Source organism: Ischnura elegans, chromosome 7 (assembly GCF_921293095.1).
Source record: "Ischnura elegans chromosome 7, ioIscEleg1.1, whole genome shotgun sequence".
In the NCBI taxonomy this organism is placed as follows: Eukaryota; Metazoa; Arthropoda; class Insecta; order Odonata; family Coenagrionidae; genus Ischnura; species Ischnura elegans.
Window position 1 is genome coordinate 30,153,871 of NC_060252.1, and position 288,358 is coordinate 30,442,228.

The following is a 288,358-nucleotide window of genomic DNA, read 5'->3' on the forward strand; positions in this document are numbered from 1 at the left end:
CCCGCGGTAGCACGCGCTTTTATTGTGACGCGGTAGCACGAGGGGCGGGGAAAAGACCGATTGGTTGTATACGGCTAAATAAACACTAATAAGCGCTATATACCTAAACCATTTATTTGACAGGTTCTATTGAAAAAATAATTAACATAAGAATCATATGCATTTTAAGATATCAACATAGAGAACATAAAAGAAAATTTTCTGATTACAAGAAAAACATTGCTAGTTACAACTCGCAATCAGTCATCATCTCCGTCAGCATTTTGGGAACATGATATGCAGTTGAAAACACAGTGCTCCTGGCAAATGAGTTTTTTACACGTACTGCATGCTGTCTTTGTTTAAAATTTTTTTTTAGATGGGCAGAAAGCACATCGGCCATCAGCATGGCATCTCACGTTATCGCCTCTCTCAGGTAAACCCAATATTTCCTGTAACCGGAGTCGCTCAGATAATTTGATATTTTGCTGTTTCTAGCTTTTCAGCATGTAGTCTCTAGTCAAATGTTTAACAAGAGTATTCAAATACTCCCTCCTACTGACCGATTCCCCTGAGTTTGCTTTGTAAATAACAATGCCATTGATCGCGCCAATGTTCAACAAGGTAAAAAATATTGTTAGCGGCCATCGGCATGATATGCGAGAGACACTGTAATTGGACTGTAAACGGTCTGATACGTCTACACCACCTTTTGTGGAGTTGTAATACATTACAATTTCAGGTTTATTTGTTTGAGGATCCACAATGTCATCTCGATGCATTGTTGACAAGAGCAATACAACTTTGTTTGGTTTAGGTTTGTATTGCAATAGCATCATTTCTTTTTGAAAACCAAAAATACTATTTCCAACTATTGTATCTTTCGACTTAGCGATAAACATGGGTGGAATCTCGGCCTTATTTTTTCTTATCGTTCCTACTGTTGTAAGACCATTTTTTAGAAGATGAAATGCTAACGGGTAGGGCATGAACCAGTTATCAAGGATGACATTTCTTCCAGTGTTATAAATATACTGAACCAGTCTTTTTACAACTGAGTCTGGCTTGTAATCAATTTTATCTGGCCCGTGGTTTTGTTTTCCAACGTACACTTCCATATTACCGGTGTAAAATGTTTTCCCATCACAACAGGCAAATATTTTATCCCATACTTAGACGGCTGGTTCGGCATGTAAACACGGAAACTGCATCTATCCCGGAATTGTGGAAGCATCTCATTCACTGTAACTGCTTCACTCATACTGTAATTATTCCGGAAATTACTGACAAAAGTTTCGAATATGTCCCTAATTGGGGAAAACTTGTCTTTTTTCTTCAATTCATTTCTTTCGTCGATGTTATCAAATCTCAACATTCTCAGCAAAAATTTGAATCTATTTACACTTATTACAAGTCTAAAATATTCCGTTCCTGTTCCATCAGCTCTCCACTGATCAAAAATATTTTTATGGTTGGACTTTTGCACCCCAGCTAAATACAGCAATCCCAAAAGGGCCTTCAGTTCCATAAGGTCCGCTTCCTTGGCATCCCTTTGACGCAGAAATCTACCCTGCACACTTCAAATTTTTATGTTTGTGAAGGATACAATATCTGATATTATTTTATCTGGAAAAAAAATTTGCCAAGAACTCAAAATATCCGATACATTTCCTGCGTTACCCACAGGTCCAGGTAGACGTTTCAGCGAATTGCATCGCTCAACTCTGCAAATTTTTGATGACTTCACAGCAGACCACTCCGTCACACCGTTTTTTCCCATGAAGGAAGAATGCCTTGTCGCGGATGGTTGCTCATCCTCACTTTCCTCAGAAAATGACCCGTGGTCCGACTGGTAAATGGGGCTGTCGCATTCCTCTTCGTCACTCTCACTCAAATCTGTAAATTCCTCTTCACTCGTACTGTCAAGCATTTCCAGAATATAATGTCTATCAGGTTCACTCATGGTCGGGAGTCGTATGCCCGGTGTTTTGATTCCTTATTGAAAAAGAGAGGTATTTATGGCATATTTATGAACACATAGCAATAGATATGACACTACAATTGTGACATTCACCAGCTCTGCGAATGTAAATTTACAATTACTTACAGTTGTAATTACCTTGGCGAGCTTCACTGGTACAGGGCGTTGGACACAAGGTAGCGATCACCAAATGGAACTAGCGTAGGCTTCCCTCACGAGTTCTTTTCAGGCTGAATCGGAGAGAAATATATACCCAAAGGTCTAACCAAGAGAGGTATACTCACCCATACCTAAGTCATCCTTTCCTGCGACATTGTAATGGGCAAATAAATGTAGCGAAACAGCAATGTAAACTGAGAGATTGATCGAGTCGAGTCTAAAAAACTCCGCACGCAGACATCGTAACGCGAAGGCACGCGCCGGCGGGGATTCGACCGTAATGGAGTAAAATGTAATACAAAGATTCTTTTTCAAATTTACGGACTGTAACTTGAAAAGGGCTCAGAAATAGTAGATTAGACTAAGTGTCGAATAGAGGGGGCCGCAGTGTGCCGAATAGGAAATTTTTTTTCCAACGGGCGGGGAATCCCCGCCCACGCTTGCCATCGCGGGTTAATTAAATAATTAGATTAAATACATTATTTTGATTTATAAGTTCATTTTGTACAAAATTTACATCACCTCCGAGCAAAATTTACTGCTATTCTCAAATGAATTCAGATCATTGCATAGTGTATTAAAAGGTTAGCATACTCTGTATGAAGAGCCATTTTTACAGTAGTCACTTTTGACATACATAAAGTTACTTGTATCTTACTTTCCTATTTGGGACATTCATACATATGTAATCTATTAATGAGACTACTAATTTCATTTTGTTTTGTTATGTCGTGGAAAACCAATGAACTTTTAGATATCTCATGAGAGATAGTTTTTAAAATTAAATTATTTGTATTAAGCTGTCATACTCAACGCAATTATCATGTATGCTTTATGTCAAAGATGCAACATCCTGAGTCAACTCGCAATCCTTGGGTTTATGTTTGGGGTTTCGGAAGGACGGTTGTTTGGTTGAAGGACGGGTTTATGTTTGGGGTTTCGGAGGTTGGTGGACCTTAGTGCGAAAAACTATTCGATCTAGAGAAAAGTTTTCTGCCCGCTAGGTATCAATGCCATAATAGTGAAATATATAAAATAAGTAAAAAAAACATTTTATAAATTTCATTTCCCTGTCTACGGAAATGTTTGGCTCAAAAATAGCATAGAATTGATGGTGTTTTCAACAGTGGACGATTAGACACCCATATGAAAACGGGCCTTGGCATCGCAAATGAAAAAGCCAGTCAAATTTCAATAAATCAGCAAATGAATAGTATTTTTTTTAGAAAATAGGGTTTTATTTTGGTGATGCTTGAAGGTTTCGCGCGGTATACGAACCCGGAACCGCATCGCATGATGATCGGGAAAAATATCCACGAAAATAAAAATGAATTTTTTGGAGAAAATTATAGAAATGACGTTGAATGATAAGTTCTAGTAATAAATAAGTAGAAAGAAATTATAAAAAAACGCCACTTTTGAGACTATATCCCGAGTCCTAGGTATGACAGTAAGACACTCCAACAACTAGATTACTGTTCCCTTGTACCGAATTGGCTAATACACAGAGTACATTGGACCTGTACTTTTTTACTGCGTTTTTTGTTTAAACTATTGATTATATAATTCCACATGGAGGTGATCCGAGAACAACTCCCGATGGACTACATGAGCATAAGGTTTGATTGAACTCTGAGACCCGGTTTTCGAAAACTCCTCATAAGTACCTACCATATTCATCAGGCGATCACGCTCGGTAACTAATAAAATTATCTTCTTTTTTTCTGCATTCTTGGTTTAAGTCTTATCCTTCACCACCTCATCACGAATGGAGCGCACGAATCTATTCACGGTAGCAATAAATTGAAAAATATATTCCAGGAGTTTTTTCCCTGGGCAGACCCCTCGGCAGATCCTTGGGCTTCCCCCACATATACCACAAAGTGTTGCGAGAAAAAATATGCATCCCTTGGTTTATCACCGTTTATGCGAGGCGAAGGGCCTACAGATACCTCCTGCGCTTCTGGCATAATCTCCAGTTTTATTAAACGACTGATTCGTTTCATGTCTCTTTGAAGGAAGGCTCATCCATCTTACTCTGCATCCCTCGACACTATTTTGACGTAGTTGACCCGGAGTGGAAACCTATACACCGGCGCATGCAAGCCGTGAGCACATCAATGCGCCATGAAATGATCCGCGATACGTATAAAACGTAAAAAAAATACTCTACGCTAGTGAGAAATGCAATATTTCTCGCTGTCATCAGTGAAAAATCCTCCGGTTCAGAAACATCTATTCATTTCCTCTTACGCCTGCGGTGGACATTTCAAGTCAAGGGATGGAAAAAGAATTGATTTGCATGTTAATAATTAATATTAACGCTCAAAGAAACTCTAAGTAACCAAAAATAATGATGAATTAATTATAAACTTGAAAATCATGTTCTCAATCTCCATTTTAATACGTGATTTTGATGCATTAAGTTCCACTTTGATGCATCAGCCTAGAGTCTCTGGAGACAACCCATTTTGTATTCTCAAGTGTATTCCTAAAATTGCTATTGCTCGTCCTTTTGGGTGAATTTTTCTCAAATGCAGATATGAAGAAAAGCTATCATCCTTTCAAAATTAAATTTATTAAAAAAAACATGAAATACATACTATGTTTAGCTTTGGAATGACTGTAACAAAATTTCCTATCTTACTGTTTAGTAGCAGCATTGCCATTTCTGACAGGACCATTTCTTATGCAATCTTATGCAGTCGATCAAAATACTGCAATATATGTCGTGAGATGACTAATTTGATGATCTGATGCGAAAAACTTTGCAAATAGCTAAGTTTCTAAAATTTCAAATTAAACTCTACGAGGTCAGTCTAGAAGTTTTGCCTCACGCATCGGAGATGCGTTCATCCGTAACCTGGGGCGAGAACGGGGGCCTAAAACAAAAAACGGGCGATGAACCAGCTAATAAGGTGGAATTAACCAATATCCTTATTAAAAATTTTTCCAGTTCATAATTTCCATTGGCTCTTAAATTTTATCGAACTACTAGTATCGTTATTTTCATTTTTATCGTTCAGTATTATGTACTGACCTCGTTGTTCACCACAGAAACATTACTTCTGGTAAATTCTTTACAGTTACTGCACTTCTTATATTACCCAAGGTCAGATAAATAACATAGGAAGGTTGTTATCTTGGTAAAGGCTTGGTTGGATTTAGGGAGACCTCGAGCGGTGGAGGGTACAGAATTTGTGTGGAATAACTAAATCAGTCTCGTAATGTCCATGGTGAATGAAAGTTCCGTGAAGTCACACCAGTGTCCGTCAATTTTTAGTTGGCTCCTTGGCATCTTAAAGGTTTGTGAATCATTTTAATGGATGATTGCAGTAATAGGTAAAATAATTTACCCGGAGTGGAGTTGTTCAACCAAGCTAAAAATCTGCATTTGGAGAAGGAAATCGATAGATTAAAGGGAAAGATTAGTTACGTACAAAATATTTCCTAATTCGGCCACTCTATCGTACGTTTTAAATTAAAAAATACGTAGAAGTTGCTCCCTTTTTTTCATTAGTGTGTGAAGTAATTATTTAACCACTATATAATGCGATATTGAAAAAATAGATAGTTACACTTTTCCACAGTTATTTAATGCGTACGACGCGTTTCGGCTGCCAGAGCCATTGTCTGATATTAAACTACACAGTACATCAGAATATCACAATTATAAATTTGAGGAAGAGGTGGGGGAGAATTTGACAATATTAACGTGGGGGTGGAACAAAACATGTTGTGTGAAGACGGTGAGAGAATAGGCAACTAAAAAGACTAACGCGATAATTCGGGGGTAGAAGGAGGACTGCGCATGGTCCTCCTACAGAAGGAGCTGTACATACTTCTCCTCCCATTTAACCCTTCTACCACTGATTTTTCCGTATCTCTTTAGTTGTCTGCTTCCTCACCGCACGACTGTTTTCCACCCAATTCCTCAAACTTATCAAATGCTACCCTATCTCTTCGTAAAAATATATAAATGTGATGTACTTATCTACTTTAATGCCTTGCACTGAATGATGGCTCTGTGAGCCGAAACTCGTCGTACAAATGAAATAATTGAGAAAAAGTGTTACTACTTTTGATTTAAATTTGCTGAACTTCCACTATATCTCGCCTTAAGTGCTTGAACTTATTAGGCATCGCAATTTTTCGAGGCGAACAGCTTGGGAAATAGGTAACGGATTAAAGATAGATCTCTTTATTTTTTAACCATCACCATCGCCAGCAACAGCAAATTGATGAACGTGCCTATAGGAATGATATTGTCATAAGATAAAGAAAAAACACGAGTCATGCATTCGTAATACTCTCACTAGTAATTAAGCTTCTCAGAGCTCAAAGAATGTAATTGAATCACTCCTTCCGAGTTTCCCATGGTAATTAGGAGCTGCAGGAGAGAGAGAACATGGTATGTCTCTCATGCAGTAGTAATTTCATGCGAAGGCTCTGTTTTTAATCACCGTTGAGTGATCCAAATAAGAGGAGCTAGAATTTATGGTGACAGATTCCGTTAGAATCCCCTTTCATCATTGCTGAATTTGTTCAAACTTGATGGCATGCAAGCAATGACAAAATTAGTCTGCTTTTTGCTCCGTCTCACTGATGGTGACGGTTTGCATGAAGTAACTGACGTTATTTGATTCAGGCATCTAATTGGCTTTTCACCCAATTGAATGTTACGCGTCGATTGTAACACCTGTGCTGGTACTCAGTTCAGTCATTTATGTCGTTTTAAACTCGGCGCTCATCCAGCATTGTCGCACGCTGGATTAATTCAGTAATTGAATAGGTAAATGGAGGGTCAAAGCATATCATTCAATGCTATTTGGCTAAAGCTTCGGAGAGTATATATATTTGTAAAGTTTTTTTTAATTCTTGTATAAGCCTGGTCGCAGCACATTTTCACAAATACCTTAGTTAATGCGAAATAAATTATGCATATATTCATATTTATCACTGCTGACACCGTTTATATAGGGGTTACATCCAATTTCCTGATGATTGGATTTGAAAAAAATATCCACTGCGCAATTCATTGTGGTCAGTAGTGCTGGTAACCATTCACTAGCAATGTGGCTGAACGTTACATACATCTGTTGCTCCATCATTACTTGAATTTCTTTACTCTCTTAGAAAGTTTTCAAATTTTCAGATTACGTTAATAGCGTTCACACGTGTATTTGAGAGACACACATTAGTGTTAAAATGAATAAATTTTCTTGGAACATCGAAACGTTTGTTGTGTTTGTGACGTTTGTAAACTAATCAATTTATAGTGACAACGCCTGCGTATCGTTAAAACACCTTTCATCGCTGTTCTACTAAATATTCCGCAGCAATGCTGGAAGAACATGTACATTAGTTGTTTTAGGCGTGACTTTATGGAATCTGCTTAATATAATTAAAATTAAAATAACCGTTATTTTATCATAAATATTTAGTACACGCCCAGGGTTTTAACGTGTACAAATGCTTGGAAGGCAGAGAACATGTTCAATTTGCAGAGAAAATTTCGAAAAGAAGAATGAAAAAATTCTTCAGGGGTTACAAATTAAGGTTTTGGATAACAAATTAGCCATCTACGGAGTCCAAAGATCTGCCACTTAATTAGAACGGGGATGGACGTTGGTCACTTGGGTATTAATTAAAGCCGTAGCCCTTTCTGGACATAACAAATGATAGAATCCGTGGATGAGAGATATGGTATGATGAGGAGCTGGAAAGAATTTATTTTTTTTTCTCAGATGTCACGAAGAAGGAGCGGGATTGATTGCTGAGAGCCGGAATGGAGAGATTTTCAAAGAGAAAGGCAAAAAGAGAGATAAAAATCAAGTCAATAGTTTCACTTTCCTCCTTAATCCTTTTCCAGATGGGCCATTTTTTCGGTGGGGGAGGGAAAACTCATTTTTCAGTCACAAAAAAAAACTCATAATTCATTCATGCACAGCCCGTACCCGTTCCTCCAAAATACCTCTCAATCCCACTTTTAACCCTACACTCTTTAGGAATTTTACGTTCGAAGTGAAACAATATACGCCGGTGTTACAGAAGACTTTTTTTTCGGAGGGAGTGTTCTGCCCCAATTAGCTTCGGTTGGGAGATCAAGCTGGCTCTGCGTTTGACAACAAGGGTTACCGGAGTCACAAAACTTCGTTCTCGGCTGCATACGCTCAAATCTTTTATTCAAAATCGCCTGACATGTTCTTTATGGTTCTTAAAAAAGGCTTCAGAGACAGGTGAAGAACGACTGGCGCGAATCTCACTTGTCAACATTGTGGTATTTCCGAGAATAATGCTGTTAACACCTCATCATCCTGTGTACATTTATGTAATAGAATTTGCATCTGATCAGCGATGTTTTTTTTATGGTTTCCGTCCCAAAATCTACTAACTTACTTTTCGATTTCTAAAAGAGTAATTTCTCCAAAATATTGCGAGCTAAATTTTCGATAATTAAATAACGTCACGTTTTCTTATAAAATTAACCACCGCGATTGCGTATGAATTAAAATTCGAGCTAAGGAATTTATTACACACCCAAGGTAAATTATTATTCCGGGAACTTACTCAAATTTAAGAGTCAAAGTATTGGTGTGCAATACAAAGAGAAAATAACACCAGGAAATGACGTGTTAAGAATTCTGACGATAAATGATGGAAGCGATATGAAAGGAAGTTTAAGACGAGATTATCTTCTCTATTCCTTGCTTCTTCTGCTCTATAATATCAGATAACAACCTCACCTTCCCGAGAAGACGCGATGTCCATCATGCTATGCTTGAAGGCCCAAACCTTAGATATTCGTCTTCCGCTATAAAGTTGTATGATTAAGGAAAATGTTTAATTATTTTTTTAGTGCCCTAAAAATATGCCAAATAGATAATTTGTAGTTTAAATTTGTCTTAAGGGAAAATAATTTATAAGAATAAATAAGAAAAATATAATAAATAAGTATTCTCTAACGAAAATTACAAACCTGACGCGCATTTTTGCAACAAATATTCTTACCCAGTGAAATTCACAATTTTTTTCCATCGCGGAGAAATTAATTAAAAGAGAACTGCCAAAACATGAGTGCAGAAGAAAAACAATTCTGAGTTTCACTGTATTGTAAATAAAAGAGTGTAATAAAATCAATTTGATCCGGCTAAGCCTCTTTAATTGGCTTGTCATCTGGTGCTGATCAGTTTTTTGGTAAGGATATTGCTTCATAATTTTCTAGATTTTTCCCATCTATTCCTTCTTGAATGAAACATTCCTTCGCTTAATCTCTAAGCCTCCTGATTTGGGCCCATCTTTAACCCTTAGGTGCACGCTAAGCGGGGATTTTGCCGCATTTTTCAAAAATTCGAAATAGCGCGTTTACTGTGAATGGATCACTTGTGGCATACTTTGTTATTCTATTTCTGTACTTTTCCCTCCACGAAGAACATATGTTTGCGTCAATGTGACGACCAACTATTGCGTTAGAATCTTACAAAGTGAGAACGACGTAACTTAGGGCTATTTGCCGCTAGATGGCGTTCACACGATACTAGGGAACTACTGATAATCTATCCGACAGTCTATCTATCCGATAATCTATCAGTTGTAAAATATTTGTTAAAATTTTCAATGACGGCTGCTCGTTTTAAGCAACGTTTTTTTTTACACACTTAACTGCAAATCAAAGGTTTCGAACTTTCTTTTACAATTTCAAACAGTCTGGCTGGGTACTCCTACGGTAAATGATTTAATTAGTTATGCGGAAAAAATAATGTACTTAGCATTATTATGGATACAAACATCGAAGTACGTATTTATGACGATCCATTTTTATTGCTCTTAAGTACCTACGTCATACCGGTGCACAAAAATTCCTAGCTAAAGACGATTCAATGCAGTTTTTCCGGGATAGGTTTTTTACACCTGGTAGGAATTCTGATTGAAGATAGCATTGGATTGAAATGGTTATCGCCACGCCCAAAATTAAATATGTGTATTTCCAGAGAAGAAAAGGAAAAGGCGTCCAAACGAGGATTAACTCGGTTGCTGAAGGGAACTTAAAAAAGAGTGATGTGATTTCATTCATACTAGGTCAAGAATGCATGTAGAAATTCGCTGAATACCTTGAAGATGCATTAAGATAAAGATTAAGGGTTAGGATTATATGAATTATGAGGCAAAAGGGATTTTATTTAGGAATGAGAGTGAACGGAGACTTATGGTGCATTTACGCTAGTGGTGGTAAGTGCTAAGTGGGAATAAAAAACTGAGAAAACGGGAAAGATTGTTTAGAGTAGCAAATCAAAGAAAGCTAGCAGAGAAATTAGGACCATTTATATACAGTTACAGGAAGGTGTAATGGGTGTAATGTCACGCATAATAAATAAATTAATGGCATTGCCTATGATGTTTTATTTTAATACGTATTTTGCGATCAAATAGAGACAAAAACTTTGATACTTCATGGATTAAATGGATGAAACATAAAAGATGTTCGCGATCGTTATTTTATGTTTCGTGATATTTTAAATCCAATGATTTTGTATAGAGAAATGATCGCGTAGTTCAAAAATGGCTCTATATATTTTGAAAAATCAACCAAAATTTTTCACCAAATAATATAAATTGCCGACTGCCCTAATATTTGCAAATTTTTCATGGTGATTAGTTGAATAATTGAGCAAAGTAGCTCACCACCACACAAACTAGTTTATTTATTCTCGACCGACTTTGGCGACACATTTTAATAAGTAAGGTGGCGCAAGTCTGATAATTGATAATGACAAAGGGTCACTGAACCAATAAAAGACCAAAAAAAGCTACTTTTTTACATCAGCACGGTAATAATCATTCACTGCCCTTTTCATTAAATTTTTCAGTTTCTTAAACTCTTTGATATATTATGTGCATAATATTTGTACTTCATTTTGCCGTGGTGTAAAACATTCTTTATTTAAATAATATAATTATCGTTTTCAACCAAATTTTAGTTATTTTTATGGAGACACAGTTAATTCAACATTTGCGCACCGTATATTCTTTAATTTATTCCAAGCATCGTATTCCTGTTATATGAGACGTTACCTTTCATTAATCCATTTCCGTCAAGAAAACGTTCTGCTTGCGTTTGTGAAGGCAATTAAACTTATTGATTCTAAGGTGGTCTTTAGCGATCTCGTGATATATTTTGGTGATACATCAAATAGTTTTTTCAGACTCTCCGTTAGCCATTTAGCTACAATTAGTGGTAACGAAGCCAAATTTTAATATTGTTTAATTTCCACGAATGTCCTCGGTATAAAGGATGAATCTTCAGGGAAAGCATACTTTTAGATGCAGGAAAGTTAAAATAATATGTACTATGTCATTTTATTTTAACTTTTATGATACTGAAAAGCAGTGGCGTAACTAGGAACATGCTTTGGAGGGGATGAGATGGCCTCAGGTGGTGACACCTCCCCCAGGCAACAGGGGTCCGGGAAAATAAAAAAAATGACATACCTGGAATTACATTTTACATAATTTTGGGACTAAAAATTTAACTTTCATCAGATGGAGGTATTATGCATCAAAACTAGAGAATAGTTCTAAATATTTCTTTATTTCTCTGAGGCTTTGGGGGGATCTATCACGTCACTCCCCCATTGTTACTCCATTGCTCGAAAGTAATTTACTGACAGTAGGCCCCCAAACTGAATTTCCGTTTTACACCAATCTATTTCCGTCAGTGGGCTAGAAAAACTGAAGAGAAATGTCCGTTATTGGACGTTTTGAGAGCATCCTAATAAATTAAAAACCGCTTTCATGACCACATTTACTGAGCGACTTGCTGGTGAATAAAGGTATTTCAATTTTTTTTGCTGGCCCTCTTCCAAAACAGAAGGCCATCGAAGACAATGTAATTCAATATACAACAAGACTGTTTACAATGTAATTCAGTACACAAAAATATTCTCACTGTTATCGCTCTTTTACCGATGACAAATCTACTTGGTCCACATCAGCCGTCCGCGTTCATGTGTAAGCACTAACCTATCTTAGTTAGCCCGTACGCGCGCGGATGATCTGCCGGGCGGAGGGGTCACGCGGACGGTCCGCACTTAAGTGTAAGCTTCCAATGCGTAAAGGGAACCTTATAAGCGCGCGTAGCGCAATCAGGGGCGCCGACTTATAAAAAATATTGGGGGGGCCCATATCGGAGGTCTTGCCCCGGGAAGAGGTTAAATTCAAAGTGTGTCGCAGCACCGAAACACTATCATGATTCAAACCTCTTGATTCAGTTAACCTGCTTAACCTTATAATTATTTGTTTTAACACATCTTTGAATTTATTTTAAAAGGTAACTATCGTCAAACATGGGAAATAAAAATTACCAATATATTTTTGTGATTTCACAAAGCATAATATAACTTAATTATTTTCTTGAATTATTGAGGGGGCTCCGCCCCCCCAAACGAATCTTTGAGGGGGCTCGGGCCCCCTCAGGCCCCATGGATTCGGCGCCACTGAGCGCAATGCGCGGACCGTTCGCCTCCATGTGAAACGGGCCTTACGATTATCTGGACTAGAAATTTAAGATACGCCTGAATTGAATGATTTTTGAGATACTACTCTGCAGTTATATAGAAGCGGTCGATATGTGTGACAATTCGACAGCAAAAAGTAGTTCAGGTTTTATTCAAGAACTTATATAGGCTCAGAATAGTAGAATAGCCATATGGCTACGCTAAGCGATAATGAGTTAAGAAAAATTTTGCAGTCTGACGGCGTCTTCACGTTTCGCAGTCTGAAGGCGTGATTTCTTCAAAAAATTTAGAGCTTGCCTCATAGTGGCGTTCACCACAGGGTACCTCAGGTAACTGTTGCCATTCAATTTTCTCTCCGCTTTATCAACATGCCTTAATGCAGTCTGTAGCTCAGGTATACATTTTAACTCCGCAAGCGACTTCATCCTCCGGCAAAATCCAGAATAGAGTAACGCTATACTCCCAGTTCAGAGGAAACTTTAATTAATAAATGCTACTAGGAATCCAATTACTCGGAGATGTCAAACTCAGAGTTCCTTAGAGGGAAAAATAAAGTTCTTTAAAGTTGGAAGCATAGCGTGCTGTACCGCAGCGAAGTTTCTCAGGGGAAAATGGCAGCAAGGCCAGAGCAAGGCTAATTGAGACTTCGTTACCCATTTTCTTTCAAAACCCTTGATAGAATGATAGCGTATGCCAAAGTAATTCATTATTTTAAAGAAATTTCTCTCCTGTGTCCCCAGTCCCGTTTCGCCTGTTTTATAGTCATTTTCAAATCAGGGCTTAAAACTTTCAGTGTGTATAACCAATTTTAAGTTTCTACCGATAAAAATCTACTTGAATGACGATCACTTCATAAACTTAACAACTCTTAATGTGACGTTCTTATTATTCTTTAAACTTGAAAGTATTTATCTTCTCAAAATTTTCCTGTTCGTGAACATACCCATGCACTACATCGTTATAGGTGCCATGAACATGCCTAATAAGTTATCGAAAAAATTCCTCTTATTAAAAATGGTATTTAACTTTAACCAACCTCGTGTGATAATGAATAGTTTATTTTTTTTACTACTTAAATCTAACAACCTCTACCTAGCACCAAAATCTTTTCAAGTGTCCATTAACAATTTTACATTTTCTCCTATTATGGTAGGCGCTGGATCTCTGGGTAACGTTTGCGTATTCAATTGAAAAGACTATTTTTAGTGGTTCCAGTCTCTGTTAATGGGAAATCAAAGTAAACTGTTATATATGTCACCGTAATTAATGAAATATGGTGTCGGAGATGATTTATGGTAGTAAAAGCACTTGTTAAATTATCGAAAAAGTAAGTGTTCACAATCAGGAGCGGATCCAGGATTTTTTTCTGGGGAGTACAAGGGTCTGAAATGTCTTCTCATATTTGAGATTAAAAATTAAAAACAACGATTAGTGTAGAATATATTCTCTTTATTTTGGAATGAAAGTTAGTAATATTAAATTAATATCTTTAACTAATATTAAAATCAACTTACACCATTCCAGGCCTTTGCAAAGCTTCCTGCCCAATCCTTACACCAAGCAAGATGCCGAACCTCTTTTATAGTCCGTTAGTCTACATCGAAGTAGCATTTGTAAATTATAGACCATCTACCATATCAGTAAAATTCCTCGAAAGTTACATGTGTAGGTAGTATTGATAGCCTACATATTTTCCGCTGGTAGCATGAAGCTTCTAGCTCAAGGCCTCTTCGGTTCTCCTTTGCCAATTGGTCAACCTACACATGCGTTGTTATGGTAAATTGATTTAGAACTGCCTAAAAATATCAGCGTAGTAGCACGTAGGCCTAAATGAATCCTCTTCGACGGCGATTTTAATCACGCTAATCCATGATCCTGAACGCACGTAGGTAGTCGTAATTCTCGTGGGAGATAAATGCCAAGTTAATTTTATTCTTGAATTTTGCATATGCATATATATTTCATTTGTTATAATAATTGGTATTGAAATATTTTTAATCATGAGAAAAGTTTTGGTTTTTCGGAACGCTATTGTCGCTAAACGCTAAAAAGCGCTCGAATTTTCCGCACTTATGTCCTCGCACATTTTTTAATGACGATTTACCTACTCCATAATTCACGTTCGTACAAGTTTAGCTCTAATTGTGTACTGCGTCGAAGATTTAAGCGTCGTATAATGATCCCGTTTGGACAGACTCGCGAACTAAAAATAATGTTAATTCTATTCATTCAATTTGCGTGGTTTTTACCAGATAAGGGATAAACATACCTGCAGCCCCCAAAAGCCATGTGTCTCAATAGGAGAGAAGTGGGTGGTGTTAGGCTACGAGACGCTTACCTGTTAGCGAATACAAAAAGGAAAGAAAAAGACTGCATGTGATTGTATAGGTGTAAATACATTAGTGCGCACGTGCGGTGCATCCGCGAACCATCAATATGTGCATCGACGGTGAACTTGGCAAACTTTTGCTGATCAGAATATGAGAGAACTTATACGTACGAACGTAGCCGTCATATTCTCTTGGTCAACGGAGGAATGTCACAAAAAGAATTTACTTCACCCCACAACATCGTACTTACTGATTGTCAGGCACTAAAATTTCAAGGCTATTTTTATAAAAGATTTATTTACCTCAAATATAAATCTTTGTTGGAATTGATATAGTTTTAATTAATCATTGTTGGACTTAGGGGGCCTAGAATTTACCCTCGAAGTGAAGAAACAAGGAAAAAAATAAATAATGTTTTCTACGATATCCCAAGCCGAGCGGCTTTTGTTGCTCCAACTACACTTAAATCACTTTATCTAATACAAAACAGATGAAAAAAGGGCAACAGAATAGACATTGACAGTTGTAAGAAGCATTTTTGCGTCCGAAAGTGTTGCATAGTAAAAATTATTCAAACGATGAAATACTGCATTAAAAAATTGAGCGAAACTTTGGAAAACTTTCGAGCTAAAAGGCCATCACGCATTGAACCATTGCGACACCATTATTTACTTTTATAAAACTCTTCTATGATACTTCGTTTTTTCATTATGCCATAAATGTCCCGCACGGTCTCTACCATATAATATGTCTCACTACTTCTATTAACAAAATATGGAAATGTCTCGTATATACAGCCACAAAGATTCTACTAATCTCCGATCTGTTACGTTCTTCGAAGAAGCACCGGAATCGGTAGAGAGATTCTAAATTGTACTTCTTTTCTGCTATCGGAAACTATCCAGTAGTGAGGATTATGCGTTCTAATGACACTATACTAGAAGAAATTTTCCCAAATGCGGCTTTCTGAAGCTGGAGTTTCAATGAACACGGAATATAAACCATCAATTAACTTCACCAAAATCAGTGAAGTGATTCACTTATAAGGTGGTGTCCTAGAGGGCACTAATGGAAGGGTAAATATCAGTGGAAACCACGGGAAAAGTTAAATATAAATAAAGCATATTCACTTTTACAGAGTTAATGCCCCCTAAAGCGCGGATCTACGCTACCCTTTATCATCTTGCCAATTTGCCCCAAAGCTTGTGGTAATATCACTTCATTGCGTATAATTTCCACTCCTCTGTCCATATCTCTCACATCACCCTCGCCAGGAGTATTTATGAATTATTTTAGTTACGATAAATATGTTTTCCACGGGAAACCTCAGACAAAAGGTGGCCTCTCAAGCACGGACAATAATGGTCTTCGAATTTTTATCCTTAGATCAGGCACTATCCGTTGATAACTTTATCTTTCGCTTTGGTTTTGGAGGACTGATATTTTTAAAATAGGAACTAAAAGACTCTAAAATAGGTGATTACTATTCCGTTTACCAAATGTTGAACTCCCACTATAAATCCCAGGTAAGACAAAGTAAATGTTGTTATTATTATTATTAATTTTTTTTATGCACTTTCTCAGCTGATTAAAACCAGCTGGAAATATTCACCTATCCCAAGGTCAATTTAGGATTAGGCTCGGATGCTAAGGAAGAGAATTCACCCTATCCTACACTGTCCGATCATGCCCGACCCAGGAATCTTCTCACGATCTGGCAGGTCTGTAGTAAAACAGCTTTTTGCCCGAGGTTAATCAGTTGTTTTTTAATTCCCAGGTCTTCAACTTCTTTTTTGAATCTTTTAGACAAGACTCCCTCCGCAGAGATTATCAGTGGGTGTATGCTGACGTCTTTCAACTTCCAAATATTTTTTATTTCACCGGCTAAATTCTGATATTTTTGTATTTTCTCTCTTTCCGTAGACTCAACATTGTGATTTAGTGGCACTGCTACATCGACTATGTTTGCTCTTTGCTGTAATTTGTGGATCAATAAAATATCAGGCCTATTGTAATCTATGGTTTTATCTGTAAGTATCGGTCTATCCCAGTATAGGATGTGTGTATCTGTCTCTAGTACGGCGGGAGGATGGTATTTGTAATATGGTGGAGTATTTTTTAAAAGTCCATAGGTAGTTGCTAGGTTTTGGTGGATAATTTTGGCCAACTGGTTGTGCCTATTGAGATAGTCATTACCAGCAAGAGCTGAGCACCCCGAAGTTATGTGTTCAATGGATTCACCCGTTTTCCCACATTTTCTACATTTATCTGCAATTTCAAGTTTTAATATATTTTTTTCATAGTTGTGAGTTCGTATAACTCTGTCTTGAATTGCCATCACAAACCCTTCAGTCTCCGGGTATAAATAGCCATCTTGGAGCCATTTCAGAGAGGCGTTTCTGTCAACCCAATCCTCCTGTATGACTGTTGGGAACTTTCCATGCAAGATTTTAGACTTCCATTCCTGCTTTTGTTGGTTTAGGTCTGGTATTTGAATCCGATCTTGGTTCTCTCCAAAATTCAATGGTGTGTATCCCACGTCAGCCTTTATTACCGCTTTCATTAATGCATCTTTTGACGATTTTAAGGAGGATTTCATTGACTGTTCCTGAGATCGGCATTGTCGGAGAATATTTATTAGGCCTCTACCTCCTTCCTTTCTTGGGATATATAACCTAATTACTGAAGCCTTATCATGTAAACATCGGAATTTATTCAAAAGTCGTCTAGTCAGTCGGTCCAGCTCATTTAGATCCGTGTCAGACCATTTTAAAATTCCGAAGGAGTAAGCCAGCACAGGCACTGCCCAGGTATTTATTGCCGTTATCATGTTCCTTCCAGATAGCTTTGTGTTCAGGATCTTCGTCACCCGACTCTTATATGCATTTGCTCGAGCTTTCTTTAATTCAGTATGGTCTATCCGATGATTTTGATAAAAGCCTAAGTATTTATATGACCCATCTACTGGAAGTATCTCTATATCGTCTATACATTCCAGTGGTGTCTGAGGTTTTCCTTTATTTAAGTGAACACTGGCACATTTATCCAGTCCAAATTCCATAAATATATCCTCACTAAACGTTTTCGCAGTTCTGATGAGTACCTGAAGTTTTTCTTTGGATTCGGCGTACAGTTTCAGATCATCCATGAACATTAAATGATTGACTCTAGTACCATTGCTTCGATTTAACCAATATCCGATGTTACATTTCGTTCGTTCGTAACGTTCAGCGTTATTATTATTATTATTATTATTCTAAAGGCGTTTTTTTTAAGGTTTAAAATTTTTTCATCGCCACCTTGTTTTATTCATCAATATATCATCATTTTTCTTTCATTTTATTCCATTTTCATTCATTCATTTTTTCCGTTCAGCGTCTTTTTCATCGCTCTTCCACTCCCCGAGGGGACAGGGGGGGTCCGCCGAAGGGGCTGGTTACCGCAACCTTGGACCCCATCCCTCCGTGCATGTGCCCCCCCCCCCCCCTCCGAGTGGCGATGCCCCAGTAAGACTCCGCCCTTATTATTGTATTCTTTCTACTATGGCTCCATCCTCTTTTTCAGAATCGTGTCTCCGGATTCCACCTTTTCCATTTCGCAAAGGACACCTCCCTGACACCACATGTCAAGTAAATGTATCTTCTTCTACAGCTTAAAAATTCTCAAAACATAAACTCGTTTCTCTCAATGCTAACACAAATTTTAGGCATAAAAATTCAATGATTTTTATTTTCTCATTACCTTTTGTCGATAACTACTAATTTTTTCCTAGCCATATTCGTGCGGACAAGATATCCTTCGCTTTTACCCTTGCATAGTGGTACTAAAAATCAGCGACAGCATGAGAGTGGACATTTGTGAGAATGCATCCGAAGTTATCCTTTATTTATTTTTCCTGCGTGAGACTATTATTGCTGTTCGTCCGACCATTTTTGATTTTCTATTTTTCCTTAGCTATTACTAAACTTAACTTTTCGTGAGAAAGGTGTAAAAAGTCTGGAAGGTGGATCAGAAATCCTGAGACAATTGTGCCCGTGTTAGAGAAAAATTCTAAGGTTCGATGAAGTGTTCGAGTACTATAGGTTCAATCCTTATATGAGAGAATATTATTCAATCGGGGAATTCCATACCTTAGGTTAGCCGTCCCTACGTTGGCGGTGTCCGTAAAAGGGAGGAGCTCGCTAGGAGAGATTCCACTTTATGGGTTTAATGATACGACTTTCTGTCTGTACTATTTTCGGTGTCACGAAGTTAACGTTCACCAAGGGCTAGCCGCCTAGTTAAAAAGACGATATGATCATGGTATGGTATTGTATTTAGAGGAGGCTACCGACAGCTAAGGCTATAAGCCCAATGTGGGAATGGCAGGATGGTAGGGTAGAATGGAGAGAATTCCGGTGTCATGTTTAACCTGCTCTTATCGAAAGGCGCCAAGGAGGGCAGAGCTTAACGTCCCATACGACGGAGGGAGTATTGTAATTGAAGTGTCTTTCACTCCACATTCATCCAGGGACCGGATTGCCTCTGATAACACAGGCCAACAATGAAAAAACTTTTTTACTGAAAATACTTTATTCTTATGTTTTTAAAGTTGCTGAATCCAAATATGATGGTTTTAAAGTTGTATCACCCACCATTTATTAGCATTTTGCAGCTAAATTTATGAAATCAACCAATATTTTTAGAATTTAACAGCTTTTTTATAGTTAAAATAAAATTGAAAAAGTAGGTTTTATGAACGAAGATAATGGGGATTACTGTTGGTACTTCACCGAGAAGTTCAGCAAGAGATTCATCGCAGAAAAAGCTTCACAAGAAGCTTCAAGGAAAAAAGGGAAAGGAAATGTAGACCAATTCCAGTTGACAAGTGAACCCTGTATTATCACGCTGCAGTTAATACAAATAATTTTATCACGATGTAGTGAACGGTAAATACAAACAATTTTATGATGTAACACAGTGTTCGTTGATTTCCCTGTTACCGTACAGGGGTATTAGACTAAATATTAAATACACATTGCTTGGAAACTATGGGTGATACAAAAAAACTAAGGCCAGGTTTGGATTCGGCACATAAAAATCTATAAAGATCAGCTATTAAAATAAAAAAGTTTTCAAACACCATTTTTTTGTTGGCCTGTTTAATTCTAGCCATCGCTAGGAGTTGAACTCGGACCCCCGGAGTGTGAAACCAGCTAACTAACCACCTCACAAACCAGATCCCCACACCTCATTCTGAGAGGAAAACATTGATCCTCTGCTGTTCAGAGCTTGGGCAAAACATCACTCGGATATTTAGGAGGTATATTCTAACGCAATTGTTTTTAATAAAACTTGCCTCGCGAATGCCCTGAACCAAGGGGAATGCATGGAGGTGGCCCAATTTTATCCCTAGAAATCATCCATGGAAGTATGATTTCAATTTAAACTGCGGTGAGATTTTCATCGGTTTTCAAAAATGTCCGCGACGCGGTGATGAGCGCAAAGCGATCCACTTTCTCCCAAAATTTTGCAATATAATGTTTGTCGTTGCGAGAAATAGCACTGAAATGTTATGCATTTGATAGGTATTATCATCATATATTTATACATTTTGGTTAATACCCATAATACCTTATTTCCCCGTGAAACTCGGATCAATTTGTCCGTCAGCGACACGAGAGGCGACTTTTGTAGACCCATTTAAATGCGCGATGAGAGACAACACATTTAGAGGTTCCTCTTTCGCAATAGTCGTGCCATGAACGGTGAGGGGGACGATTTTATCTGGGACAAAGACGGCGAAGTTGACGGATGGCCTCCGCTAATTATCGCTATCGCACAGTGGTCCCAATCGCTGATCTAGCGGGACAAAAGTCAGTTTCGCAACTTTTAAAAATAAAGTCGCCGTAGGTGTAGCGATATCCGCAATTAAATGCTTCATCATGATTGGTAACTTTTACAACGTTTATATAAGTTATAACAATGTTATGCAGCTGCAAAGTCACGCGTTGAGATTGCCTATCATCCGCCTACACCCAGACGGTGGTTGACTCGCTAGCATTAACACGTACCTGCTAGATAGCAATAACGCAAGGAACGACAATTTCTAACGGGATCTTATAGCCATCGGTATATAGCATTATTTAGAGTGATTTTTCTTCAAATACAATTGCTTTAAAATACTAGATTTCAAATGGCAATCTCTCAGTCTTTAAAACCTCGTTTTTTTTCGACTTCAATTGTTTAAATTGACTTATAAAAAATATATGTCGAGGTAGGATTGCGAAACCTTGAAAGACATGTGGAAACGTCCTTATAGTTATAGATATTTTTATCACATTTTGCGCCTACTGGCGCTTTTTGACAATAATGCCCTTTTTGTTCTATGAAGTTAACAAACTACAGCCATTGAGACGCGGGCCTGGGGGCATTTCCTCGGACGACGCGACGCCTGGAATATCGGGATAAATTACGCTAGAGAAGAAATCTTTTTAATTTTAACTGTTGTAGTTTTGTACGGTATATATTGTTATTAATATTTACGGTATGGTTGTTACATGGCTTACAATTGTTTACATTTTTATATCGATAGGGAAAATCATGTCGCATTCAGAGCGATTCAAGGTACCGGCGGTAAATCGTATGGAATTGTTATAATTGCTGAGGAAGAAAAGACTATAGATGATTTATTAAATGCGTAGAACATAAATTAGGGTTTGGAAGTTGTAATGAAGATACCTCAAAGGACATCGGGAAAATTGTAATGCTATTTAAAAGTAATTTTGATAAAAAGTGGAAACAGTGCTCCAGAAAATACGACAGATTTTGTTAGATGTTTACAGTCTCTTTTGAAGGATATATCGAAAGTAGAACCTTGTTCTGCAAGCCAGATTTCATTGCCAAGCTCTGGGAAAAAAGATGCGGCTGCAATTATAAAAGACATCACTGAAAACATACCAAAGAGAGCTACCAACTATAAGAAGGCTCAATTGTCTTCACCTTTGATTCCAATACCATATTCATCATTAGAAGCTTAGTCCTTTTCCATGGAAAAACCCTACTAAGCAAAAGTGTGTAAACATCAGAAGAGAGGCCAACCAGAGACGGTGCAATATTTATCCCTCATACAAGATAAATTTGAACTCAAAGTTGTCTTTGTATCCCCCATCACAAGAACTGACCATTACTGATACTTCGGCCGAGGTCAAATTACTGGCTCTAGTGAATAACACTATTTTGGCTCAGAGAGATGTTGTCGCCGCTTTCCTTCGGTCTGGTAATGAATTCAAACTAACGATGATATTTAAGTGGGATTAAGATGGGAGTAGTGGGCACAAGCAATATAAGCAAAGATTCGGAAGGAATCAGGTCCAGTGGACGATTCCTATGTTTTCCATTTCCATGTTGCTTCTTCAGCTAAAATCAAATGATAAAAACAACATCTTATGGTAGAATATCAGGCCATCTTCGATCAGGTATTGTAGACCCATTAAATTATTTCTGGAAGATGAAAGTTAGGAGATAACTGTGAAAGAAGTGCAAAAGATAGAGACGCAGATCTCTCCACTGATGCCCATGGTCATCGAAATAAACGGGAAGAAATTGTACATAGTATCAGAATTTTGACGTTAAAAGAATCCTGACATTTCATCAGGCATTACTGGAGTAGAGGTGGAATTATTTCAATGGTTTGGAGCAATTCTTAGCGAACTTTCCTGTGGTTTCTCCAGAAGTAGCTACAAGTGAATTTGAGAAGTATGCTCAAAAAGCAGAAAAAATATACATGCGTCATACTCATGGTATGCCTTTCACGGTAGGTACATGAAATCTAACTTATGAGACAATAGTGATTGATTGCCCCCATTGCATTGCATTAGTTCCATTGGAATGCTTTCCGAAAAGGGCCAAGAAGCAAGTATATTCATAAATTCAAAGAAAATCACGCGCTAAAATACTCAAGAAAGGACAATATGAGAGATGGTTTTAACCTACTATTAATCACATCTGATCCTTATGTTTCCAGTATTAGTTCTTTGCACCCAATTCATGTTTATTCCCTCTCGATGGATGTCAGACAGCTTCTCAGGTAACCAATATTACCTGTACCTAATGAAATGAGTAATGTTAAAGAGATGGAGGATGTGGAGTCGGTAAATTTCGGAGATGAAGGGAGTTGGGAGAGTAATAATGATGAAGGTGACTAATATTCCGCAGTTCACATTCTGTAAAAAACGATTTTATGTGTAAATCCTGTGTTTAGGAGTATATTTTTAACGTAATTAGTTCATTAAATTAGGAAAAGCACATTACCATAGATTTTTAAAATGATTTTCTGCATAGTGCTTAGTAACACGAAAATATTTTGTAAATCAAATTTTAATTTTTTTCATAAAAACCACCTTGAAAAGACCTATGATAGTGTTGTTTTGTGTTTTTGTCTATAATTTAGAAATTCTGAATGTTTTCACGACAAAAGCTTTAAGTTTTTTGGGAAAAAAATTTTGTCCCACTAGATTCGCAATTGGGACCACTGTGCATCGGTGACATTTGAACCCGGGCCCACGGAGTGTGAAACCATCCCAACTATAGACCCCTCACCAACCCGATCTGCAAGGACGCTTTGAGGGTCTGCGTTATCTGTTTAAATGCCCCTCCCCTCCATCCTTTCCATTTCCTTCCCCCTTCCACCCTCCCCTCCCGCTGCCGGAGTCGTAGCGCGCAACTTTCCGAGTTGGCTCAGTCTGCGAGAGAAACCCGTGGCGAACGTAGTCAACTCTCTCCCCTGCAGTTCGGGCAACCCTCCCGATGGTGTAGTACTTTTGTGTTGCGTTCGCCCCTTTAGATTGCCGCTATCACAGGAGCCGTGCGGCGGACTGCTGGGAAATACTACCTGTTCGGTGTGAAGTGTTGAATTGATTCTGGCATTTCTTTTGCTCCTATTTTCTCCAACCCTGTTTGACTCATGGCTCTTGATTATGCCCGAATTTGCGCATCGGACATCGGCTAGAGCTGCCCGTTCTATTACACTGTGGATTTGAAGTAGCTCTGTGTGCAGGCATTGGGTTTCCGGAGTTGGGAAGTTGAATCCAAACAGGAACTACACTCTTAACGTTAATTTTAGTGGAAGTGCTGCTGTTTGCGAATTTCCGTGTGAAATTCCGGTGGAATAATTACTGTGCTCCAAATATCCGCGGGAAAACATTTTGTTTCATGCAAAAAGTGTGTTTCTCTCGCATTCTAGAAATATTTTTTCCCTCCATGGTTATATGTTTAAAATATTCTATTCTTCATGATAACGAACACTTACGTGTGTAAGCTTTCTTTGAAGGCTTTCCCCTGTCGGACCCGTGTAGTGTGATGAATTATATGTTGAAAATTTAAAGAGGACCATAATACTTTGGATTCGAACTATATTAACCATGTAAATATTTAGCAGTATGTGCTGGGTTAAGGCAAGTAAATTTGGCTTAGAGAACTAAGCAACCTGTTTGATTCTCCTCATGAATTTTCTTTAAGGCTGTCAACGGGATATTTGAAGATCAAGTCATTCGGACAGCGAGCTTGTATTTCTGTTGCATGCTCCTGCATTGAAGGGTGTGTGGCAGACTTCTTTGTTCGCGTGATTCTCGCAAAATGGGCACAAGAGTATTACCACAACGTTACGGTGATGGTTCTGAGAGGTGTTGGAGTAAACTGAAAGAAAGAGTGTCAGTCAGCAACAGGTTGAGCATGAATATGATGAAAGGGAGTAGCGAGATACCTTACGTATACCTTGGTGGTATCTATAAGAATTTTTTGTCAGCTCTTGGTATTCCTGGAAGATATTTGATGACTATTCCCGAGTACAACATTCGTCACGAAAAAGAACATTTGATTCCGTAAGTGTGCGATGAAAATAACAATTTAGGAATTGCTAGAGAATTACGATATCAGTAGAAGGCATTATATAATTTCCAGATACGATTATAATTCCCCAAAAAGACTGTGGGTAGAGTTTTTCTAAGGCCACTAATTGTGAAATACATGAATAAATCTAACAAAATGACTTGGATATCGGTCATGCTCAATGTTGCGTTGCAAAAATGAATGGTATCATTGACGCCAGTTATAATGCTGTTATATTTTATCCTAAGTGATGAGTGCGCCAACATGTATCCTTGAGTGATAACCGTCTTCCGGAATACGACAAAGGGATTTCATTGCTTAAACTCCTCCATAATCACCCCATCTAGTTCAATACAGGTGACAACAGAAAATAAGAACGAACAGTGACAATTTTTAAGGAGTATTTTTGCCTGTGCGTGTCTCGTACTATTGTCCGTTTGAAAAGCGGTTCAATTTTATCCTATATGAGTGCGCCAACTCGTAAATTTGAATGATAACAGCTTTCCGGAATGGTCCTTTCGGTTTTCATTGCTCCGAATCCACACTAATCACCCCATCTTGTGAACTACAGGTGAAAAGAGCGCAAAATAACGGATAGTAACGGTTACTAGGAGTATAATTGCCTCTATAAGTGTTCCGAAGATGTCCCGTGCCAGTGGATTTCCGTTGGGCCGTCCTAGTAGCCAACTGGCCCTCGTATTAGTGTTTCTGGCCTCGCAGCTACCGCAGCCGTGTCTCCCGCAGGATGCAGGCTCTTCGGCCGAGGAAGCGGCGGAAGCTCTCATGGTGGAGGAGGACCAAGAGGTACAGGCGTGGGATGACGAGGACTGGGGATACGACGAAGTTGAGGAGGTGCAGGAGAGTGGAGGAGGAAACAGCAGCTGGCCGCACGAGGAGGTCGGCCTGGCCGCATGGAACGAGGGCAACGAGGAAGATGCGGACGACGCTCCCGGTAAGCACGATTACTTTTCTTTACATATATCTACTTCTACGAGGTACCGTGCAAGCCGTATCGTACCAGGGTGTGTGGCACGGGGTGATTAAACACATCAGACATGCAGCGCTCATCTTAATCTTAACGAAACATGCGCTCGCTTGTCGGACACAAGCTAAAAGAACGGCGAGATGCGGTCATTCCAAAAAACTAGGAGAGTGCTAAGGACACGGATTAGTGCTACTATGCAAATATAGCTATTATTTACTGACGGGAAAAGTTAGTATATTTAGAGATTCATGCATTGATTATCCAAAAATTCATGCAGATAGATCTTATTTACAAATATCATAATTTATTAACTAAAGATGCAAACATTTTACCTATTCCGCGTCAAGCTGTCTTAGAGCTGAAATATCGCAGTTATTATGGTTCTTAACTATACGCAGAAATGAGCGAACAGATTTTCTTAAATACCCTTACATATTTCCTTGATTTACTTACTAGAAATATTGTGTAAAGCTATCATAGAGCTGAACTATCGCAGGGGACCGCAGCGATATACGGTCAGACTAGATACTAGACTGGGAATGCGCTAATGACACGAACATGTAACTATGCAAATAAAACCAATAGTTAGTAATAGAAAACGAAAAGTTAGCGTAGTATGCGATTCATGAATGAGTTATATCATGGCAATAAATGTGTGCACCTAGCTACTACATACAAATTTTGTAAGCTATTAACCGCAAATGCAGAGCTTCTTACCTAGTCCGAATGAAGCTACCCTAGGGATAAACTATCGCAGTTGCGGGCAATTCCGCATGAATTCCACTCAAAAAAGGAAAATTTTCAACCTGATCCTCACCGACTCCACACTCCCTTTACTTTCGATCCCGCGAAGTAACTCTGTAAATCTCCCTGTGTTCAGAAATTATTCCGCTTGACTATTCAACTAGGTTATAATAAGAGAAGGCATGCTTGTGCTTGATCGGTCTAAAACTAACGCTTTCCTCTTGAAATATCCATGGTACATAATATCGTTTTGAAAATTTGTTTGTGTCTCACATTGCATAATTTACGTTATAACTATTTTCTTAAAATATTTTTTTAATGCTTGAAGTACAATACAACTTTTAACGGGCTTCACTTTATTTACTCTTAAAATTTCAAGATGGTGGTATAAGTTATAAGTGATCAATCCGTTACCAAATTAAAGTCTGGATTACAAAGAGGTCTACTACCTCTTAATGGGGGTGGCCGTACCTCCCGAATTCGTGGAAAATTTTAACGATGTTGTTCACTACGATGGCTCTCCAATTCAAGTTTTTATTTCATCAGCCGAACAATGTTTGAAGATAATTTGAGAAGTTACAATTATAAATTGTCGAAGCAGACGTATATTTGCTGAGAGCAACTAAATACGAACAAGGTAGTTAGAGATAGTTGCTCCTCCGAAAAAACCGAGCGCTTCTACCTTCCCAAATGGTTAATTTTCATGTGTCAGTTTTTAAGAACGGTGGAAAGGTTTGCCAAAAGCCTAATAGATAGTTATAGCATCACATGGGCGAAAACAAGGAAAATAAGCAAGTTTTTTACTCTACATGCGAGTCAGTGACATATTGCCTCTCATTTCGTGGGGGGGCTGGGTGCTCTTTGGTCTGTCCTCGTATTCTCCCTCGAGAGGATAACCATTACCAAATTAAGGCCTTATTTTTGTCACAATGCAAGCGATTCTGACTGTCAGAAATCTTCAAGTTTCTTTTTTCTGTGTCAATGCAATCTCTTTCCCTTTCTTATATCATACCTTCATGCATCCATTTTCATGGTATGCATTTCATAATCAATATCTTATAAATTTATTGTTTTCATGTAGAATTGATCGTTTCATTAATTCCTACTGATTCATATCGCAACATATATATCTATCGTGCAAAATTTTTAATAATTAATTTTTCAAAAATGTAAGCCTGTATCATGTAGGTTTCAAACGCGAATATCGAGTGCATACTAAATATTCCTATTATGTTGCTAGTATATTCTCTGGTCAGATATGTTTATATATCTAGTTTTTCATTAACAGATTTGATACGGTTACGGATCATATATCTGTTGAAGTATGAGAAAATCAAAGATGCTTACGCATAGATCTTAAATAATTGCTACATATGCAGGTAACTTGTTAAATGGAAAACATACTTTCTCTGACACAGCGAAAGACGCCTTGAAAGCAAAGCTGAACAACATCTTTATCGCCCCCAACTCCAAAATTATCTCACATTAGATATAATATCGGTGTTAAAGTTCCTTAAACCAGTTATTTGTAATTTCATAAAACGGAGCACTACACCTGTCCTTGATTGAAGTCTGTTCTTTTTGATTAGACCGTCAGCGTTTTCCATTGGAGTAATATTCTTGTGAAAAATGGGACAATTGGAAACAAATTGGACTCTCAAAAAAGAGTTCTAGCTAACCAACGTTACCCCAGCCACATAGTTGTATCGTGTGTTAGCTTTTGAGACGGTTCAGGGTTGACTGTTTTAATGACAAAATACCTGTAATAACGATAATCGTCAGGCATGTACTCAGTCGTGTATGCTCAAGATGAATAATGTAGATGTAACAGGTGAATGGGAAGATAAACATGGAAGTGTACCGAAGATTCAAAGGAGAAAGATAGCTGTGAAGTACAATACGAAAAAATATGAATAGATGCCATGTCATGTAACAGAGCAGTTGCATAAAAATTATTAGGTAATACTATCAATATGTTTTTTCTAGGAAATTGTCCATTTAGAAAATTTACAATAAAGCAGAGCTCATAATACAAAAACTAAAAAATAATTTAAAATGGAAAAATAGGGATTGACGGATGGATTGCAATAAAAATAACGTAAAGATATAAAACAGAAGAAGTAACAAAAGAGTTAGAAGGTTAATAAAATTGTAGATAATTTCCACCGAAAGTGGCCAAGAGATAAATTCTTTGGGAGTGATAATTAATGACACAAGGGAGAATACCGTCAGGGAATTAAAGGAACTGGCTTAGAATATATAGATATTGAGGTCAGCAAAGTTGCTATCTTAGAATATCAGACGATGACTAAATGATTTAGATGGAATGACTCATCTTTACCGTTGAAACCTTTGAGGATCAACATGGCACCTTTGAGGATTTGATTCTTGGAAGCCTTTTACGCTCGCTGAAAGGAGTATCCTGAGAAATTTTTGTGTTTGCAACGCTAAGTCAACGGCGAGTTACTGGGAGCTGGAAAAGGCGGAAGAAGAGGGCACTTTGAGTCTGAGTGGACAGAGTAGTGTAAATAATAATCATTAGAAATTATTATCAAGGATTAATTGGTTATTTTAGACATTGGTATAAGAGCAACCATAATATGCAATTACGTAATCAACAAGCAAGTAAAACATAATAAAAATTAGAGATCAAAAATCCTGAAAAATGTGTACAGATAGAGTGAATAAATAATGCAACATTATATAGAGTGAAAGAGAATAGAAAAATACATGTAGTAAATGAAAATAGACCAATAGGAAATATACAGTCATAAATTCCTTCTCTCATTTCAGCATGCTGGAATTTTTCTTTTAAAACTTACCATAGGTTTACATATTTTAAAATCATCAGGCAATTAATTCCATTTTAAGAACATAGAAACTACGAACGATCTATGATAGAATAGTGCAAGTGGTTATGACAATAATATCAATGAATGATCTTAATACATACTTCATGGATCCCATCGGCAAACTGGTGAAAGAAGAAACTTTAAATGGAGGAGGGAATATGGAACGATCGAATCGTCTACCTCACCTGTAAGCACAGGTATGTGAGGAAAAGGCATGTGTGAGAAATCATTTCTAACATTAATTTATATATTCACGGGCTCCACGTATGAATATTCGTAGTTTCAGCTAATTTTTATAAAGATATACATGGTATTTATGCGTTTTCAGAACAAATTCATGCCAACCTTTCCATGAATTACGTTTTAGATTGCGTGCGATTAATAGAGAGATTTGCCATCGCACTGAAAAAAACAGTTTATATATTAATGGTGCCATGTAGATCCTGGGAAAAACTTGTATATTAGGCGAAATTTCTTTAGATATTAAATAATGTTAAAATGTTACCTCAACCCATCCTTTCTATTCGCGATAATAACCAATTCCTCCACTTAATGCATTGCAGACAAAATACGTTAGTTGGGTTCAAGTGTCGCTGCGGTCAGTTTTAGATTTGGCAAACCATCCTTATGGCAAAAAAGGAGGGTTTAGGCATATTTTTTGGAACATTGTCTTATTTCTGGGAAAATTGTACCTCATGTATAAGTTTTTTTTTCAAGTTCGACACGACACCTTGTATTTTTAAACTGATTCTCCGTGTGATGGAAATTTCGGTGGATGGTCGATTGTAATTATTTGATCAAGATAAATAGGAATCTGCTATATTTTTTCATACTCCATTTAAACATACAAAACGCTCACAGCATGCAGCCAATAGCAGCGAGTGTAAACACGGAAATGATGCCCACAGAAGTAATATCCTTCTGCAATGCCAATGAATAGGTTGGCGTACCTAGATATAATCTCACAATAGATATTAAATTGATATACATATTAACCCCTCAACGCCGTCATGCGTACCCAGTACGCGCCCTTTAAATTTCGTATGCCGCCGTCATGCGTACCCAGTACGCTTCCTGACCTACTGTTTATAATATTTTTTCTCCGCCAGACATTGTATGTTAAATTAAAACTAATTACTCTATCTTTTGAAGAAATGTTTTTCCTTTTCAATAAAATATTCATAGCGGTTTTATGCCTTCAAGATTTTTAAAAAATGCTTCAATAAAATTCCGTTTTAAACCAGTGCCTTGACGACTTCGGTCCAAATACTCAACGCCTTCCTTCAACTGTTCTATCATGAAAACTTCCGCCTATTCTGCTTGAGAGACGTCTAGAAGGGTCAGCTAATTTAGCTTGAGATACGGTATCTTCTAAGCTCAATGCCATCTCTCCGTCTTCTCCTTGTTTGTCGTCACCTCGAGCCCCAAGTGTGTTTGGTCCGCCTCGTTAGTCCTAAGCGTCCTAAGCGAAGGGGCCATGTGCTTCGCTCTGCATTTATTTTTTTATTTTTTTTTCTGGACAGTAATCAACGAAGATAAGATTCCATCTAAACAGTCAGCGTATACCAGGGCCCCTTCGAGATATTTTCTCGCCTCTTGAGGGAGCTTCTAAACCACGAGCTTCAGTCCACCCAGTCCACCAGAGTCATTCATGATGTGTGGTGTTCGTTCAGGCAGTGTGCTGAAATTCTCATCGGGTGTACTTCCTGTGTTTTTTTATAATTGGGGATCCTACGAAATGGGAATAGTATTGAAAGGCAAAAAAGGGACTCGGAAGTCTGTTTGTGTGTTAGGCTATAATAAAATCATTGGTGGGGTGAATTTCAAGGGCCTGTTATTGCATTCGTACGTAATGGAAAGAAAACGCCATTACAAGTGATGTATGAAGTTATTTAGGAGACTATTGAATGAGGCAGTCCTAAATTCATATGTTGTTCACAGGAAAAACACGTCTAAAAATTTGACTTATCATTTCGCGTGCCATTGGGCGAGGTAATATTTTTGAAATATCCAACGTCATACGAACTGTTTGGACTTGGCCGTCACTCATTACACAATTTAGTACCAAGAATCACAAAAATAGATTTCCTAAAGACTATTCCTGCAGCTGGGAAGAAATCAAAGTCTCAAAGGAGGTGTGCAGTTTGTGCGTAACATTGGAAATGAAGAGTTGCGTGTACTGTTGTGAAAAATGTGCAGTGGGATTGTTTGGATTGCTTCAAATCATGTCAGAGCAGATTTTCTAAGGTAAATCATTTGAATATTTGCATATTGACGTTTGAAACATTAGCATGTGATTACCTATATGAAATGATACGGTAATAATGGAGCAAAGTCAGAGAAGTGGGCGGAGTGGTAAATTTTCAAGTAGGCGAAACGGGTAATCCTATCGAAATTATCCAATCTGTTATGAAATTTTCAACCCCAAATAACTAAATAACATCATGTAATTGTATTTTTTAAATGCATGGAATGTTAGAGATCTCGTAGCTTATTCGAAACCAAATAAAAATCTTTCAAAATTGAAAATTTATTCATTAGTTCATAAAATGAGATACATAAAACAATAAATATTTTTTGAAATCGCTCGAAAAATTAATATAAAGTAGCGCATTATATTACGCAAGTATACAAAAATTTTCAACGATACTGATCGTATATAATGAAAGATATAAATTATTGAATTATAGTGTACCAAAAAGGCGAAGATTTTTAAATCTCATCCGGCCGCTGAGATGGGATTTAATTAAATGCCTGCCGCGCTTGAGGGGTTAAAGAATATTCTGTAAAATCATATTTTATTAATACCATAAAGTTGAAACATAAAGACGGAAGGGACTTAATTATCGTGATAACCAAATTACAATTAAAGCATAAAATTCCAACTTTATGATGATTTTTCTCAAATATTATAAAAGGCCCTACGGCTGTTATATCCATGACCGGAAGAGTTTAATTAATTGAATAATTTGGACATAATATTTGAAAATCATCGATTACAATTTTATAAAATCAGATAAACGCGTATGATTTAAAAGAACGTAGGCTGTAGTAACAATATTTGTCCGACTACTTCTTAAAATATCATGTATGAGATTAGAAAAAACACTGACAATGACAAGTGTATTAGTTAAACTACTCGTATATAATTTTTTCACTTTCACAGCACAATTTCTTTTCATTATTCTGTGGTTTACTCTTTTAACAATGAATAAAAATGTTTCTGAAAAACTTTCGATACACTAGTGATAATATCGCCGAAATCTCTGCATAAATAGACTTTTAACTGAGATTAAATCGGTTTAAGTAAATTAAATGCACATATATCGTTTCAAAGAGTGAGTTCGTTGAAATACTGCGCGGAGATATTGTTGTTCCAGAGTAGTGCGATACGTTAGATAAACAGATAAAGCGTGGGGCTTAAAAGAATTATGTCGTAAATTTTCTGTAGCTGATACCTACTGTAGCATAGCCGGAGCATGTGATTTTATCTTATAGGTACGTAGATATATTATTTTCCATTTGCTTTGGACCTTACGCGGCTTTAGCGGGAGGGATTACTATCAGCAGGTACAACAGCGTGGAATGCATTTATGCGACGTAAAAGGCATTAACGGCAGATTATATGTTCCAATAACCATTGGAAGCTCCATTTCCAATAAATTGTGTTTTTGCTGGAGAGTGGGTATACTAAAATTCAATGGCACCACCAAGGCTTCCGTGGGTATAAAAGAATTTTTATCCTCGTTCTATTTATATTCTTTACCTCACGGTTGGGTATTCAACTATGTGATAAGGTTAGATAGAATCTCGCGGTAACTACTACCCTGAATCAACTTCGATAAAGTCTTTAGAGACTCAGGATAAGGCTTGAAGCAGAAAAACGTGAAGAGTATCTGTTTACCTGCGCTGAAAATACTTAATCAAAAATTCATTCGCTTGCTTTTGTAATGGAAAAAATATATTGATACAATGTGCGGTGAACTTCAAAGAGTTGATTTTATCATCAATTGGCATGTTTTTTCAATCTTCGTTTTCATCCTTCATGTGAAAGATGTGTTTCTTTTTTTTAATTCTATATTCGGTTTCAGTACTATCAACGTTTGTTAGCACTCAATATCACCATTGCTTTGCATAAATTGCGTATGAAATTGCGTGCTATTACTACTACTTCTATTGGGAGCATTACCATCACAGGGGAAAACAGCTTTAAATTTCATGGTTTTATGTCAATCTTGAGAAAAAAAAACTGTGCGCGGCGCGCAATTTCACCAAGCATAAAATGTAAAATAATATACCTCAAACCAATTTTCTTCGTAGAGAAGGACTTAAAATGGTAAATTAAAATCGTCCTCAGTTTGACTAGAAACGTATCTAATGGTCCTTTCAAAGTTTGCCGTTACTTACAATAGTAATTATTGTAGTCTTGGATAGGTCAAGGAAATGAAATGCAAAAATGTTTGCTAACGTTTCGATGTTTTCTAATATCTTCATCAGGGCTATGAATAATGGTTACAATAAATTATTAAATGAAGGCATGAACGATTTTATCAGTGATTTTTCAATAATAAAATAAAAAAAATAGAAATAATAATGTTGTACATAAATGAAAGAGAAGAGACTATAATTTTGACAAACCTTATTTGCACTTTGTTTATCTATTGTAGCTAGGATAGTAGAATATCATGGTTACCATTTATTTGGATTCATTAAATAACAATAAATTTTACTGAGATTATTAATGTTTGGTCAACCATTTCAGTTATTTTTATTTTTATACGTATGAATCATTTCTTGAAATAATCTTTTTTAATTAGGGGTAATAGTGTATCCTAAGGGTAAAAGTGTTAATATTTGTTTATAGATGATTTGTTCCATTGTTTAGTCTTCACATTTTTGCAATGCAAATACATTTCTTTATTTTCAACCCATCACTGCATTTTGTATCATGCATCATGAATTGCACTTAATGCTGGTTATTTGGGAAGGGAACAATTCTTCCTCACTAATGCATAGCGTATCAGATATGATACACCCCGCCGCTACATTATGTGGTTCTCGAAGCAATCAGCAGGTGTTGTAAGATATCAGCTTATGATTATGTTGAAGTCAGTTCCCTGCTTGAGAAATGAGTAGTATGATATACCCGCGTGATATCTATATACTTATTAATAAAAGATACGGGTGCCAGTGAGAAGTTTTCAATGAGTTAGTGAAATGAAAACCTTTTGTGGAAAATGTCCACACCTGTGAATTGAATATATAAGGTGTCTATAACCATAGTTTATCACATGCGATAGATGCAAAAGGTTTAATTTTAAAAAAATAGCACAAAAATTATTAAAATATATATAAATTGAAGTGTTTCAGAATATATTTTTTGTAAAGAAAATTTTTTTTCGTATTCAGAAATATATGCTGTCAGCGGTTAAATAAGAATGGTCTCGGTTTTTTATGCTTAAATAACACCTACCCTCTTTTTCATTCCTTTGTGCGCGAAATATCAATCTAATCTCAGTCTCCTCACTTGTTCTATTTATCTCTGTCGCGACTCCCGCGTGTCTCGCGTCGGCTGACCTCCCTATCTTTTCCCCGTCTCCCACCCACACCTTTCCAAGCGCATTCAATTTCCGATATCGCCCTCTGCTCTGCATTCCAATCCCCACGAGAGACCCCAGCAGTCGCCGGACTGCGCGCGACGGTGAAACTTTAATTCACCGCCTTTCATTGTTGCACCCTGGGTCTACAACCCGTTTTCAACAGACTCCACCAATACACCCACATACCAGTCACGCTGATATCTCCTTTATATGTATAAATCACGGCCCCTTCTACTCTTTGTACCTCGCTCCCTCCGTCCATTGTACTCACTCCGGGACTTGTATCCTGTTTTTTTTCTCTCTCTGTGGTATCTCATTTTCTTCCCGCCATTCACTGACCTTCTCTGCTCTCTCATCCACTTTCATTCGTTTCTTTTACACGGATATATAATCCCATTACTCTTTTCCTTTCCACGAGTCCTACAGTTCTTGAAGCATTATAGGTTATTGCTAAAGTATTTTACCCATTAATTACAAACAATCGTTCAAGCGGGATATTTTCAACAGGGCATTTGCAGTTACGCGGAACAGCATTTCAAAGTTATGAATTTCATAGATTGGTGTTATCATTAAATTATTATTCCGATTAATGAAGGTTTCCATGGAGTACTTCAAAAGCATTTTGAAAGCCTCCCGTTTTTCATGTACTTACCTCTTCAACTCATATTAAGGCCTACTCCCTTTCATTCTATTAAAAAACTATTCTCTTCCTTTTTCTCCCTCGTTTACCAAATATTCGACCTTCTTACACTGTTTTCAACATCTTCATTACGCTCAGTACTCGCTATGTCCATGGAATGAAATATTTAAGCTTGAGAAAACGCGATTTATAAATTTTGGAGGCTCCACCTAGTAAAAATACAGACAAATCGCCCCTAAGAAATGCTTCTTTCTCTAACTCTGAAGCATTTTTTTCGCCTATTCACCCCGTCTAAATACCAGTATGCATCTCTATGTTTAGGTTTGGGCTATGACCACCTCATTTTATGAATAAGTTTCACATACATAAATTCGCTTTTAAATTATACGGCCAACCACCTCCCAAATTTTCGTTAAGATAAATCATTACTATCGTTATGGCTCAATGTTTACCCGTACTCAGAGTGGCCAAAAAAACTCTAAAATAGGTTTGCTGAAAGTCTATACCTCACGATAGAGTAAACTTTAAAGAATTATCTGGTGAAAGCTTAACACCGTCGGGAAACGTCTTCCATTTTCTTTCCTTGATGCAATTTTTCTCATTCTCAACCCAAGTTTTTTCGTCTTCTGGCTAGTAGGAGCTTGGATAATTTAATATAACATTGGCAAGTTGTGTTAATAATAATGAATGATAAGAAAAAAATCAATGATTTTTAATTTCCTCAAATGTACCCTATTCTTATCTTCTCATCACGCCTTTTCCATTAATTCCACAAAAGAGGCTATGGAGCCTCAGCCTTTTTTTTCATAAAAATGTATAAACTTTTAAAATTTGATGATTTCAACCGATTACCCCCAACTTTTTGATCCATAAAGGAACAGACTTCTTTTGCACGAACGCCAAATGTGTATGCCCATGAACTAGTTCTAGCCCAAATAGATAAAATTTCTATTTAAGCGAATAAAATGGAAGAAAACTTTTAATTTTATGCCTTCTTGGTAACTTCCAAACAAGAATGCCGACTTTATCTTTTTGGAATTTTAATTATTTCTTAACTATGACTCAACTTCCCTCATAAGAAAAATGCACAACCTGCGTTCATCTATCCATTCAAGCATTGGGTGCATTCATGAATATTTACAACTTAGAAGACCCCTCTAATTAAGAATGGCCTATTTCTTCTGCGGGAGATTATTAATTAGCATGAAGGATATTCATTCGATGAAATGGGGCCTCAATGCATGGTTGCACAAATATGAACTCGTTGCGCAAAAATATGACCAAGCACCCACTTGCAAATTCACTCATCTATACTTACGGCATTATTTTTGTGTCTGCATTTTTGAGTCAGTGGTTGTAAGTTTGGTAATGGAAGCAAACGGAGCAAAATATAGGGGTATACCTAATTCGTCTTCATGCCTAAGGTGCTGATTTATGACGCCTTTCATTTAACCCAGGAGTGTCGCCTTTACATTAAACTTCATTTTTATAAAAAAGAGGTGCAAATTGAATCGTGTATTTAGTAATATTGGGCCTTAGTATTGCTATTTTTAGCGCACGAAAATTAATTTTTAAAGAGGCAGTACCAATTCCTCCCCTGAGATCAAAAATCACAACTGAGGCTAACTAAATTGTGTTTCGAATTTTTTCGTATAAATTATTGAATATTTTTTTTGAGAGTCGTAAAAAGCTTTATTTTTTAAGGTGGACTGCAACGAATGAGGAATAAACAAAAAGGATGAAAGATGGAAATGTTTAAATTTAAACGGATTTTAATGAGCTATAGATTTATTAATTAATCAGGTGTTACGTTCAAACTCTACTGTAACCACAGCCTAAGAAGTAAGAGCACATTTTAAATGCTCAGGGATTCAGAGGTATGAAGTAAAACTTCTCCTTACCTGGAAATAACCGAATATTTTGAAGAATCATTTATTGGAAAAAGATATAAAATACGGCTTCCCTCAAAATGGCGTCACTGAAATTTATATCTGAATAAATCATGATGAAATGAAGCACATATTATAAAGAGGTTTACTGTAAAACCAAATAAATGAGCGTTACATGAAGATCTTTGAATTTAAGGTGGGTAATCGCCCAACGATAACAAAGTGGTTAAAGGAAGGGGATAAATGATTCTTTGTGGTTTTCATATTGCCTGCTCATTCAACCCGTGATTAAACTCAAAGGTTGATTTGATAAGTGAGGAGGTAGTTCACCCCTTACTAAGCTGCCTCATATTCACGATACGGGAACAGATTCTTTTCCCTGGGCTACTTTGCTTTTCGAAGATTGATGTTACTAGTGTCCTAAGGCTTCACCAAATATTTGAACTAAGACCGTCCGGTCTGTAGCTAATACCTCTACCGGCTATACTGCCACGCCCTTCTCCGCATCTATATAACATGAAGCCCCTTAACGACCACTCATTCATTCATTCATTCACGTATACAAATGTTTGGGGTGAACGAGACGAGATACGGCAAAAAGTCTAATGAATCTATATAACATGAAGCCCCTTAACGACCACTCATTCATTCATTCATTCATTCATTCACGTATACAAATGTTTGGGGTGAACGAGACGAGATACGGCAAAAAGTCTAATGAAGACCCCCTCTAAAATTGTCTGAAACCCCAGGAAAAATTATGAAAACTAAAAATTTACAATTATTTATCCGTCTATTCATATAAAATTGAGTGCATGGGGATTAGTTAAAAAAATGGCCACCAAATTCCAATGGCGGCGCGGCAGTCATACAAGCAAACAATCATAGCAACATATTTGTTTATGCAAACAAGAGGATCTAAATTGGGAAAGAAGATAAAGGAAATGAAACGAAAAACTGATAAATATAAGGTAGGAAATTAAGTAAGTAATAATTGAAGTGTCTATTTCTTTGCGTCTTCTTTCCCCAAGAACAAACATCAAAAGCGGAGAAATGTAAGGTAAGAAATTTGTTGTTGTTTTTGGTATATTACATCGAGAGTGTGGTGGTTATTAATTTCAAAGTTAACAAGTGCTCTAAATGCCATATTAGAAATATGATTCGTGCTGTTGATTATAGTTCGTATCTTGTTGGCGATACACGATTGTAGTAGAAAGACTTTTAAACAAGTCTTACATAATATAGGTTGGTAAAAATGATTTTATTATCGTGTTTTGTGATGGTGATAACTTTTTATTTTTGTTTACATTTTTTTCCGTTAATGTCCTTTTTAATGTACAATGTTATCCGTGAGCTGCAGGAGTGAATAGGCAGTGAATAATACAATATGGAAGATAAGTGCAAATAAAGGTATTTCTTATTCAATTATTTGTCTTGCGAAAATCACGTTTCCTTGAGTGACTAAGTTATTCAACTGTGAAAATTATCGAAATCTTGACATTCACAATGTCTTGTACACCAAAGGCTGTGATCCGTTACTCACCAGATTTATTGCGCATTGCGTTGGATATTAAAGCTGAGATATTTGTGTATCCCGATTCATTAAAACTTTAAATAGAGGTATTTCTGAAGTGAAATCATTCGCGATCAGGATCAATAATATTTCGATAAAATTCGTCATATTAGCCCCAATTCATGCTAAGGCGCATTTGTTTCTAGATATTGATATTCAGTCCCTACGTAATTCGCTTACGAAGCGGGGAATAGCTGTTACATCTTATTCGTATATGATGTAAGAATTTGGTTGAGTTTTGTGGAAAATAATTAATAAACGTGTTTTTCATTGTAATACGTAAAGTCGTTATGTTATGATATTACGTATGCATTGGGTGTTACATTGGAACGTGGTCTCAACGTTTTTTGTATTTGAATTGAATAAGTTAGAGAAACTCGTAGAAATTTATTTTACTTTTTCAGCCCCTCAGAAAAACGTTTCTCTTTATAAATATTTACATTCATATTGTAGCCTACGTACCATGCGCTCGTTTTACGTGAAAGTGGAAATATTGATTATACCTAAGCTAGCCAGCTTAAAAGTAAACGATCCTTAAGTAACAAGTAGCAAACAAAAAGTGTAAGACCTCCCACAACGAGCATAACAGGCCGCAGGCCTTTTTCGGGGGGGCCTAGGGGGGGGCAGAGCCCCCCCAGCGAGCTAAGCGAGTATATTGAGATATAAATAGGTAAGTAACGTTTTACGTAAGTATAATTTTAGGGCCAAATTAAATGAATTATATCCCCGAATTACGGTGGGAACGCCTTCCGATGCATTCGAAGTACAAAATGGGCTGTTTTGCTCGTACTTTTTAAATTTTGACAATTTTCCGCTTTTTTCCACTCACCTAACATGTCATCAACTATGAATTTCTACTCTGTACTTGTTAAAGAGTCACACTTTTAAAGTATCTATGTTTACCCGTGCTGACACTCTTTAATATGAGTCCTCAAAGGGATATAATGCAAATTCGATATGCGATAAAATTCGCATGCAATCAGTCTATCTTCACATATTAATATCGCAAAGTGAGGTTATACTCTATTCAGAGTGACGAATCGGGGAGGAGAAAAAATAATCAGAAATTCTATATCAGTATTATTCTTTATTCGACAATATATTCACCTTTTTTTTCTGCTCCATTAAACCAATAAATTATTTTTTGGGGACAGGCACATAGCCGGGCCATAGCTGCATCCCCTACTCCCTAAATATTTTGCCATAAGGCGACTACCGGCAATAAAATCAACTGACAAAACAAACTGTTTGCCTTGATAATGACGTTATAGAAGTTGAAACTAGTTGACAGCAAATAAATAAAAAGTTTGTGGAAATGTACTTGGTTTTTGTTTCACCATGCCCGCGATAAATCTGCTGAGGGGATCACTAACTCATATGCACCTATCCGCTGGCACTCCATTTTTTGACTCCATTTCATAACGTTTGACGATAACCAAAGACAAAATTAACTTTCAGCATCATGCGATCGAAATATATTGCTGATCTAATGAAATTTTATCTTTTCCGATGCGTGCGAATTTGCAACAAAATACAAGCGACCCGCACGCCACCCAAGCTTTCCTTCCAGCCCCCGAAGCCAATTTCTGGCAAACGCGCCTAGCAGTGCAGTGTGCTGAAGCAACTCCAGCGGCATTATTTGAATGTGAATAAGGTGAGATAGGGGACAAGCAAGAGAGTCCAAAGAAAAGTTCAATGTGGGTGGCTATCCTTATTTAAACCAGTGCGATCCTCCGTGAGAGATTGATATAATCTTAAGCGAGGATCTCCTGTATTTGTTTTCAGGCCATAATCATTCACCTTTCCATGCCGTTTAGGTTGGATGTGTGCATTCCTTGTGTTTTTTCCAAAGCACTGCGCAGAAGAAGTGACTTTGTACGAATGCATTCACGAAGAATGAAATTCACCACAAAAAATTCACCAGGTCCCCAATTGCTAGTCAGTTATGCTACCTGTTATACCACTAAGGTACTAGAATTCCACCCCTCCTGATGGTAAGCTTCAAAGGTCACTTCAAATATTCATTAAGTAGCCTTGAAAATGGGTGACGAGTCTGAACCCGAAGCGTCGGCGTTCTTCTAATATCTCAACCGCGCAGAAGCCCTACAAAAGTTTAAAAGATACTAGAAGTTTACGTCTCAAGTCCACATTGTGGCACTAAATTTTACTCAAAAATTCAAGAACCGATTGATCTTAATGATGCAATACGTCGACAGACCTACTGCAGACATGGTTCTTTGCATGGGGAGTGATATTGTAAGATTATTTCAGGGGAGAGTAAAGCCAGGATTCATACTGCAATCAACAGAGAAAAACAGAGTTTGTTATCTTACCGAAATTTTCCATATATAACCTATGTGTTTGCATTCTTGAGTAAAGAGTGGACCCATGGTATTATCGGCCGACGGAATAAGAAGCCTAAAGCCGTTCTATTAAATCCACGGCCAGGTCTTCTCCGCCACTCCTCCAAAAACGTCCCTCATCCTATCGCGATCTCACTATATCTGTCCGCCGCTTGCCGTCGAAAGGTAATGTGTGAGGGTGGGTTATTTATACACAGTGTATTGAGTAAAGAAAATATCGTTCCTTTAGGGATGGCAGGGGGAAAAGGATGCGATACAATCCTAATCGATCGAGGGTGGGTCTGAAATAAAAATTCACCCAGGGTGTGGGGAAAATATACTAGGCTGTGTTCGGTCACGCACGCTAGTCACATCGGTTATGATTTATTTTCTACCTTCCAAACATTGAGGAACGATCATACTTTTATACTATGTACTTTCCCTTTTCTTCCCGAGGCTTTTCGGAAAATTGGATACAGGTAAAGAAAAGTCAAAGCTGAAGACACACCGTCCTATCTATCGTGAAGAAACTTGGGTGAAAGTGATAAACATTTGCATTGTACTATTAGTGTCGACTCAATTTCGGAGAATTTTATAAAGTAAAAGTAAGTTGCACCAAACAGCACATTGATGGCAAATAAAAATTCTGCTGCCTAAAATCAACAAATGGTTGTATTACCTGCGGTGCGCTGTGTTGTTTTTGGTTCACGAAGTAAGTGAAGTTTTCAGCCAAAATAAATGAATGTACTTAGAATTCCCCGTAATCATGAAGGGGATAATGTTATCCGATACGACCAGAATGTTGTACTAAGTACTCCAATAGTAAAAGTTTTCACGACATATATTCCCCCATGTAATTTAGTGTCCATAATTGTGATATTATCTCTGTGTCATCTTTTTTTATGAAACTCCTCAACGAAGCATTGATAAGCCGCAAATAACCTATACTCTGGAATTCTATGGTTTTGTAGTCATGTTTTTGTTTTCTCTTGCGGGTGATTTGGTGTCCCTTTTATTACCCTGCGTGAGACATAAATTCAGCTTCAGCAATTCGTTCTGCAATGTTGGTCAATTTGATGTAAAGCATTCGCGATTCCTCATTGTATGAGTTTTGATGCATAAAACGGATCCATTTTCATATTGCTAAGGAAAGTTGTTTATGTCCTTTGTGGCTGTAGGATGAATCCCACTGCTCATTGATACGCATTTGAAACGTCTAAAACTATTTTTGCGATTTGAGCCATATCGTAGACTACTCATCAAAGTACCGAAGCATAAATATTTCATTGAAATCAGAACCGGTATTTTTAACATGAATGTTTTAGTCATTATCGTAATACAGCAGTTCAAACGTCTTCAGTTCTGGTCGGAGATCATGTTAGATATAACTCTGTGGTTTTACTTATCCTTCAATTATGGTCAAAATATGATGGAATTTCGGTTCCATGTCGAATGGTTGTCAATCTACTCAGTGGAAATCAATGTGTTACACATGAGAGAATAGCAATTAAAATAGTTAAATATGATTTGATGCTTTCCCGGCGATTTGTGTGGGTAAACTGTTCTCGGGATTCCCACCGGGTTAATTGTTTCATAACGGCCGTTATGAAAGAATAAACCCGGCGGGAATCCCGAGAACATTTTACCCAATTAAAATAGTTTCTTGCAGTATTGTTTGTTCCTTTTCCTATACCATTTTTCTGAACTGACGGCGGCTGACCTTGAGTGTGCTCGAAACCCACCCACTCTTCTAGCCAATCACAGAAGAGCGATAGGAGAAAGTGTGGAAGAACCCGCAGTCTCTCTCCGACCTCCGTGCAGTGCACATCGCTCTCCAGCTAGCAGTGTTGCCAAGCCGAATCTTATGAGATCGTACAGCGCTCGTTCTGCCGCCCCCGAAAGTACCGTTATTCCCAAGGCTGGCAACGCCGGTCGGCTTAATGGAGGGGTGCAGAGGGGAAATGGGAAGGGGATGGAGGGGAACGGAGAGGTGGAAGGGGCAACGTTTCTCATTGGCTAGTTTCTATTTTCCACCCAGCCGCCGTCAGTTCGGAAAAATGGTATAGGTTATCTAATTTCGCCAAGTACTAAGTTGAAAAGAATCTGCAAAACATTTTACAATATATTTTGAAATTTTCGCAAAATGACGTTGGGAGAACATTGTCAATTTTATATCTCATAGCATCTCCTTCAATGGAATAGCCGATTTTCAAAGAGAAAAATTTCCCCTAGTGAACTAGGACAGAGTTTGAAGTCCTGTGATATATTGATCGAAACTTTATCACTTGAATGCCTTGCATTTCTAGTTGAAATATATTAAGATGACTTTTAATTGAACGGATGAAAGAAATAATCTGTCACTAACCCAGAAATGGCCGTGCACCTGCTTATGACTTTTAAACTATCTATTCCAAGTTTTTCTATTGAAGTATTCCTCAAACCTTCGATTTTCATAGACGCGAATATTCCAACAAAACAGATTGTAAAAAGACCATCTCCTGTAAGTAATACAAAAACTTTCCAACCCCTCGCTGATCGGTGAAACTGTGCCGATATCTATTGATTTTACTACAACAGAATTTCATTTTCATGAATTAAATATTGTTTTAATATTAAAAATGCTCAAATTCAAAACTTCCCCTGGGCACTCAAAATAATATAGTAAGTTATTGATGATTTCAGCTGTCATTCTGCATACAATTAATAAATTCAGCCCATTTATAAAATTCATGAGGTGTGGGATTTCTGCGTTTTTATTGAAATTTGCATTTTTATTTACAGCCTCTTCCTTCAATTTGAAAATTTATCTGCATTTAAAAACTTGGATGCTGGTTTTTTTCTTATCATTTTTGTACAAAACTTTTCATTTAAAAGTTTTTACGGATTCAGAAATTCATTTTTTCTTCATAAATCAACCATTTTACTAATACTTTGTGGCAAGCCTATCGTGATTTCCTCGTAGCCTTAATTTTTTCTCAGTAAATATACTTTCGGAAAACTTTGCAATCCTATCCCTTACATTCTATTTCGGATTCAAAGTATTTCATGATATCGAGGCTTTTTTGTGACGTGTTTTCGTTTTAATGAAGTATGTACCTTGAAAATTTTCAAACTTCGAATTTAGTTCTCGACTATAAGCGACGGAATTCGGATTCGGTTGACTCACACAAGTCCAAGGCGGTAGTCACATTGGCTGCCCATGTATTCTAACCTGTTTCCACTGGTTACAGTACAGGAGCCATTCCGTAAATGAGATAAAACTATAATAGGTCTTTCCACTCCCTTGCCTCCAACCCGAGGTCTAATTCAAACTATCTGTCGGTTTCTCACCTCCCACGCTTTCCTTTAATTTGTGATACCTTCCTCGACTCAAGACACCTGCACAGAAATGAAGTTCTTCTTGCGATGCATTATTAATAAAAATGTGCTTTGATTTTCCGAGAATAGAGTAAAAAAAAAGTGAGTAGTACGTCTCTTGCCCTACTCTCGATAGGTGTTGTTTTGGTGGTGAATCATTTACTAAAATCTTGTTATATCATGAAATCCAGGTACAAAATTTGCTTGGAAGATCTTATTCTGGTTTTATTTTCGAAGGGAACCTAAAACACTACTCTAATTCAAACATTTTACTCTCATATGGAGTGATATTATTCCATTTTTATCTATAATCGGCACTTGAATGTTGCGATTTTTCACTTTGAAGAAAATGCCTATTTTTAAATAATTTTGTTCCTTAAACACATTCCAACTCTCTTCGCCGACATTCAGGCGACTAGCCCTGCCTCTGGTGAGACCGATTTGACTGTTCCTTGAGAAAGGGTATTGAGAAAGGAATTCCAATGAGGTGTGATGGCTGACAAGGGGAGAGCCCAGAATTCGGATCTCACAATTTAATCAAACTTTATACTGCTATAGTCCAGCGGGTGCTGTTCTTGAATATCTTTCCAAATGAGGTTATCTGTCCTACACTTTAAACTAAAAAAGCATTTTAACATTTACAGGTCAAACTTATTCCTTTCCAAGCATTGGAATTTAAATCGCCGCCTTTCAGAAGTTACTGTGTATGATTCAAATGCTTACATTGCAGGTTTGAGCCTCGCGAGCGCCTCATCTTTATAATTTCTTTCTACGCTTTCTTTTACAGAAGCATTTAATTCACCATTATTTCCATTTTTTAAGAATACCGGGACTATCCACGGTGATATCTTTACGGACTTAGCCCCTTCTGCACAATTATTTCCATGATCTTCTCTGGAAATTTGATTTTTATGCATGGAAATGTTTTACGCACCTCCTTCGAATTATGTTTTTTCCGTGTATATCTATCTATAACAAGAGGTTATTAGTGTTCAAATGCGTTTATATTTCAAACTACTTGTTATATCCCTCCATATGGTATGTGATTTGCGAACAGCGTACATTGGACTGTAATAAAACAAAGTTTGATTGAATTCTCATACCCGGAATTGTGTAACTCCGCTTGTAAAATGATTTCCTCCACATCCAAGAAGAGATCGTTTGGTCTGGCGATATACTTATGCCTAAATAGCTCCTCTTAAGTGATTGATTCTCTGATGTGCATGACGCGAGACTTTCTTCGATCTGAGTGTGCTATACAAACAAGCAAACAGCGCGTGGCACACGAACCCTCCGAGGAGCGTTTCCTCTCTTGGTTGAATGGAGGCTTGATAAGCCGCGTGCGGAGTCGACTTCTGTCCCATTTGCCCTCAAACGCTCCTCGATCAATGGAAGACCGCCTCAAAGTAGAAGCATCTGGTAGTGCAGGTCTCACCTTACTTGTGTGCAGGCCCATCTCCAATGGGATGGAATTCTACGCTTGAAATCTGGCTGATGGGGTATCCACAGCTACGGCAGAGAAAATTGTTAGGTCGATACATACCTTACGCTCGATTGGTCTTTTTTTGGTGGTGGATTATTTACTAAAAACTTGTTGAATCATGAAATAGATACTTGAAGCTTAAAAATGCTGCAATTGCTCCATATTAGTTATGAAAGCACTTGGTATATATGTAGTTACTTCATAATGCCATGATGGCCGCAACTGGTAGATATTATTTTTAGATAAATTGTGGAAGTGTTTTCATTGCTAATTATTTCTATATCTTTAAGTTTTCGGACAATCCAAAGAGAGGAGTTTTCAGCTTCCGCCTTTATCTCGAATTTTAAAATTTAATCCTTCCCCATGTAAATATTTTCCCGGGCGAATTTCGGTCGAGAGGAAGATGTACATTCTCGTATATTGACACATCACTGTCCCTGAATCGGTCGTATTTTGCTTATCTCAAGAAACTTCATGGGTACTGTTAAAATTTTGCTGCATTTCAAAGGTTAAATTGCCTGTTTTGATGAAAAAATAAGCTTTACAATTCATATGAAGGGCATGATTCAGTGTTCAAAAGGTTTTCCATGAATAATCAATTTTCAGCTTAATATTTTGATATTACTCTCAAAATCTGCGTTTTACGGAAGTAGACATAAATTCTGAATGTTAATAAAATTAATTTTTGCAAAAGTGAATGCGAGAGGCGTTCCGTAATATTCCGTATAATTCAGTAACATTCCACGTCAGAGTGGCAGTTCATAGCCTAATTACTATTCAAAACAGTGAATTTCCAGTTTTATTACCTAGTATTTGGGATTATTTTCATGTAATGTGGTGGTGACAGTTTTAAATTTTAATTTATTTAAAATTGCAAGGATGCTTTTTGCATTTCGAAATCGGAGTACGTATTTCATATGCTAATAAGACCCGCCATCATTTAATATGACAGGCACACTGATTTTAGGCACGGTGGTTATGGGTGCAGTGGCATGTCAACTACCCATTAGTAAAGCCCTATCCAACACCGTTCGCATCAGAACTCCAAGCACCTCCCTCCCGCATCCCACTCCCATTCCAACCCATCCTCAATCTGCATATCAAGATTTCTTCCCCGGTTATTGCCACTTCCTTTCCTACGCTGTCTCATCGCCTTCCAGCGCTTTCCCTCCGAAAGAAGTTACGACCGCATAAGATAGTAACGAGGCGAATGGATAGCGCGAGTAATGGGGGTGTGAGATATTCCGAGAAGATTACTTTCTTCAAGGTCTTCCCGTTCGCTCCCTCGGCTGCTTCTACATCTCCTGAACATTACGAATGCGAAATAAGATTGGCGTTTTAATGTTGCGCGGGAATAAATTGCTGTTTTTGACGGCGTTAAATTGGTGAAAAGTATGCTAACTTTCTCTTTTATTTACACATTTTTTATTGCTGAATTGCGTTCATAATTTACTCCTCAATTAGTAACTAATAAATTAATTACTCTCATACTTCTTAGTTATTTTTTTTTGGCATCGTCTTATCAATTTTATCTAGTGATACTCACACCATTTATTGGGAACGGTAAATAAAATTATTAAGTTCCGGAACTTCAGCCATGAAAAATTTGTCAGTAAAAAGGTTGTCAAAAACACCCTTTCAGATCAAATTTTTTCAATAAAGATATGCATTATGAAATCACAGTGTATTCACGGAAAATGTTTATAATTTTCATCTGATTGAAAAAATGAATGCTAAGATATTAATAGTACTTACATTTTTCTTGCCAACTTCGGAATAGTTTTGTAAATTAACTTCCTTTGTAGCGCATTGATGGTAATTGAAGAACTAAAGAGTCGATTTCTGGGTTTATTTGCTCATTTGTTGGAAGGATTTATATTACATACCCCGACAGAGGATAGTGGTGAAAAAATACAAGGCGTCCCATGCTATCCGTTTCGTATTCCTCACATACACATACAAATTCACAATTCCTCACATACAAATGGCTCTTACTGCACATTTGTAATTAAATTTGGGAACCTCAAGTCGACCTTTCCAAATTTTCGAGGTTACCGAAAAGAGAGGAGGAGATATACGGAGAGGAGAAATTATTTCAAATTCAATTTTATTGGCCTACAAATGACCGCTGGGGGAGAGAAGTAAAAGTTTTCTTTCGCCGGGGAAACGAAAATGTAAGACATGGAGCGTTGATCGGGCTATTGCTCCCTTGGCCCTGGCAAACAATATGGCCTAAAACAGAAAATAGAGATAGCAGCCTCCCACTGAGGAAGATCCCTACATATTCCTTTATTTCCTTTTCAATACCATTTCCGGCATGGGTTAGGAATGATTAATTAGTATAATGTATTAAAAAAGGTTAAAAGAATTGCCTAACTGTAGTTCTTGACGTAAGATGTGCGCTTCCTGTGAATATATATTTTTTAATGACAAAGTGAGGGAAGGGCTTCAATAATGGATGCTTTGCAATTTTGGAATTTTATGTATATCTTTATACACTTCTATATTCCTAAACACTACCGTCTACCTACGTCATACGCTGCACAAATCATGCTCAGTTTTTGGGAAAAATTAGTGTCACATAGTTATTAATTTGCGCTGTCCGTAACCACTTTTGTACGAAATGAATACTGTGTTATGTTAAGTTATTCATAGTTAATTGAGGGTTTCGTAGATTAAATCACAGTGAGAAAGCATGTTTTTTCTCAGGTTCCTCCGCATAACAGCCTACTTGAGCCGTTTTCGTCAACTATGATTCATTTAATCTTAAAATCAGCAATGCTTGGGAAAATTCAAACAGGGTGGGTTTATCGTTCTGGATTTTAATGGGGCTCTGCTATATCTTAAAGTGTATTGCTTATTTTATGCCGAGTGCTTATTTTTAAGTCCTCTTTACAAATGTCTAGAAAGGTTAATTCCATAAACCAATTCAGGCTATGATAATAAAATAAATAATAATCAAATTATCCTGATAATTGTTATCGTATGAAAAGCTCCATGATTTTTTCGAGAGCGTCGTAATCCTTTGTTTGAAAACAAAAATTATTTTTTGCTTATAATATTCTCAGTTATACCTCTTATGGAAGGATAATGCTGCCTTGCCCAGAGAGTCAATCTTTTGATATATCTTATTAGCTCTAACTAGAATACGGCGATAAAAAGGAAAGGGAAATAGTAAAAATGTAGGTATGGTGTCCAACACACCCGAGCCAGCCGACATGGTCGGCGTAGACTCATAATTACTGTAGCATGTTCCGAGAAACAGTAGGCGATATTGGCTACCGAAGAGACATTCTTCTAGAACACTGAGCGCGTGGTATTCTTTATTGAATCCCAAAACATTGAACAGTACATACAATCGTCAAGCAATGAACCACTTCCCTTCCTGAGAACGTACAAAGCAGATTAATTCTTATTGAAATTCATTACTAGGTAGAAAAATTCAAGAATTTATTTGAGCACAAAAGCTGCACCATAAAGTGCGACTTCGCCTTCAGTTATGTTGGTTGTGGGTTAAGTATATGGGTTGTTGATGCTCAAGCACAATGATGTCTTCGATTCCAAGTACTGGGCACTCTTGGGCACCTTAAGAGAGTGCCGCGTCGGAGCATGCGTAATATATAACGCCGAACGGAGAGCTTTTTCTTCACCTCTCCTTTAGAGGATGAGAGGGAGCGTTGTATTTTGCCAATCGTGTACTGTCTGGAAGATAGCTTTAAGTATTTCATCTATCTTGCTGAGAATATTCGATGATAGCTAAGTTAAGAAGCCACATAAAAAGCAATTTCTCGTAGCCACTTTTGTTGCAGGGAAAAAGAGTTTTCGCAGAGGGTTATTCTCTTTTTTTCCCTTCCAGCACAAGATTAAATTTATACAAGGGCGTTCGAGGTGGTTGCGTATTAAGCATAAGTCGAAAAAAGGATTGAAATCCCAACTTCGTTCCAACCGTGGAGGATCGAAACAGTTAAAAATGGAATAAATAAAATTATTTAATAGTGTTTATTGATAACAACTGTTTCTTTTCATTCCTTCTCGTCGAAAGAGCTACGGCACTGGCTGTTTACCTCAAGGATCCTTATATTCCACCATAGGTTACTCATATTTTCCATATCATTTCTAATAATTTAGTATAATTATTTATCTATCTAAATTGTATTAAAATACTGACAACTCTCTCGACTAAACGTGATAGATATATGAATTCCATTCCAAATAAACAACGTAGAAACCAGTGCTACAGTCGTAATCATCCAATCAGATCAATCAAATACAACACGTGACCGTAGATTTCACCATGTCAAACTTGATTCCAAAGCTGAGTTGCCGAAAAGCAATCTTGTTGTTCCTGAGTTTCCAGTCATTTGTATTGCAAGAACGGAATTCACATGGAGGAATACATGATGCTTTAATTACACATTGCTATATTTTGGATTCACCCGAAAATATACTTACTTGAAGATCACCCATGTATTTATAAACTGGATATAAATACATATTACTAATGGAGTCCAACGAATATGTTATTACTCCAACTAACCACGTCATTTCTGTTCTGACGCTCACTGGAATCCTTAAAGTCTCGCCACAAACGGCTTAACCTATGGTAACTTTTAAATGAACCGTATCATTTAGAAGCAATATCCTTCAACGAGCCTGCAAGATGCGCATCAATCATGAAATCGATATAAGTTATTCCCAGTAGTACCTTTTTGTATATCCCGATGCACAAAACTACTGCTACAATTACTTTTAAACGAAATTGGAGATTTTCTGGACTGCATGTACAGTCAATTTCAAAAGTCGGTCCCCATACCTGGCGCATACGTCTCCGTTATTCTCCGAAGTCGACCTTCGCGTATAGTTTTCACGTTCCTTGTCCACTGGGGATCGATTCGACTTGATCAGGTAGTACAAATGGTGCTACTTGACTACTTTAACCGTCGTCAAGAGCCACACGCACGATTTCAGAGGTAGGAAGGCCGCGTGAACCTCCCCCCCCCCCCCACACAGCCAAACAATTCCACCACCGAAGAAAGCGGAGAAGAATATATGGGTTTTTCCGGCAAGTAACCCATCGCACGAGGAAGAGAGGAGACATCTGTGTAGTTTGGTAAACTTATACAAAACATATTGTGCAAATAAATTTCGGAGCATTTCGAGCATGTTACTCAAATATTTTTTCTTCACATCGCCTGGTGAAAAATACGTAAATATATACGCCTATGTAAATATTGTCATTTGCGTCACGGTTCATTCATGCCGGCGGTTAAAGGTTTTCAGACATTTTTTCAATGTTTACAAGTTAAATAGCAGTCACTCCCCAAGTAGTAGGTTATTCGGATCACAAGTAGTGCCTACATTTTGAACAACGCAACTTATTCCCATACTGTCAATAGAAAATCAGAAGAAGTTTTTAAATTTTTACCGGTCAAAACTACCTGTACGGCAATTTTTTATGGGAGAAGATAATTTTGCATTATTTTTTCGAATAAGCAATTGGATTGTCTTTAAATGTTAATGAATTGCTTTTAAGATAAATATAAATTTTCACTAAAAGAAGCAGCGAGATGTTTATTGGCATCAAGTGAAATGGCAGGCTGTTAGACCATAATGCGTCGTAGGAAGTGTTGTCCTTTTGTTTATGGGAAATACTCTTACATTAATATTGTTCATTTTTTTAAGAAAAACAGTACAAGCAACATGTGCGTGGAGTTATGATGGTGAGTCAACCAGTTATGGTGGTCATAGAAAAACATCATTTACCTGCCCTTCTGAATTGAAGATTTTACGAATCACCCTGCCTGCGCCCCCTTTTATTAAAAGTGACGCCCATTCGCATTAGGCCCTTTCATTCTAACCATATCCTTACTTTCATCCTTCCCCTTCCCCCTAACCAAAAATCTCTCGACCATGGATAACACTTCTTCTTTTTTTCCTCTCCATCCTTCTCACCTTTTCCTCTCTTTTTTATACTCACATCTCGGATGCCTTCATTCTTTTCTTGTCCCTCTTTTGTCGTCGCCTAAGTTTCCACACCGTCAAACGCTACATCCCAAGCAGTATATTTGGCAGCTCATAAGTTTAATTTGTATTAATAATGCAGAAAAAGTCATTAGGTACCCAACACGGTATATTTTTATCGGATGAATATTATGCGTGCGTAGTTTAGTGTCAGTAGGAATATGATCAGTATTTGTTCTCACGTAAGACTGACTTAAGGTATCCATTACATGAGTGTAAGTTCTATTCATGATGTAAAACCACTTATACATAATAATGTGAAGGATATTGCCCTGCATGATATCAGCAGGCGCCAATTACGACTGGTTTTAGCAGAAAAAAAGAAACGAAAAAGGGGGAAGACTTAGGTTAACCTCTCAATGAAGGGGCAAAGATAAAACATATAGTATTAATGTGCCTTTAAATGGTAAGAAATAGGCACACAAGTCATGTAATTAATGCTTCCGTTGGTATTTTCATTATAGAAAATATATTTATGGTAACTATTAAGACATTCGAACTTTCGATGAGCATAAAGATGTCGGTTAATTACTTCCTGATACCTCGAATATATAAAGCATTATTTAAATATTTGTTCATATGGGATATGTTAGTAACGACTGGAATAAATATGATACAGAATTAAACATTACAATTTAGCGCACATTAATATTTTTGATTTCTCGCGTGATGAGACACGTAGAAAACTGTAGTATAAACCATGGTAAACATATATATCCTAAGAAAATGGTTAGGAATAATGAATGCGCCAAACAGTGTGTTTGAAATACTTAAACATAGAGCAATATATATTGATGGTGTTGGTAATAATGTGTTAAAGGTATAATCTAGGAGGTTATTTTGTAGGAAACTTTTTGAATTTTCTTTCAGACGTAAATTCCAATTTTCGTTTCTTCCTCATATGTGCGTTGCGACGCAGATACGTCTCGTTATTTTTTAGTGCAAGCCAGACTACTCGGAATATCCATCTCAGAATACTATCAGGGTGGGAATCCCATGACTGAGAACATATGCTTCGCCTTGTGTTGTGGCACTGGGAGTCGGTGAAGTCGCGAAGAATTTAGGAATAGTGAAGAATGCCTCGGGAAGACTTGCGCGGACGGTGAGAGTAAGTCAAACTGGTCCGTTCAAGACACAGAAGGCATAGCCAATACCCGAATTTCGGCCTCCGAGAAAAACGTAGTTGCTCGCGCTGGCCGTGGGGACCTACTTTTGAAAGTGACTGTACATACGTATATCTACATACCACCCCACAAACCGCTTCAATACTAGAGTGGCGGTAGAATTGTGGTCACCACCCGTTGTTCGTGTGTTAGATATTGCAAAAAAAGAATGTTTAGGTTGTATTTTTCTGATTGAGTACAGTTCCATCTGGTATTCATTAAAATCGTTTATATTTCTAGGGAAAACGAACTACTATAATTATCTATTAGTTGGTGTGGGCTTCACCGGAGTGCATAAGGAGCAGCTGTAAGTCGCAATGGCTCTCTCGACCTCGTCGTCCGAAGCAGTATAGGGAAAGTCGCGCAGAAAAAAAATAATTCACATGTTGGAACAATCACACTTTATTGTTACTTCACACCCACGCCAAGCCGACTGCCCCAAGGATCCGTCGTCTCTCTCGTCAGCGCTTCTGTTATTGGATCAGGTGTATGGTAAGATCACGTTCACAGCGTTTGGTTGGGAGCGTGTGAAACGACAGGGAAGAAAGTAGCACTGACTTTGGATGTGAAAGTAAATGAGGCAAGGAATACTACAGCCGCCTCTTACACAGCTCGTTTTTCGGTTAACCTCCGCGTGGATTCATCTTCGAGACGACAGTTTCGCCAGCGTTGCAGTAGGCCTGTATACGACTGCTCGTCACAAAGATGAATTGACTCGCGGGAAAACCCGGAAACCTTACCGCGCCAATTTATAAAGTTGTCAAAATATCGATATTTTGAAACATTATTGCGATATTTCCGTAGGGGCGCCGAGAGTAGGTAATATGAATATTTGCTTTGTTATATATATCCGAGAAAATTTTTATCCTTCTTTGGACCACTCCTTCACAATAGTCATTAAGTACTATTTATAGATGATTTGAGGGAAAATTTGTGTCGAACCTTTGCAGGAAAAAATTAAGAATATTTGATGCCTAGTTAGGGCACGCTATAATCCCTTAAGGGTTGACCTACTCCAAAGCCGGAAATCGGGAAAAAGACGTTAATCAGAGATCATTGAAAGTTTGAGAACTCTTAACTACGATAGCAGGAAAGGTGAATTTCTGTCATACATTTCTCCCAGTAAAAGGGGATCACTGGGTCGACTTCTGAGACTGGAGAGATCGAAGATGATACGATAAAGAGTTAGGAGATGGAAAAGGTAGGTAGTTGAGAAAATCAGATATAGAGTTGAGAGATGTAAATCCTATCACCGCGAGTCCCAAGAGGGTCTTTCCTTCCTGTCGCTCCATCCGCATTGGTCTAGAGAGCTATTTTTTCCTTCTTTACCACCCCTTAACCATTTTTATCCTCCTCAAGCCTTTCCTCACTAGGTTACTATTCCACTGGGGCTGCTAGTGTCCTTGCCTTATTCCCCACTCCTATTTCCTCATCTCCAATCCCTTTGCTCTCTCGAGGAGGGCTACTATTTTTCTTTTTGCATTTTCCCCCGCGTACAATAAAGACGGCTCCAGAGTATCTACAAGGGATTCGTGAAGGCAATTTCATATTCGAAGTATTTTTTCTTACTTTTTTTCTCGTCTTTTCAGTCTATCTCGTTCATTTTCTGTGGATCCAACGTATGAATATAAATGCTGCACTTCTCGTGAAAGCATATACTCCGCTCTCGAAGTGAAATTATTATTTTTTTTATCTTCTCAACAAAATCAAAGTTAACTCGAAAAATGTTCGGATGAAGACTTTAATTCGATTAATTGAATTCATGACTTTATTGTTATTTGTCCTTTCATTTATGAGTTTTCAGTGTCATTAAATTAAAGACAAATCTACGATTTATAACATTATTCTATAGAATGGTTAGTTTTTTATATTTATTGCTCAAACGATTATGAAACCGGCCCTCAGTACATTTAAGCATCATAATTTCGAAGTTATATAATATATAGGTGTAATATTATTTCTTATTCAGCGAATATGCAACCGAAAAGAATACAGTTTAATATATCAATATTAACATTCTGAAAATGCTTTTCCTTAGAAATAAGGAGCACTCAAAAAATATATTAAACCCGACCCGGACCTTATGTTCTGATTATGTATACACCTATGATGGAACATAAGACGAGTAAATATTTATTTTAATACCTTAGCAAGTAAAGACTTGTGGTTCTTTTCCGCTATTACAATTAGAAAATGAGTTTTAATTGGTGCCATAGGTTCATATCGATAGTTAGGTAGTTATTCTCTGCATGAGATTTTTTTATTGCACTTAAGTTCCGTTATAACATTCTTTCACCATGAGTGATTCATGTATATCATCATTGGCAGTAATAGAAAAATTTCGTGTTGATTTGAAACTGTGGCTGTAAAAGTTTGGCCTTAGCAGAATTGAGCTGTGCATCAAACACGATTTTTATTGCTATTGGTCAACTATCCAATAGGGTTGCCTTTTTTCTTCCACATTTATTTTATAATCCATGAATCACAATTGAGTCATTATCATTGCGATAATGTCGTCGTGAAAAGAGGCTCAGTTTACAATACTAAACTTTACTGATATTTTTTCATGAGTAGTTGCCTCTTAAAGTCCTCATATGTAAGGGCTCCAACCCTTACTCGATGCCCATGTTTTTTTCTTTCTCTGTTTCGAATCTAACGAAAATAAGGATTCCATATCATTCGTTGTTAAGGTTAGTACTAAAGATATTATTTAAAAAAATAGAATATTTTTAGGCATTCTGCTTTTCAATCAGAACTCATCGAAAAACTCATTTTCGCATGCAGGCAATTGGAGGTGTGTGGCTCAATCCATACTCGCTCTAATTAGTGGAATTTTGACGTAATCATGAGAGTTAAAACGACTGTTTATTTTTCCGTTAAAATTTTTAGCCAAACCAACCGCTTTTGGCACTTGAAGAAACATCTAGAAAAAACCATGAAAACGATAGAATGATTATTATATAATAACATAGTATCATAATACCGGTACACCAGATTTATTTTTGCCCATACATCCATTTGTGTATGAATATGTTTAAAAATATCAAATTCCGATATATTGGAATTCATGAACTGCAAGCCTCTAGATCGAGAATAACTTACCATCAATGTCAATGTAAGAACGTGAATATTATATTCAAATACGATTTCTTAGAATTGATTTCACCATTCACTCCTACAATCTTAAAATTATAGTGCTCAGAGTTAAAGAGTACAACCGCTGAAACGGTTTCGATCGAATCGATAAATATCTGAATAAAAAAAAACAAAATTAAATATATTAGCAATATTTTTGAAGCTAAAGATTATACTATGAAATATTTTATCAATGCTTCTCTTTCTTTTTGCTTTAGTATGTTTTATTAGTAGGAGTAAGGATATTCTCTTTGATACCACAAGATATCTCCAATTTTTAATAGAGCTACTAAGGCTATGATAACGCTGATGTAGCTTGCACTAAAATTTCCTCTAGAATCTGTGGCCAAGTAAAATTTGATCCGACCACGTGGGAGATGATGGTGGAAACCATCTTGGAAGTGTAAGTATGAAGTTGGATTACTTTGTCAGAGTACCCGTTGTGTGTTGGCTCAGGTCAAAATCCCGGCGTCAAAGGAAATATTTAATGCGGTAATCCGACCTATCCTCTTGTTACGTGGAGCATCCGCCTTTGTGATGAAACCTTAAGTTGTGGTCTCCATTACGGTACTCTGTCAAGAGTTTGTCCGCTGGTTAACGTCGGCTGCTGCTCTCCTCTCATATTCCTCCCACTCTTCTACTAGAAAACATTTTTCTTAAGGAGACACTGCCTTTATTTTTTCTCTTTTTGTGTAATTATATCTTCATTTATTTATCAATGCTTTGAAAGCCCAAATAAGGTTGTATATATAAACATCTTCTATATTAATCAATATTTTGAGTAGGCAAAAAGAAGGCTTCCGCGAGACATATTGAAAAAACTCTTATGTTTTTCCTGAGGCAAACATCCTTCAAGTTTAATTTATTTTTGCAAAAATGTGTCAATAAATTAAGTTGTAGTCTCCATTATGATACTTGATCAAGAGCTTTTCCGCTGGATAACGTTGGCTGCTCTCCTCTCATATTCCTGAAATAGAACATACTTTTCTCAGAGAGATACTACATTTATTTTTTTCCTTATTTTGTAATTATTTCTTTCTATATTTATCATTAGCTTAATAACCCAAAAAAAATCTTCCATGAGACATCTTTAAAAAGTCCTAAGTTTTATTTTTCTTAGGGAAAACATCCTTCAAGCGTTATATATTGCAAAAAGTAGTTATTATATTTAATTGTGGTCTCCACTACGGTACTCTGTCAAGAGTTTGTCCGCTGGAGATCGTCGGTTGCTGGCACCTCGTATATCCTCCCACTCCTGTACTCTTATCCTTTAACATAATTTTCACAGAAAGATATTGCCTTATTGTTTTCCTTCTGAGGTAATTACGTTTCCCTATATTCATCAACATTTTGATTACCCAAGAATAAGGCTTGAAAAATTTTTTTTTGAGTTTTTCTTTTCCAGAATCAAACGTCCGTCAAGTGTAATTTGTTGCAAAAAATTGTCATAATATTAAGTCGTGGTCTCCATTACGGTAGTCAGTCAAGAGTTTGTCCACTGGAGATCGTCGGCTGCTGGTATCTCATATTCCTCCTACTCCAATCCTTGAGCATATTATCTAAGAGAGAAATTGCATGCAATATTTTCCTTTTTCTCTTGTCTTGACCTATTTTAATCAATGATAAAATAATTCCTGGAGTATAGGTCATATAATGCAAAAAGTTGTCTGCCAAAGTTTTGGTTTATTTTAAAATCTTCATCAGGACTATGAATGAAAAAATGAGAGTACAATAAAATACGATAAAATTCAGTAATGATACATAAATAAAGGTTAAAAAACAGTGCTTTACATTAATTTCATAAAAAAATGAGAAGGGAATGGAAAAGAATTTTGACATACCTTATTTTTGCACATATTTGTTTATTGATGGTAGGTAACTAAGTTATTACCTCACCTAGTTACCATTAATTTCAATTAGTTACATAGTTTTCCGTATTGCGTAATTATTCTTGCTGTGTTTATCTCTATCTTGATCAACCAAAAAAAGTCTGCTGCGAGCTGAATTGACAAAAAAAATCCTTCGTCTTTCCTTTCCTGTGGCAAAAAAATACCTTTAAGATTTATTTGCTGCAAGGAATTATGTAAGATTGAATTTATGACCTATTAGGCTATCATGATTTCTGGATGGATTGCCGATGAAAAATTGGAATAGGGTAAAAATATTTTTCTTTAGCCCCTCCGCGAAGGGGAAATTTGAACTATTCACACTTTCTTTTTGTACGACTGCGATGAGACTCGTCTCTTTTTCTGTTCGGACGATTTTGTTACGGCATCAAAGGAGTATGCTTTCTCAGGTATAGTATTACTAGTCCTCAACTTTGTTAACTCCTTCTCCCGGGGACCTGACCATTATCTCTTCCTCCTAGGGGCCTTCAACCGAGGCCTTCAAAGGTATGCGCCTTTCCCTGTATCATGGGCTCATGAGGATAGTTTTCATACACTGGTTTGAATAAATTTGATATCATCAATATTAAAGAATTAAATTAACATACTAATTGCAATACAAGATAATTTGCTGATTAAATACGTTATGATTCCAAGTACGCCCTAGGAAAATCGCATTTCCAACTAATGATTTAGCTGAGGTTAAAATATTTTCTTAGAAAAGCTCTTTTTCGAGCAAAACGATATATTTTGGAAAATGTGTCCCACCATAAGCATGCAACCATCACTTGCGGTTTCTCTGGAACTTATTCAACCTGTGTATTCCATCAAAGTCATTCTCGGAAAAATAAATGTTGTCACTATCGCTCCAAATAATAATAAAATAAAAAAATACTGAGTTTGTGCTTTCGGTTTGGTTGTCGTACCGTGCTTGAATACCTCTTCTTCAGTGCCGAGAAATATTTGCATACCTATTTTCAGAAAAATGTGTGATGTGTTTGACGTTGCTCATTGTGTTGTGCCGTACTTTAAGATATCTTACACTGAGAGAGACTCCTATCGCGAAAATAGAAAAGATAAGTTGATTAGAAATGTTACGAAAATCTAAAAAAAGTAAAAAAAAACCTAAACATACAGAAATATTTACGAGGAATTCTTCTCGGGTTCTCAACCAGGGTTATTCTGTCGTATAGGCCGGCGTTTTGGAAAATGACCTCTTCCATTTTCAAGGCTCGTTACTCAATGAATGTCCAATTTTACACTGAACCTAATCGACCCTTTGGCGAGTACAACAAAGAGCTCAGGTGCGTCCGATTGGCTGGTGGTATTTTGAAGTTCTTTATGGGCTTCCCTTATGTAACTGATTAGAGGTCTCCATGTAGTACTAAGATGAAAGCCAGTAGCTACCACACGTCACTCTGTATGGCAGATGCGCTGCTTATTTCCATTCCATATGTTATAAGGAAAGTTACATGCATAAATGTTCTAGCTTAAACACCAAAATGGCCAGATATAATATCGTGTAGTGATTCCCTGAATAAGACACGCGTTGATGTTACAAAATATATCGAAACGCTTAACCTGTCATTTTGACGGATGTCGGTCCTTGAAGGTAGGAATGTGGTATAATCCATTTATAGGTGAAAAATTAAATTATATATCTACGGAATAGGTACTTACCATAAAAAATAAATTAATTCAGTAACATTAACACGAAAGAAAATAAATTATGGGTGATATGTTGAAGTAAATAGAGGTTACCCGTCTGAATGATCGGTCTGGTCGCGTCAAATCATACTAGTATTAGTATTTTGTTTTTAGGCTGCCTCGACAACTAAGGTCATTTGCACCACTGAATATATCTATAAAATCAAAATTTTAAAAGATACATAAAAAAAACATTTAAACATTCATAAAAGTTTTGAAATAAAAGGGGTAGTCAGATTATAAAAAGGTTGGAATTTAAACACTGCTAATTAGCGCGGTCTCTATTAAAAACTTAATGACTCGGCTGATACTATCAGGGTCGTCTCCTAGGATGTGCTCAAGGTCTCCTTCGATGTTCAGCCGATGGCGCAGAACGGTATTTCTCACACTCTGTCAGGAGATGTCTCACAGCAATGGGAGAGTCGCAAAAATCACTAAGGGGTCAAATCATAAGTTCGATCATTAGTTTTTTGCTAATTGAGAGAATTAGAGAGTAATGGTGTTTTGTATGAGTAGATGCTGAAATAAAGCATTTGGGTGTGTCCTAACCCGGCAGCTGAATATATATTTTGGTGGAGGGTTTCGTAGATGAGGGCTGATTTTCGATCTGCCCGAAATTACCGAGGCATTGAGCTCTCGAGTCCGCGAAACAGAACAGCTCGTTGGGTTGGAAAGGCAGTCTGACGCGGGTGTGGAATTGGAAATAAAAGGAGCGGTTGAGTGATTTCAAAATTTGCCACGGTATCTGCGTAAAATGATGCAGGTTCAATTTTCTATGTCTGACTGGTGCACAATTATATTTTCTGCTTTTGGAATGAGGGCTTAGGGGAGGGATTGAACTTATTCAGGAAAGAACTAAACGAGACAAGGCCACTGCAGTTAAATTACCAGTTATAAATATTATCTGTAAGCGAATTTTGAGGCCTGGAAATAACTCGCTGAAAGTTCCGTCTTGAGGAGACAGAATTTAATTCTGTACTTCTTTAGAATAACGCGACACACAATTTGTCTACACAGAAGAATAATTATGCTGATTGAAATACGATATGAGAGGTAAAGTGTTTAAATGCATCGCATTTTCCTATTAATAGAGTATTCAAAATGCTATGGTGAAGATAACTTTTTCGTCAAATTCTAGCAAAAGCATGTATACTTGCAGAGAAACTAAAAATTGCCATTTTTTAGCCAAGAAAACGTCTCATCATGATATATGGCTTATGAAATGAAAAACGTAGATAAAAAAGGTTATTTAATTCCTACAATATTGTTGTATTAGAATAATTTGGCGTTGATGGGTAACGTCACAATAATTCATTTAAGCTTTTTAAAAGGAAAGCGTTGCAAAATTTGGAAGGTCAGTTGAATATGCGTTAGAAAGCCTACTTATCGAATATTATAACATTTGGAAGTTATACATGTGGGAAAATGAGCGCTTATTAATGTATGAGATGAATGAATTTGCTACAGGAGGACACATCATTGTATTCTGTATTCATCATCTGAAATAAAGATTGATCGAGTATTGATTTTTATTCCAAATTTTGACCCTTTTACCAATTCAGCTTGATTGATAAATGTGAATAATCTGACCTCAAACTAATCTCCTTAATATTAAACCGTAAATCCTTCAGATTTTCTCAATTCACTGAAATACCGACAACCTCGTTACTGATGATGGATAAGATCAGTAGCTTCTTTTTTTTTTTGAGTCGACGAATTAATCAGTGGATCAGGATACGATTAAAATTGAACTTCATTTCATGGACAAAATGGGGAAAGGAAAAAAAAAACTTTTTTGAGCTTCGTGGAGTGCCAATTCCCGGGGAGAGAGAGAGAGAGAGAGGGAACAGCAATTTAATTCCGACAGGCTGATCCTCCTCTTCATCGAGAACTCGGATCCGCCCAGAACCTAATATCCCTCTTTGCTCCTACAAGGATCCCACTTCTCCGATATCCCTTCACCCTTACAATTTCACGGAAAGGCTACCATTTTTTCCTTTACCGTCCCTAATTATACGCCTATCGTCATCTCTCAGACTCAACCCTCAGTCAGCCACTGATGCATTACCATTTCAATCATCATCACACATACAGACTGTCCCAATAATCAAGAGTAACCGTATGCTCTTGAGTTTTTGAATATTTCATTTAATTGATGAATATTTATTAATTCGATCATCATCGATAAAGTTTAGCATTTTTAATTCCATGATGGATATTAATTTAATTTAGCTTGTAGACCGCGCAAAAAGTTCACACTTTCACGCTATCAGGGAATAAGTATGTTATAGAAACGATGTGATTGGGATGGATTTTAATAAAGAAGGAGTAGCACTCTCTTTTTACTTGTTTTCTTGCAAAAATATACAAAACATATGAATATGAATGTACTTATATGAATACAATACAGTCAAAGAGAGTCTGGTAACAGTAAAAAACATCATTAGGTCTATTGCTGAATAATGTCACGCAATTCACAAAACTTCTATGGAGACAATATCAGAAGTAACAATGTTGCCGTCTGCAACTTTTTGGATGTGAGTTTCTTTAGCACAAACATAAATACCACGGAAAGTGGGAAGTCTTAAAAATGCTACGTAAAATTGTTCGTGAGGGGGTTCTGGCAAGTATATTCCGGATCTCTGAAAGGTCTCACCCTTTGCTTTATTAATTGTCATTGGAAATGCCACTTTGACTTGGAATTGTTTTCTTGTCGTTTGGAAAGGCATGGTCGGTTCCGAAGGGGTGAGTTTAATCCGCGGAATTATGACTGTTTTGCCCGAGTCAATTTATTCTTCATTCCATACACACCATGTCTTTTTTAAAGAAAGTTTAACATTCTTTTTTACTTCTTAGATTTTATTTTTAATATATTATCCTGCTTATGTTACGTTTCTTTGATTTCGTCATGGATTTAACGTTTTTTTAAAACCTTTGTATGAATTTTAGCGTTAAAAAATATGTGGAGCTATGGAGTGGAGTATGTTAAAAAATGTACCTCGAGATAAGATTTTTTTCATCAGAAGCCGGTTGTTCAATGCTTGTAATGATACCTCATTTATCACTGAAGTGCACTGGAGTATTAAAGGAGCATAAACGGAATCGCAGAAAAAGGCCTTTCTGTAAAAATCTATAGGATTTGGATCGTTATAAAAATAGGTTTGGTGTGTAACTGTCATTTAATTGGAGTATAATTGTCAAGGTTATTTATTGATTGAGACTTTTTCCCGCCATTGATTATCAAAGCTTTATTTTTGGGTGCTTTCCGTGTATTTTGTGGGATCCTTTCTCAGAGTGATATGAACACTATCGTTACTTTGCATAGATTTTTCAGAGACTAACCAATCCCGGCTAGGGTGCATTGTGGGGGTAGGGGACTTCCAGTACAGCACTCCGTCCGTCGGGTGGGACGTTAAGCCTTGTTCCCCTAGGCGCCTTTCGTTAAGAGTAGGCTAATGTCGACGCCGGGTTTCTCTCCACTATTCCTTTCCTACCCTCCGCTATGGCGCAAATGACCTTAGCTGTCGGTCACCTCCTCTAAATGCCATGCTGTGATAGAAGATTACGGGGAAAGGTCCAAAAACAAAGTTTATTTGTATACTCTATAGCTTTTTATTTCTCAAGTCAAAGGTCATAGATATAATTCGCGCATTCGGGAAATAATAAAGATGAAATTTCATTCTTGTAGGGGGTCATTTTTCTCCTAATATTCCCCATCCATTATCAACTACCTCACATGAGCTCCAAGCTTCATCCCTTGTAACTCCTTTACTACTGACCATGGTTTCTTTAATTGATTTCTTTACTAATTTCACATTTTATGTTCAATGCCAAGATGTCTTCATATCTCCGATCATCACATCGATGGTACTCATTAAAATTTAATGAAATTCGTTCCTAAAAGATGATATCTTCATCGGCATCGAAAGCTTTTTTCAGTCATACTTTTGCCCATAACGCTCTCGTCCGCATCTTTTCTTCATTGAAGTAATTACGGTTGAAATCCCAGAGTGCATGCGTGTTCCTTTCTCTCTAATACAGTCTATGTATCTATTTATTTGCTTTGAGTTTATACTTTGACATCCCCCTCCACTTTGTCTCAACTTTGTTCTATACTCATTTCAAACTATGGTGCGTTAACCATGTTGTTGACATGTTCAGCCACCTGATGTCCTCGTTGTCGCCATACATAACTTATTTATTTCAGGCCCATGTTTTGCATTAGTTTGCTAATAATGGACCTTAAATGAAATATAAATAAATAGTATAATATAAGCACGTTAAGGGCTAACTTTTCTTGTGCATATTGTTAGCAATATGAAGTCAATATGTTCACTTAACTGTACTAATTATAAGACATTGAAAACCACACAAGTTTCTTCAAAGAATTTTAGTGAGTTTTTGAGTGGAGGTTAGTAATAAATTGTATAATTTGTGTACGGAATGATGATTATCACTGTAAACAATGACTTATTGCTTATAAGGTGCTAGTAATTAGAATATCAATGTTAAGAGCCTCGAAATCTATCAACTCTTATGATTATTGCACGCCGTGACCCGATGACGATAAATGACTATTGACCATCAGGTTTGAGCACTTACCTCGCAACTCGATGTTTTCAGGCTTTTTGAAAATCAATTGAAAACAATTAAAAATATAAGGTACTTTTTTGATTGTTTACTTACTTGGCAGATTAAGATCGCATTCCTCCAACCTTGGCAATAGAAATGCTCAACACCTAATGCTAAATATTTTTTACAATCTTTTAATAAAATAAAGTATAATGCTTTTTTACCCATAATAAACACAAATATCTTGGGCTCACATCCTATAAAATTTCAAAATGCCTCGCAATTTGTCCCTTTTCACCTCTACTGATCTTTTCACCTCTACTTGCCTGTCTTTTACCCAATGCGCTCCTTGAGGGCCTTGTCTGATAAACATCTATATATCACAGAAAGAATCCATTGCATCGAAAATAAAACTTTCCTAAAACAGGTGAAGCTTTAAATCGAAGCTTGTACGTGGTGGTAGGGCTCCATATTATCAATAACAGACACTTTGCTAATTCCACAATTTATTTAAAAAGTTTCTATTTTTGATCGTTTTCGGCTGTTACACAATTACCAGTACAGAAAATGGTGTAACAGCCAAATAATATAACAGCGGACAGTAACTGTAATAGTTCAACAGCTGAAGAAACGTAAAAATATTTCTGTACTGATAATGATGTAGCAGCCGAAACCAGTCAAAATTTTTTTGAAATAAAATGTGGAGGTAGCAAAGTGTCTGTTATTTATAATAAGTGACACTTTGGTAAGATGGAAGTAACATTTGACTAAAAGTGTAGCTAAATTATAGCAGCGTTTGTTTACGGTCTTTTCTTCATTTTTATATTTTTAACATCCATATTGCTGTAGCAAATATTTCCTCATTTTTATCGTTCTGGTGTATTTAATGTGATGCCAGTAACGCAGTCATATTCCAGAATCGATTTCTCACACTACAAAATTCTATTGAGCTCACCTAAAGCATTCGTATGCAGGAAATTATTCCCTTTGTTTTAAATCTGTTGAACCTTTTAATTATGGTTATACACTATTTAATATCGCATGCATCTCGTCTCATTTCTTAGTACGCTATCCTTCTCATTGGAAAAAGCAATCGCTTGGTGTATTTCCTCTTCACCATGTTAAGTGTATGCCTTCATACAGATACCAGAGAAAAACATATTTTCAAACATTCTCCAGAATTTTTATTCAACTGCGAGCGAAAACTTTATGCATGAAAGTACGAAACACGAGGAAAACTCGCTCCTTGCATTGGTCATAGTTCTTTCATCCTAAAATTAATTTCTATTTAAGATTTGTTGATTAAAAGTTGATGAATTAAATATATAGTAGCTTATGGCAGAATTAATGGATGGATTGAATTGTAGATAACGTAAAACCCATTTCAAATAGTCATAAAATCAGCATCTATAAATTTTATAACGAGGTAAATTTGATTTAGTACAAGTTATTACTGTGTTTTAACTATGTGTCCCTAAAACAAGACACAGATTTAAGAATGATCGCGAATGATCAAGTAGATGGAGGTTGGATTCTTGCCGTCACCTAAAGGGAGAGCAAGAGGATCGTGGCTTAGCAGTCCTTTTCATGGGCGTAGTACTAAATTTCCTTAACTCCTCCTGAAGTCAGCCGATCAGGGGCCGGATTAACTGTGAATCCTTCCTTCTACGGTGATATTTGATCCCACGTTGCGATCCTTTCACGCCACGCTGCTGATCCCTGGCCCTAAACCTATCCTAAGGCGATACCTATAAGTCGTAGGGAATGGAGTAGCAAGGAGTGAGAGAAGAATATGTAGTTCTATCATTGAATTAGCTGAAAAAGGCGGTGGTAATTTAAAAATCACACGTGAATTTGATATGAGAAATTTTAATATTTTTTGGGAGGAAATGATTTTTTAAATAAAAAAAGATTTTTTTCATAAGAATTAAGTGGAAAAATAGTAGGAGCAAACATGTTCATATCAGTTAGTAATTTTGCATGTAATCAAAATTTATTATCGCAATAAATATCTAATTTAGCTATGTGCATGTCATACTTTGCATCAGGATCAATTTATTATGGTATTAGCAGCTAAAAAGATGAAAAATACTTGAGTGTACTTACATAATTGAAATATTTAATTTTCGAAATTTTTAGTTCTTTCTGTTTCTACTTTTCCGGTGCTGTAAAAACAGTTGCTACAACAACTTGTTTAAGTAATACTGGCGCCTATTAAGTGAATAAATGCTATTGGATTCTTTATTCAACGGAAACAATTTAATGGATGGTGGCTATTGCGAACCTTCAGGATAAAAGAACAAATGCCTTTAGGACAATAGCGTACTAGGGCAAGAAGACGAATAACTGATTTATTTTAAGTGGCAATGAAAAAATAAAATTCTAAAATATGATTCTAATAAAATAAAAAATATAATTTTAACCTTGAGGTTAGCTTTACAAGAAATATAACCGCTATTTAATATATTTGGCATTTCATTGATATTTTGGATCAGATATTCCATGAAAGCTGATTATACCTGTGGCACCATGCAAGATGTAAATCATCTTCTTGAGTTCTAAAAATTACCACAAAATCTTATTGTGTACGCAGTTAAAAGGAGTTAAATGATAGTACGAACACTAAAGTTGATGAGTGAACGTTTTTACCTATTTTTGCAGCGATGCATCCCAAAGTATATCTCCTCCTATAGTCATGGATTTGTGTTCCGTCCTAACACTACGTAGTCAAATCCAGCTGATTGCCATCAACTAACAATAAGAACTAAACATCTAATATTTGGTGGATTTTCGTAAGGGATTCTTGGCAAATAAAATTCACTGTGTCATTTGCTCATCAATATGTCTCAGAGCTTGCTCCCTTGAGGCACCTGTAAGAACTGAATGAAGAATTCCAAATTCATCTACATGAAATGCGTAATTTTCAGATCCTTACAAATTATCTTTATCTCTAACACTTAGTGCGAAATTTCATTTGAGTAAAAAGTAATTTACCTTAGCCATTTTCTCGCATTGTGTGTACCTACTTGCAGATGACCCCACTGGGATATATCGCTGGCGAGTATATCGTTATTATCTTGAATAATTCCAACACTTCGTTGGTGATCCATATTGCTTGTTCTTTAAGGATTCCAAATACTCCCCAAAAGCTTTTCAAGTTTAATACTTCTTATTTATTTCATCAAATGGTTAATAATAGTTGCTGTACAATGGAATGAATCTTCCACCGTAACCAATGGGTTGAATTTTTACAATTTGTGATGTATCTTGCTCATTCCTCATAAATTTCAAAGAATATTGTCGTTAATACCGCGCAGAGTTTTAAGTAATTTTTTCTTCATCCTAGTCATCATTTGCAGGAAGATTCCCCTTTTAGTCATGCATGTTTAAAGAATTTTTAATTCACTGTAATTGCTCCCCCACTTCTAAGAGTCCGCGAAACTTTCAATCTCTTAACGAGGGTATCTTAATTATTTTTTTTTTATTTCCAGAATGAAATAAAAGCAAGAGACATAATCGCGTTAGCGTGAGTTCTTTTGCGCCTGGAAGTTTTACAGGAACAGGATTAGTTCGTAATATATTTCTTTAAGTGTAAAGTGCATATAATATTTTTATTTATCTAAGTTATACGGTTAGATCGGAACAAGGATTATCATAATCACTTGAATTATCATGCAAGCATTGCAAATAATGACAATAAAATCTTTAAAAATATAATTATAACCTTGAGATTACCTTTGCATTGCATGATTGCTAATTAATAGATATGCCATTTTATTGACATTTGGATCAGTTATTCTGTGAAAGCTGATTATAGCTGTTGTATCATACAAAGGTATAGATGAGCCTCTTGAATTCTAATAATTAGTAATATCTATCAAAATTTTACCGTGTACGCAATTTAAAGGGGTAATGCATTAGTATGCATACAAAATATGATGCATGCTAAATTGATAAGAAAAGTGGTTGCGTAATTTAGAAAAGGAAGTGGGGCAGTAAATCGGAAGAGAATTTGGTTCTGTAATTCAGGGATCATTATATTATGTTCTCTTTATCCCTTAACTACACAAGTGTTGTTTCAAATTATTTTTCTCATCTATTTCATGGGTTTATAAGCGACAACCAGGATACCTTTTTATTATTTTCTTCTTGGGGAATTTTTTAAAGACGCGCTTGTTATAAATTTCCTGAGAAACAGCTCGTAAATACAACCCTTAAACACCTTTTATGCACATACATACGGATTCATACTGTTTTCAGCATGTAAAATAAACAGTAAGGAGACTTAGAAGGTGGGTAAATAATTTGGGAGATGCGTCGCTAGACATAACGTAAAACAGAGTCAAGTTCTAAGCGCATTCTTTTTTTATATAAAAATCACAAAAAATCTCCATAAAGGTGAAAAAATCGTGTAAAATATTTATCGATCAGAAATTAGCCGATCTATCAAATTTGGAGCTTAGGTCAAATGTCTCTGTGAATACCAGCCGGAAAATGTTAGAACACTTGCCTCTGAGAGATCATTTGAAAAATGAATAAAAAAGCCGCGCCTTTACTCCAAAGGAAGCTTTAGATCACTTCAATAGGCATTCCTTTGCATAGGGAAAATGCCGAAGAAGTGGATCTCCTCTCGTCCCTGGAATCCCTTGAAATTTCTTTGTGTAGTGATTTACTACGGCCATCACTTGGGACACAGACCCATATCCCTTCAAATTGACACGTCTTTCACATTCCTTCGAAATTACTCCGTATTGCTTTCGAAATCACCCGTTCAGAAAATTAATATAATTTTACCTCCCTTAAATATTCAATGATATTACCCGGAATTTTCAATATTTTTCACAGCCAATTTTTTCGGCGTAGTTTCAATGGTTATAATTCCAATGGTATTCCCTAGAATTTATTGTACTCAATTGCACTGATGTTAGTTGTATTTCTCATTCTGTTTTTCGTGGAAAAATATATTCGTTTGATTGCAATCCAAATGTATATATATCAGTATTATTGACGCATCCAATTTAAATGCTCTCAGGGTAAATTTGAGCCCAGGAAGAGTTAAGGTAATTTGTTAAATTATGCTGACACCCAAGTCTATGTTGTAAAGGCTCATTTAGCTATCATAATAAGTATATCTTTTTGTCTTTCTTTGTATGTAATTTGACCTAAAGCGTATAAGTCAACATTTTCACATACTTGGTTCATTTTAATTAATATATTTTTTTGGCTTGTATGGCAAAGTATACTTATGGCAGAGTGGTACCATGACGTTACTGATCGACAATCAAATCTTGAGATTTAATCGCTATTAATTCATTTTTTACCACTGTTTCTAGGATGTCTCCTTCTCAAGTATATCGCGGAAAGAGTTAAGGTAATTTTTCAAACTATGCTGCGATCCAAATCTAAGTTATGAATGTCCATTTTGTTATTATACTAAGAATATCGGTTTGTTTTGTTTGGGATGTTTTTCTTTGGATGTTATTGGATGTTTCGATATTTTTGTGTTTGAATAAAAACGAAGTGTTTTTCATTGCCAATCGGAAACGCAAGTAATAAACAGAAGAATAATCTCGGCTTCTGCTTATGGCAAATGCCTCGTTTATTCCCAACGCGAAATTAATCGGTTATTACTATGGCAGTATTCTTAACCTGTAACGGAATAATCCCTTATCTGCATTGGCAAGAGTAAATCAGCTGTTTGTTGATAAAAGGGGAAGGTTTCAATGAGAAAGAGATAATTTATAAATAATGAAATATTTTCATTCACAGTAATGGAAAATATTAGTTCTTATGAATTCATTCTGTTCTGATTCATTCCACTGATGATTGATATGCTCCTTACAACTGGAAAAATATCCACGAGAGAGAACGATCATTAATGCCATATCGTATATGATATTTTTAGTACTTAACTTGTCTTCTTTTAAAAACCATGATATATTAAGTTACCTTTTTATAAGTGCTTCTCAAATCTCCATTTTACTACCTGAGACCCTTCTCACCATGGAAGCAGTAAACTCACTACTTCCTGTTGCCATAGGGCCCATTTATTCACCATGAGAGCGTACATACGTTTCCTTAATCGACAATAAATGCACATGACTAATTGCCTATATTGTTTATTTGGAAATTACTATTGGTGTAGATCCCAAATTTTGGGTTATCAGAGATGTTTTCTGTGTTTTTTAAAAGTTGATATAAGTCACATTGGCCTGAGGAAATGCAAGCCTGTGTTTAGCAGGCCTCTTTCACGGACTTAACCACAGATATAAATGGCCTCAATGACTTTTCACTAATCTCACTAAATCTTTTGGTGCATCAATGAATAACTGAGTCTCTGTCCTTCATAGAATAACGTAATCGAATAATTTTATTCAAATGTATTCATATTGGGGTGGATAGTCATCATTTTTCAGATAGTAGATACCGGAAAACAAATTAATGGGGATATTTCAACTACTACAATATGGGGCTGAAAACTTTTTGAATTTTCATGTTTCAATTAACTTGTCTCTTGGGAAAGAAAGTTCCGGCGAGAAAAAGAAATGTCTTCCGGTAAACACGAATGAATGCACGGGTAGTTTGTGATAATAAATTATTCATCGGTGCCCTTGAGAGCCTTTGCGCTAAACCTTGCTACAATATTAATTAGACAACTCTGAGAAAGGAGAGAGAAAAGGGCAAGTAAATGAGTTTATACATACGAGGGGTTGATTCATAATGGACAATGAATTATATTTTTTTAATTTCCACCATAGACTGCAAATGTCACTCTTAAGAAGAGTTTTTTTTACGCAAAATAAAAAGTTTGAAGATCCGTAAAAGATTTTTCAGACTTTCACAAGTAACGAGTGGCATGAAGTGCAAATAAAATCTGAGCACCATTTTTGCTATTTAGTTTGTTCTTAGTAAATTATTTTAAAGTGAAAATTTTCATGTTAATTAATCTTCTAATGAGGAATATCAATTTTTTACTCGAGTGTATCCAGATTATTGGATTTCCAAAAAGAGTTTAGTTCTTGCGCTTAACTCCGGGTTTTATTGCTGTGAAAATGCTGTTTTTTCACCGTTTCATTGATTTTATCCTAAGGTTGGTTCTAATAGGTGAGGGAAGTGCTCATGATGTCCCGCTCATCGAAAACGAGCATTGGTTGGGGAACAATATTACACTTGGAAGTATTTAAACGAGTAATATTTATTTTCAAATGCGTGGATCGAATGCGGTGGACTTTTTGGAACTCGGTGAGTCAACTTTCAACTGTGGAGTATGGTAAATAAAAATGTAAACTTTGTTATATTCCACATAGTATTTAGTGACTCAGCCGGTTTCGACCTTTTCCGGTCATTATAAAAACGTGAACCTAACCTTCACCTCATTATAATTAAGTACCAGAAAAAAACTGAAACCGGCTGTGTCTTCCAATAAATACGTGTGGAATACAACGAAGTTTACTTTTTAATCTATTACTTACTTTAAATTTCCACAAAGTAAACTCGCAGACCATTGATTCCATGTGGATAATGTGTTGAATGAGCTTAGGGATAGGGGTGAGGTCTCGTAATACCAAGGTAGCAACCGAGCAGTGGCGGTACTATTAGGGGGTTTATAGGGGGCTATAGTCCCCCCTTGAATATCCATTTTACATTAGATAGAATGGTAAGTTTGTTCGCACCCGCAATATTGCTGAGGGGGTTACCCCCTACTTATCTCCCCCTTGTCTCTATCCTGGATCTGCCACTGTAACCGAGTCCAGTTTGAGCCATGAACAAGATTTTAGGAACACTCTGGAGTACGCCCCTTATTTTTCACTCATACGTGATATTCCACTGTATTTTCTGCGACATGGCGACATGTTGGAGCTCAAATATGACAATACAGTATCCTCAAGTCGGCACCGGCTTTGCGAACGTGCAAAAGTAGAGGAACCCCCTGCTCCGTACCACTAGAAAGAAGTCTCTCTTGGGGCTCAGTACAGCAGTCATACTAATTGTAAGACGAAAACTCCCCGTCTTGAAAGGGTCAAGTAGTTATTCTTATTATGTTGTAATATCATTTAGTAACACGTGTGACTCAGTTATTACATACACAAAAGCCTATTGTCAAAAAATAGTCCGCGAATATCCCACAATGGTTTCCAATGTCCGTGGGGCGAAATAGGAATATAGAGGATCAAAATAGGATATTCCAGGAATATCCTCTGCTGTGTGGGCCTTAATGTGTTGTCGCCCACCGCGCATTTAAATGTGTTTACACAAGTCGCCACTCGCGTCGCTGACGGACAAATGCTCCGATTGATCCGTGTTTAACGGGGAAATAGTGAATACTTAGGGCTTTTAACCGAAATTTACATTCCTGATAATGTGATCTAACAAATTCATCATTTACAGAGCTTTCCTCACATTACGAACACTATACTGCAAAATATTGGAAAAGTGTATCGCATTGCACTCATCACCGCGCCGCGGACATTTTTGAAAATCGATTAAAATGCGACCGAAGTGGAAACAGAAATCTGCCTTTTAGGGGATGGAATAGGGCCTCCATTATGCAGTCCCCTCGGTTCTGGAATACATCCCTTAATTTCGCTCGTACGTGATATTCCGCCGTATTTTCTGCGACATGGCGACATGTTGGAGTCTTTCTCCATCCCAACGTCTCAATTTCATCACTTCCAGCTCCTCCCTTCCGGAACACACAAGCCATCCACTTCACCTTCGGCCGACTTGACTCTCGAGTGAATGTAATAAACGGACACTCTCGGCGCGGGTCACTTTCCACGCTAGTGTGGAGAGCTCTCATTCGCGCCGGCATGTTATTATCAAGCAAGGTCCCCGGACGCCTCGCTCCACTTCTCCATTTGTCCGTGGACACGGGGCAAAAGCCTTCGAGAAGGGGTTTCCGCCCCTTGCCATCTGTTTCCTTTCCAACCCCAGTGTCCACTTTCTCGTTCGTGCCGCCCGAATTCACCTTTGCGAACCCTCCTCCTTTACCTCTCCTCGCCGCCACTCAACATTCACTCCTGGCTGGTAACCTCTTTTAAAATTCAATCCGCCACCATCCGTTCTTTCCTTTCGCCCCGCAGTGCCGTTCATCTGACTTGCAGATCGGTGGAAAACAGTGTGCCTACAGCAAATATCGGTTCTCTCTCTCTCTCCCCCTTTGCATGTTTGGGGGGACGGGGAATGGGGGAGGAGGAAAGTGCCTTGGAAGTGGTGTTGAAGCGTTATGAGGAGGGCTGTGGGGTGTCCGAAAGCAAAGGGCAATCGGGTGTTGGGGAAGGGGATAGCGTGCAGAGGGTTTGATTTCTCAGCCGGGGGGCGTGGTGCCGACAGGATTTTTCCCTTCCTACTCTGTTCTCCTTCCCTGTACTTAGTCATGTCCGATGCATCGAAATATCATGATATTTAAAATTATCGGGAAACAGTAACTTGCAGTCCATTGGTGATGCATGCATAACCGATCAAAATCGTGATGAATTATCTTCTAACAAATTCAAAATTACGTGCGCGCAAAAAATATCAAGATGAAATAACGCGGTATACTGTCCGAAGAAACATTTCCTCTCCCCCGAAAAAAATCACAAGTATCAATAATATTTGGATGATAACTATCGTCCAAATGGGCACATAGAAAATTATCATTATAAATTACCATGACATGTATATCACGCGGTAAAAATATCATCCGATGCATATCTGATATCGCAATATTTCTTCCGATATATCATGATATTTTATCTGGATACAATTATTCACTACGTGAACTGTACCTATCATAGTATATTATAATGACATTTTTCCCTGGTCCCGTTCGGACAATAGTTATCGTCGCAATATTAGTTAATATTGTAAAGCCTAGTTACTAATGCAAATATATCGTATTATGAAGTCGAAATTTAATATAGAAAATAAAAAAACGGCGACCTTTCTTTTCAGACCTTTTTGGGGAACAATTGCATAACCTTATGCAGTCATGTATTCCGAAACAGAGAAAGTCCATTCAGTCAAGTGCAGCCAAACCTCTTTCTCACATCTGCAAAGCTGCCAAACCCAATATTCCAGACTTTTAATGTGAAAAATCGTGTTTATGTAACAAATTGTTGAAAGTAGTGGAATAACTTTTCTTAACTTCAACATATTAAAAATAACTGTTCATCGCAAATGACTACATAGTGGATTTGAATGGAATTACAGGATTTTAAGGTCTTTGTGCGATGTCACTCTCACAGACGCAAAGTCAGCATGTATATCCCGAATATACCTCATGCTTAACATGTGTGGAATTCGGGACATATGTTTACGAAATGCCATTTCTTTTTCTTCGTGAAATTTTCAACTATTATTCAATCTGAATTCAAATTTGTATTGAAGTCCACTGTAAGGAACTAAGGATTAGGTATCCATTGGAAGTTGGGAAGATATCATCCTACCAATTACTAATGAAGAAATTCTACTAAGGTGACGAAAGTTTTTTTTTTTGCATTTATCTTACTTACTCAAATTTGAGGATATATATGGTATTTCCATTTCTATGACCGGGTCCTCAAAAGGAAAAACGACGTGTATCATTATTTTCCAAACTCTCTCAAATTGTCAATGAAATAAAATTAGTGGATGCGCCAATTGAACTTTTAATTATTGTTTGCTCAATTTCTTTGCTCAAGTCTGACTTTTTGTCAATATTGGTAGGGTGAATAAAAAATGTCTGTACTACAACCGTAAATTTACAAGAGAATCCAGAAAAAAAAACTCTTGCTTTCGCTTATAGGTTTCACCATGTACATGCAACCTGCTAAATAATAAACAGTTTAATTCCGATAGGAATTCCACATATTCCACCGATGACTGCTCCTCCCTCGCTTCAATAGCCTTCCAATGACCCTTTCCTTTAAACTTCCGTCGCTCGGGAACGCGGGAAAAAATATGTAATCGTTGCAAGCTGGCGTGGGACCACCACGCCGCTCAGGCTGTGCTATAGCGCACAAATGGCACTGCTTTGGCGTGGAATCGCTTCAAAGCGTTCTCCCCCTGCCCGTTCCGCAGCAGTTTTCGCTGCCGGCGCAATATTTCTTGGGCTATTCTCTTACGGTCGAAGTGCAGAACAAATGGTTTGCAGTAAAGCCGCACAAAAACGCCAGGAATACGAGGATTCTGCTGCAGCTGTCGGATCGTTCTTTATGATTAATTATAATCGATAATAATTAATAATAATTTTACATATAAAAGAATATTTATAAATAAATTTCATATTTACTGTTAAGCTTCCACTGCGGAAGCAATTTTCAACGGCACAATGACAATGTTTACTTTTCTCCAGCATATTCACGGTCATTTTATTTAAATACTAAAATATGTCGTTTTCCATTTATATATTTATTGAGTTTCTAGCGTGTAAATCTATCCACATTTTGTGCAGTCACATATATATCTCAGTCATACCAAGTGCTGGGATGGAGGTTGATGCGTTCGACGCAGAACCTCTGCTCGCAAATTTTAGACTTGGTCTCAGTGTTGTAACTTGACACTGCGTAAAGTTACGGGCAAAAAACTTACAAAACAATCCTGCCCACAAAATGGGAGACAAACTGTGCTAAGCCACAATTAACCCTTAGTTACACGCTTAGCGGGGATTTTGCCGCACTTTTTGGTAAATTTCAAACAGCGCGTTAATTGCGTATAGATCACTGTTGGCACACTTTGTTATTCTAATTTTGTACTTTTTTCTCGACCAAGAACACTATCGTCTGCAATTCCTTAAGAAATATTATTCAAAGTATTTACGAAGAAATTTGCATGTTAATATGCTTTATTTTCGTTTATTAATGAGAAGGAAAATATATAAAGTTCTTTTAATATTAGAAGTTATCCAAATGCGTTAAAATACCCTAACAGTTTAATTTATATTTAGGAAAACCAAAACTATTGAAGTGTGGCAAAAAACCCGCAAGCGTGCACTGGCGCTATCCTAGCGAGCGTGTGTACCTAAGGGTTAATTCCTGTCTCGCCTCTGCAGTAGTTTTCCTTTGCAAAACTCTAGCAAAGGGAAGCCAGGCACAGGTATGCTACAATTATTTTTCCATTTCATTCAAAACCTTTGTGACCATTTCTCGCAATTGGCCCATGATTCTCGCGATTGCGCCACGATTCTCATGACTGGACCATGTCATGTAGCAAGGTAACAACCAGAATTCTAGGAAGGTCAACCTGGATGCAGACTACGCACAGCTAGACAATATTAATAATTATATCTTTCCGTTTATATTCCCTTTCACACATTCCACAGCTTTTCCACCGGTTACTATGGTTCCCTTTTTATGCATTAATTGCCCTCCTACTCGATTTTATGTTGTAGGTCATCCTAAATACTTTTCTTTGTATCTGCGAAATGTAAAATACTTGAAAATTTCCATAAATTTATCAACAATTACGACTGCAAGAGATTGTAGGTAAGCTTTGTGACTATCAACCGACAGTGCGGAGTGCGATGAAAATCTCTTCCTTTCTGTAAAGATTGTATTAGTTTCTTTTGTATTACTATTACATATATTTTCAAAACATGTTAAAACTAAAGTTTTTGCGGTGAAGGTTTGATCTCTGCATTTTCTCGGGTTTTCTTCTGCATCAGTTGCCTTGTGTACAACAGAGTTTCCGACTATACTGCCAGCGTCTTACGATCAAAGGTAACGTTGCTGACCTTCGACTTGAAGATGCTAGCAGGATAGCCTGCAAAACGTTGTCCACGAGCTAATTGACGCGGAAGAAAACTCGAGAAAAATGCAGAGGCCATGTTTTGAAAAGTTTTGCTCGAGCGCAATAGTTAGCCATTGTTCCCACTTGACCGCGTGCCCACAGTCTTCTCACCGAAATTTATTTGAAGTTGTTTTTGGAATCTCTCAGAAAGCGTTGGTTTTCTACATTCGCGGAACAGGTATGGTTAAATGGAAAAGGACGTAGGGAACAGTGAGCAGATAGATAGCAGTGTAACAAACGTCGATGTGGAATTCTTAGCCGTATTGGACACTGTTACTCGTCATAGAGAAAGGAGTAGGTGTACCTTTATCTTCCTCCATTTCCCTTAGCCAACTACTTCGAGTGGTTTCAATATTACTTGTTTTGTTGAAAAATTATTGTTTAAAATCTAATACTTAAGATATTTTGAGCTTAAAAATAAATAAAACTGATTGTAATTCATTTCTTTGTAGATATGTATTTTTTGGGCCTGTTTTCTAGTACTGGAGTATATAACAATTTATAAGTTGAATATTAATGATATAAATCTATTAGTAATCGGCATGTCATTGCAATTATTACATTGGGAAAACATTTACGCCGAATAAGTGGGTATTAACTTAAAAGTATCAGTCCCCATGGATTGTCTTTTTTCCATTTAGACTTATTAAAGAAAGTTTCATACTGAACAAGGATCGTATCCTTCGCCACTCGCCTTTACTCTTCCAAATTATTTTTTTTATTAGTAGTTTTGGTCCATGCGAGCGACCCCATTATGTGTTTCCGCAGAAAAAGGAGATTTAATTTTGGTAATTGAGAGAGTTTTCGCTAAAGCTGACACTGCATCAAAAAAATAACATCAGGAAAGAAGTTGTCACTGAAAGGATAACTTTGAGATCTGCCGATGGAGGATTAAAAATGGCGCAAACGGAGGTTGTTGACGAATTTAACCGAGTTAAGAGTTGAAATCGTTGATCAAGAATGGCTGGTGAAAGCACTAGGTGGCAATCATGAGTCTTCTCATGTGTAGTCATGAGTGGAATCCCCAAATTAATATCAACAAAAGATGGAAGGTATACATATGCACAATAAATTTCAATTTAAGCGAGTTGTTTCACGTCTAAATACAGTTAACATAGAGAAAACTTGGCTGCTAAAAGCCCTAGGTGTCCCTGTTCTTCATACTGAAGTATTCCTGTGAATGCAGTTCACTGAAAAATACGTCTCCCCGTGTTATTCTTCGTTTCTCAGTTGTCGCTCATTACACAGTTGTCTCACATTAATTGTTCTAATTTTGTTTGTTTAAATGGTGTGGAAGCATAAGCAAATAAATATAAAAAATATTGAAGTCTGAATCTACATTATGGAAACTGGTCGCAAGGGACTTGCATCACGTTTGTAAACGTACACAAAGGAAATTAGGTATGAATAGAATATATATTTTAAAGATTTATTAATTTTTCCCTTAAAAATACTTAATCATTCAAAAATTATAAATCCTCTGTGGTGAAAAGTATTAGTAGTTTCATCAGGCTAACATTTGGTGCCTCAAAATTTAAAAATATAACATACGAATATCATTTAAAACATTGTAAGTTTTTCTATTTAATAAGGTAGAACCCAAAAGTACCAGAGTAAAAATCATAAAACCATGCCATCAACATCCCAAATTGGTCTTAATTTTGATGGCTGGAACAAAAAGCGAAACTTAAGTTTCTTATTAACAGTTGGGTTTTCTTTTTTTTTAAAGATAAATTTCCTGTGAAACATATACCATGGATCCTGTTGCAACTTACAAATTTTTAGCACTAGCTGCACCTATGTTTTTGCCTTTGCCTTTGTACTAGTGCGAACAAAGTTATCACCAAAGAATATCGAATTGACAGGAATATTTCGAAAATAGGTTACGTGTGAAACTGCTGTTCCTCTCCTTTGCTTTGCTTTTCATTCAACCTTTTTGTTCTAAAGTCCACCTTTGATATATCAGCCGTTGGGAACTCCTTACTTGCAGGCACTAAAAAAATATAAGCTCGATATGAGACGAAGAAAATAAATCGAGCATTTGTCCTGTAAAATCCTATTCTTTATAGTCAAAGAAGCAGTTTCTTTCACCTGCTGCAGGGGAGTTTTTCGCCCAAATAGAAAAGGTTGGCAGGTGTGATGTCTTTGGCTGGCACGAGAGAAAAAAATGGGTGGTTTAATAGCGAACAGGATATGAGAACGTTTCAGGGTATTTACGTGACGGGTGGCAAGTTAAATTTATCCAACTCGGAGTTTTTTACCTCTTTGATGTGAGCCTTTTGCGCGCAGTCTTGCGAAACAATTGCCTTTCTGGATAGAATTGCTTTTCTTTACAACCTTTCTGTCCGTTAGAATCCATAGCAAACACCTGTTCTACCGTCAAATTTTTACAACAAATCATTGCGCATTAATAAGATTTCGTAAAATCCCATGTTCAACGTCACGGTTGCCACTGAAGTGGAGAAATCAAGAAGATAAATTGAGGGCGTTAATTTTTCCCGTACGGGATTAGTAAAAAAAAAAAGCTGCGATACTTTTTCCTCCCTACCATAACGAATGGCAATGCTGAGCACGATATTCGTCCGCCTGAAAATGCATTACGGCGGTGAATTTCTTTCCGCCTACAAATATGACTAAAATTTCCGTGGGAAAATATCCCATTCTTATGCGCCCCACGCCGCTAAAAATGTTCAACCCGTAGTTAGTGAATTTGCAATCCAACAGAGAACTGAAAAACTAAATAGATAACATGGCAAGGAAATTAATTAGTGGGTGACTGGTATTATGTGAGTTAGAATTATAATACCAAAGGATTGAAATGGAAATGGAAAATATCCCATTCTTATGCACCCCACGCCGCTAAAAATGTTCAACCCGTAGTTAGTGAATTTGCAATCCGACAGAGTACTGAAAAACCAAATAGATAACATGGCAAGGAAATTAATTAGTGGGTGACTGGTATTATGTGAGTTAGAATTATAATACCAAAGGATTGAAATTGATGGCGGTAGTTATTTTCAAGTAAAAATATTTATTCCACCTGAACAAAGGAGGCATAAGTGAACATTTTTTACATCTAATAGCAGAAAAAAATTTAGGGATTCAAATATGTATTTTGTGCCGTGAAAGAATGGAATGAAGAAATAATTTATAAGAATTAATAATCGAAACGATTAAAATACAGAATAATTAACGAATTGAAAGAAGAAAAGAAATAATATATCGTATTTATTACGTCACTGAGTGATTAGAAAAAATATTTTCATTTAGTTTTTAACGTAGTTGATTTCATATTGTAATATACTTTTCCTATTTAATTTTTCCAAGTAGGCTTCGATTCGTAATTATGAGCAGAAGCCTAAACCCAGACTCGAGGTCAAATATTGTTGTCCAGTGTCCTTCAAGGCTAGCGCTAGCCACTCGACGCCGTGACGCTGAGGTCGCCCAAGAGAGGGTTATTTTTTCAGGAGCTCGGTTCATGGCGTCAAGTGAAAACACTTATGTTCATTATTTTCTTGCTCTCACTTCGAAAGAGGTTGTGGGACTCGTACAGACCTTAGCTGCTCCATGTCCACACCTTCGTCGTAAAGCAGGTCAAGCTTGCCACGAAAGGCCTGCGGTAAGACCGTTGGCCTCCTTGCAATGGAAGGGAACATTTTCCCATATCTCATTCCAAAATACGTGTTCTCAACGCAATTTTATCGTAAAAGAATTATTTAAGGTATTTTTCCTGACTAACTTGAATAAAATCTGTATTACGTGCATGATTAGAATTAGAACTATGTCCGAAAGAGCAACCACAACATGTAAATGATGAGAAACATATTTTCAGTACTTTTTCTACTTTTCAGTGTATATTAGTGTCATGAATGCACTTGGAATCAAAGTTTTGCTTTTGTTAATAGTTATCTTTTATAGGAACGGAGGTAGAATTTTGTATCATAACGGATTTAAAGTTATCTTTTACGACCTCTGGTGAGAGAGCAAAACCTTCCAAAAGTATCTTCTGACCTCTAAATGAACCCCCAATGAGAATTGTTGTTTCATTTTAGGAAATAACCCTCTAATCAAACGCGCGTATATTTTGTGATGATAGGCCTTCTAAACTTTAGTTTTTTATCACCACAGCAAAAGTGAAGTTACCGAGGAATACAATATGCTGAAATAAATAATTATGTTTTTGACTGGATATATCTCTTCCTTCATAAGCTCATTCTTAATTTTTATCTGAAAGTAAATAAAGTAAAAGTTTTGATAAGTACTATTTTCCCTAGGTTTCTATAGCATGCAGAGGTATTTCCATTATCATTGGTTTTCATTGGACTTAAATATGAAATACCAGCCCCTAGAAGGGAACAACTGCTTTCAATCACTTTACAATTGGCTTCTTCCGCACATCCAGGGGTGGTTTGGGGGGATTTGGGGCCCTCGGCAGGAGCATATGACGGGGCCCCCCTTACCACGAGGGATTCGGGGGTTTTTCCGGGGAAAAACACTTATAAAATTTTATGCGCGAAAATGGATTTTGTCGCTATTGAAGCACTTAAAAGCCAGATAAAATTTGATTAAAAAAATAGCAATTTCTTTATAAAAATACAATGAAATGTTAGAATTCCACAACTTATGAAATATAATGACGCATCATGGTTCTATTATCTATTTTTTAGTGCATTTATTCCTTGAAACCGCGCTGAAATTTAAAAAAAAACTCTTAAAAAGCCTTTTCGGATAACTCGTTCAAAAAAGAATCAAGAAGTTCTCTTTTATCTCCTGACATCTTTATTTTATTTTTTATAAAATCTAATTGCACAGAGTATGTCGTAAATAAAGCAGCCATTGAAAATGTAGAATTTTATTACGGCAAAAAAACTAAGGTACAAGCACTCCTGGATTTTTTATTGCACTTTTCAACCATGCATCAAGATAGACGCGAGCGTTGCAGGGGCCCCCTAAGGTCGGGGCCCTCGGCGATCGCCGACCAGCCGACCTGGTTAGACCACCCCAGGGCACATCCTTGTATTGTATTGCATGATATAGCTTATATAAATTGGGAGAAATGTTGAGCTTATTTCATTCTACTCAGTACCTGACTTATTCAAAGATATCAATTACTATCCGTTAAAGCAGCGAACAATTCTAAGTATCTTTGGAAATACATTTCCTTCGTCTCAACTCATAACTCGACCATGCATGTATCTTTGATGAACGTAAGTTAAAGCGGATTGTGATACATATTCGCCTTTTTTGTGAAATACGTACATGCCCTTCCTAAAGGGCTGTTGTAACGAACTCAAAATGTTCTTTTACGATTAAATACATCATTAGTAGCTAAAAATGTTTAAGCCAAGTATATTTTGATATGTGCAATGCACGGATTTAAAAAAATAATGCACTGAATGAATGGCGAAAATAATGGATTCGCACATTTCCTCTTTTATTCGCTATTGAAATTTAGACACATTAATTTCCAGCTAAACAAGGAGGACACATTTTCCCTCTAGGCAGTTTACTAACCTAAATTTTATCCTAAGGGTCGCAGATGCACGCTTGGATACGGACTTTTAAACCTGAAAGTCCTCAAGTCCCCAGAGGACGTCCCATCTGCTAAAGGACTTTAGAGAAAGCATTGCTCTTCTCAAAGGAGGGTATGGAGTTGGTTTTGTTTTCCTCTGGAAACGGATTCCATGAAGTTGCACTTACAATTTTATACATAACCGTCAGATTAATTGAAGAGTAAAAATTTAAACTTTTTTGAGGGTTCACATCTATAAGTGTTATTTTGTTGAATATCCAAGGTTTTTGTGAGTAGCTGAGCTTCGTATTTTGTTCTTCGTGTTTAGCTGACACGATCCGTAATTTTTGAGCTTAGGATATTGTCATCTAAAACTTAAAAGATCATCCTTATATCCTTAGTACCACAGGACAGGTAGGATATTCTTCAATAGAACATTGCATTAATTTACCAAAATTCTTGATTCCCTATTCTCATGTATGGGAACTTTTTATTTCGTTTCTCATTTTTTTAGGAAATCTCCCTTTTCTCACGAATAGAACTCCGATCGGATTTTTATCTTGCAATGCGTATGTCAGATTTATCCATCCACTCCAGTATGTCAATGTTGTGCTCTACGATCATGTAATAGACCCCTAATAAAAAGAGAATAGCTTTCTGAATAAGGCTGAAAGCATTTTTTTCTGAAAGAATATAAATTAGAATTAGACAGCCGCTTTAGCAAGTTTTTTTACACGCAGTAGCAATAGTAGCTAAGGCACAGTAAACAATTCTCCGGAACCAGACGACGTATGCACGATCTTCCTAATCACCGAGAATTGCCCAATGGCTTGCCGTATTTATTAGTGCACGGATTATCGAGTCCCATCGTTACAGTTTACGGAGAACAAATCAGAGCAGTGGCGGATGCAGAGAGGGGCTAGGGGGGCTATAGCCCACCCCTTAGGTTTCCAATTTACATTAAATAAAATACTCATGTTGTTCGGAGCCCCACAACTGCTGGGAGATTACCCCCCCAGGCACCCCACCTAGATCCCCCTTGTCCCTATCCTGGATCCGCCACTGAATCAGTGTATGCCATAATTACGACTAGTGTCGGTGGAATCCCTCACCAAAAAGTGGGTATCAGGTAATTTCAAGTGGCATAGCCATGTATCTAAGAAGCGTAAATTAAGGATAAGCCTCAGCAGATTTTAATTAAATGGACAATTTGGCGAGAAAAATTAAGTGGATACTCAATTGATCGAGTTTTTATATTTTATGTAAAAGTATGATGATAACTAGCAACTAAGAATAAATGTTTTAAGTCTGAAATTAACATATACAGAGAGCAGTAGTTCAGTGAGCGTAACATAAATTTGATAAGAGCTTTGAAAATGAAAACTAACTAAATAAGCCGCTATGAAATCCCTGCCATGTGCGAAAAAATAGTAGTCGCGTGGGCGAGGCAGGATATCGGAAATATACCCAAGTCTGTTTCCATCTCCTCGAGTTCTGTTTGTTAAAATGATGAAAACTGTCTTTAGAGGCAATGACGGTGATAAAGTTGAGAGTTTAAAATGGTGTCGATGGTCGGCTATTCCTCTTCAGGCCTACATCATGCCCGCAATATCATTGATTTTCAATTTTTTCTTTGACCTTACCTCACTTGGTGTAGATTAGAAATTTTCTACGTACCTGTATTACGGTTTAACTGAATGAACTCTGGTCCAGCATTATTACCAGTGCGCTAACGGTGACACCAACAACTGCAGCCCGTGATGAACTCGGCAAGTCGGATGCTGTTACCGGCGCTAGCTACCGGTTTCATTGCATTTAAATCCGCAATTATTTCACCTAAATATCAAAGCTGCTAGTGAAGCTTTTTTTAATCAGATAGCATCCCCCATTACGAACGAAATAAAACTTTTTCTGTAACTAGCAATGCCGCTGTGTGACAAAATAGTATACGGCTATTGACGGCACCGAGTTTGCCGTAACTCGTAATAAAGACATTTATTGAAATCAGTAGCTACGACTTAAAACATTATGAGTTATTGTAATCTGTGATAACTGTTGGAAGTAAAATTCTATCAGGTTAATTATTACTGAAAGATAAGAGATTTTTTAGTTTGAAATCCATTTTATATTTCTAGTTTTGTTATAATTTACATGTTAAAAATATTTGAGTGACAGAATAGTTTAGGGTCACACCTGCTAGATGCCTTTATACGAGGGAATAACTCCGCAATATTGATAAATGTACCTAAACTTACAGTGTTTTGATTTTCACAAATCCATATGCATTATTTAATATTTTGTTTTTAATACAGGTGATTGAATTATTTATAAATACCTCCCCACACGTGTGGACTACTTTCATTTGATGGGAATGCAAAGAGGCTTGAAGATGGAGTGTTGATTAATGATAATCCGTTTGTACCTCCCAAATTTCCACCCTCCTGGGCCATTTAAGAGAGTTTCCAAAGAAGTAAATCCCGCTAACTCTCCCTTTCGTTTGGCTCATGCAAGATTCAAACGAGAGAGCGGAGGCCTCGGGCGAATGTAAAGGGGTCGAGGAACCTTGTGAAGTCGTATTCATCCTCGAAAGGCTTCGCTACAGCTTCTACATAAGTTTCTCAAGACCTTCTTTGGGTTCCCATTATAGCTTGAAATAAATTAATCCTGCAGTAAGTAGCAACATTGTGATAAATTACATTACTGGGGAGATGGTTGTTAACGAAAGCTCATATGGGGGTACTCATTCATTTATAATACTGCTAGCCCATAGTCCGGCACACGACAAATCTACGATCCTTCCTTTACCAAGCTAGTTCCATCACTACCATCTACATGCATATAATACCCTACGATTCAGCTCATAGGTGAATGGCAAGGGTGAAAAATTATTCCCAACTTTCACTGATTTGCATTTAGGTGTCAACATAATTGCACGAGCAAATACGTGGATAATTGAGCTCTCCTCAATAGGTACCAAATGTTACGATACTTAATGCATTATTAAGGCCGACATTGGCATGCGTTGACTCCCATAGCAATGCTAACCGAGGCCGTAGAAATAGTAATGGGTAAGCTAAGCATAATATATAGGTTTTATTTCTTACTTTTGACTGAAGAAAGTACGGTAATGAGTTTAGATTCATATTAGACAATTTGAATCCCATAAAAATGTTTTTATTTTCCTTAAATTTTTACATGCCTAATTTTGTCAAACAGGTATTCTTTATAAAATGTAAAATCCCAGGTTCTTTGACTATTGAAGCAGCGCATTTAAAAAAGACATCACCAAAATATTTCATATATTTACCGGTAAAAATATCAAATTCATCTAATTTAGAAGTTTCAAGAGATTTACTTAAAGAACGCCCTGAAATTACATCTATTAGCTTCCATGTTACCCTTAACCTTTTCCTCAACAATAACTAGGTACTTTCCTCGTTGCCTGCATTTACATACAAAAAAGGAAAGATTTTAGGGGAAGAGCATGTGCTATGCCTCAGTAACTACCTATCGTATTTTTTCCTAACATTTTCCGCTGAAGAATGGAAATTATTTTTTTTAGTGTTAAACTCAGCCATCAAATCAGACTCAAGCTAAATTTTTACGCTGAAATTTTTCTCATTGATGCAGCCCTGCAATGGCCATGGCGTTTGCCATTTGGAGGAACGAAAAAAATCGTGTTTTTCCTCGAAAAATCTGCGAAAATAAAATAACGAGGCAATTTTGTTAGTCTCCCTACGCAACCACTCAGATTCTCACTGCCGTTTCCCGCAGAATTATTCTGCATGCGTCCGTGCAAATTTTGGCAGAGCAGACCCCAGTGAACGTAATATATACATATTTTTGGCATAAAAAAGCCGTTTTGACGAATTTATCTCACTTGCTCGGCCACACCTCTGACCACCCCCATGTTATATCTCTTGCTCTCCGCTCCATTTCACGCCCTTCCCTTTCACCCCGGGCAAAAATAAAATGGATACGTAGCCACCCTACGCCCCTTATCTCTCCTCTCCAACTCGGGCCAACCTTCCCCCATCTACCATGCACTATCCACGGCTCCAGCCAGTGATATCCTCCCCCCCCCCCCCTTGAGCACCCCACCCATATCTCACTGGGCTCTCCGAAAGCGCTACATTTTGGCTCGCTCGCCCGCCCAACGGCTCACTCAATCGATTTTCCTCTTCTGAATGGAATACCTAAGCACCGAACGGGATCGAAGGTGTGATGGACGAGATGATGGGAGAGTCTGTTGGAGCCATGTCCCTCCTTTCTGTTTTCAAGAGGGGAGGATTCCAGGAGCTCTCTGATCCATTGTGCGGGATTTATCTCCCCGGCTACTTGGCTTGGAGACAGTGCCGTAGACCAGGGGAAGGCAATTCGGTATCTGCGAGCCGCGTTGCGGTCAACGAAGAAAATTCATGCGGTCCGCACAACCAGGGGCGGATCCAGGATTTCATTCTGGTGGGGGCACAAGCAAGGCTGTATCCAGGAGTTTGTTCTTGGGGGGGCACAAGGATACCTCGTAATACAAAACGAACGCAATAATAATGGGGTTGTATTAAAAGTCTTTCATATTTTTTAAGGGTCTGGGTGGGGGGCACGTGCCCCCGCGTCCCCCCCCCTCGATCCGCCTATGCGCACAACTGATACCTTTCAATAATTTTATGCACGCAAAAATTGAAATATGCATCTACATCTACAACTACATATGTTGCCTCGGCCTTGACTTCATGGAATCGACTTGACATACTATCACATAATATCTTTCAAAATCCACAAAAATGTATTAAAATATATTTTTTTTAATTTTTTACATTTTATTATCTACATATTAACTCGCAAGCAACCTCATAAGGTGAGTGGTTGGGCATATTAGAACAACTTCCTTCGCAAATAAGAAGGAAATGCTCCAAAGAAATCACGCATATCATTTATAAAAGTACTTTATAGATCGGGGAAGAAAGAATTTCCAAACTTATCCGTGTGGCAAAATATCGCTCATAATTTAACGTTTCCTTTGATAAGCACAATGTGTTAAATTTAAAAGCAAAGTAATCAAAATGTAGAGAAATATGAGGAACGAATTATAATTATTAATGCTTTTAAAATATTTCTTTTATTACAAATGAGAATTTGCATAAATTTTTATCTTACAGCCTTAAGGAACTCATACTCATTCTTATTTTAAGTATATATCTCTGGGTCTTATTCGTACTTCATATATTAATGCCTGTTTCACTCAATCAATGATTTTATATGGTTTTGAGCGTGCAATAGTTATTTTGTTGATATTTATATGGCATAATGCATACATTGAGGTAAATACAAAGTATAATTTATTATCATTATTGCTTATTATCTTTCTTTGCATAATGATAAGTGTTGGCATAAATATATTTTTGCACTCAAAGTACACCTACCCATTTTAACGGTAAACATTCATATCTTGATTTTATTAATTAATGCATACTTATACATGCGGCGCATGCAACCAATACGTTTAAATAATTTCGTTCAAGTTATAATTTTACTATTAATATTTATATAACGCTTAATAGATTTATTGAAATACTACAACTTCCACAAGCAGATTCTAATGGCCAGCGCAAAGAACTGATTTTTCCACGCAGAACAAACTTGTTGGATTTTGTCTACGCCCTCTATGACGTGAACTGGTCAGTTTGATTTTGTTCTATTATCATCAAAGGCATCCCCATCGTGTTCTTAAACTATCCGTGAATGACCTGCTTATATGCCTGATTCCTTGGGAAGGCCTCAAGCCGTTAGGTGATTTTCGCTCTGAAAAGTGTTGTTTTGTTAAAAAATACTATGGGAATGGATTGAGCTAGCAACGAATATTTAGATGATCAAATTATTGTATCAATTACAGATAACGCGTTCATTGAGATAATGCCAAGTAATCATCGAATGTTTTTTCCGCGTCATTTGACTCATCTAACTCTTTTTCAATCGGTATTTTCACGAATTTCGCTATGTTCAATCTAATATTATTATGCTTTAGTTATGAAAAGAAGATAAGAAGAGCACATTGTGAAAATAGAACTTCCTGCCAATTTTTTTGTTTGAATCATTTTGTTTTACCATTTTCATACGACGGGAATGAAAACAAATGATGATCACGTACCTATTTCGCTCTAACGAATAGGATACCACCATCTATTAGTGATCTCTATTTCTTTTGTTTTAGCAAAATAACATATATTATTATTTTAACGTAACACTGAGACAGGAAAATGTTTGCCTAATCCATTTAAATGATTATCAGATAAACTTGGAGTGGATACTACCAGTGGTGTCATGGTGCCGGAACGCCGCGCCGCCGTTCCATCACTGGTTAAAAAAAGACAAAATAATCAAATAACACTTTTATCAATTTTGTTGCCTAAAAATTTCTAAAATATGTATTCGTAACCAGAGTAAAAAAAACTGTAATAAAACGTAAATAATAACTAGCAATAAAAAAACTCACACTTCTAAAAAAAAGTTAAGGGAAGTGCGTTCCGGCACTGCTAATTTTGCCATGACGTCTCTGGTTACTATTCTTAAATGCATTGAAATAGTCAAGTTCAAAAAAATAAATCTGGTACATGATACCAAAAACTGAAAATATACTGTATTTCATTCCATTACCGAATCATGTTGCGTGTGGTCACCGTGCTCAAGTGCCCCAATTAATGTGATTTCATTCTTAGAAAACAAGAAAACAGATGAATGAGTGACAAAATGTTATGGTAGAAACAAAAAATACGGATTTTGAAACGTGAACAGTACACTATTATAGCATTCTATACGAAATGAATTCAAGCTGCGTACGTTGTATACCAATTGAATTCGTGGAAATGATCTGAAAAAAAACTAGGAAAGACAAATATATTTTATGTATGCTTTTAACGAACAGAATTTTCGCTGTCAAAATCGTCATGAGTGCACTTTTAAATTTTGGCTATTTGTGAATCAGTCTTAAAAATTACAATTTGAAAGGTATTTCGTTTCTCTCCTCACTCTCTTCCACTCCAAAGGTATTAAGTGTTTTTTGCTCCTAATAAAATCACATTATTTGCGCTATGGTAAGAGCTTTCAAAATAACAATACCGGTGGAGAATTAATTATTCAATTAGCGATTCATATCGTGATATATTTTTGTTCATTTCATCAAGCAGGGTTTCTTAATAACTGCCATGTTAAAAATTTAGAAAAATAAAGTGTTCTTCTCTGTACAATTGCATTGCTCACCGCATTGAGAGCAGAGTATATAGATTTTCTCCCGCTCATCTAGAATGGTGGTATTTTGATCAAGTTGGTACGTAGTGCAAATAATTAAAACTACAATGATTTTTCCCTTACCTATTTCGTACCCCCTGCGGAAGTTAGGTTATCGGTGAAATGGATTGGAAAATTAACGAAAACAACAGTAGGCGAGTGAGTTAATATTAGAGCGATTTGCGTGAATAATGCGTTTCTAGGGAAGCGGTAGATGATAGGAAAAAAAATATTTCTGGAGGGCTTGTTCAAGGCAAGAGATTACAGCACTCACACAGCTACGGTTACTGTAAACTATTTATCGTGCCTCTAGGTGAAGGTAATTTATGGGCTATCCTGCATTGTTAATATTCTATCCGCAGAATTTTCAGTGGATTGCGGGTAAATTCATATCCTCTACTCCGGTCGGAGAACCTCTATTCCCTCAGCATTTATGTTCGGTATATTCATGCAGTGCGTTCATCTCATACTAATGTAATTGCAGGCATCCAAAAAACAAACGGATGTATCATTATTTTTTAATTATCTCGGTCATAGGAAATACATATATTTAAATGAAGATAATTCCATTGAAATCGTATCATCTTTGATCTTTTTGCAATGCCTACGAATGGGTGTAGCTGTGGCGCTTAGATTCACGATGAATTCAAATGAATAGTTATGAAGAAAGAATGAAGAGTCAATTGATTGGTTTGCATTTGTGTTGGTGATTTCCGCTGACTATATTGGATAGCCAGTAATTTATGTTTTTAAATTTTGGTAATGGAGAATGGATTGAGGTCAAATTAAATTCGTGTAGGTTGATAATTACCGGGTTAAAGTATTTAGGAAAGTTGGCCTTTAAATATAGCCATTGGAGACCAATTTCCAATGAATGAAAATTTGGTCCAAAATCAGAAGGCTTTAGATATTTTTAAACGAATTTAGAGAGTGCACTGTTATTCATTTAAATTTTGTAGGAAGTTATTCATTCCATGAGCTGACATTGATGCTTTTACCCCATGATACTTAACATTGACTATCTTTCGAAAGCAATCTTTTAGTCAGAAGAATCATTTGGAATCGGTTGTTTTTTTCATCTCGTGTACTGAGGAATAAACGGGTACAAGAAATATTTCCACAGGGCGAATCACAACAAAATGTATATATTTACAATAAAGTGACACCTAATATAGGTTTATGGGAAAGAGAAATAGGCCGCTTCAATGATCTCTCCGCTTAGCTGATACTCCTCATGTTTAAAAAATAGCTTTGCACATCTTGCTTATAAACCTTGGAGACCCACGTAGTTATATGGAAATAAGTGTATTTTTTTTACTTTTCTAATGAATACAATTAAATTTGGGAGAGATTCTATTTGGAAAATATGGAATTACTTAGTATACCTCTAATGCTAGTACATGTATCCTGTCAGTTAGAAAGGTTTGTGATGAATTTTGTAAATCCTCAGTTTTGAATCACCATTCAATCAGTTACGGTTACATTTAAGGTGCAATATCTTGAAAATAATTAGCGTTGGATAAATATGTTTCTCTCATCCAGTTAGAAGATTGATTTTTACAACAAAACAGGTCAATTATCAGGGAGAGGAGGGATATTGCAAAGAAACTCAAATTATCAGTCGCAAAAAAATAATTGAAAAACTTTGTGATCTTTTGATCAGTTCTTTCAAAAATTATTTCCTTGTGATACAGCTAAGTGACAATGAGTAAGGTACAATATGTTGAAATTGATTAGCGTTGGATAACTAAGTTTCACTCATCCAGTTAGCAATTTTATTTTTACAACAAACGAGGTCGATTACCAGGGAGAGGAAGAAAATTGCAAAAAAAAACTCAAATTAGCAGTACCAAAAAAATAATCGAAAAACTTGGTGATCTTTTGATCAGTTCTTCCAACAATTATTTCCTTGTGATAAAGCTAAGTGGTTCATCGAAATCGACTCATCGACATGTGTTCCTTTTTTTTCCTTTGAGAGCGGACTAAATTCAAAATCGTCGAAAGGATGAGCGAGGAAAAAATTTTCATGCCGAACTGAAATCATTGACGACAGGGGAAAGTTGATGTTGATTGCGATGGGCACGAAGGCTAAATGTTGAGCGGAACACAGCGTGCTCTCCGGCCTTGGCCAATCACCTGGCTAGGGGGATGACGCTTGTCGCTCAAAGCGAGCCCAGCCGTGAGGGTGTGGGAACTTCAAACGCTGGACTCCAATATAAATGGACGTTGGACGTGAAAGTTCAGCCAGCGAATCGAGGATGGTGGGAGTTTACATCAAGAATTCTCCTTTCCAATACGTTCCAGCCTTTCCCTCTCATGCACATTTGGTGATCTCTCTCACACGCATATGGATTTGTTGATGCATCGGATCACCGAAAATTTCGATTGACTTTTGCGGCGGGCGGATGAAAAATTCCGATGGATGATCATATTGCCGGGGGTACATCCTGAGAAGTGCTGTGCATGGGAAATCGCTCACGGTTCATAGCTCCATCGCGGAAAAGGCAGAATATCGAAGTAAAGGAATGAAATCACGGCGGTTAACCATTATTTACGGGCTTCCTCACTCAGTTGAAGGTTATCAAACTAAAGTGAAATAGGAAAATTGGGAGAAAGATATAATCGTTATGCGTTCAATTATTTATCCCCAGCCTCTTTACAGCAATTTATAGAACATTAAAAGAATATTCTATCGACATTAAAGATGATTGAACCTTGGATATGGATATATTGCTAAAATAAAATTCGTGTAGTTGCTCTTTTTCCTACAATAGGTTTTTTGTGTTAATTTGGCCAATTGTAAGCATTGTTTCGCAGCTACTTTGATACTTTTATAACTAAATAATGTTTTATTAATATTAGATTGAATATCAAATCTGTTAACACTAATTGGAGCGTTGAATAGGAACGGTAGTAAGCCGCTAAATGTGAATTTTACAGGGTACGAAGGAAAGAGGTTTTCCAACAGTGTGAAGCTTATGTAGAGAACAAACTTCGTCAATCGTAACAACTGATATATTGGACCTATTGATTTTCTACCTTGTGCATGCCATTGGCATGTGCATGTAGAAACAGTGTATAAAAAACGAAATTTCGATTTTTTTCTGATTCAACACCTTTCCCATGTCAAAGCTTCAATTAGTCTTCAATCTTTTATCTAAGTGATGAATAGGAAGAAACAATGTCATGCCGTGGAACTGTGTTACATTGAAAAGTATGGCAACGTTATTTTTAAAATTCTAAGCATCTGAATGAAGCTATCTACTTAGGCAGGAAATTCTTCACGACAAAAGACAGTAAACTTTATCGAGTGTCCACTTTCACTCTCTCAATGATACAATCCTAAGGTTTATTTGGATATGTTATGGTAGAGCTCACCCCGTGGTAACTCTCAGTTGTGTGAATTTCACGCATTTTTGTTAGGGGTTCAGTTCCTTTTCCTAGGGCACCTCGCACTTCGGTTTGGGATGCCCGAAGGCCTTATCCAGGACTCGAACCCGGGATTCCTCGATTAGTAGTAGCTAAGCTCTCAGCTCACTAGATTACCACGCTAACCTGAATGTCCTCATTAATTAAAATTTGAAATTATGTTTTGAGTAAGAATAGCATGTTACTCTCTTAGGAATTCAAGGATACACCTTCGCAATAACAGGAGCAAATTAATGGAGAGAAAATTAAGGAACAATCTCCCCTTGGAAGACGTAAGAAATAAGTACTTCGGCTCGATAGAGAAGGATATAAGTGAGGAGAAGGTTTGGAAACTAAAGAAATTAGCTTCAGAAAATCGATAAAACGTGAGTATATCAAATAGAAAGATTACAGTGTAGTGAATGAATCGTGAAAATATTATTCTTATTCAGTGCTAATCTCAAAAGCCAAAGAATCCGATACCTCATAGCGAGACAAACAGTATTCATCCCTGAGCTACACTGCATTAATCAGTGTCTGATTAAAAACTGAGAATACCTTGGAGTATGCTCCTTAATTTTCCAACATCCCGTGCACAATACGAAGTTGAGGGAACTCCTAAGTCCAAGTTTCGCAATCCATATTCATTTACTAATCCACTCGGGCCAACTCGAGGCGCTGGTATAATTCTTATTCAGTTCCTCTCCCCCTCTTCCCTGCTATTCTCCCGCATTTGCCGTCATCTGCAGAGGGTAACTAATATTGCCTCCTTCCTCAATCCCCTCTTCCCCTTGCCTCTCTCTTAACCATGTTCCACTTTCTTTAAGATGTTCTCGCTGCAAAAACAGCAATTTTCTCTCCTCATCACCGCCTCATTAGTTTAATCAAAGGGGGCTCAGCGGTTGGTAACCAGTTCCCTCCAACGTTCCTCCTCCTCTTTGAGATCTTTCCTTACGAAGATAACAGCATTCAACCCTTTTCCTTTCCACCGTTTTTAGACATTGGTATTCAACTTCTTTCTAAATTCTAATACCAATTTTTTACATACTCTTCTATCAAACATTCCTTCCTACACCCCAAGTAATAAGTTGAATAATATCAGTTCAATTTAGCGGAAGTAAGTTTTACGCGTTGAAACTCCGAAAATACCAGCGTTCAGTCCTTCTCCTTGATAGCGTTTATGGACTCCAGTATATATCTTCTTATTGGGTCGTAATAAGTATTTCTTACTTACCCTGTAGTCAAATATTTACTTGTAAGGATGATAACTCAATAATAAGTGGAAAATGTTAGTTATATTTAGTGGATGTAGGTGTTACGCATTGAAACTCCGAATATACCAGTGTTCAATCCTCTCCTTGCGACTTTTTTTAGACATTAGTACCTATTTATCTTCTTCCTAGATACTAAAAAGTATTTTTAATTGCCCTGACATAACAATGATGCCATTTTTACCAGGGAATTTCATACTAGATAGTATTTTATTACAAATCGTTGACAATCATATACATCCTTCCATCCATCGTGATAAACCTCCCAGGTGATTTTCGAAACACAGACCTTTTTTTTGGCAGACGGGGACATTACCCTGTCGCCACCGAGGCCAGCTCTCCCGATTTTATTTCTTAGTTTAACGATATTTCTTTCTGTGGATGTTATCTCAAGTGATAAGTTGAAAAATATCAGGCAATATTTGCTGCAAGTATCAGTTACGCGTTTAAACTGACTCACTTGGAGATGTAAGTGACACTAGCGGTTGTAAGTAAATGAAAATTTATTCTGCTTTCGATGGCTTGTCACATGTTGGACATACTCGCATGCAGACACGACATTTAAATGAGAACAGTGACTTCTATAAAAACAAAGAAAAAGAGAAACACGGTGCAGCATTGGCCGACCAAAATTAAATTTAGAAATCCTGGCAGCTGTACATAAGATTACACATATTTAAAATAAAGCCTATTTTATTCAGAAATGTGCTAATAATAATCACATTATTTAAACTGATTACAAAGACTAAGGAATTATGAGGTAGGAAAAAATAAATTACAAGTACGTTTTTATCACGTATAATACGTTGATCGCATTCGATACATGATGCATCAGTAATGCCACCATATTTTAAATTCATTTATTTCGAGATTTCACAAAAATACGTAGCAATTTAGAAATAATTTTAGGTAAATCATCAATAATTATTAATTAGACTATAATCGGCGGCAATAGTTCAAATAAGTTGCAAAACAAATAACACTAGTTTCAATGGAAATTTTACGCTTTCAATCTCTATGATTCTACTATCCTCGATATTTCCCCGCCAAACACCCTGGAAGTGGCTCGCATGGTATTACGTAGATGTAGATATAGATGATAATTGGAGCTGTACTTTATGTTTACTATCTTTGCCAAGGTGTCTTCTAATTGGATGGATTTTTCGAGTCTTTCCTAAGATGCATTTCTATGCTGGTCGCAAAGAGTTTCTCAGCGCGAATCCGGTGTCTTGGTTGAAATTCCTCTTCTGACATCGGATTTCGATTGCTTCATTAGAAATCGTGCCTTATTGCTTGAGGCTTGGCAAATTATTCCTGCTCCCTCAATGTTATTTCCTTCCTTACATCATCCCGTGCTCTTCCGTTGCCGACTTACTGGGATAGGATGTACGTATTTATCCTAGTATGATTCTATATTTTTCTTCTCACGTTTTCATTCATTATTCTTGGGAAGTGAATTCTTTAGAGAGATGGTAACCCGATATCAATTTATCCGGTTAATTAGCTGAGAAAACACCAGATCATTCCTCATATACTCTCAATCTTCTCTTAAGACCTTGTTTGAATGGTGCACCAATAATATTACTATTTCAGATCCTTGTGTAAGCTATTACAACGGAGTATATATTCATTTGAGCTTATCCCGGGATCATCAGCGCGTTTTCCCATTTCCGTAGACTGTCTGCTGTAATTGGCGAGCGCGGTGAAAATGCCGGAAATAGCCCCGCTTGATTTTTCCAGATGATGGACTGCGGGTTAATGTATATTGAATGGTAGTAGGTTTAGTACATGGATTAACGTTAATATTTCTTTACCCTACTTGAACATCACAAACGTTTGGAATTTTTTGGAGTTTGGTCAATTCCATTATAATTTTGAATCAGCCAATTCTCTTGCCAAACTTTCGCCATGTTTTATTTCTGCATCGTGAGGGTTTCAGACAAATATATTGCCGAAAACGTTCCACTCTTCCACCAAATTTGTACCACTAGAGAAGAGAAGCCTCATGAAAACCTTAATAAGAAGACGGAACAACCTTATAGGCCACATCTTGAGACGTGATGGCCTGCTGAAGACAATCGTCGAAGGGCAAGTGGAAGGCAAGAATGGAAAAGGAAGACCTCGAACAAAATATTTGGAACAAGTAAAGAGAGATTTGAAAGAGAAGAAATACGTAGGTGTGAAAAGATTAGCTGATAGGAGAATAGAGTGGAGAGCTGCGTCAAACCAATCCTAGGATTGTTGACCAATGATGATGATGAGTAATATAATTAATTGAGCCTCTAGTTAGGCAATGTTGTGAAACTCTTCTTCTATATATTACTTAATGAAAATAATCTAGACCTAATTGAGCAAGATAAATATGGAGAAAAAATACATTTGCGAAACGATGAAAGACTTCCGGCCTTCCTGTTGGTTGGCTTCGATGAATTCTTCTCGAGTATTACATGCAGGTCAAATGGTCCATTTTGGCCTAAATGGATCATTTGACTCGGTGTAATACCTGAGAAGAGTCCACACAATCGCGAAACGTTTGCCGGTTTCAGTGGTGGCGGGGTAATGTCCTCGCCTGCCTAGCTGAAGGCCGCGGGTTTGAAACCCGCCTGAAAAGGCTGCCACTGTCCAGAGGATGTTTGTTCGTGATCGTGCTGAGTTGTTACAGATTGTATTTCCTCACTGTAAATACCGAAAAATGCGCTGCTTTCGGGGCGATGAAGATATTTTTTAAAAAATTAACGAAGTTATAATTTTACAAAAAATACATTACATCATTATGACCTACCTTTAAATACTCAAGGTGTATGGTAAATGAATGGGTGAGAAGATTTGGGGTACTAGTGGTTCCTTTTCTAAACAGAGTTAGGCACGAAAATAAATAGAAAAAATACACAAAAACTTGGTGGCCAAGAGAAACTATTGAGTCTCTGTTCTGTGCTGACATCGAGTGAAGAATAAAACGGACTGATAAATAATATATATTCGATCTCATTTCTTTTCTTTGTCTATTTTCTGTAGCTATCACTGTTTAGAAAAAAATCACTTGTATCCCATGGCTTCTTACCCCCTCAAATTAAAGATATTGACATAAAAATAATTACTTTTTTGAATGCTGAATAGTGTCTATATATATATATTTCTGAAATTTGCATTGTGCCTTCTGCGATTGTTTTGCAGTGAGCACGGTGAGCGTTGAGGCGGTGGTGGGTCGAAGTGTTGGACTGCCCTGTGACATCGAACCAGCGACGCCCGCCGACCGCGTCTACATGGTGCTGTGGTTTCGTGAGTCCGCTGGAGTGAAGCCCATGTACAGGTAAATATAGTTAAGAATACATACCATTCGGAGCGTCGCGGAGGAATTCATCTTACTGCCTCAAATATTTCTAATTCAGCCGGAAACTGCAAAAGAGCTAGATATTTTTTTTACAAACGGATAGATATTGACAGGGAAGGATGTAGGTAGGGTCACAGAGGTCATGATCCTTCTCCTCCCAAATTTTATCAATTCTTTATCATTTTAAATGAACAAAGGGTGTGCTTATGCAAATGCATGACTATGAGTCCCAAGCATGAGAGTGATTTGAGTTGTATTTATCGTAGAGCATAGCACCGCTAAGACGTCCCTCTCTACCAGTACACATAGATAGTAGATTCTTTTATTTTCTTATAATTTATAACGGCAATATAATTTTTTTATATATAAAATGGATTTTTGCCCTCAAAAATCTTAATGAGGACGTTGGCGCATTTTTCACGCAAACCAAAGTGAGAAACAGCACTGGGATAATGACTAAATCTACAGTAAACGCTTCTTAATCGAAATCTCCCCTGATTGCTTTGTGGAAGACTTCGGGATTATTGGATCCTCTTTCAAATGGAGGTTAAAACTACAAACTTTTCCTTCTCATCTGAATGCTCATCAGTAATTTGGCTTTTGGTGATATAATGATCTGTTGACAGATGAAAACCTCGCATGAAATTTCGTAACTGAACTCGTTAAGCGTGCAGTTACGAAATTTCACATTGACATACGTATTTTTTCGTATTTATCAAATTATATTTTTCGGCGCATCTCCAATATCTGCTCTTTCATCGTATTTCTATGGTCAATTATGGTTCCAGAGAGAAGTATTCCTTCGAACGCGGATTAAACATCACAAAACTACCCCTGTCCTTCCATTTATTAACCTGTGTTCTCATAAAATTCGTTAACCTGACTTACCAAACGTGAGTTCGTGTGAAATGAGTAGCATGTTTCTCATCCAAAACGAGGAAAAGATTTTGGTTTCCATCTCAATTCGAATCGCCTCGTAAAGTGAAACTTTAATGAATGACTGGGTCGGGTACACTTACGCGATCCATTCAGGAGCACGAAAACAGTTACAAAGATACAGGAATGAAAACGGGAACTGGAGACTAGAGCTCAAATGACAAAGCTCTTTTTTTTGGGTCAGAAATCTCCCCCCAAATTGAGGAATCTTACGAAGAATATGTGAGTGGGGAAAGGTAGCGTTGAAAAATCCCCGCGCCTCGAATGCTAATTGCCTACACTCGGCAGTGACTCTTTTTTGTCCCCCTCGACCCATTTCCCTCGGTGAGTGGTCGATGGAGCGGGATACGGCTGGCGAAATGTTATCAAGCTACCGCTGGGCGCATTAGGCGCGACAACGAAGGAGAAGAAGGAAGAGACAAGTGGTGGAAACGAGGGTTGGATTGAGACGTAATGTGATTGCAACCTTCAGTAGGAAGCAAGAGGGTATTCTTGTCGTCTTAACCAGCCTACTTAAAGCCACTCGTTCCTTTTTCTTTTCCATTACAGTTGCATCTGGTCCCTTAGAAGACAGCATAATAACGTAAAAAATTAGGTGTTGTATCTTTTTAATTGTACTCTCTGAAAACAATTTTGAATATTTAAATTGCCTATATGTTATAACTTTTCCTACCTAGGTAATTACTTCTACGGAAGACGACTGTTTTAGGAGCAGAATTTAGCTGGAATCACTGATTATTTTAGCCTAGAGTTCCCTTATTTTACCCCGTGCTTTATTCGTTGATTAATAATCATATAAGCCATGTATTTTAAACATTTTTTCTGCTCTGCTGTATTATTTTTATTCTATTAAAAGATCATGCAAAGACTTCTTAAGGCATTGATCAGATAATTTACCTTTAACCATCGTAAATAGTGCCTCTTCACCAAAAAACATCAAAATACACTAATCAGCATTCTTCATTTCTACTTAATTAATTTCAGTTGTCTACCACTGCGACGGTTTAGAGGCTTTTTTTTGGTGAAAACGATGAAGCCAAATCAGTAGTTAAAAATACAATGCCTCCTTAATCGTCGGAGGAACGCTGGCTAATCCACACATTCCAGTTAAATTTCATCTCATGTGAGAGAGTTACATCACCTTGTTTTCGCATGAAATTATGACTCCTCGAAGATTCCTCGGCAAGCTTCGACAGTGGCGTATTTAGTTGATAATTTCCTTTCTTAGAAGATGATTCATCACCACGAAAAAATTCCGCCCGAATATGATACGCACATTGTCAACAACATTCAAGTTAAGTTTTTATGCCGGATATTATTTTATTTACGATTGTATTCTTTATTAATGGATATGATAAACACAAATGGAAATAGTTTCTTTATCTTTCCTCACCCAAGGTAAAAGAAGCTTGGCTTCGCCGGGATTTCTTTAACTTTTTTATGACGAAATTCATCCTGGCTGTATATTAATCCTAAAGCCAAATTTAAATAACTTTGCCGAAGTAGTATTTTTTAAGAGGAAAATTTTGTCGACTTATTTCATTTCTTTGCTGAAACGAGGTTTTTAGCAACCCATCCCACGCACAAAGCCGTAAAAATACTCTCTCTTCTGTACCTCACCCAAAAGTTTCCTCTCCCAGCCCACCATGTCTATTTTTTTAATACGCTCCCTATTAACTTGCTTGTCTGTGTTTTATCTATGGAATCTTGCAATTGATTTCAAGTCCACTTCTAATGGTCGAATCGGCTTGAAATTATGCACACTTGTTTGCTTCTTAAGAAAATGCAATATTCAAAATGTTATATTTTTCGAAAGTGCTCTAATTAATTAACTGAATTTTCGTATAAGTTCATCAGATTCAGGCTTCAATTGGTGGAAGTTAGATATATTTAAATAAATGAAAGATCGTAGCTCTTTTCCAAAAAATAAAAAAATATTTATGGAAAAGTGCTTAGATCTTTTATTTATTTAGATATGAATATTCGTATTTAACCTTCCGTCGGGCGCAATATATATATGACAGAGAGAGCGCAAGTTTTTTTTTACATTTTTCCGCGCCATAAGGCGGCATATTCCCTTGGCCCTTATAGTAGCTTTTTATTTAGGCACGCTCTATGCAATCTTTCACTTTTCGTATGTATGCCGACGGATCAGAGTGATCAGCGGATTATTCAGCATAAGCAATATGATGACGAAAAAAGCATAATTAAGCAAAATAATGGCACAATAAAGCGATATAAAAACATTATAAGATAAATAAGATGAAATAGGAAACACTGATCTTATAGAATTCGCATGCTGAAATACATTGTATTTAATAATACTTAATAGCTTTAAGAGCACGGTAAATCGCACCTTGCTGGATCGGTTTGGGGCCATATGACGGCATGTAAAGTAGAGCATGCATAGCACGAAAGACATCATGGTAAAGTGTTGGACTACATTAATAATGGTACTTTTAACTTTAAAGGTGAACCACTAAGGCGATTTTAAGAGTCACTGTAGTAATGTTTTTTCACATCTGTGCCTGTCTGGCATATTGTGCCTCAACTCTGAAATTCCAATATTGCAATATTGCACCTGACGAAAGTTTAAGAATAGTTATAATTACTTTCAATAGATGGCGTTGGTCATAATTATTTGGCGAAAATTTTCCCTTAAAACTGCGGTTTGATAGGTTTCATGACTCACCTATGAGTGAAATACATAAAATGAAAATGAAATATTAAATCAAAAGAAACACGCTTTTTCCAAAAACAGTATAACATTCTCTAAATGGTAAAAAAATAAGCTTTTCATCTCATGGAGTGCAGTTCGTGACAGCTGATTAGGTTTGTATATTAGTTTTGCGTGACAATCTTTACTTATGGTATTTAGGCTAGTGTAGTAGCTACAATATTGGCCTACCACTCATGGGGGTCGGGTTCAAATCCCGTAGGCAATAGTAGTATTTCAGGTAATGCCTGATCCCTGCTTGGGTGCTTTGTGAAGGCGCTTTTAGAACAACTTTCCTTCCGTCGGGTGGGACACTAAGCCTTGGCCTCTTCGGCGTCATTCATTAAGATCAAGCTAATGGCGAGGCAGGTTTCTCTTCACACTACCCTTCCATATGGCTCATATGACTTTAGCTGCCGGTTGCCTCCTCAAAAGATTGCCCTTATCCTTACTCACCTATCAGGCTCTCATACGCAATTCTAATAAACCTAAGCAGTAACGGTCAGAACTCCGAGTGATGAAAACCATACCATTTTTTTCTTTTCATTGCGTTTTATTTTGAACTTGGAAAATGCGTGCTTTTTAGTTTTTTTTTTAATGGGAGAGTTTTGTACCACGGGACACTTTTTCAATTTTTTTACATAAAACACAATACATATATTCACTGAGTATTCAGTCTAATGGTAGAAATTCAATCCTTCAGGATTACTTCACATAATTTTTCAGTTTTATACTTTTACCTTTACTATTAATGGATCTAATTAGGACCTCTAAAATTGTTTACAATTATTCGTACATACATCATGTTCATATACCTCGGAACACTACCTATTGTACCATGGAACACAATTTAAATTGGAGGGAATAGTAGCGAAACTCGTGAAAAATGAAATCAATTTAATAAACATAATCAAAATGTTGATTCTTCCGTTGAAGGGCTGATTACAAAAAGACAATGGCATAAAGTCGTCGTCTGTGAATACACCACGATCCAGAGGCAAAATTCCGGGAGTCTTAAATCCACTGATAATGTATTCGATTATATATTTTACAGATATCTCCTATGAAAATATGTTCCTAGGTACATCATGTGCTTGAGTCCCTTGGTACATTGAATTCCGGCTGATTTTTCAGGTTAACAATACTTCTAACATAACAAATAAATAGCTAATACCACTCACCATTAATTATACTTCAATTTTACCTGTGCTACGATGATCACTGCTGGTGTGATAGATTTTAGGTAAAACACTTCGATATGAAACAGAAAATACTTACTTCTCAGCGTCAAAAACTTCAAAGTAGCGCCTCCTTTGTAAATATAACCCAAATGATCTCAAATTGACCTATGTTACTCTCTGGCGCATCTTTCACATAATAGCTTACTTTAAAGCACCTAAGTCGAAGCACTTGCCGATATCCTAGTGTTCATAGGTACACTATGCCCTAGGTACACCATCCTCCCCTACATTTAAATTTCCCTTCCTCCCCGTCTGCGTCACCTTCTCCATTCTTCTGCACACTCGCATTGCAGACGACTCTCAAGTCTTATTATCCCTACAACTTTTTTCATCGACCACGCTCCTGCATCGTGAAATGCTACACAATTATACTCTGTTCATTTTATCTTTGCGGGTATGCTGGTGTGGCTAAAGCAATTTGAGGTGAGGGGAGGTTTCTCAACACGTGACTTTTCCTTTGCCAATCAGAGAACAGCAGGAGTGACCTCAGTCAGTCGCTCTCCGACCTCAATCGAGTTAACATCGTGGAGCAGTGTTGCCAAACCTCACGCGTTCTCCTAGTACGTCTTTCACCAACGGTGCCTCATTCTGCGTGGTAGCTGACAATGCAGTGGGCTTCTGTGAAAGGATTATCCTCCATACCTTCCAAATAAATAGGTATATTGTCTCGGCATCGGTGCCAAAATACCTGTGGCCACCTATGACTACACGTTTCTAGTGACAAAGTAGGGTGGCAATGTACATTTGGCAACGTTATGTTCGCTCCTCCTCTCTCTCTTGATACTACCCCTCCTCATTTGCGAAGAGTATCCGTGCTCTCGCGAAAGCTCACCCGCAAACATAAAGTGAATATAATATAATCCTTTCATGTTCTCTCCACCCCCTATACTTTTAACATTACGGTCCCACTATCAGCTCTCTTCCATAAGGCTCTATAAATTTTCTCCGTCCTTTTATCCACAGTTTCGACGTTCGCGGACGGGCTTTCACAAAGGCCAAACTGTGGTCGGACGAGCACGCTTTCGGGCCGCGCGCTTACTTCGTGACGGTGTCACGACCCGCGCAGCTCACCCTCGACGCGGTCATCGAAGAGGACGAGGGAGCTTACAGGTGTCGCGTGGACTTCAAGAATTCGCCCACCCGCAATTCCATCGTCAATCTCACCGTCATCGGTAAGTGCCCCTCGTGGTGGTAATTATCATTGTTGTAGCATACTTGCTAGCTAAGAACAAATACCGATAAATAGAATATTTCGACTTCTGCGCATGCAAACAAGTACGGATATTACAATAAAGGAGTTTGAAGCCGCCCACTTGATTTCGCCACTTGCTTCGCTGGCCGTATAGCGATCCATATTTCACGAGCAAATACACCATAATCAAGGCTAGTAATAATCAATTTTCAGAAACCGAGCCGAGTAAATAAATTTATGGCTAATGTTTTAATGGAACAACAATCCATTGTCCTCAGCAGTAATGAATTGCAGGCCTTCCTTTGTACTCTATTTTTTTAATCCGTTTAATCTGGGGGTTTTAGCTGTCTCCTTCTTTCAAATTACTACTGTTTAAAAGGACCTCTTCAAAATAATCTGAAAATTAGCGAAATTATATAATGTCATGGCCATATTTTGAACCAATCGGCTATCAATACTTCAGGACAACAGATTGGTTAAACATCCAGGTAAGATTTAATGACGCTGTCACGGTAGTCAATGCTGCTAACGGTAATGATAGGGATTCCTAACGGAAATAATAATCGAGGATAAAACAAAATTCATTAATTTAGTTTTAATTATTTACTAGCGATGATTTATATGGCAGTAAGTGACTTATACTGGTTTATTTTAATGATAAGTTTTACCCGTATCATTTTGCGTCAATCTAAGGACCAGAATGCCTCCTTAGAAGTTATAACCAAGAGAAGCTTATAGTTAATGCATTAGTAACTAACGAATGTGGAAAGATTCAGTTTTGGAAGAGATTTCCTCGATGTTTTTGCTTAACTTTTCTTTTTTATACTACTTTTGGACTTGTCATACTGCCTTTTAATCTTCGTGGCTGGATTTTTGGATTTGACGTGAGGAAATAAGAGATATACACTTATGGAATGCCCTTGTCATATTGTTCGCTAGAGAAATTATAGTGAAAAGACCGGCTGCAGTTCGGCTTGCATAGTCTTTTCAAATATGGCCACACAGCCGAGGTAGGATGCCATGAAACCATAAAAAATTAAATGTTGCACCTGTTGGCACTACGGGCTACATTTTTGGCTGTTTCAATCGTTGGCTTTCGAAGAAAAAGTTGTATCATATATATCACACCAGAGGGTAATTTTACAGGAATGAATGACTATTCATCCTCATACTGCAAGTCTGCTTTTGGTCTTCTCGTTATCGTTTGGGAAGGCCAATGTCTAGAAGATTAAGTTGTGTTACGTAATTTCTGCTACTATGTCGCCTATCCAAGTTCCATCAGTCATTAGGTCACCTGTCGCGCACCTTAGTCGTGCCAGAATAAAAGAACTGGCGCGTACGTACAAATATTTCCCTGACCACGCAAAAATGAAAAATACAAAAAATACATTTTTCAAAAAGTAACGTTTTTACCGCCAGTACTCGATGGCAACGTTTCCGTAATTATACTAACAATTTATACGTTAGTTTCGTTTCAATAAGTTATAATTGTGAAACAAAAGAGGATATCAAATTTAAATGGATTGCAAAAACAAAATTTTCAGCATGGAATTGTTTATACGAGGGTAGCCTTTTAAGTGTCGGGAATGAAGAATACTTGAAGAGGTACACTAATGAAATTTTTTATTTTTTTTTCAAAGTACTCCCCACGATAGTCAATGCACTTTTGCATTCGATGGAACCAGTCGTTATAACATTTATTCCATTCCGAAGTAGGGATTGTCAAAATGGCTGCTTTGCAGGCATCAACCGCTTCTTAAGACGTCTGGAAGCGCTTTCCTCCTAGCATATTCTTCATTCCAAGGAATTTTTCGTTCGGCCCTTACCCGTCAGAGATCAGGGTACGACATTTTCAGTGTGATCTCCTTGAGCTTTTCACTTCGGAAACACTAGCATGTGTTTTATCGAACATGGATGGTTTTCAATTTTTCACTCGGCCCTTACCCGTCAGCGAGCAGGGGACGGTCTCACAAGCTCAACGTAACTTGCCCGTCCCTACCTTCGATCGCAATGCCATTGTTGACGTTCTTACTCGCGCTTAGTGTTGGAATTTTTGAATGACGAGGATAAGAAATCGTCTTAGACGATACTTTGTAAATTTCGTTGATATTTGTAATTAAACGCAATTGTAAATTTCACACTTGTTTTAATGCTCACCGACCCGGCTCTCTGCCATATTCTGGTTATATTCAGAGCATTATTCTAGGTGAGACCAAGAAAATGATACTGAGCTACCGAAACCTGAAAGTTTGTAATTATAATAAAACTTTATCATGAAGAATGAGGAAGATTGTATTGTACCGCGAAGGTCCGTGTTGATAACTTTGCGTAGTCACCTTAAATGCTCTAATGTGCGAAATTCAACCGAGGAAAAATATAGGGTTCTAATTCAAGTAAGGGGGAATGATTTTTACCTCTGTGGAATTTCGTACATTTGTGCAACGAGGAAGTTGTTTCTTTTCCTGCCATCAACTGGAGAATGGAAGGCATCTGACGGAACAGTTAGGAAAGTCCTTTTAGGGATTTGCAATGTCAAGGGTGAATGGACGACCCATTTAATCCTTGTCGAACTTAGTTTGCTAAGCAACGCTGACTGATGCAATTATCTCCGTTCAATTTTTCGACGCATCTGTCGAATCTTTTACCTTCGGCATCGGTACAAGCGTTTTCATTAAGGACAAGATAAGTTGGGGAACAGAAGGCTTGACAGCCACAGCGGAGGGGATGTGGCCGACCAGGCAAAGCTAGATTGTAAAAAAAGAGATTCATGGGGACTGCACAGAGTAAGCCCTAAAAGCTCAGTCTGAGTTGACTCCTTTAAAGCAGCAGTTCATAGCTCTAATCTCAAATTCTAAATCGAAAGCTCAGACAAAAACAAATGTAGAAATTTGAATCCTTTTCATAATGTTTCGAAATAGATATGGGTTGTACACATGTGTAGCCTCCGTTTCTTTGTAGAAAGCTTTTGGTTCACTTCACATTGGAAATTAATTTCCATGTGGCCATCGAAGAAGTTAGTTGCACAATAGAAATAGCCACATAAAGTTGCTTTTATTTTCAGATAAATTCGAATGTCTTTTTTAAATTTTTTTAGTTTATCTTTTAACTGAAAGCGAATGATTATGCAAGATCATTTTTACTGTAGCTATTCCCTAGAACCTGTTGTAATTGTTTCTTGGTAACTATACGCAACGATAAGAAAATCTCCTATTTATCAACTTACGTTAGCACCAGTGCTCCATGGCGTGAAAATGAATATGAACGTTTTTTACGCACCGGAAAGTCACCTGTTATGCACCAATAAAAAAAAGTCGCCACAGTCAATTGTATCGATCAATTGCTCGATCTTTTGGTGCTCAGTTATTTGAGACTGCCTATCTGAAATAATGCACATATAAATGTTCGATCACGATGTCCCATGTATTTTAATGCTAAGGCTATCACCGTATTTCGTCGTTAGACTTCACTAGCTCGGTATAATTAATAATTTTTGCAGCCATTGTCAGCATTAAGTAAGAAAATGAAAATAGTCAACGAGTGGCTGCAAGAAAATAAGGCGAAAAAGGGAAATTCTGCTTTGTTAAATGAAAAAAAACAGCTAGAATATTCGAGCATCAAAAACCCATATCCGTATTAAAAGGTCCCTGGAGCGTGGGGAGAGGGGACCGTTTTTCCTCATTCATCCAGGACTAATTAATAATCAAGCAAAGTCCTATTTTTTACTTAAAAACTTACACTTCAAGTAACCAGAATACAGGAGACGTTTCCCTTCAGGATACGCGATTAGGTCTCGTAAACATTCAGTTATCCGGGTTCATTCCTCTATTCAATGCCGTTTTTTCTCTCCCACATGCAGTCTTGATGTGCGGGTCCGTTCGCTGGGGAAAGTTCGCCTTTGGCCAGACCAAGTGGTGCTATCGGTCCTTGGGCCTACTTCGTCAGTACCCCGGCCGCCTTTTTGCCTAGTGTCCGGAGAGGATGAGGTGTTCTATAGTTGCCGTGAGGACTTCCTTCCATTCCGCAAGAAATTTCTTGGGCGTTTTTATCTTCTATAGGTAAGCCGCCTTTTGTATAAATCCATTCGCCACAGTTTATTTTAACATTTTATCCGACTGTAGGGCAATGCACTCAATGAAATAAACGGTGGAAATAACTATCGCTAAGAATTTTGAAAAGCCCTTGTCCACCGAAGCATGGACAAATGAAAATACATACTGACGTCTTTCAGGCACTAAATGGAAACATCACCTTTCAAAATCGAGTAAGGTACGTTTTAAATCAAACAGAAATCTAAACATTTTTACGGAAAATTTCGTTCTCAGTTAATTATTTACTCTCTCATTCACATAATGAGAAGACGGTTCAAAAATAATCATATAGTACGCTGCGTAAATGCTGATATATCTGCATTGCTCCATCGAACATATTTAGAATGGGAATGGGTTTCTCCTCTTAGATTAGGCTGGCTATTTTTTACCGTTTTACTGATATGCCCTGGAAGGTAGTACAGGAACTGGTTTATAATATCTTCGAAATGAGTGTATCACGATTCATTGGGGATACTGTTAAATTTATTTCTTTAATGAACTCCAAAAACAGCACGAAGGTTTTTTCGTTGGGTTCAGGGTAGTAATAATTATACATAAATTCATAAATAACGAAGAACAACATGGTTAAAAGACATGGTACAATGGAAAAAAATTAGATAGAGAGGCACTGTAACCGACAATGTGAATTTAAGCGATTGTGTGAGTCACATAGTATGTCATGGGCACAAGAAGTGACAGAGAAGGGAAAATAAACGTAAAATAGCGATCGTTGGGATATTGGCAGATTAAATTTAGGTTGGTAAGAAGTTTCTACGCGGCAGGTTGTGTGGGCTAGAATTTGCATTGAAAATAACGAAATGAGATGGGAGTAAAGGAAAGCTCTATTGATAATTGAGTGAAGAAACATGAGGTCAGATGAGATTTGGATGTGGGTGGTAAGAGAAGATAGGCTTAGTGAAAGAAGTATTTGCTAACAAGAGGGAAGCCATTACCAAGATACGAACAGTTGAACTATATTTTAAAAGAAATGCATAGCACGGTCGAGAAGATCCCTATTATCAACTAGACAACTTTCAGTCTTATTGCAGTTGTCTTTATGATTGTACATCGTGTTCCGTTGAAGGCTTAACAAATTTTACTCATCAGTTGGTCCAAATACGCTGATTCTCCGATTTCTGAGATTTGAAATCATACGACTGCGAACAGATTCCTGCAGCGGCCCCCATCGCTGTGTTTAGACTACGTACAGTGAACTATGAATAGTGTGTTTGTCATACTCTCATATAAGTATCCCATTCTTTATTCAAGTCATATTTTTAAGCGTATGTTCTGAGAAAGATGGAGTTCAGTACGCGAAATCCGTTGAGCATCAGCATTTATTGAATTTTATCAAGTTAAGTGAGAACTCCTTTCACCTAAGGAAGGAACTTAAGAAGTCATCCGGCCTTGGGTTGATTTCAGGAATGTGCCAAGAAGTGAAGGAAGTAAAAATGGTTTAACTGCCGTTGTAAAGCTCAGAATGGCCACCATAACTTACATTTATTCGCACCCGCTGAAATGTGGTTTACAACCTTGTTCTATGAATAAATTATAGATGATAAATCTCGTGTCTTTACCTTCCGGCCCCGGACCGCAATGTTTATGGTCGAGGCATACCGTACAGTAGGAACACACATAAACCTGTCCTTTCCTTGTATTATTTCTGGTGAAATCTGGAGGAATAGGAAACGTGAGACAACAAAGATACGTCGAGCTTTAGCACATGTATGACTACCTACATAAAACAGCTTATACAGTAAATTTCAATGCCAAAAACTTAAACCGTGTAAAAATGGAACCCGTGTAAGAGTAAATTATTATCATTTTCACCATGAAAAGATTCGATTAAAATGAAAAAGATATTGGAGAAAAGGGTGATGCGTTTGATGAGTTAAATCCTGTTTTTTGGCAGTGATGGTTGAATTATTGTAGATACAAACTCAGACATTTATGGTAATGCTGCTTTTTTTGCAATGTAACATTTTAGTTCATTGTTTTGCAATTGTTATACCGTCACTATTCAGTTGATTTCTTAATGAAAAACATTGTCGTTGATTGGTAAAATAAATGGAGTTTTTCGTTATTTAAGATATATGTTTGGCAATCGTTCGCATTCCCACCCCACTATTATTCATTGTCACATTTCCACGAGTAATTACTGGCTTGCGAGAAGTGTAAGTGAAAAAAAATATATTTTTTACCCTCTTATCTATTCCCTCGATTTTCCGGTCGATCAATCAAGGGAGGCTAGGCGGTTGGATTTTATTTCCGGATGACTTGGAGTGACTCTCATACATGTTTTTGACTTTGACTGGCATCATAGAGTATCCTAGGGCGATCCTGCAAGCAAAAATCTATTTTGTAGTCTTTGACCTCTCCTCTTTTTCATGATACAATCCAATGATTCTCTGAATTTAATTTCCGATTTGAAGAATACGAGTTATAACGAATACATATTTATTCTCTTTGTAGCTAATTTTCCCGTGAATGAATCCAAAATCATTAGTATTAACACTGACTGGCGTTCTCATATTCCTAACTTGGAGCTAGCAGGGAAAATGACGAGCGAAATTTTGTTTCAATATTAGGTACCTACTGAGGTAAAGCCACATTCCGCGTGTTTCTCCCCGGTATGGAAAAACCAAGAGGGTACTGCAGTGTAGGGTCTGAATACACGTTCACCTTCTACGTAAAACAATATTTCAGTGCATGCTGTATGGATCATGTATCCTAGAAAATAACTTTTTACCAGTTAAGACACATTTACTAAATTAAAAAAAAATTGATCATTTGAAATTAAGTATTCTTCGTGGTAATTATGCACTACCGGAATGCGTTTAGGCTATCCAAGTGGATGACAGATTTTTTCAGGTAACTTCCCAGCTCAGTGGCTCCACCTGATACCTACGTTTCGATAGCAAACATCCTGTTGTCGTCCTTGGAGATCTGAGAGTTATTCAACGCAAGTATCTATGTATCATAAAGCCCCTTAACGACCACTCATTCATTCATTCATTCACTCACTCATACAAATGTTTGGGGTGAATGAGACGAGATACGGCAAAAATTCTAATAAATTCTAAAATTGTCTGAAACCCCAGGAAAAATTATGAAAACACTAAATTTACAATTATATTTCTGTCTATTCATATAAAATTGAGTATGGGGATTAGTTAAAAAAATTGCCACCAAATTCCAATGGCGGCGCGGCAGTCATACAAACGAACAATCATAGCAACATATTTGTTTATGCAAACAATTGGGAAAGAAGATAAAGGAATTAAACTGATAAATATAAGGAAGGAAATTAAGAAAGTAATATTTGAAGTGTCTATTTCTTTGCGTCTTCTTTCCGCAAGAACAAACATCTGTTTAAATCAAAGCGCAATCAAATGAAAAGCGGAGAAGTATGAGGTAGGAAATTAGTTATTGTTTTGGTATATTACATCGAAAGTGTGGTGTTTATTAATTTCAAAGTCAACAGTGTACTAAATGCCAATTTAGAAATATGATTCGTGCTGTTTTCTATAGTTCGTATCTTATGGGCGATACACGATTGTAGTAGAAAGACTTTTAAACAAGTCTTACATAGTATAGGTAGGTAAAATTGATTATATTTTCATTTTTTGTGATGGTGATAACTTTTTATTTTTGTTTACGTTCTTTTTTCCGTTAAAGTCCTTTTTAATGTACAATGTTATCCGTGAGCTGCAGGAGTGAATAGGCAGTGAATAATACAATATGGAAGATAAGTGCAAATAAAGGTATTCCTTATTCAATTATTTGTCTTGCGAAAATCACGTTTCCTTGAGTGACTAAGTCATTCAGCTGTGAAAATTATCGAAATCTTGACATTCACAATGTCTTGTACACCAAAAGCTGTGATCCGTTACTCACCAGATTTATTGCGCATTGCGTTGGATATTAAAGCTGAGATATTTGTTTATCCCGATTCATTAAAACTTTAAATAGAGGTATTTCTGAAGTGAAATCATTAATAATATTTTAATAATATCACGATCAATAATATTTCGATAAAACTCGTCAAACTAGCCCCAATTCATGCTAAGGCGCATTTGTTTCTGGATATTGATATTCAGTCCCTACATAATTCGCTCACGAAGGGGAACAGCTGTTACATCTTATTCGTATATCAAGAATTTGGTTGAGTTTTGTGGAAAATAAATAATAAACGTGTTTTTCATTGTAATTCGTAAAGTCGTTATGTTATGATATTACGTATACATTGGGTGTTACAGTGGAACGTGGTCTCAACGTTTTTTGTATTTGAATTGAATAAGTTAGAGAAACTCGTAGAAATTTATTTTACTTTTTCAGCCCCTCAGTAAAACGTTTCTCTTTATAAATATTTACATTCATATTGTAGCCTACGTACCATGCGCTCGTTTTACGTGAAAGTGGAAATATTGCTTATACCTAAGCTAGCCAGCTTAAAAGTAAACGATCGTTAAGTAACAAGTAGCAAACAAAAAGTGTAAGACCTCCCACAGTGAGCATAACAGGCCGCAGGCCTTTTTCGGGGGAGCCTAGGGGGGGCAGAGCCCCCCCAGCGAGCAAAGCGAGTCTCGGGATATATAACCGAGTTTCATACTGACTCAGGCCTAATATCCTGGATTAGAATGCAGAGGTCAAGAGAGTTAGGGCATTACGGCAACGCAATTCTCTGCACATCCGTGCATATTTTGGGTATTGAAACCACCTCTAAACCAGCTTTTTGGGACGGAATTTTGAATGAAATATATCCAACTCAACAACCATTAACAAACCGCTGAAATACACATGCCCAAACAATCGAACATCATTATCGCCAACAAATACTGAAGCAAAACTCGAGCCTTCGTTATGGCAGATGAGGACCTAGCTTCACTGCCACCGAGGTCGGGTCAAATAGAAAACATGTTCGGCAGGTATCAAATGGAAGGAATTCAGCGAAATTTTTCAAGTGGCCTTACAGGATGGCATGTCAATCGTGTCACTCTCTCACGCGTAGCGAACAAAACTGTAAATAATTTTCTTTTACAGCTGGTCATTACTAACAACAATTCCATTGCATGAACCAGCAGGTGACCTGAAGCTGGTACAAAATTGGTTGGGAGAGCTGTTTGGAACAGTTGTTAATTGCCTCAGAGCTCCAATAAATATAATTTACAATTTGCAGGGTTCTTGGTTTCTCCACCGGGTATTTGGCTGCATATCTCCCGACGTTTCGATGAATGACGTGTTCATCGAAAGGTCTTACATCATATTCAATGTATTTTGTGCCAAATGGTGAACTAGAATGGTAATTTGGAGGATTGGCTTTCAGTTTACTTTTTATATGATTGCTAGCTCTACTGCACTCGAGGCATGAAACCAAAGGGACTGCAGTGAGGAGGCCCGATTTCAATCATAAAAGGCTGATTTCCGTTGCCAGTTAGGTCGCATTTTAATCTGATTTCAAAAATATTCTGAGCGTGGTGATAATAGCTGCGCGATCCTCTTTTTTCCCAATATTTTGCATTGTAATGTTTGCGATTGCGGGGAATGGTGTTGAAAAGTTATCAATTTCATTGATCACATCTTTATGCATAAAAAATTCGGTTAATACCCTTAATTATATATTATTTCTCAGAGAAACTCGGATTATTTTGTCCGTCAGCGACGCGGGTAACAATTTCTTTAAACCCATTTAAATGGGCAGTGGGTGACAACACATTTATAGGCCGGCTTGTGGATCCTCTTTTGTAATAATCGTGCATAAAACTGTCATGAATGACAATAAAGTTTGATTTTTCTACATTTCCAGTGACATATTCCCCGTAAACATCCCGTTCCTTGTGGGTTCCGTGTGGCCATCACCACATGGTTCTACTGCTAAAATACTGTTATCTTAAGACCCTTACCTTTTCAGCCGTTTGATGTAAGCCGTGGGAGAATGGTTGAATGCTACGAATCTATTGATTTAATAAAGATGATTCACCGAATATTATGCGGAAATCCTGTGGGTTATAAGGCCGAGTCCTTTATTATCAATATAATCAATTCCCGGGTATAACTAAATAGGATGGCGGTCCCTGGAATTCGTTATAAGCGAGTTTAACGGTATTTTCACGGTATTCACCTCTGCATTTCACCCGGCCTCGCCGCACGCTCTTCCCGCGGGGCTCAGGCTATTAATTGGGCAGCCTTTTCCGCTGCTCTTCTGTTTGCCGCTTTGCGGAAGGAAGGACGTTTGAGTATTCCACGCTCGCGGCGTAAGTCAAACGAGGGGATCGGCGAGAGAATAAAATTAAGGGCCGTGTGCTGCGAGTGGCCGTAGGACGTTCCTAAGGGTATCCGAGAACGTGGAGTGTAGGAATTTTTTCCGGGCTTTGCGAGATTAGGTGAATTCAGGTGATGAGGTACGTGTGGGATCGCAGATGTAAGACTGCCGTAAGGAACGAATGACGGGAAGGGTTGAAGTTAATTAGAGGGCAAGAGACCGCGGGATCATGTGTGAGTGCGGGAGTAATGAAAGGAGTCTGGGAAAAGAATGGCTCGCGTCGGACTTTGTTGAGGATATTCGGGTCTTCCCAGATGAGAATGGGTGTACGGGAAGCCCAACTTCCGGGTACTGGTGGTGGAGGCGTCGAATTCGAACCTGATTCTAAGCCCCTTTCACCTTTCATCTTTTGTAAACGATGCTAATAAACACAATGAAAGAGTAGTTAGATTACTTGAACAATTAAGAATAGTTATTTTTCGGCGAGAGGCAGAGAACATCGTCCAAGAAACTCTCCAAGAAACTAGGCTCGACAGCAAAGATAAATTAAGATAGATATTTTGCCGAACGGATAGGTGAAGATATTTATTTTTCCCCTGAACAGTAAAATACTTGAGTAAAAACTAGGTAAAAATCAGTACTTTAACATCTTTATTTATTTTTCATTTTTTTAATAAATTGTGTGCGAAAACCCACTTCCCTATAGATCTGGTGATGACACTTTCTATCATTTTTGTCATTTGAGAAGGCACATGCCTCCTGTTCATTATTTATCTTCTCTTTTACGAATGGGTCGTTCACTCCTAATGGAAACCCATCAAAAGATTTCGGTTGGTAGTAAAGAAGCCTAAGGTATAAATGCATAACAATCTTCCTCATTCAGCCATTCTCTCGTAAGATTAAAATAAGAAAAAGGCACCAGTTGCCACTTACTTTTCAAGGGTCGGTTGCATCACCCGCGTTATGGTGCATTGAAAAGTTCCAGGAGAGGCTTCCATTGCGGGAAGAAATAACTGACTAGTGTGTAAACAGCACGGAAACACGCGAGAACCGTGCGCAAGGCCGAGGAATAGCTGAGTTGCGGTGATCCGTTCGACGAGAGTTTGAGAAGACGTAAAATTATACGCGAATCGATTAAGCCCAGGGGTGGACAATTGTTTGGGCTCGAGGGCCACTTCGCATGAGCGGAGGTTACCGGAGGGCCACACCGTTGACAATGATTTTATTCATCAGTTAAAATTCATTATCTTTAATTACAGAAAAAGTATAAATTGTATATTAAAAATAAAACAATAGTGGCTGTTCTATTCTACTTATTTATTTGGTTGATTTTATATTATTTAGATTTCTAGCTGCTAGCATATTCAATTATATAATTAATTTAAAGAGACAAGTGTTCTCTTTCATTTTTTTTTAATTCTAGTGTCGGGCCATCACAAACGCTGTGGCGGGCCGCTATTTGCCCACCTCTGGATTAAGGCCATCGTATTTCGTCGAAAATAACTCCGAAAGTAGTTGTCGGATCAATTAACGATAAAATTTCAGTCTCATTATTTTTCAAATGGCAACATTATAGAAAATGTAAAAAAGAAAAACGAGCCGATTGATAATAATAAGAAAAGCGCTGCATGAATAAATAACGTTGTCACTCGCACGGGTGCAATTAAGTACGTATAGACCAACGATCGAAAATTCGCTTTGAAAAAATCACTTGGCTTAGCTGCGATTCGAACCCGGATCTCCCTATTGCCAGTCAAGTATCCTACCAGTCACAAAACTAAGCCATATTCCTCCAATGTGAATCTCAGATTAGGCTTTTAGAACAAGGTGTTGACGTCTTTAGTCCACTCTGGTACAGGAAGCGAAATCCATTCATATCCATTCTGTGATTGTGCCTGCCAAACTCACGCGAACGATTGTGTGAGGTATTACAGGTACCCCATTTGTAATTCATAAATTATGGGCTCTATTTTAGTCTTTCCTATAATTCAACACCATGGCTCTATTTTAATGATATAACACCTTGTTTTGCACAACTTAAGCCACATTTAGGTTTTTATATCGATTTTTTGCGAAATGACAGGAATATTTCATATTTTGTTATTGTAACTGTGCATTGACTAACATGCTATGAAAAAAACAAGTACAATAGGCATCATCATGTAGAAGATTGGCGTTGTTGAAGTTATAATATAATAAAATTCTTTGTATTCAACTTTTATCCCTAAAGTATGTAACAAACGTGTTTTTTTCCTCCCGCCAACAACTCTGCGGGGTAACTCAGTTACCCCATCAATAAAAATTGAAGTTTAATAAATAATTTAAATGCAAAAAAATCATTAGTCGCTTAATGAACGACTAAGTGGTTGAGCTCAAATACGAAAACATCAAAGGGCGAAATTAAAAATTAAAAAAATTATGTAACATTAACATAATTTGGGGTACTACGATATGCCGCACAGGGACGGAATGGATACTTAGGTACTGTAGGAGGGAAAAACTCTAATTTGTCGCTCTTCCGCGACGGGCGTTCTTCAAATCAATACATGAAACAAATGACTTCGTACGCCGTTACGCGCATGAGTGCATTTATATACTTGCCCATGCCGAATGATGTGCTATATTTGTTCCCTTGGATTAAAGATATGGCACTACTAGAATATGCGGGTTATAATGTCCACTGTACCTTCGATATATGGAAGGTATGTGGTTTTACGATCTAAAGGACACGAAAGACGCGTTGCGTTGGCTCCATTTTAAGGTAAACACGGGCATAACTTCAAAAACAGTGCGTCAAGGTGATTAAAAAATAATCCATCCCGACGTAGCTCACTGACGTGCGTAATTGACTTCGATCTCATTGGTTGCTTTACGTTCGCTGCTTCTGCTCATCTCCAGGCTTGCTGCGAGCATTATGAGTGACGCTGATCCCCCTTCCGGCAGAGCAAATCCTCCGACCTGGACTTGGAAGTTAATCGCCGAGGGGCCATCCTATGACTCCCTTTATGGCCTCAACCGGTTCATAGAGGCAGCGGGCACGAGGTGAAATTATTAATTCTGTGAAATGCAATGACCTATCCCGGGGATAGGCACACAGCAGGCCTCATGCGAGTCTATTGAGGACGCCGGACATGTCTGAAACTTGACCCATCAACGTGAAAATTTCTGGTCATATAGATGGTATCTTAACATTAGTATCTCAAGCATTATAACTTAACTCCTTCCGACATGTTTTTTGGCAAGCATTAAGTTTCAGAGTTTCATAGTCGATTTTCTATAAAACTTAGAACTAATCCAATGAAATCAACATTCAATTTAAAATACTATTCAATAAATTGCTTCAATCACTAATTCGATCGTTAAATGTGAAGGTTGATTTATAAGGGTGAGGATATCAAAAACGAAAGACGTGGTGCGCATTTTAGGCTATAAATTAGTACTAGCTGGTCAGTAGATATCATCCTTGTCTCTTAGCGAAAGCGAATATAATCTCACATGCGCATCATGTTTTTCTTTTTTGAAATGAGCTTCCAAAAGGCATTTTAACTTTTTCATGAAATATATTTTGAAATTTTCAATAATTTCAGGGACCGCAGGTCATTATTTTCATCTTTTCAATTAAAATTGTTTATTTTTTCCTTAAGGATTATGTTTTATAGTAATAATATGTAATATATAATACTCCTAGGTATTACCCAGATTTGGAGCGAGTGCCCTCTTATTTTGTGCAACCCACAAGCATAGAGTAATCATGTGCTTAACTCATGTGGATAACGGTATTGGTTGTTGAATATTGTTGTTATGGAATTTGGTACGTTACCAGTGGAAACTTGGAGAAAATTTCGGTACCAATATGCTTCATTGAGAGATATGCTTATTATGTTTTATGGCTTGTAGGTTTAAAAAAACAAATCTAATCTTGGAATTAAAAAAATTAAATTTAAAAAATTAAATAAGCAATTGTTGAAGGACGGAAAAATAAAATTATAATTCAATAATAATTATTCTTCAAAGGTCTAGGCTTTTTTAGTGATCATGCAGAGAATTAATGAATTCATCCGGCATTTTTCCTGAGGAATAACTAATAGAGAGTAATTTTTGGGAGGTCGCAGTTCCATGAGTGTATAAATGAGCTGGTGGTTAGTGTTGAGCACTAATTATACCGCTTAGTGGGTCAAGAGTACAAAACATCTACGCTTCGGTGTATAGCTGATAGCTCAAATCATTCCACGTGACCAAGCACCATTCATTATTCCTTTATTAACCTAACCTCGTATATGCAGAATGGAATTCAAGGTAATGCAAATTGGATTTAATTAGAAATATTACGCGTCGTCGAATTTAATACTCTGGTGCATAGATTTTCCGGTCTCGGTGGTGGCGTGCTGATGTCGAAGCCGGAGTTCGCGGGCTCAAATCCAACCTGGGTAAAAATTTCCCTCTCTAATGTATGGGTGTTCTTGTTATTGTGCTCCTGATTCTTCCACTTTCCTGTGTAAAAGGTCCTAATCTGCTATTTTCGGAGTTGTTTCAAAGAAGTAAAACATTAGCAAGCGTCCATAACGCGACTGCTGCAAGAACTTTCGCCAAATTTAATTACCTCACGCGATGTGAAAAACCCTCTGAGGAAAGTGCCTCTCATTGAGGTTGATATTATCTGTGAAGATATATGCTCCCTCAACAAAAAAGTATGGAATGTCCATCTAAGGGCACTTAAGGCATAGAATTAGCTGAAAATAATGCCCATGCGGAGTCACCTGTACTGTTTTTGCGAAAGTTTAACAGAGAAAAAACCTCTTGCTATCCTCGGCACTCCAAACTGGTTTCTCCCAGATTTGCAGAAGGTACTATTCAATAACAATGAAAGATACTTTTCAATTGAAAGGGGCCCACTTAATTGCTTAAATTGGTGCTCGGCTTAATTAAATATTTTCTTATTTTAAGATAGTATTTTATTATCATGGTGGGGCCAAGAATATATTCCGGAAAAAAAATATATTACCTTTGCATAGAATGGTATCCTGTGTCCTTGAATTAAGAATACCCTCTCGGGTAAGTGAAATTAAGAGTATTGTGTTATACTTGGAAATTACTACATACCCAGGATAGATGGCAATATCTTTGGTAGATGATTTTTTTCAGGATCAAATATACCCTATGTGGGAAAGTTGCCAACTTACATCATGGGCTCAGATCCGAAATTTATCAAAATCGGAGTTTATTAATCATCGCCGCCCGGGCCCCAAAGTGAAAGATTTTGCGAATATTCAGACTGAATTTAGATAAAAGCAAATATGGAGAATGAATCATTGATACTAACCCCGTTTTTAGCAATTGACAGTGGTAAATATACAATTCAAGGCTATGTAAACGAAGCTCAAAGTTAAACCAAAGAATTTAATGCTTTTACGATGTGTGAAAATGATCAGCAAATATTGAGCTTAATATGCAACCCGATTGCAATCCAAAATGTTTGCCTTGGGTGGCGCGCGCTCACTCTTGGTGCGATATCCCGGGAACCAAAGGGGAGGAATGAAGGATATATGAGGTGATACAATACAAATGTCTAACGAGTGGAAAAAAAAACAGAAAATTTATTGAATAATTCGAGAGTGATATCTTCAGTTATGTCCGAAAAACACCAAAATGTACCAAAATTTCAAAGCTTCAAGTGGGATGCGGCACGTTTTCCCTGTATTCAATTGCAAAAATAATTTTCACGATTTATTTTCTAACCAAGCGGAACAAATCTGGGGGCTTCCAAAAATAAATTCAAAAACTTTAAAAATAAGGACCTTTTTGATTTAGTTTTACCTCCTTCAAGTAACCCCTCCTCCAGAAATATATCCTCCTCCACACCCTCTTCCTCGTCCCACGTAGACAAATTTCTGACTACAGCCTCGGTATTTGGCACTTCGTGATGGATTTCTTAGAAAATTAAATTTGGCTAAAAGAGGGTGGCAATCTTTTTGAAAGACGTAGAAGAGAGAGATAGTGAGTAAATGTGGAGAAAAGTGATATCATCCGTGGGTGGCACTCTCGCTTCAATCTCTTTGGCTGCCTTTGCCTCTCCGTGTCAACCTTTCAGTCTGCCTTCTTCCTCTTTTATGACTCTTTCCATTCCACTGATTCTGAGTGGCTTCCAGAAGAAGCAGAATGCCAGATGTCGCCAGTTTCCATGAGTGGAAATTAGCCGAGCCAGGCTACTATTCATGCACTCACTGAGTCACTTTATACTCACTCTCTAGGAGTAAATGGAGCATTGGTGCAAAATCCCGAGGATCAGGGTTAGTGGAGCATAGGGATATTTCATTTCTAATTAGGTCGGGCATTCAAAGGGTAGGAGACGCAAAATTCTAACATCAAAGTGATTAACATTGTTAAATGCACATTTTTTTAATATTTTGCGGAATTCTTATTTTTACCTATGGTTTTAATTATCACACCTATTTTATTGTTCATTCCCTCCACGATTTGACATAAGACCAACTCCCTTCCATTTTACCAATAAATCCTATTCCCTCCATTCCTCTCCTATGGCTGCATTCCCAGTAACACTCATTCTAGAAAAATTTATGACTCTCATAAAAGAACTCAGTTTGTGATTTAGCTTCTAACATGAGTGGGTGAGAAGCCAAGGGGTACAAGTGATTTCTAAACAGTGTTAGGCACCGAAATTAGGTATGTAGAACAAGCAGGATCAATTAGATATTTAGGGCTGGTTTTATAATGTCTAGTTAGCGTTAACCAGGAAATATTACAGCCAAAGTTTTATCTGGAGAATTTTTGTAAGCTAGGGTAAGCAAAAGTATTTCAGAATAACGTTTCGTAGAACTCGTATTCATAAAAGCAAGGATTACTTTAGTCCAGTTTTTATGCTACGCAAAATTTTAACCAGACATTATAAAACCGGCCTTTAATGTTGAATTTTATTTTCCACTCGATATCAGCACAGAACAGAGACTCACTCGTATCCCTTGGAAACCAAGTTTTTGTGTATTTTATTACAATTAAGTTTGCCTAGCTATGTTGAGAAAAATATCACTTGTACCCCTTGGCTTCTAATCCTCACATATGTTTTTAAGCTAATCCCCTTTTCTTAAGAAAAATTATTTTATATGAAGCAAAACCTCTGGCATTGCACTTTCATATTTCAAAATTTAATTTATGTTAACTTACTGTTGCTACGGGAATGAGTGTACTTTCTCCATGCCGGCAATATATTTTGAATGTGTGTTTAATCTTTGGATGAGTAGTATTTTTACTGTTCTCTGATTATAAGTGATTAATTATATGATATTATTCATAAATATCTAAATAAATTACCATTTCACGTACCATGAATTCCACAAACTCTATGACTACAAAATAATACTTGCTGCTTCTGGAAGTTTGAGTCGGCATAGTTGCTATGGTAGAGCTTTAGCGAGTTCCTTACTCGTGCTCAACCTTAAAGCGATGCTATGAATTGCTTTTAATACGTTTAAAACATTGAATACCCTAAATATGAGCCTTCGTATCAAATTATTTTTCCAGTAATTGGATCTGAGGCGCTATCCAGCCACTGGATATTAATAACGTCTATTTACTCGTAAATGATGTAAGGGCAATGAGTTTATTCAGCAGTGCATCACATGAAATTCATGGTGATATATTTTATGATTCGTTTAAGCAAAATATTTTAACGTATTTGCTGTCATTATAGCATCGATGTGATACCTAACCAATTTCATGTGCACTTCGACAGGTATATAAAAACAAAAACTTTATTTTTTCTCTAAATAATGATAGCCATCTTATCAATTTGATTAAAATAATTATTCTCTTAAGTATTTAACTATACCCAAATGTATTTGGGCTTGAAATACTACCTTGTACCTTTTTAAATGCATTACTTCTCTTGCAATAACCTTAAAATTACTATTTGAAAATTGGGTTTACTCCCACGAAGAAATACTATGAATATTATTATCATCACGCTGCATGTACAGGAAATGCCATGAAAAACAATGTTTGAGGTAAATTTCACCGCCCTTCACGCGGCAGGCACGAAATATACATACATTCATAATCTCCAACTCGTAGGTTTGTGGCTATCAACTGGTTGTGGCTTCATTGAAGTCCTTTCTCCCTAAGAATGCCATACTTGATGGACCGCGAAGGCCTAAAATGTGGTACCACGAGCCTCGGTAAAATTATAATTGAAATTAAAGATCCTGGATAGCTTAGTAGTCTTTGCAGTGGCCTGGAAAGTCAAAGGTCCCCGATTCGATTTCCGGTTCTGTGAAATTATGCTATTTGGCTGTGCGTCCCGTCTTTGTTCAATTCTCTCACGATGTTTGTAATAATTCGCGATTGGTAAAATGATTCCGAACTTTCATTTAAACTTCCCATTTTACTAATGTCATGCAACACATTCCACTGTCTGGCGACTCACATAAAGATGGGTGTTGTCGTTGTTTTGGGGGAGCTAGTTACTTTCCGTGGCACCTTAGTGTATGCAATAAGTTGAAACGTTAATCTGCATCAGGGATGGTACGCACAGGCAATACGCTTTTTAGTATTCATCAATTTTTATTAAACATTGATTATTACGCTGGTTAAATAAAAACTTTCATTGTAGAGCCACCTTAAATATACCATCTTAATACGCCTCTTCACTGTGTGATGGTATCTTAAAAGAGTGGATAAACTTATAAGATGGCAATTTTTGAGTAATTAACTTAAAAAATATGCAAGTAAACTAAAAAATATTGATTATAATAGCAATTTCCTTGCATATCTAGATACGGGCATTCAAGCATAGAAAAACTTTCCAAAGAATGGCGGTTATCTAGCTTTCGTAGAAATTCTTATAAATTAAACTTTGCTGACTCCTTTGGAATATCTTTATGGGGTAAAAAATTGTGTAACATATTAATATGATATGCTTTGCTTATTTGAACTTGAAATTCTGAATATTTTGCAGTGTGTTTGGATGCCGCTGAGCAGAAACATGGCGTACTTACGTTAAATTATCGCTATTTTTTCACCAAAAAATGAATAAACCAGCGTTAATAAATAAATTTCTACGGATATTTAGTTTTAGAAATTTGATACCGTGAATTCACTTCGCGGCCCCAGGAATGGTATTATCCTGGAAATCCTGGCAATTTAATGCTTGGTGATTCTGTGAAATTAATATGGGTCACTATTTCCTGATAATACCTATTCAAAAAAAATGGATCACACATCAGTTGTGAATATAAATAACTTCTAAGACTTAAGGGTAGAATACATAATTTGCATTTAAATTTTATATTCACAGCCCATATTCTATAAATATTAATCATTAAATGTTTTGATAGTTCTATGAGGTACTGCCAAAAATTCATGTAATTAACATTCGGGACCTCTCTCAGTTTCGCCTGTGCATGCGATTAAAAGCGGAGATCTCATTTGATGAGAAAATATTAACTTGCCTAATGGATGCATTTCTTTTCATTGCAGTTCCGCCCCAGGAGGTCAAGGTCATCGGGCCGACGGGTGTCGAGGTCAGCGGGTCAGTGCTTGGCCCGCTTTCCGAGGGAGACGACGTCCTTTTGGATTGCCACGTGTTCGGAGGTAGGCACCTAATCGTGTGCCCAGAGTAATTAACTCTCCTCTTAGATACGGGTGTGAATTTTGCTAGTGAAATTATTAGTTAACTGGCTACTTGATGGAGTCAAGTTCTAAGTGGTATTTTCTATAGAAATTCTTGCATTTTTTTTTCATCATCACTGAACAGCAATCCTAAGTTTGGTTTGTCGCAGCTCTCCAATCAGCTAATATTATACTCATAGGTATTTGTTCTCTTTTCCATCCTTCTTTACCTGTTCTATATATTTTTTCGAGGTCTTCCTTTTCCTTTATTGCCTTCTACTTACTTATACCTCAACGATTGCCATCATCAGACCATGAGAACATCAGAGTATCGTGTAGGAGATTCAGGACCTTGTTTTCAGCAGACTCGACGTCACCACTGTAGCGTGGATTATTTTTCGCGGTTGTCGGCGCGGAGGCGTTCATCTCGACTATGAATCGTAGTGCTTGGAAAACTTGAACCGACCCATCGTGCAGGTAAACGGGTCATAATTGGTACCTTGGAGAATTGGTTCTGTTCTGCAAAGCAGGGAAACGGATATGAGACCTGCTCCCCTTGGGTACAAAAATAAACAGTGTACGTAAAGTACCTGAAGGTCAAGGTTCCCTGGACGATTACCGATGCGGTGGTTTATTTCCTATTTATATGCGCCTTTCATGCGAACAGTTCGAAATTGGAAGATAGATATTTGAGTTGAAAGTTGTAACCTTTAAGACGAGCTGTTTTAAATGTACCTTCAGAGGACAGTTAACCAATGATGTAACTAGCTCTTGCTTTGGGGTGAGGGGATGGATCAGAATACATTGCGCACTACGCAGGGTAATAATAACCGGGAAAGGCGAGGCCTGGTTACATTAATTTAATATGCAGAGTCCACTTAGTATGGAAATAAGTTTATAATTTGAATAAACCAGAAACACCGAATTAATGCAAAAGCATTTAATTGCTCAATTTCAAGCAAAAACGATTGCTGCGATACAAATTTTAATTTTATATTTGAGGTTCTGGTATTTTCCATCCTCCCTATCCCCTAATAGTTTCGACATTGCTGCAAACCATTAATTATCGCAAGCAGTTTAGCTTTGTTAACATTGGCAAAATGTCCGGCGCTATTGGAGAGAAAGTTCAAATTGTAAAAAAGATATTTATTTGATGAACCGTTCAATATAAAACGTATACAAGTAATTCAAACGCAGTCAGTGGAAAAAATTGCTCTTTCGACTTAGTATTAACCGCGCTTCGTCTCAATCGGTTTTTTCTAAATTTTCTTTTCTTCGATTTCATTCATTTCCCGACCCCAGTAATGCTGGTCGATAATAGAGTGAGAGTAGAGTATAGACCCATTGCGTGACAAACGACTCAGCTTTGGTTTTTCGTCTCTGAAATGCCATACTGCCCTTTTGTCCTGCATTGCCTGTGGATGCCAGGTTTACCTTGACTTTAAAGTGAGTGAAAAAATTAGGGCCTCCAGGGAATCCTTGTATTCCTGGAATGCAGTTTTTAATGTAATCCCGTTGGCTGAATGTTTTCTCCGCGGTAAAAGTGCCCACTTTACTTCTAGGGATCAATACAAAGAGCACGAGGTAAAGCTTTGGAGTGAGGAGTATTATGGGTTGGGGATAGAGCTTTCATGGTCTCACATCAAGGGTCGTGGCTCTTATCTTAGCGGTAGCAAAATATTTTAGAGGAAAGGTAGATCATTCCTTCGGTGATGTACAAAAAATCTTGAAGTATTGCATTCAGACTAAATGCGTTAGGACTTACCTCGCAGCATAATGTCATCATAACAAAAGTCATAAAGCAAATACGCCTTTTTTGAACCATCTAATGTATTTGTGCTGTTAATGAGAGAATTCTTCATTTATCATGATGTGTAATTATCAATATATAGTGTAATTATTCTTTCCATAAGAATTCTTTCCTAGTTATTTGGAGGCTGATAGGTACTTCACCTAACAGGAAAAAATAATTCAATCATTGACTTCAATGCTATCACACAATTCAATTAAGACGTCCTGTTTTCGTAATGTCATTCAAGAAAATTAAAGGTTATTTACATTATTGGCATGAGAGACGATGTTTTTTCCCAGGCTTACCGTAGGCATTATTCCTGTTCAACTATTATTTATTCGCGATGAAATAGTCACACTAAAGTTTTCAGAGTATTTTTGATTTGACCATTTTCCACATTTTCCTATACTATATAGTAATTTCCAATAAAGTATTTTTCTCACGTAAAATATTGATAAAAAAAGGAGAATTTTAACAATTTTATTCTGTAAATACTCTAAAAAAATTCAAAATGAAAACGGAATTTCAAACTATTAATTTGCCACGAAAACAAATATGTCTGCCGAGACGGTGTAATGCGTCCTCTTAAGGTAGTAACGTCTCGGTATAAGTAACAACAATTTTATGAAACTATGGTCACATATTCTTTGAATGATGCACTTTAAATGATTTAAAAGAAATAGGGATTCCCATCTTCCATTTTTGAAATATATGACGGTAAATTTAGGATAATTTAGCAAGGACTCAAGTGGAGAAATATGTTTTTTTTCGAGTTAGAGAAGCTCTTTGTAATAGGACGTTTTTGTTACGGCACTCATGAAGAGTAAACGTTTGTGAATTTAAATATATCATCTTCATCTTGTAGTGTTATGCCCGTCGGCAGATCCCCGCGCCAATGCTGTCTCCATTTCCTCCTGTCTCCGGCCATCTCCTTGAAGTCTCCATATGTTCCAATTTTTACGTTGTCAATAAACTTCAGCCTTCTCCTTACCCTTCTTCTGATCTCTTCCACCGTTCCCTCCAAAGCTACTATCAAAATTCCACTCCCTCTCATCAAATGTCCCAGCCAGTTACCTTCCATTGATTTAATTTGTACATCGTTCTTTTCTCATCTATTCTATTTAACTCTTGCTCATTCCTAACTCGATCCGTCCACAGTATTCCCTCCATCTTCCTCCAAACCCACATCGCAAACGCCCCAATCCTGTCCCTGTCTCTCTTCCCCATCGTCCAAGTGTCACATCCATACGTAAACACGCTCCACACATAGCATTTCACCACTCTTCCTCAATTTAAAATCCAGTGCCTTGTTACACAAGGCTCTTTTCTTCTTCTTGACAACTTCTTTCGCCATTCCTATCCTTCTTTTTATTTCTCCTATAGTTTTCCAGTCTTCAGCTATCAAAGTTTCCATGTAGCTGTAGGTTCTCACATTCTGTATTTCACCTTCTTTTGTCTTCACCCTCATACCATCTACATTTCTCACTTTTGCCTTCTTAACGTTTATTTTCATTCCATATGTTTCCATTCCTTCCTCCAACCCCGTTACCAATATCTGCAATAACTCTGTCTCTTTAAATATGTACGAGAAATTATAAATTCATGATAAAATAAGAATGGTATTTGCGAAAAACTGCCTGAAACTGGTATGATCGCATGGTACCAACATCGTAAAACGAAAACCACTAAACAGATTTCGCCTAAATTACGCAAATATATTTAGTTTCTCAGCTTTTATATACGCCATTCATATCTTTTGCTTATTAATAAATATATTAATTTATGATCTGCCGCTTAGATTGTGAATATTTAGTCAAGGTAAGCGGTCTACAGATCAGTGTTCAAAGGTTCGAAGCAGTGTTGAAGCTAGTCAAGTTGACTACGGTAAATATCGTTTAAAAAATCTTTTTTGACGTTTGTGTTGTGCTGAGGAGCAAATTTTCACTCAAATTTGATTCCTAATTAAGTTTCCTTTTGTTTAAAACTATTTTGGTGACACTTTTGCGTAAATTTTAGGTAGCCCGAGTACATCATTTGACTTCAGCCATGCCACTCTTGCTACCTTCATATTTGATTTTCATGGTACCCATGACTCAACGTGTTTCACAGGTAAGCCTCCTCCCACGGTTTCCTGGTTCGTGGGCGACGAACTTGTGGATGGATTGACGGAGGAGCGTCGCACTGGTCTGGCGGTGAATCGTCTGGAGGTGCGAGACGTACGCCGCAGACATTTGAACGCCACTCTCAGGTGCCAAGCATCCAACACCAAGCTGGCCCTGCCCATCGAGAGGTCCCTACGCCTAGACCTCTTACGTGAGTACACGTCCCTTTGTATGTAACTAAGTCAGGAGGGGAAGACGGATCAAGTGGTATACGAGATACTCCCAATATGCGAGTGCAGGCAAGATTCTTCGTATTAATTAAATCACCTTCATATGATGCATGTCTAATTAACCCACCCTAATTCACCAATTACCCAAATTAACCAATGTAATTTATTTCAACAGCCTTGATAAATATGAAAGTTATCCGGCATTAAAAGATATTTATACATATTTAACAAAGGTTACATAAACCCTTAATGCAAGACAATTTTATAGTGTATAATTACACTCGCTTTTTACCATTTTTAAGTTGGACAACATCCATGTTTGTTTATGAAAGTATAATGGGTTATCTAACCTACGCGCCATAGGTATTTGGGCAGAACATGATGCGACAAATGATTTTTGAAGTTTGAATACTCCTAATAAGCTTAGTTTGCATTGAAAATATTTAAGAATCAATGAATTTACTATGTAAAATATAGCGTTATCTTCATTAAGTGGGTCTATTCATTCTTCATTTATTTGCCGTGTTACAAACTCAATCTCAGCAAGTATTTTTCAAACATTTTACATGCATTCTATAGATTAAATACGGAATTGATTGCAAGTACAACTGCTTTAACGGAAACAAAGTTTTTTTTAAATTCCATTGCCTTGCAATTTCAAACCGTTAACTTTTCTAGGATTGAAAGGTTGACTTTGGTAATTTATGATTTCTTAAATATGTGAATGGCTTTGTCTTAATACTACCCAGCTATATCTCCCTTTGTTAATTTTTTTGGGTCTTTCAATACATGGTATTTGAATTCGTAATGCTTGTACCAAATATATTCCTTCATTGGCATGTCTGATCACTTTATGCATTAATCACTCTTCTTATTACATGCACCACAGTTAAGCCACTGTCGGTACGAATTGTGAGCAAGCCAGATGTTCTTCGTTCGGACCAACAGTATGAAGTCATTTGCGAGGCATCGGGTTCGAGACCAAGAGCTGCATTCGAGTGGTGGTTGAATTCCGTCAAGATGAAGCATACACAGGTAGATCACGTTATTATATAATATCACTATTATTTTCATAGCGCTGCGTAATATATTTCTCATTATACACCTCTCTTTATTTCTATAATCAAAATATCTTTCGCATAAAATGTGCCTTTAAAAGCTTTGCTATCGGTTTAGAGCCTAAAATTTCAATCCGTAGTGAGTTTTTCTTTACGTTATCGGTAATGGACGTAAATATCTTTGTTAGTTTTACAACTTTTCATAGACGTTTAGACCGATTTTGCCATTCTCGGAGGTTATTTTAACATTTTTCAGGAAACAATATTGGACCCTTGATCTCACAAAGGGGAAGAAGTATTTCACACAATTAAAACGTATAGAGTTAATGCATGAAGTCATGGCCAGGAGAACGGAGTGGGGCATACCAAAATAAAAATTTTCATAATAGAATTTAGGGAGTACTATATACCTGAAGATTTGTTTATAAGATTCTTGAATTAGTGTCTTAATAGTTTTTAATAATAGGCTTAGAGAAAACTACTTGCTCATATTTGAGCTTCAGAAAAATTAGTAATGTATGATGAAAAAATTTCTTCTGTATTTCTGTAAGACAGTGGTTATAACTCTTAATGCAATTTTTTTATACAATAGTTATTTTTATCGGTGTAATATCGTTTTTTGGTGTAAAAATAACAAATATATTTACGATCATTACGTACAACTAAAAAAAACACTACGAATTGAAATTTTAGGTTTGATACCAATTACAAACCTTTTAAAGGTTTTATGCGAATAATATTTTGTATAGAGATATATAAAAAGGCGTATAATGAGAGATATATTTCCAAACCATCTTGTGACAGTTCATAAGCTTATAGTATGAGGTGCTGCATATTGCTTAAGGTAACTAAAAAACGGTTTTACTGCTTTTGTAATTTTTGGTGGCAGTGGAAAGAGGGTGGAAACGAGAAGCTTGCCGTGAGCACGCTGTCGCTGACTCCGGGCCCGGAAGCTGACCGGAAGCAGCTCAAATGCCTCTCGTTCAACCCGGCAATAAAGTCCTCTGGCATCGAAAACTCCTTCGTGCTCAACGTGCTCTGTGAGTAACTGGAGATGATCCATTTATAGCCGTTTTCCACCTTCAACCGCCAAATCGAAACTAACCTAGAAAGTCTTTCACAGCATGAGTGTTTACCTTAATTCGTCATTCAGCTTAGTATAACACGGTAGATATATTAATTTACGAGGTACCGTGCTAGCAACCACCGGGATATGTGGGTGATTCCACACCAGGCATGCAGCACGCATCCTAGCTTTAATCTGACACGAGCTCGCTTGCCAGACACAGAACAAGCACACATGACAAGTATAACAAGGTCAGACCAGAAACTAGTTGAGTTCTAAGGACACAAAAATGCTATCATACAAATAAAGATAATATAGCAAATATTTTATTAGTTAGGAATAGAAAATGAAAATTTAGCGTCGTAAAGTATTCATGCATGACTTATAACATGACAAGAAATCCATGCAGATAGATATTATTGACAAATATTCCACCAATCAGAGCTGAGAACGTGTAGTCACCGAGCCAGTTTTTTCGGATTCTTGAAGGCTTGAACCACTTGATTTTCGAGAATATGTACTACATTCACGTATGAATTATATGCATGCATTAACTTTTAATACGATGTTTAGTATAACGGCCTTAATATTTTCCATGATATTAAAAGGTTTTTATTCCATTTAATTGCACACCAGGCGTAAATGGCAACTATAGTTCAACCGTTTAGGTTCGTATTCGCAAATATCAATGATTCCTACACTTTAAGGGCCATTAATAGACTAGGTTCTATTACTTGCTGTAAGCCAAAAGTAAGAAATTGTAATTGCTTTATTTTGTTTTTCCTGGAACATGTTTAAGTGATGCAATACCGTCTACTTTTTGGTCCCTGCATACGCTGTGGCAAACAGAGATGTCTGAAAATCCATTGTGTGCGCATTTTATTCGTTCCATTACATTCTGTTGCACGCTTCTCCCGAAACCAGACAGATTAGTGCACATTACCTGCAAGGTATTACGTAAATGGAGACGTAAATAGTTTTCATCTCAAAATTTTCAGGAAAGATTTATCTTATATACCTACCGCTGAATCTCAAAAGGCATTTTAGTTCGTTGGTAGCATGATTTTGATAGTTCAACTGGCAAGAAAATAGATCAGCAAGTATTAAATATAGTCCATGAAAGAAAAGAGGTGACAAAAATTTTAATTAGAAAAGGACACTGACGGGTGCATGGAAAATTCATACAGAATGTTAGAGAGGGTAACTTCATGGCTGAATCAGAGAGGAACATTGAAAAATTAATACGCAATAGCATAATTGATGAAAATTGCATTCACGTCTAACAATGAAATGAATACAAAGGATGAAGATGAAGTTTCCTGGACGAAATGGCTGCAACAACTAGGATAACCTTTAGAAGAAGGTTAGATATGATGCGGATTTGAATGATTTTGCTCTTTCAGGCACATTAAATCCCTGGAAAGAGCTTGAGGGTTTACCGCCTGTTTATTTTCATCCGTGAAAGGTCACGGATTCCATCAAAATGTTCTCGAAAGCAAGTGAAATGGTATTAGTTGCAGGTCGCCTCAGCATTTCTGTACTTAAGCACAACGGCTTTAAATATAACATATTTTTCTACAGCATGAAGGAAGGTAGGTGAACTATGTTAACGCTACTTCATGTAATGCAGGTTGTAGGTTGTAATAATACGTCATAGTTGGAAACCAAGTTGGAATATGCCTCAGTTGATCGCCTTCTCAGGTGATTTCAAAACTTTTAATGAGGTTTCATCATCACGAGGTGCAATTACAGTCCATTCAATGCATCATACCATAATTCGTCATCTTCATGAAAAAATATGAACCTTACGTATCATGGAGGAAAAAGTCAATTTTATAAAAAAAATAATAATTTTAACTAAGATGAAAATGAAATATGCTAAAGCAAGCGCGTGCGTTGAAGTTCTAATATTGTTCCAATTTTGAACTTTTAATTCCTAGTAACTGAAAGGCTAACAAATACCGTTAATATGCGGCAATACTGTAACCATGGCCATACGAACATTCATGATTATAAAAAGGCAAATAAAAATGTTATTTTTGACGCTTGTTAGTAAATACTTAGAAAAATGTAGGTTTCTAGTAATTCTGTGTAAGACAGTACTTTTCAGCGTAGGTCTTAGTTTAATTGGCCTTCCCTGACAATAGTCAAATAGTGCCATAATTTCAGTGGCCAATAAAATTAATAGAAGGGCAAAAAGTGTGCGTTTATTGTGACGTTACGTCGTAAAATCTGGTTGATTTTTCACGTAAGTCCAGACAAGGGAAATACTCCAACCGTCGGTCACATGCTGGATCAGGGTAAGACTCCACAAACAAGAAAAACAGCTCACAAGAAAAAGGTAGCCAAAAACAATTTACGAGTTATTACCGTACGATATCTATTCAAAGTAGAGTATGCAAACAAATCAGAAATATTACAGAAAACAATGATAGTAAATTCATGATCCCAAGGAAACATTACCAGCAGAAAATTGCTCTAAAAATCTCATGGCTCACAAGACATGTGACTCCCAGCAGGTCTCGACCAGAAAGAGGGCTTGCCTATGCAAGGCGAGACAGCATTTGAGGGGAGGGCTTCTTCCAGGGAGTGGAGGGGTAGCCAGGCGAATTCAACAACCGCCCACTGATGCGTCACTGCCCCTGCAGAAACGGCCGCTCCACAAAACACCATTCCCTGGTTTTGAGACAACAGCCAGCACCCAGAATTTTCCCCTCAACTTCTGGGTTTGAGACATCAGAGGAATCGTTCATTGGAACACATGGAGGGGAAGGAGATACTGGGGTGAGGTGTTGGAGGGAGAGAGAGTTTGTGATAGGACAATGGTAAAACTTCTCACTCCAAGTGCAATACTAAGGCCTTAGCACCGATTTCCCCTTGCTTGCCAAGGAGAAGTATTTCTCCGCAGTAGTCCTATATAAGTCTTGCATTGCAGGTAGGCTGGTTCGGGGCTGGTTCGGAGGCTGTTTCGAAGGCTGTTTCAGAGGCTGTTTCCAGAGGCTGAGTTTCCAGAGGCAGGGTTTTCAGAGACAGGATTTTTCAGAGACAGGATTTTCCAGAGACAGGATTTTGCGACACAGGATTTTGCGCGAAAATCCTTTGCGCGAAAAACCTTAGCGCGAAAAATCCTTAGCGGGAAAAGTTCTGCGGATAAGTTCGGAGGAAGTTCGAGGAATTTCTGGGGGGGGGGTACCAGAAAATTTTGGGGGGGGGGGGGGGGACACTAAAAAATGCCACATCCTCTGTGGGAAAATGACCACAAAAATTGCTTGAACTTGCGGACCAAGACACGTCCACCAAGAACTGATTAATGCCTAGAAAACTTATCGAGGCATCACAGGTCCACTGGTTTTCACTGGATGAACCCCCACTGTTTAACCCCCATGAATTTCACAAAAACCATTATTCAGTGGTTAGAATTGAACTGAATATAAAAAGTTTATTGATTGAGACAATAGTATTCAAGAAATATCACTCAAAAATAGTTTTGACAAGAACATACATTTTTATCACTCTGTAAATAATAACCTCAGAAGTGATGTTTGGAATTCAACAGAATTCTTAAGTGAGTAACATGACATAATTACAAGAGTGAGACAAGAAATATTGCTGAATTGATATAGAGTAGATTATTTAGTATTACATAGCAAGAAAATGAAATTAATAATCAATATGTCATAATGTGATGCTTGTTTCGGTGAACAGTGAATCAAAATTACAAATAATTATCATCAGCAACCAGAAGGAACTGGGAAGATTTTTATTGGTATAACACCAGGATATCTTTACCAAACTCAAATGTTCCTTTTCTCATCAGAGATATTTTGTGGTTTTTTTAAAACCAAGTAAAGCAATACAATAACCAACCACTTAGTAAATGGGCAAGATTGGGTTGGTGAAGCAGTTGGGTTCATCAGAACCCTGGGTTGTCCCATTAGTTGGGTTCAACCACCTTATCAAAAATCAACGATTGACAAAAATGGGTTTTAACTTCTACCCAAAATTCATATTGCAACCCAAGAGAAAGTTAGGGTCGACCAACAAAATATATACCCCATATTATATAATCATTAAGTACAAGTTTATTCAAAAATACGGTTATTCACTAAATAATTATTAGTTATCAAAATACCAGCAAAAATATTCAGCATAATATGTGTCTCACTTAACACTAGAAGGCCGAAGGGGTCAAATTTGACCCCTCGGCGTTTTTAAATTGCTGACGATTTCTTAATTTTTTTCTGATTGAATTGAATTTTTGTGACTTTTCATCTTTTATGACAAGACGTGAACACGGTGAATTTCATAAAAAACGGTTGAACGGTTAATTTGGAAATTTAACTTTTACCTTCGAGCCCGGAGGGGTCAAATTTGACCCCCTCCCTGTGATAGAGTTTTCAACGTTCCCATTTCTTTGCATCATAGCTATTATACTATAAATGTGTTTTTGAACTGTTTGAAAATACTCTAATGAAACACGATCTCATCTCTCTATACCTTCTAAGTCGTAAAAGTCCATATTTTACTCCTTAGCCACATCAACATGCTTGTTTTGCATTTCCTCTCTGATGTTTACTTGAAATATCAGTCACCGTGGTGTTTGAATTGAAACTTGATATTCGTTGAGTGTGTTCATACTTTCAATGTGTCTATTCCTTCAATTTGAAGCTTACTCATTCACAAGTCCGCGTCGTTGATTTTGAAATCTGATAGTTTTTTACTTGGCAGGCGGAGTGTTGACTGGCGAAGTTTTTTGATGCTTAGTGAGCGTCGATTTGAAACTTTGTCTCTGCGTGGTGATGGTGATTACATTTTCTCACATCATTTGTTCTCATATTTCTACTACCTACCATTCAGTGTTTGTTTCAAAAGCCAGTCGAAGACGAGCACTGTTGGAAGGTGGACTTGTCGACAGCGAACTTCACTCGTTGTCCGTGTTCTTAGCTATGGCTCGGAAAGGATTATCCCACGAGGAGCTTCTCGCAGCCTTACAGGACATAAGTGGAAATGAATCGGGTTCTGATTGTGGTTTAGGGGAAGATAGTGATTCGAGTAGCGACGAAGAACCTTTTTTGCTGACAAACCATTCCATCCCATCTTCCGAATCGGATTCAGATGTCCCCGATACAAGGTTGGAAGACAGCAGTGCACCCCCTCAGCAAGATCTAAGGAAAAATACTATTGAGCATGGTAAGTAATTTGAAATAACATGAGAATGTGATGTACTAAAAATAGTACTGGTAGATATTTATTTCTTTCCTTGAAATTATTTTTCAGAGAAAAGGAAGCTTTTAGAAGGAAGCAGGGGCCGTGCGGTTCGAGGAAGTAGGGGCCGCCGAGGGATCGGAGTTGTTCGGAGAGCAACGAGCCTACGAGGACATCTAAAAAGTCGTGGGAGTCGTGGAGGTTATGTCATGACGACAGCTTTAGATACCACGGATTCGCAAATGTGTCTCCCAAGAGGTAAAGAATCGGAGGGAGAAAATGGCATAGGTACTATTCTATATGCCGCAGATGGTAGTGAGTGGAGAGTAGTGCCCCCAAATGAAGGTCTTCCTGGGAGGCTTGCGAGACAAAATGTGTTCGTGGATAGGGCAGGACCCACAGCGCATGCCAAGCGCTTTATAAATGAAACTTGTTCGAGCGCCTGGAGGCTGATTATAGACGAAAAAATTCTCAGGATAATAAAAAATTGTACCGAAACAGAAGCTCGAATGAAGCTTGGAGATCAAAATTGGTCTGTGACATTAGAGGAGCTAGATGCTTTTTTAGGAATTTTCTATTTGAGAGGAGTCCTCGGGGCCAAATCTCTTCCCATAAAATCATTATGGTCAGTGAAGTGGGGTTTGCCCTTATGCAAAGCCGCAATGTCTAGAGACCGTTTTCAAGAAATTTTGCGTTTTCTTAGATTTGACATAAAATCAACAAGGCCAAGTAGACTGGCTACAGACAAATTTGCGCTTATATCCGAGGTGTGGAGCAATTTCATTGAAAATAGTCAGGCATGCTACATTCCAGGGCCCTACGTAACAATAGATGAACAACTTTTCCCCACAAAAGCCCGTTGTCCATTTTTGCAATTTATGTCAAGTAAGCCGGATAAGTACGGGCAAAAATTTTGGCTAGCTGTGGATAAGGATAAAAAGTATATCATAAATGCTTTTCCCTATCTAGGAAAAGATGATTCCAGGCCAAATGATATGCGTCTCGGAGATCACGTGGTGCTACAGTTGATTTCCCCCTACTTAGGAAAAGGAAGGAATATAACTTGTGATAGTTTCTTTACTTCTCTTTACCTCGCAGAGACTCTGAGGAGTAAGAACACTAGTGTAGTTGGAACTATCAACAGATCTCGAAGGGAGATCCCTTCTGAAATCAAAACCTGTCGCATGCAGCTGCACGAAACTAGAGTTCTGAAAAAGGATAATGTCACACTCACCGTATATCAAGGCAAGAAAAATAAAAATGTTCTTATAGTAAGTACTATGCACCCAAATGTGACCGTTAATTTAGGTTCTAAACATAAACCAGAGACAGTTTTATTTTATAATGAAAACAAATACGGCGTAGATATAGTAGACCAAATGGCGAGGCTTTATTCAGTAAAGCCTGCAGCTCGACGTTGGCCTCTTCACACTTTTAGCAACATTCTGGATCTCGCTGGGATAAATGCTTGGATTCTCTTTAGAGAGGTAAACAATTGTAAGATCTCTCGCCGTAAGTTCCTTCTTACTCTCGTAGAGGAGCTAACAGCTGCTAACACCCTCGCACGTCAGGGGCCATCGCAGATCGAGGACGATGATAATCTGTGTGAAGCAAGCGCGAAGCGCAAGAAATGTCAAGTGCGTTTGAAATGTAAAAAGGATGCTAAGGGATTCCTAATTTGTAAAACTTGTAGGAAACATGTGTGCAACAAATGTATTTTTTTAGAGCGAAAGGTTGTTACATGTGTGGGCTGTCAAAGTAATTGATTCTCTTCTAAGGATGCACAGCAGCTGAATTTAGTTCCGTGATGTATGGTTCCCCTTGAATGTAATCATGGCTTATAAAAATAAAAAATTGTAAAAAAGTATGATTTTTATTGTCATTTGAAATAATACTCAGTTAACCAATATAAAATATGTTTTTCTGTACTTGTAGTCTAAAAAGCGGTTAATAGTCTTGACAAATAACTGAAAAAAAATTAAAATGAGGACCTGCTGGCATTCATGAGAAATAGGTTCTCACAAGAATAGTTTAAAAAAGAGAAAATGTTATAATAATACATCTGATTGGAGAATAAAGTCGTTATTTACAAGTATTATGTAATCCCTAATGAATAGCATAGCATAAATCCCATGAAATAAATGGATGAGTCAGAAAAAAATAAGGGGGTCAAATTTGACCCCTCCGGCCACCAAGGTTGAGCGAAATTGCCGTCCTCCTAGTGTTAATTAATATACATTGGCATTAGTATTTCTCCCATTTAAACCCTCCATGTTTGTAAATATTATCAGTCCATAATTAATTATCAATAAAGAATCCTCCAAAATTCAACAAGATTACGTAAATGACAATAGATTGCACTAAATTCCTCGATTTTCCAATAATTATTAACAATTTATAAGGCATATGGTATTCATGTCAGCTATTGAACAAGTACTGACTAAATTTAATCAAGATGTGTATATATATCTCTCAGTATTAATTAAACAAGTCAAAAAAGAATCATAGGCGATGCTAACAAAATGAGAACTGCATATTGCATCAACAAAAGAAATCACTCTAAATTTCACTCTTCAATTAACAATAGAAATGAGAGCTACATGCTGGTTGCGACAAGATGAAAGTTCATACTTGTCGGGCGATGAAGGTCGCAACTCAACGCCAAAAGCCACACTAAAACACAGTAGGCAGTCTTAAGATCAGCTGATCAATTCAATCACTCAGCCATCGATAGAATATTGAACACTGCAAAATCACGACACTTATCACTGTCCAGAATTGTGAGAATGTCCATAAAGTCTTGGTGGAGGAAAGGTGACACAAAACACAATTGAATCTTAATAACTGGGGCCACCTCCACAGCTTATCTGGAAACGAGCCATCTCGGGGATTTCCCCCCAAGTTAATCTCCCGTCCTCTCCCTCCAAGCACCCATAATTCCTCCACCTTACCCCATCTCACAATCACAGTAGACCAACACTAAATTACATGAGTGAATTAAGCAGATGAGAATAAGCAAGTACAATACAATATTTCAGAACAATTTCAATTACAAGCATAGAAATAGACTTATTATTCATTAATCAAAACAATATTATTAGGAATCAATAGAAATACAACACTGAAATCAAGCATCAAATAGTATTTGAGAGAGCAAACATTAGCATTCATTGAAAAAAAAAGAATAAAAAAAATCAATGATATTTCTCTCCTTTTAATTACTGGAATTAGCAATGCCACCATGATATGCCTTTAAATGAGAAACATGACAAATTTTCTCTTTCCCAGGAGAAACTTCCAGAATAACTGTTACAGGAGAGAGATACTTTTTAAGGACGAAAGGTCCTTTCCACAGAGGTTCCAGTTTTGCCATTTTCTGTTCACCTTTAGAACTGACAGGATGGTTTTTGCAGAGAACAAGATCTCCCACACAGAAAGTGATTTGGGAGTGAGATTTATTATAGGATTCTTTATACCTGTTTCTGGCCTTTTTTAAATTAGCAATAACATGATTCAGGCAGGCTTGTCTGTCATTATCGCTGAGATCATTCTCGAATAAAGATTTTGGAATGTCCCACTGATTAATTAAAGGATGCTTAAGTTCTCTGCCGAAAATTATTTTGGCAGGAGAATAACCACTGCTCTCATGAGAGGCAGTGTTCAAGGCAAAATTTAAGTCAGCAAGCATAGAGTCCCACATATGGTGAGCATTATTGCACAAAATAGCAAGTGCAGATTTTAGATTTCTATGCAATCTCTCTACCTGATTAGAACAGGGATAGTATGGAGAAACAAAAATTTGCTTAACCCCCAGTTGCAAACACATCTCCTTAACGGCATGAGATTTGAAAACTTGTGCATTATCAGAAACCAAATATTTTGGAAAACCGAATTTTGGAAACACTCTTTGAGTGAGTATTGAAACAACCGAACCGGCCGTAGCCTTGCGAACTGGCTCAAGAAAACAAAACTTAGAAAATCCATCAATAAGAGAAAGTACATATTGGTGTCCACCTTTAGTCAGAGGTAAAGGACCCACAAAGTCAATATAAAGTCTTTCCCAAACATCAGAAGGATTGTGCGACGATAGCATGCCAGGAGGTGGAGCATTTCTGGGTTTACAAGTTTGACACAGATGGCATTTTCTGACCATGTCATAAACCTCTTTTTTCATGTCCTTCCACCAAAAGTGTCTGCTAATCTTATCATAAGTTTTAGCCATGCCCAAGTGAGCAGACATACTAGAGCAGTGAAAATATTGAAAAATCATAGGCCTCAAGACCGTAGGCAAAACAGCTCTTCCTCGCTTAATTTTAGAATTCCCATAACATAATAGCTGTCCCTTCAGAAAATAGTTTTTGTCGTTCAAGGAATTATTATTAATCTGATTGAAAATATCCTTTAGAACGAGATCAGTTTCTTGGTGTTTTCGAATGTCGACAAATGACAAAGGCAATTTATGTAACACACAAGAATAAGGAACAGCTGACTCCTTATGAGTGTTAGATTCCACATCTAAATGACTATTTGTAGATGAGGATGGCTCAATGCGAGAAAGACAATCTGCGACAGAATTAGATGCTCCTCGAACATGATGCACAGTGAATTTATAAGAGGATAATTTAAGAACCATCCTCCCTAATTTGCCCAACTGCTTAGGATGAGAGAAAAGCCATGTCAGGGCACCATTATCAGTGTACAAGTGAAATGGTTTTACTTGTAAGTAAACACTGAATTTTTGAATTCCAAAATGAATTGCGTGACACTCCAATTCATAAGAAGAAAATTTACGTTCATGTTCCAAGAGTGCCTTACTAGCGAAAGCCACAGGGACAAAATCACCATTTACTTTGTGATTCAAAACGGCACCAACCGCCAAATTACTGGCATCGACAAATAAATGAAATTCCTCGTCAAATCGAGGGAAAGATAACACTGGTGGATTGGTGAGAGCTTTCTTCAACTGGCAGAAAGCCTCATTTTCAACGGCTGTCCATTGAAAAGGAACATTTTTACGTTTCAAGCGATTCAGTGGCATAGAAATTTCAGAATACCTTGGAATAAACTTGCAGTAAAACCCACAAAGTCCAATGAATCTGGCCACTTCCTTCACATTTCTGGGAACTGGGAATTGTTCAATTGGTCTCACTCTCTCAGGATCAACTTGCAAGGTTCCATTTGTGATGAGATGGCCCAGAAAAGTGAGTGATTCCACACCAAGCTTAACCTTGTCCTCGCACACCGTCAAACCGGCACTGCGTAGTTTGTTGAGGACAGCATTAACATGAGATACATGGTCTTCAGCAGACTTGGAATAGATACACAAGTCATCAATATATGGGTAGACACATGAATATTTCAAATCGCCCAATACTTCATTAATGAGACGAGTGAATATTTGAGGAGAATTTACAAAACCAAATGGCAATCTATTATACTGGTACACTCCGAACGGCGTCACAAAAGCAGTTAATTTCTTAGAATTCTCAGATAATGGTATTTGATGAAAGGCAGAATTGAGATCAAGAACAGTAAAATATTTTGCATCAGCAAGATATTGGAATGCATGTTCAACAGAAGGTGTAGGATAACCGTCTGATTTAACAACTTTGTTCAACTTACGGTAATCAACCACTAATCTTTCAGATCCATCCTTTTTAGGCACTAGAAAAGCTGGCGAACACCAGTTTGAATTGGAAACCTCAATCACTTTCTTATCAAGTAAAGATTGGATGTGCTTCTTCATTAAATTTGCCTTTGGAGGTGACAATGAGTAAGGATGGGATCGAATCGGAGTAGAATCTAGCAGTTCAATTTCGTAGGTCATAACAGATGTGACCCCCAATTCTTGAGAAATCACATCAGGATACTTTGACAATAAACCCTTCAACTTATCACACAACGTAATTTCAGTGGACGACAGAACATGTGATTCGGATGAGTTACTAACTGGCGCCGATTTAAACGCTTCGCAATTGTCCGTAAAAGAAAAAAGAGAATTCGGGGCAATTTCAAAACTGACGTTCGCCGGACGAATAATCATCTTTGAATTACAAATGAAATCCACACCCAGTAACACGGGAAATGGGATTTTAGCTAGATAAAACACGTGGTTCCAAGAAAACTTGCCTATTTGAACCTTGAGTGAGACAGAGGAATTAATATGAAAAGGCTGCCCCGACACCGTGATTAAATCGACGTCAACATTTTGACGAATAATTTTTCTCCGGCAACATTTCAGAGAAGCAAAGAAATCTTCATCACACAGTGAAACTGAACACCCAGTGTCAATTAGAGCCTGGCATGGCATAGAATGAAGATTAATAGATAATATTGGCAATCGAGTCGAACACTTGTCACGGACACTCATCAAACTCACGGCAGGCTGAGTAAATCGTCGTCTTTTGCGACACTCGTTCACTTTGTGGCCAGGTTTATGACAGTAAGAACAATTAATAGGAAAAGAAACTTCCCTAGGCGCACTGGAAGAGGCAACAGAAGACGGATTCCTAGAGATACGATGGAAAGTGTTGGAATATTCAGCACAGTCCATTAAATGTTTAGAAGCCTGCGTGATAACAGAGTCCAATTCTACAAATGTGTTAGGCTGATTTGAGAACATAATTGCAGATTTTGTTAAAGGATTTAACCCTTGAATAATGAGTCGCACAATAGAAGACTCAGAATACTGCAAACCCAGCACCTGAGTGGCATTACGCACAGAACACACGAAATCGTGGGGCGTTTCGCGAGGGAACTGAAATCTCTTAACTTTCGTAGTGATCAAACGATCAAACTCTCTGTCACTAACAATTCTAGCCCAAACTTTTTCTGTGATTTGAGACCATGCGAGATTCAAGTTTAACATAGACAACCAAAAATGACGAGAGCTGGCAGGTAGTTTAGATACTACAAGGTACAATAACGTTGACAGAGGAACCAAAGACAAAGAAACGATTTCATTAACTTTTAACATGAAATTAAACCAATTCTCACTGTTTGACACTTCAAATGGCGGAAAATCACTGAGTAATTGTTTGACAATTACTAACCCTTCAGAAACTGGCAATGTCTGAGAAGCAGACATTTCGTGAGAGACGTGAAAATCACTGCTTTCCTCGTGCGTTGGGCGAGGTGGAACCACTTCTAAAGAAGATTCCCGTTCATTATTAGAAACTTCACTTCCTACGGACACATTAGCCGTACCCCTGGCCTTACGATCCTCGCCCGTGGTTAAATAAGTTTTTTCGTACGGGTTGTCAGTACCACCAGGCATTTTGAAAAGTGAAGTAACGACAACGAGAAAAAGAGAGAGAAAAAGCGAGAAATAAAACTATCTCTCATTACTGGAAGAATCCAATAGAAAAAGAGGGGTGCGAGAATAACTAGCTGCTATCCAAATTATCAAGAACATTACGAGGATTACGAACATTAAAGTCAAATGGCATATGACCACGAGGAAAAGTCGGCAACACTAGTCACGTAATCCCACACGAACCAAAAAGCACTTAATGGAACATAAAATAACTCACTTTTAAGAGAAGAAACAACCAGAAACTGCAAAAAGTGGAGAAATAGTGGAGAAATGTCACCATTGTCCAGCACTCGGAGACCTCGACGAAAGGACAGGAAATCGAAACTCAACTCTGCTACCAAAATGTGACGTTACGTCGTAAAATCTGGTTGATTTTTCACGTAAGTCCAGACAAGGGAAATACTCCAACCGTCGGTCACATGCTGGATCAGGGTAAGACTCCACAAACAAGAAAAACAGCTCACAAGAAAAAGGTAGCCAAAAACAATTTACGAGTTATTACCGTACGATATCTATTCAAAGTAGAGTATGCAAACAAATCAGAAATATTACAGAAAACAATGATAGTAAATTCATGATCCCAAGGAAACATTACCAGCAGAAAATTGCTCTAAAAATCTCATGGCTCACAAGACATGTGACTCCCAGCAGGTCTCGACCAGAAAGAGGGCTTGCCTATGCAAGGCGAGACAGCATTTGAGGGGAGGGCTTCTTCCAGGGAGTGGAGGGGTAGCCAGGCGAATTCAACAACCGCCCACTGATGCGTCACTGCCCCTGCAGAAACGGCCGCTCCACAAAACACCATTCCCTGGTTTTGAGACAACAGCCAGCACCCAGAATTTTCCCCTCAACTTCTGGGTTTGAGACATCAGAGGAATCGTTCATTGGAACACATGGAGGGGAAGGAGATACTGGGGTGAGGTGTTGGAGGGAGAGAGAGTTTGTGATAGGACAATGGTAAAACTTCTCACTCCAAGTGCAATACTAAGGCCTTAGCACCGATTTCCCCTTGCTTGCCAAGGAGAAGTATTTCTCCGCAGTAGTCCTATATAAGTCTTGCATTGCAGGTAGGCTGGTTCGGGGCTGGTTCGGAGGCTGTTTCGAAGGCTGTTTCAGAGGCTGTTTCCAGAGGCTGAGTTTCCAGAGGCAGGGTTTTCAGAGACAGGATTTTTCAGAGACAGGATTTTCCAGAGACAGGATTTTCCAGAGACAGGATTTTCCAGAGACAGGATTTTGCGACACAGGATTTTGCGCGAAAATCCTTTGCGCGAAAAACCTTAGCGCGCTAAGTTCTGCGGATAAGTTCGGAGGAAGTTCGAGGAATTTCTGGGGGGGGGGTACCAGAAAATTTTGGGGGGGGGGGGGGACACTAAAAAATGCCACATTATTGTGCAATTTTTATTATGCTGTTTAACTTCAATATTACGAATTGTTCACTTTTTCCTCGTTAATTTGGTGGGAAGTGTCATTTTCTTTCACGTGTAGTATTTATAGGCGTTTATTGGGGGTGAGAGAAATAAGTGTCGATTTGGGATATTCATTTAATTTTTATTATCACGTTAAATTTTGCAGATTATATTGTTCGCTTTTTCCTCAGATCCGCCACAGGTGTCTCTGATGCTGGGTAGCTCTCTTCGGCCGGATGGAATCAAAGAAGGCGATGACGTCTACTTCGAATGCCACGTAAAAGCCAACCCTAAGGAATATAAGATTGCTTGGATGCACGAGGTATGTACAGTTTCTGCTGCGATAAACCAATTGAAATGAAAATTCCATTCCCACCTCCGTCCCTTGTGGCACCGTTAGACTTGAGACGTCGACACAAAATGTACTGGTAACGGTGGTATTCCTCAGCCTACGCTAATCTCTCGTGAGGAAACAGTTTTTCATTGAGTGAGGTTGGGAAGGAAACCTCGCGAGTAAGGTGTTGCAGTATCTATGGCGATTTTTTAAACAGTAAAAAACATCTCGCCAGCTCCAAAGCTTTTTGTATACACATGGCCGCACAGCAAGCATAATGGGCCTTTACTCGATGGAATTCAGTTTAAATTGAACAGCTGTTGGAATATATTCCCCTATCTGCACTCTTATTGGTCCATACTACATACATATTGCATACTAGCACTCACCAGTGGTATGATAAGGACTTTGATTTTTGAGGGGGATTCAATTGAATAGTAAACCACACCGGGTAGTACACGAAATAATGCTTTTTTTTTAGTTTATTTTTGAATAAAGGAATTATAATTCGTTAATCATGTAAATAACCTTTATTTGAATACTTTAGAGGTTCCGAATGAAAACGGAAACATTTGATCACTTCATTTAAAACTAGTACGACTGCTGCGATACGAATTGTTTCTGCTGTAGGATCATGGTGAGGAGATACGGTTGGTTCTATTCATAGTGACACCTCCGACCCCCAACTAAGATTTCTACGAGTAGGTAACATAATCTCTATCAAAAATATGTTTTTGCGGAGTTAATCATGACATCATAATTACCTCACGTCAGGGACGCAGCTAGGAGGTGGAGGGTTTGGGGGATAACACCCCCTCCTCGCAGAACTCCGAGAAATTTTCAAATTTAATCCATTTTACTTAATTCGATAAATATTACATAAGTAATAGTGAAAGTATTAATAAAATATCCCAAAGAAATCCCTAAAACTTACCATGTTTAACCATTTATCTTAAACATTTTCTAGGGGATGGCACCCGCACCTCCCGTACCCCCAGTATTAGTTGCTCCTAAACTCCCTTAGTTCCTAGCTGCTCGTCTGCCTAACGTTAATACGTTTGTATGTTTTTCCTATCTTACAGGACCGACTACTTGTGCAAAACACTTCGGCTGGGGTGATCACAAGCGGACTGAGCTTAGTGTTGCAAGGGGTGAAGCGAAATAATGGAGGCAGGTATCGCTGCTTGGCCACCAACACGGAAGGTGAATCTACGAGTGATCCAGTCAGGTTAAGGGTGCAATGTAAGTAAATAAATTTATAAATATACTTGTTCATATTGTCGTCTTATATTTTACGAGCATGATGCGCCCGCTCCCAGCGGGCTTCCCCCGCTCTTTTCAATGCAGTGCCACAGAGGGATAGGCGCGTTTCTAATTTTAAAATGTAGAAAAAAAAGGCAGGGTCTCAGTTACAAATTTAATTGGAATGTTCATGTACAAATTGAGGTCAGAGGACCTCTTTAAACACAACATTGGAAGTAATTACACTATCCTCCGTAAAACGCACGTGATGACTCATACTTACGTATCAACAGAAGACTTGAATGTGGAATCAGCCGCATTTTGATAAAAGTTATTTAAAGAATGCGAGATATTGTTGCAAATGAACAAATGTATCAGTTTGTGCGCCGTTAACGTCAGGAATATTTACCGGTTCTTGTTTTTTTTTGTTTTTGTTAGTAAGATATGCCATCGTATGTTCTCTGATAAATTCTGTGCATTTTGGTACCTCATTTTTAGAGTTTGGTTGCGTATAAGTTGATAAAAAGGTATCTATACAGTAGAAATAATATAGAAGATTGTTTCAGTTAGAATATTTTTTTTGAATCGCGAGAGAAGCTGTTCCAATTTTGTTTGTTCAGACGCGGCGTTGAATTTATGGTTATGATAAGAGAACGCAATATAGAGTATAACGAAGCTTTTGCGTTCAAGGTAAACAGCATGGATTTTCAACCAAAAAATGTAAATTCCCCCCCCCCTCCGGTTTATGGACTTCCGTGCATCCAGCCTAAATTGAAATACTCTGGTGTCACGTAACTTACTCCCACTAAAATTTACAGCGAAAATGAATTTTACCTTCTCGCTGAATCCGCTTAAAGAATTTTTTGGTTTGTTATGATGTACATTCTGATTTTGAGCGAAATCCCACCCGCTCACATTGTTAATGATGTCCAAAACATATTCAGCATTAGATTTACACTTATTTCAAAGTCATTTAGTTTGAATATTGGTCTCAACTTCGGATTGTCTTGCATGAGTCTGTGGCAATTAAATAGGTCGATCGGAGGGGGGAAAAATACGTGAAATAGAAATGAGGCGTGAAAAGCAAGAACGTGGGTTTCTATGTCAGTCGAATATATGCATACATTGTATGGTGCATATCTTACCTTAGAGCACTTTTCCGGCCGTTTTTCCGTTCCGTGGTTGGGATTGAAAAATCTATGCCTTCGCGTTCATGGTGATGCATTTTCAATGGCTCTTTTAATTTATACATTATATTACAACTCTTTTTGGACGATTTTTCAATTTGTACATTATTTTATATCATTAAGGTAACTTAATTATTTGCACCACTTACGTTAGGGACAGAAAAGTCTAGTGAAAGGGGAGGATGAGTCTAGTGTAAGACCGTGATAGAGGGATATTGGGTTAGCGGGGATATAAATCACGTTTTCGGATATGAAAAAATCAAATGGCCTTACTCCGAGGTGGATAAAGCATCACAAATATGGACATTTATTTATTTATTGAGTTTCTAAAATAGCACTAAGGCCTCTACATTGGGTCACTTATAGTAATAAATAAAATCAAAGTATATTTCAATTTCAATAATATTTATTAATAAAATAACAAATAACAATTTTAGCAACAAAAAGTAATAAAACAATGGAAACAAATCAGAAATAAAGGCGCTGCAACAGATAGCTGAAGCTATTGGCTGTCATTGCCTCTCGGGCCTTCCACCGGGTTAGGCACTCCATTTCCGTTTCCATCTACGTTTCAATGAAGTACTTTTTCATCGTCCTCAGGGGTCGTTGGCGCCGAGTGCACAGGTCGCGGGATTATATACAATCTAAAAGTTGAAACAATTTGAAGCTATTGCATAAATCAGGTATATCGTGGGCAGGGAAAGTGGCAGGGTGGTGTTGAAAAGCGAAACGGGTATAATATGCTTCCTAGTGTAATTGACAGACGGAATTGAGGTTGGTGAAAAGCTTATTTTATGTCACTTTATCTATTCACCTGTCTCTTCAAAGGAATGGGGTCAGCTAAAGGTGGTTTGTAAACTGCTTTTCGTGTTACGTGTAAAGCTATTAGCAACCTTACGGCAAAAAACCTGGGATAATAACCAGTGGCGGATCCAGAAAGGGGCTAGAGGGGACCGTAGCCCCCCTGTTCCCCTTGAGTATCCAATATACTATATATATAATTAAAATGGCAATTTTGTTCGGACCCTCGCTATAACCGGGAGGTAACCCCCATGACCCTCACCTATCCTTCCATTGTCCTTACCCTGGATCCGCCACTGGTAATAACGATATCAACGTGTCTATAGTCGCTCCAGTCTGCGCTACCGGCGACCGCGCGGCCAGAGGCCTGCCCCTTGTTCCCCTGGTGGTGGGAGCGTCGCTGGAGGAGCGGCTGAGCGTGCGGTGCGAGGTGTCTGCGGATCCTCCGGACGTGGCGTTCTCGTGGCAGTTCAGCAACTCGGGCGAGGGCTTCGAGGTGCCGTCTGGGAGGCACGCATCCTCCAACGGAACCGTCTCCGTGCTCGCCTACACGCCCAGGACGGATCACGACTACGGCACCCTCTCCTGCCTCGGAGCCAACGCCATCGGACGACAGGCCGCACCGTGTCTCTTCCAAGTCGTCCCAGCAGGTATCGGTTTAGAGCCCTCTGCGACAGAAAAACACTTCCTAATAATCACTGCTCATCAAATTGTAAAAGGGGTCGGCAACGATTCAAAAAATTTCAATTTCACGGAATATGAAGGCCCCACAAAATACCTACCTCTATTTTGAGAAATTTACGAAGTAATTAAAAAACCAAAGTGCACCCAGGAACCTCCTGGTAATAGAATATGGTGAAGAATAATCTTTATTTATTTTTTTGTATTGCAGGACATCAGGTATTAATAAATCATTGTCTGTATTTTATTAGATTATCTGTATTTTTGTAGGGCACTTTTCACTTGTATATATCGCGTACGTGAATTAATATACATTATCTTTAAACGATTCCATTTACTTATGTACGTAAGAATAGTTAACGCATAGTTTTCCGGTCCGCAAAAATTCTTACGTGGGATAGCATGCGAGCCACCTTTCGCCATCTTTTGGGTTCAAACTTAATTTATACAATCAATATCTATTAAAATGCATGGTTCACTTCAATTGTTCATCAGGTAATTCATAAATTATTATATGACTTAAAAATCAGAACAATGTATATGTGTTATATGTATGTGAACTGTATATTTGTCTGATAAAGTAGTGTCTCATTAGAGTTGTAGTTGATGCTGTCGAAATTATGTCCTCCAATTTTTAGCTCATAGTGCATGTCCATTTTTAGCTTTCAACATGCATAAAAAATTCGTTATTTATTATTACTATTTTAATTGTATTATTTTATAATTATTATATAATGTTAAATTCTGCCACTGTAAACTGGCAAGTATGCTGCACATGGACAACTTTAATAAATAAATAATGTACCTTTTAGAATGCATCTATTAAAGTTAGACTGAATTTGAAATACATATTACATAGTGATCACGTGGCTCCAGTGAATCCTCTATTCAGCACCATACATCCTCTTGCTTTCTTTCGCTTCGCTTCATCAGTTCGCCCAGCTCCGCTGACCAACTGCTCCGTGGGCGGCAACCGCACCGCGGCCGAGGTGGAGTGCGCGGCTGGCTTCGACGGTGGACTGCCGCAGTCCTTTCTGCTGGAGGCGTACGACGCCCGCACCTCTCGCCTGCGGCTCAACGCTTCGCGCCACGACGCGCCGCTCTTCCGTCTCGCGGACCTCGCCCCCGGCGCCTCGCTGCGCCTCGTGCTCTACGCCGCCAACGCCAAGGGCCGCTCCGAGGCCACCGTGCTCGAGGATGTGGCTCTGTGGGACGCCGAGAAGAGAACCACCGGTAAGTGCGATCCGCATATTCCCCAGAGATCATGCGGCTATTGAATTGCAGTAATTGTTTGCTCTAAAAGTAGAATTTAGTACGGTGCACGCCCTAAAATGTATATTTTTATCACGATTGATATGGAATGGTATGCGAATCGAGAAAAGTATAAAGCGGCTTTCATTTTCAAACCATTTTTTTCACTTTACAACCTAAATTAAAACCGTTGAAACCAAAGTCTACCGTCTAAATGCATGCGTGTCGGTCAATCTACCTTAAATTAGAGCATGGAAAGAGGATTCAGGACCGTTCTGTACCTAGATGGATTATATATTTAGTAATGGCTACTCTGACCAAGTATATTATGGACATATAGATCTCTGGAACAATGAAAGAGATGAACAATTACTTAAGCGTACAGTGACGGAAAAAATTAACGCAAAGCTCATCCGTCTAAATACGGCCAGCCCAGGAACTACAGTAGAGTGAAAAAAGACTGCCTATTCCGCGTCGTCCAGCCCCTAACAATTAGCTGCGTGTGCAATCTATTATGGCCTATGCTTGCTCCCCCATTTCATTGGAAAACTCCTCGGCGTTCGTAAAAGCAGAATGGTAAAAAATTTTTAGCCGCCTTGAAACTTCAGAGAAATCATTTCCCTGTTTCAAATTTATCATTGTAATGAACTGCTAAATACTCTGTTTCCAGGAATACTTCCAATCTATTTGATTAGAATCACATGAAATCTGCAATTATAAGTAAACTCGAAGTCGTAATGTTTTTTTAAGAAAATTTTAATGCCCACATTGTGTTTCAATAATAAATTCCATATGGCGTTTGAAGAAATTCATCGAAATTGTTATTAAATGTATGTTCAAATCAAATCCTCATAATTAAATAAAACTTAATTTTAATACCCAAATGACCTGTGTAAATCCATATTTCAATGGGAAGTTTAATTAAAATTAAGATTCTGCTGATAAGATATATGTGAATTTAGCTTCAAATTTCTTTTAAGTTCCCTAACCTGACGTGAAGTGAGAATCACAAAGTAGTATTATTTATGATCTTTTATGTACTGCCATGTTAGTTAAATAACTTCAAATATCACTGAAATTCACTCTAATTGACGTCATCAATTATTTGCCTTTAACCCCATAATTTATTCTGTCATTGAATAAATAAGAGAGCATTAATTTTATTTCTATATTTTTTTCCGTATCGATAGAGGTTAATTAATATGCAGTTATATTGATGTATCTCATTGACTGACACATTTTTCACATAAATTTTAGCCATAACTCCATGATTTTCGGCTCATTTTCCTCTTATTAAAGCGGAATATTCTTTTAGATCGGATCCAATTTTACTTTTCCTTGTCCAACCTAGGATTGTTCCCCTCTCTTTCCTAATACCCAAATATATACTACATCATACGCCGCTTTGCCGGACTCGATGACGGTGGGGTATAGTCCTTGACGGCCAAAGCGTCGGTCGCGGGTTCGAATCCCGCCTGAGTAGGTGATCATGAAAATCTGTGTCGTTCTTCGTTAATCCTCCGTTGCAAAGGCATACATGAGATGTTTACGGGGAGTTGGAAATAAATAAATAAAATTGTTATTCTTCTATCTTGCGTCTCGGTCGTTTCCTGCACGTCAATTAATACCTATAATTCGACACATTTACTTTTTCTCTCTACGTACGTAGTCTGGTCCACCAGTACATCTTCAATGCACATTTCAATTAAGCACCAATTACGTAAGTAAACTCCTCAAAAGTGATTAAAGGAGATATATACTTCTGTATAGTAAACGCGAAGCAAACTTTTTTTTAACACAAACTGGTTCTCTGAAAATATTTTTGCCAAAAACAATACCACGATTAGAATAAGTAGTATTCATGGGATGGTTATATGGCTTTGTCGTGCCTCATAATTGGATATTGAAATATAGGAAATTAAGCTATAAATTATATGAATAATCAAAATTAAAGGTAATTAATCGAATTTTCATCACTGACAGGTAAAGGCAACGAGTCACTCATTTTTTTTACTTGCAGCATTTGGGTTCGTAATTTAGTCTTTTGAAATTAAAAAAATTCCTAAAATCGATCTCAAAATAGTATATGTGATAAATTCATAAGTACCTAATTAACATAATTGTGCTATGACCGCATTTTTGACGCGGAATTCCCACGCAAAGAATTAATCGAGTGTTACAAATTGTTGAACCTGAATAAACACCATAAAACGCAGAGAGTAAATTATTTGCAACATTTCGATATAACATTAGTTCCTTGATGATAATAGAATATTCAAAATTTTGATAATGTACAATATTAATTCTGTCGGAAAATTTAAATTCAAGCCTAAAATTTTATCCACTTGATCGGTTTCTCAGTGTTTTGAATGGAATACATACACGGACATCCAAAATTTCAAGACTGAAAATTCAGGTTTTAGGTTGCTCGGTACTATGCTCTCGTAGAGATTCTAGGCATTTACTCTTGAAATAGGGGAAAAAGCATCGGCCCTGATATGATGCACGTGAAGCGCATATAACAGTAAGGAGCGAAGCTGAAATACGCAGACAAGGTAGCCAAAATCCACTCTTCAGTTAACTATCCAAAAGGTTATACAAGATTGCTGTTAAGTGTCAAAAAATGAGCGCTTAAGAATAGGGTAGTTTCCTTCATCAAAGAAAACGAAAGGCATTGATTGCGATTCGTTACCCACCATTAGTGTATTCATAATACACAAATTATTTGGTTTTTGAAATACCGGTTTAGACGAATGGCAAGAGTCAAATTTTATCCTCATTTGAAAAAGGCCAGATTGGCGCCCATGCGATTCCACTCCGCATGACGTCACAGGGACCTAGTTTCTACACGAGAGGATAGGAGTTATACATCGTCTGAGGTTACCAATGCATGCATGAGGCACAGAGCTCAGGGAAACATGTCTTAATAATCACCTATTAAAACTGGCTAAGTTCGGAAAGTTTTCTTCGTTTGATAAGGTATTAATAAACCTTTTTTAAGCCAAGCGCTACCATTCAGCAAGGTACTCAGCTATCCGCTAGCATCCTGCGACGTATCAGCGCTAAGCCTCGCCTCAAGGTCACCTCACCGGGCGGGAGGGGGAACCAGAAATACGACGTACGGAGATATTTCCCGGCATTCATACTCAAGCGTCGCGTTTTCGCGCGCTTGAAAATTTTCACTTTTCATTTAATCGCGAAAAATAGATGTTGTCATTTAAAAATCTAAAAGCGTGAAATACGTACTCCAGGAGTAATAATCTTTCGATTAAAGCAATAAAAAAATAATAGGAAACCACCCTATTCGATAGTCCTCTCGATATCATATTAGGTTCTGCGAAATTGTAAATAGGTATTGGAAAAAACCTACGTTGCCTGTGCAGTACCTCATCTGCCGTCAACAAGATATAATCCGTAGAACCTCAGATTTTCAGCATGATAATTTGCACACTTCAACACCGGAGTAATTGTGCTCTCATGAAATATAGATTTCCAATTTGCCTGTCGTATTCAAAGATATCCCCGGGGAGTTCACTCCATTCTAGTTGACTCGTTGGAGAAGGGTAAGTCGAAAAACTGAAGGAATACTTCGTACTTGGATATTTTACGCTTTATCATACTGCGACGCAATCTCATTGAATTTCTCCGGTAAAAGGGGTGTAATGTTTTGAAAAAATTCGGTTGTATTTGAATATTACGAAAACAACATTTTGGATGATGTGCGTATTCAAATAGTTCCTGAGCTGGCCGCATTCAGGTGTCAATGAGTTTGCCGTAATTTTTTTCCGCCACTGCAATGCTCTGGGTGTAGTGAACACCTATTGGTGGAGTTTAGACCCGCGATCATTGAGTTAACCGGCGAGGCTTTAATCTCGCCGTCACTGAGGAGAGCATCTAATCGGTGTCGATGCTAATGGACATGGTGGAGCAGTGGCGTAACTAGGAATATGCTTTGGGGGGTATCGAGGGGCACGAGAGGGAGACCCACCCCAGGCAACGGGGGTACCGGAAAATTTTAAAAAAATTACATGCCAGGCATAAATTACATAATACATTTTACATTAATTTGCCGTTTACAATTTAACTTTACGCAGATGCAATTATTATACGTCATTAATAGACAATAGTTTAAAAAATTATTTGTCAGAGGGTTTGGGGGGCTATCTCCTCATCCCCCCATAGTTACGCCATTGTGGTGCAGCTCCTTTGAATCGGAATTCACTCGGAAGCTGACTTTTTTATCAGGCACCATTTTTATCTCATGCTATTAAAAACAGCTCAACTACTAACAATGATATACATGAATTGCAAGGAGAAAAAACTTCCGGGACGGGGAATCGATCCGTGGACCTTTGGCTTATTGGGCCACTGCGCATCCCACCGCACGATTTCTGTATCAATTGTACTGAGGCTCATGTCACGAGATGTTAAGCCCTCGCGGTCCATTGAGGATGGCAACGCGAAGGAGAAAGGACATCAACGAACCCAAAACCTGTTGAGTGCTTCAAAAGACTAATGCCGCCCATAGCGGTACATGTAATATGTATTTCGAAGTCTGCGCGTCTACGGCGGTGAAATATACATGAATTGCCATGAGAAAAACCCTGGATTTCAGGAACCTGGATAGCGTTGCGGTCTGATCCGTGGCCGGAAATCGTACGTGATGTATGATCTTAGGTTTTCCCGGCGTATTTTCCGAATGATCCCCTGAGGATGATCAGGAAGTCGCTGCTCGAAACGTCGGGAAACATGGACAACATCAACCGGTGGAAAACCCGAGAAACTTTTCTGCAATATGAACGTGGTTCGATTCTCGGTTTAGGGGATTTTTTCATGGTAATTCATGCATATTTCATCTCTGTTCATGTATTCAAATGCTGCATACTAACGATGAGTTTCATATATCACTATTCTGTAATATAACCATCATTTTCTCTCTGTGTGCCCACTTGTCAGAAATGGAAGGAGACGGTGCAAGCTCACTTGGTGCCGTGACTCTGCTAGCCCTGCTTCTGGGCGCCTTGGCCGTCCTACTCGCCGTGATCTTGGTGTCTGTGATAGTCATTGTTCGTCGGCGATCAGCGGCACCCCCTCGTCTCTACTGCTCATCTACGCCTTTGCTGGACTTGATCGGTGGCGGGAGCGGTAGGGACTGTTCCACGGGGACCAGAAGAAACAGAAGAAGACCCTGCGATGTCGACGGAGACGACATTGCTGAAACCAAAATGCCTCTGGTATCCGGTGCGGACGATCGGAGCAAGGGAGACGGCTTTTTCGACAGTAAGACTACAATCGACGTCAGCCAGGATCAGTACGTTTTGTCGTACGTCATTAAGCAGGAGCAATCGCCTCTCATGAATGGGGCACCGAACTCGAGAATGCCGGGAGACGGGTGCCAGCCGGACATATTGGCGGAGAAGGCGCACAGTAAAGGTAGGTTAGCGGTGACTGTCATTTGCCTTCTTTTATTGATTCTGGATTGAGCTATTTGACTGAAATCAGGGTTGTCAGGGAATCTTTACATTTTCTCCGGGTTCTCACCGCGTTCTTTGGCTTTTGTTGACAACGGGTTCGCTTAATGCAATCTCCGACTGACATCGGCTGAAATTACAATCAGCGAATCTTTTGTCAACAATAGCCAAAGGACGCGGTAAAAGCCCGAAAAAAAATGAAGATTTCATGTGATCAACGCCGCAAAAATCTTTATTGCTCTGAGTAATTTATTCATCTATTTTGTTTCGACATTACTTTATATTGACGAATTTTCTCTACAACAGTTTTCCTTGTATTCCAACAAATGTCGTGCTTGATAGAGGATTTTGAAACTCTCGCTAAACTGTCTTGAGTAATATAACTCTGAGTATAATTAATCTCAAAAGCAATCAAGTAACGAATATTTGGGTGCATGGTAACTGACCTTACTGTGCATATAAACAGTTTCAAATGAAATTGAAGAAAAGGGATAAGAAAATGTGGAATGATAAATATGAAGGATATGTTTGATAAATTTATGAAGTATGGACTGAAAACAAAGCTGTATTATACGCTAAGCACAGTGAAATCAATCTTAATGTTAATTCTCTCTTATCCATTTAGGTTCTGTCTTTGCAAAGAGGCCAGAGTTTTTGTTCCATAAAAATGGTGACGATCTTACGGATCCAAACTTCCCGCCGCCGCAGTGGGAGTGCGCCAGCGAATCGCGTTGGCTTCCACCACTGATGTCCCCTACGTCACCGAGGGCAGCGCCGCCTGTCGTTCTGCGCGTGCGCACCTCGTCATCTCCGCCGCCCCTCTTGGACAGCGATGCTCCCTCATCACCGAAAATTGTAAGCACCGATAAAGTATACGTTCAAATGTAACACTTAAGGAATTTTCCAAAGTGCGTGTTAAGTTAAACATGAAATTAACTAAAAACATGATATTAGAATTGTGGCATGGCTCTATAACCCCAGCCTTGCGTATTTTTTACATTTTCTGCCATTTAACGAGAACTTAGTGAATTCATTTCTTCCCTACATTTGCTAGAAGTGTAAATCACCTGCGAAATGTGTGTTGATTCGTATTTTTCAAATTAAAAAGCACGCATTGTAAAGAACTTCGATGGTTTAGTAGGTATCATGTGCTGCTGAGAAGGTGGTAATTAAGGAATGGGTCCCCTATGCCGCGTATTTCATTCTTAAGTTTTTTTTAGCTCGTTCAATCCGTTTTTACTCATTTACAGTTTTCAACTCGTGGTAAAATTTGTTGTATTTTATTAATACACTTTATATAAGACTGAGTCGTATGAGTTTTCGTTTTTAAGAATGGCCAAATTCCAAAGGCAGGATATAATCAATGCTAGAGGAAAGACATCGTGACTAATGAAAAAGAGAGATGGAAATATTCCACAAATTAATTTCACTAGCGCGTCGCGTTTTAACCGTCAGGCCATTTTAGAGTACAATAAAAAATAATTTTAATTTAAAGAAACTAATTAAAAATAATAGTAATTTAAAATAATAGTTTAAAATAATAATTCAAATAAGTGAATTAAAAATATTATCTATTATGATCACCATGGTGACCACCCGCTTCAACAGGCGGGTGACTGAGAGCAGTGTTCATCACTACAAGCATTAGGCAGGGGACTCGGCGGAGAGGGTTACCTAGTGTTTTAAACGACACGTTAACGCCAAAGCCGGTTTTTTTTTGTCCATCATTATTCATAAAATGAAATATCTTTCTTTCAGGCCACTTTCAGCCGAGCTCACGCTCCTCTTAGTCCCGATGGAGCTACAACTCCCGAAAATGGCCATCTTGAGTGCAATCCGCCAGTTATGCAGAGCAAAAAGTCACCTGTGTACGAATTAAGTGGAAATATAATCGAAGAGAAACTTCGTTCTCGAGAGATACCGGAGAGTTGTGTTTGAATCATTGGTCAACGAAGAGAGAGATAACAAAAGACTGGTCTAATGTTTCATTAATGCACGAGGAGAGGTGAGAGTGATTTGCGTACGACCTTAATGTTGTGAATGTAAACACGTATTGAAATCACACAGTTCATACTTCAATCACCATTTATACTCCATTATAAATAATGGCTTAATATGACCTCCTAGTGTTTTGCTAAAATCGTTATTATCATCTGTGATGGGATTATTTCATCATCGACGGCGTGATGTGCAGTATGAATATATTTTCAACACCGCGTGACTGTATTTTTCAATGAGTTTAATTCGCGGATAAATTGGAGGAATATACAGTGTCGAGTACGTGGAATAGAAATTGTTATTTGAAGTTGAATATGTGTTGATGCATATAGGGTAATTATTTGAAGCTGTTTATTTTCAGGAATATCTGCCAAATTGATTTACCTGCGTCACAAGTGGATAATGTGAAAGTCATGATTTAAAAAGCAGCAAAAAATTCTAATCTCATTTAATACTGCAAAGAAATATTTTCCATTTGCTTCGTTTTTTCCATAAAATTTAAGTTTATTTATTTATATCAAAATGGTAAGTATATATAACGTGTGGAAGTTACATCATTCTATGACTCGCTCAACTCTTACGTGAGAGTTATTTACTTGAGTGAATAGGCTTGTGTCAGGTTAATCGGTGAACTATGATTTTTATGTTGTCTGGTGAAAGATTTGTGAAGACTTTGCTCAGCATTTGAGCCGGGTTAACGGGCCCATATTTTCTGGCGATCAGGTTTCCGACTCGGCCTCAGATATCAGAAAGTGTTGGGGTCTAATTATGGCCCTCGCCTTCCCCACCTGACGCCGCTTTATTGGCTGGTCTACGTGTCAAATCTCTGAATGATACCGCCATTTTCTCGTGTCCCTGTTATTTTCGTAAAGTGGCAGAGGCGACTTTCCAAGCAGAATTTAACAGCATCCCCAGTGTACAGTTAAGATTTGTTTTTATAATTCTCTATATATGCTCTCTGACTAGACGGTCCGAAAGGCCAGTGCAAAGGTAAAAACCCCTCGCCCGAACCGTGTTCAAGACGGAGAACTTCCCATCGGAAAACAAGAGCAACGCATGACCCTCTAACCCCCCTTCCCCCGAGAGAAGTTCCCAAAAATAAACTAGTCTCATTAAGTTCAAGATATATAAATCGCATCCAGTTAAGTGAAAAAAATTCCACCGCTCCACTTGTATTTTTTTAATTGACCTTGAGTGGTGGCCTGAGCAGGAAATCGGAGAAAGCAGCAAAACACAGAGCCAAGTAACCACTAGTTATTTGTCCTGTATGCAGTGGTCCTTTTGACTGGAATTGTGTGTTATTCTCCTTCGCTGGGGTGCAAAAATAGTTATTCAGCCCTTTAATCATGCCTCCGCCAAAAAGATCGTACTGAAAGCTATCCAAACACATGTCGCATATACGGAATATTGTTCTTTTAATGCGAACGTTATGTATTTCTTTCACAACTCTCCAAGAGTTATCAGCTGTTGTTGTGTTTTCAACGGTTTCGTGCTCAATATTAATAACCTGTTGTGTTTAAATCAATGTGGGAAAAAACTTAAAGTGAAAACGATACGTTCGGATCGTTTGAATGTTTCTACTCCTGTTGTTGTGCAGACCATAGAGGGAAAAAATACAACGGAATCCGTATGTAAAAAAATCTTCCCTCTCATCCATTGAGTGCGATAACGAAGGACGTTGGTTTAAATGACTATTAAAACCTTATAAAATGTCTTTTGTCGTGTGTCACTCAAGAGATTGTAAGAAAATAAATTTTTTAAGGAATTTTGCAGAAATATGGTTTTATTACTAAACGACGCGACGTGGGTTTAATCTCTTAACCTTCCCCAAATGCGAGTTGCGCACTTTTACTACCCAAAATTATTTTCCTCTGACCTATCTTCTAAGACCAAATATGTGATAACAAGTGACTTTTAGATATGCATCAATTATTTTTTAGGATAATTCCATGACCTAGTAAATTAAAACTTACATTGGAGAGCCACCTTTTAAGTATCATCTATTTAATTTATTCGGTAATTCGTCTCCCGTCGCAATCCGCCACAAGTAGTGGGTATTTTATGAAGTAAAAAAGCCAATTTTCGAAAATGTTGTAGTATCGGACAGAATAAAAACAAAAACGGGCTAATTTTTGCAGTTTTCGTCGTCAATTTTCGTGATTTAGTCGAGGCATACCTAATATTTGGATGCCCCAAAGTGATCACCGCCGCGTCGTTCGCTGCGAATCACTTGTTCTCAGTTTGACAAAAATTGTGGGAGGCACTTCGCGTCTAACAAATAGTAACATGAAAGATAATCGGAAAAAAACTTTGTTGCCTATTCATGCAATGTGAATAAATATTATGGATTGCGGTACTTTAAAACCAAAATATTTTATCACTCTACAATAATTTTATATTTTCATCTCTTTTACAGAAATTTACGGTCACCAAAAATCACCTAGTACTGAAGTACTAGGACTTGAGTACTGAAGTGTCTTTTGTATTCTATTTCGAGCAGACAACTTCACCTGTTTTTTGATGGGCTTCCGTGAGCTTCATTTTTCAATTTGGTAAGCTATTTTGGAATTTGATTCATTCTGCACTGAAAAGCACTTGCTGCCTTTTACCTCTTACGTGCTCCATAGTATTATATTTGGAGGCTACCGACAGCTGGGGTCATTTGCACCGTGATGGAAAGGTAAGGGAGGAAGGGTGGAGAGAAACCCGGCGTCGTCATTAGCCTGCTCTTAACCAAGGGGACCACCGCTTAACGTCCCATCCGGCGGACGGAGTGTTGCGCTTGAAATGTCCTCGACACAGAATTAAATTCTTTTAATTGGTCGCACCCCAAAACTTGCGTAACTGGTTGCTTCGGGTCATTGTGAACCGATTTGTCAACGGATTTTGGGAGTAGCTGCGTGTTGCAATTTGTCGTGCGAACTTTCGCGCCCATTGCAGGTCGCATCATCAGGCGATGAAGGAAGCATTTCATGACAACGATGCCTCTCGCTACGAAAGTCTACGTTCCAAACCATTGTGAGCCGAGTTGAGTTTATTACGATTTACAAAAATATTTGTCAATACATTGGTGTCATTTTACTGCTACTCAGTAAATAAGTTGTTCGAATAATTTATCTACATTTTTATTTTTTTACTTTGCAATTAGATACACAATAAACATTACATAAAGTATTCCCAATGCACGGTATCAATATTTATGCAGAGAACATAAATGGAAACATGAATTTCATAAAAGAGGGAAATGTATTGAGCTTTACAGCATTAGAAGAAATCAGCCTGCTATGTAAAACAGACTGATATAAGACTACAACAGAATAATGCGTCGGGTCACAGGTGGTCTTCAATTCACTGTAAGGCCTACTCCCTTTCAGTCTATCTGGAGATCCTATTCTCTTCCATTCTCTCTTTCGTTTCCCTATCATTCTACCCTCTAGCACCGTTTTCAACATCCCCTCCCCGCTAAATATTCCCTCTATCCATACCTTCTGTCCCCTCCGTATCTCATTTAAAAGCTGCCTCTCCTCGCCCACCATGTCCAGCAATTCGTCGTTCCTCCTCCTCTCTGTTCATTTTACCTTCTCCATTCTTCTCCATACCCACATCTCGAAAAATATGATAAACAATAAATAAGAGGCTAGAAAAAATTTCAATTTCGAACGACGTAATTTTATTTTTAAAAAAATCTAAGAAAATTTTAGTTGGGTCAAAATTCCTATATGATCCAATGTGACCAATTAAGGGTTAAGCACGGATCACGCGGTGTCTGGAAATTCTCTGCCACCTCCAGGATATGAACTTGAGCCCACGGGGAGGGAAGGAAACACTCTATCCACCACATCAACCTGATGCCCACCTGCTTCATGATACGACGCGTTGAATCATCTAATATGGCTCAGAATTTATGAATCGACACTGAAAAGTTATGTTGCCCCATCTGACTGTCATTAGCTAGCACACCCTCGGTTCCATTCCCTTCCCCCCCCCCTACACATACGCATTACACCCTCAGCGGTCTCCCCAACCCAAGGCGTGTGCTTTCCTGGAGACTGCACGGTTCTCTGGTAGTGATGCAGTGGAAGGTCACGGAGCGGGGGAAAATATTTGGAGCACTCGCCATCCATACGTAGTTGACTCACTCTCCGACCTTCAACATGCTTGCACTGCCAGCTCTCGGCAGAATTTCTGCCAGTGTGAGTTTGGCTCTGACGGCGTGCAGTTTACTGAGACCATATTTTCAGACTGGGGGCGGGATAGTACAGCCCTGAAAAGTGTGCAATTTCTGCTACACCGTTTCGCTAAACAGTTTTGTTTTATTCCTTGTTGTGTAACAATATTGCAAGTTCAGGTGAATGTGTAACTGGTTAAGTCTTCGTCTCTTTCGTCACTCTGCTTGATCGACGTTGATGGAATGATAGCCCAGGACCTGCTCGCTGTGATGGAAGTATCACTCTGTGCTGTGGAAGAAAAAAACTTGTGAGTAAATACATTTTCTTGGAAATTTATTACTTATGCCATCCGCTCCTGAATACGTGAATTGGAAAAGTGGATGGGACGTGGATAATACGTTCGGGATATCGTTCGTCAGTTATTACCATTAAAATTATAGGACAATGATATTCTATTGCCCTCTCGTAATGAAATGGCTTTGATTTCGTCTTACCATAGGCAACTGAGTCGCGTTGAAATATTTAATCTCATGAGTAAATCAGGAATATGTGTATTATCACGGAAAATCATCTTCAACTCTTAAATTTTATTTATCAAGCACATATTTAATCCATTTTATTTCATGGCGACGTGAAATTTTCGTATTTTTTTTCTTCATGACATATTTCTCAAACCGTGTTTACACGATGCATTTACCCGCGCAAGTACGTGGAGGTACGAATGTTCGGATGGACGCACGAATATAGAACAAGGAAATCATTTCATGGACGTGAAGTCGTGAATTTGCACAATATTCTGTGATCACACGATATATTATTGATGGTGAATTTGTGTACGCTTATATTCGAGAGGGTAACTGTGAAGTGTATCAATGAAATTCGAGTCCACAAATCAGGACTAATTGTGTGTGTTATGTACTCCGGGGAAACTACCGGCGCGCCGGCGCCGCGGCGTTTTAATGTAATAATGCTGTTTTTCTAGCCAGTTGGTGCTTCACATAGTTAATGACTGATATTTTTAATTTTTTTAGATTTTTTATATTTCCTAGCGTATACTATTCAGTAGCGGATGCAAAAAAAACTCAAGGGTGGACGCAAAAGATATCTTTAGCTTTACTTTTTACCTTTACTTTTATCGTAATAAAATAATGTTCAAGTCACAGGCAAAGTTAATTAAAGTTTTATTTGAGCCAACAAATCACATATGCAAGACAATGCCGTCTTACGGTATGAAAATGCTAAAATTATGGTCATGTAATGATCGGCAATGCAAAGGGGGGGGGGCGCGCCGCCCATATGTGTCCGCCGTTATACCATTCACGAATATAAAATATTGTGAGGAAACTATTCTTTGAAATTCATATGTCAAAGAGGCAGGTGACCAGGGTCAGTAAGTGTCTGTCAAAATTATTGTCTCTCGAGATTTTTAAGAAACATTAATAATGGATGTTAAAACCTAGATATTGAATACAAGCGATAACTATGCTTTTTAATTTATGCAGTCATACTAATTGCTTTTTTCCGGATAAATAGGCTCCACGCATTGCTTATTATTAAAGCAGTGTCTCTATTGAAATTCATTTTGTGTTTCTTGATCTCGATTGATTCACGGAGAAGTCGGGGTTTGTAATATCCCACTTCAACGATGACTTTAGATTTATTAAATTCGATCGCGAATCCCATGACTTCGTGTTTTGCTAAAACTGAATTCGTTTCGTCATCCGAATAGCCCACTAGTGCTCACTTTAATGAGTTTCAACTGCGCTAGCAGTTCCACCGATGTATTTATACTGCGTTTTCCGTTAATGAACTCCTTCAATTAGTAGCGGTGTCCTTCAACTGTCGTTGGAGATGTTTTAATCGAGCGTAGGGTTTTAAGTTGACTTTCTTTCAAACCTCTTCGAATGATGACGATGGTCTTGCCCGTCGTTCTTCTGGTGTAAGGTAGAATGGGCTTCTTTTAGCTGGAGGCTTTCGTGGCTTCAGACGCATTCTTATTGTCTTTGTTCCCCATATTTTTTTAAAATTTCGTTAAGTAGTTCCATTGTCATTTATTTTACGTCGAAGAAAAAATTAAAATATTTTATGTTTGAAGATGATTCATCGAGTAACACATCTGGATTGATCGCTTAATTAATGTTGTTATATCAGCGTTAATTTGGACATGATGGCGAAGGCAGTTCAGCGTGATATAAGATTTTGTATTGATTATTCTATATTCTTTTTATCTTTGCGGGTGAGCTGGTGTGACCAAAGCAAATGGGTTGAGGGGAGGGAAAGTTTCTCAAAACGTGACTTTCCCTTTGCCAATCAGCAAACAGCAGGCGTGGACTCTGTCAGTCGCTCTCAGACCTCCATCATCGTGAATCTGCTCGTTGAGCAGTGTTTCCAAACATCACACGTTCTCCTTGTCTCTTTAATTATGCCTTTCACCAGCGGTACCTCATTCAGCGTAGTGGCTGACATTGCTATTGGCTTCTGTGAATGGATTATCCCCAATGCCTTCCAAATGTGTAGGTATATTGTCCCGGCGCCAGGGCCAAAATACCTGTGGCCACCCATGACTCACACGTTATCAGTGACAAACTAGGGCGGCTATTTACTATCGTTTCCAATAGTATGTAGACACCCACAAGTCCCACTTAACTGATGGGGCTAGGTTGGTAAAAACTCGGAGGTTGGGCACATGAAGCAACATTTGCCTTCACGACACCAAGAGCCGACGAGGACGGGACGTGGACGCGACTGAGCTACCGAACCTGGACTCAAACTCCACGAGCAAAAGGCCTAGCGGATTTCATATTGGCGGATGGAATTCACTGATAAGACCTCCACACACGCGTTGGGCCGTCGGAGTGTTTTCCTTCTGGCTCTGTGGCGAGGTTTTTCCTGTCTTTATATTCATATTTGGACTCGCCATTTATGTCTCGGCTCGGCCACTGATTAGGTATATTCTGTGCGTGGTAGATGCGGTGAAGTTCTTGGAGGGCTGGAGTCCGAGGTAATCATAATTTATTAATTTTTCAAAAGAGAAATCCTTAATATCCGCATATTCTATGCTGGCGACTCAATAAATAGTTACTTAATATTGATTTTTTTTCTCTTAACGGCTAAAATTTTAAAGTGATGACTTCATCTAGGTTATTACGTTCGTTTCTAAAGAGATTCATTCACGGAGTGGAAATAAGCAGAAATATAGTGGTAATTGCACTCTTAACACTAATTAATCCGGCGACTATTTATAATTATTCATTCATGACCGAAATAATGGTCACCTATGTCTTCAAACTTTTATTCGAGCTCATTCGTGATCTTGCTGTGATATATATTTTTCGGTGGGGGTAGAAGGGTAGAATTACTACCTTGCTCTAAGAGGTATTAATATAACAGACCATGGGCGTACTCAGCGGGGGGCATGATGGGGCACCTTTAGAAGAAAAATGATATTAATATGAGTCATGGTTGTAAAATAAAATCATTATTTTTTCAAGCAAATAATTTAAAAAATAATAATTCGATGTCATAATTTTCTTAAAATGATGGTTTCATTAGCTTTTTCTGTGCTAAAATGTTACAAATTGAACGACCACGGTTTCCCCCCCCCCCTCTAGTTTTGATCCTGTACACCTACACCCTTGTAACATATGGTAAAATATTAGAACTAATACGGAAACAGCGGAGAAATTAATCAATGGGCCCTAGTTCAAAGCAATAGTTCCCTACATTAGAAGACTTTTTTTCGTCACACTTAATAATGGGGACTTTCCCTATGAAAGGAAAATGGCAACCGTCATACAAATTTTCAACGATAATAAAACTAAAGTAAGTAGGTAATTATAGACCAGTAAGCCTAACGTCAGTAGTGTGATGATTAATTAAAAAGGTTATCGCTAGATACTAGCACGAATTCTGGGATAAAAATGTCTGGCTATTCTTGTATCAGCATGGTTTCAGGAAGGGCTTTTCTTGCGAGACCCAGTTATTGGGGTTATCGCAAGACTTTGCTGAAGTCCTGACTCAAGGCTGTGGAATTAATGCAGTTATCATTTATGTAAAAAAAGCTTTGATACGGTGCCACACGTTCAATTGATATATAAAATAAATAGGCTACATATAGGTGATAGAATTGAAGTATGGATTAGGGAATTTTTGAAAGGTAGATGAAGAGTATCCGTAGCAGTAAAAATTTATATTCTATTGATAGTTTGTATTATTTTTTATTAAGAGATTAAAATGTTTTATTTTTCACGTATCGATAACATGGTTAGAGGAAAATGTCATGTTTTCACGTTCCTACTTATCAGGTTTTACACCGCATTACAAAAAAAATTATCAACTTTAATTCTCAAAAGAGAAATCTTGCACCAACCTGCCACCCCACATCTCCTATCAAGTCATGTGCGTGAGTTTCCAGCCACCCGATGCGGAAATTTGTTCAGCCTTAGTTATAGCTGAGGTATTGATATTTCGCTAAAGATGAGACGACTTTACATATTTCTACGCTGCCATGCATTATAAATTCCATATAGGTGTTATTTTTGGATTTTTTAAATGTGCAAATTACTATTTTATTCATGACATATATATTACGGACTCATCGACTGCGCTGGCGAGTCAGACGCTTGTCTCGGAAAGCGCGCGGCAGCAAGGAAATAGTTTCTTCTTCTTAGAGAACCTAAATCTTCCCGCAATGCACCCGCATTTTGCTAACCACACTCTCCTAGGTATTTCATAGCTCCCATCAGCTCAAACATCGGAAAGGGCTCTAGAGAGCGGCGAGCACTACCCTGCCTACCGCGTGCCCCATCAGGCCCTTTAAAATATAAACGATTTTTAATATGGTCCCATTATCATTGCGTTGGTTTTGTATTACGAGGTATCCTTGTGCTCCCCCCCCCCTCAGAACAAAATCATGGATACGGCCTTGCTTGTGCCCCCCGAGAAAGGAAACCTGGATCCGCCCCTGAACCCTTACTCAGTCTTATGATTTTTATCTAGCGTTTAAGAAGTTTGGTACTAAAAGCATAGCTGTCCGTTTGTAGAAATGCCGCTTATTGTTTTAATGCCTCGTAATATGAAGGTTTTTTTTGCCATTTTGAGGACCGCTTCTCTTCGATACGGGTGATTTATACGAAGTGGCTCGCACAGGGATTTCCACAAATGCTTCTCCCCAATTGACGAAAAAACATTCCTTGCACGATTTTACCGAGCAAATTAGCCTGCTTTTACTACTGAAGGTCAAAGGATCTCAGATCTTGTGTTACGGAAGCGAAGAACCAAGGTTTATTTTCCCTAGAGCGTGAGATTTCAGCGTTGAGGACGAACTACCACTACTGGAGGATATCTCGTAATGATAAAAATGTTTTCCAAGATAATTATCTCACTGATTTTGTGTGTTGTATTTTATTCTAATTTTGATTTTCTTCTTCGGTGATTCATATAGTTGATATTTCTGATAAGAAAAAATTAAGCGCATGAAAGTAGGTAACACAAAAAGAAATACATGGCGTTGTTGCTAATAGAAGTGGAAATTCGTTTTCCTCAAAATTTATTTGCCGTTCAATATCTTCTCAATAAATTTCAATTTGAGCAAGAAGTGAAGAAGAAGGAAATAATGCAGAATGTCATGAACAAATACTTTTTCAATACTTATTTCCAGAAATGGGACGAATGCAAGAGAACCAGTGACATGTTAAAAAAATACGTCGATGTTGGTTAGAGAACGATAACCCAGCTCACATGCATAATAACCTCCTTGAGACTCCTTGCTCAGGTTGTAGCCTATTATTGTTTAACGTATTCGCATTGGCTTTACTTTCCTTTAAGGCGATGTTATATCACTATTGCTACCTAATTCCTGTTTTTTTTTTCTGGGTAAAGCAGCAGAGAAAGGCCTAAGAAAGACTGTAAGAGGTCTAGTGATAGGTCTAACAATAAGAGCAGAAAAGTGACTGATTTGAGAAAGCATTAGCAGCTGAGCTATCGCTAGCCACATCTAGGTACAGTGTGCTAGTAAGGAAATGATGCAGCAGCAAAGATAATCACGGAAATGACTTCGACCATCCCCACCAGAGGGAAACTGATATTACAGAAATTGAGAAAAATATCTACAGTTCAAAATGAACTGTAGCCAGAAGAAGCTATTTCTCAGACTGTTCATTGCAATTAAACAAAATTTCTATACAAAATTATTCGTAAGACTGCAAAGCTCTGTAGCTACCAGATTTATCCTAGTTCTTAAAAGGGTTAGACGCAAAAAAATCTTCATACCCAGAGGGGACATCAGTGGAAGAGAAATATTTAAAGTTGACCTTCAAGGGCTTCTAAACCACACATCCTTGCGCATCATGGCATCAATGCCAAGATTCAGTGATGATCACGGGGTCAACTTTTCCCTTGAATGCAAATGACAACTAGTTGTAGAGCTGGTGAATTTATTATTTATGTTTTCTTATGATTTAAGTACTTATATTAATTTATAATGGTTCATATTTAATTTCATGTTTCAATCGCATTTTTTTCAATGCATAAAATGCTTGCGAGGTGATTTCTGATGAGTGATATATCAGAAAAAATTATGAGACGAAGTTCAACTATCAATTAACGACTACTTATGTCTTGAAACGCTGGTTTCGGCTCTCCCACAGAATTTTTTCATCGTGTTCTCTTTTATTGCTTCTTTTCATCGGTGTTAATAAAAAAAATATTTCTAGCTGTAACTTTAGTAACCATTGTTTTTCGCATCCAAGTGTGACTTCCAATTTGACATATATTGTCACATTTTATTAATAACTTATTATGTTAGTTGAATATATTTCGCGTACGTATATATCAAATAAGAAACCTCTCCAACTTTCGTTCGTGACCCGTTTTTCCCTTCCGTTTCGAAAACTGCAAGCTATGATATCTTCATTACGTAAAAAGACTACATTCCGTCAAAATAACATCATGAACTACAATTCAGTGTTGAAATTTTATTTATTTTTTTTTTAATTCCCAAACACCGAATACAGCTTATATTGAGCCATTTTATGTTGGGTATTCGAAAAATTTAGCAATAAATTATACAACCAACCTCTGGATAAGGGAATCCTAACCAGGCGGGACTCGAACCCGCTTTCTTGTATGGCAGACGAGGACTTTACCCAGCCGCCACCTAACTAAGTCGGTAACATGATTTTGATGAAATTCCTGCTCACAAAATGTAAATAATATCGTCAGCAATTTCGGAAAAGGTGTAAACTCAAAAGGACCTTCGCATTCACAGGCCTATTTTTTCAACGCAAGAGACAGGAACACGACCCTCATAAGTTGACTTCTTCTATTTTTAATTGCCTCGCCACCGCTTAGGTGTCACATATCAAATCCGACTGCGACCCTCGTTCCAACGACCCGTATCAAATTTATCATGAGTATCAAATTTCTCCTCGGAGTCGTCGAGGGCGAAGTTGGGAGGGGAGTTGCCTTTTTCTACCCCACCCTCTTACTCTCACTCGAGGCCCTTCGGCTTCTGGAACAGGAAATCCTATATACTACGGAAATAAAGAAATTAAAAGGAAAGAATCGACCAAATTTCTAGGTGTCACATTAGACAAGAAGCTAATCTGGAATCACCAAATAACGAATTCAATAGGGAAAACAAAAGCCGCTGCAGCAGCTCTTGGCCCTCTTCTGCAAAAGAAATTAAATCTATCCTTGAAAACAAAAATTCTTTTATATAAAACAATGCTAAAACCTCTACTGACGTACGCATCACGAGTTTGGCTGATGGCGTCGAAAACTCACATTTCTAAAACACAAAAAACAGAAAACGTGCTACTAAGAAAATTTGCAGGCGCTCCTTGGTTCATACGAAATAAGGACTTACGAAAGGACCTCAAGATAACTCCCATTCTCATTGAATTAAAAGCAAAATTACCGATATTCAAAAAATCTCTAGAACGCACAAACAATGAAAAAATTGCAAACCTCTTGGACTACACTCCAGATCCAAATCTCAAACACCGTACTCCAAACTCCGCATTCATCATAAGCCACATCCCTTCCCCGTAAACCACCACACCAACAGAATGACTAATTTTACATAAAAATAAACACAATCAGAAATTAACCTTATTGAAACTCACTGGAGACAGCCAGTAGGCTGGGACTAGTGGCTAAAAATAAAACAGAAATTCCGGCGAGGCGAGGCGGTCTTTATATCCCGGCGCTGCGGCCAGAGGGCTTCGTGAGCCGTAAAACTGGGAAATTCAAACACTAGGGCGCCCACTCAACTGGGGCTTATGGGTGTCTACATATTATTGGAAATGATAGTACATTTGGCAACGTTAATTCCCCTTCTCCTCTCTCTCTCGGAGCTACCCCTCCACCATCAGCGAAGCTTTCCGAGAGTGCCCGGGCTCTCACGAAAGCTCACCCGCAAACATAAAGTAAATAGCAGAAAAGTTTCTCGGGTTGTCCACCGGTTGATGTCGTCCATGTCTCCCATGAAACTTTTCTGCAACTGATACGCCGGGAAAACCTAAGATCATACATAAAGTAAATAGATTTAAATAGTGTCCATTATCAAATTTACCCAGCAAAAAAGATGTAGCGCTAGTAGAGTACATGATATTTGTATGAAAACACACTGCACAGCGAGTGGAAAGGAAAAAGAGCGTACCAAATTCTCCTTAATGCAAAACGGAGGGAAACGATTTTTCCTCAGTCAGTGCGACGCGACGTGACCAGCCAAATATCTAGTGTATATTAGCACTGCACCACAAATTACATGGAAATCAATCGCTTTATATTGAATTTAAGTGACATAAGAAACGATCTATGCATTCTTTTATCTTTCAATAACATTTTAATTATAATTAACTTACAACGATTAAAGTAACTCGCAGAGGAAATAAGTATTCCATTTTAAGCCAACGCAAATAGTCGCGCACTCCATTGCTAAATTTCAAAAAACGAGTGATGTTATTTACCTTACTCTCGTGGTAATTTGAAAAACTGAGCATTTATTTTTTACAGAGTGAGAGAACTATCGACCTGTAAATGAAATTTCTCGATAAAAATACTTAGGCAAATTCGGGCATGACTTAGCGATTCGAAATAGATGCTTTTCATGTACTCTATTAACAAAATATGAAACCGACGTGGACTGATACCTATTGATATTAAAATGTGTAACCAGGGGACCTTTATGGAATTTGATTACTTAAAATATTAATATAACCTAAAATACATTTGAGTCCTTGGAAGTAAACATAGAGATATTTTGAGGCAGCTTAGGCGATTTAATTTAACGACAGCATTGAATCACCGGTAGCACAAATAGTAGTCCAGTTGTTTCCACCCCAATCCAAGTCTCACTTTAATCAAAAGTGTAATGGTTTGCAGAACATAAAATCGGTTCCAATTTCTCCATATTTCCGGTGCAACCGCGTCGGTTTGTTGGTGATGACAACAGTTTCGCTGGCACTTCTGCCAGCGTCTTCAGGTCGAAGATGATGCCGGTCCACGATTTTCGTCCTCCTTATATAGGGGGTCAGTCCCGCCAGTTGTGGCTGCCGCTCTCCTATTGGTCCGCCTAATGAGCCTCCTCTAATGGGCATCCAGATGGTAGCCGTCGTCTCTGTTAAAATTGTCCGTCCGGGCTATCTCAATGGATTCGCGGATGAGTCTGGGAAAATATCTGCCTTCTTTCACTATTATCTTGGCGTCGTCAAACTTAATGTCATGTCCCGGGGTCCAGGCGTGCTCCGATATGGCAGACAGCTGGAATTGCCTGTTTTTCGTTGCCCTTCGGTGCTCTTGCATCCGTATCTTGAGTGAACGGCAAGTCTCACCGATGTATGCTTTTCCACACGAGCAAGGGACCTTGTAAACACCTTCATGAAGGTCGTGCTGTAGTCTGTCTTTGGCTGTGGGCAGCAAGTCACCAATTTTTGTCGTACAGTTAAACCTGGTGGTGATGCCGTGCTTTTTCAGGGCCCTGGCAATCCTTTCGGTGGTCCCTGCGACGTAGGGAATGACGGCCCAAGCTCTTTCGTCTTCTGTTTTTTCACTTGAAAGTGGTTTTCTTTTAATGGTCCTTTTCAGGGCCGAATCCGGGTAGCCATTCTTTTTCAATGCTGCAATTAGATGTTTCTCTTCTTCTGCCAGCGACTCAGCATCCGAAACGCGGTGGGCCCGGTGAAAAAGTGTATTTATCAAGGATGCCTTTTGCACAGGATGGTGGTGCGATGCATAGTCTAGATACCGGTCCGTATGCGTGGCTTTCCGATATACAGAGTGCCCGAGGTGACCGTCACTCCTTTTCTTTACCAAGACGTCCAAAAAAGGTAGCTGGCCGTCTTTCTCTAACTCCATGGTGAATTGTATATCCTTGTGTTGGGAATTCAGGTGCAGTAGGAATTCCTGTAGATTTTCCTTGCCGTGGGGCCAGATGATAAAGGTATCATCCACATATCGAATCCAAAGGGATGGTTTGTGCTTCGCAGAGGCCAGTGCCTTTCTCTCAAATTGCTCCATATACAAGTTCGCTATCACTGGTGACAAAGGCGAACCCATTGCTGCGCCTTTTATCTGCTCGTAGTAATTATTGTTCCACAGAAAATACGAATTCTCAAGACAATATTGCACTAATGACGGGAAATCTTTAGGCAATCCAACTTTTGTGAGTTCTTTGATAATATCTACTGAGTCTTTAACGGGGACACGGGTGAACAGCGAAACGACGTCAAAACTGACTAAGAGGTCGTTCTTAGTAATGGTGGTGCTATTTTAGGATTTCAATGAAATGGACAGAATTCTTCACAAGGGACTCAGTCTTTCCCACAAACTGTTGCAATGATTGAGAGAGATACTTTGATAAGAGGTAAGTGGGGGCACCAATTTGACTCACTATAGGTCGCAGTGGAACTCCTTCCTTGTGGATCTTCGGTAAACCATATAATCTTGGTGGTTTTGCGGCACGTGGTATGAGGTTCCGCTGCGTCTCCTGAGGGATGGATGACCTCTTGATGAGTTCCTTCACTTGTCGCTCTATCCTGGTGGTAGGGTTCAATTTCAGCTGCTGATATGCAGGATCGTCCAGAAGTTGGGAGATTTTTTCGTTGTAGTCCTTTCTGGTCATGAGAACGGTTTCGTTGCCTTTATCCGCTCTCAGTATGATGAGACTCTCATCGCTCTTGAGTTTTGACAGAGCTTCCCTCTCTGTAGCGGATAAGTTTTGCTTAGGTGGTCTAGCAGTGCGGAGAATGTGAGAGACATCCTCTCTTATTTCAGCGGCGTCATCTTTTGGGAGCTTCCTAATGGCAGACTCAACCTCCGTGATGATCCTCTCCATAGGTAAATTCCTGGGAGCGATGGCGAAGTTATGTCCTTTAGATAGCACTGAGGTGGTAGCGTCGTCTAGTACTCTCTCGGTCAGGTTAACCACAGATCTATCCCGTAGATGTTGATCTGAAGGGTGTTGCCTGTTGTGCAACTTGTCGAACTTCTTTATCTGCGTCTTTCGGGCAGTTATTTCCACGTTTTGAGATGTAAAATAAGTTATCTTCTCAATCTTGTCCCAATCGGTTGCATTCAATGAGCTGCTCAACTGTAAGTGAATCTTGTATAGTTCTTCGGAGCAGCGGTGGAGTGAGAGGCGAGTATGATGCACGCGTTCCCTAAGCAGGGCCTTGCTGGCTCGAAGCAAGATCCTTTTGGCAGAACTCGTTTTCAGATGATGACTTATTTCCACACATACAGGAATCGTGTCCGTGTCCCGGCAGCGAAGAAGAAAGGCTAAGGAGGACAAAAGCCTTCCTTTCTTCCCCCTCAATTTCTCAAATCTTCTGATCAGCCTGTCCACAACCTCCCCGTAGAGGCTTACAATGTGACTACGTAGATTTCCGCGGTGTTCAGGTTCCAATTTCTCCATATTTCCGGTGCAACCGCGTCGGTTTGTTGGTGATGACAACAGTTTCTTAGAACGCGGACCAATAGGAGAGCGGCAGCCACAACTGGCGGGACTGACCCCCTATATAAGGAGGACGAAAATCGTGGACCGGCATCATCTTCGACCTGAAGACGCTGGCAGCAGTGCCAGCGATACTGTTGTCATCACCAACAAACCGACGTGGTTGCACCGGAAATATGGAGAAATTGGAACCTGAACACCGCGGAAATCTACGTAGTCACATAAAATCGGTTTCTGTAAATCTGTATTCTGTATATCGGTTTGTGTATATATGAACTTAATTAATACTTCTACAATTTTTCTATTCTCAAACAAGTACCGAAATGAGAAGCTGAATTGGAATTCATAATTTTTCAATTTCAATTTCTACAAAATGTGTATAGACAACTGTAAATAAAATGGTCCATCGAGGAAATAGAATTTAAAAAAAGAAATACCGCCGAAACTCCTACTCAGAATGCTGTGAAAGAAGGTGGTGGTGAGATTCTGAACAGAAAATTTGTGAGTTGTAAGAGAGTCTAAGGTTTTTCTTTGCATGCTAAAATTAGCGTCCGTTCTTTAAATCATGAATGTCATACAAATATAAATATTTTGCGCTAGGGATTCTTTGGAGACAAATTGCTGGGTAAGAAATGCTGAAAATTTAATTTTTAATTTACCCCAAATAGAATTTTCAAAATTCCGCGGCATAGAATTTTGATACAGGAAAATCTAAATGTATCTTATCTGTACATCTTATGTGTAATTTAATTATCTTTTAACTTATGAAGTAAAATGCAAACTGAAACTGCAATGGATATGAAACACATCAATTGGGGTTTAAAGGTTGTTCATATGTTCAATTTGAGAATAATCATATCCGTTCGTCCAAAGTTACATCTGTGGCGAAACTAAAGCGTTTGGGCGAAATTACGCCTAAAAAGGGCAAAGAATCGTGCTGAAAAAAGAGACTAGTTTAGACTCTTTAAAATAAAATGCACGCAACATTTCAATCTAAACGTAGACCATTTTTTTGCAATTTTATGCATGATAGACAGCTTCCAATAGACTGAGGTGAACGACACTGATCGGAAAACATTTTTTTATGATAGTTTTCTTTCGCCGGGCAAAAATTTTAGTTCGGGATGAGGAATCCGCTTGAATGAAAGTTCACTTGTAGATTTAAATGGAATCGGAAATAAAGTAACGGTTGAGTTTCGCGAAAAAGCAATTCCATCCGAGCAGCAATTTCATTCTGTTTGACGATTTCCTCACAGCAACCAAACCACGTCTCCTCCGACGCACCTTTCTCCGTCGAGATTACTTATCTTTCCTTCTCCTGACTCCATTTCCCTCCTCCCTTGACTCAAAATAAATATACCCTCTTTTTCTCCCCTCCCATCGCTCAACATCTCTTTGATGCGTTCCTTGTCTTTGACTCATTTGGCGACAACCTTTACCACGTTGTTACCGTATATCCCACTATACTGCATATCCTTCTATTTTACCCTCGTCCGGCCACTCCTTGAATATGCAGCGACGTATATTACGCGTAGATCACCTTTATGAAATCATATTTTTTTATTTTCCAAAATTTTTTATAGACTCCAGTTTTCGGCACAGTTATAATGAAATTTGGATCAGTTTCCAAACTGTTAAGTATAAGTTTTACCCATACAATATCTTACTACAAACCAACAAAAAGTTCTTGTTCCCTTTATTGAAAATCTAAGTGTTTTATTTCTAGTACAGGACATTTTGAAGAGGATGCAATTGAAATAAGATTGTCCCAAAAAGTGGAAGATCTCTGCCATAAAACCTCTCCCACTAAATTTACGTAGAATGAATTTGGAAGAGTGGATTTGAGGGGTAGTAACCAGGGGTGCCGACTTATAAATAATATTGGGAGGGTCAAAACTTGGGGTTTTGTACCGGTAAATTTTACAAATAGTGTGTTTTGAAGTTTCCTTTATTTAGCATTTTACAAAAGCCATATGATTAGCATTAGAACCGTAAAAACTTGACTCTCGATAACTTGACACTCCGGGAAAAATCGAATAGCCTGACACATATTTTCCTCCTCCTATATCGAATTTTAAAGGGAGATTAGGTCCCCTCAGGCCCTATGGAGTCGGCACCACTGGTAGTAATTTCTTTTGGGTTTATTCTCACAAGTCCTCTAGTCTCACTCGTAAATATTAGCAAGTTGATGCTCACAGGAGAAATTTTAGGTATTACCAAAATTAAATTTCAATTCAGCTGCAACAAATTTTTCATTTCGCGTCCGGTGCTGTGGCAAAGCGTCTTCACCACAACTACCGACGGTGTAGCAACCGAAATTGAAGACTTCATCGCACGCCGTTGAAATCTTCGTTCTCTCAACTGCAACAAGTTTACAGTGCTATGTTTCAGCAGGGATAATTAGGCATTTTGGGATGCCAAGTTTACAAATGCAAATTTTGAAGCTCGGAAAAACACAAAGTGCAACGTCACACATTTTTCCGATTTCGGTGGTATCCAAATTTTCCTCAGCTCTGAGGCTGAAGTATTCAGCCACAGTACGACAGCCGAGCGAAAGGCATGAACTACTGAGACTATAAAGAAGAGCACAGCAGTTAATTTTCAATTTAGTATTTTTGGATTATAATTTGCGACGATAATCAGAACATAGATTTTCCAGAGGAAAACGTTGATGACATAGATTTATGAAATTCCAGATAAGTCCAAAGGGTGCATTGTATGCTTTGTGAGGGCGTAATTTTCAAATTATAGCAATTTTTGATGGAAAATGAGCTTTTCTAAGAAAATTATGTTTTATCTCAGCAAATGAATTTCAATGTAGCGTAGTTTTCCGAAAGCGTACGTAGAATCAAAGCGCATTTTATCAGCACATAGTCCTGCATTGCTATTAGTATGCTAATTAAATCCGTTTATATGGCATAGAGTTTCCTTCAAAAATTTAAACCGCTAACTAAAAAATCGCAGGAATACTCGTAAGAATAGATTGTTACTCTGACTCTGGTAGTAAGTAATATGCTAATCTAAATTGAAAAAAGCTAAGAGTTCGTGAGGATGAATATCTTTTGAAGTGATTGTATAAATTTAAAAGTGCCTTGATAGCAATGAGACCGTCACATGATAGCATCGCCACCTTTTGGTATAGCACGTAGCAGCACTTCACTTAGAGCACGATTGTCATTATCACTGTCTCTGTAATTGTAATACCTATCCTACTAAATAACCATGTGGTCTGCCAATATACGCTATAACTAACGGCATTACCTTCCGGGTCACGCTACCATAAAAAACTCAATCCTTAAAATATTTGTCGGAACGTGGTACTTTGGGCACATTTCCGTATCCAATAATTTCAAAATTTATGATTTTCAGGTGTCATTATTGGAATAATTGCACCGTAAAAGATCATGGGGACATTTAAAAAAGATTATATATATATTAGAAATAGTTCACTTGCTGCAAATGTTTTCCTACAAAGGGTAAAAGTTTTAGTGACGCCACACGTAGCCAGAAATTGGAGGTGCTTTTCGGGTTGCATATATTCGGAATTTGTTGATCATTCTCACCCACCGAAAAACAATAGAATCTTTCGTTTACCTTTAAGTGTAGTAGATATAATTTTTAATGCTGTTTTTAATGTTAGTTATTGCCAAAACTGGCATAGTTGCAGTAATATATTCTCTATTAATGTTTGTCCTCCAATTCAGACTGAGTACTAGCAAAATATTTTACTATCCAAATAACCTTAAAATTTAAAACATTAGGGCTTGGGCGGCTGTGGTAAATAACAATCGATCTGGAAAAAATTCTAATCTGAAACCCTGATATATGCAAGTTGACAATTTTCCGTTCAAGGCTAACGGTAATAAGATACGAGATATGGTGCACCCCTTTAAATGGGTCTTTTATGGAAGCGATTAGACTTTAACGAACAAAATAATAGTTTCTGCTGCGAACGGGCGGCTGAATGCTGTGCGGTAATTATGCTTCTTGTGTCTTTCTATCCATTTCTCACGGAGTAATGGTAGAGGTGTTGCTTCTAGTACCTCTTGGAAAGTTTGCGACATAAGCCACTGAATACCGGCTTCAAGTATTGGGGCATTCCTTTAGATTATGAGACAAGTTTGGAACTCAATACCCATAAACTAATCCGTATACAATAAATATACAATGCAACAAAATAAATATTTTGTACGCAAAATTTCGAAGTCTGCCGCGTGAGCGGCGATGAAAAAAAACATGAATGTCCATTGAAACTTCCTAATTTACCTATTGGAAGAAAATATTTACAGCAAGTTAACAATTTTTAATACATATTATCTTTTTTTCAATGTCTCCAGCACTCCACTTCTTCACTATTTCATCCGTAAATCCTTCCCGCAGCACTTTATATGAGTCCTACCTTCTTCCTATCTATGAAAAATATACCATTCATATATTCTTCATGATAGGTTTTTAATTTTAAGAACTAACAAATATTGGACTTCATCTGGCTTCTGTATATTCTCCACAATATATACATCGGCATATTCAGACTTTTTTGCAAGGCGTCCTTCATTTCTAAATGGATTGCAAGCAAGAAAATTGATTGCTCCCCCTATCCACTGCTCCCACGCTTGATTCTCCGAGTGAGAAATCAAAATGTGAAAAAATCATTTTTTAGTAATTTTTAACCCTGTTGGAACTGGAAAGATGTGGCGGCTCTAAGATGATTTTCCTCCGTGATACTCCGTAACGTATCTGCTCCACTGGATATACGGACAAGGCGTTTTCATTCCATTAGAAAGTTTAAAGTATTATATCTCCTTTAATATTTCTCTATGTTAATGGGACTTGGATTAATCACAATAAAACTAAGGTTATGCGGTTTTGTAAAGCATCACGAGCGAGGAATGTGAGACTTAAGATAAAGGTGGGTGGTGAAAAACTTGAGCAGGTTGAGCAATTCAACTATTAAGGCAGTACGTTAGAGGAAAACGAATGCAGTAGTAAGGACATCAGGAAGAGAATTGCATTAGCGAAGGAGGCGTTCATGAACAGGAAGGAGCTTCTAAGAGGATCGTTATGTAAGAGTTTAAAGAAAAGGTTAGTGAAGAGTTTGATCTGGAGTGTAGCTCTCTATGGTGCGGAAACGTGGACACTGAGGAAAGAAGACGAGAGAAGATTGGAGGCATTCGAGATGTGGGTATGGAGAAGAATGGAGAGGGTGAAATGGACGGAGAAGAAAAGGAACGACGAAGTGCTGGATACGGTAGGCTAGGAGAGGCAGTTTTCAGATGAGATACGGAGGAGACGGAAGGTATGGATGGAGTTAGTGCTTAGCGGTGAGGGGATGTTGAAAATGGTGTTAGAGGGTAGAATGTTAGGGAAACGAGGAAGGGGAAGGAAAATAATAGGATTTTTAGATAGATTGAAAGAGAGTAGGCCTTACTGTGAGTTAAAGAAGGCAGTGCTGGAAGGAAAGGGAGGCTCCCAGATCGCTTCTTGCGTACTCCATGGAAACCTACCTTAATCGGTGGAATACTATGATAATAATAATGATGGGACTTGGTGGCAATTTGTTAACTTTAGAATATTTTATTTCTGGTAACAGCCGTTACCTATAATTTTTTAACAGCCAGTCTTAGTGACTTCAAGAAAAAACGGAAAAGTGGAATGTTATTTATCTTATTGAGGGTATTTGATGCGTAGTTTTCCGCGGCGTTGTCTAGATGATGTTTCCATGTTCCTGGGTTTCACCGCGTGGATTTTCTTTGTGACAAAGAAAAGAAAATCCATGCGGTGAAACCCAGGAACATGGAAACATTATTGAGGGTATATTTTAAGGTCAAATTGAAATATAGGCAAATGATTGAAATACTAAGTAATTAAAATTTTTTCGTTATCTATCACCTTCTGCCTCACCTGCTCTTCCCCAGTTTGTCTTACTTATTCTCCTTTCCATCAAATCTGGGATTGTCCCACATATTATCAATAAAATGCATATTTACTTCCACAATAGCACTGTCTTCTTATTATATTAGAAAAATACATTAAAATGGATCAAAAAGCAGTGCAAATGAAGAGAGGAACCCTTTATAAAAATTTCGAAGAAAATATATTTTAATTATTTTTAAATAATTAATGCATAGATAAAAATAAATGAATAGGTACGTAACTGAACTATTTTAAAAACTGATAGTTCAAAACAAAATCTAATCTCTAGTTCTATGTGTCTACCGTCATGCAAGGAACTCCTGGATTTGTTTATGGAATGTTTTTTTTCCATCCGTGGCCTTCGGTAGGTACGTAGCAGATTCCCGTGGTTCTCGCGTCAATTTAATATTCGGTACCGAACTCTGCGGCTACACCAAATATTGCACGTAAAATTGGTATTTAACATTATGAGGGCCACCGAAATTTGGTGATACTAACGAAAAGTGCCAACGCAATTTCATTTTTTATGCATCAAAAATTTTATGAAAAAAGGAATATGAGGATATTATTTTAGATATAGTCTCTATTTTTTACCCTACAAAAAAGAATTGTTTCTCTGCGTAGTATTTTTATGTTAAGGTCAAAAAATAATTATGAAATTTATTAACCTTTTTCGATTTTAAATTTTGTCAACGCTCGAGCCGAAAAAGCGGCTAGTGGCACTTTTCGCCCGAGGAGTAAAAGCCAATAAATCGGCCCGTGGAACTAACAGGGGGAGTGTCTGAAAACCGGGCCTCAGTATTCGATCAAACTCTGTGGTCTTGTAGTCCATCAGGAGATGTCCTCTTATAATACCCCCCCAAATATGTGATTATATAACCAATATTTTAAACAAAAAACACAGTAAAACATTGATAGTTCGAATGTAGGTATTCCCGTACAAATGCCTTCAAGTCAAGAATGACCGGCAGTTCAGCAGTCAAGGTGTCGGATTGTCATGCTGAGGACCCGGGTGCGATTCTCGCGTACAGGGGCGCAGCTAAGAATTAAGGCTGGGGGGGTGTTTAGGTGCAACTAATACCGGGATGTGTGGAGGTATGGAATACCCACCAGGATAAGCGGTAGGTGGGAGATTAATTTTTGCGGATTTTAAAGATAAACAGTTCAAAATGGTGAGTTTTACGGCTTTCTGAGGGATATTTTATTAATCTTTACACCATTCTATCAGTAATATCAATCCAATTAAATAAAATGGATTAAACTTAAAAATTTCTCTGAGCTCGGAGGGGGGGGTTTAACCCCCAAAACCCCCCCCTCGCTGCGCCACTGATCGCGAGTGGCACTGTTTTTCACAATCTCATTCTACTTTTTGTTTTACAGAAGCCAATATACTGAAAATTTTATTTCATACGTGGCTTTCGTTTTATTTTACTGCTATTCAACGTCGTGTTTTGCCATTTTTTTCGCACGGAAGCTTACTTTCAATTATGTTATATCCATGTTAGAACGCGACGCATTGTAAGAGGGTTTGAGGGTGTCATATCTCCTACACTAATAGGTATAGGAGACGAAATACTCTCTTATCCTTCATTCCAATAGGAATCCTCACCTCCCGGCTGTTTCCACGAATGACGTCGCTTGAAACCAACCCTCCTCCTTAGGGATGTCTCATAGACGTCGACCGCTATCTCCTGCCACTCACGGACAAGGAGTACGGTAGCACGGTCGATTGCGGGGGGGGGGGTCTGCTGAGAGGTTGGATAGAAGCGAGGATGAGAGGTAGGGTCGTGTTGAAGGACTTGAGGGATCTACTAACGACCCCTTCACCGCCAAACCCTTACTGACGTCTGACGGCGGACAAGCAGTGATGAATCACAGGTGTAGGATTCTGAGAAACCGTTTGTGATACGATGCAGACGTTGCATGGCGATTCGCTATTGATCGGAGGCGCCTTTTGCTAAGGGTTCAAGATGTCTTTGGTATGGTAGATCTCCTTACATAGTCTAATCTATTGTTTGAAAATCGTATAATCTTTAGTTTGAAACGAAATCTTGCGGAATCGACATAATTGAGAAAGTAATTAAATTATTTGGGAGAATAATTCTTATTTTACTTTTTTTTATTTTCGCTTTAATCCCGAATAAATCGGAAAAAAAGAACGCTCTCCCATCTTTTCGAAAGATCTGCTAATGTTTTCGAATTCAACAATGTTTAACGAGGCTGAAATATGTGAAGCGGCGGCCAAGCAGTGATGAACCGCAGGAGTAGCATTCTGAGGAACCGCTTGTGATGTGATCCGGACGGTACAATGATTTCCTATCGATCGAAGGGGCCTTCAGTAAGGATTCAACATGACTTCGATATGGTAGACCTACTTGCATCAATCTACAGTTTGAAACGGAATAATGTAATATCGACACAATAGATAAAACAATTCTATGATTAGGAGGGATAATTTGTGTTAAAAAAATATAAATTAAACCAGAATAAATCGGTAAAAATGAATGCACTCCCATCTTTTATAAAATTTGCTAAATGTCTCGAATGCTATAGTGTGAAAGAGGCTGAATAAATGAATTCTGGGGAGAACAATCCGAGTCTTATATATTTTCCTGTGCATTAAGGACAAAATCCTATTTAACTTTACCAGTCAAAGTCTTTAACCAATTTATGGCATTTTTCTAATGTGTTGGTGGTAGATTTCTATTGTGTTGGTCTTGCATTATTTGGCTTAAATCTTCTAATCGATTACGCTCGCTCGTCAATCTGCCATTTTTTACAATTTTTGTCTGCCGTTTATTCCAAATGGATCGTTTATTTTGGTGATATCTTACCTACTTAAATTGAATCCTAAAAATACCAAACACTTCTTAGCTTCTAGTCATTTTGACTGTTACAAGGAGCTACTAATGGCTGCCACAAACACTTTGTTGTCATTACTGAGATTCTTTGCGGTGATCAATTTCCTCTTGCAATCGATTTTTGACCCCCAAATTTCCTCAATAAGAAGAGGCATACCGGAAGTAGGCAGTTGGCAAAACTGTAGTAGCGAGCAAATTGAAAATTTAGTACTTTACTATTAGACAATTTTTCCCAAGGTATGTGACGATTTTATTGGATATCGATTCTGTGACCTTTTGCCGCATCTCGGATCGTGCACCCCAAATATTTGTATGATTTATTCACTCAGTCAGTGGTAGAAAGTGGGTTATTATACTTATAACTACTAGTTGTGGTCATACGTAAGTACATAACAATAAGTGACTCCTGAAAGAGTATCACGGATGTTTTCCAAGAGAGGACGTTACCTTATCATGCATAATTTCAATTGAGCAAACATTGTGGGTGGAATAGGCAGAAATGTTGCCGTATTTGGCTCTTAAGGATCAATTTTCTTGCGCAATTGCATGTAAAAATTTCACAAGAAGGGAATTTCACCCTTTAAATTGTAAAAAATTTTCATTGATAGAAATAAATATATTTTTTACCTTATTACGGCGATGGAAAAAACAGAACATCATGCCCATGCATTTATTTATTCCGATTTAAAATCGTATTACTAACAAAAAATTCTTAAATTCTCACTTCAAATGTCTATTTGCCCCTTAAATAGCACCAGTAAAGAATGGGGGTCTAAATAGAAAATAGAAAGTAAGTTTCCATTACAGTACTTGAAAAACATATCTATAAAAAGTTCTATTCTCAGAAAGGGTTTATAAAATTCGCTGCAGAAAACAGCAACTTCTTTGTTAGACAACGTTAGATTCAAATCTGTACGCTGCCAATAACCTGCATAGTAAACCGAAAAAATTGAATTTTGATTCATAAATATTTGTCTAATGTTTAGCGAAGACAATGGTAGAAATATCAAGCCAATTAGTGTCTAGTTTCTGCTCAATGAAATGTGAAGCGCAACTTATCAGGTTTTAGCTAATAACAGAGATGCTGCGACTTTTGAAGGAACATCTTTCCATGGTGCCAACTATTTAATTGCTACGAATGAGAGATTGACCTTATCTTCCAGTCAAAACTTATTATAATGGAAATATTGGTTAAAAATACACGTTCACCGGCAGAAATTCTCACAGTGAAATAAAATTAAAATACATAAGTTGCGACTGACATATACATGCCAAAATAATGTGCCCTTTTTTCCAAAAACCTCATTAACTATGCGGCGCATGGCATTCGATTGGTGTTTTTCGCGTAATTAGCTACCGAAATATCCAATAAATATATCAAAATATTGATTCCTTTTTTCGCAATTACAAAAGTGATATTTGTCCGCCATGCACAAAAATGTAATACACTCGCTTAAACGCCCCTGGAAATTCAAAGGCACCATGATTTTCTCTCTCAATGCAAGAAATGGTAGAGCTCTTGAGTGTTTTTCTTCCGTTTCCAGATGTAATTGCAAAAGGACTGCTTGTTTTTTTTGCCTCACCAGATGATACCCAACTAATTTTCTTTCCATTACATTAATTAATATAATTTATAATTGTATCCACCCCCTGAAGCTCTCGGCTTACCTCTAACCTTTAGCGTGTACAAATTTAGACAGTCATAAAATAAATAAGAATAATGTCAGTTTTAAGAATTCTTTCATTCGTCTTCTTAAATTTCTTCTACTGCTGGAAAGAGCAAGCGGTTTTCCTTATAAATAAATGCATAGGCGGTTAAGTAGCTATGTGCACAAGAAGGATGAACAATCTGCCGTGACCTATCCTAGTAATGTACCCAAATCTGCCGATAACTTTCCCTATCCTTGCCTACGTTAGCGCTCTTATTGAGCTGTTACTCATGGCATTATAATAATATCCAAGATTCCAATAATATCCAATCCTTTCCCTCCAATTTATATAACTTTATTCTGTCATGCAATGAGTTAAAATAGCTTCAGTTATAAGAATCCTTTAATTCTTTCTGCTACTGGAAAGACCAAGCTCATTTATATACGAATTCAAAGGCGGGTAAGTAGCTCTATGCACAAGAAGGATGACAATGCTGTCTTAAGAACTGTCTAAGACAGCCCTTGATTATCATGTGCTTATATAATTGATACAAATTGCGCTTGGAGAAAAGCGAGGAAAATTACTAAAGGTGTTTGTATCATTATTATCGATAACTTTCCACAAATTGAAATCATCAACAATCTATAGTATTACGAATATGTCGTGATTATCCTCGTAACGTACCCAAATCCGTCGATAACTTTCCCTATCCTAGTCTACGCCAGCACTTTCATGAACTGTCGATTAAAATATTCCATTCCCACGGGGAAGAATAATAAATCCGCGCTCAAGATTCCCTTCCCTCCCGTCTCCTAACGCCTCCGCTTCGAAGTGAACTTTAACATTTTGTCGCCCTTCCATCACAGCCTCCCACCCTCCAGTTTCTCCCCGTTTCCATGCCAACTCAATCCCACTGTTTTCTCACTCGGAGAAGAAGTTCATCTCGTCGTGAAGATTAATCTCCGCGATTCATATTTGTGTAGCTCCACTGCCGTGTAAGTGCTGCCCTATTTTCCATTCTTCAAACGAGAATATTTAAACGATGCAATTGCCGTCGTGTTTAATGGAAGAATGAAAAATTCGCTGCCATGGGATGTTTGTTTCATGCTATCAAGTTCCAGAATGGATACAAATAAGGTTATTTCGCTCTGAGAACACAGCTTGTTTGCCTTGTGGGGTATGCGGCTAGAATGGATAAAATTTCTGTTGTCGTGAGTGGTACGGTAGTTACAGCCAAATTTACGAATATGAATAACTTTTTTTACTGAGGAAGAGAAGATTTATCAACGGAATATAAGCCAAGAAGAACGTAAGAAAATTTCCGACCTTATCGAGAGCACCTCTTTTAGTTAGGGACAGTAAAGTGACTTCAGCAAAAATTCACTCTACCCTCAAGGTCATATAGACGCAGGTACAGCAGAACCATGACTCGTCGGACAGACCTAAAAAGTGCTTTGGTGCGGTTTATCAATGGAACATTTTTATGTTACCTTAATGTATCATGCAGTAGTGCATCTTCAGCAAGTAAATGACAGAGCTTGAACATTTGACGATTGTATTGCATGTCATGCAATAGCTTTTTTCGCAATTCCTCAGAAGTAAATCCTCAGTAGGTATGTTTGGATATTGAGGAAACTGGGAAACTCACTTGGGGAAGGAAAATATCCTCGTCAAAAATTGTGTCCGTAAACTCAAATATGTAAAATAAATGACATAAAGTATTTCTAATAAAATTCATTTCAGGTAATAGCCGAGTTATATTTATCATTAGTCATTAATCCTATAATTTGCACTAAGTCTCAGTTCGTACGCCGAAGCCGTTGATAGATGAAGTGAGATGCTCGCTCCTCAATTGTTTTAGAAAAACTCTCGTTGTTGGTGACTATAGTTGTTTCAATGCCAATGTATACTATATGATGTATGTATGATACTCTCATGATCTGCTCGGTCGAAGCTATGTAAATAGGATGACAAGGTTAAGCTGTTGGAACATTGGTTATTAAAAAATAATTTTTTCAAATAGCTTTTCAAGATACTCATTTTTGCAGAGTGCAAGAAAAGTGTTTTATATTTTTTTATTATTACGAAGGAGAAAATAAAATTGAAAGTATGGTGATGATAATCGCTATACATATGATTAATTATTATGTGTTCACCATTTTTACTTCCAATACCATTAAATGTTAATGAGGATACATAATTGAAGGAATAAAATCTACATGAAAATGAATAAAACAATGAAGGTAATGTGCAGTTGCCTTGAAATAATGAGATGCTCCCCGGCCGATTTGGTTTAACAGACGCTTCTCGCTGTCATTGTATTTGTAACGCAGAGCTGTGAAGGACGAACTTGGCCGATGGAGCGGGGTCTCACATCGCGTCGTCATAACGCCGAGCTGTGAAGTCACTTTTATCTTTAGGAAATATTCGTCTCTCTCTTTATACTGTACGCGTCGGAGACTGAATACTAGCTGAATTTCAACGTTATACACCTGAAATTTACCATACCGTTCAATTTTTTCCTGTTGTCTAAACTTTTTATACCGTTTAATACCTGAATTTTGACGTTTTGGTTTGTAAATTTCTCGCTAGGTGGTGTTGCGAAAGTGGTAAATAAAGGCAGTGTATGAGTAAAATTTGTTCGTCTAAATACCATGTTTTTGATACGTCTTTTCAAATTATTTAAAAATGTTCTATTTTACTGCCCTGAATTCTTCCTTCATAATCTTAGAAATTTCTCGGAAAATATATCGCCTTCTTGCGAGGTTCATGTTTTACGAATTGTGAATTCCATAGCCGAACAGAGGTAATGTATCGCGGAAAAGTCAGGTGAAGTCCACATTTTTTTAATTGCGAGCATATCCGTGCACGTGCCTATTATGTGAATAGATTGGAAGTTTGAATTCACATTTATAATTTTATTGTTTTAAGAGAAACTTAAAAATCAGATACAATGTGAAGACGTCAAATTCATTGACTGAAAGTGCATTCTAATTTAGTCCTGTACAGTTCAGGAAAGCCTCGCTCTACGTAAGTTATCGAACACTCATATCAACATGAACCTTCTTTATGTCTTTGACGGAATCATTTAGCGTTAGTCCATATTTTTTGCAGTGATATTGCACGTGCACGTAATAGTAATGCAACTGTATTCGAGCTTGGGGTATCAATTCAATGAATTAAAAAAATTACTCTACTTCCATTCTGAGAAGATATAAATCAACCTACAAATAATAACAAGGAAATTTTAGAATGATTAAGTTGATATAATTCACATTTTTCCATTGGGTTATTTTAAAATAACATATTCCCATATCTTAAATATGAAATATTGTTCTGGGTTTGAAATGTTAGGGACATTACTAGAGCATCATTTTAAATAAATCATTGTGCTATACACATAGGCACCACATAACTATTGTTCTGAAAGGATTGGGCTCATTTGAGAAGATTTTCCGGGGCACGAAAATGTCAAGAATGTTATTGTGGTACTTTATCATATGTTAATGCTATTTTATGTTGCATCATTTCCAAGATGTTAAGTTTTATTCAGTAAATGAACATCCTGAGTGTATTTATTTGCAGTAAAGGCTGCCTCCTCGGTAATCTATCGTTTTACGAATAATTTCATTACCTTTTCTACCAAGAAAAAAGGATGGTTCAAATAAAAATATTTAAATAAAAATCAAAAGCACCTTGGTTAAATGATCCTATTTTATTGTTATAATCGTTCCAGGTTAATATTTTTCTTTAAAAAATGATTGGGTTTCATAAAATAAAATGTACATTGAAGCAAAGAACTGGGCTATGATCCTGAAAGTACATTTCTCTGGTGCACATCCTATGTAAGACCATTAACACCAGCTGCTTTTCCTCTAGTATCTGCTTATCGAAGAGACATGAAATCTTCTGGGAGATTTTTCTATAGCATCAAATTAAATAACAATGAGAATAAAATGAATAATCGTTATGGAGGGTATATGGCCACATTATTTTTTATGACCTATAAATACAGAAGTTAAAAATGTAGAATTAAAAAAAAAAATTGAACCTTAATCTCGAAATTAATGCAAAACAAAATTTTCCCTCGGCGATTTGAATACGTTTTTCGACTGGGCCCTTTAATAATTGCCTGAATTCATTACATTTGAGAGCCAAAATTTAGGGCTGAGGAGGTGGTTCGATTGAAGAGGGAGAGGAGACAGAAGAACAAGGAAGGGTGATAAAAAGGTGCCTTCTGGCGTCCTTCGTATTTTTCAATTAGAGAATAAAGCTTTTAGCGTGGGTTGTCAGGAGTGACGGCCAAGTGACTTGGCACCCCGACGTCGCGAGAATAGAGATTGGAAGAAGAAGGCGGAGTGAGGGCATGGGGGGTTGCACGGGAGTTATGAGGAATAACGGCAATGGAGGAGGTGCAATCCACAACGAATATGTATTAAGTGGGGATGAGTCGATTCCGAATGTCGATTCTCGATTCCACTGATTCTCGGGCATGGAGTCGGAATCGATCCTATAATGTCGATTCCGATTCCACTGATTCAAGGATGAACGAATGAATGGATTATTACTCCAAACTTAAATGTACACATTTTTAACAACACAAATAAAGGAGATTTAGGTAGCTTCAATGGTAAAATAACCTAGATAATAGGAATAGGATACATAGGAAACCTAAGGATAGATATTTATAAAGTAAACTAAAAGATTTAAAAGGGAATACACCAATAAATCAAACACCTGAGCAGCTGTGCATTATTAAGTTAACAATTTATGCCTGAAACAGAGAATTTATCATTTTATTAAATCTGAAGATATACCATAATAATTTTATATATACTTTTTGGGCTACTAAATTTTCTTTATTATTTTATTCCATTCAATTCTTACTTTTTAATGAAAGAAGTGCTACAGACAAATCGATATCCCATGTGTTAGTATGAATAAGTATCAATTGAATAAGAATCAGGAATCGATTTGAAAGAATCGGATTTAGAATCGGAATCGAAAAAATGTGGAATCGAATGATCCATAATATTAAGCCTGAATCGCGTGATAATTTTTTCCAATGATGACCAATGAAAGTAAAAATGACCAATAGCTCGCAGTTGGTTGCTGGTGTGTTGTTCAGCTTGGTCGTTGGTGTAAAGTCCCGGATTCGCTATAATATTGATCATAGAGTAGCCAAAATTTTACATGAAATATTTCCATATTTACCGTATGGAATACTAAAGTGAATAATCATTTCGTGAAAAAAATTGATAACAAATGTACAATTTTGACGGTGCTAGGAAAACTGCAGATTTTATTTAGTGCTTTCAAATTTATTTCCAGTTATGCCCAGTTGTTAGCATAAGTAAAGATTGCCAAAGGGGGCTAGCGTTAATATGTGAAATACAACGTATTACCGATATCGTACAAGTTAAATATTTCGAGTTATCCTCGCTGGAGAGCGCTGATGTGATCCCTAGCACTGATGGGGCCACTGATTGAGCGGAAAGGAAGAGGAACGGGAAATAGATATCCCAAAAGAAAGAAGCTGGATACGTTTCTTATTTCTGTTCGGCAGTGAAAATGAGAGTGATGAGGGTATTGGTTGTTGGAGAAGTTCGAGGATAGTTGATTTTTCTCACAATCACATATAATTTATTTTCGCTCTTCACAGAATGTAGAACCTCTTTCTCCCCAGTCTTCTCTTCTAACAAATCTAAATCTATTTTCTCGACAGTGCTGCGAATATTGCTTTTGAATTAAAGTACCGTTAGCTCGTGACCCGTCGGTGACTAAAGTTTTTGTTTCAAAAATTGCTCTTTTTCTGACCTATGACTTAAGAAGTCTTTTTAAGTCATGTGTTGATGGAGAGCTGCACATGTGCATTTAGAGATCTACCCCAACAACTTCTTGCACAATTTCTCTCGTCTACCTTCCTCTCTCTCTCACCAGCAGATCTCAACGCGATACGTTGGGATTAGTTAATAGTGCTGCTGCGTGCGCGAGAAAGGCAGATTACACGGGTGAGACTTCACTTTTCCTCTTCAAGTAGCATAGCGTCATTAGCCAGTCCAGATTCAGGCAAAATAGAACGCATGGGGTGCATCTTTCATGAGCCGACGCTTCTTCTCCTTTTCTTGGGTTTCCAATTACAACTGAGAATAATATTTCAACATAATGTCGTGAGAGAGCAATAAAAAAAATCGAGCAGTATTTTATTGAGGGGATTGTAACTTAATAAATGGTAGAAAAGACAGTTAATGTGCCGCGGTACCTACGTTGAGAGAATTTACATGTTATGTTGAAGTGATAAGCAGACGACCCACATTTGGCCCAAATCGAAAATGGCCGGACAAAAACCCAAAATCACTTTGTTTTGGGGTAGTGTCTTGAAATTTTTGGAAAAGAATGTGCTCGAATAATTGGAGATTAAGAACTGGTAAATAATTTACCCTAAGTTTTCCACCGTTATATAATAACAGAGGTTTAAAAGAGACAAAAATTTTATTAAACACCCTCTCTCAATTTTCCCGATATTAGTGACAAAATTATTTGTAAATTGCATACGATATCCATACAGTGTACATGATTCAGGCCTTTTTGAGAATATTTTAAGGACTGTTATCTCAAAAAATGGCGAAACATATTTTCCTACTAAATATCAAATAAAGCAGAAAATTTAATACTTATTCGGAGATTCAAAATGCCGTGACTCCCTTGGATTGTTCAACTTAGTCGTTGGTGTAAAGTCCCGGATTCGCTGTAATAATGATCAAAATAATAGTCAAAAAAATTAAATACCCATCTGTATTAATTGTTAAGGCATGTTTACACGGTTCATTAACACGTACGGGTTAATGTCTAAATGCATGAACGCGAGAATGAACGCCAAAGTGCACCGTGTAACCACCCACCTTGTGCGAATGCAGAAAATACAGAAAATAGAACCTGTTATAATTTGGTTCATGCATTCGTACATGTTACAGGCCACAAAAATCATTCACGCAAACGTACATTAACTCATACGTATTAATGTATCGTGTAAACAGGCCTTTACATGTATTATTGACTTACCACGACATGATGCTTAGCACTCTTAAACGACGTCAGAACTACGTCGTGTTTTTGGACTCGATCTATCATAAATTTTAAGCATATTTCCAATCTTATAAGATGATGGAGGTAAAACTCTAATTTCTAGTCACCCGAGAGGCCAACAGGCGACCTACATAATATGACAAAAAGGGGCTTGAGAAACAGGTGGCTAGTCAGAGGGCAATGTAGTATGGAGGGGGAGGGGCGAGTGAAGCTGTTATGCAATCGGAGGGGTATCAGTTTCGACAGTTCTCTGGTAACTCGTCACTTTTTCTGGACTTCCTCTGGTGGTCCCATTTCTCCTTTGAGCTTTAAGAGCTTCAAGGTCACTGCCGGGACTTTCTTCCCACACCCATACTCCTGCCTCGCGCATCAAAAAACGGGGCATGGTTATCCCTCGGCAGAAATTCAAATGGGGCGCGCGACCATGGGACTGTGACTACCTGCGCCACCTTGGCCACTGGCGCAAAACTACGCCCAAAACGCATTGTCTCTGGGGAATGGGGACTAGTCGTCTGTTTACTCTGTAATGTATGACAAGTAAACGAATATAAAACGTATTTACTGTGATAATACGAAGAGGGACTAGACAAGTACCTTGCGTTGGCATTCACTTGCAACAGAGAAGGCATGACCATTTCCCAAGCGTATGCTACTATTTTACAGAAAATTTAATCAATATTGTTTTTGTGTCACGACATCAGATTCTAAAGAAGACTAAAAGGTTATAAGTTTTTCACTGCCTATATTTTCTTAAGCAGAATTTTAGATAATTGTGGCATCCTCAAGATCGAACTAACGCATTTTCACTTTGGATAAAACATTAATTTTCTAGTAAGTAACTCAAAATGTAGCACTATGAGACACTTATATAAAGTATTTATCGCTGTTATAAGTTACGACCCGACTCACCTTATTTTGTACCTTGTCTTTCTCTCGGACTGTTTCACTGAATACGGAATCTAATTCAACATTTTGATCCATAATTACCGTTCATAGGCAATTGTCATTTTAGAAGCCTGAATGAAACTTCGCTTCGAAAAATTTAATTTCCAAACCATGTGCTATCAAAACCATTGATATATGACCATTGTTGTTCAAATATTATGACTAGTAGAATACTTAAATAGTAAAAATAATTTCTGTGAACATAAAAACATAGAAATGCTGAAAGAAGGTCGAAACTGCACCTTTACAAGTGAAAACCTGCCTACGACTGCACAAATATTTAGCCCTTGTTCTATTTTTTTTGCTGAAACACTCAACCTCGTGAAGAAAATTCTTGCATACATCATGCAACTGAAGCGATACGGTCTTTGTATTAATGTTACTTTAATATATAAAATGTAAACTCTACGTAATAATTTTAGTGAATGTTAAAGCAATTTCGATTAAAGATGGTGTTTACTTATGCGTTATAGCAAAGTCATCGAGCGTTATAGCATGTCCTTAATATTGAATGACAAAAAACCACCTCGTCAATTTCATTTAGATATGCCATGTATCCATTGCCATAACCTTTTAAATCTGATTACGTCTATCCTGTTTTACTAATAGCTGTTTCCCCTTTATAATTATAGACGCCATCAATTACAAGGTGTTCCTAATATTATGGCAGACAATAATATCATCCGTGATAATGGGTTCATATTTTGTCAATGATACTTATATTAATATTGACATTTACTCGAAATGCTGAATCCGACAGGGCACATAAAACGAGAATTGCGGTGCGAGATATGATTTTATATCGTTTGAGTTAGAATATGAAGTTATTGATATGCCAGTATCATTGTGTGGGGAAAATCATTCATTTTACTTCTTATCTAGTTAAATGCAATAATTTTTCTCATTTTTCCATTTCACGAGGGCTGCCGTTTTCATCAATCACTAAATTACCCCACACGTGGGAAAAGTCGCAGATGTATTTCAGCCAGCTGAAACATATGTTGATAATAGGATTAAACTAACCGCAACTGCACTCACAAAAAAGTCGAGTACATTACGACTTACCCAGGTTATTTTATACACGTGCATTTTTAGCCAAACATTTAATTTTAACAATTTAATTTCCAATGACAAATAGAAACAAGTAATAAATTGCTAATATTCCTCGCTCGCCGTGTTGTGCACGTGTGGGTAGTTGTGATTTTTTTAGTTCCATATTTAAATGAATAAATAATTTTTTAGGCATTCGATCATGTGTGAATGGAATATTTTATAAATTATCCCCCATTCGAAAGAACGTCTGTATTTTCATCAAGAATAAAAAAAATATAATTTCAATAAATCCTAGTCCTATTCTCCCTGTTCCTCATAAACTCCTCCTCATAAAAATATTCTTCCCACGATTTTTGGCATTCCTCTAACCAGTGGCGTAGCTAGGAATATGCTTAGGGGGGAGATGGGATGGCGTGGGGTGGCGAACGCGCCCCCACCAGGCAACTTTTTCGGGAAACATAAAAAAAATGACATGACTAGATGTACATTTTTCATCATTTTGACTAAAAATTTAACTTTAAGAGGGTAGAGTTAGTAAAGTTCAAAATTAGACAATAGTTTTCAATAACTTTTTTTTCTCAGAGGCTTTGGGGGAATCTATCCCCTCATCTCCCCCATAGTTACGCCACTGCCTCTGACCCGCTTAAAATCAATATAACCGTCCACCTACTGCGAGACAATTGAAACCATAAAAAACGACAAAATTTAACTAGGCATGAAAGTAGAATGAGCAGTTTTCATATGTATTGCATGTAACAGTTTTCTACTAGAGCGCTAGTTTTGAAGGATATGTTAATAATTACATAACTCGGTGGTTAAAAACAGCGCTTCCTCTTTATTCATGAAGGAAATTTGAAGTGATAGAGTGACACAAAGTGATAGTGATGGCTTTAAGATTTTCACATGGATAGGTCTTTCACAACATTTTGCTTTCTAGACTTTAGTTGATTTGGAATTCACGGCTACCAGGTTTTGTCTAATTTTTACCTGATCGTCTAAAACTTTGTGCTTTAAAAATTGCTGCTAGAGGGCGTTTTATGCTATTTTTTGTCTTTATTTCCTGTGACAATTCTATTGCACTGACACCAAACTTCCATTTCTCTCCCTTGAACTTTGCCATTGGGTTTCGATACGGGATTATCGGTGGCTGAGCGGGAAACAGCCTTGCCGTCCGTGGCGCGCACCTTTCGCGTGATGTGACTGAATAGCCCTTACGTTGAAGCGTCTCTCAGTGCGAAAAATATTCGCCATTCGGAGGTACGTTGCACTGCGCAGTTTCGTGTGAGTTGTATGTCGATCCACTTCAACCTTTCGCGTTCAACCGAAAGACTTTTATCCTTCCTGGACCAATATATATCCCCCTCGCGGCCGAACTGGGAAACAAAGGAAAGGTGTAATTCGAACGCCGCCACGCCCCACACCGCAGAAACTGCAACTGCAGAAACCGAAGGGAGTTCCTGGAATTTGTCACGGTGGGTAAAGAGGGAAGTGAACAGAGGACCCATTAGTCAAGGGTGTGGATAGGACGGATCTAGGAATAAATAGATAGTAAATTTATTTGTTCTGGTACCGATTCCCGTCGAGTAAAGCGATACATATTTTTATCAGTTTTGCCAGGATACACAAAGTTTAGCGTTTGGAACTTATAAATTATAGAACTTATAGAAAATAACTCTTCTCCGCTACCGCAGACCTGGGAAGAGCTAATAATGTTGACTTTTTGCGCCTTCATATAAAATAGTTGATAAAAAATTTAACAGTTTTACTCCGGCCTTTACACCTTAGCCGACCTCGGTGGCGGCGGGGTAAAGCCCTCGCCTGCCAAAGTAGAGGTCGTGGGTTCGAGTCGCACCGGGGTAGGTTGCCCATATTCACAAAATTGATGCTCGTGTTCGTTTAAATGTTAACGTGTTGAAAACCCTCGATGTAAAAAACCAATATAGTGCTGTTTTACGGTGGTATGGTAAATGAAAAAAAAATTAAGAGTGGATTTGGAATATTTCGAATAATTTTTCTTCTGAAAGATGTTACTGGAATCCGCTAATCACTAATCCTTTGTCGGTTATCCTTTAAAATTGTCTTAGTGGTTCTTTATCTTCATAGCTTTTCTAATTAAGTAATACTCTTGCGAGAGCAATGGGGTTCTGGATATCTACGCCGCGTCGTGTCTTTGGACAAGATGACTAGGTCAGAAAAATGTTTTCTTCCAGCATTATATCCTTGTAAAATTAATCATATTTTTCTGATAAGAGAATAGAATGAAAAGATTATCCCGGGTAGGCTTTAGTAATATATGTGTCTTTTCATGACCGTTTTATTTTGGAATTCAGAAAATGTATTATCTTTCCCTAGTCTTTATATTGGACCGTTGGTCGAGACGAAACTGCATCTAATTTAGAAACGTGTGCAAAACATAATTCTCCCAATCGTAGCTCGTTAGCTGTGGAGAGGGAGCCGATAAAGCATTCCGCGTCAGCGCAGTAATTTTATTTTTATCCCTCGGGAATTCCAGTGGCCACCGAGGTTTAAATTTTTGGACCGAGGGTACATTTTTGCGGTAGTCAGAATGGGAACATTTGAGGTTCATTTTAGAATTTCACGGTTGCGGTGGTGGTAATTAATGAAACGGAGGAATGCTGGATGGGAAAATGAGACAGATTTCGAGAAAAGTGACCTTTGAGATTTATGCGAATACGGGAAATAATTTTTTTCCAGCTGCTTCACCGGGCTGCATTACCTTCTGTAGCCTAAAAACTGTTGATATTTTAATGAGCTTTCATTCTAACAAAAGCCTGAATCTTGCGATTATTTTTTCCATCCCTCAGAATGACAGCTTCAGCGATAGGTTTTCAGGGAACAAAATAATGAACGCTGGATCCATCATTTTCTGAAACACAATTTATTTTCACCGCCTCTTTTTCCATCGCTTTTTCTGTCGCTTTCCGTATTTATAAATGTCATTCAATCAGTGGCGCGGCAAGGGGGGGGGGGTTTGGGGGATAAAACCCCCCCAGAGATCAGAGAAACTTTTAAGTTTAATCCATTTTACTTCATTTGATTTATACTTATAGAAAAGTGTTAGGATTAATAAAATATCCCTCAGAAAGCCATAAAACTCACCATTTTCAACCATTTAATTTTAAAAACTTCTGGGGGAGGGCCCCCGCACCTTCCGCTTATCCTGGTGGGTATACCACACACCCCAGGTATAGTTGCTCTTAAAACCCCCCCTAGCCTTAATTCCTAGTGGCGACCCTGCATTCAATTAGAAGCCAAGCGTAGCGTTACAAACGCTGTTAGCGGGCGAACGTTCTGATTCATTGAAGTACGGTGCCAGCGATGGTTGCAGCGACGGTAAAAAGGACGTGCCGAGTGATGTTAACATGGAAGGGAATTCCATCCCTCAAGCCATCGTGGAAAATGATCGCGTGAAAATGTCATTTTTCGGCCATCATTGCAGCGATCACTCGAGCTGTCCCTCCAAAGATACGGAAAAAAATGATCGACTATTTTAGACTCAAGATTCTTCCGGCACGTATTGTTCGCCAAACATTTTGGTGATCGATTTTGATATGTTGATAAATATACAAGCCTCAAGCTTTATTACCAATTATAGCGTATCCGCATGAAATAAGTTTGATTTAAACGACGCAAATGAAGAAAAAATTCAAGAATTGAATTTTTGACCACCTGCTTTGTCACTAAAATAGATTTGTCTTATGTTATTGCATAGATATGGGGAAAACGTGGGCGAAAGCTTAATAAGCGAACGATGGTAGGAATAAAGTGTTATTTTGTGTCTATGGTCAATGATTTGAGGCAATCTTTCTTCAAAATAAGAATAATTGCAATCCGATTTGAAATTCGAAAAGGCAAATCAAGTGATCGAAGCCGAACCGACTTGTGAATGGATAAATCATTGAATTCTATGAATCAAAACACACAAAAATTGAGAAGGTACATATTCATGAGAAGATGAAATGTGGATGAACAAGCCCTTATTATCTTTTACAATATTATTATTATTATTATAGTAATCACCGTGTCGCATAATACGGACGAATTTTCCGTGATCTCCGTGAGAAAATTGAGCGTGGAATATTACATAGGTACACAACTATAACATAAGGTTTTAAAGAGGGGAGGATGAAAAGAGAGAAAAGAGATGTTGCTTAACATTGGTATGGACAAGATGAATGCACTTGGTGTTATAGAATGAATAACATGAAACGAAAGGATAATGTCATTTTGCCTGGATTCAGGCAGGTGTGGTAAAGATAGCATATGCTCCTGATGATTGTTAAGTTGATAGACCAGTGGCTAAATCACATTCAACGAGTGGCAAAGCCAGAAATTGTAATTATGAACGACGGAAATTAAAGTTGCTTGAAAACATAGCTGGATTATCTCATGGGGAAATTCCATCTATCAGCGCAATGCTTGAAACATATTCGCTACAAACGTCTTATTACATGAGCAATCGTCATAATTGTTGTGTTTCTCGCTCCTGGTTTAATGTGTCCGTAGATTGATCTACTCTTGGAAGCGCTAATAATTAGCAAGATTTATTTACGATTAGTTTAGTATATCTCATTTGGGTATCCCTCACGTAGAGATGTCTTTCATCTATCATTTTTTACACGTTAAATTCGCGTGTATACAGCAGTTCGGTTGTGAATTCGAGGCTTTGAGGAATAAAACGAAAAAATGGATGGACATCTACAAATCCCCAGTCTTATATAATCACAATTTGCATAAATCCAGTACCTATATTTTTTTAAAGATCCAAGTTTGACACTTTTTGTATTTGCTGCAAATTGGGAACAAAAATCACTACTTCTTTCATTAAGAATAGGTTAAAATTAGAAAATATTCATCAATAAATTCAAATACTTTCAAAATACTTAAAATAATATGGGAAAACTATATTTTATCTATTATAAATGAAAGTGAAAAAATATCGGTTTATCGGTTTTTATCGGTTAGTATATATTTTATCGGTTTTTCTTCGTATATTCCAATTTTTTTATCCGTGACCAAACTTAATCTAACTAGTTTTTGCTTCGTAAGTATTCTCAAGCTTCTTAAACGAGAATAGTTTCGCATTGATAATAAATGAAAAAATTGTTTTTGATAAACATGAAAATGCATTGCTTCCTTGATATAGAAGGCGTACAATGTATTTTTTGACGGACCAATTTCATTCGATTGAAATTTTTTCCCAACGAAGGTTGTGTAATAAAACGGATGAAGTAAAACTACACAAATATTCTCGCTTTGGGCGCCTTTTAGGGAGAATTTGCCTCAGTAGATGCAATATTTCCTCTCACTTAATGTAATAGTGGATCAAATGTGTCACACGCACGTCATTTCTCTTCTGTCAGATATCATCATCACAGACCAAAATTACAGATATAATGAGATGTGTCCCGTTTTCAATTATCGAGTCCACGTTTGGTCCTCGTTTGAGGTATTACTTGCATTTCGAGCCCAGCCATCAGTTCATTGTAACTTTTTGAGACTTGAGAAATTGAGAAGAACTTTAGGATTAAGCTAGTCAAATAATGAGAAAATGTTTTCTACTTTGAATGCACAAAATTGCATCTTCACTTATATATCCACCAACTCCTTTCTTTTGAGTGTTTACATATACCGGGGACCGATTGGTAGGATAGCAGGAGTTCAGGCTTCCTACCCAGTGGTTCCAAGCTCAAATTCAGGTGGTGGCAGAGACTTTTAGAGATTTCAGATATTTACCTTGGTATTCCTGCTTCCGTGCTTTGTAGGTAGCACTTCAAATGCAGCATTCAGTTCGAAAGGGACGTTTGGCTCTGGTCCTCTTAGCGCCTTACGTTGAGAGTAGCCTTTTGCCCATGCCGAGTTTCTCTCCACCCTCCGCTCCCAAACTCTTCCCTCGTGGCACAAAATGACCTCAGTTGACGGTCGCCTCCTGCAATAACCATATGATACGTACGAGGTGCATACATAAAGTCATGAGATTGATTTTTTCCAAGTTATTTATTCAAATAAAACTACAATTTCACATTGTTTCCTTCAAAGTGACGAAGTCGGAAGGTCTCACAGTATTGGAGACATTTCTTTCATTCCTCAGAGCCGTGCTGGACCTCGGGAAATAGATTAGCCTTCTGCTGGTCGGTTAAGGCTGTTTGAATAATCTTCAATGTCCCAAAATGATGTATCTTGAGGTAATTTTATTGTCTCAGGAGCATAAAAAGTCACACGGACTCAAGTAGAGTGAATAAGGAGGATGAAAAGCTGCCGAAATAATTTTAATAGCAAAAACACTGATTGATAGATATCGCGGAATGACAACGTTGTTCAAATTTGATGTTATTTTTTATTTAACGCACTGAAAATACCTTTTTCACAAAAAAATCACATCTGGTAGTGGAACCACAGATATATACAATATGTATATATCTGTGAGTGGAACGACTCTAGCGTGTTCAAACTTGTACTGGCCGCGTATCAGATCTCTCTTATGCTGCGTTCCCAGTGTTGCCAGATCGAACACTAGAGAATCAGTCGCATTACTTAATTTACACGCCTTGTTTATCTAACAATGTGATACATGTTGTCAATAATATGAACTTGTATCGGAATTATCCTTAAGTCACCGTTGAGCCCTTAGTACGTAGAACTTTTACCAGAATATGCATCTATACAACTAGGGGGGATGTCTCGTTAAGGTCGTTTTTTTTCAAATGTCGATGTTGTGCAGTTCACGCACCACATGCTCAGAATAACGTCTCATAGGAGGTGAATACTCAGCTGATGGAGTGCTGTACTTGAAGTTCCCTTATTAGTGGAGATGTTGGTACGCAGGGAGAACCTGCTTTGAAAACCATCCAATTAGCACTTGAATGTTGCGGAAACTGTCTGTCTAAGTCGCCATCACCTGGAACTCTTACGCTATTATCCACCAAATATCACACTCTTTGTTCTCTCTCACTTTAGTTTCCTCAGCTACACGTTTTCCTTGAGGCTCGCTTTTGATGCTGAACTGTTCCACAGTGAGATTGAACATACTTTAGACGAAGAGAAAAGAAAAATTGTGCAAAGAAATACCGCACGTTCATTAGATGATTCCAGAGTAGTAGGCCCAAATTTGACATTATTTCCTCGGCACGTAAAACATACATATTTTGTTACACTAAACTTGATGTTACGCTGTCCACTCTAGCGTTCTTAACCCTAGCCATGAAAACACATGCTAGAAAAAAAACCTAACATAGCTGAGAAAAAAATTTAGTTTAAAGAGTAGAAAAATAATGTAATTCCCATAATTATTATTTGTTTATTGTTGTTCCTCCGAAAACAGCACCATTGGCCTTTGACATTGGGTTTTTAAAAATAGCATTGAAATGTACACGACTATCCTTGCAGTAGATAGAGGCGACCTAACTAGGCGGGACTCGAACCCGCGATCGTGTGGCAGGCAAAGAGTCGACTCCGCCACCACCGAGGCCGGCAAGTAGTCAATAATGGGGTACTTCACTCGCAACCGATAGAGCAGTTAAAAAAATTATGGGTGGAAGGGAAGGAATAGGTCCAAGAAAAGGTCCCCTTCCAGCAATGCTCTCTTACGTTGCAATAAGAAAGACAGGAATGCCCACCTTTCATGAATTAATGAATCCGCTACAGCTCCGGTTCGTGAAGGCACTCATGGAGATGCTATCCCTGAGGAAATAATTGCTTACTGTAGAGTAGCAAGAAAGAGTCAGGCGGGGAAAATTCTAGGAAGAACGGAGAACCTGAGAATCGTGCAAAAATTTCACAAGGAAAAATCATTCGCCTTCTCCTGGATTCGAACCCGGATTCTTAATTTCTGGTCGAGTACTTTAACCATTTCAGCTACCGAGGCATCATTCTCCCTTACGGAAATTTGAGGACTATAATTTCATCTGAGGGTAACTAGGCGAAGCTTACCGTAACTTTTTTTAAGAAATCGACCGGAAATCGAGGTATCCGGGTTCGTATCCCGATATTCGTTAACGGCGAATGATTTTTTTCTTTGTGGAATTTTCACACAATTTGTGCGTTGGAGGTGACTCCGTAAAAGTTTTCCCCGCGGCTAGTCTCGGTATATTTACATCAACTGAGAATCGTTGACCCGCTCGGCAGAAGCGCGTGACGTCATCAACTTACCCTGATAAGACAGTCGATTTTTCGACTCACGTCACTCGAATGGTAGTTGACGTATCAAAAGTAGGAATTAATGTGTCTTTTTTTAATTTTCAAACTCCATCGCTGTTGTATCATACTAGTGATGGGTCGGTTCGATTCCTCGATTCTCGACCAAGAACCGGAATCGAAAGCGAGTACTTGCCTAGGTGAAAAATCGATTCCGATTCCAGTAGTACTTCAAACAACAAAATATACGACCGCGTTTCCAACAGTAATTCGAATTTTTGCGCCACGTAATCGTAATAATAAAACACATACCTTCTAGGGATGGGCGAGTACTCGAAAATTCAAGTCAATCGAGTAGTTGGTACTCGACTCGAACGTTTCGAGTAGTATTACGAATGTCGAGTCGAGTAGTTAAGGTTACAGAGCTTTCGAGGCTAGTAGGTCCAGCAATCTGCCGACAGGAAGCGCTATCATGAAACTCATGTAATAATGCAATTTTTAAAGACGATAAGTCATTCTAATGCCTTGGCCTGGTAGTTTCAGCTTGACGAATATACTATAGTTGTCGACGTGGGCGCCGAATACCTTTACGCCAGCGGCGGCGGCCGATCGTCTTCCTACCTGGCGCACACTGGTCCGAAATCAGAAAAAGCTGGAATAAAGTCCAAAATGACCTTTTTGGGGATAGAGACTTGAAACTCAGCGTAAATACTCATAAATCATTACCAGATATAGATATATATGCCATTTTACATAAATACGACCCTTTAGTGAGATACAGAGGCCCAAACATGACCAATTTTTCAATGCCACGCGAGATATCGTTTTTCCTCAAAAAATCTTTGAATTTATCCAAGTGGTTTTGCGTTGGTATGAGTTTTATGGAATAAAAAACGCAATATTCCTTTGATCTGGTGCTTTGCCTATACTTTCAATGACTTTTGAAGATTTTGGCTCTCATCTGTCTGGTTTTACAACGCAAAATGGCTGACCCGTTTCTCACGTGAAATTTGACATAAAGTAGACATTATCTTTCGTTTACGAAAAATATAACTCGGAAAATTTGAACCACAATATAAAGTAGAGATTTCTAAAGAGTACTAATTAGAAATCTTGGAAAAAAAGTTTGCAACGAAGGAAATAAGAGCGAATTTTCAATCGCGCGTCGAGGCTGTGCTACACGCCACGGAACTCTAAGGCTCAGTAACTGAGGCCGATTTTTCAAGTTTTATAAAACATTAGTCTTGAAAATAGTCATTTAAAGCATTGATAATCGTCTTCATTGACTTAAAACATTAAAATGAGGATGTTAAAAAGGATTATGTATAGATTGACTAGAACATTTAGCGCATTACTCGAGTGAAAATACTAAGGATTGGATATTTTTCGGAACCATCCCACGCATAAGAAATATACCTCGGGTATTGAAGTTAAGTGAAGATATTTAGTCAGCATGCTTAAGAGAGAGAAAAATGAACTGTTTCCGCGAAAGACAAAAACTGATACCCTTTTTCCCTTTCCACCTTCGCCGAGGTGAGTCGTGCGGAAGGGGGAGTTTTCACACCACAAGGCTCTTTTAGATTTTTTTATTACTGCGTCCGTCCGATGTGATATTCATTTGTAGCGTTTAGTTTCTTTCTTGAAATTAAAAAAGCAAGAGATTTTAAGGTTGATTAAATGACGTGAGAAGTATAGAATTTTTTTGGCTTTACAAAACTAAAGTTTAGTTCTATAGTTCGTTCGCTTCGTCCACTTGAATTCCATGGAGATTCAAGTTCCAAAAAAATCGTTGATATTATTTTTAATAAAAATTCCAAAGACTCAGAAATCTTTCAATTTTGGTAGGAAAGTACTTGCCCAATCACACAAGTGTGTAGCAAAAGGCAATTTTCTGCAGGCAGTAATACTGTAACATGGAGACGTCAAAACCTGCTGGCTGAGCATGTAGAATAATTGTTTTTTTCTGCTTGAGAATTTGAAAGGGCCAAATATTACATGATTCATATACGTAGTATGTAATCTTTATTATAGCTATGAAAATTTATGTACTCAGGGCTCTCCCTTGTAGTTTGGATACATATTATGAGTGCCAATGTTCTAAAGTAATACCCATCATGTAACAACACTTTGCAGGTATGTTCTGTTTTGAAATTTAACTATTATATTTTAATTACATAGTGCTGATATGAAAGATGCTTTTGTCAACTGACTCTTTCACGGAGTAATATTTTTAAAAGTAGTTTTCTTGTTCCTGGAATTAAGTGATATTTTTCTTGGAGCCAATGGCACCAGAATCGATGGAATCGGTATCGGTAGAATCGGAATGGAAATGTCAGAATCGGAATCGGGATCGGAATCGATAAAATTTTGGAATCGACCCATCACTATATCATACCATTCTAGAATATTCTACACCACCACATAAGCCTCTTTTCTCTTAGCCTTTGATCATTCTGTGCTTCTTCATCATGATCACTGGTCAACAATCCTAATATCTGTTTGACAAACCTCACCACTCAATTCTCCTCACTCTGTGCTTCAAGTACTCAAAAAGAAGGTATCTCTTCCGAGAGGGTAACTGGTTTTCATTTCCGGTGTAAGCCCGTTGAACGATGCTTTGGTTGGTTTTGGTTTTTGAATCGTACTTACGTAAAACATTTCGAGGGTTGTTAACGAAATTGTAATTCAATTTAATTTGACAGGATATGGGTTTTTATTACTATTTATGGAAAATATATCGAGGGACTTTAACGAAATTGTTATGCACTTTCAAGAGCAACTTCTTCCCAAGAAGAATAAAGGTCGGATGGCATATTCAGAGGGCCAGAGGCCTTGAGGTCTCAGGTAAGGACAGAGTTAAAAAGGGCGACTGTTTGAGGTGCCCTGCTCTCGCACGGGTTGTGGCGGTCATGCGGGGTGTAAATTGCTGTTCCACTAATGAGGGCCTGCGTCGGAAGAGGGATCCACGGTCGGAAGAGGAGGAAGATAGGGGCGTAGGTAAGAGGAGGAACCGCAATTGAAGGGCGTGGGACGACAACTTAGTGGGTAGTTTGGTGATGACAGGACAAGGGAACGCAAGGTGGTTTGTGTAGGTGCGGTAATGGGGATGGGTCGGGGGTCGAGATTCCATATAGCGTGGGTAGATTTACACGTGCACTAGCGAGTAACAAGGGGTAGACTGACTCCGGCGGTGCTGGACGTAGAAGAGGGAGCGTGTTGTAATGATGAGTGATGCATCACAAACTGTGATTAAATCAAGGATACTGAAAATCACATGTGCACATTACACCGCAGACCGTCTCAATAAGAGATTGGCGAGAGGTAGTGGTCAGCCGCTGGCCTGTAAAAGAGTACGAAAAATATGAAGTAATTGGTGTTAGTTTTGAGAGATTTGCTTGCCGATGTTCGTGAAGACTCTCAAGGGAAGCTAGATATGTGTTACCACCAGGTGGCATTCGTTCTTCGCATTGTGGTGGAAAATTTTTAAGGGATAAGCATAAATACATGTAAACTCTATGGGGATAAGTATACCTTTTCAAGCGTCCATTGGGCCATGGTATTTATTTTTACGTATTTATTCCATTACCACCGAATACAGCACGCATTGGCCATTTTGAAACAGAGGGTTCAACTTTAGCGATTACACGTGTTCGAGCAACCATGCCCTAGATAGGAGCGAACTACCTTGGCGGAAATCGAAACCGCGACCTCTTATTTAGCATGCGAGGACTATACTCCGCCGCCACCGAGGCCGACCAATTGAGGGTGGTTTCCCATTTTTTTTATTGCCAAAATCGAAATATTATTACTCCTAGAGTACGTATTTCACGCTCTTAGAATTTTAAATGACGATATCTATTTTTCGCGATTAAATGAAAAGCGAAAAATTTCAAGCGCACGAAAACGCGACAGCTAAGTATGAACGCTGGGAAAAGCCCCTGTGACGTCTGGCTGTGTGAGGCCACCTGGGTGCGAGGCTATGAACACCGCTACAATGCAGGCTGCTTGCTGCAGAGCATGGCGTTAGCGTAGAGTACCCTGTTAGCAGGTAGTGCTTGGCTTAAATAAGGATTATTAATACCCCATCAAACGAAGGAAACTTTCCGACCTTATGCAATTTTAATATGTGATTTTTAAGAAGTGTTTCCCTGAGCTCTGTGTCTCATGCATGCATTGGTAATCTCAGACGATGTAAAACTCCTATCTACTCGTATAGAATCTAGGTCCCTGTGACGCCACGTAGAGTGGCATCGCATGGGCGCCAATCCGGCCTTTTTCAAATGAGGTCAAAATTGATCATTAACATTCGTCTAAACTGGGATTTCTAAAACCAAATAATTTGTATATTATTAATACACAAATGGTGGGTAACGAATCGCAATCCTATGTCTTTCGTTTTCTTTGATGAAGGAAACTACCCTATTGTGAATATTCTCGATGATAAGTTCAAGTAAAATTCCTAATTTATGCAACCCGGGTTGCCACCATTTGTACGCTCTGCCTCTAGCATGGCAACGGAATACAAGAGTCTGTGTAGATGTAGAAAGGTTATGTTGCGGTATTGTTGTATCGCGGGATGCATGCATTATGCTTTTCTTTGGTAATTTTAAGGATAATATTATTATTGTTATTATTACACATTGCTGCAAGTAGACTATTGCCTGGTGGCTGCATTAGATGAATGCACATGAATAACAAATGTACCTATCTAATACAAAGTTTAGAAACAGACCGAAAACTTAAGCCGAACGGACGCTTAAGCAAAAACACACATCTGTAAAAATTTCATTTCTATCACACTCAATTGGGTAGTTTCCTTAATCAAAGAAAACGATAGGCATTGATTGCGATTCGTTACCCACCATTAGTGTATTCATAATATACAAATTATTTGGTTTTTGAAATACCAGTTTAGACGAATGGCAAGGGTCAAATTTTATCCTCATTTGAAAAAGGCCAGATTGGCGCCCATGCGATTCCACTCCGCGTGACGTCACAGGGACCTAGTTTCTACACGAGAGGATAGGAGTTATACATCGTCTGAGGTTACCAATGCATGCATGAGGCACAGAGCTCAGGGAAACATGTCTTAATAATCACCTATTAAAACTGGCTAAGTTCGGAAAGTTTTCTTCGTTTGATAAGGTATTAATAAACCTTTTTTAAGCCAAGCGCTACCATACAGCAAGGTACTCAGCTATCCCCTAGCATCCTGCGACGTATCAGCGCTAAGCCTCGCCTCAAGGTCACCTCACCGGGCGGGAGGGGGAACCAGAAATACGACGTACGGAGATATTTCCCGGCATTCATACTTAAGCGTCGCGTTTTCGCGCGCTTGAAAATTTTCACTTTTCATTTAATCGCGAAAAATAGATGTTGTCATTTAAAAATCTAAAAGCGTGAAATACGTACTCCAGGAGTAATAATCTTTCGATTAAAGCAATAAAAAAATAATAGGAAACCACCCTATTATCATTTAAGATTAAAATGCGTACGTTTAATTAATTGTGAAACCAAATAATTTTATTTTTGCAGAAAGTCAATTATTTACAAATAAATTCTATAAAATAGAGGCTAATTTAAATGATAATTTAGAAATGGGCGTGGCAAAAAAGGAAGATTAAATCATATATGACTAACGAGTACAATTTTGAAAAATGTGTCTTTCCCAGCACATCATCGTTTACGTTATTATATGCAAAGAAAGCATTGCTAATCAACGTTGCCATTATCGAACGGTTCCGTGGTGTTTTGCACTTGATCGATAACTCCATTTCGTATTTGATATTAAGGATTAAAGATGATGCTATATAATAGTTTCGTATAAAGAAAAAAGTACAACCTGTTGTGATTTATGCGCCACATTTCATAGGAATCGTACAACGTACAAAGTGCTAAAAATTAGAAATCAAAGATGACACGTTTAAAGGGATAATCTGAGGTAAATGAATGGTAATAAAGTCTGAAGGATGAAGAGTCACCCTAAATGTAATATTATAAACTCCTGCGAAATATAACCAGCTCTTGTGCTAAAAAAACAATTATTATTGAACTACTTATTCAATGTTATACACTTACCCTTTGGGAAAGAATTCTGAAACATTAGGATGTTCATTATTTGACGAATTTCTATTAATGCACCAACTTCCGCTGGAAATTTTTTGCAGTATATTCTTCCCCTGCACCTTTTTTTTCTGAATTGTAGCATCGTAGCCGGTGGTAGATACGGGTTCAACGGCTTATCGACGGCTTCTCGTTGTCTTCTCCCGTATTGAAAATATTAGGATACTGTATAGTGAACAGTTTTCCGGTTATGCAGTGATGAGTTAACACTCTTCTACATGTTCCCGTGTTGGACTGGGCGAACGATGAGGGCTGGTATTTGAAGGCCTTTCATAAAAGAGTGAATCGCGGCACGCCCTACCGCGGAACCAATTAAAAAGCGCGCTCTCTGACAACAGTGTCCATTCTTCTCGCGGCCTTTACCTGAAACTCTTTTGTGTGTTGTGAGCTGTTAAACCAAATCAATGGGCAGTTACGACATCTTTGTTTCTCAATCTGGATTCAAGCCCGAAACAATTGGTCTTACTCCCTCTGATCTCCTTTTCATTTACTGCATCCCTCGATAATGTTTTGTACAATTGAGATGAACGTATAAACGTATAAAATCGTATCCGGCTCGATTTTGTGGAAGTTCTTTATATCCATGATAAAAAGAAGAACACAATGGTAATTTCCACACTTTTAATGTCACAACTCAGCAACCGGCCATGGTTTCAACACGTAAGTGTCATTTTCAAGGTGAAAAATCCAGCACTCTCTCGGTATATATACCCAGGCTAAGGTAGGAGGTGGAGGCATATGGAATTAGGTGTGGGGGAGTGGGAGGGGAAACAGTTTAGGTGAATAAGTGAGTGAAGGACGAAAATATGCATCCAGCGGATCGGAGTGAAGGTCAGGGTTATGACGTCATGGGGATGCATTTTAACAAAGGAGAGTCAGTACAAAATAAAACATCATTACAAAGTCCATCCGGGCTATTGGCAATTTCGAATTTTTCCATAAAATCTAGTTTAAGCCCTTTGTCAATACAATGTAAAATGTGTGTGTCAAAATTGCTAAAATGGTTACAGAGGCATATATGATTAGTGAAACAAGATTTCCTGTCATTTCATATAAAACTTCTTCTATGTTCCTTCACTCTGTCTTTGAACCTTCTTCCAGTCTGACCAACATAACAAATTCATTCAAACATTTTAGTTTATATACTCCACTTTTGTCCATTCGATTATATTTGTCCTTAGAATTAAATAAAATTTAGATGAATAATACAACTGGTTAAACAAGGCAATATCCTTTTTTTTTCTATAATCGCTTTTTTTTTGCATCGTCGAAAAGTCACATTTTCGAATGTGAAGGCCGTGTGGAAATAGCTAAGTTTTTATTCATTCAACTCCTGCGATAAAGGATTTCCACCAAGTCACACTTGCTACAATTACTCACTTTTACTCTCATTAAAATTAATACTCTTAGTTGAGGTGTGATATTTACTTGAGCATATAAAAGTCCAAGGGCATGGTTAAACTTTCATTTATCAAATTCCCAAATGATACTGTAGCAAACGAGAAATTATATAGAGACAGTTTCAGAAATACCTCTTGACTATCGCTCAACGAGCCTATACCTTTATAATTTTGTTCGAGGCTCAGTTTTACAGGTCATACTGGCTGTTGTATTTCGATTTATCAACCTGTCTCTTTACCTTCATCAAGCATTCCAGTTAATGAATTTGGAACTCTGCCCACTAAAAACTCCGGCGTATTGAATTGCCGTACTCTAACTGATACAAGTGCCTTGCCATGGGACTAGGTAATCAATCTCCATATAAAAAGTCATCAGTCAAATTGAACTATGACATGTACAAGAAATAATTTTTTTCGTCAAAAATTATAGGTATGATTTATTAGTAAATGATTTTTCAGGGGAAAAATGTGCAAAATTCTTGATTTGTTGGCATTTTTCCGAGGAATTAAGTTCGACATTGATGAATGTTAGTGAAGGAAAAGGATTGTGGTTGATTTTATAATACTTCTCCATGAAATTGGACAAGTTTCAATGAAACCGCTCTAGAGATCATTTGAATATCATTAAAACATAAAAAAGTACTCAGCATACAATAAATAATAAGACAGAATGTCACTCTATTGATCTGTGCGAGACTTAGGCTGCCAAACTATGGTAAATGGTACATATTTTTAGGATAAATGTTACGCATTATATGGTTTAAAGTGTAAATAACACTTTTTGATTATAACTTAAGAATTATTTTTTTGAAAAATTCTTAATTTCCAGCTCAAATTATGCATGGAATTGAACTTGCACCTTCTCACTGTGGAGGGTGAGTTCTTCTCGAAAATGTCCATTGAATTTAACTATTGGTGGGTATTGAGAAGATTTCGACGAAATTTTCAATGCTTTTTGATCCAACTTTCAATACGACTTTTCAATCAGGGATCGGATTGGTGTGGTTGCTGGAGCTTAGTTCCCCACTCTTTGGGTCTGAATTCAAATTCCAGCGCAATCGGATATTTTTCACAGCCTGCCCGATTCATACTTGAGTGCTTTGTGGAGTGCACTTAAAGTACAGTACTCAATCCGTCAGATAGCAGGTTAAGCCGTAGTCCCTTAAAGGTGCCTTTCGTCATTAGACTAACTCGACGATGCGCTTCAGTGGGTTGCTGTTTTGAAAAGCCTCCTGCTATTTCCCCATTTCGATGTCCTCACAGGAGGTGCCAAGTCTCCGTCGTTACACTCATATAGTGTTTTTATTAGCGTTAAAGAGACGTAGATAATGTTGAAAGTTTTCACTCGGCCATTTGACCATTTGGGTAATCTATAAGTTTTGGAAACTCTGGGCTCGGTAGCGGCAGAGTATATTGCTCCCCTGCCTCCTACACCATCACGGGTTTGAATACCACCAGGGTAGGTAACCCCTGACCACGACATGGTTGTTTTTGGGTGTCCTATGTTGATCGCTGTAAACTCAGGCCCGAAACTGGAGCGGTAGAGGGGGGGGCACGTGCCCCGGGCGGCCGATTTAAGGGTTCGGCAAAAATTGAAAAATTTTTTTGATGAAGATATTTAATTTTTATAATCAAATCATTTTATAGCGTTTAATAATTTAAATTATTCCACAATAATATTAATGAAACTCCTTCATAGAAAGCATAAGTTGTGTCATTTCAATTACGGCATCTCAAAAAATATTTGGTGATGTATTATATTTTAATGGTGGGGAGGGGGTAAGGGGATAGCAAGAGGGTTTCATGGGAGGGAGAGCGGCTAACTGATCTTCCCCCCATGACAAAACTCCTGGTTCCAGGTCTGTGCATATCACCCGGTGTGAAGGTTAAATAGTGCTCTTTTTAGTGTGATTAAAAAAAATAAATTAGTAAATTAGTTATAAATAAATAAGTATAGTTTAATATTAATTAAATCGTTATAACGCTGCGGGTTTCTCTCTACTCTTCCTTCATGACGTAATTGATTTTTCCTGCCGTTCGCCTTCTCCAGATACCATGTAATGTATAGTAGTCCAGGATTTTCTGCGCGCCTATTTTTTTCTATCATACGAAATGGTACTCCTCGCATGAGGAATTTCCGTGAACACAAAATTCCTTCCCGATGCACGCTTTATATTCATTTCCGACCTCTTGGAAATGCAAAACACGATCCCCACACTGAAATGAGATTCTGATTGCAGAGGTAACCTCCAGCACGGAGTTCATTTCTACTCGGCGACGTGAACTGAAGTCTAGGTCACGAATGTCAACTCATATCATGAAATGGGGAGGTGTATTGTTTCAGTCATTGAATATGAAAAGGGGAGCGTCAAAGCCTAGACCCAGATAGTCAGCACTTTTGCCAATTTTCACTCAGTCTCGGCGTTCTGACATGTCATGGCTCATGCGTCAATAGATTAGGTTCTGGGAAATTCAAATGGAATGATTAAATTAATGGAAAGGATATCACACAACCAAACATTTCTACTGAGCATAAATTATTTTAAAAATCAATTGGAAACAGTTCATGTCATCAATTAACCTACCATTTCATATAATTGAAAAATATCATGAGCGAGAGTGGAAAGTACCACAATAACATATGCAACATACATATGTCATAGGCATTGTACGTTAGTTACCATTCATATTATATCTTTTAATAATGTAATTATATCAATGATATGTTTATTTTTCTGACAATATTAGGGATCTCTTCTTCAATTCATGCGTTGTGATTGATTTCTGTCACTATTCATGACTTCATTATTCAAACTGATAAAGTAGATGTTATTTTTGGTGGAAACTTAATCAACTGAGAATATTCATTGCATCTATTCATACTTGCCACTCACTTCATTGGAGATAAGTCATAAGTTATAGACAAAATAAATTTCGAGGCTGAAGAAATCCAGAAAAGTGGGAATATAGGCATTAATAGGCACAAAATGAATTATATTCCCTTCGGTAGGTTTTACAACCTCCTAAAGCCTAAAAAGGAAATGAGATTTTTTGAGCAGTGCGGACTCAGAACTAGACTGATAATTGGAACTTAATAATAGTATTACATTTCTATGGATGAAGTAAAGGAGGGACAAATGTATGTATCGCAAATTTTTTGACCTGGGAATCTAAGATTCTTCACAAGGAAAATTCAAGATAATAATTTTTTTTAATAAAGCAATGATATAATGCACAAGTAATTTTTGCGCTCGGCAAAATGTTCATTTTCCATTTTTTTCCAAGGCGTAGGTAAATATTTGTAGGCGTTAGGTAATATATTTTGAAAGTTTTGTGCTCTTCACTGAATTTTTCTCTGATATCCTTAGATTAAAATACTAATTTGTAAAAATTGCTACTGAAAATAAAATAATGTAAAAATTAGTCTAAAATAATATTAGTGCAATGATAATTTTTATACCAAGTGTTCTGGTCTGCCCACCGGAGTTTTACACTTCGGGAAAAGAGACAAGGATTTGGTCACTAGAAAGGGTATTTACATGCAATTGCATGGCGAGCACTATTTTCCTTTGATCACTGATTAGTGCTACGATGTAAACGTGAAAAGAATCAGGAGTTCTCAAACTTTATGCTCTTTTCCAAACTCGTCAGAGAGAAGTGCGTTGTAGAAGCTTCGACACGGTTCGCTAACAATGGCTCAACCAGGGATTGAGTTTAAGGTTTCCTCGAAGTGGCCTCCCACACTAAAACCAAGAGAGGCGCTAACTTCTTCTCCGAAATTGCCGGTCCGAAAACTCTCCACGCCAGGAATCCACGCGTAAGACTGTGTATCGTAGCAACCCCTCACCCCATTCATTTATTTCTCTCACACAATAAATTATTTAATATTCTTACATAAAAAAATTATATAATCAAAAATGATTTTAATTTATAGAGCGCATTTCAATTTCGATACATTTTTATGTAATTCCTGTATTAACATTAGGCATGAGAAAATGCGTTAGAATATCGGGTCCAGAATTCAAGATTGAATTTTCTGCCCCATATCCTAGCAAACACTCTCCTCACCCATTTGAGCAAGTGGAAGCACTTGTTCAAACATTCTCGCAGCAAAATTAAAAGAAGTAAAAACGATTTTAATTTGCGTGCAATATAATTTCGTGACTTTTTTTAGTTTGCCTGGTTTAACATAAGTTATGAAAATATGCGTTATAATATCCGGTGTGGGAATTCAAGTTAAAATTATCTGGCCCGTATCGTAGCAACCGCTCTCCTCATTAAATTCTTTCTTTATTTCTCTCTTATTTTCATATTTATTATTATTTATTTAATTTTCTTATTTATTTAATATTCTTACACCAAAAATTTATAGAAGAAAAAATGATTTTAATTTATCTTGTGTGTACTAAAACATCCGGTCCAAAATTCAATCTTAAATTTGTTGGCGAAAAGCACTAACAGATAGCAATAGAAGAGGAGCTAATCTTAATGCATTGTTATTTATATGTTAGTATACTGTATATATAAGGTTAAATCTGGATTTTATTGCCTCAACCCTTCATTTTTTAAGGTATTTCAAAAGTGTTAGTTAGATTTTATGGTATATTTTTTAAAAGAAATATTACGAGGAGGAAAAACGTTTCTAGTCCAGGAAATGAAGCTCATAAAAGTGAAAAACCTTGCAATTTTTTCAAACTGAATCGATTTGCACCAAAATTTGGGATTAGACTAATTATACCCCCTACTTCAAAATCTATATTATGCCGAAGGGCGCTTTTTATTATTTAGGGGTGAAAACTACCCCTAAAAGCTGGAACTTAAAAGATTATTTTTTAAAGCTAAATACGTGTAAAATTTAGTTCAAATTATATGTATAATTATTTTTTTATGTTTGGAAAATAATTTTAAGGTGTTTCAACCCATAACAATCAACCCTTATTGGGGGTTAATGCAAAAAAGAATTTTCAAACTGAATCGATTTGCATAAAAATTTGTGTTTATACTAATCATACCTCCTTTAAAAAGTTTTTTCAAACCGAATGGATTTGCATAAATATTTGGGATTAGACTAATCATACCCCGTTCTTTAAAATCTATATTATGCCGAAGGGCGCGTTTAATTTTTTAGGGATGAAAACTACCCCTAAAAGCTGGAACTTAAAAAATTATATTTTAAAGCTAAATACGGGTAAAATTTAGTTTAAATTATTTGTATAATAATTTTTTTTGTTTGGAAAATAATTTAAAGGCGTTTCAACCCTTATTGGGGGTTAATGTAAAAAAAATTATTTACCCTAAAAATAAAAATTATTTATCACATTGTGTCTTGTTATTCACTTTCTCACTCCTTTCATTATGTATTCACTTTTTTCTCTCATGATTTTAATCACAGCACAGAAAAGGTATAACAATAGGATAAACAGAACAAACTTCGTAATGGTAACATAAACAAATAAATGTGCATTTATGTAGACATTACATGAAACAATCAAACGGAGACTGTATGGCTTCCAGTCTTCCCACCACATGCATGCTCACAGGTCACTGTGAGCGAGGGCACACATACTCACATATGTGTATGTATATATACATCTTATGGGTATGTGTGTTTATTTTGTAGCAAACTTGAGTGTATCGTTAGCTTCTAACGTAAAATACACGAAGAATATGCTGATTATGAGGAATATTATGCTCTGAATTGTGGATTTCAAATTTTTCGAAAATAAATTTGATTGGTATTTCAAACATAGCTCCTTTATTTTTTATGATAGAAAGTTCATTTAAATTGTATTTTGTAGGGTTTTTACTGACTACAAGGTCATGCGAATTAAATGTTTTTCGAGTCATTAATTTTGAAAGGGGAGGGATTTAAGGGTTTAAATAAGGTGGAGCTCCCTTGGAAATAGAGGTTTTAATTATCAGTATCTCACCAAATATTTATTATATAGAAAATTTAAACACACCAAAATATTTGAAAATAAAGGAGCTACAATTTATCACTCTCGCATTTTTTTCATATCTCCAGTTTTTTTGGAGTTATTTTGAAAAAAAGAGCATTTTTAACGAAATTGTAAAAAATGACTTTTCACTTTTTCCTTCAATTTTTTCAAAATTTAGAGTTGTAAATTAAAAAAACTTCTAGGATCAATTAAAAATACTTAAATAAAGAGAAATACTGAAGGGCATTGATCAATTTTGTCTAGTGTGGTAATAAGGAGTTGTTTTCACTGATTTTTTCGTACAAAAAAGTAGGGACTGATCTTATTTTTAATCATAACTCGCTCAAATTTCATGATAAAAAATATTTTTTCTCATTATAAGAAATTTTTTTAAAAACACTTTAAAACAGATAACATAATATTTCCTCGAAAATTACATTTTTCCCGCTATTTAGTATTGAATCTTTCAAATTTAGCGTATGACAAACAATAGATAACCATCAACAAGTTGTAGCTCGGTCCGAATTGGTCATAAAGGAAATATAAAATAAGATTTTTATTTAATTTTTTACAAGCTACAGTTTTGTAATTCACAATTTCCTAATAAAATTAATACTTTTCAAGTTATTTGCCTATAATCGATTAAAATCGTTGATTTTTTCGTCAAAAAACTGTTACTTTCAATCGCAAATACCTCGAAAAATATTAATTTTACGAAAAAAATGAAAAGAACATTTTATTCTTAGAATGTATTTTTCTATCGATTCCTGTGGCCAAAATATAATTAAAAATTTCCACCCCCGAGATGGGGTGGAAACCACCCCCAGGGTAAAAGCGCCCGTCGGCATGATATAGATTTTGATTCTTGGTATATTCCCTACTTATTATGAAAATTTCAAGAAAATCGATTCAGTTTGAAAAAATTGCAAGCCAAAATGCTTCATTTCCTGGACTATTCTTATTTACAGCATGCACGAGACACGTCATGGTTTATGGTGTTTACTTCGGAGTATATTTGGCATCAGTAAGCAAACTGGTGTATCATGTCCTTTCCGCGGTTTCAAGGGACCAGCAAAATAAAAACAAAGTGATAAAAAGGCTATCACAACAGGAAAAAGAACAGCTAACAATCAACGAATACGGCACATTTTGAATTGTTCGAACTTAACCCCAAAAGGCATAGGTGCACAGATTTTTCTAATGGTTATAGCAAATACTAGGAAATTGTTTTCAAATAGTGCACTTTCATTCCGGTGTATTTTCATTTAGAGATATATCTTAAGTTATACCTATTATAAAAGCAGGAATGAGGAGATGGGGTAAAATCTCAGTATAGGATAAGATTATTTGCTCAGGGGCACACATGTATGTTTCGGTACGAATCGAGTCTTCCCACATAATCCCTCTTAAAAGTTGCGGCTTTTATGCTAATGGCCATCCATCTGCGTATAAACTATAATTTTTATTAACATAGAGTATCGTGCGTGAAAAATTAATGTTGTACGCTTCCATCTGATCCTATGTTTCTAGAAATTCAAATTACGCTGGAGAAGGAGCATTTTGGAAGATGAAGTTACGTTTACATCGCTTATATTTGCATACATCCCCGCAAGGTGCTATCTCAACGCGAATGTTTTTTCCAACTGCCTTGCGGCTTGGGCTACTAATGGAAGGGTTATGATACGAATATTACAATAAAGGATTCCCTAGTTCTTCGTTAAAACTTTCGCGAGTGCTCGTCATTATGATTAAAAACTTTTGGGCTATGTCGCCGCGTCAATTCTTGGGTGGTCCCAACGTTTCCCGACCGATGCTGGTCGCTTTTTCAAGGGATTATGAAGAGATGGAAATTAAGGACTTTTTATATAGGTGGTAGGGGTTTATCAAATTCCTTGCCAGACCTGCGGGAAGAACTACATCGGCGAAACAGGCAGGTCGGTCAAAACATGCCTAGAAGAGCACGCGAGAGGGATTCGACTGGGGCAATCAACAAAGTCCGCGGTAGCCGAACACGCAGCGCTTGGCCACATCATCAACCTCAAGGAAGTCAAAATCCTCGCCAAAGTTAAAGGTTTTGAACAGAGACTCGTCAGAGAAGCCATTGAAATATCCAAAGAAGATAAGAATAATTTCAACAGAGACACCGGCATTAAAATTAGCCGTACTTGGCAACCCGTAATAAGAAAAAACAAGCAGCAACCCACTCCCCCAACCTCCGGCTCCCCTCCCCCCACCACGTGACGCAGATACCTATATAAAAGATCCTTAATTCCCATCTCTTCATAATCCATTGAAAAAGCGACCAGCATCGGTCGGGAAACGTTGGGACCACCCAAGAATTGACGCGGTGACATAGCCCAAAAGTTTTTAGTCATAATGATTCCCTAGTTGTCGATTAGATGTGTTTGGTACCTTCCTGCCCATTACAGTGGGTTTCCAACAGTCGCCAATCGCGTCACGGACAGAGGAAGTTTCTAGGGCATGTGAACTACACTAATACTAATCTTGGCTTTTAACAAAAATTTGTCTTCGTGTTCAATCGGTAGGTGATCGGTAAGTAATGTATAGGAGCGTGCCCTGATCAAAAGAATTCATTTGTATTCCAATTAGAAGCCAAGTGCAGGAAAAGGATATTATTCAGATTTTGTTAAAAAATATTATTAAAATAATCATTACCTTAAAGGAATCTCTTCCCATTGATTGTCAAAATAAAATCACTAGCAAAATAATGCGCAATTATCAGCACCGTTTGTGGATGAAATATTTTTTTAAGATGTTGCGTAGAAAACGGGTTTTATTGGGTCTATTCGGTGTCTATTACGTTCAGTTCTGATATTAGGTGACTATGGTCACCATCAAAGGTATTTAAAATGATGTGTTAATCCCACTAGACCTGTCTTTTTCATCACGTAATAGGGTGACATTGTATTTAGGTATGCCTAAAAATGTTAATACCATCTGGAAGGTTGCTGCCTGCCTGGGCCTCGGTTTTAAAAGTTTTCACCTCTCACCTTAGAATCACAAATACAGGGTCATTATGAAAGAACGGTGTGGTTTTGAACATGGTTCAAATGAAAATAGAATTATTTGCTGTTTCATCATTATCATTAGTCAACAATCCTAAGATTGGTTTGACGCAGCTCTCCATTTCTCTCTCCTATCCGCTGATCTCTTCATAGCTACATATTTATTCTCTTTTACATCCTTTATAACCTGTCCGATATAACTCATTCGGGGCCGTCCCTTGCCCTTTTTCCCTTCCACTTGTCCTTCAAGTCCTGCACCGCCACGGTGACCAATAATTATAATTGAACGCTACTTTGCACTAAAATTTTCCGTGTGTGGGTACCTTTTCTTAAGTTGCGAGAAATTTACAAGACTATTAAACAACCTCATTCGATAATTTATTATAGTATGATACGGTTTCAGTTTTTATGTGTAGGTTGGTGGATTAAGTGTATACTTGACTCCCGGTTTAACTTATTAAGATGAGCCAAAACAAAAGTCACCCACCGAGAATTTTGAACTTTAAGCTCTACTTCAGGCCTTCGGGCTATGGAAGAACATGATTTTTTTCAAATTTACGGCATAAATTACTGCTGAGGATGTCAGTGTTTGACTGGCGAGTTTTTATGGAAGTTCTGATAACCGTTCTGGAAAAAAGACTTGCGAGTACTGATATAACCTTAACCTGGATACTAGGCAATAGCATTAGCTTTCCAGCAAACAGAGGGCAGGAACGACTCCTGCTGCTGCCAGGGGATATGTTTCCTCAGCTATTTTGATAACCTCACTCAAACCTCATGGAATACTTTTCCAACATATTATTCATCCCTCTCTGCCGTGGAAACAGGATATGGGATACGTACCTTTTCTACTGCAAGAGAAAGTCACCTTGAGAGGTCGCTTTTAATTATTTCATATCCAAAACATCCCTTCAATGGGGTAATTTGAATACCTTGAAACATGGTGAGCAAGATCGCAAAGAGGCGTATTACCTATGAAAGGCATTCAACGGAATTATGATAATAATATAAGTATAAAATAACAATAAAAATAAAATCATTATAATTCAAATATATTATTTTTTTCTTTTTGGTTTTCATTTCAAGAACAAAAAATAGTTGTAATAAAAAAACAGACATCGATAACCTCAGTAAAATTTATTTTTATTTAATACATCAAAATTAATGGTAACCTAGGTGTGGCAATACCTTAGCACCAAAACATCAATAAATATTAATTTGATTGTTTCTGGCTTTACTTTGTGAAAATCCATTCTTAATAATAAAACGTTAATGTACTTTTCCACACGATTTAATTAATACGACCGGTTTCGTCGCAGAGGCGACATCATCAGGTACAGAAACCGTTATAATAACAGTTATTTTGTATTATCAGTATTATCAGTATTTATGCGGTTTCTGTACCTGATGATGTCGCCTCTGCGACGAAACCGGTCGTATTAATTAAATCGTGTGGAAAAGTACATTAACGTTTTATTATTATCAATAAATATGTTCAAAGTTAAGAGGTATGTCAAAAGTTTTTGTGTAAGTATTCCATTCTGTTCTGTAAATTATACAATTGTATAAAAACCCGATTGTACCTACCTTTTTTATGTATAAATATTGTATATCGTTTTAATCTTTGTATTTTATACTGTTCATACTTTTTTCTTACGTAGCCCTGATGATGATTTAAAAATAAATCGAAACGTTGGCGGAAACTTGTTTTAGAATTGACCTAAGCTCCAAGAAATATTATATCAAATATATTATGAAAGGTTTACACTTTTTATCACCTCACAGCCTACAATCTCTAGAGAGATGAAGTTATATGAATAGAATTGCACGCAAGCGGAAATGATATCTTTTAAGCAGCTGAAACTCTATCGCATCAGCTCGATCCTGAATTGGCAAATTTTATGTAAAATTAAGATACTTCATGAAATGAAAATTACTTGCGTTTGTAACATATTGTTTTATTTCTCTAATTATGTCTATAACAATATAAAAATGTAATGAAAAAAAACTTTCAAAGCACCGCTCTTCACCCAGAAACTTTCAAAGCACCGCTATTCACCCAGAAACTTTCAAATCACCCAGTAAATGTCTAATTAGGATTACGAACAATAAAAGTTAACACATGGGGTGAGTGAATAGACATTGTATGATACTAATACATTAATATTAGTTCCTTCGGTGCTGTTATTTTTTACAGTTATCTAAGAAATATTAATGCAGGAGTTATAATAAGCAAGAATAAAAGGCAGAGACACTCTTCCTTTGCGTGATAATCTTCGTTAATTAATTGGACAGCATACCAATTCAAAGGATTACGGTATATTGTTGGTGTGAGGAAGGTGATTCGTTGTCATTGATCCATATACTTTCATTTACCCACTTTACTAATATCGTGTGCATAATAGCAAACATCCATGAACTCCGAAGTTAAATATTTACAACTTTAATTACGTCTTCCTCCTCCAAGTGGGAAATAGTGTGGTGGCTGCTCACTCCTGCCTAAAATTGTAATTCACTAAATAAAACTGGGTAAAGGGCAAGATAAATTTCAGCGAATGAAAAACACTCTTTCCCAATCAGTCATTCATAATAGAGCGTTAAAAAAAAACAACGTTACCACCCACTTATAATGAATTGCTGACGTCATTGAGTTCTGGTTATTTACTACTTAGGGGAGCAACCTTTTATTTAGGGAATAAATTGCTCACAGGTGTGTCAACAACAATAAACAAAGTGGGGCTCACACCCATACATGTAGGGTTGATGAATGGTAGGGAATCGCTCGGCACGAGGTCATGACGTCATCTTATTGGCGAAAAAGTTTGAGAATATACTTAGTTTTCCATCCCGAATAGCTCGATAAGTAGATTCCGCATTGGATTGAACAACTAAAAAATTATCTCTCTGTTACGGGATTGTTCTCATTGCTTTAACCCAGAAATATATCTTCATTGTATTTTTTTAAATAGGAATATGCGTAAAGTGAAGCTTATCGAAAATTGTCCTCTACATTTACTTTTCAAAAATACTCATCAGTTCTTGCATAAATTCCATCATAAATCCCATTTTGTCTCTCTTGACATTTTAAAAATTGACAAAGGATATAAATTGGTGAATGAGCTTATTTCAATCTGAGGAATGTTTGAATTCGTGATTGAATTGCTTTCCAGACGCTCAGTGCAAATCTTCCTACGTTCATGGCTTTTCTTCTAGCAGGGTACCTCCAGTAGGAACTTCCTCTTATGACTTCATAACTCAGGCTAATTTGTCTCCCTTAGGAAAATACTAAACTCCCCCCAACATGAAGTTGCGGCTTTGGATCATGTGGAAAGTTAATAGCCCCATTACCACAGATTTCGTTTTGATGAAGAAAACGCTTGGGAACTTTTTGACGTGCAATGTTGTTGACACATATCGTATGAGGTCTGAAACAACTCACTCTCTTGAGTTATAAGACAATATTATAGACATCGGGGTTGGAGGGAAGGCAAAATGTATGCTTTTTCCGCTCTGAAGCCCTCTTACGGAAATTAATCTGGTGGCATGCTCAAATTTTGGCAGTGTGGTTTTTGGTAACTTAAGTGGCTCGTGTAAACGGCATTGCGCATCAAAAATCTCAATTGTGTTTTCTCAGCAATGTAGATACTTTGGCGGCCAAAGATTTCTTATTTCCGTATTTTAAAAAAAATGTCTCAAATTACTATTTTTTCTATCGATTTTTTTATGCCTTTTTTAACCCTTATTACCCAGAGCTGATTTTGGGTGAAATTAAATTTAAATACTTCTCATTTTTTAAATGTGAAAATTTTCTGCTCAATGATTGTAGCAGCAACATATGTGGCCATTAAAATTTACAGCATAAGAGAACACATAGTTTAAATCTTTCCTGAATATTGCTGAAAATGCATACATTTTTGATGCTACTTAGGATACTACTTGGGAGGCAACATTGGGTTAAAGGTAGTGTGCGTGAAGAATAGTTTATCGAAGACTGTAAATGTGCATGCATTTTTAGGTAAATCGACCCACAGTATAGTAGCTACAAAATGTTGTAATCTTTCGCTTCGGAGTTATCTTCTCCGGACATTTCCCGTTCTTTAAGCGTAACACGTTTCTTCCTAGCAACGTGTTGCATCTTCATCTTACGTATCCGTAGCCAAGGGGACATTGGGGAGATGCGGAAGGAAAGAGCCCATTAATCCAACTACTGGGTCTAACCGACCCCATTACGGGATTTATAAGAATGCCTTGAGGGGTCGAGTACCGAATTTTTATGGTTGGATTAACAGTTATTTATGCGCAATGGAGGAAAGTGCTATTGAAATATAAGACGGGAATGGTGAAGGTATTGAATAAGGGGGACTCAGGAAGAGAGTAATATTGGATTTATGTCCGAAATGAAGGGTTTTTTAAATGTAAATTTAGAGTAGAATCTTCGATAAGCTTCACTGCACGCACAATCCCATTTAAATAAAAGGCTATATAAATTAGTAGATATACGATATTTATCTGGAAAAAAAGAATGTAATACAACAGTAATAGGAAGGGTATTTAACACTTAATATTAAATTTAGAGAATTTTTACAATGTAAATTTGGAGTAAAATCTTCTATGAGCCTCACTAAACGCACAATCCTATTTGAATAAAATGCAGTAGAAATATGTATACGATACATATCGCTGCAAAAGGAATCTAATAAAACAGTTAAGTAGAGGGAGCGTCTACTAAAAATTAAATCTACGGAAAGGAATATAGTCATTTCTGGAATCCATAATTTCTCGAATATTTATCTATCCTCGATAACAGAGAACTGATTCAATAAACAATCCTGCAGTTTCGATTGATAATTTAAACTCTTGATTAAAGGGGGTTGATTTTTGTGATTGTGCCTTTTGAAAATGGAGATAAGTACTCGTTGCATTCATGTTAAATTTGCACTATGCAATTATATTTATGGATTTAATCTCATGGACAACAACCAATCAAAATGGCAAAATGTATTTATTTTAGCCACAAAATGTTCTGCATAAATCTATGTCAAGACACCCTTCAACCGCATAAAGTGTACTAGGAAAGTCGGTTGCCACCATAATAATAGTTATTAACTTAATGACGAGGTGATTTTATTTAGACAAGCATATACCACGCTTATTTGCGTCTTAATTATTTTATTAGACAGTAGGAGTTATGTATGAATACAAATCGTTGATTTTAAACTTGACTTATTTGGTTTCAACGTGAGGACTTAATCCACCTGATGTATTATTTTCCTCAAAGTGCTGAGAAAATTCAGCATGCAGCACAATTGCAATTCCAATCAAGTCCCATATGTCATGTATAATTGACTTTCCAGGACAATCACCGTGATTAAATTCTACTCCGCTACGCAACCAACCCTCTAAATTTTCTCGGTAGATGCTTTGTCAAGTTCATAAAGGAGTTTAATTTGTGAAATTTTTCCCAAAATGGGCTAAATACGACCACATTCTGATTTAACGGGATCTCAATATTCTTGAAATTAAATATTGGCGTAATTGATTTATTAATAAACGCGTCATGATGGGTTGTTATTCCATCAATTTGAATGTTCTTATAAACCAAAACAAATCGTCTTGGCACAGAAATTCTACCAACTTTTTCTCCGTTAACCATCAACGCTTGTATTACATTTATTGGTTATCTGTTGCTACTGCCTGGAGGGTTTGCATCACAGGATAAAAGAAAAATTTGGCATTGTCTTTGCGGTAAATTCTAAACACCTCCACTAAAAATACGAACCTTACCAAGTGTTTGGTATTAGTCGGATATAGTGCATTTGCAAGATTAAGAATAGATAGGCCCACCTAGTCTTAACCATGATGTGCATAAACTTAATGGCAGAAATTGTGGAGTGTTTTAAGTGGAAAGAGACAAACATCGTAATTTTCATTCTAATTACATTATCTGCTTACCGGTTCCCATACTAATAACACATAATCGTCAGAGCACACAAAATTTCATGCTGGATCGAGCTGTTGCATACATGGCAGAGAAAATTCAATATATATCCCATGATAAATTCGAGTTATCGGTACTATTTTCGAGTTGTGTACTTTCCCACTTCTCCGTTCGTTTCATTTATGTCTTGATTAGTTTTATAATATGTGTTCCTATCACTTTTTCTCCTTCTATGCAATTTAAAAAAATCATATCATTGGCTCCTGGGCCCTTAAAAAATTCACTTCCTTTGTGGCACATTCGAAATAAAAAAACCCTGACCAACTGAAGCCGAAAGTTTTTAGTCCCTTGCGACTAACAACTTGCATCTCCATCATTACGTCTTACTGATTTTTCAGTTTCAATTAACTATTTCTTTTTCAGTCTCTATCATTTGTATTGTAACTCAGAGACAGTTTTTAAGGATAAAGATCCAATTCATATTTAACGTTTTAGTAAAAAGTGCCGCTTTCGGCCAAAGAAAACACTTCATGATGGTAGGGAAGATATAAAAGCACAGAACAGCTGAATAAATAGTATGAAAATGTTTCTTACAGAGAGTTGAAATATACACTCATTTAATCAAGTCGTAGTAAATGTCGTAAAATATATGTATAATATGTACTCCATCGAAAGGAGATGATACGACAAGAAATCAGGCAGGAAATTAATTTTGGTTAAAGCAGTGTGCAAAAATTAAATTATTGAGAAATAGCTTTCTTTTAATGTTATGTCATTATGCTGCTTAAGACAACATAAGGTTAGCGGTAGATTCATTTATTTGGAGTTTATTAATGGGTAAAAGTATTTAAACATTCATTTCAAATAACCAGTGTATTTTGTATGTTTAATCGACTTGATATTCACAACTTCGAGGAAAATGCGGATTAAAAAAATGATTTTCGCTATTTTTGAGCTGAATGTAACCTCACATAGTGATCCCCTTATTCAAACATATTTTTCATGGAAACATTTTGAACTAAGAAATATTTGGAAGAGCTTTAAATTTTAGCCACTATAAGTCAAATAAATCCACAGATATGTTTATTTACATGAACGAGGCTGCTAAGAACGGCAATAAAAGTTAGTTTCAAACGTAAATTTAGACAATAATCCCATTCCTGCAGCCTGCAAATCGTTTGACTTCGAAGGCTGTGCTGCAATGTGAATACAGAAGTTGAATTGCTTCCAGCTTCATTAGCTTACGAGCTCCAGAGACAAGGCTTTTATCCCTCGGTAATTATCGCTAATTAGTCCATCCGTGATAAGTACCACACGGTTAGGGCAGAAATCATACTGAATGCGCGTGATATCCTGCACTCAAGAATGCATGCACGGACAATGTAGCCCTCAGTATCAAACAAAGGTTCTAGTTACGCTCTCCTTTATAACCGAAAGAGAATGCATTTACGCATGCGATTTTCACTACCTTTTTGATTCCATTTAACAAAGTGTCGGCTGAGAATGCTTCACACTCTCAAATACCTTCGAGATAATGGTTGGTTTATGGTTGAATTGCTAGCTCCAGTTCAGCAAGAGCTTAAGTACTCTCAAATCTAGTTAAAGGAACGTACAAAGAACTTGTGTAAGGCAGGCTTAACGTCCAGCAAACAGGTTAATTAGTTCACTTGCATGTGTGGAGTATGAGGTTTTACCGTTAAACGAAACTTTTTTAGGAATTTTTCTTTGTTACATCTATAAATTTGAATGAGTTATATTTGCAGCGTCAAATATTTTATTATTAGAATGTAATAGTAATGCAAGCCCTCAGAGATACAACGCATTCATATCAGTCATATTTTTTTTGCAGTCAGTATCTAAATTTTAGAGTATTCTACCTATTAGGGTAGGTATGCATGGTATGCTTAAGAAGTATTATAGCGTCCTACCCTTCCTTCGTTTACTTCCCTCTTCTAATCACAATGAGGATTAACCCCTTTCATTCTATTTAAAATTTATTCTCTTCCTCTCCCTCTTTTACCCGATATACTACCTGATAACACTGTTTTCATTAACCCATCCCCGCTAAGTACTCGCCGTCACTTCGTCCTTCCTCCCCTACTCCGTCCACTTCACCTTCACTCCACATGGGAGCCTACCCTAATCGATAGAATACTTTAATCATTCGAATTTTATACGTTTATTCATCCATCGCTCAATCTAGAACTCATATTCATTAGTTATTATTATTAGTTTAGGCTTCAATTACCTATTCATATATTCTCATCACACGAACAAAACTTTATTTCCTACGGAAACGTATTTCAATTAACTTAATTTTAAATTTTCCACGCAATCACAGCTTTATCATGGTCCTTATATCATATGCTCAACTTTACGTACAGCGCCTTTCTTATCTCCGAAAGTACACGAGACATCTCCCGAAGGAGCGCGAGAAGAAACAAAAATGGATAAGTTTAGGGGAATACACAAAAGTACAAATGTTCCTGCGAAAGTTTAATGATATTAAATGAAAGTTAAATCATGTCAAACGATGATGTAGATTGTTGAGAACTTTTGAAGCTAACTTCGATTTTTCATAACAATCAAATCGTTTAAAGTGCTACAATATTAAATCTCAGAAACTAAACTGTTACTAGTTATAGGCTCTGGACTTACAAAGCTCTAGAATAGCAAATCATTCGAGAATTTGATGTCTTGCAAGATGAATTTCATTGCCAAAACGGTTCATGGGAAACTAAATCAAAACTTGTGCGTATAGATGCTCGCATTCCATAAAGCTGACGACTTTTGACGTAGAATATGCTCTTCCGCGGCTATTACTGCAGATATTTTTATCAAAAAGAGGCAAAATGCTTTGATAAAAAATCCAGCTGTTTATATTTGTAAAATTTGTCAATTTATTCAAGAAAATGCTTTTAAACATAGGAAAGCTTCTAAATTTTCACCGTGAGGTTTATCTCAGGAAAATAATAGCCTAACTGGCACGAATTTAATGAACAATAGGTGTGATAGGCAACTTAACCCTTAGACTGCGGGAACTTTTTAAACGTCTTTTTCTGGGTTTTCTTGGATATTACACAATTTCTTATACCACTTCTTTTTTACAGAGCGCGGCCCGAGTTTCGATGAATTAATTATCATCATCTTCAGGCGCAAATTATGATCTGTTTATCTTATTATTGTTACCTACTTACTTCACGACTTTTAAAACGGACGCCAGAATAGGGAAAAGGATGGGTGAAGATTTATAAGAGAACTGTCCTGACTTGCAATAATTTTAAAATTACAAAATGCTCTCCAGAGTCCGATTCACGACGGTCATTGCAAAATTTTTAAATATTCATTTCAAAATGTATAAAATATATAACATATAATAAATATATGGTACATTTTTATATCCTTTTTCTCTATTCTGGCGTCCGTTTAAAAATTCACCAAGTAACTAGGAAGCAATAATAAGATAAACAGATCATAATTTCCAACTGATGATGATGATAATTCATCGAAACCCGGGTCGCGCTCTATAAAAAATAAGTGGTATAAGTAATTGTGTGATATACAAGAAAACTCATAATGAAATATCACAAATTTAATCATGAATTAGTGAATTTTGTTTTTTTTCTGGGTTTTTCGGGGAGAGTCAAGCTGTCAAGAGTCAAACTTTGCTCTCCCTAAAGTGAGGGAAAGTACACTCGAACTCAACCCTGGTAGCAATAACAATTTTGGAAAACTGAAGAGGGTAGTCTAGCAATGGTCAAACATTTAAAAAGGATTTTCCGCAGTCAGCACACAAAACGTATAAACTCATTCCCACAGTCTAAGGGTTTAAAAAGACCTATGATATATTTGCCAACCTTCTAACCTGCTGCGGTCGAGACGCACGCATTCTATTAAGCTGCCTGCCTTGTGACTTAGCCTATACTCTTCCGCGACCATTTCAACAGATTTTTATCTCCATTACGGTCCCCACTTCAGACGTTCAACTTCACGTGTAGCGCGTTTCTCCCTCCGAAATGCCCTAATAGTCCTTTCCCTGCGGTTGTTTGAATTTCTGATAGAGGTCAGTTTGCGCAAACGTGGCAGGGAGCTCGTGATGGGCACGGCTAACGTACCACACACACAAGCGCATATGCACAGATACGAACGGCAAAGGAGGACCAAGCTTATACACTCCTTCTATCCTCCTCTCTCTCTCTCCCTGGGATCAATGTTTCCGTTGACCTTTCCATCGCCATGTGTGCTTTACGCTCCTTCCTTCCACGTTTATACATCTCGCAAGTCTTCCCCGCATCGCACCTCCGCACTTTGAACATTCCCTTTCGGCCTCTCCTCTCTCAACTGGTGCAAAAATTTTGTGGGCGTTACGTTCAGTGTCCACACGAGTTACTCGAGCGTTATTCCTTGTCTGAAGTGTTCACGGTGTTACCGAGAAGGGCTCCGTAAAAGGGCAGTTCTAGGAACTCCAGAGGAAAGATTTTGGCAGGAGGAAAGTCCCAATCGACCTCATTCCCATCTGACGTGAATGTTATCGCTCATGTCTTGCATGAAGATAGCCTCCACTCGCCTCCAATATGGGTAATATTAACCCAGATCAAGTTTTTACGACCTGGTACCTTCACTCGATGATTGCGTGTTACAGAGAAAGAAGACATATCCTCATTCCGTCTTGGAGAATGCTAGGTAGAATAGTGTATTAGAAATCAAATCAAATCCATTATTCAACCTCCTACGAAAGAATTACCTTGAATTCATAATATTCTCAATAATCCCTCTAACCGTAAGAGGGCTGGTATATATCAAACGTCTTTTCAAGTTACCTATCATACTTTTTATTGATTAATTATGTGCTATCTAGGCTTTTATTTGCATAAGCTAAACTCCACTGTGAGAATTTACCATAGCTCCAACTCTTAAAAGAAGTTTCTTGAAGTAACTGCGAATATTTGCTCAAAAAAACTATGTTAGGTTTTCGAAGTAAAATGCTTGCCTATTATTGACAAAAAAAATCTGTGAAAACAGTTGCGGAATAGAATTATGCGTATATACTGACCGCAGTAATTTTATTTCAATTTTATAATATTAGTTTCGGCAAAGATGTGGATTGCTATTCCTCTACGAGTAACATAATTTGCCATTTAAGAGCTTTGTAAGTGTACAACTCTGTTTTTTCTCAGTTGCTGGGGTTTAATATTGTTCCACCTTATTGATCTTTTGATGAATAGAAATAATCTTCAAAAGTTCTCAACACCATCAATCGGTGTGCATTACTTATCAATAACTGTACACCTTCGCAAGTAAATATGTTCTTTTGTTTACTTCCATAAACCTATAGAACTTTTCTTCTCGTAACTATCCGATGCATGTTTAAAGAAAGCATTTGGCATTGTTAATATTCAGAATAAGAATTAATTTTAAAAAAACCATGCCAAGCAAAACGTAGATGCCTTACACATTTTCCTTTTTTCGCGTAACATATTTGCGTATTCATTAGTAGCGCGGCAGTTTTTGTATCATGTGCGAGGTTAACTCGTAAAGATTTTCTTATATGTTATAAAAATTCTTTAGGTCGTGCTTTCACAACGAAATCCTTCATTTAAATAATTTTTCCTCATGTAGCTCATTAGTGTACCGTTCCATGCGCCACCGTTACATTCTTAACACTCCGCAACAAGGCTTTAGTAACATATTAGTTTATCTAATAATGTACGTCGCATTTCTTCAGCTTTAGACAATCTCAATCACATTAAGCATGTATTATTTTTTAGCAATTTTGAGGATGCTCATTAATATGTTTTTGAAAATACTAAAAATACATGTACCTGTATGTCAGAGAAAATCAGCGAGCCAAATAGCAGCCTTTACTGGAGTCAACATGAGAAAATAGAATTTATGCCATAGGCATTAAATTTTCTGGAAGGCAGGTCGTTTGGTTAATAACATCTTTTGGCATTGAATAGAAGGTACATACCTACTTTTTTATTTTAGAGATTTAGGGATGACGTTATTTAAGAAAACTTAGTTTGATAATTGGGAGGAATGAATATGAGAATCGACGATGCTCACATGCAATGCAAAAAATAGTAATAGCAGTAAAAAATTAAGTTGATTTTGCGTTCCTTAATTCACTTGCATTCTCCAATACAATGGTGGACTTTAATTCCGTTGCATTTGGTTATTATTATGAATTTTGAGTTAGAGTTGTATCGGAAGAAGGAGATAGTCATTGCAATCGAAGAATTGCAATTAACAAGGGTACAGTGTGCAATGTTTCTCGTTTATATGAGGGATAGGCATCCTCAGAAACTTGATCGCTTCCAAACGCTAAATTTACATTTCATCCACTCGTTTCGTGGACCCTCAAGGCTTTCCCGTCGGAATTGAACTGCTACTGAGCTCTGTAAACAAGTTAAGTCACTGCTCTCCGGCTAATTCAATTCCTCAACTCTTCCCTGACTTTTCTCCCGGTGTTCCAGGTTCGCAGCTCTGCTGTGTGGGACCATGGGCTAGCCCAGAGGGAGATAAAGTTTCCTGCAATAGGACTGATGGCGATGAAGGAGCGCTCCACTGTATCACCTTTTTCGTAGAAACATAACGGCGGTAGTAAACTACCGAGAGAGAATCTAGAAATTCAGTCATTTAATTTACCGAATTGTTTACTCCGAATGAATTTGGAATCAGAGAACCGAAGTGAAATTGTAAGTTAAGAAAGTAGGTAAAACGAAGCGTGTGAGTACAAATATATACAGTTTAACTTGGTTATAGCGTCATCAAAGGGACCAGAAGATTTTTAACGTTATATCCGAGTGACGTTATAAACAAAGCAGCCTTAAATCTGAGTGAATGGACAAAGTAAAAACGCAAATTTTCTGCTATATACAACACTGTTTATTGAAATCTACTCGTACATTGTAATATGTATAATTAAAAAAAGTTAATAAAAAAATGATATTCACTTCTACACATGGTTTCTATGAACTTTGGGACATAATACAATCACACTACCACCTTCGCAACCTAAGAATCGCAAAATTTTTGAGACTATACCCGAGCGTCGCAATATTTGTTGACGATATAAACGGGTTTTCGTACAGCATAAAATGTTCAATTTTGGCTGGTCTGTATAAAATGTGACGTTGAACCCGAGTTGACGTTACAGCCGATGCCGTTATAACCAAGTTCTACTGTATTTTAATTTCAATTCACAATCAATTCGTCAATATTCAGTATATGATGGTGAGCTGAATTGAGAATAGAATGGCGAAAAATCTTACCTTATAGTATTCGTACGAACATTAAAAAAAATTCAATGCGGGCAATTTTTGTGAAATTTGTTCAACTTTGAAGCCATGTAGTTTGATTAAAAAAGTAACCTGTGAAAAACGGTTGGCGTCATAAAATGTACTAATTTATTGACAACGACTGTGCAAAGTTTCTAATTCCGTTTTAAAAATACCCATTTTTGAGTTTTTTTTCCAGCTTTTTTCAATTTCAGCCCACTGTGCGCCGCTGCGATTCGAGTCCAACGACGCCTCCAGGGACAGGATAGGCATGGATGGGAATGGGATAGGGAACTCCACACCGTCACCGGGTGGCCTGAGCAACTAAAAGTGAAACCATGATTCGCTGCTGATGCCATATAGGTAGAGGAACATTCCATTAAAAAAATATTCCACAGATTTTTCTGTTGATCTTACTGTTGACATAGCGATTCTCTACAAATTAAAATGAAGATCGTTAGAAGTCGAATTTTTTTTGGGGCATAAGCAAATAACATGATATTCGTTCGCCTTTTGAATGCACAGCACTTCTGCCGAGAGGAGCCAGTCTCGAGTGAAAGAATGTGATATCTACTTGCTTCATGGAAGAGTTCATTTTTGGGAGGCAGTAAAATAGGATGAAATATATGCGTCGCGCTAGATGTGGTGGTATTGGAGAGCCGAACCAGTTGGAATAATTTGCATTTCCTCATCATTCCTCAGATTCATGGGTTATCGCACACTGAAAGAAAATCGCCTTTAGTACAGAATAGAACGTGTAATTTAATAAATATAACTAAAATTATTTGCTTTACTCAATGCTTATAGATTTGCTTGCGGCGTACATGGTGAACATGCTCTTACTTGAAAACTCTCAATGATTTGACATTCAATATATTAATTGGATATGCATAAAACATTTTTATAGCAAAAAAACTCACTTTTTATGTACCTATAAAAATCACTTCTTCATGAATGAAAACCACTTTGTTGTAAATTTTTATGATAAAATAATACTTCTCATGGATAAAAATCACTTTTTGATTTGAAATATCACTTTTGCTCAATAATAATTTGACACTTGGAGGCATATGTATAGCTTTGGTTATCAATTTCACTCGGGCCAAGATGAGCAAAATTACCTTTCACTTTCCCATTATAGAAGCTAATGAAAACGAAAGTTGAAAAAAAATGTGCATAAATTTAAAAGCTCACGATTATCCCATAAATTATGGACGTATTTATAAAAATAAGTACGGGTAATGAGGCATTTTCGTACAGTAGGCTATTTGAATAAATTTACGCTTCATTTACTGATAATTCATCAAAGAAATAGAGCTGAAAAATTTATATATACAAAAATACCCCCGTATACCTGACGAATAACGTTTCAGTTCATTTTTAATCGCTGTGAATATAATTTAAATTTCTTCCCTATCCTGCCATTTTAAGTTTTTAATAATTAACTATTTAGAAAAAATCGTAAAATACTAATACTTTTGACACATACCAAGAAGTATGGCCATTTTCCTAACCTTGAGCGTATGTAAGTGAGAGCATGTGGGCAATTCGTGAATATGATTGTAATCATGACCATTTTGAGATACCTAGTGTAAAAGGTGATATTTTAATTGAATAATTATAGTTTGATAGATAAATTTTGTGTTTTTTTTTCACATTTCTAATAAATAAAGCGGTTTTGTGCCGGTATTCGAGTGGAGACATATGCGTTTATAAGTGAGAGTTAGAATTAAGTTCCAAGCTTAAACTGGTTGATGTGTGTTATGGAAAAATATTAAGTAAAAGTACTGTTAATGTAAACTAGACTATGTATTCGTTTCACAATAGCCGAGCCTAGGCGCAAAGATTGATGGTTTGGAAAAAATAATACTTAGTAATACCTATATTCTTTTTATTTTTTTATCTCAATTGCCCCCGAAAACAGCACATTTAGGCATTTACATCGGGAGTTTAAACGATCAACAACAGACGATTATACACACCCATGTCCTGGAAGGGGCAACCGTTCCAGGCGGGACTCGAACCCGTAACCGTCGGTATGGTAGGCGAGGAATTATCCCCGCCGCCACCGAGGCCGACAAGCATCCTGTACTTCCATGAAGTTTCAACCTCAAAAAATACAAAACTCACATAATGAGTGAGAAAATTAGTCTCTTATCGTCATATGCAAGCAAAATGAATTGATTAATTTATTGATAAAAAGCTAAATTACTGAAAATACGCGTTTCCTAAAGATCTATCAACGAAAAAACTCAATGCTTTTTTTTCTGTCCCTCATATTTGTGCTATAGTTCCAGTTTTGCATTACTTTTTCGTACGATCATAGAAGAATAATTGCTTCTATAAATTTAAGAGTGCTGTGTTTTCCGCCGGGCTTGTATGTTCCCTTAAATCTTGCAGTGAAAATAGAAAATGGGTTTTGAAATATTCAGTGGAGACGTGGGGATGGCAATATGGAAAGGAAAGAGTATTTTATTCTTAAGAGTATAAGCTGAAAACGTACCAAGGCAATAAGGGCGGAGAACAATAAAAACAGGTGTGGCAAGAGAACGCCATGGTTTTGGAATACGAGTATCGATCGCGGAAGAAAATCGGAGAAGACATTTGTGCAGCAGCGAGGGGAGAACGGGAGTATGTTAAAATATATACGTCGTGAGGGGAGAGAATACGGGAAGCCAGGTAGAAGGTTTCTGGAGGCTAAACTTGAAAGCTCACACCATCTGCTCCCATGTATATATTGCTCCAAAGCGATCGTCATGGATATGAAGGTAACAGAAGCTAAAAAGTTTTCGCCGGGCCTTTCCTCCTCCGTTTTTATATCAGAGCTGCTTTCTCCTCCCTTAGCACAACTTCTCTCGCTCATTTTTGCCAGTTTCGGCGTCAATTTCTAACTTTTATCCGTTCCCCTGTTTCTCATTTATCCCACAATCTAAGTTGGAAACGAGAAATCAAGTTAGGCAGCAAAAGATCCCAAAATTATGAAAGACGATATCCTCGCAAAGATTCAACTCTTGCATTTATCCCGATAAATGAAGGCGAAGTTAACCATATCATTAAAATTGTGATATCGTCGTTATAATGAAGATTCTTAGCTGTGTGAAAATATTAGTGAAGGTAAGACGAAAATTTGTTACAAAACTATATATTAGATTTATCCCGAATGCTTAGGTTTCACTTAATATGCACGGAGAAAAAGATTTGTTAGTAGCTATTGAACAGTTATTACAGAGAGTATATTTGTTGAACATATTCTTAAACTTTGATACAGATCGTTTGATTTATTTTATCAAATGTTCTTTCTGAATCTTTTCGAATATTCTCTCCGAAAAGGAAGATTATGTGAAACTCAGCTTGCGCTCTTTCTTCACGACGTTTTAAAATCTGGTGAATCAAAAAGACAAGTTGACGCACTATTTCTAGATTTTAAGAAAGCTTTCGACACTGTACCTCATAACAAACTTTTATGCAAATTACAGTCATGCAGATTAAACGAGACAGTTGTAAACTGGATACGCGACTTTCTCTGAGATCGTAAAGAAAAAGTGGTTCTTGACGGAATTAGCTCTCATGTTGTAAAAGTTACATCAAGTGTTCCACAAGGAAGCGTAATCGGCCCCTGTTGTTCATTATATATACATTAATGATCTCTGCTCCCGCATTAGCAGTAAAATACGTTTATTTGCTGACGACGCTGTCATCTATCGCGAAATTAGTGATCACTCTGACTATGAAATTCTATCATCTGGCCTAAACAACGTTCATTTGTGGAGCCAAGAGTGGGGACTCGAACTTAAGCTGAGCAAATGCATGGCGGTACATTTCTTGCGGAATTCGTCCAACTCAAACCATGTTTATGCAGTGGATGGTATTAACATAAAGGCAACTGACGAAGTAAAATACCTGGGAGTTACGATAACCGCGAACCTCACGTGGGAACACATATAAAGAATATTTGCGGCATAGCCCTGAAGAAATTAGGATTCGTCAAGCGTATTGTGGGAAGATTTTCGGATGAGAAAGTAAAAGAAAGGTTCTATTTCGCTCTCGTCCGACCGCACCTTGAATATGCAGCGAGCGTATGGGATCCGGCGCAGAAAGACTTAATCCGCGAACTAAATAAAATACAAAGGAAGGCTGCGCGTTTCGTCAAAAACTGCTACGGGCGTACAGACAGCGTTACCCAGATGTTAAGCGAATTAGGCTGGGAGCCATTGGAGACTCGGAGGCTGCGCGTTAGGCTTAGATTGCTTGAACAATTGAGAATGGATATCTTTAAGAGCGACACAAAGAACATAATATTAGAGCCACACTATATTTCCAGGTCCAATAGAAGCGATAAATTAAGAGAGATGTTTTTCCGAACCGAGAGAGATGGGAATTCGTAATTCCCCCGAACCATAAAGGACTTTAATAAACGCTAGCCCCAGCCTCGTTAGAGCACTTCATTTTTTTTTTTTGTAAACGGCTGGTGTCCTAACACCCCCTGCCGCACGCCTTTTAGGCGGCTTGCGATGTATTATATAGATGTAGATGTAGATGAATATTTCAACATTTCATAATTTGGTCAACTTAATTGGAAGGTTTTGGTAAAATAACTGTGTAAATGCGATACGCTTCAGAATTTGGCAAATTTCATCCAAGTGGTGATCAAATTTACGAGTGTAGGGGAGACCGGGGCACGTTGGCCATAGGGGCAGGATGGCCCAGTCGAGTTAATTCATACAATAGACACTGAATCGTGCTTGGAATCTATCAGAAGGTTGGTGGCACACTTCCCCTTTCTCCACAACACCATTATGACTGGCGGAGCAGTTTTTGACAAGTTATAGCGATTAATTGTATTTGCGCGTTTCAGTAAAATTTTACTCCCAGGTTAAATGTGTGTTATTTAAGTTTTGATCAATTTGGGCCTAATAGTTGAGTACTATAATTAAAGCTTATAGTGTAAGGATAACTTCTGTGTGGCATACAATGTAAATTGCTTCAGTGAGTTTTGTAACGAATAGAATTTATTGTAAACATGGCGATGGGGCAGGTTGGCCCAGCGACGACGGGGCACGTTGGCCACCCCGGCCAACATGCCACGTCCCATGCATTTCTTCGTCAAAAATGGCCTAATTTTGAATAGACAGTCACTTGCATCATCAATTGAGCTGTCATTCAGGTGTAAATGACTTAATATTGTTTCAAATCGGTTACAGTGCATGCTTGCCGACAAAAGTGCGGGGATGTACCTTTTGTTAAGTTTTGTTACCTTTTTGGACCAACACATACGTTTATTAGGGAATTTATCGTAGCATGACATTATCATTACATGTCATATTACCTGACTTTATTGTGCCATACGTTCCTCCTTCACCGAAGCTAGATTTACATTTTTCTGGTTAGCATTTATGTCACTTTTTATGCAAATGTGCTTAAGCAGTTTATCCGAGAAAAATGAAAAAAGTCGAGTGGAATTGCGCAGTTGATTACCTCTTCAGTAGAAAGAACTGGATTACAATTTAAATTGAGCTCGAAAGCTGGATTACCCTTTCCTCATTTACATGGATTATTTTCTGTTACATTTGAGAGCTAGCTTGCATCAATAGTCAACTCCAGAGGGTCCGCTAGGTCTGCGATTAGTCGTCTTTGGGAGCGTTGGGTTGCGTCTGAACTGATTGGACACAAAGACTCAATTAAATTCAAAGAGGCTACTAAAATATAAGTGCAGTGGGGAAGACAGACATCTATTTGAACGTAACATAGTATCACAATGTAACGCATGTCAACTGGAGCTAAAAAAAAAATAAAATACGCGCGTCCGATATAGGAAGATGAAGATTCACTGTGCCTAAAGTGTGCCTTTTTCGACGGTCAGCCTGGAGCACAATGTATCTAGTGCACGAATTGCAAGTGTTGTGCTCATTAGACATGTGTGAACAATGAAATCCGCGTACTATTTCACAAGAGCAATAATTGTGCTGATCCTTTGTATCTGGACAGTCACAAAAGTCAACTGGTTTGCATTACCAAGCCAGAAATCCTAATAATTTAAAGCTTTCCCGTTGTTTTAGTAAAATGGTTACATAAACTGAAATATATTTCTTGATTACTATTAGTTTTATTTGAATTTCCTAAAATCATACTAGTCCAGCTTATCAAAAAATACATGGGCCAACGTGCCCCAGCCGCTGGGCCAACTTGCCCCGATGTAGGGGCAGATTGGCCCACCTGTCATATGCCCAGTATTTATTTATTTTTTTAAACTTATAACTCATATATTCAAGTTTATTTATTGCCATCCATATTTAAAAAGACTGTTCTATAATTTAGCAATAATTTCATAAAGTTAACTATGCATAAATAAAAAATATTTAAAAATGTAAAAAATCGGGCCAACGTGCCCCGGTCTCCCCTACGTTTGGTAATAATTATCTAACTCTCCATTGTTTGATTAGATCGCATTTAGTAACCGTTCTGCGAAATTTATCGAATGGATTGCAGTTCCTTTTTTCTTACCAATATATAATTTCAGAGGAAAGATTCCCGTTTTTCGTTGCTTGTAATGGCCAAACCACTTTAATTTTGCTTGCGTTAATTTTTCTGTTTATTTCCGTTTTAATTTGAAATGTTATGCCTTAGCTGGTGCATCAGAGACACTGAATACTCATTTGATGATCAGAGTATCTTGCTTTTAAAATTATTGATGCGTACCCATCTCTTAGATTTGAAACTACTTATTGTCAGCCGTAAAAATCATTTCTTTCAGAGCACCATCGTCATAAAGTTCTCTAACTTCGCCAAAGTTCGGCAATAATGACATCTTTTCCTGTTCTTATTGCATAGATTTGGATCTCCATATAGTCCAATTTAATTCGCGATCTGAAATGCAAAGCGGTAGAGTGACTAGATCGTTAACTGCTAGGTACCAACACTAGCCACAAAGAGGGCTCAAAAAAACATTTGCCAGGTAATGGCTAATAAAGGAACAAGGTGAGGTTATGAACTGTAAAAAATATATCATTTACGATATAGTGGTCTAACTAATTATTAAACTCAAAAATTCAATTAGGAAACCTAAGTTTCTTTATGGGTTATATTTTTAATATACCTACTATTTTCCTCTGCCCAATTAAGGCAACGTTAGAAGGCCCTAAATTAGCTCATCCAAATCGAACGTTATAACAAATACTCAACAGTTATTTGTATCAGAAACAGGAACTCTCTCTCCAGCAAATGAAATTTTTAGATGACCGAAATTTATGGCTATTAGTGATGGAGGTGGAAGAGTTATCACTGCAATTTCGCACGCAGTCAACTAATTCAGTGGCGTGTTGGTGTTGGCAAACGCGTGGAGTTTTTGACATAATTCTTTCATTCCTGCCATCAAGGAAAACGCCAAGTGAGGCCCTAATCTCCATACATGTCAGGGTTTGGAAACGCGTTGACTATATATGGCCTAGGAAGCGACCATCGCGGTCTATACTTACCAATTATTTTATCCTTAGAATAATGAGGTGTATTTATAAAAATTTTAAAATTAAGACAACAGGATTAATGCGTGTGTTACTTGATTAAATTCATTTACCACAATTTAACTCTAATGTCTCAATAAACGTAACGTATTTACACTGGACCGTAACGTATTTCTGAGTAACGTATTTATACTGAAAATACTCATTTTGGACAATCTCACGTGAGATTGTAGGGAGGAGGGGAAGGAGTCGACCCAAATCTCACGATATCCATCTAAGAGGGGTCCAAAAATTGCCAAAATCACCTCTCGTAAATATTGCCCCCTCGCCCCCAGCATTAACGTATTTTACATCTTAACTTTGTCAATTTGAAAATACGGTTTGTAAACACGGGAAGGTTTCCTTACACAAATTTTCGTTATATCAGTTATGGAAGAAAAGAGTCGGATCACGGTATCCATGGTAAAAAACTAAGAACAATTCGTAATTTCCACTCTTGAATGTGTGACTCCACTAACGACCATAGTTTCGACACCTTGCTAAAATGGCATATAGCGTCTAAACCATGGTTGGTAGTGAAGTGATGCATTCACGTGTGGAAATTATCATTTTTGGTCGTATTTCGTTATGAATAACATGCTCCTGCTTTTTTCTGCCATTGCTGAAATTATGGAAATTTGTGTTACTACAACTAACTATCAATTATCATGGTATTGACACTCTATGCCATTTTCATGGTGCCGATGCCATGGTCGGTTATGGAGTTATATATTAAATGAATTGGATGGATGAGGCAGATACTTTGTGGCGATCCATAATGAGATATGAAGTGAAACACTTTGCACTTTCCACACAAAAATTTATTAAACTACAGTCGACATGTTTCGCTGCACTGCAGCATTATCAAGACTCAACATTATCAAGACCCTGCAGCATTATGAAGACCCTCAGTCTCAGTGCAGCGAAACATGTCGACTGTAGTTTAATAAATTTTTATATGGAAAGTGCAAAGTGTTTCACTTCATACCTAATATATTAAAGTCTAAATATTACCATTATTCGTTCACATTTTATCATGTATATATCGCTTCTCCACCATGTCAAGCCTGAAACGATTTTATAAGCAGGAGCATCAATTGACCGGAAGATGTTGTAAAATTTACACCAGGAAATGTAAGCAGAGTTAATCTAACTGTTCAAGATTTAATGTGAATGATATACACACAGGAGAAGCACCGCAACGGCCACGGTCAAATATAATTTCGACCGGATTACGCTGGTCGTCCGATTCAGAGGAGAACGGGCCTCAGATGCGGGCCAGCATAGGATCAAGGCCTCATTAAATGGAAATACGACGGCTATTCTCTTTATGGGCGCGCATTCACGGTTTTGCGCGACGCGCAGCTTTTGGTGACATTGTCGTTCGGGAAATAGCTACAGCGTGCTTTGCGTCTCATCAACATTCATAAGAACTGTTGATGACAATGATGTCGCTTTCCGAAAAGGAAATTATTCCTCCTCAAGCACACAATTCCATGAATGACCATGATAACATTTTATTTGAAAATACATCATGATATTTAAACTTTTAAGCTAAATTATGGAAATTCCAAAAAATAAAAACGTTTATCCATTGATGACAGATAGCATCCCCGTTATTGGCTTTAATTATAACTTCAATTTATAGAAAATAGGTACAAAAATGTATGACGCAATACAGTAGTTTTAATCAATCATTACCTGGTAGTTATTTATTATAGGAATATGTCTCGCTGTTAATTTTAGTTGGAAAGACGTCCTGGATTAGAAGTTCCCGGTTTTTATTTCGTTTCACTTTTAAGATTAAAAAGCTGACCACATAAAGGGAAGCTAAATAAGTAAATTAGTAAAATATGCAGGAAGATAAGAATTGACTATTTCGCAGAGACTTCTTGAAATGAGATGGTATAAATGAGACCAATCATGATGCATCTATTACCTATTTTCTTTAACCTTTATTTAAAACAAACCCCAAGAGCTTTCTTTTCTGTATATTTTAACAATTCAATCCAATATTTCGCTTTGATTTCCTCCATGGCCTGAAGTTTACGCATGCTTTGGAAGAGGTTGTACGACACACATTCCTATGAAGCCCATTATGACTCTCTGAATGCATACCTCCACATGCATCGTGCAGTGGGCATGGATATAAAGGAAAACTATGGCTCTTGGTTGAAAGCAAAGGCATGGTCGAGAAATCAAGGTGAATTCTCACAGCGCGGAATACCTGCATGTCAGTCAGAGGGCGACAAAGCCATTATGGGAAGGCTTAAGGACGGTTACATTGCCATGACTGTTTGGGCTGAATGCTCGATTGTCCTTTCGGCGTTGCGGAGAGACATTCGACGATCGCATTGCGCACCGTTTGATTCTCCGATCGACCGCGACAGAAAATAGTGTTGCTTCGCCAACGGCGGTGGAAATGGTTTCACGGTCGAGCAAGGGGCGCTTTGAAGCCGATCCGAGTCGGCGTAGGTTATAATCATACGGCTCGCTTTGGGTGTCACGCCGTAACAGCCCAAAGTGGTGGACAAATATTTTCTGCTCTCATCGGGCCGCCTTGTAAATAATGAAGCAATTCAATCCCTATTCCACCAACGATGACCGCAGTGTGCTTTCAGTTGCTTTCAAGTGACATTTGAATATATAGCTTAAACTTTATATGCATAAAATTGGATGCATGACAAACCAAAAATCATGGAATTAGGTGGCGCTTCACTGATCATCGAGGAGTTAAAGAACTTGATTCAATTATTTCGCGGAGAAGGTTTATTTGTCGCCCATTTTATTCCAGAACGGCCAAAAAGATCCGCAATAAATATTGGGTTCGTTGCAGTATTTTCATTTTTACTCTTTAAAAATATTTTTAATCGATATGAAGGCCAGAGATTTTATAATATAGTGACAATAGTCAACTTAAATATCACCTCAGAATTTCTACAAGGTAAATTAAGTTGTAAACGATCAAGACCTACGTCACGAAGGAAGCATTAGGCAGAAAGCGTTATGCAGATGCTTAATGAATTAGGCCGGGGGCACTATTGAATCGGTGGCAGCGCGCTATGGTTAGGTTACTTGAGTAATTGAGAATGGATATTTTGATGTGCGACACGGAAAATTTCATATTTAAACCTCACAACATTTCCAGGTCTGGCAGAAACGATATATTAATTGAGATATTTTGCCGAAAGGATAGAAATTAATTTTTCCCCGGCACGATAACAGACTTAAATAAATGCTGGGCGTAATTTAGAGCATTTCCTTTTCATGTATAAAAGGCTTGTGTCCTAACACCCCCAGCCACTCGCCTGTATCGTCAGAAACTGCTACGGGACTACGGACAGCGTTACCCAGATGCTAAGCGAATTAGGCTTGGAGCTGCTGAAGACTCGGAGGCTGCGCGCTTGACTTAGCTTACTTGAAATATTGAGAATAGATATCTTTAAGAGCGACTCGGAAACAATGGCGGATACAGGAACAACTCGAAGGGGGGGGGGGGGGGGCGCAAAAGATATCTTGAGTTAGCTTTAATTTTATCCTAATAAAAAATAATCAAGTTTAATTGAAAACCTAATTAAATATAATCAAAATTTTAATTTAATTTATTTCACACATATACAAGAGAATGCCATCTTATGATATGAAAAAGTTATAATAATGGCAATACGGGCGGGCCCACAAGGGGGGGGGGGTGCACGCCCACTGCGCCCCCCACTGTACGGAAAACATAAAACATAATATTACAGCCCCACTATATTTCCAGGTCCAACAGAAGCGATAATTAAAGATATTCAGCCGAAAGTATAGATATGCGAATTCGTTTTCCCCTGAACCATAAAGAACTTTGATAAAAGCTAGTCGTAATTTCGCATTTTTTTAAGGTGTAAACGGCTGGTGTCCTTACACTCCCTGCCACACGCCTTTTAGGCGGTTTGCGGGGTAGCATTGAGATGTAGATGTATTGATGCGACTTGTGGAGTAGTGTGTATATGTAGATGAAGAAAGACAAAATACCACTGGTCCAGTGGGGATGATGGGTACTCCAAAATGCAATTCATTAAAGTTGGCCAGACAATTCACTCGCCGTAATACCAACACCGGCGATATCCCTGAGGAAAAGTGGAGCTCCGAGAAACAATCGAAAAGCCGCACACTCCTCCCTTCTCCACATCTCTTTCCGCGCCAATTGGTTGAGGCAGAATTAATGCCAAAGGCCGTCGTCTCGAAGCCACCTAATTTCAATTGTGTTCCACCGCTCGGCTTCCTCCCTACCTTTCCCACCCCCCCTAGCGCGCGGGAGGCTGACTTCACGTTCAGGGATCTCACCGGGGACCAATGGATGCACAGTCCCGCATTAAATCCCTCGTTCACCTCACCACGCCCCCTTTCCGAGTCCCCTCCGGGCACATAAAGATATAGAGAGGAACCCCGTAGTCATCCTTGCGTCATTCTCCCAAGGGGAACCCTTAGTGCAGAGCGACAGAGTTCCCGTCAATGAAGCACGTTGATTGGGTCCTTTGGGGGAGGCGGATGCATTCCGGTACGGTTACACCCTTCAAGGGTGCATCGTAGACATTTCCTATTGTGCCTCGCGAATGCCGATATTCACCAATTTGCGGGGATAGTTTCTTTTTTGCTGTACCTCGCCGAATGGGAGTTTAGAAATATTTAGAAAAGCGTTGAATAAGAGTGTTTAGGCTTGGATGGGGTTGGATAACGAGTCCTCGTATTCACTCCGAAAAGGTTTCCATGTTTTTTTTTGCACGCCCCCTTAAAATTTTGTTTTGTTAAAACCCAATGTGAGTAGATTTTATTCAGGTTTACTCTATTTTCAATGTTACTCAGTCAGCGCTTTCTAGTTTATACTCTGATTTTTCAGAAAAAAAACGTAAGCTTATATTTATTTCTTCCTCTTGACTCCATCAATTTTTATTTACTAGATTTCCTGTCTGTGTATTTTTTCTTCCGGGAAAAATCTTGCAACTCACATTTCAACCACTTCATGATTGGCTGGAGCGCTGAAAATTTCTGAGATTGCTCATAGCTGGATGACAATGTAATGTTTTTACACTTTTACCACGATTTGAATAGTGTCTCGAGTAATATTCAGAAATAAAATTTAATTATATAGAGTTCCAAAAATGTGCACCGAAATCCAATGGAGGCGTTGCAATCATTACAGGTGGATGAAGTCTCTTTAGAACACTGGTGAATCATGTTCCGCGCCGCCCATTTGTTACAATTGATCACTACTGAGTGTGGTTTCCAAGGTGGATTATATTCGATAAGAGACAAGGCTGATATCTACAGACCAGTAAGTATAAATTTTACTATCTTATATGCGCACCACGTTTTTTTAAATATCCGAAATGTTCCTCCAAAAATTATTGTAACTTTATCATCAAACATATTAGAAATTAACAATAATCTATGGGGCTTTAGGCCGCATAATTGTATGTTTTTGGTAAAACGCGTTTTTTCTTATGATGTGCTACATTTTTTATCGAAATATTATTTTCCCTTGACCCGTCCCACTCCCTCGCATTTATTAGCTAGCCATTTATTCCTCATTCCCTCTTTGGAATCTTCCAAACTAGCAACCTCAATTGGATTATTTTTACCTTTTTAGTGGTAGCGATCTTATATTATCTTTGATGAAGTGATTCCTTGGATTTGCATTTACCGTATCGACTGCAGCATTCTCCATGAAGTTACGAAGGTGGGTAATCTTTTTGGCCCGCGTTACTTGTAGGATTTATCCTCTTAAATGTGTCACTCTTTCGGATATTAGTATATGGTTATCGGAGTTATTTACTATTTTACCAATCAACTCATATTTTTGATGGTGTATTAATGCTATTTCTTACACATTCAAAAACTGCGATAGCTTTATTGGACTTTTCTATTTAAATTAATTTAATGATATTAAATGGCAATCCAGCAAGTCTAAGAAAAGGGAATTACAGCTCACTCAGAACATGTTGTTGACTCTAACAGTGAAATATTTAAATATGGAAATTTTAGAAGCTGTTACTACGTAAAATTATTTATTTATTTAATCACACCAAAAACAGCACTAAGGCCTTTCCATTGGGGATAACTTTACGACCAATGCACTTTTTAAATTGGAATCTATCGAATTTCTCCGCACTTCCTTGTGTATCAATCCATGTCCAATTAGGAAAGAAAATTAGTAAAGCTTATTATTAATATTGCAGAATGACAGCGAAATTTAATTTCAGCAATGATATACCTTATAATCAAAGAAGTTTCAATGGTAACAGGAATGAAATCGGAAATTTTATAGAAAGTAACAAGAGTGGCGTGAATTTATCTTAAGTGTGAGATTAAATCCTTAATTGACGGAATAACATCGGTATAATTAGAAATGGAAATAGATATTTCAGCCCTACGCTAAAGATATACTTCTTCATTAGCGGCCATGGTTTCATCAATTCTCAAGGTCTTCAACTGATGTACGTATCCGCTCTGGCTAGAGAAAATTCTTCATCATTATAGCTTAGAATTAACTGTGGATAAGTATTAAAGTAAAGAGCCTAGACAGTGCTAAATTTATTTTCTTAAAAACTGTTATCCAACCGCTTGCACTATTTCTCGAACTCGAGTTTTTTAATTGCACCTAAAGGTAGGCCACCCCCCCATTATTTTCATGTTGAAGCCATCCTTTTTCACTTCCCTAATACCTTGGCAATATCCTCCACTCATTCCAAATAAAACAACCCCACGTCTTTTTTCCTCCCCACATCTGCCACTAAGGCCCTTATGTATTAACCTTTTCTACCAGATTTCCTTTTCGCATTTCTCATTCTGAGGTTAAAGAGAAAGAGAGAACATCTGTCTGCAAAACTCACTGCTGATTCAAAACAAAACAAACCTTCGCCTCCCTCCAAGTTCATTTCTCATTTCCTCTTGATCTCATCTTTCTCCTAATTCCAAGAACGAAACAAACATATAGAAGTGGCGGATGGATTTCACTTATATCTGTTAGAACCTTGGGTAAATTTCAATGTCTTTTTATCCGCTTTATTGCTCTATCATCCGTAACTGATTAAATTATTTTTAAACCTGTGGTTGCGATACATATTAACTTAGTATTCCCGGGTTCGTACAAAGACAAGAAAAAAATTACCTGCCATTACCGTTCGTACACAGAAAAGAAAAAAAATCTACCATTGTTTAATATTTACTTATTAGACTATAACGCAACGATTTTATGGTATTTATATTCTTGACTGCTGAGAACGTGTGTTTGTGTTACTAATAACATCTTTCACCTCTGAGGAAAATGCTGATGATAAATATTTATAAAAATTATACGAGCAAATATTCACGGAAGGCTGTCGTTTTTATCCCAAAATTTTCAATATGATAGGAAACATAAATTTTAAAGTAATATACCCCGATAAAGAGTATAGCTATTCCCAAATACTGAAACAGGTCCTAATGGGATATGTGATAGCTAATAAAAAAACAGCATTGTGTTAGCATGCATAACACAACTACCCAGGTTGATGGCAACTGGTAACGAGCGTCATCATCCTAAGTTGATCGTTTTTTCAAGCCAGTTTTCGCTTGCATTTTTATCGGCCGCTATATCTGCTGCCAGCCATCGCGCCTTTAAATATGTTCAGAAAAATCGATACTCCCGATGTTGGCGCTGGGGATATCCGAATGTCACGAGGAAATAATCTGTAATTACGGTTGCTCGAAATGAAACTATCTATTGAATTTATAACTCCTCAATTCTAATTTTTATTTAATTAAATTAATTCTCGAGTGAAGTTACTCTAATGCAAACATTTGGGATGGTTAGGTTGGTCTGCGCTCGTCATCGCGCTGTAGGTAATTTGGATAATCGTTTAAAAAGCGAAGTGGCAACATCAATGTAGCTTCTGCTAGATGGATGGTGCCACCTCTATATGATCCCTTTGGACATTCCCATGAAAAGGCTGATGAAATCTCATCTACGTCTATATACTACCCTGCAAGCCGCATCAATAGGCGTGTGACGGGGAATGTTACGAAACCATCCGTTAGATATTTAAAAGAAATTCTCTAAGTGAGTTCCAACTGATACTTAATAAAGTCATTTATAGTTCGGGGGAAAATCGAATTCTTATTCCTATATGTTCGGCAAAATATCTCTTTTAATTCGTTGTTTCTATCGGACCTGGGAATATGGTACTGTTCCAATAAAATGTTTTCTTATCGTTCTTATAGATATTTATTCTCAATTGCTCAATCCTAGCCTAGCACACATCCTTCAAGTCTCTAGAGGTTCCTAGACTAATTCTTTTAACATCTGCTTTAAGCTATTTGTAACAAAAATTGTTATGGAGGAACAAGCCTGGAGCAAGTGTCGCATTTCCAATTACTTATGATGAGATATAAAATATTACGAGGACAAAGATATCCAAAATAAAGTTAATTCCTTCCAGAGAATATATAGCACATTTAGAAGAATTTAAAAAAGTAAAACTAGAATAGAAACGCAAATTAAATTTTATAAAGTGATGGCAGTCCCTACTGTACTCTACGGATCAGAATGTTGGGTACCAAAAAAGAATGAATTAAGGTAGATAGAAAAGTGGGAAATGAAATGTTTATGATCATTGAAAGGTTGTACAAGATTGGATAAACTAAGAAATACTCAAATAAGAGATGAACTGGGTGTGCAGTCAGTTACTGATAAAATACAAGAATATAAACGCAGATGTAAGGAGCATTTACTTCGAATTCCAAATGAACGAATTCCAAAAAGGCAATGGAATATCAATCAATTGGCAAGAGAAGTGTTGGAATACCCTGAAAAAGATAGTGAAGTGGAGCCGGAAAAGGCTTTGCAGCCTAATCCTGGTAGGACGAATAATCTTTCCGTGCGCTCGTAGCAGTGTTTGGTCAAATATCTCATCTGTCTAAGAACTAAAAATGAAGGTTGCACGTATTTATACGGAAAAGATAAATCTAAAAGGTAATGTGCAAGTATTACTTTTTACAGCACTTGCACCGCAGCCAAGACTCTTTTTCCATTCCAACCTTGTGTGGATTGAGAAGGGCTCGAAGGAGTATGAGAGAAAGGATTTGCAAATTGTGTGAAGGAGATCAGAATGGCAAAGAAGTGGGAAACGTCATGACAGCAGCGGTGTCCGGTGAACAGGAAAGACAGGCCTCTGGAAATATTTCTTCGGCCATGCTCCAATAATATCACTGTAATCAGAGCTATTGTAGGATTTAATGCGAAAGAAATTAGATTTTTTACGCTCGAACGTTGACCTGGCTGATTAAACGGATATAATTTGGATTTCTATGTCTTATTGGCAATTTTTGTCGGCGGAATAGTTTTAAAGAGAAGGAATGATATTTTAATTAAATAAAGTTGGAAAAGGAAACGCAAGGCTCAAATCCGTTGCATTTCTGAAATTTAAAGTTTTCTTAAAATTTCAGTCCACTATATGCATGGAAGTGAACTGAATAGACTATTTGCCATCATGGAACTTTGATCCTCTAATATGGTGTTTTTATTATTATTTCCATTCGACAGATTCTAACCTCCGATAATCTTTCCTGTTGCCGATTTCGCTAAATTGCAAGGAACCGGATTTCGCAGAGAGTAATGCGTTTTGATAGTTTGTAGCGAAAGTACTTGGACTTGGTTATAATAACAATAAAACGTCATTATTTGGCGAGATTGGGACTAGAAAGTCCCATCTTCCAACTAACCTTTTAATGGTTTTGCCTAATGTTTCCCGTTAGTGTTACTGTTAGACATCCAGAAGCATTACGAGTTAACTACCTATTTTCCGTTGGAGAATCACAATGGGTGAACTAAATACATGCATTGTAGCTATGTAATTTATGGATATTTAATATGAATTAGAATCAATGCAAGTAATAGAAACTCAGCTACTCGCCAATTGGGCAGTGCAAATTAGTAAAAAGGTTTGCTATCGTTAAGTTTCTTTAATTACCCTTACTCTTTACAGTTTTCCAAAAAGAACTGCACGCTTGGCCACTTAAAACAGGAATAAGAAACTAGTGTACTTGAAGTACGGGACAGCACCATTTTCAAAGTTGGGCGCAATTGAAAATTAAGCACTCCTCCGAAAAAAACGGTACGTCCCCAGACTTCCGCCGTTTTAAGTTTAACGTTCGTCGAAAAATCTTACTCTCGTAAATGAAAGATGAGTTTGAGGAAGTTTTTTTTCTTCGGGGAGCAACTTTTACTGATTAAGTTGTTCCTGGGTGGTGAAATAGGGGCCTCTGAACTGAAAAAAGTTGAAGAAACAGAAGGATGACGAGGACACGGAGACACAAGGCTGATGAGAGCGGAAGGACAAAGCGGAGGGGCATCGTGGAGACTCGCAGGGGCTGATGGGATATATTTTCGCCGAGGAGCGAGGAATAATAAAATCGAGAAAAAGTTTAATGTTCGAAACTTGGGTACCTACCCTCTTTTCCTACCTTAAACTAATAAAAAAAGGCCATCCGAAGCTAGCGGAACTTATTCTATTCAGCTTGAGCGAGAGGGTAGGAATATAATTTATGGGAAGAGTTGGTGAAGGGATGGGGTAAATAACAAGCGACCCCGCGTGCGATGAATGACCCGCTAAAATGCGGCGACAGCGGGAGCATTGTATTCAGGTGAAGTAAAACAGATATCAAAGTAACTGTGCGGACAGATAAGTGCGCACTTTTGATGCATATACATCATGTAATGAAAAAATAAAATAACGCTACATCATACTATATCCTATATATTTATAAAAGATGATGTCTGTTTGTCTGTCCGTTATGCGTTTCCATACGGCTGCATGGATTTAAAGTATAAAATTGCTGTTTCAAATGTTAAAAATAAGTGAAAATATATCGCTTATATTATTGCATTGTAACATTTTGTCCTAAAATATTTTATAATTCCCTAAACTCATGTAATTTCTTCATTTCTAAAAATAAAGTTATTTTAACTCTTTTACTTATCCAATAAAATCTTGTGTTATGATTCCTTTCACGTTAAGAGAACTAGTGTGGTTAAATATTTCCTGACTGCATAGCTGTTGGTAATGAAGATGCGGCAGCAAGGACGTTGAGGAAAAGGTAAAGCACTTTCTGGGAAAACACGCGTTAAGTTTTCGCTGACAACTTCGACCTTGCCTGCTCTCCGGAAGAAGAGACCGAGGCCTCACCTCAGGCACCATTGGGATATAGGTTTCCAGGAGAGTTTAGAGAAAAACAGACGCCTTGGGGAGAATGTGGAAAATAAAAGTGCAGAGTTAATAAAATACTTTTCTATGTCTAACCAGTTGAGAGCCGTTCTTCAGATGTGAATACCCTTGTGAGAGGACACATGATGGATCGCTGAATTCCATTGACCTAAGTTGTCGCTTGGAAGGGAAATCTCACAGGGGGGGAACCCGACACCTTTTAGGCTGGAAACTAGAAGGGATATTACCTTGCCTCCAGAGACCTACTTAAACGATGCGCAAGTGAAAAGTTTGCCCTGATGGCAATTTTCCAAGGATACTTTCAATTTTCTCGGGAAATGTCGAAGTGCTATTTGGAAATCACGATGAAATAAAGTAAAAAATACCTAATTAAAATCAGGACTTGATAATTTGCTTAGAATTACCTTTGGATTGATGATAGAATATAGCTGTAAAGAGGTTTTTTCTCCCTTTCCTGAGACATCTTCAGGGTTGATTATCAGAAGCGGATAACCGCAAAACCATTCGCAAATCACGTACTGGGCGCAGATGTTTAACAAATCATGCTATGTTGATTCAAGAACGATCATATTATTGGAAATTATCCTCTATGGACATGCTTGAGCACGTCCAGAAGAGATTTTTAAGTTATTTATATTTTGTCTTATAAAATGTCTCTCCGGCTTTTGGCAACTATGTTTATTATAATGATCGAATCGATCAAAGAATTTGATTTCGAAACGTTACAAAATAGCAGAATCATAAATGATCGGTTATTATTTCATGAAATGTCAAAAAGGGACTATTTTGTGACTAATTGAAGGAAATAAGGATAATAGTTCCTAATGCTAATATGAGCTAAAAAATAATACTTTTATTGTGCGGATTCGCCAATACAAAGAATTTTTTTAACATACCAAAAGCATTTCAACGAATATGACATATGCATAAGGGAATACAACTTTTTGAAACAAGCTAAGTATCTGTTAGTAAGGTGATTTAGATTAATTTTTTCTTTCGACTGTGACCTACTTGTTTAGTATTATTAGCATTTTCAATCTTGATTTTTGTTATTTTGCGGCTGTGACCAAATAATTTTAAATTTTTGTACTTAGAGTTTTGGATTGTTCACCCTATAAATATGTGTATGTTGGGCGAACATGATAAATAAAGATATATCTTAGTGGCAAAGTGACAATATTTCGTGGCAGTGGTAAGGCGAATATTATGTTGATGGGCATAAGCCCGAGCGAAATAAATGACCTTATTTATTACAGGTTTAGAGTCGATCTGTATGCGAGCCCCAGTGAGCTCGGTGATCACATTTATCTCGGCTCTATTCGACCAGGAGTCGCTAAAGAAAGTAAACACATCAATCTAATCTCTTGGCTGCCAACCCTCACGGCTCCCATTCCTCGCAATTCGGGTTTCCACACCGCCTGCTGCGTCGCATTTCCCTCAATCTATCCTCACTCGTTGCTTGCAAATCAATTCACATCCACCCCTTGGCTTCGAGTCCCCACTGAGTCCCATTAGTGAATATATCTCACCACCAGCTAACATAGGAATTTAATTATGTGTTAGCTTAGGTGCTGTCTACTTACCTTACGGATCCAGCCTCAAATTTCAGGAGTAGAATAGAGTTTTTGGGAACATTCAGATTCCTTTTTTTGTATTTTTTTACAGTTTTACTGTATTGCTTTCCTCCCTGCTGGAATTAGTAAGTTTTTTTCATGGTGTGATAGATAAATTGTTTTTATAGTTGTTTGACCAATATGTACTTGTGTACCTGTTCTTAAAATTGTAAATTTATCTTATAAATAATTTGAAGACGTTTTAATGGGAAGAAGGAGAATGGCTAAAGAGAAATTATTTTTGAAGATTCTATTGCCTAAAAAAAATACATATTAGGCAAAGATGTTTACTCTCCATAGATCAAGGGATTGATCGAAAAAAAGCTTGGAATTTTTAGGGTTGATGTTTATAACGTAAATGTATGCACCTTAAGTCAACTTAGCATCCACAGGAGAAACATTTTTGAGTATTCAGTGGCTGAATCATTTCTTATTTTTAAATTGTTCGCGTCTTTGTTACGCCTGAGAATATTTAATAGCAAATTCAATGGAAGAGGTTGTAACTTCACTTTTAAGCTTAATTCACCATTTTCTCGCGAAATATTATCTCGCCTCGTTCAGGATTTCATTGGAAACCGCTACAAAATTTTCCTCATATCATTTACCCAACCTTTGAATTTGGGTTCTTACAACCGTATCATTTACGTCACCAACAGTATCGCCATGTCCCAGCCTTTGATGCTTTGCATGATGAAGCCAATGGGATAATATACTGGGTTATCGGGAAATTTCATGAAGACCTCTGTAACGTATTAATTCACAAATGAGGATTTGAGGACATAGCTAAATTAATATTTCCCTGTACATGCCACAAGCATTAACAAATATTTGCAACAGAAGTTAACGTCCATTGAATGCAGAGATGTAATTATGTTACCCCAATTATTTACCTAAATGATATATGCTTTCAAGGAAACAGGATAAGCATAATGCAAAAAAGAGATAAATGAAATGTCAGCTATCACCTGTTGCATTGACTCTAAAAAGTACTCAATTTGGAAAATCGATTGAATCTTCCTTTCCATTACCAGTATCTTGAGTGTTAGGAACGATTTTAATGTATTTCGTCACTTCATATTATTTAGAGTGTATATAATTTGAATTAAGAGATCATTTCTAGCCTTATAACTGGAACAACTAAAAACTACATATAATTAAAAATAAAGAATCTTTTGCAATTTCATGACCACCAAAAACGTCAGAAAGTAATGTAACGTGTAGCACTTAAAAGGAGATGGAATATTCAGTGATAACATTTAGTTTTTAAACTCTTAAGTTCGATATTATCAGGAGCGAGAAACTTGTGACGCTTTGACTGCTGTGCCCCGTTTTTTTTATTTCGTCGTATACGATACTCCTTTAGGCAGCCATTTTTGCTGTAAACTGAAGGTCCTTGTATGCTGATAATAAATAGAATGAAAAATCGATTAAAATAGTACGAAAGGTATGTTTGTGATACACTGATGTGGATCCAGTCAAATGCGTTATTTATGGCGGAGGACTTAAAGAGACCGTCAGTAATATAGAATGAATAGGTAAAATAGATATAAATGGGGTCCATAAAAATAAAAATGGGATATATAGATTTAAAAATGCAGCCTTTCTTAGGTCTCTTGAGAGAAAAATCAGAGCGCAGTGATAATCTAATGCGTAGGGAATTTGGACACTGATCGAAGGCTGCCGAGTTCATACTCCGGATGAAGCTGTCGGACACATACAGGAAAAAAACCCTTGGAATGCGAAGTGACTCATGAAAAGAGTATGGCCCCTCTACACGTAATATATGAATATCATGCGTCCCTGGCTCAGTCTGGGTTGAGATCCACCATTACCTACCTAAATTAACTTCAAGGTTGTTGTATTTAGTGAGTAGAGTGACAATTTTTTAAATGCGCGCCAAATAACATGTCTCAATTAAATTTTCATTTTTGTCGTGTCGTTCTTGTTGCCTCAAGTAAATGTTGGATAGCTAAACAATTCATCGTTAGGACCAAAATCGCTCAGAAAGTGTCCATTTCCATTCGATAATGAGGAATAAAAGAGGTTAGTCTCACTCAAATGTGTATCCACCAAGATTCGATATTTATGGGGAGGACTTTTAGAAAACGTGGTTAGTATTGAATTGATAAAATAAATTGAAATAGGAGATGAGGTCATGGCAAGGAATTAATTCAAATAAGATGGAGAATGAATGAAATTGACGAATTTAAGTATACCGGGACTAGCCACGGTGATAACTTTTACGGGAGTCACCCGCAATGCACAATTGTGCGAAAAATCCTCACCGTGGCTAGTCCCGGTATACTTAAATTCGTCAAGAGAGAACACCTCTATGTGTTCAAAGTTCGGGCTTTACTCTCCGGCTGTGGCGCCATGCGCACGATTTGGACTGTTCGTCGCATAATATGCTCGGCAGTCCATACCACCATGTCCGGTATAGTCCACAAATTTCCACAGGGAAGAATGACGCCTCGGTAGCTTAACTGGCTAAAGCACTCGGCCGGAAATCGAGGGATCCGGGTTCGAATCCCGGTCAAGGCGAATGATTTTTTCTCTGTGGATTTTTCGCACGAATGAAATTGAATTGAGAACGAGAGGTTTGCTGATGTCAATGTAGGCAAGGGAGTGGGTGCAGGGGGAGGAAGATGGGATTTCTTCCCACCATCCATGGAGGACAGTTTGCACCCTTTTCCTCGGAGGAAAGTAAAATGGGAATAGGGCGATGGAAGAAGAGGCTTGGCACGTAACGAAGGCGAAGGAGGAGTTAAAGATATAAAAGGTCTTCGTGAGGGAGTGTTATTAAGGCGTTACGTGGGTTGTACAAACTTTGAAGTGGCCTCTTGGTTTGAAACGAGAGGAGACTTCTAAAACTGGGTGTAAAGTCATTTATTCCGTTCCATTTTGGAGCAGAGGAAATTAGAAAAGTATCGAGAAAATACGAGATGAACTTGGAAAGGGTCTCTAAAAATTCTCCTCAATCTTTTAGTCATTCACTTGCGATGCGATGGGTCACGTACATGGGGAAACGTATTTCTTAGACTTCCTAAAATAGCAGGAACATGAAGCACCATTCACTGTATCTCACGAAAAATCGACGAAATGATCGGATTCAAATTGGATTGCCTTATCATATCTGTATTTTTTTACATGAACGGTATGATAGTGAAATAAAGAACTCATGGGCGTACCCAGCGAGGGGCAGGGGGGCAGCTACCCCTCCCCCAAGAAGCAAAAATCGCTATCCTATCCTATAAGCAAAATCAGTACTGAAGTGAAACGAAAGTTTTCAACACATTTTCTTTAAACCCACGAAAAATGATATGTATTAGCATAAGATATGTAAGTAACGGAATCGATGTGGTTGAAGAGAGCTATTTATTGTAAGTATGTACCCAAATTTAAAATCGGTGATGCAATCCTTATCTAACTGGTATCGTTCCGGTTTCAACGTGTGTGCAAATTTCGTGAAAATTTCTCCTCTGCATTTTCTTATATAATTTGTGATGAAAAATATAAAATCCGTACGAAGTGAAAATTGCTAAGTGATAACGTAAGTTTTATGCGATAAATAATGCCACAAGATTTGCGTATTAATCACTAAAAGAGAGAAAATGCGGCCGAACAAAAAGGGTTGGTGCGTTATTTTGACTAAAAATTGCAGATTTTATAATCAGGTAAAGGAAGGCCAAAATATACAGAAAAAGTCAGAGCTAAGTAAAAAAAAATTTTTAGGAAATAAGTGATTGATCTCAATGGAATATAAAAAGAGGAGAAAGCAAAGTTTTGCATTTTGAATAGAAGGCAGGTGCAGGCTCAGTGTATTTTAATAATAATAATAATAAATAATTTTATTACTCCACACACAAATTACATGACAATAACAAAATTGAGTAATTTTAGGTAGCCGCGAAGGATAACCTGTTTGAGGCTACCATCCAAAATAATAATACATTATGCTTTACATATGGTGTAGCTCATTTTGTGTTACCTTGACACCAGCTGATGACGTGCCACGTCGAAACCTAGATTGTACGTTTAATATCTCTGAGGAAGTACAAAGTGTTCTTTACTTTTCATTATGTTGAGTAGATTCCATAAATTCACGGCTGAAACAACTAATTATATAAGTTTTTGCGGCTCTATAAAGTGTATTGTTGCATGAAAGTGTCCAATGTCCAGCTTGCCAAAAGCCAGCCAGCATCATCCACCACAGTTCGCTTCGGGCAGTCCTCTACTCACGATAGTCTCTTCTTTCTCACCCTCCTGGTTCTTAAAACGTTCCCACACCCTCTGGTAGCCTCTCATTCTTGTCACGTCTCACAAATCACTTGCGTAATGGAGGAAGGGTTAGTAGGGTGCGTCCAAGAGCAGAGGATGAACCAAAAGGGGTGAACATGGATAAGGTCTATGGCTGCTTAGAAGTAAAACCGATACATTGTCATGCGCATGGTATGAAGATAGTTTAGGCCAATTATGGAAAAAATAGCAAAAAAAAGCAGCTCTCAACGAAAATGTAGCTTAATTGCTCTGGGGCATTTACGAAAAAAGCTGGCTTAATGCCCTCCCCCCCCCCCCCAAACACCAATTCATTCAACCACTTCTTATAATTTTCGCTGTTGGTGATATTTTTTGGGTATACTCCGCTTATTTGTTCAATCTCTTCCCGACGTTGCGGCCGTTGCTGGTCCCTTTTTCATAGGGAATGAGGATAGTCTTTCTGTGGTGGGTATATATATATGATAAGAGGTTGAAATGGGCGTGCAGGAGGGACCTCATTCAATAAATGTGTATACCTTCCAAAGAGAGACTATCCTGATTCCCTATGAAAAAGTTACCTGCAATGGCCACGAAACGTCGGGAAAAAACGGAACAAATGCGTGGGTTATAACCAAAAAAAACATCACCAAGAACTTATAATTTTGTCCGCCGCTTATTCCTTAAGGATTGATTTTTTGGTCACATCTAACCTTTCCATAAAATTGAAACCTAGGAATAGCAAACATTTCTTGTCTTCCAGACTTACTAATTCTATCAAGGTGTGGAATGATGGCTTGCACAATGACTTAAACATAGACGTATCGCATGTTAAATAGTAATTGATTAAAATGAGCAAAAGTAAGGCCCATTCAATGAAACCGCTACACTGAGGCATCCGTTATTCCAAATGTCATTTTAAAATAAGCATTGAAAAAAGCGCATTAAGGTACGTTCTCTCCATACATGATTTAACACTTACCTTTCACTTTTTAGTAGCCGTGAGAATGGGTAGCGAGTCGGTACCCGAAACGTCGGCGCTCTTACATAATCTTACCCGCGCGGTATCCCGAGAAGATTTTTCAAATACGTTCTCTCCCCTTGTAAGTGCCTATGGTTAATGCACGGCTGGTATATTTCTGTAAACCGACCTTACGGGTTGATGTGGAGGGCTTAAAGCTACGGAGTTAAAGCAACACCCACGTCAAACGAGAATATTTAAATAAATTTTATTTATTGCTAGTAGCAATGTACAGGATGTGTTTAATTTGCCAACCAAAGTTTATCTTGGCAAGTCTTCATCTTTGAGAGGTTTCACGAGTGATACTTAAATAGTCTTTCTGTGGCGGATGTATATGAATCGCTAACTGCAAAAAGGCATCATGTCCAAGGTGGACGATGTCTGTACGGTTGGGCAAAAATATTTAGCCAACTCTCTTATAACATTTTACTTACTTTATTAGTATATGTATAAGTTCCAAATGCTCAGTAATATAAAACAAAAATATTTTTAAAAATTACTTATGTATTGGGTATTGGTTTACTTGGTTTACTTTTAGGTTTGTACTAGGTCCTGTTAAGTTAGCGAAATTGGACATGATGCCTTTCTGCAGTGAGAGGTTCATATATGGAAGGAGGTTGAAAGACTATCTCGAGAATTGTCTTCATCAGGTCATCATGTCTCAAGATGTGACCTATCTGGTTGTTCCGTCTTCTTATCCTGATTTTCATGAGATTTCTCTTCTCTTCTACTCTTCTTAGGATTACTCATATTGACCTTGACACAAGTGGTGTGCATTTAAGATATTAATGAGGGAAAAAAATAATCAATATGAAATAAATGTGACTCAGGTAACCTTGGAAACCAAAATATTCTTTGGTAAGAGTGGTGGAACAATTATCTTTAACAGAGGGGTGCTAGGAGTTACAAAATCTAAAGTAATCAAGTCAGGAAAAATAATCCAGTAGATACAACTTATCCTATTATAATGGAAGTGCAGTTTGAAGCAATAAAGTAATATCCGCCGTTTACTTGGAGGATTGATTTAAAATTTGGAACTTGCATCAACCACGAAGAAACTGTATCCGCACGCAATTCTGCCGCTTTTAGGATTAGGACTGGGATTCGTTGCAGCCAAAATCAATACACTGCTAGAGCCTTGTTTTTAAAGGATTAGCTACCTCCGCTTTGCTATACAAACTTGACTGTTGAAGTCGCCCGGGGGATTATTCCGGATGCAGTGTCTACGCGATCTCCTCGTAACCATGAAAGATATGATCCTTCCAACCAAATTCAAATGAGATACTAAATCTCCATTTGAGGTAGAATAATCGCTAGCAGAAAATAAAAGCGGCAATGAAAAGGGATAGTTAATGAATAACCTTATCAGAATCTGAATACCGTGCATTTTAAATGCAGTATTCTTATTATATTCCACCAAAAATAAATCTATTTAGCAGTCAAAATCACTGTTTATTTGTTTTTAAAATAATGCTTTATTTTCATGAGGATTTTGGTTAAAACAAAGTTTAATTAGAACAGAATTTATATTATATTTTTAGTCATGTATTTGGAGTATAAGATCCCAAAGCATTTATCATGATCTAAATATAACCTTAAGAACCAATTATCACGATCTCACTGAAGCGTAAGGAGCCTTTTAGAGTGTAAAAAGTAAATGTAAAAAAAAGTATCCCCCGAGAATATACTCATCCATTATAAAGTTTCCTCGGCATTTTAAACGGATGAATTTAATCACCAATTATAATATTTATTTTCCTTTTAAATTTTATCATCTGTATTTGTATTTTTTTTAGATTCCATGATATTGAAATCATATTTCAAATTGCTTGTTGATGGGATACAAGGCTAAACGAAATCAGCGGCATTTATTTCCTCAATTACTCGCAACCTGTAATGAAGTAATTGATTGAATTGACCACAAATACAATTGCAAAAGATATTATAAACTGTGGATATTACCGGTCTTCATTATCACAGGTTTATGCCAATCAGCAAAATTTTATAATAGAAATCCTTTCACGTAATTCTATAATACTGAAAGCTAATTCATACTTTCCGGAAAGAGGTGGGTTTAATTTGTAAAGAATTATCGTTCAAATAAGAAAAAAAACTACTGCCATTATAAATTTTGTCCGAAATTTATTTTGACGATTCTAAATATCCAAAGCATGCAATCAAATTAGTTCACGGATTTTAAAGGGGTGGTACGAATAAAATTTTTCACTAAATATCTATTTGAAACTTGATTTTGTAATCAGTGTATTTGGTACAGAGTACGGTTTCAATTTCAAATATTTTTTCTTAGTTTTTCAAAATCAAGCAAGTTAAGACGTGATAATTTTAACCTAAGATCTGGTCGTGAAACACACCGACGTTTTTTCAATGACGATCTTTGAGCCTGCTCCACATTCAAAACGAAACTATTCTTTACGTAATTCTTCATTATAGAAACCCGTTTATTTTATGGATAATTACTATGATTTCTTTAACAAATAAAAATTATTGACTACCTAAAAGTGGAGAACTCTCAGAACTTAGTTTCTTTAATTGTGTGCGAAAATGAATTTAATTGGATGTATTATGGTATCCTCTTAGAATGAAGTGAAAAATATGTTGATACAGAAGTCTTAAATAATAGTCTGAGAAGAAAAACAAGAATATAAATAACCGAATCTTTTCTTCTTGCGGAGTGTTTGTTGAAATTTTCCGGTGCAAAATTATTTGATTCTATTTACTCTAAGGTATTTACTTGTAGGTATATCAGAGTCTTTGATTCGTTATTTAACTATTTCAGCGCTTTTAGAATGAATTTCTCATTATTACATGTGATTTTCGAGTATTATCCAATTTTTTTGCCAATATTTTTCGTCTATCAATTGCGTTAATAAAAGGTAATGCTCTCTATTACATGATTTTGCAGGTATATATGTTACTTATTTTTCTACGTATTAACCCTCCCGTTCCCTGCAGATTTTCAGATGTGGCGCAAGTTTTTCATGCCCTCTTCATGGAACTCTCCCGCCAACGCCTTAGTCCAGTACTTATACACTGTTTCAAATCGCCATAAGTTGTTTTTTTTCTATCGATGTAAGTCTTCAGGAAGGTGAAAAGATAAAAATCTAATGCCACCAAGCCAAGGAAGTATTCCGGGGGCTTTAAAATGTCCCAACCAAATCAATTAAAAAATTCCTTGCGCCGAAACGAACCTTATTAGAGCGCGCACTTGGCGGGATTTCTTATCGACGTATTTCACAGAAGCGGCCACTATATATTCCCTCGAGGTTCACGATGTGAGTTTCGGTACCAAAGAAAGTAACCGATGCCTGTTGTGTTCACAGACTACCCCCACTATCACTCAGTGTTGCCAACTATTGAAAAAATTCTAATTGCGCTCAAGCTCAACACTACTCTTAGTTTCTGGACATACCTCGTAATCAGCATTAACCTTACGCCTATTCATTTTAATAATTGGCCATAAGTCTTTGTTCACAACATTCCAATGTTACCGAGTTACCAATTAGTGATCACTCTGACTATGAAATTCTATTATCTGACTTAAACAACGTTCATTTGTGGAGCCAAGAGTGGGGACTCGAACTTAATCTGAGCAAATGCATGGCTGTACATTTCTTGCGGAATTCGTCCAACTCTAACCATGTTTATGCAGTGGATGGTATTAACATAAAGGCAACAGACAAATTGAAGTGCCTGGGAGTTACGATAACCTCAAACCTCATGTGGGGATCACATATAAAAATTATTTGCGGCATAGCCCTGAAGAAATTAGGATTCATCAAGCGCATTGTGGGAAGATTTTCGGATGAGAAAGTAAAAGAAAGGTGCTATTTCGCTCTCGTCCGTCCACACCTTGAATATGCAGCGAGCGTATGGGATCCGGTACAGAAAGACTTAATCCGCGAGCTTAATAAAATACTAAGGAAATACAAAGCTGTGCGTTTCGTCAAAAAGTGCTACGGGTGTACAGACGGTGTTACCCAAATATTAAGCGAATTAGGCTGGGAGCCGCTGAAGACTCGGAGGCTGCGCGCTAGGCTTAGACTGCTTGAACAATTAAGAATGGATATCTTTAAGAGCGACACAGGGAACAAAATATTAGAGCCACACTATATTTCCAGGTCCGATAGAAGCGATATATTAAGAGAGATGTTTTGCCGAACGGATAGATATGGGAATTCGTTTTTCCCCCGCACCATAATGGACTTTAATTAGCGCTAGTCCCAACTTCGTTAGAGCATTTCATTTTTTTAGCTGTAAACGGCTGGTGTCCTAACACCCCCTGCTACACGCCATTTAGGTGGCTTTCAGGATGTAGATGTAGATTCTTGTAGGCATAGGATAGCATTCAGAGACAATGCTACCTGCAGCGCCTCCCTCTTGCTTCCTCGTTTGCTTTCTCTACCTTGCACAATATTAACGTTCCCTTGGTTGCAATATCATCCACTTCGAGAACCTCTGAAAAATAAGAAGTGATTTCGCAATCCTTATCTCAGAGCAACAAATAGATGTCATTCCTAAAGATTGTTGGTGCATTGTGAACGTAAAAATAGAGTTGGATTGTGTTCCCTCGAGGTTCCCAACGATTGAAAGAATCCATCGTACCTGCGTGGATTTGGAACGATTAAGGCAGAACTCTTGGGAAGGTAGTTTCAAATCCAAGAGGAAAATTGAGTTACGAATCGAGACACTGAACTGTGTATAACAAAGTGACCAGTGGGCTGTAAAGCACTATACTTTGGGGGCAACCAATAGAGTGTGACCCCTGAACGTGGGAACATTTACAATTACAGGCAAAGCTCATGGCATCATTCCCAAAGGACGAGGGACATGATGGAAGTGAAACGTCGGATATGACAGATTCTCTCGCCCGGATGGAAACCTGAAATAAATATAGATTTCAAGTTATTTTCCTAAATATTACCATGTTTAAAAAGAGGGCTTTATAACTTTACGGTAAAATACGAATGGAAAGAACGATAGAGTGCGAAGAAGAGTGGCTGCTGAAAGAGAAGATGAGGATTTTTTTCGGGGGAGGGGGCAAAACCTGGCGGGGAAATGTTTGAAGAACAGGATACTAAGATGAGGATTTTAAACTAATTCTAGCACTTTTAATAATCGAAAAAACTTTATTTTTTAAAGACATCATTTGTATATTCATGATTTTTAATATTTTGTTATATTTTCTGGAGCAAAGTAATTGTTGTTACTTTTCGGGGTGCGTTCGGATCCCCTGGTCCTCCCCCCTGGCTACGTCACTGGCTGCCACAGTTAGATAAGAGGGCATTACAATTTTCATGCAACAAGTTAAGCTTCATTGGCATTCGCACAAAGTTTAATTCACTTTACTTGCCAAGAGAAATTATTTCCCTTGACCGGGAATCGAACCATGGACCTTTGGCTTTCCACGTCACTGCGCCGATCACTACGCAATCCAGGTTCATTATTTCTCATGACAATTTAATATATATCACACTAAGTTTAATTTTATCAATAGCTTAAAATGTGAATGAAGGGAAAATTATTACCGGAAAGATTCTACGAGAAACAAATTGTGCTTCAACCACTTGACAGTGAAACAGAGAACAAACAAAGGAATGGCAATGGATGCCAGAAGGAAAATGAATGCAAGAGGGAGGGTAGAAGAAATGTGATACGGAGGCGTTAAAAGCGGGAATTCTTCTAATGAGAAATAAAATTGGCTAAACTGAGGATAATATGGGACTAATGAAGGTTTAAGAGGCTGAACCTGGGAGTGATGAGGGGCAAGGAAAGGGAAATGGAGGAGTTTTGCTTTCTCTCTTCCCCGAGGGCTTATCACCACCAGAATTGCCGGACGTGGTAGTCGGCGGGATAGGAGGTGGATGCCTTTTTTTTGTTGGAGGAGCGGGTCGGTTGTTTTCGTACGTTTGTGGTCCAGGGAAGTAGAAGGGATGTGGGGTATGAGGGGGAGAGATGTGACGGCAGGATGTCGTAAAGAGATGCGGGGTTTCCTGCACCAGACAGATAAATGCCAACTGTGGAGTCGAGGAGCAAACGAAATGGGAAAGGATGCACACATTAAATTAGGAAAAGGAAGTAAGTGGGTGGTGGAATAGAGGAAGATGATGAATTGACACGTTTAAAAATATAATATAATATTAAATAATATAATATGATATAATATAATATAATTAGAGATCCGTGAAAATCGCAAATGCGATAAATGCGATATAGATGCGATGTGCGTAAATAAATGCGACATAGATGCGATGACTGGACTTTTATGATATTTTTACGCAAATTTGCCTTTTCGACGGCAAAATTCGTACATTTTGTGCCGAGCGCAGTTTAAATGCTCCGTCGACACTCACCACTTAAAGCATGTGAGCGACTGGCCAGCTGCTAGTTGGCTGGGACTCTACGTGGACGCGAACTACAATTGGGCGCGGGCAAGCTACACCTCCGCCACTATATGTCTTATTCCTTAATTTATTATTGTTCTACAACATAGTTATTAAAATATTCTATATATTGTCATACAATTGTATTTCACTACATTTTATCGTCATCTACCTCATTATGAAAATAAAAAATGGACGCTACAAAATGCGATAAACTGTTTTTGAAAGTACGATTTCCACGTATCTCTAAATATAATATAATGTGACGTGACACGACGCGATATGACATGATTGGCTGCGGAGTGAGGGATCTAATGGAAAGAACAACAAAGCAAGAGTCAAGGAGATCTGGAGGAAAAGTGCAAATAATGGCTAAAACGAAGTTGTTATGAGTAGATTAGTATGGGCAGTCATATCAAGCAATTGTTATGTATACGGTTTTAGTCTTAGCTTATCCAAAATAGTATCTACTCTGAAAAATTATCGCAATGCAAAATGTAGCTTACGACCTATTCAATTTGTTCTAAGTAGGCATGTTACGATATCTATCATTTCAAGAACGGTGATTTCAGTGCAAGTAATTAAATCTCAAAAAGTTTCATTATAAATACGTACATGCTGCCAAATGAAAATTGACTAAAGTTATTATTTCCTAATTGTCGGGATATGGTAAAAGGTTTGTCTTCTTTTCCCAAGTCATTGAAAAAGTGAATCAAAAAATTTCTCAAATGAAACTAAATTATGGTGAAGTAATTCCAGAATTCTAACCTAAAGCAGCTTAGGGCGGGTGATGATTCTAAGGACCCATGCATTCAGTCTAATTTAAAATATTTGAAGATTTATAATGTATTGCACTTCGTGAAATGTCGAAAATTTATGCTGAGGCCTACGCTATGCGATGTCAGATAAAATCACAGCGTTTATATGCTTGAACTATTGTCAAAGAATTAAATATGACTAAAGGGTTTTTGAATATGAATGAGACATTATGAACGAACCTCGGAAAAAAGTTTGGAAAACCAAGGGTTTATGCATACATCTCCTTTTTATATTTCAGAAAGGGAGATTGGTAGAAAGAATTAATCGATTTGAATAAATTAGGGACCTACCGTAACTACTTTTTGATTGAATCATATCCTTTGAAATAGGCTGTGGAAACTTTGAGCGACGCTCAGCCCTTCAATTTCATCCGAATTAATTTCGAATTTTTTTTTATTTGAGTAATTTAATCTGCCTTGATTTTAAAAATTAATATCAGACCTTTAATTGGAAAACTTTTATCCATAAAGACACCGAAATCTGCATGCAATAATAGCTATAAATAGCTATAGCAATAATAACTACAGCAATAATAAATGCAATATTAGCTTTGGGGGTAATATTAATGATAACAACAGGTTATCTGTTAAATTCTTAAAGCTAAATTTCCTGAACAAAATTTCGAAAAAGCTATGTAAAAGTTTTTAATTAACCTTAGAAAAATATTGTGTTTACGATGTCAACTGGTATTTTGTTACGATATCAGTAAAATAAACTGCTTCAATCGGTCTGTTTTTTTCCATAATTTTCCATTTACCATGCATGAACTATATAAATACTATTTATAATTTTTAATAATCTTTTGAATGCATGCAATGAAAAGTTTACACCACCTTTTATACTCAATATATGTTATAATAACCCATTCTTTGTAGGTACTCATATTTTCCTCGCTATTTCTTTTCCCATGTAATCAACGTACTTTCATGGATTTATATTGCTCAATAATACTGTTCCTCAAGCATATTACGTCTACTAGGATGATGGAATAGCTTATTTCTTCTTAAAAGTGGCTGAGTATACAATGTAATTTTATAAGAAGGGGCAGATTTCTAAGTTTTTCTTGCGTCTCTTTAAGTTACCGCTCAGAATCTCTTAATTTATGAATTGCTATAATAGTGTGAGAGTGATGTAATTTCAAATTTTAAAGAATTTTTGTAGATATTGCTCACTCAGCATATCAACCTGAAGGGGTTAATGAAGAGGATACACATAATCGAAATCTAAAATAGAGACTGCTGCTCAATGAGTCAAAATTAATCAGTATTCTAAAATATAGTAGCGTAAATATTCATAAGCCTGTTTTATAATGAATTATGAGCAATTGTGTTGCAATTAAAATACTGTGAACCTTTTCTGTTAATATTTCCTAAATAAATCTTTGAAATATGTCAACATTTACTCTGAACTTCATACATTCATGAGTATAGGTACTTTTGGTATAGCTATGTTTTTGGGATATGTATCTATCGGTTATTAACTCCGAATTCATGGGTAATTCTAAAAGACATCAGCTATGTAGCATGAAGAAATCACGGCATTTAAAAACATTTTCTAAATATTCGTGTATTTACCCAGCTTATCGAAACTTTATTCAATTATGACTTTGTTCGCCAAATTTATTTGATTGAATTTTGTGATAGAGTTTGAAAAATAAATATACTTATTTTTATATATTTAGATCCGTCCCCTCCTTCTCGGAGTCTTTGCCTAAAAAATAAACGATTGGTTTAAACCTTTCATAGATATTCTGATGGCGTCTTATTCGCATACATAGTGAAATCCTGGCTCGGGTTGGGAGCCGAAACGTTGGAGGCTATGGAATCATCAACCCAGCCGCAAACCCAAGAAGAGTTCTTTAATATCATGCCCAGTGTCTCACCGCGTCTTAGGCACTCCTTGTCCTTAACATCTAGATATACATCCCACCCCGCAATCCACCTTAATAGGTGTGGGGCGGGGTTTTTGGACACAATTAGTTACCAAATATAAAGGAAATTTGCATATGAAGTTCCACCCAGAATCTATAAAAGCCATTTATTTTTCGGGGGAAAAACAAATTCCACTACCCATCCGTTCGGCAACATATCTATTGTAACTAGTTCTTCCTTTGCTCCATAAATAACTATTAGCCACAGTATTAAAATAAATAAAGATCTTATAAATCTCAAATTACACACGTCGTTGTTGTCTCTCTGACTGATTTATCTTATCCTGTAACTAATCAACAACATTTAACCCTTGACAACCCTTTTGCTCATTTCTTTTAATTTAAGTGAGCAATTGATTAATTCATTAACTTCAAAAATATCTCTTTTAATTTATTAATTTTGTCGGACCTAGAAGTGTAGTAAGGTTGTGATACGATTTTATCCGTGTCCCTCTAAAACTTTTTTTTCATTTACTGTCCGGGGGAAAAACGAATTCCCTCACCTATCCGTTCGGCAAAATATCTCTCTCAAGCTATGGTTTCTCTCGGACCTGTAAATATTGTACGGTTCTAATATTATTTTCTCCTGTTCCTTATAAATATCTTTTCTTAATTGCACAAGCAATATAGGTCCTGCGCGTAGCCTCCGATTCTGTAGTGGCTCCCAGCTTCATTCGTTTAACATCTGCGCAACGCTATCCGTATGCCATTCTTGTGTACGGGTTTCGTGTGGCTCATTGTTCTTTTCCCCCTCTTGGATGCGATTCATTCCCTCAGTGAAAGGTTCTCTGTGATGTAGTAAACTAACCTAAGCTCTAATTACATCACCAACTCATTAGGTAAAACCTGAGAAAAATCTTTCGCGCGTTTTTATTTTAGCATTATGAGAGAATAGCTTATAGATAAGATTTTTATTTCCGTTTAAAGTCATTTTTCCCTTTCATTTGAAAGACAACTGCCCTGGGAGTACAGAAAGCGTTACTCAGATGTTAAATAATTTGTCTTGAAGCCGCTAGAGTCTCAGAGGCTGCGCGGTAGACTTAGATTGCTTGAGCAATTGAGAATAGATATTTTTAATGCATACATATTTACATATATTAGAACCGTAGTATAAGTACAGGCTCGAAAGAAACGATTTGTTTAGAGGAATATTTTGCCGAAGGGATAGGCATGGGAATTCGTTTTTCCCCCGAACAATAAATGATAGGCGGAGTCTCTTATGCGCATTTGTTTTCTATTTACTAACGGATAGTTTGTAAACACCCTCCACCCCGCGCCTATTGAGACGGCTTGCAGGGTAGTACTTAGATGGTAGATCTATTGAATTCTTTTGCTGAATTTTGATTTCGGTTCTGAGTGTACAACCTCATTTAGGTGATGTACGCGCAGTGCAGCAGGATAGCTACTTGAATGCATTTTCGAGCAATCCCATCCAAGAACTTTGGAGCATACGTCCAGGGAAAAATGCATCGTCCTTCTTCCCGTGGCTTGAGAGGGGACGAAACTGAAGCGGGGGAAGAATCGTGAAGATAAATGCTCTTTGAATCGGAAGAATATATATATGGGCATGGGTTGGCAGTTTAAGCGGGGAGAGGTGTCCCATAAAATATCCCCCCCGGCAAGCGTTGGCATTTCATTTTTATTCCAGGGGAATTTCAGCAGTGATGGTGGATTAGGAGCGGCCGGTCGCAGTTACATTTTTTCGCGGTAGGCAGCGCGGGTGCATTAGCGGTTGATATTCGAATTTCACGGTCGGGAAGGCAATGATTAATGGAGAGACGGGGAGGGGAAATGGGGCAGTATTTCAGTGATATTTTTTTTTTCTTCCGAGATTTATATAAATGGTGGAGCACATTTGTTTTCGCCGCTTGACCGAGCTCCTTAAATTCCCGCAATCTGGCTGGCAGTTCAGAGCGAGGATGAAACTCTCTCTTATCTTTTCCGGAATGAAAAATTTGATGCTGGGCCATATTGTGTAGGTTAGATTTTCAGGTTTTGATTTCACTATAGGTTTTGGCATCTACGCTTCCAATTTTTATACCCAATCCCTAAAGGTGTAGCCAGGAATTTCGTTCGGGGGAATTTTTTTGAAAAACTGGGTACTAAGAACAGGGTTTTAAACTAATTTTAACACTTTTCATAATCGAAAAAACGTAATTTGTTAAAGAAATATTTTGCAATTTCAATATTTTGTTTTCTTTAATGAAGGAAAATAATTGTGTTTTTATATTTCGGGTGGGGGGGTCCGGACCTCCTGGAACCCCACCTGGCTACGCCACTGCCAATCTCTCTCCGTTTTCTTGGATCTGGGAGTTTTATGTGGATTAATAACTTGGTGATAGTAATCTTCATTTAAGACGACGTAGTAATGGAAATTTTATAAACTGAGTGGAGAGAAAAGGGTAGTTCCCTACATAAAAAAACAAAAGGCATTGATTGCTATTCGTTACCCACCATTAGTGTATTCATAATATACAAATTATTTGGTTTTAGAAATACCGGTTTAGACGAATGGCAATGGTAAATTTTATCCTCATTTGGAAAAGGCCAGATTGGCGCCCATGCGATGCCACTCCACGTGATGTCATAGGGACTTAGTTTCTATACGAACAGATAGGAGTTTTACATCGCCTGAGATTACCAATACATGCATGAGGCACAGAGCTCAGGGAAATATGTCTTAATAGTCACCTATAAAAACTGGCAAAGGTCGGAAAGTTTTCTTCGCTTGATAAGGTATTAATAATCCTTTTAAGCCAAGCGCTACCAGCTAGCAGGGTATTCTGCTAACTGCTTGCATCCTGCGTCATATCAGCGCTCAAAGCCTTGCCCCAAGGTCACCTCACTGGGAACCAGAACGACATCACACGGAGTTTTCCCAGCATTCATACTTAGCCGTCGCGTTTTCGTGCGCTTGAAATTTTTCACTTTTCAATTGATCCCGAAAAATAGATATCGTCATTTAAAAATGTAAAAGCGTGAAATACGTACTCCAGGAGTAATAATCTTTCAATTTATGCAATAAAAAATAGTAGGAAACCACCCTATTACCAAACGATGAGCTTGTGGATTCAAACCTTCCACCGATTGATTCTGGCAATGTCTCTCGAAAGGAATATCTCCATATATAAACACTCTCAGCACTCACGAAATGCAAATCCCCCGATATATTTTTCTGCCCTCGGCCCTGCTTGTTTGGCAGCATATTTGGCATGCTTTCAAGTACAGTACTAACGCTACGGAGCCATTATTTAAATGAAACACTACTATTACTGATAGCAAAGCATCATTATCACATTGGTCTTGTTTATCACAAAAATATTTGTCTACGCTTAACGCTAGGACAAGGGTCTCCAAAATCCGGCCTCCGGGCCGGATTCGGCCCGCGGAGGGCTTTCATCCGGCCCGCGCACTCGTAGTAGCGCGCGATTCCCGCTCGTTTAGCTCTGTGAGACGCCGCTGTACTGCACGTCATTGAGAACATTGCAGCGCTGTACTGCACGTCAAGGTCGCCTTCAACTGTTCGTAAATAAGAAATGCGCCACCGGATTATTCAGTGGATTTCCATCGAATACTTCAGTCATCGGCAAATTTGGTATTCGACCTGCGGGGCAATGTGGAAATTGTAATGTGGCCCTCGTGGCCTAGTAAATTGGAGACCCCTGCGCTAGAGTATTAATTTTCCACAGTTTTAAATCCGATAGGAACTCACTATAACAAATAAGGTTAATTTAGAAAAAAATTTAATGGTGCTTATATTTCTTATACATGAAATATTATGTTCTGAAGATGCAATCAGTTACGTAGAGAGTTAACAATCCTGGGTAAATTAATTGTTTAGCCTAAACAATAGATGCCTTTATATGGCTCCGGAAATAATATTAACTTAAATGAATTTTATTTAGGTTAATTAGTCCCTGGTAGCGGTGATGCTTGACTGTAATATATGCTTAAAAATCAAGCGATAAAAGTCTTATGGAACCTGAAATATTAATTTTTTACTGTCAGATTCAATTTGGTCTACGGATGAGTTGGCCAATATTGATGAGGAGCATAGCTCAAGTAGCCAAGAAAATATGTTAGCATATAAGATCAACGCTTTAAGACATGGATTCGAATACATTTTTCTCCCACTATATTGCGCAACAAGCTCATATCGTAGGAGAGAACTTGGAAGTGAGCGCTTAATTTAAGGTAGGGGAATGCGATTTTAAATTTCCCACCTATTTTTTGCAAACAAATATTCTAACGAATTATTTTTATTATTTAAGTTCTCTACCGGTTAAGTTTCCATGTAGTACTTAAGAAGCTTTCTGACAGAATCACTTTCTTTCATGAACTTCCCACTTCAATCCTTTTCTTTTCCTTCCTCTATCTCCTGTACCCACATTCTACTCTCTAATACAGTTGTCAACACCCCTCCCCGTATGGTACCCTCTCCATCCATGCCTTCTGTCTCCTCCAAATCTCATCTAGGAGCTACCTCTCTTCACCCACCATGTCCACCACTTCGTCGCTCCTCTTACTCTCCGTCCACTTCATCTTCTCCATTCTACGCCACATCCACATTTCAAACGCATCCAGTCTTCTCACATCCTGTCCACGTTTCCACACCGTAAAGAGCAACACTCCAGATCAGACTCTTCACCAACCTTTTCTTTAAACTCTTACATAGTGATCCTCTCATAAGCCCCTTCCCGGTCATGAGCGACTCTTTTGCTGACCCTATTCTATTCCTAATTTTCTTAGTACTGTATCCGTTTTCCTCTAATGTGCTTTACAAAACCACAGGACGTTGGTCATCTTGTGATTAATCCTCATTCCATACTCCTCGAAGCGCTCGTTAAACGCATCCACTAGAGCCTGCAGCCCCCAAGCTGACTGGTTAATCAACGCCTGATCATCCACCTACCTCACTGATTTAAACATCATTCCTCCCACTTTTCATTACTTGTAACTCATCCCACGCTTCCTCAGAATGCAAGTTAAAAGCATCGGCGAAGGAATACAGCCTCGCCTCACTCCTCGGCCAATGCTTGCTCACCCAGATTTGCTGTCCAGACTACCCTCACTTGTTGCACCGAAAAATAGTTTAGGGATTTAGATTTTCTCCCCTCACTAAATGTGAACTGAACTGATTCATATCGGAAAAAAACTTCATCAAACCTACAAAACTGAATATCTACGTCCGTGTTCAGAACTGACACCATGAGGCATTCGCATCCAATAACTTGCTAGTTAACAGATTATTTTCTCATGTTAACAGTAATGTTTACTCATTTTCCTGGAAAGTAATCTTAATTAAAATGTACAGAACTCTATTTATTTCCTTCTGAATATATATTCTCAATTAAAAAAAAAATGTTGATACTATTGTCCCGGTGAAATTCCCTCAAGAATTCAAAAAATAATCTGGGTACCTATTAAAGAACGTCATACTTTTAAATGAAGTTTGCGCCAGGGGATAAAAAAATATTTGTTTCACTTAAGAAAATAAATAAATTACATAAAACTTTATAAAGAAATTGTTATAAAAAATGAGAAGACTGAAAGTTAAATTGGAATGAATTGTCCGAGAAAGGGAATAAGCAAACTATCACTTAATGAGGAATGGATTTTTTGCACCACCGAGACACGTGTCGTTTATGAGCTAAGCCACAAATTCAGGCCACGCCACCCACGCCGGTAACACCATTACCACAGCCACGGGTAAGAAATGGCATCACGTGGAGTGGGGAAGGAGAACGTCACTATTTTCGTCCAACATTCACTGAATGATAGAGTTGGGAAGCGGGAAGCGAGAAAATTAGATTTATCTTTTTCCAACGACCGATAGTTTCCCTTATAAGGCTTTCTATCTCCCATAGTCAAAACTGCTTTTCAGGAAACGTTCTAGATTATTAATCGATCTTTCCGAGAAATAAGGATTTCCCCGTAATGACACTCATCTATTTTCATTTCCTCGTAAAAAACGTCTTGTTAATGAAGGCAAAGTATCCTTTGCCTGCAATCTCTTACTCCAAACATTCCGTATAATTCAATTGTCAAGTATTATCTAATTATCGTCAATAAAATTTGTAATATAGAAGCGCTCCTTGTACATCTCAGCTGCTTCCCAAAAATTTCATCCCCAAAATTTTCCTATTATATGGTCACTGTATGGGACCGACACAGGTAGCTGGCGCGTCCGTTCGACCGTCCCTTTCCTCCCCCCGACGAAGGCACCTCAAATAGAATTATTAACTTTTTTACTTTCTCATAATATCTCAATCTATATAGCATATATGCAAAGAACTAAAAAAGCTATGGAAAATGATACAAAACATGAAGTGCTCCGATCATAAATAACGAAACGGTCGAAAGTTAAAACAAAATATATAGTATAACGGCTAAAAAATAACTTTCGACCATATCGCTATGTGTGATCGGAACACTTCGTGTTTTATATCATTCTTCCTAGCTTTTTAGTTATTAAATATGCTATTTAGATTGAGATATTATGAGAAAGTAAAAAAAGTTAATAATGCTATTAGAGGTGCCCTCGTCGGGGGGAGGGAAGGGACGGGCGAACGGACCCGCCAGCTACCTGTGTCGGTCGCATTCACTTTTTTTGTCGGTCCTTTCCTCTCCCCTCCTTTGCTCGCGTCTCAGCTACTTCGCGGGCCCGTGCGCCAACTTACGGTACACACACTATAATTGATCTCTCTTCTTTTAAAGCTCTTGAACGCGTTACTCAATGCTAAACGCAAACCATATTGTTACTTCAATGATTTCTACTTCGATTAAGCTCCCAAACTATTTCATGATATCTTGTTTATACATTCATAGTAAATGTAATATTCACTCAGATCAATGATTGCTTTTTCGATCGAAAGTTTAATCTTCGTTTATTTAAAATGGGGAATTAATGGTCCACGGGTCCGCGGGGAATATCCTCTGAACTAAATTGCTTAGCTTATAATCATATTTTATGCTAATCAATAGAGCTGTTAGCCGACTGAAGTGAGTGCAGCTGAATTTTACACGCATAGAAGATTCAATCATAAATATTCGTGCCAACGAGTGCCTAAATATTACAGCCATGTGTGTAATACATCAGAAAATTATGTTAGCCAAGCAATGTCATAGGTAACCCTAAGTCTTGTGATTCATTTCGGAAGAAAGCGTCATCAAACCTACAAATTTTAGGCTAGTTTACCTGAAATTAGCTTATTTGTCACGTGTCGAAGAAATTGGAATCGCATACTTCCATTTAATCTCTGAAATGCATTAATTTAGTATTAGATATTGAAAACGCTCTCCCAAATTGTGATACTGGAAACTAGCTCGCGGCACCCCCAAGGTCCGCAGAACAAACTGTAACCAAAAATCGATTTTTGTGAATAAATAGAATACGAGTTAAAATGTCTGATACTATGCAGAGTGAACTATGATGGAAAATTATGTTCAATGTTTTGGGAAAATAACTTTATTTGCGACTAATGTAGGGCACTTATTTCCCATACGATTCACACGTAGTAAAAGGTGATCGTTTCTAAATGTAAAAAATAAATTTAGATTCAATACTCATGGATTAGGAATATTTCATCCACGAATAAATTTTTCCTTTAAATTCTCAAGAATGTGTTGAAAGGAATATTAAAATTGACGTCAATATCAGTGAGCGCTCATGGTACCGTCTTTCCTTTCAATTTCAATTAATCACGACTCCTTTTCTTCCTTCGGGTATTGGCATTTCCATTTGAAAGGTTTGGAAAGCCAATTCAGATCCACTTTCCCTATTTACATCACTGAGTCACTGATTAGAAAATCGTTCCCATTTCACGTTATTTCATCAAAATGATTACAGGTCAAGACTTAATTATGCCCATCACAAAGAAATAAAATCCGTAGGGCATTTCGGAAGACTTCTTTGAAGAAATAAGAAACTTTCTCCGAAAAAAGATATCAAAGAAGCTAAACCCTTTGCGGTCTACGGTCGAGGCTGGCTCGACAGGCCTGATGGGAGCATTAAGTCCACAAAGTTATATAATGGGATTATAATAGATAATAATGATAAACAAGGTTGCATAATTTTTTAAATAATAAACTCTTTAATTGAATCTATAGCATAGTATTACAGTCAGAGGAAGTTTACTTTACTTTACAACAAAATAAGACATTTAAAAGGCACCAATGATGCCTGTCAATTATTCCTTTTTTTCTAATCAAAAATTTGGACCCGACTATTTGAATCGAAAAAATGGGCCACAAAGGGATAATGTCATTTGCTTGGCGAATAATATCCAATGTATAAATACATTTATACTGTATATTTCAATGCGAGATTGATATATGTTTGACGCAGGTGGAAGAAATTTTGTGAATATAACTTAATTCATGCCATCCTTGTTAATATTTAAGATAATCTAACTTTGGATAATAGACACTTTACGATGAATATGCATTATTAAAAAATATTATTTAACTTACGTAATAAAAAACGTTATTAAATACAAAAAATTGAGTTTATCTTATGCTGACTAATATAAAAATGATCTATGAATGAGGAAAAGAGGTAACGGTTTGAAAATTCTTTACCCAATCTCTTTGCTGCCATTAGCGTTGATCTATACTAAAACACAAAAATGCTCGGAACAATTTTAGTAAGTTTAAGTGTACATTTCAGTTGTTATCAACAGCCCTTAAAACCAGGGATGGCAATTGAAACTAAACGAAAGCCAAAACCAGTAAAATTTCAATAAAATTCACTAACTCTTGGTTAACTTTGTGGTATTCCATTATTTCCTGGATATAGACAGTTACTTATACCACTTATTTTTAATTATATTTTAAAACAAGTGGTATAAGTAACTGTCTATATCCAGGAAAAAATTTCAATAGTTTCGTTCCCGAGAGCGAAATTTTAAACGAAACGAAATGGATTTAAACCCGGGGAGCTAAAACTCAGGGTCGAAACGAAATCGGAGTCAAAACTACTTCGGGACTAAACTAAATACCTGTTTACACGATACATTAATACGTACGAGTCAATGTCTGTTTGCGTGAATGATTTTTTTGGACCGGTACGGAATATGTACAAATGCATGAACCAAATTAGAACAGGTTCTATTTTCCGTTCATGCGTTCGCCCAAGTTGGGTGTTTTCACGGTAAATTTTGGCGTTCATTCACGCGTTCATACTTTTAGACATTAACTCGTACGGGTTAATATACCGTGTGAACAAGCCTTAAAACTCTGGTACGAGACGAAACGTATGTAATGTTTCACACCGGAGGGACCACCTGCTTCACCTTCGAACAGTTTAGTTTCGACCACGGACTTAGAATAATGACTGGGCACTTAAAGCTTCATCTGTCGTCGCTATTGTCGCTGAAGAGAAATTATTCACGTAGATGGCAGCACTGTAGCTCGCCCGAAACATCTATGGAGCTTAATGGTGATTGCACGGGAGAGATCTTTTTCGGTATACTTTCGAATGTGGAAGCTACTTTAGAACGATCAATTTTCTTGAGATACTAAGTGCGTTATATAAGGAAATTTTTCTAGATGAATTTTTTTGATTCTTTCGAGAGAAAGATCGAATTCCTTGGTGTAGAATTGACCTCGTTCTCATTTCCATATCTATCTCATAAGATTTTCAGCCTCAAACTTTTTGACTACCGCAGTGGGGATCTTTATAGAAAGCAGCTATTCCTGTCGAAATAGGGCATTTAAGCAAGTATAATAGATAGAGCCTTATTATTTTATTCTGTTCCTTCCGCCTCGATTAGTAAAACAACTATGACGAGCAATTATTTCCAGTCTAGCGTTCACTTTCATAGTATCACACTTTCATAGACTATGCCATGAAACGGAGTTACCTGTTCACCACTCAGAAGCTGACTTTGAGTGATAAACTGTTGAGATAAGAATTAACTGTTGTTCCATTCCGAACGGTTTGTACTTAATTATACGTTGTTGATTGACCTGATGAAATCCTAGCAGATGATATATAATGATACACTAAATGCGAAGTTTGGGGGCCTACACTTAGGTTTTTCCACAGTTCTATCGCAGAAAAGAAATGCAGTGGGTTAAATGCTATTCAAGGCTTGATTCGATATTTTAAGGATTTAAATTGGTTGTTTAGAACCTCTTTTATAACATACGTTGATTAAATAAAATCACCTCTAGTCTTGCGCTATTTCATCATACATTTCCTTGAATCGGAATTACGTGCTTACAAGTCAGGAAGTTGAATTCCACTGATAAGCTGTTGAGATAAGTATTAACAATAATCCCATTCTGTAGAGTTTGTACTTGATTGGCGCCGTCGATTGATCTGTTTGAACCCTAGCAGACGGATTGCAATGAGACAGAAAAATGTCAAGTTCGCGGGCTTATTTCATGTTTGTCCACGCAGACATATCACAGAAAAAAAGATATTTAATAGTGAAAATACATTTTAGTGCTTTAGTCAGCATTTAAAATATATGAATTGATATTAAGAACATTTTCCGTTACGTCCTAACCAGGTTAAGTAATAGGAGCACACGGGCGAGCTTCAGTGCTGCCATCTACGTTTGAAACCATCGCTGGGCGACAGTAAGGGCGACATCGCTTAGCATTACCAGGGTTGGGGAGTTGCACTGGGCTGGTTTCGACCCACTCACTGAGTACGAAGTGTGGTTGAATAGAGGTTCGGCCTACCGCCATTAGATGCTCATTGGGCACTCATATTTTTACCACAAACAGGAGGACGGTGAACGCAAACACAAACTGGTCATTCGATTTTTAAGCTCTATGTTTTAACCTCTCTCTATTTTGTCTTGAATAGGTTCGAAACTATTATCTATTATGCCCCTCCTCTCAACTTCTGGGATCGAATTAAGCAGCGGAGTTTCGATTAATTTGGTTTAGTTCCTGGGAGTAAAGTTTCTTCCAGGGTTGAAACTAAACTCCGTGGTGATTTTAATTGCGTGCGGGAACGAAACTAAACCTAAGCCTCGTATTTTTGCTTCTCTCCGGGTCGAAGCGATAAATTTTCGTTTCTTTCATTTGCCATCCCTGCTGAAAACAGTAGCAAAAAAAATCTCCTGAATATATTTATACCGAGAGTTCGTTAGAAAGCGCTTCAAATGAGAAGTATTAGGTCTTAAAAAAGATAAGACCTGATTGTAAATAGAAAAGTATAAATACACACCTAAATAATGCTAACAACCCATGGTCATTTTCTTCGACCAAAATATGGCACAGAAACGAAATGTAATGCCTTACAGTCAGGAGTAAGGCCCTTGCATTCTAATAGCCCATTATTGTCTCTTCTATATTCTTTTTATACTTCCCTAATTTCATGTCAAATAATATTTATGAAGGTACATTGGGCGGGGGAAAAACTAGAACACAATAGTAGAACTAATCCCCTTGGGTCACGGGATTTTTTCTACTATTTATCCCTTTGCATTTCCTGATGTAGTTGATGGTCACTACAGTAGGTAATATCCTCACAAACCTGTTTGAAATTGTAGACGTATGGGGAGATGGGAAATTGATAAGATTTATCGAATCAATTTACTATGGCTATTTATGCAAAATTGTGTACAATCTCAGTCAATGACTTAATTACATAAGAATGAACAAATAAGCCAGGCCTCTTAGGTAACAACATTAAAGATGATGGCACCATTTACGGCCGCCAGTTCTATCTTTCTTGTTGAAAATTCTGCAGGGTAAGTGCTTATGATTTTTTGTTTTATTTTTGTCGTTATGGATGTGTTTGCTGGCGTAGGAGATATCCTGGTACACCTGTGAATGGGCGTGCGTTATACTTGCGCAGAAACTTTTCCTTGAAGAGAAATTGATGGATAAGTGAGTGGCTGTTTCTGTTTCTTATTTCTTTTATAGTTTTGATTTACGCCATGCCTTTCCTCTTTACTCGGCCCCTTTCTTTACCTGAATCCTTACCTCGGCTACTAATGAGAACGGCGTTGGGGAAGCCATTTCATTAAACTTCTCTCTTCCACTGTCTTCTATGTAACTCGTCCGCAACAGCTGCCTCCAAAATGCACTTCCCATTTGAGTGAATTTGAGTAATTTCTGGCTCCGATCTCGTCATTAAGGTGTATATCCTGTCTGCTTTATTCTCTGAAGAGAATTCCTACCGTCTCAACTTGTGTACGACCTGTCAGCAGAAAGATAAAAATGGCGAAAGGTACAATCATGTAATTAGAGCTAGTTTCCTCGAAGGACGCTCATTCATGCCTCAAAACTTATTACAGTATATTCCGTTTAATGGGTCCACCGGTTACTTGGGGCAGCCGCTTAATTGGGGCAGATCTTGAAGAACAGAACCCAATAGAGGAATATCCCAGAGTATTCTCCGCTTAATTGGGACAGCATGCCGCTTTATTGGGCCATAAGTCGGCGACATAGACTCTATACTCGCGACTAAATTAAAATTGTTTAATTTCAGAGTACTATTTTTTTAATTTTCCTCCTTTGATTTACTCTTATTTTTCACAAATAATCCTATTCTTGCCCTTTTTTGAAAGCTCTTGTTGTTATGCTATCCGCAAGAGGATAGGACTTTTCTTTAAAAGGACTTGGTAAAAGACATTCATTCAGCGTCGCCCGAGGCGGTGATAAATATTTTTAACTAAATTGTTTTAATTTTTAAAAATAATAATAAATTAACTAAACTCGCTGATTTATTAATCAAATAAATAGTTTAATGACCTATTGCATTATTAACATTCTTTAGTCTTCTTTGTATCATTTCAACGTTTGTTTATGCCCATATGCAGGATAGTTCGCCTAATTGGGGCAGCCGCTTAATTGGGGCAAAGTGCAGAAGTCCCGATATGTCCCAATTAACCGGAATCTACTGTATTAGTAAACAATTCTCTTTATTTACTCATTATCATACTTAAACTGTTAATATGCAACAAAATTAAAGGAAATGTTGGGACAATGTCAACCTAGTTTATATTAGGCCTTTTCATTGATAGTTTTACTGGATGAAAACATCATCATCCCAATTTTTCAGATAACGGACACTTTCGTCACTCGGGGACAGAAGTGGTTGTATTATTTTGACAGACGCTCATGAAATTATGGGTGGCGGTAGCGCAAGTCTTGGAAGTAACGGATTGACGTGACGAACAATGATGCTAGATGAGATATAGAAGATAATGGCGAGATAGCGACGGGCGCTAGCATTACATCAAATGATGTTACTTTTCCAAGTGTTCACTTTCTAGACATGCTGTCCACCACCGCGCAATAAAATGGGTTTACAAAAATCACTTCTCACGTCGCTGATGGGTAGAGCGATGCAAATTACTTGGAGAAATATACTAATGTTTAGGTTGTTAACTTACTTTCATATTCGTGATGATGCAATATACCAAATTCAGAAATTTTGAATTGAATTCCTAAGGCTTGTAAATATTTTTGCAGTACTTGCTTGCAGTATTTTTTTCGAATTACTGAGAAAGATGCGGACCGGACAACCAACATAACATTCTCATCAATAAAATGCTTAAAAAACACATAATTTCAAAGAGTAATATTCTTTCTTCCTTAAAAAGTTCAATGAATCAATTCGATTGTTGACATTCATTATTTTTGACTTGTTTGCCGTTACTTGGTTCGTGATACAATATTTTCTTAAGCCTTTAGAAGCCCCTAGAAATTAGCCGTCGGGATGCGGGTTCAAGACTTGCTCTACAGTTTCACGATTGATAGTTGATTGTACAAGCCGCCGGGATGCTCAATGGAGATGAGAGATTGCAATGAATTCTGAGTCAAATGCGCATTCCCATTTATTCAAGTAGCTCCACAACTATCGAATGCAGTACATTCCCTTCCCCTCCCTTTTCGTTCTTCATTTATTCCCACCTTCCGAGATGTCAACCGCCTCTCCTCATATGTTACCCCCGCCATCGCATTTATTACGCAAATTATTACCAAGTCGGAAACCCTTACCAACCCACTCTCTCTAGCACCACCTTAGTGCTTCCCCAAAACCCGGGATCGTTCCTTGCAGTCACGTCACAACTCGAATATTTCTCGTACCCTATGCTTTAACCACGTCTGCATCACCAAGACATCAGCCGGGGTCCCGACACCCCTGCCACATACCTTTGCATGCACTTCCAGACCACGAAAATTCTTATTCCAACCCGAATTTTTATCACCGATGCGACTCACGTCGTCCCCGAGGGTAGAGCGAAGTCTCGAGGGTATAAAATAGAGCTCTCGCGACAGCTTATGGCACCTGGATGCGTAGAGTGGAGGTAGTAAGATGTGCGGCAGGGGGAGGGAAAAGCGAGGGTAGTTTTAGAGTACAGGGTGCTGCAGTCGACCATTACAGCACTGAAACATAGAAATGGTATTTTCAGAGTTACTAGATAGATTGAATTATCGTTGTATCGCGCCGTAATAATAATATCTCCTCTCTATGGTCCACGAGCCATAATTCCTCTGCGATATCTTGTCTCTTGATAGATATATTTATTATTATTATTATTTTTTCTCCTTTTTCTTGACCTTATTTTAATATATAAAATGATGTTTCCTGGAGTTTAGGTCAATAAATTAAAAGTTAGCAGCCAACGTTTCGTTTTATTTTAAAAACATCCTCAGGGCTATGTTAGAAAAAAAAATTGTGAAACAATATAAAATGCAGAGAATTAGGCAATATACAATATATATATACATAAAAAAGGAGCAATCGGGTTTTTTATAAACAATATAATTTATAGAAATATATATATAAACATATATATATGAACAGAATGGATTATACAAAAAATGTTGACATACCTCTAAACTTTGAATACATTTATTTATATTTGGTTTCTACGGTATTGCCACAACCTAGGTTACCATTAATTTTGATGTATTATATTATATAATTATTAATAATAATTAATTATAATATTATATTAATTTTGATGCATTATTAGATATATTATGTTATGGTACGGCGGAACCTAAATAATTCGAGCTTCTTTAATTCTAAATATTCTTTAATTCGAATATTTCTCTTAGTCCCGAGCACTTTGTACTCAAACAATGCTAAAACATCGAGGATAATTCGAATTTTTTTTTGAGTAATTAGAATTTTTGGTGTGTCAAATTAACGTATAATATCGTTTCAGGCTTGATTTTTTGGAATATTGCTATGTCCATAAAAACAAAAAAAATGATAAAAACACAAATGGTAATTTCCAAAATTTGAATTCATCACTCAACGACCGACCATGGTGTCAACACTTTGTGTCATTTTTAATTTTTTTATCGTGTCAAATTAAGGTACACATTATAATCTGCGACTCAAAATGTTTGTGAATCAATCGGAAAATATGCTTTACTAACGGTATTGTCAAAAGGTTTGCGTTGGACAAAAATGCGTGTCAGCGTAGAGTACTTTAATGTTGTTATTAGGCGTTAATCAAAGTATTAATATTTCATGAATGTCAATTTAACAAAGACTTTTGATAGGATAGGAATTTTATTGTTCCGGACCTATTCATTAAGGACACCTTTAATTCGAATTTTTGGATAATTTGAAGTTTTTATCTGGTCCCTTGATGTTCGAATTATCCAAGTTCATCTGTTTCACATTCTCCATAAATAAGTAAACCGATGGAAAAAGTACTGATCCATGGCATAACCAAACAATTTACTTTGTACGCAGCTTGATTAAAATTATATACTTACCAGAGGTAAGTCAGTTCAATCAAGTTTTATTTCTGGTAGTGCATTTACTCCCACTCAAAATATAAATGATACAATGATGAGATAAATGTGACCACTTCGCATACGGCAAGAAGTCCTTAGGCATATCATGGGTCTGAAGAAGTCATAGGTATGCGTTTGAGTACTGTTGCAAATTTGCTATAACGCAACATTTTAACTTAAATCCGCCACTGATTCAAAAGTTTTTCATGCCGAGCGTTCTTATTTCTAAAATTTTTCGGCTACACAACTGTGAATAGGTATATCTTATATATAAAAATGAATCGCAAAATGTGTTGGTAAGCGCATAACTCAACAACGCCTGGACCAATTTGGCCAATTCTTTTTTTAAAATGTTCGTTGAAGTCCAAGGATGGTTCTTACGGCGAGAAAAAATTGAATAATTGCCGAAAATAATTGGGAAAACCCTAAAAACAGCCCTTTTCTTTTTCACATACAAACGTTTTCTAACTAAAACGTAGAATCAATTTGAGCTTTATTGCTATTATATAAAGTTCATATTAAATTACAAGCACTCACTGTTATCTAAGAAATGAAGGTGTGTTCCTAACGTCAAAAAGTAAATTTGCACTTTCTTACTGCTATACAAAGTTCAAATTCAATCATATCTATCAAAACAGTGTGCGTGTGTGCGTTGGAGCACAGATTACGTCGTTGGAGGATTTAATGTCGCGTTCCGAAACTAAAAAAAAGTGATCGCGGACCCGACCAAATTGAATAGTCACAAAATATAATAATAACAACTTGGTTGGATTCGTGATATTATTTCTTTTGTTTTACTTTCGGCAGGCGACAAAAAAAATAAAACATTGGTATGGCTTTAAAGGATTTGACTTCAAGTCATATCAGATTAAAAAAAAAAACAAATGAAAAAAACAACTGTCAATGTCGATTTGCCGCCTTTGCCGGTGTTGTTTTTCTTGGATTTTCTGTTATACTCTACTGAGTGTGCTTTTGTTTTGTTTGCAGTGTTTTGTTATCTACCTATGAAAAAAAAGTTATTGCATGTGACACAATATTTTAATAATGCCTCCTATAAGACGAGGCAATTTAAGTAGAAGAACACGAAATGCTACAAACCAAGCTAATTACCGATCTAATCGTACTGCACAAGAACGTGACGACCGAAATGAACATGAAAGAATTAGGATATCACAAACACATTAGCAACAATTCGCTCACAAAATAAAATTGCACTTGCACTCGCTTCGTCGGGAATCGCAGCAACTTTGCTTGAAGGTGGTCGAACAGCCCATTCAGCACTAAAATTGCCATTAAATATGCAAAGCAATGAAACTCCAACCTGCAACATTTCGAAGAACTCTGCAATGGCAAAGGTTTTGCAGCAATGTCAATTGATCATTTGGGATGAATGCACGATGGCACATAAAAAATTTTTGGAGGCTTTAGACAGAACCTTGAAAGATCTACGGAGCAATCAGAACCGATTTGGTGGTGCAATGATTTTATTAGCAGGAGATTTTCGTCAAACATTGCCAGTGATTCCACGATCAACGCCAGCTGATGAACTCAACGCATGTCTAAAGTCATCCAATTTGTGGAAATATGTCAAAGTACTTCATTTAAGCAAGAATATGCGTGTTGAGTTGCAAAATGACCAATCTGGAAACATATTCTCTAAACAACTCATTGACATTGGTAATGGCAATTTTCCTATTGACATGTTGACTGGATGCATTAACTTTCCTCAAAGTTTTTGTCATTTAACTCAATCAAAAGAAGAACTCATTCAGAAGGTATTTCCAGATGTTGCTCAAAATTACAGAAACCATGATTGGTTAAGCGAACGAGCTATATTGGCAGCCAAAAACATTGATGTAAATGAATTAAATTTCAAAATTCAAGAACAAATTACAGGCGAATCGAGGATATATAAATCAGTTGATTCGCCAACTAACCAAGACGATGTAGTTAACTATCCACCGGAATTTTTAAACTCGCTGGATTTGCCAGGATTGCCACCTCACAATCTTCAATTAAAGGTTGTATCGGTAATTATAATGTTGCGAAATATCAACCAACCGCGCCTTTGCAACGGCACACGGTTAGCGATAAAAAAACTACTAAACAACGTGATAGAAGCAACTATATTGAAAGGAAAGTATAAAGGAGAAGATGTTCTCATACCGCGCATCCCAATGATTCCGACTGATGTGCCATTTGAGTTTAAACGACTACAGTTTCCAGTGCGGCTTGCTCTTGCTATGACCATAAACAAGTCCCAGGGGCAATCATTTAGTGTTTGTGGTATTAATTTGGAAAACCCATGTTTCTCACATGGTCAATTGTATGTTGCCTGTTCCCGTATTGGAAAACCATCAGATTTGTTTGTCTATGCGCCAGGTAATCAAACAAAAAACATCGTTTATCACAAAGCACTACAATGAAAATAGAACTGATTTTTTTTGTTAATAATTATGATTTACATGATTAAAATTACTTACTTTTAAATGCTTATAGTGTTTTATTTAATTATTTTTAATTCACACCGAATTATTACCAGGGTGACGGTTCTGTTCAGGATAATTTTTTGCAAAGAATATAAAAAAGGTAGGAACAAAACACTGCCACATTACAAATTTTTTTGACAGGACGAAGTCTGTCGGGTCAGCTAGTTGTGTATATAGTTGAAAACCAAAGTACAATGAAATATTTTTCTCACTCTCATTTTACGGTTATGTGATACATGCTAGTAACTTCTAGATTTTATATGATAATTATGCACGTATTTCTATCAAACGAGGATGAAACCATGATTTGTAATGTATCTTATCTTATCCAACCTTTACATATGAATATATTTCACTTACGGGAATGAACTTCGAATACATACGTAGATGGTACCATTATTTTTACCCAGCTTTAACAACACTAATAATTGTGTATGAGGAAAACAAATTTTTCCTTCGCGGATTTTCATCACTCCTATTTGACCACTTTGGCTTAACATACATGTTTTTGCGAAATGTACTTCCTCGTGAATGTAGAGTTACAGCATGAGGTTTTGGAAGAGGAACTTTTCACTGGCTTCAAGTCGCTTCAGTAGGTACAATGCCTTACTATTACCGACAACTTTTTTTTGTAACGTATTATCGCTAACGTAAGCCATATCCTACCTGTGCACAATGCTTAGGCATAATAATAGAGGAACAAGCACGGTATCATGTAATCGTGAGATGAAGCTGGTGTTTTCGCTAACAATGGGCGTTAAATCTTTTATGAATCTACTTCCTGCATCTGCCTGTGGCGTTGATGGAGAATAATTACCGCTGCAATTTGCAGTATGACTTCAATTAAGTTGGAACACTTGGGTGCTTGGATGCATCAAATACCTAATAATGCGTACTCGAAAACGCGCGGGATAGTTACTTCCGTTAACACATTACTAAGGACCAATTTTTAAATCATTTAAATTGTCCTCCCTCTCAGTCCAGTTTCCTAACTTTTAAATAACTGCAAAGTACTCATAAACAATCTATAGGCTGCAAAAACACAGAAATAACTATTCATCATTGCTGTTCTACTATCCTAATTTGATGTGGTTACTCAATCATCACCCGGTAGCACAGTAGCACTAATTAATTTGAACAGAGGTTAGTTGATAATGCATATCTTACTTTGTTATCTTTGCAATATGTCAAGCCGATTTGATTAGAGATATTTTCGAGGAAGGAGAGAACATGCGGATTCACTTCATCATAACATATGAATGTGAGGTGATAGCGCTGAATCGGATATTCAATTTGCTCCCAAAATTTGGTTGGCATGTGAAATAAACTTGCGCTTTACTTCTAAAAATACACTATGAATCACAAAGTGAATCATGTCGCTGCATTTTTAGATTTTTAGTGTAATTTTAGAGGCAATAAGGCTAGCACCTCATACATATTATTACTGCGAGACGTTGCATACATTCATGGTAAAAAAAATAACGGCCTTGATCCAGATAGATACTCAGGCGAGAAGTATGAATTTCACACTATCAGGGAAGGGGGATATAAATGATAGAGATAAAATTTATGCAAGATAAAAGTATATATGAGAGATTTAAATGCAACTTAAACACTTAATTGCCACAAATAACCACAATACCTTATCAAAATGACATGTTCAGTGTTCTGCATTATATGCTGACATTTCCGGTCCTTTTTCCTCATCATTTTTCTCCCTTTTAAAGTGACAGTAATATATTCTGTGCTACACACACTAAAATTACAACAAGAATCATAACATTCAGCTACATTCACTACTTACTGTGACACCTTGATGGAATTCAATAACTTGCAGTGATAGTACGTATGGCATCTGATATGCGAAGATAAGTGGTTTTCGCGTAAACTTCAATAATTTTTAAACATTATTTTCGGAGCTGGTGACGCAATAATACGAGAGCCATTTTAATAATTATCATGCCCTCAAATTTTCCATTAATTGCGGGAGGTGACCAGCCCCCCTTTTTCCCCTTCCTCTTAATCCGGCCCTGATCCCCGAGCTTATCTATATCATATATATTCTAACGGCTGGCAGGGTAGGATGTTGATGTAAACCTAAAGCTCATCATCGATTATTTTCCCTCTTTCATTTTCTTATCAACCCTCAAGTTCCATGCTCCCAAGATACTATTAAGTTCCACACAAGCAATTGAAATAGTGCAGACTCTTTCATTGGTTTTCACGAGAGGGAGCAAATTAGGTCGCACAATTGGCCAATCTCTTCGATTGCTTGATGGAATGGGTGCATTAGCTCCAAATCTTGAGTAAAAGTAAGAGTGCCAACTTTTTCTTTCCCTTAATTTTGTTCTCACTCTACTCAGCCGCAGTGAACTATTCAGCCTTTCAAGCCGTGGACCAGATTCCGGTGATTGAAGAGTCAGTGAATCAGTGCATTGATGCAGGACGAAGGTTTGAATGGAGAGATCGAAGTGTCTCCGACAGAAGCGGTTAACATTCTTAAAAGTGATTTCTGTGATTTCCGACAGTGAGAATTTGTAACTGGACAATATATCTTCCCCTACGTATTTAGACGTAGCCGCTATCCATTCGTTGTCAAGGATAATAAACGGCATTGGCTCTAATGCGCGTTAGTGTGTGCTCTAAATATTTGGAGAAAGAATTCTGAATAATCCGTAATCAAATCGTGGGTCTTCCCTTCTCTCGTAACAGTAAATCGTTTAAAGGTATAGCTTTTTTTCCTTTCGGGGTACGGATCACTCTAGAATTAGTTAAGTGAGTGGTGGCTTGACCCTTTCCGATCCAATTTTTTTAATTATATTATTTTTTTCAAAACAATTTTTAGGAAAAAAAAATGACATGATTGATTGCTGCCCTCTAAATATTTTTATTTTATTGTTTGAAGTAAAAAATCTACTGGCGTTAATAGTATGCATGTTCTTTCAAAAAGTTTTTTTCCCGGAAAATTTTCGATGTGTGACATGTCTTGAAGAAATTTATAATCCCTTTAGCCCTCGTATTATCGCAGTGCCTTGTGTTTTCGAGCTAAACTTGCCATTGGAACTGATGCTAGCGCTAGACCTGTCGAGTCAGCCTCGACGTTGGACCGCAAAGGGTTAAATAAACCGTTAAAATATTGTGGTGGGTGACTGCACCTTTGGTGACCATCTGGATATTTTCTATTTTACTGTCCGTACTCCCAGATCTAAGATTGTTTGGAAAAGGGGGAATCACGTGTAGTCAATACCTAAGCGACGAGTACTCGTTGAAATAACCGATGGCAAGCGGGAGAGAAATAACGGGAAGAGTGAATACTCTCGGGGAAAACCTATCGCTGTGAAGAGGTTTTTTCAATGGGTCTCTAGTTGAAATGGAACGAATACTCGGTTATTTTTCGGTTATGTGTTATGTCTAAACAACCAGCAGAAATAACCGGACGCATGAACACACGTGAGGAAACCATGCTGCTCATCGCAGCGGTATAGGTTTTTATCAATGCATCATAGGGAGATCGCGGTCCCCTCAGTTAGGGGTCCCAGCGTCTCCAGAAGGATCGTAGCTTATTTGAAAATTCGGGGGGGCGCCGGTACCCCCCTAGCTGTTTGTACAAAATCAGGTTATGTTTAGCATGTCTGTGACATCGGAGTAGATGGAGGATTACAGGAGGCATGGCCACCCAGAAAAATTCTGGGGGGTGTCGGGCCCCCCTAATTTTTATTTCAGATTTTGTTGTTTTCAAGCACGGCTGTACCTGCAGGGGTCCTCCCCCCAAAATGGTCGCAGTCCCCATAAAATTTCGGGTGGGGGCAATACATGCAATAAGCAATGCTTTAGGTTATATAACCTGAAAAAAAATTTTTTTTCCATCCGGTTTTAATACTCAAGTATTGTACTCACTCAAAATACCCTGGCTAACCGGCGCCTAAAAGTAACCGGTTTTTAATCGGCTAATCTTATAAAAAAAAAAAACAAGCAGGACTGGAGTATATTCTACTCATATCCACTCACATAACCGACTAATACCTACCTGGAAATTTTTTCTGCTCAACAGTGATATGGGTCCTCGGTTATTTTCTGATAAAACTGGGGATGGACGGTTAAGCAAAACCAACCGGTGATAAAACCTAAGTACTGCAAACGTTTAGACCTTAAACCTACATAGTGCTCGCTTCTTTACTGCAGGTGAATTAACCTTATATACCTTTTCCGCACAGTCTACAGGGCTTTCGGTTATTTCCTTGTGCAACAGATGGAAAAAATCTTGTGAAATAACCGATTTCGGTTTATTCTCCTCGCTGGTGCTAAATTATTTCCTGGACGACCACGAAAAAAACTGGGAAAAA

The 288,358-nt window shown here is 37.5% G+C and overlaps 1 protein-coding gene across 1 annotated transcript; it reads left to right on the forward strand.

Annotated features, from left to right (window-relative positions):
* Window positions 1-23,704: 23,704 nt before the first annotated feature.
* Window positions 23,705-159,293, forward strand: LOC124162786 (hemicentin-2-like). The gene is made up of 14 exons (XM_046539422.1): window positions 23,705-25,782; window positions 98,176-98,311; window positions 104,189-104,397; window positions 124,257-124,370; window positions 128,290-128,493; window positions 129,402-129,547; window positions 130,460-130,610; window positions 144,754-144,884; window positions 145,979-146,138; window positions 148,453-148,776; window positions 149,741-150,040; window positions 155,015-155,491; window positions 156,155-156,384; window positions 157,288-159,293. Exons 1-14 carry the CDS (start codon window positions 25,473-25,475, stop codon window positions 157,465-157,467), a joined length of 3,072 nt encoding a protein of 1,023 aa, XP_046395378.1. The 5' UTR covers window positions 23,705-25,472; the 3' UTR covers window positions 157,468-159,293.
* The last annotated feature ends 129,065 nt before the right edge of the window (window positions 159,294-288,358 follow it).

What these genes read in the sequence shown, in the direction of transcription:
- LOC124162786 (XM_046539422.1), top strand. Translation starts at nt 25,473, where the DNA reads ATGTCCCGTGCCAGTGGATTTCCGTTGGGCCGTCCTAGTAGCCAACTG. An exon ending in CGCCGAGAAGAGAACCACCG is followed by an intron (nt 150,041 to 155,014) that starts GTAAGTGCGATC and finishes CCCACTTGTCAG; the next exon opens with AAATGGAAGGAGACGGTGCA. An exon ending in CTCCCTCATCACCGAAAATT is followed by an intron (nt 156,385 to 157,287) that starts GTAAGCACCGAT and finishes TCTTTCTTTCAG; the next exon opens with GCCACTTTCAGCCGAGCTCA.